The sequence below is a fragment of the Miscanthus floridulus genome, chromosome 8 (assembly GCF_019320115.1).
Source record: "Miscanthus floridulus cultivar M001 chromosome 8, ASM1932011v1, whole genome shotgun sequence".
In the NCBI taxonomy this organism is placed as follows: domain Eukaryota; kingdom Viridiplantae; phylum Streptophyta; class Magnoliopsida; order Poales; family Poaceae; genus Miscanthus; species Miscanthus floridulus.
Window position 1 is genome coordinate 133,350,843 of NC_089587.1, and position 288,358 is coordinate 133,639,200.

The window sequence follows — 288,358 nt, forward strand, 5'->3', positions numbered from 1 at the left end:
TATTGTTTTTAGTAGTAATTATCTAGGTGTAGCATCCTACATGTGCAAGTATGAGTTCCCTTCTCATGCTCGACTTGTATCATTGCCCAAGCAACTACGCAATAAGCATTAAGCATTCTCATTCCCATTGTTTAGGTGAGAGGCTTCTAGCAGATTAAAGAGTAACTCTAAGTATAGTGTGGAGAGACCACTACTAAGTCTATATGTAGTGCATAACTCAGAATGCAACTCGATAAGTATCGAAAATAGGGTTCATAATAGTGGGGTGCCTACCTATTAATGCCACCGATCTTGATGACTCCAAGCTAGTGGTGGCGACTTGCACATGATCCTCATGATACGGGACAACCAAGCTTGAAAGGAGAGGATCCAATGATCGGAGACGATCGTGCAACAGATACGAAGGCTAGGGTTCCTAATTGGGACATGGGAAGGGACATCTAACTATGACCCTATTGTTGCTCCAATAGCTATGGGGTAAGAACTAATGGTGGTGACCTTTGGGTAAACTTGCAAACCAACCTAACACTCTCTGTGACTAACGGACACTCTATCCTACTAACGGACACTCTACTGTGCTGGGCGCTGAGATGGGTTGTCTCTAGTTTAGCTCTATACTGATTGGTGGACACTCTGTGGGGACCATGGAGACTCTAATAGGTCTAGGACTTAGTCATTTCTAGGTTTTACATCTAACATTGGATGGTTTGAATGCCTGACGGACGCTCCAATAGGAAATAATTGCTCTTGGGTTCTCTGGTTATGAACTTCTATAATTCAGCGGACACTCCGCTGAACTAATGGACACTTTGCTCTATCTCCCTAAAAGGTATTTAGGATGTTGGTGACTAAATCTCAGGTTTGATGGACACTCCGTCAATCGGGCGACAGAACCTATGCTCTTGGGTTCTTAGGTGAAAGCTTGGGGATTCATGCCTAGATCTTTAGTGATGGCTCTCATGCATGTGGAAGGCATCCCTAGTGTAACTTATTTGACTTGCTAGGCTTGGGATACTTACGGTTATGGCTTCGGTTAGCTAGCACAACTAAAGACTCACTAATCCAAGAGAAATCCTGATAATGAAGAGAGATTGAGCTGCAACATACTTGATTCTCATCCTTAAAGTGTCTCTTATCAAGCAATCCCCATGATCCATCCATGCAAGGGAAGAGACTTGGGTTAGGGTTGGGGGATTGATCTCAAGATGGTGAAAAGAGAGAGTTCTTGAGCTAACTATGGGATGAGAGATGGTTGAAGTCCATGATCTTGATCCATAGTTGCTCTTGCTATCCTTGATAAGTTGGATCCACCTTCTCTTCTTCATCCCCTCCACTTTCTCACTCTAGTTCTTGTTTCCTCCTTCTTGCCTTCCATTCTAGAGAGAGAGAGGAATGAGGGAAATGGGGAGAATGGGAGAATGAGTGGAGCTGAGGGTCAGTTGCTAAGATATGTTTCCACTTCATGCTGACATGCGGGCCATTGCATGCTAATGGATGATAGCTCATGAACCACTCCTTCTATAGTTTCTATATTCTTATCAGATGGTCCGGTAGTTGTGGCAAATTGTCCAGTAGGTTACTGCTCTGTTGATTCAAAGTTTGGAAACCTGATTCCCTCAATCTTAAGGCCATGTTGAGGTCTATGACTGCCTTAGTTATCCTTGATGATCACAGTGTCAGAAGTTAGGTTCCTCGAGTGACATTCTCTTTTGTTGGTCGTTTAGTTAGCTCTGGTTGACTAGTGGTCGACTTGATACATTACTGACTAGTTGATGATTGTGACGATACGTCCTTTCGGTTAGAGTTTTTAGGGATTGCTATGGGGCTCGATTGGTATTACTCGGATGCCCAAAAAGTGAGAGCCTATGATGTAGCGGAACTTGGGTCATTACACTATGCGTCCCAATACTCTCCGTCACATGACCACTTCTTCAAAAGCACGCCCACTATACGATCAAACCATGGCTCCTATTCATGCTACTCAATATTTCTCAAGATTGATCAACCATTTATGTTTCCAAAAAAATATTATGAAAATATATTATGTGATTGATTTAATGGTAACTACCTTGTACATTTATGTTTCTAAATAAATATATTATGAACATATATCATATGATTAAATTGATGGTAACTACCTTGTATCATAAATGTTAGTAACCTTTTGTGTATGTTTGCTCATAGTTCAAAGCATTTGACATTTTAATAAATTGAGAGTTGCATTGATTATGGTGCGGCGAGAGTTTTGTGTTTCGCGTGTTTGGTGACTAAACATTCATGGAAAAAGGTGTGTAGGTATTGGTTTTGGTCCTAATAGTACAAAGTAACAAGTTTAACCATGATCGATGAATAGTTGCCAAACTCATTATGCCCATGATAGGACGGTCCGGCCACCTTATAAATGGCAAGGCTGGACTATAGTAGTGTTGTCCGGCTAGCCCTATGTCTCACACATGAAATATCAAGAGCCAAGGGACACTCGTTGCCACTAGAGTGTACAATTTGTGTCTATAGATCTTATACAAATAGGAATACCACCCAAGGCACTACGGTGTGCCCCGCAGCCTTATCGAGTTTGTCGTTACTAGCACATGACTTCATGTTAGAGGCGAACATTCCATGCACGATATGTACAAGTACGTACATAGCTATGGCATTGTGGCTATAGACTTAGTCTTATGCGTCCATAGCATCATCCTACACCAACCATGAAATATCAAGAGACAAGGGACAGTCGCTACCACTAGATTAGACATAACTCTAAGATTACTCTAGGTACAAGGGCTAACATTGAGATTAGACTTAGTACAACTGCAAGCAAGTTTGTTTTGTTGGCTGCATCCAAATAGTTGTAGTTACCTCCTGCATGAAGTGGTAAGCATAGCACCACTGAGTGTAGTATGAGGAGTTGTACTTACAAGCAATGCTAATAACTAACATTACATTAACTTCCAAATTATCCAAACTAAAAAAGAAATGACTAAAGCTTGAGCTAAGATAATGACATGCAGGACATTAAATGCACTTTGCCTCATCTTCTTATCAGGTGCTGCAGGCTCAAGTGGTGGTGGTCTAAGAACATCCTAACGACCATAGAAGGCTGCATAAGCTTCTTGTTTCGTTTGGTATTTTTTGTGGCAAGCTCCCTTGAACTTATCCACTTCAGCATGTGCATCATGCCAGTTGGGGTAGACACCAGGGGTCCAACCATGATGCATAACATACCACGTTATAGCTTGCTAAGCTATCAAATATATTAGATTAGATTAGAAAGAAAAAAATCAAAGTTATTTGTTAGCTGCATATAACAACACATCACTAGCAAAGAGACATATATGTGCTCACTTCATTCGTTAATTAATGAACTAGTTTGCAGCAATAAATTCACCTATTTAATTATGAAAAATGATTTAAACTAACACATATTGTTACTCCAAATTCACCCATTTAAAATAATTTAAAGAACATATCTATACAATTATGCAAAGTAATTAAAAGAAAACTCCTAAAATTTGGTTTAATTACCGGACTCCATTATTACTTAAATAATCTCTAAATTTGCATCTATATATGTTATTATACAAGAAATATTATTGTATGAGATAATTAATAAACTAGTTTATATCAAGGAAACTATATCCATTAGTTAAATGCAAGAAGTTAATATTAATGAGAGAAACAAATACGTACCAGATCTGGCTTACTAGGGCATGGAGGAGGCTTGGAGAAGCATGTGGGGGAGGCTTGTTGGTGTGCCGAGGAGATGAGGGGGAGCATGGCAGGGTAGGACGTGGGTTGGGGGTGGAGGAACGGTGGGGGCAGGGGATGGGGTGGGGGAGAGGAATGATGGGGGCAGGCCTAGGGGCTGGCTAGGGAGATTTGGAGCACCGAGCGGCGACAATGGTGACTAACGACGAGCTTGAAGGCCAACAGGGACGACATGTCCTTATCCACTAACGAATAGGGGCAAATTTGTCCAAAGGGTGCTAAAGTTTTCGAAATGGATCGTAGGACTGTCCGACCGAGCATAACGTCAACAGGACAGACAAGGAGAGCAGCATTATTTCTTAGTGTGACTTGGTAGGACGGTCCGGTAGTCCAAAGTTTGAACGCGATGAACAACATTCCTCGACCTCCCTGGGTATGTATTTTTAGGGGCGCTTGCTAACATCAGTTGCTTTTGTTAACCACCTCCGAAGATCATCTTCAGCGGTGGCTGACTTAAGAAAACCGCCACTAAAGATGCTTGCCCTATATATGTGCGCTTGGGTGAAAATTTTCTATGTCCCTAGCGCGCTTGTTCGAAATTATAGCAAAGCGCTGACAAATTTTTCCTTAGCGCCTGTTCATATTCCTCGGTGGTCTGCCTCCACCTCCCATGCCTCCTCGTTGCCTCATGGACGATGAAGACCCGCCGTCGGTGCTCTTTGGTGGTTTGCCTCCTCCTCCCAAACCACCTTGCTAGCCTCCAGCCACCAAACCACCTTGCTGGCCTCTGCCTCTTGAACCACCTCATCGCCCACCCCTTGCCCGGCGCTCCCCCATGTCCTTCTGTGTGGCCAGCGCTCCCTCGCCTCCTTCCATGTGGCTAGCACTCCTACATCCTCTCCCCTATTGTTGGTGCTCCACCGCTGTGTGGGAGCTTGCTCGGTGTCGTCTTGCCCAGTGCTCTCCCATGTGGGAGCTTGCTCGATGAAGTGTGCCCACTTAGTCCCCGAGCCTGACAGTAGGTGATGTAGTCACATGGTGCCAGGGTCTAGAAAGTAGAAGAAAGGCAAAAGACGAGCTAAGCAGGCAACCAGTCCATGAGCGAAGCCCTGAAATGAAAAGCACATAGTCACCGCAAGGTGAAGTTTGCCCACTTAGTCCCTGAGCCTGATAGTAGGTGATGTTGTCATGTGGTGCCAGGGTCAGAAACAACAGTAACCAAAAGAAGTCCCCAGTATGGTGAGAAACTAAGTCATAATGATGACGTAGTCCCCGAGCCACAAGTGGAAATTTTGGTTGAATCAAATTGTGGAGAAAAAGCTAGAGTAATGGCTGTACAGTAGAAATTACTGAGCCTTGATGACATTATGGAGAAGTCGGCGAATATTTAGTGTGCAGTTCCAAGTTGTGTCAAAGAATAGGCGATATGGGCTGCAGTTGTGTGGAAGCCCAGATAACGGCCCAACACGCTGCTTCTTGGAATTTGGAAGGGTGCAAATCATGGTGCGGTTTCCCAAAAACCCTTGAATGCAAAAAGTGGAGAGGGTGTCTTTATAACTGCACTGCTGCAATCCACGCTCCCACCTTTGCCACTTTGCCACTTTATCTTCCTCCTCAGCCCTTGGGCTTCCCGATTCACACTCACACATGCTCTGCCACTAGGGCTAGAAAGCTTGTGCAAAGGAAACAGTTCTGATCTAGATCTGAGGGATGGCACCAAAGAGGGGATGTGGTAACCCAAAGAAGGTGGCCGTCGGAGCAAGCCATGACAAGGAATGGGTGCCGTCACTCATGGGGGAGATGGAGCTCAATGAGATGGTGGAGGCGGGCGTTCTTCCTGACCGAGTCACTGTCGGATGGCGTCCAACCGATGGTGAGCCCTATCCGATGCCACACACCGATGAAGTTGTAGTATTTGAACATTATTTCTAGGGTAGATTAGGACTTTTGGTGCATCCTTTCTTGTGGGATCAGTTGGAGTTCTAGGGAGTGAGCTTGTGCAATCTGCATCCAAACTCCATTTTGCACATTGCTGTTTTTATCCATTTCTACGAGGTGTATCTTGGCATTCTTCCCCACTTCAATCTTTTCCAACACCTATTCTCGCTGAAGAAGAAGGGCAGGGTGGCTCCAAGGTGGTTGGTGATGTGTATCTCCAGCACCATGATAGGATGGTGAGCGAGTACATTACTATGCCACTAAATACCTCACTGATGGGGTGGAACACTAGGTGGTTCTACATGAAGCAGAGTCATCCTGCCATCCAGTGCGACATCGACCAAATTTCGGAGAACCAGAGGAGCTAGTCAGAGAAGCTGACCAGTGCCAAAATGGAGCAAGTCAAGGAGCTCCTTGCGCTAATAAAGGGCATGAAGATGAATGGAGTGGCTATGGCAGTGAGCTTCATAGTGCGCCACATCCAGCCCTGTAAGGAGAGGGCCCATCCGAGCTTTTGACTTCAAGGGAGACATGGATGGCACTAGGGAGAGGTCATAGGGACTGATGAAGGAGGCTGCGCTACATCAGGCCATGGAGCTATTCCCTCCAAATGTGCCATTTAGCATGCCAGGGCAGCCAAGAGCCTTCAACTACATGAACGCACCTCCTCAGGAAAAAATGTCGACTATTGGTCCAAGTGATTTTTTCTCGTGCCGGTGCCGAGCAGTGAACTGATTTGCTTGTGGAAAGATCCATTTGTTGGAACAGGCAGCGTACTTCTCGGGCATGCTAAGGAGCAATTGGCCGAAGGTAGTAGATGCTAGGCCAACCACTCAGCCAGAGCAAGGTGCCATCAGCACCTCATCCGAATCTAGAGGCACAGGTGCTGGTAGGATGGAGAGTCCCCCCCTGGTGTCAGAGAAGGTCTAGGGGAAAAGGGCGGCGTAAGATAAGCTAGCCCAGAAGAAGAGGAGAATAGTGGATGTAGCTCCCCATAGGCTAGGCGTCATCTCACTTGGTGGCGATTGGACTGCTCGGATGCAAAGTGTGTCGATATCTGAGTGGTCGGACGACAATGACACTACTGTAGCTCTCCATCTGAGCACCAAGGTGCCATCACACAACACGTGCATGTAGGTGTAATCAAAGGGAGGGGAAGGAGTCCCTGAGCATCAGACAGAAGAGACACCAATGGTGGGGGCCGTAGGACCTCTAGCCTAGGCCATGTGGGTTGACCCTAGGGCAGTGCCTAGGTGCTCAAGGAGGCAGTGCTGGTTTAGAACCTTCTACCGAGAAGCTGATGTGTAACTATCTTTGCCTTGGGATCAGTAGCTTTCCGATTTTCATAGTTGTGGTGACCGATGAGCTGATCTGATGTAGAATAGGACGCGCAAAGGACCTAAATCCTTTAGGCCAGACTAGCGAGTAGCTGGGGTTTGTTCCTGGCATAGAGACATTGCGGACAGACTCCATCATGGAGTCCCTAGGTGCTTGTCAGTCTATGGAGGAGTCAACCACCGCTGTGGATGGAGGTGGCGGTGGAGAGTGGTTGATGATGACGGCAGTCGATGCGATGAAGATGCTAGGAGCGACAGCAAGAGCTGTTGAGTCTTCAAAGGTGGAGACAAGAGCTATTGACATCATGCTGGAGTCTAGGGAATAGAGGTCGGTAGCATTGGTGGAGCAAGCGGCACGCTTAGAGATGCCATGAGGCATGGTCGGTTGCTTCGTGCAGCTGCCAAGCCCCCAGGCAGTGCCACCGAGCCCCAGGGAGCGCCACTAGCTGTGGCAGAAGAGGATGAGGCCGAGGAGATTGAACGTGAAGAATCATGACCTTAGGCCATCCACATCCTCCGCAAGTGGGGGGATGAAGTTGTGGTCATGGAGGAGGAGGACACCTCCAGGGAGGTGAAGATGCTACGGTCCACCCTTTCCATAGCCATGAAGCAAATCGAGGTTAGTATTGCATCGGCGATGTCCGTCTTTGGCGTTGGAGAATAAGGTCATTTAATATATTGGTGCTTTGTAGGGCATAGTGCAAACTACGGTACACCAGTAGCAGTAGATCAAGAGGATGGAGCCCCTCGCCAAGGAGAACGCAAAGCTGAAAAAGGCGATGAAACTGATGGAGAAAAATGTCTAGAGGGCCCAGCATGATAGAGATCTTGCTGAATCAAACACGAGGGACCTAGAGTACTAAAAGGGCGCCTTATCCGAGCAGCTGAAGATCATCTTCGAGTAGTTGGAGCGCACCTTTGAGCAGCTGAGAAGCACCTTTGAGTAGCTAGGGTGCACCTCTGAGCAGCTAAAGAGCATCTCTGACCAGAAGAAAGGTATTCTAGGTCGGTGAGTTTATTCTACATTCCCGAATAGTCTTGATGTTGCTAACGATCATTATGTTTGTAGAGCAAGATGCAGAGCTCGGCTAGTTGCACCAAGTCACCGGTCAACTCCAAGAGGAGAAGGAGAAGGCATCTGGGCAAGCGGAGAAACTGGCTGAGGATCTAGAAGGTGAGTAGTTCATGGTCAGAGTTGTTGCTGTTATGATTGCTTCATTTGATGAATCCCTTTGGTGTCTATATAATATCATCGAAGGACTAGGGCATAGTTCAACATGCAAGAGCTAGAGGTGCAAACCTAGAGGGGAAAACTTGATACCGTGGTGGCTAGAGTCAAGCCAGTGCTCGACTATATCGACATGGAGGTAGCTCCTCATCCTGATGATAGGCCACCACGTCCAGACACCATCGTCAATAGGTGCAAAGCAGCATGGGAGAACTTCAAGAGCTTCAACCATGATGCCACTGTCTCTACCATGACGCATGCCCTAGCGGTGGTCCGGTCTCACTACCCTACCATCAATCTTTGAGTGATAGGGGCTAGATTTGCTAGAAGGATGGGTGTGATGAAGCGAGAGCAGCTAAAGGATGAGGTGGAGGACATGGCAAAGAGTCTGGCCAGTGTTGTCGACCTATTCGGCGAGGTAGATGGTGAGGGCCAAACTTGAGTGGAGAGGAACCTGTATGGGACATCTAGAGAGGAGAGTTAGATGCGTGAGGTCATAAGCAAACATTTATGTATATGTATAAATGTTGTATGTAGATGACATGTGCATGTTTATGCAGCTTGCTAGCACTTTCGGTGAAAAAGAAACTTGTTGTTAACCCTAATGCGTTTATACGTGGTATAAGTAGCATCCGAGCAGTGAGTTCTTTACTGGGCTCTTGGACTTGGCTAGCCCGTATTCCATAACATCGAGCGCTGGAGCCCATGCATGTGTTGGAGGAATAGATGTGATTGAGGAACCACAGCCGACCACCCATAACATAGAGCACAGAGCCCGTAGCACATGTAGGGAGAGATCAGAGACTAGGTTTTCTCCAAAGAACAAAAGTAGAACGTGTGCTGCTTGATTGTTGGTGAAATATCTTAGAGATATTTTAGTTTGGAGAAATAGGGTGGAGCATTTATGGAGATCATGTATAACTGTTGGTGTTTGTTAAGGAGTAGCTTAGAGCTGGCGACTGCAAATGGAGATTAAACCGAAGTGGAGAAATAGTGGAGACAAATTATGGTGACAAAAACTTTATTCATCATGGAGTAGAGAGTACATATCTAGAGCGTTTCTCGGATAGAAACATATAAGGTGCTCGATCTGCCATGGATTGGGGATATCGGTTCCATCCATGTCACTTAGCCAGTAAGACCCTGGTCGGGTAACCTCTTTGACCAAGTAAGGCCCTTTTAGGGGGAGGAGAGCTTGTGCATCCCTTCAGTTTTCTGCTTTCTGCGGAGAATGAGGTCGCCGACCACAAATGAACGACCTTTGATATTGTGATTGTAGTATCTTCATAGGCCTTCTAGGTATTTGGCCATGCAGATGCAAGTGAGCAAGCATTCTTCTTTAGCCCTATCGACGTCCTCTATCCGAACAGCTGTGGCCTGCTCTTCATTATAATGCTCTACTCTACGAGCTCGGAAGGCAATGTCTGCGGGAAGTACGGTCTCTGATCCATAGACCAAAAAATATGGAGACACATTGGTGTTGCGACTAGCTTGAGTGCGTAGTCCCCAGACCACAACTGGGAGCTATTTGAGCCATCTGCCTAGATGCTTTTCCTCTTTCTAGTATAGTCTCTTTTTGAGGGCATCGAGGATCATGCCATTCGCCTGTTTGACCTGGCCATTGACTCTAGGATGGGCAATAGAGACATATTTGACAAAGATGCATCGGTCTTTGCACAAGTCCCAAAAATGGTGGCCAGTGAATGTAGCTCTAAGGTCGGTGATAATGCTATTTAGGAGACTAAATCTGTGGATGATATCTTCAAAGAGCTCAACTACTTTCTTTGCAGTAGCCGAGACAAGCGGCTTGTACTCGATCCACTTGGAGAACTTGTTGATGGTGACATACAAGTACTGAAAGCCACCTGGTGTGGGCTTGAAAGGCCCAATCATGTCGAGTCCCCAGCATGCAAAGGGCTAGGAAGCTGGGATGGTCTATAATTCCTACACCGGCACGTGTATTTGTTTGGCAAAAAATTGACATCCTTCACAACATCGGATGAGGTCTTCTACGTCAGTGATGGCCATGGGCCAGTAAAAACCAGCTCAAAAAGCTTTGTCAACCAGGTTTCTCGAGGCCACATGATTGCCATAGGAGCCAGAGTGAATTTCAAGAAGTAGTTTCACTCCCTCTTCTTAGGTGATGCATTTCTGTAGTATCCCTTCCTTGGCACTTTTCCTCGTCAAGTTCCCGTCTACCAGCACGTAATGCTTGCTGCGATGGATGAGGCATTCAATTTCGATCTTGTTAGTGGGTACGTCGACGCTGGTGAGGTATTTGATGAACTGTTCCCTCCAATCTACAGCCGACAAAGGTACTGCAAGTACTAGCTGCTCGGCAGGGGAAATTTCTTGAACTTCCTTCTCTTCCTTAATAGATGGCGTAAAGAGGTCTTGAATCACAGCACGTGAAGAGCTTATCTTAGATAGGTGGTCGATGAGCTGATTTTGATCTTGTACCACATGGTGGTACTCGATATCATAGAACTTCCCTTCGAGTTTCCTGATCTCGGTGTAGTGCACGTCCATCTTCTCACTGGAGTAGGACCAATGTTTATTTATCTGGTTGATGACTAGCACGGAGTCTTCATACACCATGAGGCATTTGATGCTAAGCTCGATGGCTATATGGAGTCCATGGAGACATGCTTCATATTCCACGGTATTGTTGGAGGCTGGAAAATGAATTTGGAGGACATATCAGAGCTTGTCCTTGGTCAAAATGATGAACAAAATGCCGGCACCCGCACAATTGATGTTGAGGGTGCCATCGAAATACATTATCCAATGCTCACGACAAGTAGTAGGGATGGGCTCTTGGCTCTCTATCCATTCAGCAACTTAATGGTAGGCCTACTTCTAAATTTGATGGAGTAAGTGCTGAGCTCAACTACCCACTTGATGATGCGGCCATTGGCCTCTTTGTCATGGAGAATGTCCCCTAGATTGAACTTGGTGACCACAACGATCTTATAGCACTCAAAGTAATGGCGGAGGTTGCACGATGTGACCAAGATGGCGTATAACAGCTTTTGGACCTGAGGGTAATGAGTTTTGGACTCATTAAGAACCTCACTGATGAAGTAGACCAGATGTTGCACCTTATAGTCGTGCCTGGCTTCCTCACGCTCAATGGCGTTAGCTGTGCTAACGATGTAAGAGTTAGAGGCGATGTAGATCAATAGGGTTTCATCTGGTCGAGATGCCATCATGATAGGAGTCTTTGTTAGAAACAACTTGAGCTACTCGAAGGCCGTATCGGCCTCCTCTGACCCAGAGAAATGCTCGGAGACCTTGAGTAGTTTGAAGAATGATAGTCCCTTTTTGCTGAGCCGTGATATTAAGCGGCTGAGAGCAGCCATGCACCCTATGAGCTTCTACATATCTTTTATGTAGGTTGGTCATTTCATATTGGTAATGGTGGAGACCTTGTTAGGATTGGGTTCGATACGCGGGCACTGATGATGTAGCCTAGGAGTATGTCAGATGGAACTCCAAAAATGCACTTTGAAAGGTTCAACTTCCATTTGTAACTTTTTAGGATGGCAAATGTTTCTTCGAGGTCAGCAATGAGATTGTCGGTGGTTTTGGACTTGACAACCACATCATCGATGTAAGCTTCGATGTTGCGGCCTATCTGTTGGTCATGGCACATCTAGATGGCCCCGGCATTTTTGAGTCCGAAGGACATGGTGGTGTAGCAGTACACACCAAAAGGCATGATGAACGATGTTTTGATCTAGTCATCCTCTTTGAGAGATATCTGGTGATAGCCGAAGTAACAGTCAAGGAAGGAGAGGAGTTCATAGCCAGGGGTGGAGTCTACAACCTCATCTATCCGAGGAAGACCAAAGGGGTCTTTAGGGCAGTGTTTGTTGAGATCAGTGTAATCAATGCACAGTCTCCATTCTTTATTCTTTTTTAAACAAGAATTGGATTTGCTAACCACTCAGGATGATACACTTCTTTAATAAATTCGGTAGTTAGGAGCCATTTTATTTCTACCCTAATAGCCTCCTTCTTGTTTGCCATGAATCATCAGAGTTTCTGCTTGATCTGTTTGGTTGTTGGTGAGACATTCAAGGAGTGCTCAATCTTCTCCCATGGTACCCTGGCATGTCTGCAGGTTTCCAAGCAAACATGTCGGCGTTGGCACGTAGGAAGGAGATGAGTGCACTTTCCTATTTGGGGTCAAGATGAACCACAATCTTGACGGTCTTGGTGGGGTCGTCGAGGCTGAGGCTGGCCTCCTTCATTTCCTTGGACTTGGCGGAGGCACGTGGAGGCTCTAGCACTGGGATCTCCAGGTCATCAGCGGGCACCATCTTGGCATCGGTGACCATGCTAGCCATCTAGATAGAGAGGTTGATGGCTTCGACAAGGGCGAGACTCTCTATTTCACAAGCATAGGTGATGGAGAGGTTGGCCCATAGAGCTAGAACTCCAGCAGGCAAAGGCATCTTCATTACCAGATAGGCATAGTGTAGTATGGCCATGAACTTGGCCAGAGCTGGCCGATCAAGTATGGCATGGTAGGCGGTGTTGAAGTCAGCGATGTAGAAGTTGATGTGCTTGACGCGGAAGCTGCTAGCCGTGCTGAACTATACTAGGAGGGTGATCTATCCCAACAGTTTGGATGCCCTGCCGAGTACCACTCCCCAGAAGGAGGAGTCAGAGGGAGTGAGGTCTTCTATTCTAAGGCCCAGCTCCTTCAGGGCTCTAGAGAAGATGAGGTTCAGAGCACTTCCGCCGATGATGAGTACTTTCCTGAAGAGTACTTTCTTGATAGTGGCATCGAGGACGAGGGGGGAAACACCCTATGTAAGGGATGTCCCCCCTACTAGTTGGCCCTACTGAAGGTGATGGGGACCTTAGACCAGGGGCGATAGTAGGGGTTTGCGATGGTATCTTTTGTGTTGATGGCAAGCACCCGACGGGTGGTGAGCTTTCAATCTCTTCTGCTCTTAGCGGTGCCGAGGCCCCCAAAGATAGTGGCGACCACCTTGTCATGATCTTGGAAGGCGTTGTTGTTGTTGTCCCTAGGTGGTCGGTGACCTCTGGCTTCATCGTCTTTGTCGTCGTCCTTCTTTTTGGCCTAGAACTCCTTAGCTAAGCCAAGGTAGTCCTTCATCTTGTGCTTGCTGTTCTTGTGGAAGGGGCACGAGCCTTCGAGGATCTTCTTGTACTGCTTGTCATAGTTGCGCTTGGCACGAGGTTCATCAATGGCAGCAATGATGTGGACTGGTCGGTGGCGGCAATATTAACCAGCTTTGGACCCTTCTGGCCGATCATGGCTGCTATCCTGATGATGGTCATGGTCATCGTAGCGGTGATCATTGTGGCTTCATTCGTCGGGGCATTTGTCATTATGGCGAGCTAGGCGGAGAGTGCCCACATCCTTGTTGAAGTGAACTTTGGCTTCTTCAGCATCGGCGGTCATGATCATCTCGCTAATCCCCTTTGGGGCTTGCGATTGAATTTGGAGCGAAGGTCACGGTGATGGAGTCCTCGGATGAAGGCGGTGATGACTTCTAGTTCTATGATGTTGGGAATAGAATTCCTCATATCAGAAAATCACCTAATGTAGCTACGGAGGAGCTTGGATGGTTTTTGGTAGATGCAATTCTGATCATGCTTGGTGCCTGACTGAGCACACGTAGCCATGTAGTTGTTGGTGAAGACTTTCTTCAATTATTCCCAAGATCTGATAGAATCTGGGGCGAGGTTCGTGAGCTAGTTCATCGTAGTTGGTGTGAGCATGATGGGAAGATAGTTTGCTATGACACTGGTATCTCCCATGACGGCGCGCACAACAGTGGCATAACCTTGAAGCCACTGTGTGGGGTTCATCCATCCTTCGTAAGGCTCGACCCCAGTGATTTTGAAACCATGGGGCCACTAGAGTGTTCAGAGTGCTCTTGTGAATGCTCGAGGCCCTTCGGGATCATTGCATGCATGGTTTTTGAGTTATAGATTTTCCTTTTATCATTGATTGATACTTATGTGAATTTTTGTAAATTATCTAGGAATTTTATGGCCATAAAATTTTGTGGGGAGTATCCTAGTACCTTAAGGATGCTAGGAAAAATATGAAATCTGTTGCTTGACACTTTTCACTAAGGTTTCCTAATTATGTCATTTTAAGCCATTATGCCTTATCATTTTTGTGTAGGCTGTTATACTTGCTCAAATGGTGTGAAATTTTTATAGTGGTCTACACAGACCATGTAGTACCTACTGTAATTTTTGTAGATTTAATGTTGTAGTTTTCATATATGTTTACCATTTCCCCTAACTAATTAAATAAATTAAGAAAAGGTATTAAAAGAAATGATTTGGCGATGAACACCTTACTTTCTAGTGTTCTTGTGATATTTGTATTGAGTGAGCAAAGTTAGTTTTGTCCAATTATGTGTTTACATCATAAGTTAATAATTATTTTGTTTGCATTATGTCCTTCTGGATAGTTCTGGGGACTTTATAAAGTTCCCCATGATAATTTGGTTTTCTGTCAATGTGGTGAATACAAAAGTTGTAGATAATTTATGTATCTAGCTCCTGTCAAAATTTGATGACATTTGGCCCAGTAGTTTAGGAGCTACAGCTGTTCAAAGTTAGGTTCCAGTTTTGACTACTCTCTGTCTTGTGAAGACAGATTTCTGTTGATTAAAGAATTTGACCTGGTAAAGGTTAGAATCATGCCTTGGGGTCTGAAAATGAATTGTAGACAATTTCATAAGCTTTCCAGATTGTCTTGTTTCATGTCATTTGGAATTGTAGATCTTTAGTTATGGTCAATTTACCGTACCGCTATATAGTCTCTATTTTGCTGAAATACAAATACTTGTGTGTATGCTTTGTTGCCATGTTCTCGTTGATTGTTTAGGGGCTAGCCTAACTTGGGAACATGCTTAGGTGCAGGTGCTAGGTCCTTAACTGAAGATGAGCAATTAATATTAGGTTTTATAAACTTGGTAAGTTAAAGTGATTGGAATAGAGCTTATGTTGGAATATACGGACTGCAGTGAGCATGTGCATTCCCCGAGCATCCCTAACTTCGTTCATGTGCATCCATGATATTTATCGTGCGCATACATGCAATAGTTGTGCCGGAGGGAGTGACGCTACTAGAATTTGAGGGAGCCAACCAGGAGGAGGAGCCCGAGGTGCAGGAAGCCGACAAAGCAGCTACCGAGGAGGAATTGCCCGAGTGCCCTGACCACCAACCGTCCTCTTTCCTGAAAGGCAAGCCCCAGAGCATATTAAGCCTCCCATGTTTTTACAAATACATTGAGTATCTTTTATTCGTTGATGATGCACTAAATATAGGTATTGGTTGGAACCAATTGTTGCATTATATATCCCTCCTTGTCTAGATATCGTACTGGAATCCTATTTAAGTTCAGGAACAGGTTAAATGCTTAGCTATGCTTAGTGCGGTAGAAGTCAGGTGATTTCCTGTCACCTGTGAGCTTTAGGATGAGGTGGATTGTGGTTGGCTATATTTGCTATCGTGGAAAAGAACCATGTTAATAATGAATTAAGACCGGGCGGAGTCTTGTGTAGGTTTGGACATAGTGACTCCGTCTGAGTCGTTTAAGGACCGATATGCTGTACGTCCTTATGTCATGTTGAACGCTGCCTAACACTTAGCTGGCCAGATAAGTCGTTCTGACCGCAAAGCGTAGTAGCTCGATTCAGGTCGGGGACGCGAGCAGGAGTCCGCAATCTAGATGGAAGTAAGGATGTGCAGGGAGCCATTGGCGTAAGCCCAAGGGTGGGTTAAGTCATCGAGCACTCATGGCAGAGTGGTTCTCTGATTTTGCGGCACTGTTTAGACTCACAACTTCTGAATTGTACCAACGGTGACTTGTTTGCGACCCTGATGGGGGAAGCAAAGTTTGTGTTAGGAATACCCCTCTAGCTGGATAGGAATCGATTAGAATTGCCGTCTCTCCCGGATAGTGAGAACTTGACTGAGCAGCGGCAACGTGGATTCAATTAAATTAAGGGTATGGTTCAATGGATGATGACGATAATGTTGCCACGATTTATACCTGATATGGTTATTAATGTTTGCATCTTAATCAAATGATTACTTAGTACAGGTGCTAATATAGATGATAGGCTAATGGCTAAAAGTCATTGCTAGTTCAGGTTAAGAGTTGATCATTATTACTTATGCTTTTCCACAAAAACAAAGTGTCAGCCAGATCCACTAAATTAAGCTATGCTTGATCCTTGGTGTCATTTGTTTTGGTTTTCGATGGGTAAGTCTAGCTGAGTACATTATCGTACTTAGGGTTTATTCGATCTTGTTGCAGATGACCTTCTATATCAAGGGTTCTGTAAGTATTGTCTCCACCCAGCGGGTGATGAAGACTAGATCATGGGCATGATCTCTGGTTCTCTTATCTGAATGCTTTTGCGGGTTGTGATCAGCAAACCAGTATTTGTATTTGAACTCGGGTGTGTAAGTTAAACTATTTACTTCCGCATGTTTTACAAGACCTGTTTTGTAATAACGATGACTCTGAGGTGTTGTAACCTATTTGCAAACCGTCTGTGAAATGTTGTAACATACGATATGTTATGTTGAGTTACTATGATCTTGGTTGTATGCAAGTTGGTTTGAAATCCTTTGAGGTTTCAGTTGACTACCGGGTGTATATGGGCTCAAGTGCGAGAATTTGATCATTTCGGCGATTGTTTTTGTACTTGTGCTCTTATAAATTGGTCGGTTCTGTGACAGCTGGTATCAAAGCTAGATTCAACACTAAACATGTCATACGGGTATTTAAAACAAAAGCTTTTGTTATGAAAACGGTTTTCCATCTTATAGTTATATATAAGTGTTCAAAAATCAAAATTTTACGGTGTACTGGTGATCACATCCCTTGTAGCCCACTTAAGGACTTCTAGGTGGCTTATATATATAATTACTAACTTGGGGGAAATTGATTGTTTCTATTTCGTCGTCCATGCGGCATGATATTGCATGTGTGCCATTCGCTTGAATGGTAATGTATGGATCAGTTGCCTCTACGCTAAGGTAAGTGTGAGTTGTGAGAGCATGACCGTCCAACCATCGGTCTAGGGGAGAGTTAGTTGTGGTTACTAGAGTATTTACATGTTGCATACATGTATATATGAAGGTACTTAATTGCGGGTACAGCTGTCGGGTAGTTTGGATACCAAAGTATATATAACTGGGATGTATATATGGAGAGTATCTTAGTTACTACTTTTGTTATTAGCATTATATCTTATTGGGTTGGGCTGCAATGAAGTTTTCTGCAGGTACGCTAACAATGCACCGTGTAGATCGACTAGTTACCGCTAATTGAGAGAACATATGTATGCCACCGTATATTCTGCTAAAACTTTAATTTTCTTAGGTTTGTGAGGACGTACGGAATGAGGATGCATCATATTCACTCATGTCATTCCTATTGCATTACTCCCTCCCTTATAATTACTTGTCCCAAGTATTAAGTACAATCTCTCAGCAAAATAATCCTCTCACATGAGTTGCATCCCTTTTTGATATAGATGGCCGCACCTATGTTTCCTACTGGTAGCAGCACCTTTCTGGACTAGTTCGGTACTCCCACCTTGCTCTAGAGAGTTCTCAGTTCAGTTGGGTACCCGGAGGCACCCCGCTACATGTGGAGGCAGGCAGTACCATTAGGAGATGTACCATGGTACGTCATGACCTTTATAGTGCCGCAAAACCCCACAAGACCGTTGTGGCATGGGTGGAGCATTGAGACTGATGGGCAAAGCCCATGGGAAGCCGCTCAAGTTGCTGCCCTTGATGTGCTGATGGATATAGCACAGAGCTTCGAGGATGAGCTAGTGGGTGGACCAGCTTCATCCATTCCTCGAGTGGCTCCTACTGAGGTTGAGTGGACTCAGGATGTTGGCTAGGCCTTAGTTCGAGGCCGTGGCGAACGTGTGTAGAGCAACAATGCTGGAATGAGTGCGATGATGGCAGTCTTGAAGCTTTGTCGAGTTAGGCAAGACACCCTTTCTAGTGTGCTAGATGAAGCTGGCAAGGCAATGGCAGCCCAACACAAGTTCAGGTTACATGCCCGCAAGTATCACCGTAGGGCGGATGCATGTGGGAGAGCTCAGCAAGAAGTAGATGAGATTCGCGGTATTGCAAATTATCGCCTACAACAATGGGGTCAAACAGCATGCGAGAGAGATGAGCTTCATAACCAGTTGATGAACCTCACTATAGAGAGAGATGAGGCCGCACAAGAGTTGGATCATGTGACTCATCACAGAGATGCAGCTTTAGAGTTAGCAAAAGAAAGACGTCAGGGTTGGATTATGGCTAACCAAAATGCTTTCCATAGGGAGCAAGAACTCCAAGAACGGCTTGAAGAGCTTCAGGTTGAACACCATCAACTGAACAACCGTCTATTTCCTATTCCTCACCCCATACCAAGGTATCCTAATGTGGGTGGACCTCAAGTGATTGAGGCCGATGATGAAGAAGAGGATGTGCAGATGGATGACAATGCAGCTGAGCCTGTAGATGAAGAAGAAGAGGAAGATCCAAAAGAAGTCCAAGGTGTCTCCGATGTGGACAGCGATCACTTCGATGAGTAGTTAGTTAGCAAGTCTCGCTAGTTTAAGCTTTTGTAGTCATTGATGTAATGGACTTAAGTACGATGACTGATGTTGGATGTACCTTTTTAATTCAAACTTGGCATGTAATGTACTTTAATTCGCTCCCTTCAGGATGCGTACCTTGATGGTTAAGTTTAAAACTTGTCATGTCAGAATGCACTGCGTATGGCGCTAGTAAGCTGATTGATGATGTGGCGATTGGAGAATGAATTATTGCCTCTGTTTATTGTATGAAGTTTTCATTCTCTCTAGTAAATTTAGTTTGGCGTAATTACATTGTTCCTCTCCGATGTGCTAACATCATCAATAATTACTGGTTGCGCATGGTTGCAGATGCCTCGTACTCATTCCACTGGTGTGGCTGGTGATGATGATGACCTTCCACCACCACCACCACCCACACCAATGGAATTGATGGCAATTCTTGTGGAAGGACAGCGCACTATGGCTGAGGCTCTCCGTACAATTGTGAATTGTGATGGTCGTGGTGCACGCCAAGGACCAGAACCAAATCAATACAGTGACTTCAAAGATTTCCTTGACATGAAACCCCCGATCTTCAAGGAAATGGGAGGAGATAAGTATGGATTTTATAGTTGGACTCCCTACTACTAAGAGGAATTTTAACTCCATTTGGGTGATTGTAAACCGTCTGACCAAGTCTGCACACTTCATTCCTGTATGCATAGATTTCTGCCCAACTGACTATGTGGAGTTGTACTTTAATCAGATAGCCCGACTTCATGGGATACCTCGTACAATTGTCTTAGATAGAGGACCATAGTTCACTACTCGCTTTTGGGAGCATTTACATGGATTATTAGGAACTAAGTTAGTAAGAAGTTCTACCTATCATCCGCAAACCAATGGACAAACTAAATGAGTGAATCAAATCTTAGAAGATATATTGAGAGCATGTGTCATCTCGGCTAAGGGTTCATGGGAAAAGTGGGTTACCCCTTATTGCATTCTCGTACAATAATAGTTATCAGGAGAGTATCAAGATGGCACCATTTGAAGCTTTGTATGGTCGGAAGTGTAGAACCCCGTTGAATTGGGTAGAAGCCAGTGAAAGGAGATATTATGGAATTGATTTTGTTCAAGAAGCCAAAGAACAAGTCTGTACTATCCAAACCCATATGGCCGTGGCTCAAGCTAGGTAGAAAAGTTATGCTGATCGACGTAGAAAACCTATTGAGTTCAAAGCTAGAGACTTCGTTTATCTAAAAGTCTCACCTATGAAGAGTGTCCAACGCTTTGCTATGAAGCGAAAGCTTGCGCCAAGATATGTTGGTCCATTTGAAATCATTGGACAAAGTGGTAAGGTAGCATACAAGATCCGATTACCTCCTGAGATGAGTGCTATCTTCATTGTCTTTCATGTATCCCAATTGAAGAAATGTCTTCGTTCCCTGAAGAGAGAGTTCCACTGGGGGATATCGAGTTAAAATCAGATTTGACCTTTGAAGAAAAGCCAGTCCGAGTGATTGACACTCATGAGCGAGAGACTCAGAGTCGGGTGGTCAAGTTTTACAAAGTCATGTGGAGTAATCAGGGTAGTGAATGCGATGCAACATGGGAAAGAGAAGATTATTTGAGGGACAGTTATAAGGAATTCTATCAACAATGGTACGCTTGTCAAATCTCAGGATGAGATTTTTAATGGGGGGAGGGATGTAACACCCTAGGTGTTTGGCTTCCACATTTGCACTTGTATTTCATGAACATGAGCATCATTCATCCATTCATGAGCTTATATTGCATGAAACATGTTTTCAAAATATTGCAACATATTGTTATATTTCATGTGTGTTGTTTTTATGAAATGAATAGTGTGCAACATGTGCAACTCACTTTAGTGAAACATGGTTAGTTAGTACTATGCAACAAAATCATGAAACATGTGAAACATCACTATGAAATAAAGGTAACATTTCATTGGTTTTTCCTTATTTCAGTACTTGCAATGCTTGATTTTTGTGTGACCAATGTGTGGTGTGGCTAATAATCCTCTTAAGTAACTTAGTTATACTTAGAATGTCATTTGGAACATTGTTCATGTTGACCATGTTGTCTAATTATGAATTTAAATAGTGGTTTGACTTGTTTTGACCCCTAAACTCTTTTGTTTGACTGTTTAAAAAGTACAACTTAGAGTGTCTGCATGTCTAAGCAACCTAAAGCAAAGTTGTAGCAAATTTTATAAGGAACAAACTTTGTTTAGAAGCCAAGTCATGAAAATGTGCACAACATGCTCAAAAAGGGCCCACAAGTCAGTGTTGAGGGCTGATTCAACACTTAGAAAAGTTTCTAAGTCTTAGTTGCAATTTCAGTTTGATTGAGCCAACTTTGGCTTGATGTAACTCCTGATTCTTGGTGAATTAGACTATGATCCTTTAATAGAAGTTGAAGATGAAAGGTAGGGCAACAACTTTCATGTACATGGTTTTCGCTAATGATCAACGGCTCAGTCGTTTCAACACGATGAAGATACACTATCAGGCTTGGATTGCAACTCTGAATCGGAGCTACAGTAACTGACCGGTTTTAGAAAACAAACGCCGCATGGAGGCCACCCGTTGCTGGCCGCCTGACTGCGTAGGCCACGCACTGTGGCCATCCTAGCACTGCTGGCCACTGCTTGAACCCGCACCCGTCTGCTCGACCTACTCGCCATTCCATTTCTCATTTTCCTTTGCCTTCCCCGCTCACAGCAGTAGCGCACCACCGCTCCACCATTGCCGAGCGAGCTCCGCCATCGCCTAGCTCACTCACCGCCGCAAAAACATGATCTCCAGCTAGCCCACAGCTCCACCGTGTCCTCCTCTACCTCGTCGCCCTTCTAGCCGAGCCAGCCGAACTATAGGTGAGGGCCATTGGCCGTTTTTCTGACGCTGTCTCCATGGCCGTACCTTGCCGGAGCGGAGCTCACCGTAGCCAACCACCACCGGGACCCTCTCGTCCTCCTTTCTCTGCTTGGTTAGCTCCGTGGTGACCTCGTGAAGCTCGTACCGAGCTTAGATGAGGCATTGGGGGCTTGCCATCGTCTGTACCTCGCACTGGAGCTCTGCCGTGCCACCTTCACCGGCGACAAGCTACCTCCGGTTAGCTTTAGGTCTTGCCAGTAGCATCATCTGACGCGGCTTGTCACATAGATCATGTAGGTGCCCTCGGTGTCGCCAGAATCCTCACCTTCGACGAGCTAGGCCATTGCCGCACCGTCGCAAGCCGCCTCCCCTGTTCTGGTGTCGATGACAAGTGGGGTCAGCTGACACGCCGGTCCCACGCGTCAGTGACCGTTTAGCTGTAGGATAGTTCAAATTTGCAGATTTGAATACTGTTTTGTGAATTTTGTATCTCATAATTGGTAGATCCAAATGGAGTGATTCTAATTTTGGTAGAATCACAGTGAAGTTTAGTATTTAGGAAAAATATGACATGAACACTTGAAGTGGAAATTTTGGATGAATTAAATAGGAATTTGAAATGTGTTTTTAAATACATGCAAACTTGTTTAAATTATATCTTGAGTTTATATGCTCCAAAAATTATGAAATTTCATGGGTAAACTCTTCTTGCTTAGTAGAAGCTCTGGTAAAAATTTGAGAGTCATTACATGCATGGCTTTTGAGTTATAGATTTTCCTTTTATCATTGATTGATACTTGTGTGAATTTTTGTAAATTATCTAGGAATCCTATGACCATGAAATTTTGTGGGGAGTATACTAGTACATCAAGGATGCTAGGAAAAATATGAAATCTATTGCTTGACACTTTTCACTAAGGTTTCCTAATTATGTCATTTTAAGCCATTCTGCCTTATCATTTTTGTGTAGGCTGTTATACTTGCTCAAATGGTGTGAAATTTTTATAGTTATCTACTTAGAGCATGTAGTACCTACTGTAATGTTTATAGATTTAATGGTGTAGTTTTCATATATGTTTACCATTTCCCCTAATTAATTAAATAAATTAAGAAAGGTATTAAAAGAAATGATTTGGTGATGAACACCTTACTTTCCGATATGTTAGTGAGAACTTGACTGAGCAGCGGCAACGTAGATTCAATTAATTTAACGGTATGGTTAAATGGATGATGATGATAATGTTGCCATGATTTATACATGATATGGTTAATAATGTTTGCATCTTAATCAAATGATTGCTTAGTATAGGTGCTAATATAGATGAAAGGTAATGGCTAAAAGTCACTGCTAGTTCAGGTTAAGAGTTGATCATTATTACTTATGCTTTTCCACAAAAAGAAAGTGTCAGCCAGATCCACTAAATTAAGCTTTGCATGATCCTTGGTGTCATTTGTTTTGGTTTTCGATGGGTAAGTATAGCTGAGTACATTCTCGTACTTAGGGTTTATTCACTCTTGTTGCAGATGACCTTCTATATCAAGGGTTCTGTAAGTATTGTCTCCACCCGGTGGGTGATGAAGACTAGATCATGGGCATGATCTCTGGTTCTCTTATCTGAATGCTTTTACGGGTTGTGATCAGCAAACTAGTATTTGTATTTGAACTCGGGTGTGTAAGTTAAACTATTTGCTTGTGCATGTTTAACAAAACCTATTTTGTAATAACAATGACTCTGAGGTGTTGTAACCTATTTGCAAACCGTCTGCGAAATGTTGTAATGTACAATATGTTATGTTGAATTACTATGATCTTGGTTGTATGCAAGTTGGTTTGAAATCCTTGGAGGTTTCAATTGACTACCGGGTTTATATGGGCTCAAGTGCGAGAATTTGATCATTTTGGTGATTGTTTTTGTACTTGTGCTCTTATAAATTGGTCGGTTCTGTGACACTGCCTCCCCAAAAGGGTGGGAAAAGAGGTTGGACGACGGTGGTTTCAGCGATAGTTTCTATAGAGCCCTAGGACTTGGAGTCTGGGTTTTCCTCTAGGATGGTTTGGAGGGATGCTTCTAGACACTGGCTGATTTGCAACATGTTGACGATTAGCGAGAGCTGGTCAGCGATCTGATCAAAGAGAGGATAGATGTCTCCCACCTGGTCGGTGAATTTGCCCCTTAGGGCGTCTTCGTAGGAGGTGGTGATGCTAGTGAACCTAAAGGGTAGGGCCGTAACCCATGGAGTTTCTTGATCAGCCTTCGATAGATCAAGATTAGAGGGTGGTCGACACTAAACAATTATGGTCAGAGCTGATTCCATGATGGAGAGGCAGTTGGCGAGCTTCTAGCCAACCTGATCGATGGATGTGATCAGATCGTCGTTGTTGACCTGCTTCCTCAGGTAGCGGGGGAGCAGGTAGTGAGTTGCTGGTGAAGATGACCTTAGAGGTGGTTTCGAGATTGGATCTGCTATTGTTGGTGCGGGTGTGGTCAGCGCAGAATCGATCTGCACTGGATCAATGATCTCTCCGTCTTCGTTAGCATTGATGACCTAGGAGATCGATCCGATCATAAATATCTAGCTAGGCTTTGGGGAGGACAAAGAGCCTGCAAAATGTACCATCTTGTTCATCATGGAAACGGCACGCACACCCCTACCTAGCAAGCCAACTGTCAACAAAAGATGCTCGGCAGTCCACCGAGGGGTATCCCATGATAGTAGATTTGTCATAGAGATGCGCGTAATCAAGAACAAGAAGGCAACAGAGACACAAGAGTTAGATTGGTTCGGGCCATCAGCACAACGTAATACCCTACTCCTATGGTCTGTTGGATTGTATTGGTGATCGTATGATATTGCATGTGTTTTGAGGGGATCCCTGCCGACCTTATATAGTCTAGGGGTAGGGTTACAAGTCGGTTAGATCTAGAAGATAACCGGAAAGTAATAATAGATTACATGAATCATGGATCGAACGTATCCTAACAAATATCGTAGTATCTTTAGGATATCTTCCCGATGTCTTGCGGGGGGCGTCGAGCAGCGCCGTGCTCTGCAAGGCTTCGTCTTGTGGGCTGGACCACCCCTAGGGGCACAGCACATGTAGTCTACCATGGGTATCCGGGGTCATACCCCCCACACAACCTGGCTGTGTGCTGGGCGTTTCCTCCAAGGTGAGACTTAAGCATGGTTTTCCATAGGAGGCGAGTAGCTATGGAACAAGGCAACGCTACAAGGATGACCTTTTTGACACCCTTTGCAAGAAGGCCGACGCATATATTGATGAAAATATTAATCAGTTGAAAGCTTCACAAGGTTTGTCTACTATGGAGCTAACATCATCTGTAGTGCCAATGCCAAGTAGTGTTGCATCAATCACGCTTGAGACTTTTCTTGTGGACACCATTGATAGGCCTACACCATGTGCTATGCACATACCTTACAATAGGAAGGGGAAGATGGTAAAGGTTGCCAGCGAAACTGCTTAACCAGGACACACTATGCACAACAATGTCATTCCAGATGATTATGCCAGGGTTGATGTGCTCTCGATTTCTATGAATCATGTCGATTATGAAGTTGAGATCCCTACTCCTGATGGTGAGATAGTCTTGGGCAACCTTGTTGGCTTTTTCATTGCTTGGCAACGACGAGACATTATGCTATAAACCACCCCGTCGGGTGCACCTTCTGCTTCGCATCAACTACAATTGCCTCTGGTAGAGGAACAAGCAGAAATAGGCCTCACGGTGAAGCATGTGCGTAGTTGTCACTGACATATGAGTAGCAGATGAGGGATTCATTCATGGATATTTCAGTAGTCTAGGAAAACCCCAATCTTAGCTTCTCTTATGAAGAATTCATGGAAGATATCATCGCAGGAAGGAGAGTACCTAAGTTTGAGGAAGCATGTAATGAATAGGCACATCAGGACTAGACTTAGCAAGGAACACAAGTGTTAGGGGGCAGTGCTCCACCATCTCTACCAATGCCACCCCCACCCCCATCGGAATCGCTTCTATAGGGAGGAACTGCTATGCCAACATCGCTACCACCACCACCACCACCATTGCTATGACACCCCAGTGTTAAGCTTTGCATTTGGCACTTGCATTTCATGAGCACAAGCATCACCCAAGCATTCATGAACTCATATGAAATTTCATCCCATTCTTATACATTGTCACATGAAATGCTAATTTATATATATATATGCTTATGCTTGCAATCATGTATGACCAATGTATGAGATGGTTGTGAGGTCATGAAAATACCTTAGATAGATATAGGATGGTAAATGGAACAATGTTTGTATTCATGGCATGGGCCAATTTTGCTTGTAAGTGTTGGTTTCATTTGACATGCCATTTTCATGATACTAGTTTGACCAAAGTCAAACAATAGCTTAGATTATTTGCATGGCTGTGTGACCTAAATAAAAGTTATAGTACTTAACTAGGGTAACAACTTTTATTTTTGGGTCAAGGTCTAATTCAGTGCATAGAATGCTCAAAAATAGCTCACAAGTAGCAAGAAAATGTTGTTTTACACTTGGTGAAAATTTTCTAAGTGTTGGGCTAACTTTAGATTGCAAGTAACTAACTTTGGGATGATTTAACTCATAAACCATGGCAAATTAAGGAATACTCCCTAAAGGAAAGTTGTAGATGGCATGTAGCTCTACAACTTTCCTTAATGGAGTTTTTGCAATGGACGAATGAATTAGGAGATATATGGGGTTGAAAGTGCGCTGTCAAACAGATTCAGAGGCACCTGAATCGGCACTGCGCGCGCACATCGTGGCCGACTGGCCACAGGGCATGGCCACCACATGGCGGCCATACGCCGGCATTGACCTAGCCGATCAGGCTAGAGTGGGCACATAAGCGCCACTCACTTGGTGCTCTCTCTACCCACTCGCTCTCGCCTGCTCCCACTCGCTCTGCCTCGCCAAAGCGTGGCGCCGAGCTCGCCGTGCGTTGCCGTAGCTCTGCCATAGCCGCTCGCCACCGATGTAGCCTCACCAACTGATTCATCTCGGGCATAGCTACTCTACCATCACCTCCACCTCCTTGAACCACTAGCATCACCTATCAACCCTAGGTATAGCGGCATTTAGACTCGTCATAGTCGCTGTCGTCACCGGAGCGCTGCCACGCTCATGACTCACCGTGGCCCAGCCGTTCCACCGCACCGCATGCCTCCATCTTATCTGGTCTAGCACCATGCTAGAACCTAGATGCTTAGGCCAGATCTAGGAATGACAAGACCGCTTGACTATGCCAGAACAAGTCACCGCTCCGCGCGCAACCGCCATGGCCGTCGTGGCACTCGAGCTTGCCGCTGTCGAGTTGGTTCACCGTCTCCCTCCTTTCTCTCACGTCTTAGCTTGAGTAACCCTATACCTAGCTAGTGCCATGATAGAGACCCACCTTTCACTACCATCTAGCTAAAACAGTGAGAGCACCACTATGCTCCGTGCATCGCTGCATGGCCATGCACGCTGCCAAGCTCACCGACACCACCTCGAGCCCTCACCTGCAATGTGTAGCTTTGCTAGGTCACTAGGATGGAGTAGCCATCCTCTCCTAAGCATGCCATAGCCAGAGATGACTGGCATATCGCCACCCAACCTCCACCATCCGCATTGGCCACCATCAAGCTTGCTCCGGTGAGCCACCGATCCAACTAAGCCTACTAGTTGATGCGCTGGGTGAGAAGAGTGCAACGGTGAAGACGCTACCGTGAGAGACCTCGCCGTCGGTGAGTTCTCGCCAGACAATGCCGTCCCCTGTCTTGGTCTCACTGACGGGTGGGTCCCATTGACCACGGGCCCCAGCTGTCAGTCGGATTTTGAATTTGATTTTCTAGATTTATTTCACAGATTTGATTACAAACTTCAAAAATTCATATCTAGAGCTAGGAGTGTCCAAATGGGGTGAACCAAATTTTGTTGTTTTCATCTTGAAGTTTACTATTTGTTAAAAATATGAAATATACTATTTAGAGTATTTTTCTAGGAGAATTAAATTGAGCAAAATAAGTGCTTTTAAAGTAGTTTATATCTTATAAATTGCATAACTTGAGCTAGGAAGATGATAAAATTGTGATTCTAATTTTGCTGGTCTTGTGTTGACATTATCTAGCTAGGAAAAATATTAAACCTATAGTAAGCATATTAAAATATGGTCTTCTTATTTAATCTAAATTAATTGCTATTTTCTAGTAAAATTTGTTGGGGTAAAAATACATAAGATATGGTCAAGCAAATTTTTACACAATATTTTTATGCTTGGAGGAATGTAAGGAAAATATTAAATCTGTTGTTTGGCACTTTTCACTATGCCAAACTATTTTTCCTAAAATAAGCCTATGTAACTTGTCATTTTTGTAGAGGTAATTATACTTACCCAAATGGCATGAAATTTATGAGTAGACTATTAAGGTCATTTGTAGGCTACTGTAATTTTCTTAGAATTTATTAAGTACTAGAATTATTTAAATCACCTTATTATCTAAGGAAAATAATAAATGGATATAAATAAATCAGTTATGTTTAACCATGATGTTTTCTATGGTTCTTGTGATGCATATGATCTGTTAATGTGATTAGTTAGGCTTAGAAGTAATTGGCTATATGAAACTAGTTAATTATTGCTTTACAATTCAACTGGATGGCTGCATGTATAGTTTTGGTGGTGATGATAATTTAGTGATGATAATAGTCTTTTCTATAAAACTTGTTAATACCAAAGTTGTAGATAACTTACTTATCTACCTTTTATTAAATTTTCATAGTCATCGGCCTTATGGGTTAAGAATTATGGCTGTTAGAAGTCTGCTATTAGAAATGCTTGCTCTCTGGATAGATCTAAAGGATTGATTTGTTTTACCTAGAGAATTTCTGAATCACATTAAGATGATTAAAATAAAGTTGTAGGAAATTTCATTAGCTTTCTAGAATGTCCACAATCATTTTATTTTGATGTGTATAACTACCGTTATGGTCAAAACATGTGGCTACTATCTTGTAGTCCAGAAAATGATTTACATAAGTGTTTGCTTAAGTTACTAGAGAAGAGATATACACCTACTCAGTAAAATAAGATGCAACTTGTTATCACTTTAATGCAATGCTGTTGAAAACACTTATGAGGATGCATTCATCACATCATATCATATTATACATGACATCATATATGCCTTTGTGATATCTTATGTCATGCTCATGCATATAGGATCGTCCAAAGAGATAACTCTTTTGGAATTCAACGAGGAAGAGGAGGAGGATCCGTAGGAGATGCCTCAGGCCATAGCTCTAGGAGAAGAGGAGCAAACTCTCAAGGACCTCCCTAAGTGCCTGGATCACCAGCCAACCTCTTTCCTCAAAGGCAAGACCCAGAGCATTCTAAGTCTCGTATGTTTTACAAAATATTAATTGAGTCTTTTATGGTTGATGCATTAGGTTATAAGAGTTGATTCAAAACACTTGATGCATTGAACTACCTTATCCAGTTACATATACCTTTAACCCTATGTAGGTCTAGGATCAAATATATGCTTAGCCATGCTTAGACTGGTAGAAGTAAGGTGATTTCCTATCACCTATGAGATATAGGTGGATACCGAAGCACGGTTGGCTATATTTGTTATCGTGGAAAAGAACCATGGGGAAATAGAAATGGAGGCCAGGCAGAGTCTATGTGTAGGTTGACTCATGTGATTCCATCTATGCAAGTTAAGGACCATACCGTTGTTGGCGCTTCTACCAAGATTGAACGCATGCCTCTCACTTAGCTAGCCGGATAACTCATTCTGACCATGAAGCTGGGTAGCACAACTCAGGCTAGGCCCCATTCTGTAAAAGTGCGCACTATAGATGGTAGTAAGGATGTGTGGGGAGCTAGATGTGAGCCTAAGGGTAGGGTAGTCCAGATCGTCCTAGCGGCTGGTTGTCCCTGATTGTGCGGCGCTAGGCAAACCCGCGAAATGTGGACCTGAGTTATACCAAAGGTGACTATTGATCTGGTTTGCCTAGGTTTGTGTTAGGAATAAATTCCCAGCTAGTTGAAATCGATTCGAATCATCATCTCTCTTGGACAGCAAGAAACTTGGCTAGTGCCAATATTGTAGTAGCTATGTTATGAAATGATGGTTATGATGAACATGTAATTACTACATAGGCTATTGTGGGGGTATGACCCTAGGTACCCATGGCAGACTACATGGGCTACACCCTCAGGGGTGGCCCAGCCCATAAGACGAAGCCTTGCGAGGCACGACTCTAGTTGGTGCCTTCCGCAAGACATATGGAAGATATCCTGAAGATTCTATGAGATATGTTAGGATATGTATGTTCCAAAGATTCCTGCAATCAGTTATTACTTTCTAGTTATCTCTCAGATCTAACCGACTTATAACCCTGCTCCTTGGACTATATAAGATGGGTAGGGACCCCCTCCAAACTTATGCAATATCATACGATAGCTAATATAAACCAACAGACCACAAGAGTAAGGTATTACATCATACTGACGGCCTAAACCTATCTAACTCGTGTGTCTCTGTTGCCTTCTTGTTCTTGATCTCACACTCCTCTATCGATCAATCTACCTTCGTGGGATACCCCTCAGAGGACTATCGACGATATTTTGTTAACAGTTGGCGCACCAGGTAGGGGTTTGCGTGTTGTTTCCTTGTCGAACAAGTTGGCTTTTTCCACAGGCTCTTCATTCCTCCTGCAGCCTGGCTAGATCTTCATGGTCGGATCGATCTCCTAGATCATCAGTGCTAACAGAGTTAGAGAGCTCCTCGAGCCAGCATAGGTCAATTCTGTGCTGATCATTCCTGCACCTATGTGGGGGTATTAACCCCTATACCCTTATGGCTAGGCTTGGGCCGACCTGGACTAGGGCGTCTGGCCCACTAGAAGACAACAGGCGGCCCGGCCAATCTGCTCCGAGTCCCGCGCAAGGAATCAAGGCAGACTTGGAGATCAAGCAAGATCCTGGTCGGTTAGAATAGGAATCCTTATCTGGCCACCTATGGCAATTGTAACTGGTTAGGATTAGTTTCCAGATCTGTAACCCTGCCCCCCCAGATTATATAAGGCGGGCAGGGGACCCCTCTCAAAAACATCTCTCACGGACATACAACAATACAATCAGATGTAGGACATAGGTATTATGCCTTCATGGTGGCCGAACCTAGATAAAACCTCATGTCTGTCTTGCGTCACCATCTTGTTTGTAGCTTGCGCATCTGTCTGCTGATAATCTACTACCTTGGGCATAACCCTAGGTAGACTACCGACCATATTTTGTTAATAGTGGCATGCCAGGTAGGGGGTGTGCGTACTGCTCCCTAGAAGAACAAGATGGTCATCATCCCCGGATCCATGGCTACGTCGAACGGCTTCACGTTCACCATCGGCTAGATCACCTAGACCACTGGCTCCGACAACTTCATCGCCATGACCACGAAGGAGGCGCTGATCCAGTCTGCATTGACCACTGCTTCACCAGCATTGGCTACGGCTCTGACCATGTTGGATCTAGCTCCAGCTACACCAACATCATCTTCGGCCATGCCGACAACCCGTCGTCCGCTTCCTCGCTACAAAGGGAGGTAGATCGACAACACCGACCTACTTGACTCCATCGATCGGGTTAGCACCAAGCTTGCTAAAACCCTAGCTCTGGTAGATTTGATTCAAAATCAACCGAATGAGTAGGTAACCACTTCCCACAATAGATCTACCCGACCAGCTTAGGCCAGTCATCCTACACGACTTGGTATGGATCTCGTGGTCATGTCTACTCCTAAAGGGCGTTCCGTTCGTCGCCGATCAGCCCCCGCAATGGGTCTCCGGCTCTCTGAGTGTGAAGCCTTGATGGAGAATTACTAGGCTTAGCCCTATGGCCTACGCAACTTCATCAACATGGTTTGGATCGAGGAATATCAAGAAGGGTCGGTCCACACAGTTTAAGAGGGTGGTTCAAGCTCCCCGTCTAGCATCGTATCTATTGGCTCTATCCACACTAGGCTCTAGCGTCATGACAATGAAGAAGTTGAGTACGATCTGGATATCTTAGACCACTCCCCGGGTTTCCCATGATTCCCATATTTCCCACCAAGGCAAGGAGACTTGATCAATGTCGTCAGTAATGATGAGCTACCGGTAGTTGGTGAAACAAAACAAGAAAGGCTAGCACACGAAGCACACAATATTGACCAATTTAATCGTGACAAGTCGAAGCCGAGGCAGAAGAGGAGGCACGACTCATAAGGGTCCAGCCACGCGATCTTAATAATGCCTTTGATAGGGTAGGGGACAAGCATGTCTTCAGGACTCCAAGCGCCAACATAGCTATTGCTATGGCGATAATGCAATGACTACCCAATACCCTGGAAATCTAGGCAGTTCGTGATGATATACAAGCTTAGCTGACGGCTACTTTGGCCTAGACCACAGAGATTGCAAACCAAGCCCGGGCTCCATCTGTCTTAGTCAAATCAAGCCGCAGCCACCAGTACTCAAGTCGCTCACAGCCACCCAACCAACATGGCTCGTGCAACAACGACCCATCAGACAACCATCAAGGCGGAAATGGTGGTCATGATGGTGGTCGGGACGACAACCGCCACAACTATCGAGAAGACAACCGCCACGACTACCAGGACAACAACCACCAAGATAACCGCGATAATCGCCGTGATAACTGTGGTCACAGAGTCAACCAGGGGGGCAATCGAGATTGCTATGATGGCAATAACGATCTCCGCCATTACCTCAGAGAACGCGATCTGCGTGATCGCATTAACCAAAGAGCCAACGATCGTGCATCCCACAAAAGCTATCACCGTATGGAATATGATACCACCCATGGCCCTCTGGGTTTGAAGCAGTTTACCCCTCACCTTCACCAAGTCATATGGCCCAAGAACTTCAAGCTCGAAAAACTCTAGAAGTATGACGACAAGGAGAACCCTGAGTTATGAGTCATGCTCTATGAAACTGCGTGTAGATCAGCCATGGCTAAGCATGTCATGTCTAATTACTTCCTAGTCGCCATCAGCCATGCATGCCACCAATGGCTGGTTAGCTTGCTAGCGAACTACTTTGATTCTTGTCAAGAGCTCAAGCAAGCATTCATCGACAACTTCATTGCTACTTGCGAACAACATGGCAACAAATATGATTTGCAGCGGATTCGAGATCGCAAAGATGAGCCACTGCGTGAGTATGTCCGATGCTTCTTGGAGATGTGCATCAAAGTCCCATCAATCTCCAACAACGAGGTAATCAAAGCTTTCATCACTAGTCTCCACTTCCACAATGCCCTAAGGGACAAGCTCCTCCGCAAAAGACCTAAATCAGTCATAGCGCTCCTAGCCATTGCTAAAAAATATGCGGATGCCAATGATGCTAAAAAGATAATCATTAAAGAAGCAGCAAGGGTTCCACGCTCCGACCACCCCCACACCGTGATGACTACCACGACAACCATGGTCAGAACGACAATTTTGATTGCCGCAACCAGCGCAACGATTCCCGCAACAACCGTGACCAGCGAAATCAGTGGTGTAATCGTCATGACGATTACAGGGGCAAGCGTGCTCGGGAAGATGACAGCGAAGTCAACACCATTAAAAAAGGTGGCGGGCGTCACAACTACAAAGAAGACTACGCCAAAGCATTGAAAGGACCCTGCCAGCTCCATCCCAAGTCAAACCATACCATGGAGAATTGTCGTGTTCTCAAATCTATCTACACGCGCCAACAGGCTCCGGATACATCCGACAAGCCTAACAACACAGGGGAGCAGCGTAACGAGGACAACGATGATGAAGATGCAGATCCTCGTCGCAACTACATCAAGCCAACCGACCACGTCCACACCATCATTGGGGGTAGAGTGTCCATCAAGACCAAATGAGAATGCAAGCTGCTCGCCCGCGCTTGCTTAAACGTGGCCAATGCTGACAACCTCATCGCCAATCCACACCTCCCTCCTTAGTCCCACCATGAGATCTCCTTTAGCAGAAAGGACCAATGGGCCACCATACCTGAGCCAGGACATTTTCCTCTAGTCCCCGATCCTTGTATCAACAAGGTTCAGTTCGATAGAGTGCTGATTGATGACGGCAGTTCCATTGATATACTGTTCAAGAACAGTTTGCTAGCCCTGAAGATAACCTAGGCTAATCTCAAGCCATATGAGGCATAGTTCTGGGGTGTTCTCCCCAAACAGAGCTCTACACCTCTTGAGCAGATCACGCTACCCGTGCAATTTGGTACCCCAAACCACTTCTGCACCGACTACGTCAACTTCGTGGTCGCCGACTTCAAAGGCACCTACCATGCTATCCTTGGTCGACCAGCACTCACCAAGTTGATGGCCATACCTCACTATAGGTATTTGGTGCTCAAGATGCCTGCTGAGAAGGGGGTTCTAACTCTTAGGGGCAACATATACGCAGCTTACACCTGTGAGGATGACAGCTTCAAAATAGTAGAGGCTCACGACCTCTCTATTCGTATGGCCGAGACCACACTCGACGCCAAGAAGACCCCAGCCGATCACCTGGAGATCCTAGAGCTCGAGGCTCCTCGCAAGAACATCAAGTCCAAAGAGCACAAAGAGATCCAGCTGGTCGATGGTGATCCTAGCAAAATGGCCCTTATCGGGGCCAACCTAGATCCTAAATAGGAAGACGCGCTCGTCAGGTTCTTGAGAAGCAACGTGAGTGTGTTCGCATGGAAACAAGCTATCATGCTTGGTGCACCTCGGAACTTGATTGAGCACTCCTTAAATGTCGATGGCAAGGCCAAACCCATCAAGCAGAAGCTATGATGGTTTGCTCGCGACAAAAAAGAGGCTATTAGGGTAGAAGTTACATGGCTTCTTGTAGCCAGATTTATCAAAGAAGTGTATCATCCAAAGTGGTTAGCCAACCTGGTTCTTGTACGCAAAAAGAATAAGGAATGGAGAATGTGCGCTAATTACACTGATCTCAACAAACACTGCCCTAAAGACCCCTTCGGCTTACCTCGCATAGACGAGGTCGTAGATTCAACTGCCAGTTGCGAGCTGCTTTCCTTTCTCGATTGCTACTCTGGTTATCACCAGATCGCTCTCAAAAAGGACAACTAGATCAAGACATCCTTCATCATGCCTTTTGGCACCTACTGCTACACGACCATGTCATTTGGGCTTAAGAACACCGGGGCTACCTACCAACATGCCATATAGGTCTGCCTCAAAGACGAAATAAAAGACGACCTCATCGAGGCTTATGTTGATGATGTCATCGTTAAAACCAAGGAAGCGTCCACCCTTGTTGACAACCTAGAGCGTACCTTTGTAGCCCTTCACACATTCTAGTGGAAATTAAACCCAAAGAAGTGCATCATTGGTGTTCCATCTGGTATACTGCTCGGCAACGTCATTAGTAATGATGGCATATGCCCTAACCCAGAGAAAGTAAAAGCTGTCTTGGACATGAAGCCACCCAAAAAGGTGAAGGATGTTCAGAAGCTTATCGGATGCATGGCTGCCCTTAGTCGCTTCATATCAAAATTAGGTGAAAAAGGATTACCATTTTTTCAACTACTCAAAGCATTCAAGAAGTTTGAGTGGTCGGAGGAAGCAGACACTGCCTTTACATAGCTAAAACAATTCCTTACATCACCTCCGGTCCTCACTGCTCCTAGGGAAGACAAAACCCTCCTACTTTACATTGTGGCAACTAATCTAGTGGTCTCCACTGCTATGGTGGTCGAGCGCGACAAGCCCGGCCACGTCTACAAGGTACAACGACCAATTTATTTCATCAGTGAGGTGCTCAATGAATCCAAGACCAGGCACCCACAGATTCAAAAACTAATCTACGCCATACTAATTACATCCCAAAAGTTGAAACACTACTTCGACGGATATCATGTGGTGGTCATGACTGAGTACCCTCTGGGAGACATCATTCGCAACAAGGATGTGAACGGGTGCATCGTCAAATGGGCAATGGAGCTATGCCCTTTCTCCTTGGAATTTGCAAGCCATACTACAATCAAGTCTCAGGCACTTGTCGATTTCATTATCAAGTGGACAGACTTAAGCACACCTACCTCTCAGGGGCCCGCTAAGTATTGGAAGATGTACTTCAATGGCTCTCTCAACATCGACGGCATAGGGGTAGGAGTCCTTTTCGTATCACCATCCAAGGAGTAGCTCTGATATGTCCTCAGGATTCATTTCCCGGCATCTAATAACGCCACCGAGTATCAAGCATCGCGGTCGAACTCGGTGTCAAGCATCTCTATGTCTACGGAGACTCGGCTCTGGTCATCAACCAACTCAACAAGGACTGGGATATGACTAGCAAAAAGATGGATGCATACTGCAAATCGATCAGAAAGCTGGAAGGCAAGTTCTATGGCATCGAGTACACACATGTGGTCCAGGACAAAAATCAAGCAGCAGATGCGCTTTTAAAGTTAGGATCATCCCAAGCCAAAGTCCCACATGGCGTATTTGTTCAAGACCTGCTCATGCCCTCCATCAATGAAGAAGATCCCACGGTCGACAAGCCTCCAGACCAGCTATTGGTGGCTACGGTTCCGGCGTCAAACACCACCGAACCACCAGCGACCACTAAGGAACCTGACTGGAGAGTACCTTTCATCAAGTACCTAACAGATGGTAGCGGTTACACCGATCAGACAGAAAATGAACGCCTGATGCGTCGCAGTAAGCAGTATCTGCTCGTCGATGGCAAATTGTGGCGTAAGAACGCGAAGGAGGAAATCTTGATGAAGTGTATAACCCAGGAGGATGGTGAACATCTCCTGGACAAAATCCACTATGGCTCCTATGGCAACCACACGGCCTCGAGAACGCAGGTTGGCAAGGCTTTCCGAGCAGGGTTCTATTGGCCGTCAGCCGTAGCCGATGTAGAGAAGCTAGTCCGCCATTGTGAAGGTTGTCAGTTCTTCGCCAAGAGAATCCACGTACCAGCACATGAGATTTAGACTATACTAGCCTCTTAGCCCTTTGCATGTTGGGGACTGGATATGATCGAGCCTTTCAAACCGGCCCCTAGGAAATTTACATACGTCTTTGTGCTGATCGACAAATTCTCCAAGTGGATAGAGTACATGCCCCTGGTCAAGGCATCTTTAGAAAAGGCTGTCATGTTCATCGACCAGGTCATCCACCACTTCGGCATACCCAACAGCATCATTACTAATCTGGGTACTTAGTTCACCGGGAACGCTTTTTGGGACTTCTGCGATGAAAGGAGCATAGTAGTAAAATACGTCTTGGTGGCGCACCCTAGAGCTAATGGACAGGTCGAGCAGGCAAATAGTATGATCCTAGATGCACTCAAGAAGAGGATGTACAGAGAGAATGACAAAGCTCCTAGAAGATGGCTCAAAGAGTTACTAGCCATGGTCTGGGGTCTCAGAACCCAACCTAGTCGCAATACCGGCGTATCACCATACTTTATGGTTTATGGTGCTGAGGCAGTGCTCCCAGCAGATATAGCCTTCAGATCAGCATGGGTAGAGAACTTTGACGAAGACAAGGCCAATGAAGTACGGGAGCTAGAAGTGAATAATGCAGAAGAGAAGCAGCTCGATTCTTGCATACATACAGCCAAATACCTTGCTGTTTGTGCACGTACTACAACAAGAACGTCAAGGAGCGGTTCTTTATGGTCGGGGATCTGGTCCTAAAGTGGAAGATGAATCAGGCCGGTGTCCACAAACTCACAACCCCATGGGAAGGACCCTTCATGATCAAGGAGGTTACACGCCCTACATCTTATAGGTTAGCTCACCTAGACAGTATAGACGTACCCAATGCCTGGCACATCGACAAGCTTAGGCATTTCTATGCTTAGCTACTAAGATATGTACCCCTCTTGTACTATTGATTTATTTCAATAAAGCTATTATGATTTCTTCGACCACTCTAATGTGTCATTTCGAAGTCTATTGTTATTCTAACTCTACCAGTTAAAACTGACCACCATTCCTTCTCGGGTTTTCGAAGCAGGCCCTGTCTCCGATTCCTCCCAACATATGCATGGGATCCGCTCTCTACGCTACGGGTGATCGGCAGGTGCTCTCTAGTTTGACTTGTGTGTTTCTACGTGTGCACCTCACACTCCGACCGCAAGACAAACTAGGGACATACAAACCTTTTAGGATGACGTGTCAACTAAACTGGTACAACTAAACAGAATGCCAACACGTTCTAACTTAGTTACATCAACACGATATCCGAGCTTAAACATGTTTTCTACAAAACAAACAAGCTTATGTTGATATACAGTTATGTTATTACAAGCTTGCCTGAAAAGGTCCAAGTTTACAATAACACAACTACATCTTCTTCTATAGCTATAGACTATACTAATGGCTGGTCGGGGCACACAGCACCTGCTACTCGCTGGGCCTAACATTGTGCAAGGGTCTCAGGGACTTTGGCACTGATCGAGCTGAAGAAGATGGCCCCGCCGATGCCTGGCTGGTCAAGACCGTAGGCTTCGCCGGTTGGCTTGAAAATGACGGCGGGTCCCAGCTAACTTGTTGGTGGCGTTCACTGTACGGGTGGTGTTGCACCTCCACATAGGTTAATATCGCCAATTATTTTTGCCGACAAGTCCAGCTGGGTCATCCATAGCTCCTCAGCCTTGTCTAGATCTACCTCCTTCGGGTATCTAGCCTCCAGGCGCTTGGGATCGATCAAAGGGTAGTGAGCACATACCATGCTTAGCACATGTGCGCCTGTGTACTCTCTCGCCTCCTTCACAAACTCCTGGAACCATCCCCATGCCCTTTGGCATCTCTCGATCAATCCTAGCTGCGGCGTCCTTGGCACGTCTTCTGCTAACGCTGGATCGATGAGGTTAAGGACAGGCAAAATGCCCTTTGCCACCTCCTGGCACTGGCTTCTCCAGGTGTCATGGTCCTTGGTGATCTCTTGGCATTGTGCCTTGCAGCCATCACAGTCTTTCATCACAGCCTCCAGATGCTTCTTCGCATTGATTTTTATAATTGCAAACTGCACATGCTGTTAAGATGCTATACTATGCCAAACTATGGTAGGCAACAAAATGAGCAAAGGTGGTTGGACAACTTGCCTTTCAGCTCCTCTGTCATCTTGGTCATGTGGTCCCGATGCTATGACTGGTCTTGCGCCAGTTTTCTGTTGTCCTCATTTAGGCGATCACACTCCTCGACCACACAACTGTTCTCCTCTCGGAGACGGATCACTTCAGCTTCTAAACCTACACTACAGCTGTTACTACCAACAACGTAACAACACTTATCAGTAGTCGGTATGATAAAATGGCTACTTACTTTTTTTCCTGCTCTTTATTACTGAGCTGCATGACTAGGTTCTAGTTCTAGGATTCTTGCATTGTCTTTTCATGATAGGTGGCTTCAAGTCACTAGCGCAAGCGTTCCACCTCCGCCGTCAGCTCCTTGTTGTTTGTAGCAATCCCCTTGATCTGGTCGAAGCATCTCTTGCGGTACCTTGCGGTCTTCATTAAGTCCTAAGTGCAGATAGCTAAGTAAGACAACTATGACTAAACCGCAAGACCAATGGGTGAAGCAAAGCTTACCTGCACTTCCGTAACAAGCTGCTTCACCGCTCGTTCAACTTTGTTGGTTTCTTCGACCCCTGGGATTTCCTCATGGACAACCCATTGGTTGTTTCACCAACGCGACACATAAACATGTTGTCGCTTGTCTTGCGGATGGCCTAGGACCTCCTCCACCTTGTCCTCTTTGGGCCCTTCTTCGGGTCCTGGTGCTGGTCCGGGGTCAGCAGCATTATGATCACCACAACCTTCCCATGGGCTGTAGCATCGATAAACGTGGTTTGTGCTCTCACCTCCGGCCGCTGCTCCTCAGTTTGCTCTATTACCCTCGATGCTGAGGTGTTGCCCTCAGTAGGTTTAGCGCTCGGAGCACTCATGCCTGGCTCAGATGTTCCCCAGACCACCTACTCAAGGACTGTTGTCTGACTATTTGCTTGCTGAGGCCCCGACGATCTTCTATTATGGGTTCCTCGATGGTCGGCTACTGGATAGTCTGCTCCGCACTTATTAGTGACGCCACGCCACTATGGCTAGCTGGTCTGGACTTTTGGTGGATGCTGAGCTAGTACATCCGAGATAAGTTTAGAAAGCAATCATATTAAATGCAAATTGCTAACTTATAACAAGGTTACAAATACTTACATGTTGGAAGCGTGGAATGATGTGGAGAAGGCACGTCTCTTCAGCCATACTTGCTCCATGTGCTGTGTGGGTGACTCCTGGTCTCCCCTCTACATCCAGCACTATCGCTGGGCCTTGGTGCTTGACCCCTCCACTGCTTGTCCTTCACACTGCAGTGTCATTGGTGTGCTCGGTCAAGTTGTCGCTCCCGTCGCCAGTCGCGTTCCTTGCCCAAGTACTCCCGAGGTCGACCAGTTGCATCCTTCACCGCCGTCGGCGATGTGGGTCCCATAGGCGCGGAGGAGGCACCTTGCGACATCAACTCTAGTTGTTTCCTCCTTTTTCGAGGGGACAAGTCAAAAGGTTGTCTGCATCCTCTCCCTCCTCTACGTCATCATCCGACCAAGCAAAAATCGCCCTACCGACGCTTGCTGGCCGGGTTCTCCTCTGGGCCCCCTTGGGCTCATTGATATTTAGCGCACCCTCGGTGAGCAGGGTGGTTACTGATCTCTTCTTCGACTATTTGGGGGCAGTCGGCTGCTTACCAATGGCTTTGGCCGCTGCCTCCTCTCTAGCTCCGAGCACCGCCCAGTCAACGTCCTCGTCCTCGATCGCGACACTTGTCTGGGTGGTGGGATTAGGTCCTTGTGGCCACTCTACTCCAGGGGGTGGTGACACAAACACTATCGCTCTATCCGACCATTAACCTGGGTAACAAAAGGGAATGAACATAGTAAGTTTTCCACTTATCCTACCACAATATAAGACTACGGGTACAAGGCAAGATGAGTTTACCTTTGGGGGAGGTCAGGCAAGCTTGAAAGCATGCTCGATTGTCGCTCAATCTGGCATAATTTGGATCGGCTAAGTTAAAATAGCTCGCCCATTCTAGCTTTGACTTCGATTTTGTCAAGTGCTTCCTGCCTTGTCTTTGTAGCCAGGATGTACCCTCCTCTGGCAGGGGCTGGAATCCATCAGCTAATGAAGCTCCCGACCATGCTCGGACCATCTAGTTTTTTCCACGGGATCATTCCAAATATTTCTAGGATTTTGTCCAAGATGCTTGGGCTTCTTTGACTAGCATGTCTTCTTCTCTGGAATGTAGCCTGTGTCGCACAGTGTGATTGTGTTTGGCTCTTTGTGATGTAGAACCATTTCTTTGTACCAGTCTTTGAGTGACGTGTTCTATGGGCACTGCAGGGTACTAGGCTTTCATGCCATCATGGGAGGTTGAGGTACACACCTCCGGCTATCTTCGAACCACCACTTCCTTTCTTCTGCATGGGCCAGAAACGATGGTGGAAAAAATCAAAATGGGGCTGGAAGCCGCCTATATGCTTGTAGCGATGTATAAAAGTGGTGACAAGGAGGATCAAGTTGGGATGAAGATTGCAAATCCCAATCTCATAGTAAATACAGAGCCCTAGAAATGGATGTACCAGAACCGCAAATCCCCATTTAAAGAAATCCTCGAACACCACCATCTCACCTGGTTGTGGATCGGGGTACCCCTCGCCCTTCAGCGCACGCCATCCTACGAGCTCCTTGTTGTGGAGTACCCCCATGGTGATGAGGTCTTCAATGGTCTGCTCATTGCTTTTCGATTTCCACCATTCCTTTGCCATGACCCCTGCTTTCTTCTGCGCATCACTTTTTGCCATGACTCTGGCCTTGCTGGTGAAGGGGAAATGGCGGTGGATTTATTGGTGTAGTGAGAACTTGACTGAGCAGCGGCAACGTAGATTCAATTAATTTAACGGTATGGTGAAATGGATGATGATGATAATGTTGCCATGATTTATACATGATATGGTTAATAATGTTTGCATCTTAATCAAATGATTGCTTAGTATAGGTGCTAATATAGATGAAAGGTAATGGCTAAAAGTCACTGCTAGTTTAGGTTAAGAGTTGATCATTATTACTTATGCTTTTCCGCAAAAAGAAAGTGTCAGCCAGATCCACTAAATTAAGCTTTGCATGATCCTTGGTGTCATTTGTTTTGGTTTTCGATGGGTAAGTCTAGCTGAGTACATTCTCATACTCAGGGTTTATTCACTCTTGTTGCAGATGACCTTCTATATCAAGGGTTCTGTAAGTATTGTCTCCACCTGGCGGGTGATGAAGACTAGATCATGGGCATGATCCCTGGTTCTCTTATCTGAATGCTTTTACGGGTTGTGATCAGCAAACCAGTATTTGTATTTGAACTCGGGTGTGTAAGTTAAACTATTTGCTTCTGCATGTTTTACAAGACCTGTTTTGTAATAACAATGACTCTGAGGTGTTGTAACCTATTTGCAAACCATCTGCGAAATGTTGTAACGTACGATATGTTATGTTGAATTACTATGATCTTGATTGTATGCAAGTTGGTTTGAAATCCTTCGAGGTTTCAATTGACTACCGGGTTTATATGGGCTCAAGTGCGAGAATTTGATCATTTCGGCGATTGTTTTTGTACTTGTGCTCTTATAAATTGGTCGGTTCTGTGACACTGCCTCCCCAAAAGGGTGGGAAAAGAGGTTGGACGACGGCGGTTTCAGCGATAGTTTCTATAGAGCCCTAGGACTTGGAGTCTGGGTTTTCCTCTAGGATGGTTTGGAGGGATGCTTCTGGACACTGGCTGATTTGCAACATGTTGACGATTGGCGAGAGCTGGTCGGTGATCTGATCGAAGAGAGGATAGATGTCTCCCACTTGGTCGGTGAATTTGCCCCTTAGGGCTTCTTCGTAGGAGGTGGTGATGCTGGTGAACCTAAAGGGTAGGGCCGTAACCCATGGAGTTTCCTGATCAGCCTTCGATAGATCAAGATCAGAGGGTGGTCGGTACTAAACCATTATGGTCAGAGCTGATTCCATGATGGAGAGGCAGTTGGCGAGCTTCTAGCCAACCTGATCGATGGATGTGATCAGATCATCGTTGTTGACCTGCTTCCTCGGGTAGCAGGGGAGCAGGCAGTGAGTTGCTGGTGAAGATGACCTCAGAGGTGGTTTCGAGATTGGATCTACTATTGTTGGTGCGGGTGTGGTCAGCGCAGAATCGATCTGCACCGGATCAATGATCTCTCCGTCTTCGTCAGCATTGATGACCTAGGAGATCGACCCGATCATAAATATCTAGCTAGGCTTTGGGGAGGACAAAGAGCCTGCAAAATGTACCATCTTGTTCATCATGGAAATAGCACGCACACCCCTACCTGGCACGCCAACTGTCCACAAAAGATGCTCGGTAGTCCACCGAGGGGTATCCCATGATAGTAGATTTGTCATAGAGGTGCGCGTAATCAAGAACAAGAAGGCAACAGAGACACAAGAGTTAGATTGGTTCGGGCCATCAGCACAACGTAATACCCTACTCCTATGGTCTGTTGGATTGTATTGGTGATCGTATGATATTGCATGTGTTTTGAGGGGATCCCTGCCGACCTTATATAGTCTAGGGGAAGGGTTACAAGTCGGTTAGATCTAGAAGATAACCAGAAAGTAATAATAGATTACATGAATCATGGATCGAACGTATCCTAACAAATATCGTAGTATCTTTAGGATATCTTCCCGATGTCTTAGGGGGGCGCCGAGCAGCGCCGTGCTCCGCAAGGCTTCGTCTTGTGGGCTAGACCACCCCTAGGGGCGCAGCACATGTAGTCTACCATGGGTATCCGGGGTCATACCCCCCACACAACCTGGCTGTGTGCTAGGCGTTTCCTCCAAGGTGAGACTTAAGCATGGTTTTCCATAGGAGGCGAGTAGCTATGGAACAAGGCAACGCTACAAGGATGACCTTTTTGACACCCTTTGCAAGAAGGCCGACGCATATATTGATGAAAATATTAATCAGTTGAAAGCTTCACAAGGTTTGTCTACCGTGGAGCTAACATCATCTATAGTGCCAATGCCAAGTAGTGTTGCATCAATCACGCTTGAGACTTTTCCTGTGGACACCATTGATAGGCCTACATCATGTGCTATGCACATACCTTACAATAGGAAGGGGAAGATGGTAAAGGTTGCCAGCGAAACTGCTTAACCAGGACACACTATGCACAACAATGTCATTCCAGATGATTATGCTAGGGTTGATGTGCTCTCGATTTCTATGAATCATGTCGATTATGAAGTTGAGATCCCTACTCCTGATGGTTAGATAGTCTTGGGCAACCTTGTTGGCTTTTTCATTGCTTGGCAACAACGAGACATTATGCTGTAAACCACCCCGTCGGGTGCACCTTCTGCTTCGCATCAACTACAATTGCCTCTGGTAGAGGAACAAGCAGAAATAGGCCTCACGGTGAAGCATGTGCGTAGTTGTCACCAACATATGAGTAGCAGATGAGGGATTCATTCATGGATATTTCAGTAGTCTAGGAAAACCCCAATCTCAGCTTCTCCTATGAAGAATTCATGGAAGATATCATCACAGGAAGGAGAGTACCTAAGTTTGAGGAAGCATGCAATGAATAGGCACATCAGGACTAGACTTAGCAAGGAACACAAGTGTTAGGGGGCAGCGCTCCACCATCTCTACCAATGCCACCCCACCCCCATTGGAATCTCTTCCGTAGGGAGGAACTGCTATGCCAACATCGCTACCACCAACACCACCACCATTGCTATGACACCCCAGTATTAAGCTTTGCATTTGGCACTTGCATTTCATGAGCACAAGCATCACCCAAGCATTCATGAACACGAGCATATGAAATTTCATCCCATTCTTATACATTGTCACATGAAATGCTAATTTATATATATATGCTTATGCTTGCAATCATGTATGACCAATGTATGAGATGGTTGTGAGGTCATGAAAATACCTTAGACACATATAGGATGGTAAATGGAACAATGTTTGTATTCATGGCATGGGCCAATTTTGCTTGTAAGTGTTGGTTTCATTTGACATGCCATTTTCATGATACTAGTTTGACCAAAGTCGAACAATAGCTTAGATTATTTGCATGGCTGTGTGACCTAAATAAAAGTTATAGTACTTAACTAGGGTAACAACTTTTATTTTTGGGTCAAGGTCTAATTCAGTGCATAGAATGCTCAAAATAGCTCACAAGTAGCAAGAAAATGTTGTTTTACACTTGGTGAAAATTTTCTAAGTGTTGGGCTGACTTTAGATTGCAAGTAACTAACTTTGGGATGATTTAACTCATAAACCATGGCAAATTAAGGAATACTCCCTAAAGGAAAGTTGTAGATGGCATGTAGCTCTACAACTTTCCTTAATGGAGTTTTTGCAATGGACGAATGAATTAGGAGATATATGGGGTTGAAAATGCGCTGTCAAACGGATTCAGAGGCACCTGAATCGGCACTGCGCGCGCACATCGTGGCCGATCGGCCACAGGGCATGGCCACCGCATGGCGGCCATACGCCGGCATTGACCTAGCCGATCAGGCTAGAGTGGGCACATAAGCGCCACTCACTTGGCGCTCTCTCTACCCACTCGCTCTCGCCTACTCCCACTCGCTCTGCCTAGCCAAAGCGTGGCGCCGAGCTCGCCGTGCGTCGCCGTAGCTCTGCCGTAGCCGCTCGCCACCGATGTAGCCTCACCAACCGATTCGTCTCGGGCATAGCTACTCTACCATCACCTCCACCTCCTCGAGCCACTAGCATCACCTATCAACCCTGGGTATAGTGGCATTTAGACTCGTCATAGCTGCTGTCGTCACCGGAGCGCCGCCACGCTCATGACTCACCGTGGCCCAGCCGTTCCACCGCACCGCATGCCTCCATCTTCTCTGGTCTAGCACCATGCTAGAACCTAGATGCTTAGGCCAGATCTAGGAATGACAAGACCGCTTGACTATGCCAAAACAAGTCACCGCTCCGCGCGCAACCACCATGGCCGTCGTGGCACTCGAGCTCGCCGCTGTCGAGTTGGTTCACCGTCTCCCTCCTTTCTCTCACGTCTTAGCTTAAGTAACCCTATACCTAGCTAGTGCCATGACAGAGACCCACCTTTTGCTACCGTCTAGCTAAAACAGTGAGAGCACCACTATGCTCCGTGCATCGCTGCATGGTCATGCACGCTGCCAAGCTCACCGACACCACCTCGAGCCCTCACCTGCAATGTGTAGCTTTGCTAGGTCACTAGGATGGAGTAGCCGTCCTCTCCTGAGCATGCCATAGCCAGAGATGACTGGCATATCGCCACCTGACCTCCACCATCCGCATTGCCCACCATCAAGCTTGCTCCGGTGAGCCACCGATCCAACTAAGCCTACTAGTCGATGCGCTGGGTGAGAAGAGTGCAACGGTGAAGACGCTACTGCCAGAGACCTCGCCGTCGGCGAGTTCTCGCCAGACAACGCCATCCCCTATCTTGGTCTCACTAACGGGTGGGTCCCGTTGACCACGGGCCCCAGCTGTCAGTCGGATTTTGAATTTGATTTTCTGGATTTATTTCACAGATTTGATTACAAACTTCAAAAATTCATATCTAGAGCTAGGAGTGTCCAAATGGGGTGAACCAAATTTTGTTGGTTTCATCTTGAAGTTTACTATTTGTTAAAAATATGAAATATACTATTTAGAGTATTTTTCTAGGAGAATTAAATTGAGCAAAATAAGTGCTTTTAAAGTAGTTTATATCTTATAAATTGCATAACTTGAGCTAGGAAGATGATAAAATTGTGATTCTAATTTTGCTGGTCTTGTGTTGACATTATCTAGCTAGGAAAAGTATTAAACCTATAGTAAGCATATTAAAATATGGTCTTCTTATTTAATCCAAATTAATTGCTATTTTCTAGTAAAATTTGTTGGGGTAAAAATACATAAGATATGGTCAAGCAAATTTTTACACAATATTTTTATGCTTGGAGGAATGTAAGGAAAATATTAAATCTATTGTTTGGCACTTTTCACTATGCCAAACTATTTTTCCTAAAATAAGCCTATGTAACTTGTCATTTTTGTAGAGGTAATTATACTTACCCAAATGGCATGAAATTTATAAGTAGACTATTAAGGTCATTTGTAGGCTACTGTAATTTTCTTAGAATTTATTAAGTACTAGAATTATTTAAATCACCTTATTATCTAAGGAAAATAATAAATGGATATAAATAAATCAGTTATGTTTAACCATGATGTTTTCTATGGTTCTTGTGATGCATATGATCTGTTAATGTGATTAGTTAGGCTTAGAAGTAATTGGCTGTATGAAACTAGTTAATTATTGCTTTACAATTCAACTGGATGGCTGCATGTATAGTTTCGGTGGTGATGATAATTTAGTGATGATAATGGTCTTTTCTATAAAACTTGTTAATAACAAAGTTGTAGATAACTTACTTATCTACCTTTTATTAAATTTTCATAGTCATCGGCCTTATGGGTTAAGAATTATGGCTGTTAGAAGTCTGCTGTTAGAAATGCTTGCTCTCTAGATAGATCTAAAGGATTGATTTGTTTGACCTAGAGAACTGCTGAATCACATTAAGATGATTAAAATAAAGTTGTAGGAAATTTCATTAGCTTTCTAGAATGTCCACAATCATATTATTTTGATGTGTATAACTACAGTTATGGTCAAAACATGTGGCTACTATCTTGTAGTCCAGAAAATGATTTACATAAGTGTTTGCTTAAGTTACTAGAGAAGAGATATGCACCTACTCAGTAAAATAAGATGCAACTTGTTATCACTTTAATCCAATGCTGTTGAAAACACTTATGAGGATGCATTCATCACATCATATCATATTATACATGACATCATATATGCCTTTGTGATATCTTATGTCATGCTCATGCATATAGGATCGTCCAAAGAGATAACTCTTTTGGAATTCAACGAGGAAGAGGAGGAGGATCCGTAGGAGACGCCTCAGGCCATAGCTCCAAGAGAAGAGGAGCAAACTCTCAAGGACCTCCCTAAGTGCCTGGATCACCAGCCAACCTCTTTCCTCAAAGGCAAGACCCGGAGCATTCTAAGTCTCGTATGTTTTACAAAATATTAATTGAGTCTTTTATGGTTGATGCATTAGGTTATAAGAGTTAATTCGAAACACTTGATGCATTGAACTACCTTATCCAGTTACATATACCTTTAACCCTATGTAGGTCTAGGATCAAATATATGCTTAGCCATGCTTAGACCGGTAGAAGTAAGGTGATTTCCTATCACCTATGAGATATAGGTGGATACCGAAGCACGGTTGGCTATATTTGTTATCGTGGAAAAGAACCATGGGGAAATAGAAATGGAGGCCAGGCAGAGTCTATGTGTAGGTTGACTCATGTGATTCCATCTGTGCAAGTTAAGGACCATACCGTTGTTGGCGCTTCTATGAAGATTGAACGCATGCCTCTCACTTAGCTGGCCGGATAACTCATTCCAACCATGAAGCCGGGTAGCACAACTCAGGCCAGGCCCCATTCTATAAAAGTGCGCACTATAGATGGTAGTAAGGATGTGTGGGGAGCTAGATGTGAGCCCAAGGGTAGGGTAGTCCAGATCGTCCTAGCGGCTGGTTGTCCTTGATTGTGCGGCGCTGGGCGAACCCGCGAAATGTGGACCTGAGTTATACCAAAGGTGACTATTGATCTGGTTTGCCTAGGTTTGTGTTAGGAATAAATTCCCAACTAGTTGAAATTGATTCGAATCATCATCTCTCTTGGACAGCAAGAAACTTGGCTAGTGCCAATATTGTAGTAGCTATGTTATGAAATGATGGTTATGATGAACATGTAATTACTACATAGGATATTGTGGGGGTATGACCCCAGGTACCCATGGCAGACCACATGGGCTACACCCTCAGGGGCGGCTCAGCCCATAAGACAAAGCCTTGCGGGGCATGACTCTAGTCGGTGCCTTCCGCAAGACATCTGGAAGATATCCTGAAGATACTATGAGATATGTTAGGATATGTATGTTCCAAAGATTCCTGCAATTAGTTATTACTTTTTGGTTATCTCTTAGATCTAACCGACTTGTAACCCTGCTCCCTGGACTATATAAGATGGGTAGGGACCCCCTCTAAACTTATGTAATATCATACGATAGCTAATATAAACCAACAGACCACAGGAGTAAGGTATTACATCATACTGACGGCCTAAACCTATCTAACTCGTGTGTCTCTGTTGCCTTCTTGTTCTTGATCTCACACTCCTCTGCCGATCAATCTACCTTTGTGGGATACCCCTTGAAGGACTATCGACGATATTTTGTTAACAGTTGGCGCACTAGGTAGGGGTTTGCGTGTTGTTTCCTTGTCGAACAAGTTGGCTTTTTCCACAGGCTCTTCGTTCCTCCTGTAGCCTGGCTAGATCTTCATGGTCGAATCGATCTCCTAGATCATCAGTGCTAACAGAGTCAGAGAGCTCCTCGAGCCGGCGTAGGTCAATTCTATGCCGATCATCCCTGCACCTATGTGGGGGTATTAACCCCTATACCCTTACGGCTAGGCTTGGGCCGACCCGGACCAGGGCGTCTGGCCCACTAGAAGACGACGGGCGGCCCGGAAAATCTGCTCGGAGTCCCACGTAAGGAATCAAGGCAGACTTGGAGATCAAGCAAGATCCTGGTCGGTTAGAATAGGAATCCTTATCTGGCCACCTATGGCAATTGTAACTGGTTAGGATTAGTTTCCAAATTTGTAACCCTACCCCCAGATTATATAAGGTGGGCAGGGGACCCCTCTCAAAAACATCTCTCATGGACATACAACAATACAATCAGACGTAGGACATAGGTATTATGCCTTCATGGCAGCCGAACCTGGATAAAACCTCATGTCTGTCTTGCGTCACCATCTTGTTTGTAGCTTGCGCATCTGTCTGCCGATAATCTACTACCTTGGGCATAACCCTAGGTAGACTGCCAACCATATTTTGTTAATAGTGGCATGCTAGGTAGGGGGTGTGCGTACTGCTCCCTAGAAGAACAAGATGGTCATCATCCCCGGATCCATGGCTACGCCGAACGGCTTCACGTTCACCATCGGCCAGATCACCTGGACCACTAGCTCTGACAACTTCATCGCCATGACCACGAAGGAGGCGCGGATCCGGTCTGCATTAACCACTGCTTCACCAGCATCGGCTACGGCTCCAACCATGTTGGATCTAGCTCTAGCTACACCAACATCATCTTCGGCCATGCCGACAACCCGTCATCCGCTTCCTCACTACAAAGGGAGGCAGATCGACAACATCGACCTACTTGACTCCATCGATCGGGTCAGCACCAAGCTTGCTAAAACCCTAGCTCTGGTAGATTCAATTCAAAATCAACCGAATGAGTAGGTAACCACTACCCACAACAGATCTACCCGACCAGCTCAAGCCAGTCATCCTACACGACTTGGTATGGATCTCGTGGTCATGTCTACTCCTAAAGGGCGTTCCGTTCATCACCGATCAGCCCCCGCACTGGGTCTCTAGCTCTCCGAGTGCGAAGCCTTGATGGAGAATTACCAGGCTCAGCCCTATGGCCTACGCAACTTCGTCAACATGGTTTGGATCGAGGAATATCAAGAAGGGTCAGTCCACACAGTTCAAGAGGGCGGTTCAAGCTCCCCGTCTAGCATCGTATCTATTGGCTCTATCCACACTGGGCTCTAGTGTCATGACAATGAAGAAGTTGAGTACGATCTGGATATCTTAGACCACTCCCCGGGTTTCCCATGATTCCCATATTTCCCACCAAGGTGAGGAGACTTGATCAATGTCATCAGTAATGATGAGCCACCGGCAGTTGGTGAAACAGAACAAGAAAGGCTAGCACACGAAGCACACAATATTGACCAATTTAATTGTGACAAGTCGAAGCCAAGGCAGAAGAGGAGGCACGACTCATAAGGGTGCAGCCACGTGATCTTAACAATGCCTTTGATAGGGTAGGGGACAAGCATGTCTTCAAGACTCCAAGCGCCAACGTAGCTATTGCTATGGCGACAATGCAATGACTACCCAATACCCTGGAAATCCAGGCAGTTCGTGATGATATACAAGCTTACCTGATGGCTACTTTGGCCTAGACCACAGAGATTGCAAACCAAGCCCGGGCTCCATCTGTCTTAGTCAAATCAAGCCACAGCCACTAGTACTCAAGTCGCTCACAGCCACCCAACCAACATGGCTCGTGCAACAACGACCCATCAGACAACCATCAAGGCGGAAACGGTGGTCATGATGGTGGTCGGGACGACAACCGCCACGACTATCGGGACGACAACCGCCGCGACTACTAGGACAACAACCGCCAAGACAACCGCGACAATCGGCGTGATAACTGTGGTCGCAGGGTCAACCAGGGGGGCAATCGAGATCGTCGTGATGGCAATAACGATCTCCGCCATTACCTCAGAGAACGCGATCTGCGTGATCGCATTAACCAAAGAGCCAACGATCGTGCATCCCACGAAAGCTATCGTCATATGGAATATGATACCACCCACGGCCCTCCAGGTTTGAAGCAGTTTACCCCTCACCTTCACCAAGTCATATGGCCTAAGAACTTTAAGCTCGAAAAAATCCAGAAGTACGACGACAAGGAGAAACCCGAGTTATGGGTCATGCTCTACGAAACTGCGTGCAGATCAGCCATGGCTGAGCACGTCATGTCTAATTACTTCCCAGTCGCCGTCAGCCATGCATGCCACCAATGGCTGGTTAGCTTGCTGGCGAACTACTTTGATTCTTGTCAAGAGCTCAAGCAAGCATTCATCGACAACTTCATTGCTACTTGCGAACAACATGGCAACAAATATGATTTGCAGCGGATTCGAGATCGCAAAGATGAGCCACTGCGTGAGTATGTCCGACGCTTCTCGGAGATGCGCATCAAAGTCCCATCAATCTCCGACAACGAGGCAATCAAAGCTTTCATCACTAGTCTCCACTTCCATAATGCCCTAAGGGACAAGCTCCTCCGCAAAAGACCTAAATCGGTCATAGCGCTCCTAGCCACTGCTAAAAAATATGCGGATGCCAATGATGCTAAAAAGATAATCATTGAAGAAGCAGCAAGGGTTCCACGCTTCGACCACCCCCACACCGTGATGACTACCACGACAACCATGGTCAGAACGACAATTTTGATCGCCACAACCAGCGCAACGATTCCCGCAACCACCGTGACCAGCGTAATCAGTGGTGTAATCGTCGTGACGATTACAGGGGCAAGCGTGCTCGGGAAGATGACGGCGAAGTCAACACCGTTAAAAAAGGTGGCGGGCGTCACAACTACGAAGAAGACTACGCCAAAGCATTGAAAGGACCCTGCCAGCTCCATCCCAAGTCAAACCATACCATGGAGAATTGCCATGTTCTCAAATCTATCTACACATGCCAATAGGCTCTGGATACATCCGACAAGCCTAACAACACAGGGGAGCAGCGTAACAAGGACAACGATGATGAAGATGCAAATCCCCGTTGCAGCTACATCAAGCCAACCGACCACGTCCACACCATCATTGGGGGCAGAGTGTCCATCAAGACCAAACAAGAATGCAAGCTGCTCGCCCGCGCTTGCTTAAACGTGGCCAATGCCGACAACCTCATCGCCAATCCACGCCTCCCTCCTTAGTCCCACCGTGAGATCTCCTTCAGCAGAAAGGACCAATGGGCCACCATACCTGAGCTAGGGCATTTTCCTCTAGTCCCCGATCCTTGTATCAACAAGGTTCAGTTCGATAGAGTGCTGATTGACGGCGGCAGTTCTATTGATATACTGTTCAAGAATAGTTTGCTAGCCCTGAAGATAACCTAGGCTAATCTCAAGCCATATGAGGCATAGTTCTGGGGTGTTCTCCCCAGACAGAGCTCTACACCTCTCGGGTAGATCACACTACCCGTGCAATTTGGTACCCCAAACCACTTTCGCACCGACTACGTCAACTTCGTGGTCACCGACTTCGAAGGCACCTACCATGCTATCCTTGGTCGACCAGCACTCACCAAGTTGATGGCCATACCTCACTACAGGTATTTGGTGCTCAAGATGCCTACTGAGAAGGGGGTTCTAACTCTCAGGGGCAACATATACGTAGCTTACACCTGCGAGGATGACAGCTTCAAAATAGTAGAGGCTCACGACCTCTCTATTCGTATGGCCGAGACCACACTCGATGCCAAGAAGACCCCAGCCGATCACCTGGAGATCCTAGAGCTCGAGGCTCCTCGCAAGAACATCAAGTCCAAAGAGCACAAAGAGATCCAGCTGGTCGACGGTGATCCTAGCAAAATGGCCCTTATCGGGGCCAATCGAGATCCTAAATAGGAAGACGTGCTCGTCAGGTTCTTGAGAAGCAACGTGAGTGTGTTCGCATGGAAACAAGCTGTCATGCCCGATGTACCTTGGAACTTGATTGAGCACTCCTTAAATGTCGATGGCAAGGACAAACCCATCAAGCAGAAGCTATGATGGTTTGCTCGCGACAAAAAGGAGGCTATTAGGGTAGAAGTTACATGGCTTCTTGCAGCCAGATTTATCAAAGAAGTGTATCATCCAGAGTGGTTAGCCAACCCGGTTCTTGTACGCAAAAAGAATAAGGAATGGAGAATGTGCGCTAATTACACTGATCTCAACAAACACTGCCCTAAAGACCCCTTTGGCTTACCTCGCATAGACAAGGTCGTAGATTCAATTGCCAGTTGCGAGCTGCTTTCCTTTCTCGATTGCTACTCTGGTTATCACCAGATCGCTCTCAAAAAGGACGACCAGATCAAGACATCCTTCATCATGCCTTTCGGTGCCTACTGCTACATGACCATGTCATTCGGGCTCAAGAACACCGGGGCTACCTACCAACGTGCCATATAGGTCTGCCTCAAAGACGAAATAAAAGACAACCTCATCGAGGCTTATGTTGATGATGTCGTCGTTAAAACCAAGGAAGCGTCCACCCTTGTTGACAACCTAGAGCGTACCTTTGTAGCCCTTAACACATTCCAGTGGAAATTAAACCCAAAGAAGTGCATCATTGGTGTTCCATCTGGTATACTGCTCGGCAATGTCATTAGTCACAATGGCATATGCCCTAACCTAGAGAAAGTAAAAGCTGTCTTGGACATGAAGCCGCCCAAAAAGGTGAAGGATGTTCAGAAGCTTACCGGATGCATGGCTGCCCTCAGTCCCTTCATATCAAAATTAGGCGAAAAAGGATTACCATTTTTTCAACTACTCAAAGCATTCGAGAAGTTTGAGTGGTCGGAGGAAGCAGATGCTGCCTTTACACAGCTGAAACAATTCCTTACATCACCTCTGGTCCTCACTGCTCCTAGGGAAGACGAAACCCTCCTACTTTACATTGCGGCAACTAATCTAGTGGTCTCCACTGCTATGGTGGTCGAGCGCGACGAGCCCAGCCACGTCTACAAGGTACAGCGACCAATTTATTTCATCAATGAGGTGCTCAATGAATCCAAGACCAGGTACCCACAGATTCAAAAACTGATCTACGCCATACTAATTACATCCCAAAAGTTGAAACACTACTTTGATGGATATCGTGTGGTGGTCATGACCGAGTACCCTCTGGGAGACATCATTCGCAACAAGGATGCGAACGGGTGCATCGTCAAATGGGCAATGGAGCTATGCCCTTTCTCCTTGGAATTTGCAAGCCATACTACAATCAAGTCTCAGGCACTTGTCGATTTCATTATCGAGTGGATAGACTTAAGCACACCTACCTCTCAGGGGCCCGCTAAGTATTGGAAGATGTACTTCAATGGCTCTCTCAACATCAACGGCACAGGGGCAGGAGTCCTTTTCGTATCACCATCCAAGGAGCAGCTTCGATATGTCCTCAGGATTCATTTCCCAGCATCTAATAACGCCACCGAGTATCAAGCACCGCGGTCGAACTCGGTGTCAAGCATCTCTATGTCTATGGAGACTCGGCTCTAGTCATCAACCAACTCAACAAGGACTGGGATATGACTAGCAAAAAGATGGACGCATACTGCAAATCGATTAGAAAGCTGGAAGGCAAGTTCTATGGCATCGAGTACACACATGTGGTCCAGGACAAAAATCAAGCAGCAGATGCACTTTTAAAGTTAGGATCATCCTGAGCCAAAGTCCCACATGGCATATTTGTTCAAGACCTACTCATGCCCTCCATCAATGAAGAAGATCCCGCGGTCGACAAGCCTCTAGACCAGCTATTGGTGGCTACGGTTCCGGCGTCAAACACCACCGAACCACCAGCGACCACTAAGGAACCTGACTGGAGAGTACCTTTCATCAAGTACCTGACAGATGGTAGCGGTTACACCGATCAGACAGAAAATGAACGCCTGATGCGTCGCAGTAAGCAGTATCTGCTCGTCGATGGCAAATTGTGGCGTAAGAACGTGAAGGAGGAAATCTTGATGAAGTGTATAACCCAGGAGGATGGTGAACATCTCTTGGACAAAATCCACTATGGCTCATGTGGCAACCACGCGGCCTCGAGAACACAGGTTGGCAAGGCTTTCCGAGCAGGGTTCTATTGGCCGTCAGCCATAGCCAATGTAGAGAAGCTAGTCCACCATTGCGAAGGTTGTCAGTTCTTCGCCAAGAGAATCCACGTACCAGCACATGAGATTTAGACTATACCAGCCTCTTAACCCTTTGCATGTTGGGGACTGGATATGATCGAGCCTTTCAAACTGGCCCCTAGGAAATTTACATGCGTCTTTGTGCTGATCGACAAATTCTCCAAGTGGATAGTGTACATGCCCCTGGTCAAGGCATCTTCAGAAAAGGCTATCGTGTTCATCGACCAGGTCATCCACCGCTTCGGCATACCCAACAGCATCATTACTAATCTAGGTACTTAGTTCACCGGAAATGCTTTTTGGGACTTCTGCGATGAAAGGAGCATAGTAGTAAAATACGTCTCAGTGGCGCACCCTAGAGCTAATGGACAGGTCGAGCGAGCAAATAGTATGATCCTAGATGCACTCAAGAAGAGGATGTACAGAGAGAATGACAAAGCTCCTAGAAGATGGCTCAAAGAGTTACTAGCCATGGTCTGGGGTCTCAGAACCCAGCCCAGTCGCAATACCGGCGTATCACCATACTTTATGGTTTATGGTGCTGAGGCAGTGCTCCCAGCAGATATAGCCTTCAGATCAGCATGGGTAGAGAACTTTGACGAAGACAAGGCCAATGAAGTACGGGAGCTAGAAGTGAATAATGTAGAAGAGAAGCAGCTCGATTCTTGCGTACGTACAGCTAAATACCTTGCTGTTTTGTGCAGGTACTACAACAAGAACGTCAAGGAGCGGTTCTTTGTGGTCGGGGACATGGTCCTAAAGTGGAAGATGAATCAGGCCGGTGTCCACAAACTCGCAACCTCATGGGAAGGACCCTTCATGATCAAGGAGGTTACACGCCCTACATCTTATAGGTTAGCTCGCCTAGACGATACAGACGTACCCAATTTCTAGCACATCGACAAGCTTAGGCATTTCTATGCTTAGCTACTAAGATATGTACCCCTCTTGTACTATTGATTTATTTTAATAAAGCTATTATGATTTCTTCGACCACTCTAATGTGTCATTTCGAAGTCTATTGTTATTCTAACTCTACCAGTTAAAACCGACCACCATTCCTTCTCGGGTTTTCGAAGCAGGCCCTGTCTCCGATTCCTCCCAACATGTGCATGGGATCCGCTCTCTACGCTATGGGTGATCGGCAGGTGCTCTCTAGTTTGACTTGTGTGTTTCTACGTGTGCACCTCACACTCCGACCGCAAGACAAACCAGGGCCATACAAACCTTTTAGGATGACGTGTCGACTAAACTGGTACAACTAAACAGAACGCCAACACATTCTAACTTAGTTACATCAACACGATATCCGAGCTTAAACATGTTTTCTACAAAACAAACAAGCTTATGTTGATATACAGTTATGTTATTACAAGCTTGCCTGAAAAGGTCCAAGTTTACAATAACACAACTACATCTTCTTCTACAGCTATAGACTATACTAATGGCTGGTCGGGGCACATAGCACCTGCTGCTCGCTGGGCCTAACATCATGCAAGGGTCTCAGGGACTTTGGCACTGATCGAGCTGAAGAAGATGGCCTCGCCGATGCCTGGCTGGTCAAGACCACAGGCTTCGCCGGTTGGCTTGAAAATGACGGCGCTCCCAGCTGACTTGTTGGTGGCGTTCACTGTATGGGTGGTGTTGCACCTCCACATAGGTTAATATCGCCAATTATTTTCGCCGACAAGTCCAGCTGGGTCATCCATAGCTCCTCAGCCTTGTCTGGATCTACCTCCTTCGGGTATCTAGCCTCCAGGCGCTTGAGATCGATCAAGGGGTTGTGAGCACGTACCATGCTTAGCACATGTGTGCCTGTGTACTCTCCCGCCTCCTTCACAAACTCCTAGAACCATCCCCATGCCCTTTGGCATCTCTTGATCAATCCCAGTTGTGGTGTCCTTGGCACGTCTTCTGCTAACGCCGGATCGATGAGGTTAAGGACAGGCAAAATGCCCTTTGCCACCTCCTGGCACTGGCTTCTCCAGGTGTCATGGTCCTTGGTGATCTCTTGGCATTGCGCCTTCCAGTCGTCACGGTCTTTCATCATGGCCTCTAGATGCTTCTTCGCATTGATTTTTATAACTACAAACCGCACATGCTGTTAAGACGCTATACTATGCCAAACTACGGTAGGCAACAAAACGAGCAAAGGTGGTTGGACAACTTGCCTTTCAGCTCCTCTGTCATCTTGGTCGTGTGGTCCCGAAGCTACGACTGGTCTTGCGCCAGTTTTCTGTTGTCCTCATTTAGGCGATCACACTCCTTGACCACACAACTGTTCTCCTCTCGGAGACGGATCACTTCAGCTTCTAAACCTACACTACAGCTGTTACTACCAACAACGCAACAACACTTGTGAGTAGTCAGTATGATAAAATGGCTACTTACTTGTTTTTCCCTGCTCTTTATTACTGAGCTGCATGACTAGGTTCTAGTTCTGGGATTCTTGCATCGTCTTTTCATGATAGGTGGCTTCAAGTCGCTGGCGCAAGCGTTCCACCTTCGCCGTCAGCTCCTTGTTGTTTGTAGCAATCCCCTCGATCTGGTCGAAGCATCTCTTGCGGTACCTTGCGGTCTTCATTAAGTCCTGAGTGCAGATAGCTAAGTAAGACAACTACGACTAAACCACAAGACCAATGGGTGAAGCGAAGCTTACCTGCACTTCCGTAACAAGCCGCTTCGCCGCCCGTTCAACTTTGTTGGTTTCTTTGACCCCTGGGATTTCCTCATGGATAACCCATTGGTTGTTTCACCAACGTGACACATAAACATGTTGTCGCTTGTCTTGCGGATGGCCTAGGACCTCCTCCACCTCGTCCTCTTCGGGCCCTTCTTCGGGTCCTGGTGCTGGTCCGGTGTCAGCAGCATCTGTGATCACCACAACCTTCCCACGGGCTGTAGCATCGATAAACGTGGTTTGTGCTCTCACCTCCGACCGCTGCTCCTCAGTTTGCTCTATTACCCTCGATGCTGAGGTGTTGCCCTCAGCAGGTTTAGCGCTCGGAGCACTCATGCCTGGCTCAGATGTTCCCCAGACCACCTACTCAAGGACTGTTGTCTGACTGTTTGCTTGCTGAGGCCCCGATGATCTTCTACTATGGGTTCCTTGGTGGTCGGCTGCTGGACAGTCTGCTCCGCACTTATTAGCGGCGCCACGCCACTATTGGCTAGCTGGTCTGGACTTTTGGTGGATGCTGAGCTAGTACATCCGAGATAAGTTTAGAAAGCAATCATATTAAATGCAAATTGCTAACTTATAACAAGGTTACAAATACTTACATGTTGGAAGCGTGGAATGATGTGGAGAAGGCACATCTCTTTGGCCATACTTGCTCCATGTGCTGTGTGGGTGACTCCTGGTCTCCCTCTACATCCAGCACTGTCACTAGGCCTTGGTGCTTGACCCCTCCACCGCTTGTCCTTCGCACTGCAGTGTCGTTGGTGTGCTCGGTCAAGTTGTCGCCGGTCGCGTTCCTTGCCTAGGTACTCCCGAGGTCGACCCGGCTGCATCCTTCACCGCCGTCGGCGATGTGGGTCCCATAGGCGCGGAGGAGGCACCTTGCGACATCAACTCCAGTTGTTTCCTCCTTTTTCAAGGGACAAGTCAAAAGGTGTCTGCATCCTCTCCCTCCTCTGCGTCATCATCCGACCAAGCAAAAATCGCCTACCGACGCTTGCTGGCCGGGTTCTCCTCTGGGCGCCCTTGGGCTCATTGATATTTAGCGCACCCCCGGTGAGCAGGGTGGTTACTGATCTCTTCTTCGACTATTTGGGGGCAGTCGGCTGCTTACCAGCGGCTTTGGCTGCTGCCTCCTCTCTAGCTCCGAGCACTGCCCAGTCAACGTCCTCGTCCTCGATCGCGACACTGGTCTGGGTGGTGGGATTAGCTCCTTGTGGCCACTCTACTCCAGGGGGTGGTGACACAAACACTATCGCTCTATCCTGACCATTAACCTGGGTAACAAAAGGGAATGAACACAGTAAGTTTCCACTTATCCTACCACAATATAAGACTATGGGTACAAGGCAAGACGAGTTACCTTTGGGGGAGGTCGGGCAAGCTTGAAAGCATGCTCGATGTCGCTCAATCTGGCATAATTTGGATCGGCTAAGTTAAATAGCTCGCCCATTCTGGCTTTGACTTTGATTTTGTCAAGCGCTTCCTGCCTTGTCTTTGTAGCTAGGATGTACCCTCCTCTGGCAGGGCTGGATCCGTCGGCTGATGAAGCTCCCGACCATGCTCGGACCATCTAGTTTTTTCCACGGGATCATTCCAAATATTTCTAGGATTTGTCCAAGATGCTCGGGCTTCTTTGACTAGCTTGTCTTCTTCTCTGGAATGTAGCCTGTGTCGCACAGTGTGATTGTGTTTGGCTCTTCACGGATGTAGAACCATTTCTTGTACCAGTCTTTGAGTGACGTGTTCTATGGGCAGTGCAGGTACTAGGCTTTCATGCCGTCATGGAGGTTGAGGTACACACCTCTGGCTATCTTCAAACCACCGCTTCCTTTCTTCTGCAGGCAGAAAAGATGGCGGAAAAAATCAAAATGGGGCTGGAAGCTGCCATATGCTTCGTAGAGATGTATAAAAGTGGTCACAAGGAGGATCAAGTTGGGATGCAGATTGCAAATCCCAATCTCGTAGTAAATCCAGAGCCCTTGAAGAAATGGATGTACTGGAACCTCAAATCCCCATTTAAAGAAATCCTCGAACACCACCATCTCACCTGGTTATGGATCGGGGTACCCCTCGCCCTCCGGCGCATGCCATCCTACGAGCTCCTTGTTGTGGAGTACCCCCATGGTGATGAGGTCTTCAATGGTCTGCTCATTGCTTTTCGATTTCCACCATTCCTTTGCCATGACCCCTGCTTTCTTCTACGCATCACTTTTCGCCATGACTCTGGCCTTGCTGGTGAACGGGGAAATGGCGGTGGATTGATTGGTGGTGATTTCGGATGTATTAGGGTTGGCGAGAGGAAGAAGAAAGCTGCGGTTGCGAATGGCAATGCGGTTTAGTAAATAGTAACTTATGTATCCTATACTGTATTTAACCCAAGAGTTATGCCATTTTGTCTGCCCGAGATTCCTGGGAGACGTGCGCACACACCGCAGACGGTTGTTTTCACAGCCTCGAGATCTACGCCAATATATGCGACTCTTCATTGCCATTGTGGGAGGGCCCACGCTGACGCACCTACTGACAGGTGCCACGCAACTGTTTGCTTGACAAGACAAAAAGGCAGTATGACGTGCTATACCCGTCTACTTCTTTGACCAGACGTGTCAGACCGGACTTGTCAGAGAAAATAAATAAATAAATACATGAAATAATAGTACAAGTGGCATATGGTTTTTTGTCACACTTTTTGTGCTTGGGGATTATCCCAATCACCATCGTGCTCGGGGACTGTCCAGACCACCATTGTGCTCGGGGACTGTCTAGACCACCATTGAGCTCGGGGACTGTCCAGACCACCATCGTGCTCGGGGACTGTTCCGACCACTCTCATGCTCGGGACTATCTCGATCGCCCTCATGCACGGGGACTAAACTGACTATGGTTATTCTTGGGGATTTGTCGTTTACCCATGCTTTGCTCGGGGACTGCACCGACCATTCTCCGACCATTGCTCGGAGATCGCTCTACTCGGCTACATGTGATTAGTACTCGCTTACAGTTGAGAGGCATTTATTTTTTCTAACTTAGACCTTGCTACAAGGCTGATACCTCACCTTCCAGCAAGCTCGGGGACTACATCGGTACGATGCACCTGCCGGTGCATCTCGTATCGCTTGTACGACGATTGGATTCTCAACTTAATTGGGAATTCTTTTTAGACCCTGGCACCACGTGCCTGCATCACCTACTACCAGGCTCGGGGACTGTTAACACTAGATTTTGGTCAATTCTGGAAGATGACAGGTAGGCCCACATGCGGGAAGAAGGGTGTTCGGCAAACAACGCAAGCGGTCGGCTAAATGCTTGTGCGGTCGGTTATTCTGGAAGGCGGTAACTCTATTCGGGAAAACAGAAGATGGCAGGCAAGACCGATCGGAAACATGAGAGTTGTATTAATAAAGGAATCTATAAGTTTAGGGTAAGGAATCGTAAGTTTCCAAGTTTGTTTAGAAGTTCCTTTGTAAATCGTAGTCCTCTGGGACTCACATTTTGTCTAGGGTATAAATATTGACCCTCGACCATTGTAATAAGGGTTCACAACCAAATCAATACAACCGGCCCCGTGCCAACTTTCGAGTCCTTTTGTCGTGTCGTCGAGTTCTTCGAGAGGAGTCATCGATCCGTCGACCTCCGTAAGTTCCGACAACCTTGTTATCATGTTTAGTATCATGCGGTGGATTTAGACGTGATGCAAGTAGTCTTGTTTGTTTTCAATGGTCGTGCGGCGGATCTTTGTTTGACAATCAAGAAGTCTTTGCTTATGCTTTGTTTATGAGTAGATACCGTGCGGCAGGCGTTTGCTCAATATGCTTAGTGAAAGCAAGATAGTTATCGGCTCTTTTAGATATGGCAAATCTAAATAGATTCATTAAGTTATCTAGTGTTGCATGTTACGGAATTTTATATATATATTTGTAGCACACTTTTGCCCAATCTAGATTGATATTGTTCGGCCTTCTATCTCTTGTGGTTTCATTCATGCTTCAACGATCATGGTTTCCCATAATACCTTTGCAACTAGGTAGCGTGCATACAATGGCTGAATTATTTTAATCTAGATTGTCACGTGTCGCGGGTTCATGCATGTTAATCACGTTTAAGCTTTAACAAAACCAGGTGTCGTGCGGCAGACACAGGTTTTAGATTAGTTTAATCATTCTTTATTTGCACGTTCCTTCTTCATGGACCCCAATTCGGCTGAACTGCTGAGCTTGGTTATGCATTAACTCATAATTATTTTCACTTGTTCAAACGTGTCTTCCCATGCACGTGTATTCGGCAATCAGGTCTCCACGTGTATTCATCTTACTATTAGCTGAATGGTTTATGAACTCATTGGCAGACAGTTCTCTATAGCTGTATGTCGTCGTAAGTGGCTTCTGGGCCGTACATGTGGAACTGTCTGGTATTACCCGACATGTTCCGGTTTGACATTTAATTATTTTATCCCTTGTTAGTTTTCAGGTCAAACTGACTGGCACGCTTCCGGATAACGAAGCACCCGGGAACCCGATTGAAGCTACGCTTTTCGGCTTGCTGTGTGTGAGGCACAGTGCGTCACATTTTGTGTCAACACACTTTTTGGCATGCCCGGTGGGACAATCTGCTAGTTCAAGATGGCATCTGAGATCAACAATGATCATGTTCTGGATGTAAGCATGGCAGAATTGCCAGATAATTACAAGGAGTTAGTGCTACAAGCATGTGAGCAATACCAACGGAAGTGCTTGATGTCTTTTTCCAAAAACAAGAGCAATAAAGTATTTCAAAAGCAGTCAATGCCAAGAGTTCTTCTTCCGCATCAAACTGATTACACTAAAGAAGAGGATGCTCAGAAGATGGCAGCCCTGGTTTATAAAGCTATGGGAGAAACCATGACAAACCATCACACAGCTTTTCTGAATACCTTTCGGGCAATCATGATCAGTACTTTTGGCCCAATGGTTGATAAATACTTCGAGGAAAATGTTGGACCACTCAGTGGGCCGACGCTTTTCAATGTTCCAAAGCATCAAGAAAAGCCTGTTGGAAAAGAAGTAGCGTCGCCTTCAAATATAGGTGGATTGACTCACACTGAAAAACAATCACATCCCACCTATGGCCAGGTGACATTTGGTACTACAGGAGAAGTGCCACTTTCAGCTTATAGAGTTTCTCCAGCATCAAACAGATTGCAGAAGAATATGTATGGAGATGGATATCAAGAATTTACTGATTACAGTGCTATCAATGCTGTGCCAAATCCAGGGTATAGAAGTGTTTCAGGATTGCCTTCTGGAGTGCAAGTACAAGGAAATCAGGATCCAGGCATTGATGTTTTGATGCACAGGATGGCTGATATGATGCAAAATCAGTTCGGCTTGAAGCCAAAGAATCAATCCTATTCATACAAATCTCCTTATCCAGAATGGTACAACAGAGTGGCATTGCCTCCAAGGGTGAAGCCTCCAACAGATTTGACCAAGTTTTCTGGTCAAGACGATACTAGTACCATAGAGCACGTCAGTCGGTACTTAATGCAGCTTGGAGAAGCTGCTTCAGATGAAGCATGGAGGATTCGATATTTTCCTTTATCTCTTACAGGACCGGCTTTCACATGGTTCACGTCTCTACCAGCTCATTCCATTGGTACGTGGGCAGAACTAGAGCAGAAGTTTCATTCATATTTCTATACGGGTACTAATGAGAAGAAATTGGTTGATCTAATGAGTCTGAGGATGAGAACAAATGAAACACCATTGGAGTATCTTCGCAGATTTAGAGAGACCAAGAATATGTGTTATTCTCTAAATTTACCAGATGATCAACTACCTGGAATTGCTATAGCAGGAATGTTGCCGAATATCAGAGAGAAGTTGTTCGGTTTGGAGTTTGATGATCTCGGTCAACTTGCACAGCGTTTAGCAGCTATGAGTAATCAAGCCCAAGGGTTCAGGAGAGATAATCGCTTTCAGAAGAACAATGCCACTAATGAGGTGTATCAAGGCTTTCTGGATGAAGCGACTGAGTATGTTGATGAAGATGAGATAGCTGCAGCTGAGTTAAATTGGGCAAAGGAACCCACTCAAGTTAGTCAACGCTGGTTGAAACAACAAAAGGGAACCTATGATTTTGATGTTACTAAGGCAGATAGACTTTTTGCATTGTTGATAAAGGAAGGACGCATCAAGCTACCAGAAGGACATCCTATGTTACGTCCTGAAGGAGTGAAGGACAAAAAATATTGTGGCTTTCATAACACTAATTCTCATTCTATCAATGATTGCCGAGTGTTCAGAATGCGAATCCAGAAAGCTATCCAAGAGGGACATTTGAGGTTTGATGGCAAGATGAAAATTGATGATCAGCCTTTTCCACAGAATATGATTTCTTTCTCTATGAATATGGTATCTGTCAATGATCTCAAAGGTAAAGGCAAGGTGAAAGTGTTGACTTCCGATAGAGCAAAGGAAAGTGGTGCTGTTGACCCGGATCGGCAAATCACCAGTAGAGAGCTGCAGCATCGAGTTCGGTTTCAGAATAGCCGAACCGAGAAAGGTCAAACTTCCAAACCTAGAGTCACATCACGTATCTTGCTAAACAAGTGGCAGAGGGAACAAGAGAAGGAATACTGTAAGAAGCAATGGTTTATGGAAGAATGCCGAAGGTATGAAGAAGAAGTATACCGAAGGGAACAAGAAGAATACATGACAGAACAGGAACAGTCTCATTGGGGTTGTTCGTTCTTTAGACATTGTTGGAATGAAGGTTTGAGGTTGCCTGCAAGAAATAATTGTCCGGAGTGTAGTGCTCAGTACTCCGAGTATAGGCAATCTCGAGTCAACCGCCGTACCGTCTATGAAAGACTTGGAACGAAGGTTCCTGAAGATGATCGGCGCTTAAAAATAGGTGGCTTTGAGAATCAGCAAAGGAAAAGAGTTGCAGGTTCAGGTTAGATGCATGATAGAGTGCATGATGAAGAAGCTGAGTTCTATAAATACGTATGGCAAAAAGGACAGTGGTGTCCTCCAGGCTTGAGGAAAAGTCAGAAAAGAAGAGTGCAACGGTTGAGGAATAGGGAGTTGGAACTGGAAGTTACCGAAACAAAGCAGATATGGCGTCCTAAAAAGAAGCCTGATGGATGTGGTCCTTCGGCTAATACTTGCATGGCTTTCTTCCTCCCATCAGAGTTTATAGCTCCCGAAAGCCAAGATGTCCAAGAGGAGGTGTACTCCGATTTTGATGAAAGTGAATGTCAGGATTTGATGGCTCAGCTTGTATTAACACAGCAGGCTGTTTTTGATAAACCAATCAAGAATCGTCACTTGAGGCCACTCTATTTAAAGGGATATGTCGACGGCAAGCCTTTAACTAAGATGTTTGTCGATGGAGGGGCTGCTATCAATATCATGCCTTATACTACCTTCAGGAAACTTGGGATGACTAATGAAGAATTATTGAAAACTGACATGGTGCTTAGGGACTTTGCTGGCAATCCTTCCGATACCCGAGGTGCTATCCATGTCGAGCTGACTATTGGGTCAAAAACTCTGATTACTACCTTTTTTGTCATTGATGGCAAGGGGGCATATAGTCTACTCTTGGGCAGAGATTGGATCCATGCTAATTGTTGCATTCCTTCAACTATGCATCAAATTCTCATTCAATGGATTGGAGATGATGTTGAAGTTGTACATGCTGATAATTCGGTAAGTGTTGCTGCCACAGAATCTACCTATTGGGAATATGAGGGCGTCGATTGTTTCTCTGGAAAAGTGTGGAAGGAAGGTCCTGTAAATGTTTTCAGCGAAGGCCAACAGCCGATCCAAGCAGTCGGCTCTCATAGCAATTTTTAATGGGAAATCCCGTCGATGGCAACAAAGGAAAGTTGGGGCGTGGTTTTATGTCGGCTGATAAGTTAGAAGAAATCAATGTTGGTGATGGTTCTAAGCCAAGGCCGATGTATATTAGTGCAAAGTTAGACCTAGAATATAAGTCAAAGTTGATAGATTTGTTGAAAGAGTTTAAAGACTGTTTTGCTTGGGATTACACGGAAATGCCTGGATTGGATCGTTCCATTGTTGAGCATCGATTACCCATTAAATCTGGGTTTCGTCCTTATAAACAACCTCCAAGGAAGATATACAAAGAGGAGGTATTGGCCGATGTGAAGAAGGAGATTGAAAGGTTAATAGAAGCAAACTTCATTCGGCCATGCAAGTATGCAGAATGGATTTCAAATATAGTACCGGTATACAAGAAAAATGGAAAAATGAGAGTTTGTATAGATTTCAGAAATCTTAATAAGGCAACTCCCATGGATGGTTACCCAATGCCAGTTGCCGATTTACTAGTAGATGCATCGGCAGGATATGAAGTCATTAGTTTTATGGATGGTAATGCTGGCTATAATCAAATTTTTATGGCAATAGAGGATATTTCTAAAACAGCTTTCAGATGTCCTGGTCATATTGGTTTGTTTGAATGGATAGTCATGACGTTTGGATTAAAGAATGCCGGTGCAACTTATCAAAGAGCTATGAATTATATTTTTCATGAGCTGATCGGCAAGATTGTAGAAATATACATCGATGATGTAGTAATCAAATCTAGAGATCATGAAAGACATTTAGCCGATTTAAGAAAAACTCTGGAGTGCACAAGAAAGCATGGTTTGAAGATGAATCCAAACAAATGTGCCTTTGGAGTTTCGGCTGGTGAGTTTTTGGGATTTTTAGTTCATAAAGGGGGAATTGAAGTTGGAAAAAAGAGCATGGACGCAATAGACAAAGTTGTGCCGCCAACGAATCTCACAGAATTACAATCATTGTTAGGCAAAATCAACTTTGTAAGAAGATTCATATCCAATTTATCAGAAAGAGTTTTACCCTTTTCCCCTTTATTGAAGCTCAAGAAAGATCAAAAATTTGTATGGGGTGACATACAACAAAAGGCTTTTGATGAGATCAAACAATATATGAAAGCACCACCTGTGCTGGTACCTCCACAACTTAACAAGCCTTTTAAGTTGTATGTGGCGGCCGACAGTCTAACAATAGGATCGGCCCTTATGCAAGAGTTTGAAGGAAAAGAAAGAGTCATAGCTTATTTTAGCCGAAAGTTGTTAGACCCGGAAACAAGGTATTCGGCTACAGAGAAACTTTGCTTGTGTGTGTATTACTCATGTACCAAATCACAGCACTATTTGTTGAATTCCGAATGCATGGTGGTTTCTAGTTTTGATGTAATCAAACATATGTTATCAATGCCGATTTTGAATGGAAGAATTGGCAAATGGATTTTAGCATTGTCAGAATTTAATTTAAGGTATGAATCGGCAAAGGCGGTAAAGGGTCAAATTATTGCTGATTTTATTACCCAACATCGGGATCTTTCTGTTGAGGCGATAAGCATTGTGCCTTGGGCCTTGTTCTTCGATGGATCATCTTGCAACAAAGGTGGTGGTGCTGGTATTCTTTTGATTTCCCCACAAGGAAAAGCTTTTGAGTATGCAGTCCCTATTGAATTTTATGTTACTAACAATCAAGCAGAGTATGAAGCATTGCTTAGAGGGCTTCAGCTTCTTATAGAAGTAAAGGCCGTTGCTGTTGAAATCTTTGGGGATTCTGAGTTGGTGATTAATCAACTGAATGGTCAGTATGAATGCAAGAATAATGTGTTAAGAGAATATTATGAGGAGTGTAGGGAACTTTTGAAGAATTTTCTGATAGTAACCTTGCATCATATCCCTAGAGAGTACAATGAAGAAGCAAATAAGTTAGCTCAAGCTGCTTCTGGATATCGAGAGAATCGGGAAGTTTTTGCTATAGAGGAAGATGTTTTAAATACTGATCCAGTAGATGGTGATTGGAGATACGAAGTTACCAATTATCTGAAAAATCCATCTCAAAGGGTTTCCCGAAAACTCAGGTACAAAGCTCTCAAATTTGTGTTTCTTGATGATCAGTTATATTACAAGTCCATCGATGGAGTATTGCTCAAATGCTTGAGTCAGGAAGAGGCCAAGAAAGTGATGTATGAGGTTCACGAAGGATTGTGTGGTGCACATCAGTCAGCTTATCGGATGAAGTGGATAATTAGGAGAACTGGTTATTTTTGGCCAACTATGTTGGAAGATTGTTTTGAATATTACAAAGGGTGTCACAATTGTCAGAAATTCGGCAATATTCAAAAAGTTCCAGCGTCTGCTATGAATCCTATAATCAAGCCTTGGCCGTTCAGAGGATGGGGTATAGATTTAATTGGTCAGATCAATCCTCCTTCTAGTAAGGGACATAAATTTGTACTCTTAGCCACGGATTATTTCACCAAGTGGGTTGAGGCTATCCCTTTGAAGAAAGTAACGTCAGAGAATATGATCAGTTTTGTTAAGGAACATATAGTTCACAGATTTGGGATTCCTCAGACTATAACAACTGATCAAGGAACTCAATTTACTTCTTCAGAATTTTGTGACTTTGCCAAAAGTATGGGGATTAAGTTATATAATTCTTCTCCTTATTATGCACAAGCTAATGGTCAGGCAGAAGCATCAAATAAGATTATGATTAAAATTATTCAGAAGAAGATTGATGAAAAACTAAGGAAATGGCACTTGATTCTTAATGAAGCACTGTGGGCTTACCGAATGGCTTGTCATGGATCCACTCAAACGTCTCCCTATGAACTGGTTTATGGGCATCATGCTGTACTACCATGGGAGTTACGGTTAGATTCAAGACGAATTGTGTTACAGAAAGAATTGGCAAAAGAAGATTATAAGAATCTGATGATGGATGAATTGGAAGATTTACATTTGATTCGTCTCAAGGCATTGGAAAATATTGAGAAAAATAAAATACGCGTTGCCAGGTATTATAACAAAAGGGTTAGGCTGAAACAATTCGCAGAAGGAGATTTGGTTTGGAAAACTATATTGCCAGTTGGGACAAAGGATAGAACGTTCGGCAAATGGTCTCCAAATTGGGAAGGTCCTTTCCGAATTGTAGAATGTGTGCCTGGCAATGCATACATATTAAAGACTTTGTTCGGAGAAGAGTTTACCAGAGCTATTAATGGAAGATTTCTTAAGAAATACTACCCCAGTGTTGAGGTTGGTTCGTGAATGTAGATCAGAAAAACCGACAGAGAGAAAATCGCCTTTGGCCTAAAAGATCGGATACAAGACTGAAAAATAGCCGATATTGTTCATATCGCCTTTAGCCTAAAAAATCAGATACGAGATTGGAAATAGCCGATATCGTTTATATCGCCTTTAGCACAAAATAGCCGATGCAGTTTGCATCGCCTCTAGCACAACAATGTTTATCTGAAACTGGGTTGTTTTCAGCATTTTTTCTGACAGTTGCAAGTGGAATTTTACCGAAAAGAATCAAAGAAGTAAATATTATTCCAAAAGACGAGATTATTTATAAAAGTTCATCCTAATACAAACTACTCCTCAAACAACTTGTTGAGGACGGATTGGGGGTTTGTGATTTCGGCAAGGGCAGCAGCATGATCGTCGTAGGCCTCCAGACGCTCATCGATGTCGTCGACTTCGTCCGGGTGTCCTCCAACGAAGCCAACTGGCTGGGAGGAGTAGTCCTCGTTGGTTTGGGAGGTCATTGCCGCCAGCCTGAGAGAAGCGCCGAGGTGCACACCTTGGATGACGGCCTGATCAATGCGGCCGTCCACAGCATCAAGGCGTGCCTCGGATGTCTCCCCCTGAGCATTCACCTTGTCGGCAATCTTGTTCGCCGCCATCTTTAAGCGGTCATTCTCCGCGGAGAGAGCTGAGTAGAAAAGAAGAAATGGGTCGGCAAGCAAAGGAAGTCAGGATGACAAAACTAAATGAAGATATCAAACCGGTGATGGCGTCGCAGAATTGTTTCCGCTGGTCCTCCCATTCGGCTTGATCAATGCCGAACTTCTTGGAGACGTCGCCTAGCTCCTCCCGGGCTTCGTCCCTCTCCTGGCGAAACTTAAGCGCCTCCTCGTGGGAGTATGGATGGTGTGCATCTGCTGGCTCTGCCGAACCCCAAGGGTTGGAATGGTAAGAGCTTGAGGAGCTGGAAGACCCGGAGGAGCCGGATGATGGAGTTCCCGGTTGAGCTGCCGACACCGGAGGGAGGAGATGGTATTGGCTGGAGCTGATGACTCTTATCCTGATGAATGGGGAAGGAGAAATCGGAATTAAGAGATGAACGAGGAAATTACAAAGGGGGCAAAGAACCGAATCATACCCACGACGCCGGCAGCGCAATGCTCTGCTTCCTTCAGCCTCTCCGTCGGCAGGGCGCTTGCCACGGTTGCCGCTGTTCGTCATTTGCTTTGACGGAGGTTAGGGTTTCTTTCTAGAATGAATCAAACGAAGGAAGTGGAAGAGACGGATGTGAGAACGCTGAGGCAAAGATAGTGATGAAGGCCAATGGAAGGGGCTATTTATAAGCCGAAGTGAAAGATCGTGGCGAATTCCACGGGGTTGTGGGACGAGAATCCCGAACGGCGGAGTAGGTTTGTTCCCTTTCGGCTGGACCGTTACTGGGCTGGGCCAGGCCTGAGTTAAGTCGAACGTCGCTTGAATATCTCCGTGATTTATTGGAGCCAACATTGTTCGGCTATACCCTCACAGTATTTGGATTGGATTCGTTCGGCTATCGGAAGAATGGAGACAATCGGCTACATTCTAATCGAGTAATTTAAGGAAAAATGGCCGATTGCTTTTTTCCGAACGAATGAAAATAAGTGAACATAAAGTTGTTTAATCAAGGAAAAAAGGGTATCACACTTAAAGTTTATTACAAGCCTAATGTCTACTGGTTCAGAAGATGATTGATTGCTTCTATGGCCTCAGCCCTGATTCGGCTAACATTATCCAGTACTTTTTGATCTTCATCTTCAGAACTCTGGATGCTGGACAACTTATTTTTGATCTGCTGGTCTTCTTTGATGGTCGAAGTTATCTTTAGTGAAGTTGCTTCTATGTTCTTCGGCAGATTGGCTATATGGGCCCTGTGAGACTGAATTTTGGTATTCAGTTCGGCTAGTTGAGCTTCTAGTCTGATTTTTTCATCCTCCATGGATCTCAGTTCAGGCTCCAAGGTTGCCAAAGAATTTCTCGTAGTCTGGATATGAGAGTGAAGATCCTTAATCTCCAGTTTTTTCAAAGATCTGTCCTTCTGCAGAGCGGCCCTCGAAGATATGTTCTTGGTTGCCCTTCTCACCATAGCAAAGTGATCATCAAGATGGGCTGCAGATTCTAGGGGAGCCTTGAGAGCAGAAGGGATATCTTGATCAATGAGTTCAAGGAGGTCTTTTATCTGGTCTGCATCCTGAACCAGACTAATGGTATCCTTATTCAGCAGAATAATCACTTCTTTTAGCCGAGCCTTGATTCTCCAGTGACAAAGTTTGATGAGAAGTGATCTCTTCACCTTTCTCAGTAATGTAGTCCTCAATAGAGAAGGAGTAACTGGTGGTCGGTTTAGTGATGTTCTTCTAGACAAAGAGGAAGAAAGAAGGTGTTAGCCGATTGGGTAATTTTGCTGAAATATAGTGTGAGACAAGGCATTACCTGTTGGGCTGGTTGGTCATCAGGATGGGTTATACCCTGGCTTGCTGGAGGACTTGATTGAAGGTTCAGAGGAGACGGATCTGGAGATTGATCAGGAGAAGTTTCCCTTGCCAGTTCATCTAAGATCTCATCTATTTTCAGTAAAGTAAATGATAATGTGCATAAGGGATAGATGCTGTTAAAAAGAAAGGAAAAGAGAATTGGTTGAACAATGTTACCTATAGTCTCATCAGGTTTATGAGCCTTTAAATCTTTAGCCTCATGAGTCTCTGAAATTTCTCTATCATGAATTTCTTCATCTTCAGTAGAGACTTCAGGGGTTGGTTCTGCAGGTGCTGAGGTATTGCCCAGTGTGGGAATTTCAACTTGTGGCTGCAATGGAAGTAATGGATATAAAGGTAGTCAGGCTTACTGCTAAGTGAAATTGTTGACCTGATAAGAAAAATAAAAGATTCATACCTTAGGGGGTAATCTGGCTTTCTTGGTCCTTGGTTTCTTGGGTAAGGGGAAACTTTCAGGTGTTTTCCTTTTGCTTTTTCCTCTTGAAGATGCAGCAGCCGAAGTAGTAGGAGTTTTCATGAATGCCTTTAAAGGTGCTGAATCCAAAGTTACAGGAGTTTTCATGAATTCCTTTAAGTCTGGAGCATCAAACCCCAGAGCAGGTTTGGGACCAGCCGGATAGTACTGAATTGCTTTGGCAGGGGGAATAAACTTGAGATCCTGTGCATGACCAGATGTTAAAATAAGAAATGGATTCAAGAGCAAGAAATGATGAGCATAATAAAATTACCTCACTGTCAGAGGCAAAATCAGGTTGCAAGTTTTTGCATAAAGAATGAACTGATATATTGAAGATATGAGCATGCCATTCTTGCCACCAAGAGACAAAGAAGGGATGAGCAGCATCTATTAGCCCAAATGGAGATGGTTCATATATTGGTAATTCCCATCCTAATTCAAAGACCTTCTTGGCTTCCATTCCTTCTGTTATTACTTCCCTTGATTTTATGATTGTTGAGAAGAGGAATTTTGGAGGCAGTTGGCCGCATCCTAATTGTCTGGCCACCATGTTTGGATAATAGAATTCATAGGTGGACTGTACTAATCTCCCATGATGAAATTCGGCTGGCAAAGTGCAAGGTTTGATAAAAGAGTTGAAAATCTCTGTGGATTCTTGGCCTGAGCAACCAATTTCATAGCTGAACTTGCAGGGTAGAGTCAGGTCTTCATTTTCTCTGTAAGGAAACCAGAGCACATTGCCTGAATCCTTTGAAAAATAGCTTGAAGAGATGACCAATGTCTATATCAATGCTTATAGATGTTGCTGCTTCCCCATAAGTCTGGCAAGCCTTAACCTTTGCTGTGCTGCCTTCAGCATAGTTAACTGAGGGGAAACTCAGGTTGAGGAGGCTCACAGGGGTTATCTGATGCATATATAGTTGGAGCCACATTTGAATTAGCCACCAGGGACCATTCACACAAGAAATTTCTCCACTTTGGCGCATCTGAAGGGTGATCTGATGCATCATATGATAAGCCGACCCTAAAAGATATTTGCCTAATGGGATCTGGGTGCCTGCAGCTAAGTCTTCAGCCATTACCATGTGATTCAGGGTTGGTTCATTGGATTTTCCACAGAAGATGAATCTGCATAACCACATATTCATGAAAGCTTTCAACTCTTTGTCAGAAACAGTGCCGGAGGCATTCATATAGTTCTGGATATGTTTGACCCATCCACATCCAGAACTGACGGCTCTTTGATTACTCTTGCTCTTGTACTTATGAGGATATACTGGCAATGACACATTCAAACCAGTCATCATGAATACGTCGGCTAGAGTGATGGTCATAATACCATGACCAAAGATAAAGGCATTGGTAGCGTCAGACCAAAAATGAGAAGCTGCTATCAGAAGGGAATCATTCCTGGGTGTCTCAGCTAAAGATAACTCCAGACAATGACTGATGTCCTGACTTTTCCCAGTGGCTGCTGCTCTTCTCCAACATTCTCCTGTACCAGTTGCGCCATCCGGTAATTGGGGGAAATGGCCAATTCTTGAATGTGTTTGGCCATCGGTTTGGTGAAGTAATCCCAGACTTGAAAAGAATTCTTTGGGTTTCCTTCTCAATGATTTCAGAAGGGTCAGGATTTCCCATTGGGCTGAGGAAATAGGAATCGGGGTTGGCAGCATGAGGGATCAAAATCTGGCTCTTGTACTCCTTTAGAAGATGATTGAAATCAGAGGGGAGTAAATCAAGAGAGAAGCGGAAGAATGAAATGAAAGTTGCCGAATATAAATAAAGTTTACCTCTGGGATTTCATCCTGGGTCGCCATTGAAGATTTGAAGGAGGTCCAAGGTTGCGCTAAAAGCTTTTCTTGGGCAGCGGCTGCGGTTTTGAACGATGATGACCTAGGAGGATGAAAGAGCTTGTGGTCAATTTCAGAATAAAACAACTTTTATCCCGAAATTGAGGGGGCATGTGTTAACACTGGATTTTGGTCAATTCTGGAAGATGACAGGTAGGCCCACATGCGGGAAGAAGGGTGTTCGGCAAACAACGCAAGCGGTCGGCTAAATGCTTGTGCGGTCGGTTATTCTGGAAGGCGGTAACTCTATTCGGGAAAACAGAAGATGGCAGGCAAGACCGATCGGAAAGATGAGAGTTGTATTAATAAAGGAATCTATAAGTTTAGGGTAAGGAATCGTAAGTTTCCAAGTTTGTTTAGAAGTTCCTTTGTAAATCGTAGTCCTCTGGGACTCACATTTTGTCTAGGGTATAAATATTGACCCTCGACCATTGTAATAAGGGTTCACAACCAAATCAATACAACCGGCCCCGTGCCAACTTTCGAGTCCTTTTGTCGTGTCGTCGAGTTCTTCGAGAGGAGTCATCGATCCGTCGACCTCCGTAAGTTCCGACAACCTTGTTATCATGTTTAGTATCATGCAGTGGATTTAGACGTGATGCAAGTAGTCTTGTTTGTTTTCAATGGTCGTGCGGCGGATCTTTGTTTGACAATCAAGAAGTCTTTGCTTATGCTTTGTTTATGAGTAGATACCGTGCGGCAGGCGTTTGCTCAATATGCTTAGTGAAAGCAAGATAGTTATCGGCTCTTTTAGATATGGCAAATCTAAATAGATTCATTAAGTTATCTAGTGTTGCATGTTACGGAATTTTATATATATATTTGTAGCACACTTTTGCCCAATCTAGATTGATATTGTTCGGCCTTCTATCTCTTGTGGTTTCATTCATGCTTCAACGATCATGGTTTCCCATAATACCTTTGCAACTAGGTAGCGTGCATACAATGGCTGAATTATTTTAATCTAGATTGTCACGTGTCGCGGGTTCATGCATGTTAATCACGTTTAAGCTTTAACAAAACCAGGTGTCGTGCGGCAGACACAGGTTTTAGATTAGTTTAATCGTTCTTTATTTGCACGTTCCTTCTTCATGGACCCCAATTCGGCTGAACTGCTGAGCTTGGTTATGCATTAACTCATAATTATTTTCACTTGTTCAAACGTGTCTTCCCATGCACGTGTATTCGGCAATCAGGTCTCCACGTGTATTCATCTTACTATTAGCTGAATGGTTTATGAACTCATTGGCAGACAGTTCTCTATAGCTGTATGTCGTCGTAAGTGGCTTCTGGGCCGTACATGTGGAACTGTCTGGTATTACCCGACATGTTCCGGTTTGACATTTAATTATTTTATCCCTTGTTAGTTTTCAGGTCAAACTGACTGGCACGCTTCCGGATAACGAAGCACCCGGGAACCCGATTGAAGCTACGCTTTTCGGCTTGCTGTGTGTGAGGCACAGTGCGTCACATTTTGTGTCAACAGGGACTAAGTGGGCACACTTCACCTTGCGGTGAATGTGCTTATTTTATCGACCCCTACGCTCTGACTGTTGGCCATAACTACTACTGTACAAGGGTTACTTACATTTCTTTTCAGAAATACAAGTGGGCACACTTGGTCAGGAAAGAAATCTTTTTCTTTTTTTCTTTAGAGCACCATGCATTCTTCGGACAACCAGAATCTTCGGCTATAATCGTGGTCTACTGCTCTCTGTTCTGACTAGAATACTGGCACATTCGCTTGGTCAATGTTTCAACCAGTTGGAGATGACATGAAGACGGATTGCATTAGAAGAAGAAGATCAAACGGCGTGTCATAGCATAATACATGGTGCTCGGGGACTAGCTGTGGGGGTATTAACCCCTATACCCTTACGGCTAGGATTGGGCCGGCCCAGACCAGGGCGTTTGGCCCACTAGAAGATGATGCGCAGCCCGACCAATCTGCTCGGAGTCCCACGCAAGGAATCAAGGCAGACATGGAGATCAAGCAAGATCTTAGTCGGTTAGAATAGGAATCCTTATCCGGCCACCTATGGCAATTGTAACTGGTTAGGATTAGTTTCCAGATCTGTAACTCTGCCCCCCAGATTATATAAGGTGGGCCGGGGACCCCTCTCAAAAACATCTCTCATGGACATACAACAATACAATCAAATGCAGGACGTAGGTATTATGCCTTCACGGTGGCCGAACCTAGATAAAACCTCGTGTCTGTCTTGCGTCACCATCTTGTTTGTAGCTTGCACATCTGTCTGCTGATAATCTACTACCTTGGGCATACCCCTAGGTAGACTGCCGACTATATTTCATCAACAACCTGTGATTGCAGATCCGATCTTGGAAGCACCCCTGAGGTCACCTTCATCAGCAACTCACCGCTCGCTTCCTCGCTACCAGAGGAGGTGGATCAACAACGATGATCTAATCGAGTCCATCAGTCGGGTCATTCTGAAGCTCGCTGATTGCCTCTCCATCGCTGAGTCGGCTCTGGACACTTTGGTTCAGCGCCGACCACCCTCCGATCCAAATGTATTAGAACCTGCTTAGAGAACTCCAGGAGTTGTGGCTCTACCCTTTGGGCTCACCAACATCACCGCCACCTACCAAGATGCCCTAGGGGCAAATTCACCGATTAGGTGGGAGACATCTTTCCTCTTGCCTACTAGCCTCCGATGGCCATCAACATGCTCCACGTCAGCCGACACTCTAGAGCATCCCTCTAGACCATCCTGGAGGACAATCCAGACTCCGAGTCCCATGGCTCTATGGAGACCCTCACCAAAACCTTCACCGAGCAACTTCCTCTCCCTCCTTTCTGAGGTGGTGCGACCTTCAACGTCAGCGTCGATTGCCCCCTCGGAATGGCGAGACCGAAGAGGAACACATCACTCGTGAGAACCAAAACATCAATCATGCACAACGCCTAGCAAACAAGAATGCCCTCACAATGGCCGAGTAGTAGCTCGACTTGCAAGGAAGGCCACTCTAGCGCAACCTTGAAGAAGAGTTTCTCCGCATTGACAGCCATGACGTCTTCAAGACTCCAAGCGCCAATCTGGCAGTGGCCACCAACGATCTCGCCCGCCTCCCATAGATGCCCGAGCTCACCAAGGTTGTTGCCATGCTTAAAGTGGCGCACTGCCAGGTCAATGAGATTCGATAGGATCAGAGACCTTCATACTCCACTACTTCGATTCACCGATCAGTCACCACAAGAACTAATCGCCACCAAAGTTGCTTCACCGACCAGCACCGTGACGATAGGCAACCCCTCTAGGGCGGAGCTAGGGGCAACCATGCTGAACATCACCGCCAACATGACCAGGAGGTCGACCAGGATGTCTAGGTGCCCCTCAACAATATCCGAGATGCACGACGATGTATCGACAAACGCTGTTTCGGTCACCATGAGGATGAAGTACGCCACCGCCAGGAGTATGAGCAAGAGTATGGCAACCTACACTTAGCCCTCGAACCAATCATTGGCAGCAACGCTGTAGATGACAGCACCGATAACCCCAAGGGCCCCCGGCATTCACAAGGGCCCTCTGAACACTTTAGTGGCCCTGTGGTTTCAAAATCACTAGGGTCGAGCCCTACGAGGGGAGGATGAATCCAACATAGTGGTTGTAGGCTTACGCCACTATTGTTCGCACCATCGGGGAAGACACCAGTGTCATGGCGAACTATCTTCCCATCATGCTCACGCCAACCGTCATTAACTGGTTTACTAGCCTTGCCCTAGAATCCATTGGATCTTGGGATGAGCTAAAGAAAGTCTTCACCGACAACTATATGGCTATGTGTACATGACCGGGAACCAAGCATGATCTCAACCGCATCAACCAGAAGCCATCTGAGCTCCTCCACAGCTACATCCAATGTTTTTCTGAGATGAGGAATTCTATTCCAAACATCACAGAAGCTGAGGTCATCACCGCCTTCATCCGAGGACTCCATCACCGTGAGCTTTGCTCTAAGTTCAACCATAAGCCACCCACGGGGATCGATGAGATGATCACAACTGCCAACCAGTACATTGATGCTGAGGAAGCCAAGGTATGCTTCAATGAGGATGCAGGCACTCATCGCCCAACACGCTGCTATGACGACCACTCCAATGACCGCCGACATAATGACTGCCACCACGATGACCATAGTTATCATCATGATAGTGGCCATGATTGGCCAGAAGGACCCAAGACTGGTCAGAATCATCGCCGCCGGCCAGACCACATCGTTGCTGTAGTCAATGAACCTTGTGCCAAGTGCAACTATGACAAATAGTAGAAGAAGATCCTCGATGGCCTGTGCCCACTCCATAAGAATGCCAAGCACAAGATGAAGAACTGCCTTAGTTTGGCTAAGGAGTTCTAGGACAAAAAGCTAGACGACGATGCCAACGACGGAGCCAGAGGTCACCGACCACCTGGGGGCAATGACAATGCTTTCTAGGACCACCGAGAGCAGAAGAGAGCGGAAGCTCGCCGCACGGCGGGTGCTCAATGTCACCACGGAGGACGTTGTCGCCAACCCCAGCTATCGCCCATGGTCCGAAGTCCCCATCACCTTCAGCAGGGCCGACCAGTGGGTGGACATTCCCTACATAGGGCATTTCCCCCTCATCCTCGACACAACCATCCAGAAGGTGCTCTTTAGAAAAGTGCTCATCGACGGTGGGAGCGCTCTGAGTCTCCTCTTTGCCGGAGTCCTAAAGGAGCTAGGCCTTAGAGTAGCGGATCTCACACCCTCTGACTCCTCCTTTTGGGGTGTGGTACCTAGCAGGGCCTCTAAACCGCTTGGAGAGACCACCTTACCAGTATAGTTCGGCATGACAAGCAACTACTGCGTCGAGCACATCAACTTCTACGTCACCGATTTCAACACCGCCTACCACGCCATACTTGGTCAGCCAGCTCTAGCCAAGTTCATGGCTGTACCGCACTACACATATCTGGTGTTGAAGATGCCTTCGCATGCAGGAGTTCTAGCCCTACGGGCCAACCTTTCCATCACCTATGCCTGTGAGATAGAGAGTCTCCCCCTCACCAAAGCCATCGACCTCTCCATCTAGATGGCCAGCGTGGTCACCGAAGCCAAGACATTGTCCATCGATGACATGGAGATCCTAGAGCTAGAGCCTCCCCGTGCCTCCGCCAAGTCCAAGGAAATACAGGAGGTCGGCCTCGGCCTCAACGACCCCTCCAAGACCGTGAAGATTGGGGCTCACCTTGACCCCAAATAGGAAAGCGTGCTCGTCTCCTTCCTATGTGCCAATGCCGATGTGTTTGCTTAGAAACCTATAGACATGCAGGGGGTACCACGGGAGAAGATCGAGCACTCCTTGAATGTCTCACCGATCGCTAAACCAATCAAGCAGAAACTCCACCAATTCACGCTAGACAAGAAGGAGGCTATTAGGGTAGAAATAAAATGACTCTTAGCTGCTGGATTTATAAAAGAGTGTATCCTCCTGAGTGGTTAGCAAACCCTATTCTCGTTCGAAAAAAGAATAAAGAATGGAGAATGTGCATTGATTACACTAATCTTAACAAACACTACCCTAAGGACCCCTTCGGTTTGCCTTGGATAGAAAAGGTTGTAGACTCCACCGCCGGCTATGAACTGCTCTCCTTCCTTGATTATTACTCCAACTATCACCAGATCTCTCTTAAGGAAGAAGACCAGATCAAGACGTCGTTCATCACGCCCTTCGGTGCATACTACTACACCACCATGTCCTTTGGACTCAAGAATGTTGGGGTGACCTATCAAAGGGCCATCTAGATGTGCCTCGATCAATAGATCAGCCACAATGTCGAAACTTACATCGATGATGTGGTCGTCAAGTCTAGGACCGCCGACAATCTCATTGCCGACCTCAAAGAAACATTCGCCAACCTAAAAAAGTACCGATGGAAGTTGAACCCTTCAAAGTGCATCTTTGGAGTTCCATTCGGTATACTGCTGGGCTACATCATCAGTGCTCGTGGCATCGAACCCAATCCTGACAAGGTCTCTGCCATCACCAACATAAAACGGCCAACATGCGTCAAGGATATATAGAAGCTCATAGGCTACATGGCTGCCTTAAGCCGCTTCATATCGTGCCTCAGCGAAAAAGGGCTACCTTTCTTCAAACTCCTCAAGGCCTTCGAGCGCTTTTCCTAGTTGGAAGAGGCAGACACAACTTTCGAGTAGCTTAAGTTGTTCCTAACAATGCCTCTAACCATGACGGCGCCACGGCCAGACAAAACTCTCCTATCTATATCGCGCTACTTCTCGCGTCGTTAGCATAGCAATTGTGGTCGAACGTGAGGAAGCTAGGCACGCCTATAAGGTGCAATGTCTAATATATTTCATTAGTGAGGTTCTTAACAAGCCCAAGACTCGTTATCCTCATGTCTAGAAGTTGTTGTACGTCGTCCTAATCATGTCACATAAGCTCCGCCACTACTTTGAGTATTACAAGATCGCCGTGGTCATCGAGTTCCCTCTGGGGGACATCCTCCGCAACAAAGAGGCCAACAGTCATATCATCAAGTGGGTAGTCGAGCTTAGCACTTACTCCATTGAATTTAGAAGCAGGCCTACAATCAAGTCTCAAACACTTGCTGATTTCGTCGCTGAGTGGACCGAGATCCAAGAGCCCATCACCGTCACCTGCCCCGAGCACTGGGTGATGTACTTCGACGGTGCCCTTAAAATCAACAGTGCTGGTGCAGGCATTCTATTCATTACGTCAACTAAGGATAAGCTCTAATACGTTCTTTGGATACACTTTCTAGCCTCCAACAACGCAGCCGAATATGAAGCATGTCTTCATGGACTCCATATAGCCATGGAGCTCGGCGTCAAACACCTCATGGTATACGGGGACTTCGCACTAGTCATCAACCATCTTAACAAAGACTGGTCTTGCTCCAGCGAGAAGATGGATGCATATTGCACTAAAATCTAGAAGCTTGAAGGGAAGTTCTACGGTATCGAGTACCACCACGTGGTACGCGATCGAAATTAGCTCGCTGACCATTTATCCATGTTGGGCTCTTCTCACGCCACAACTCCATCGGGGGTCTTCGTTCAAGATTCCTAGCGCCATCCATTAAAGAAGATAAGGAACTTCAGGAAGTTCCCCCCGATGAGCAGCTGGTACTAGCGGTACCTTCGCCGACCGCCGATTGGAGGGAACAATTCATCAAGTACCTTACCAGCGCTGAAGTACCCGCCGATAAGACTGAAACCGAACACCTAATCCATCGAAGCAAACATTACATGCTGGTGGATGGCAACTTGATGAGGAAAAGTGCCAAGGAAGGGATTCTACAGAAATGCATCATCCAAGAAGACGAAGTGAAGTTACTTCTCGAAATTCACTCTGGTTCCTGCGGCAACCATGCGGCTTCGAGAACACTGGTCGGCAAAGCTTTTTGAGCTGGTTTTTACTGGCCCACAGCCATCTCTAATGCAGAAGACCTCATCCGATGTTGTGAAGGATGCCAATTTTTCACCAAGCAAATACACATGCCAGCACAAGAACTGCAAACCATTCCAGCTTCCTGGCCCTTTGCATGCTGGGGACTGGACATGATTGCCCCTTTTAAGCCAGCGCCAGGTGGCTTCTAGTACGTATACGTCGCCATTGATAAGTTCTCCAAGTGGATTGAGTATAAACCGCTCATCTCAGCTACTGCAAAGAAAGCAGTCGAGCTCTTCGAAGACATCATCCATAGATTTGGTCTCCCGAATAGCATCATCACTGACCTCGGAACTACATTTACTAGCCATCACTTTTGGGACTTCTACGAAGACCATTGCATCTCCATCAAATATGTCTCCATTGCTCATCCTAGAGACAACGACCAGGTCGAACGGGCGAATGGCATGATCCTTGATGCCCTCAAAAAGAGACTATATCAGAAAGAAGAAAAGCACCTAGGCAGATGGCTCAAGGAGTTACTAGCTATAGTTTGGGGACTGCATACTCAAGCTAATCGCAGCACCGGTGTCTCTCCATACTTCTTGGTCTACGGCTCAGAAGCCATACTACCAACGGATATTGCCTTCCGAGCACCTAGGGTGGAAAATTATGATGAAGAGCAGGCCACAGCTGTTCGAACAGAGGACATCGATAGGGCCATGGAAGAACACCTTATCACCTGCGTTCGCACAGCCCAATATCTAGAAGGCTTACGGAGGTACTACAACCGCAACGTTAAAGGTTGTTCATTTGCTGTCGACGACCTCGTTCTCCGTAGAAAACAAAAAACTGAAGGGATGCACAAGCTCTCCTCCCCTTAGGAAGGGCCTTACATCGTCAAAGAGGTCACCCGACCAGGGTCTTATCGATTATGTGACTTAGACGGAATCGATGTTCCCAACTCATGGCACATCGAGCACCTTATACGTTTCTATCCTTGAAACGCTCTAGACATGTACTCTCCACTTTATATTGAATAAAGCCTAGGTCTCCATAACTTGTCTGCACTTTTTCTCCATTGTGGTTTAACCCCCACTTACGGTGGTCGAGCTCTATGCTACTCCATAGCGAACTCCAATTCAAAATTGCCATAACCACACCGACCACGTTTCTCCAAATCTCCAACGTTATCGCCGAACACGTTTTCGCCAAAATCGCCGAACGATTTCTCCAAATCGCCGAGCACGTCTTCTCCCAAAATCACTGAATAAGTTTTCTCCAAATCGCCGAACACTTTATTCCAAATCTCCAAGATATTTCACCGATCAACGAGCAGCATACTTTCTTTTTTGTTCTCTTCGGAGAAGACCCAGTCCCCAATCTCTCCCTACACATGCCACGGGCTTCGCGCTCTGTGTTATGGGTAGTCGGCTGTGGTTCCTTGGTCACGCCTATTCCTCCTACATGTCCACTGGCTCTGTGCTCGATGTTATGGACTATGGGCTAGCCAAGACCGAGAGCTCAGCACAGAACTAATTGCTCGGACGCCGCTTATACTACCAATATCTCCAAGTTATTTCGATAACCGCCGAGCAACACACGTTCTACTCTTTTCTCTATGGAGAAGACCCGGTCTCTGAACTCTCCCTACACATGCCACGGGCTCTACACTTTGCATTGTGGATGGTCGGCTATGGTTCCTTGGTCACGCCTATTATGTCGTAGAACCGACCAATTTATAAGAGCACAAGTACAATGGCAGCCCACAAGTAGTCACACTGTCATACTTGAGCCCATATAAACCCGGTAGTCTGTCGAGTACCACGATGGGTCTCGATAAACGATCCACAAACAACCAAGATCGTACATGATTCAACATACATGTCACATATTACCTAACGTTTGCAGATACATTTCCATCATCAGAGTATGAAACAAAGTTATTACAAACCAAGTTTGATAGATAATAGCAAAAGCAGTTTAAGTTGAAAGTAGTGTTTCCAACATAGTTTAATACAGTGCCAACATATGATCACAGTCCACAAAAGCATGTAGAGGGATTAATAAAGATGTCTGCCCAAGGCTTACTCCTCATCCATAGCGGGATAGAAGCAACTCATGCAATACCCATGATAAACTATGCCATCTGCAACAATAGGAAATAAAACCCTAAGTACGAGAAGGTACTCAGCTAGAGTTACCCGTCATAAACTAGAAATAAATTGACTCCAAGGATTATGCAAGGCTGTAAAAGTGGAGGTAGCTTGACAACATTTTGCATAAAAAGCGATTAACTCAGTTATACCATTATAATTCCGTTATCAAGTTAATTATGACTATCTATCTTTAAATTAGCAACTATCCTATGCCAAACATGTGGTATATCATTTTAAGAGCATACAATAGTAACCATAGCAGGTATAGTAATTCCATGTTTATCCGAACCATCATGTTCTATAATACAATTACTACGAGGTTGGAGCTAGCCAAGTTTCTCACTATCCAGGAGAGACAGCGATTCGAATCAATTTCAACCAGCTGGGAATTCATTCCTAACACAAACCTAGGTCTACCAGCCACAGTAGCCTTAGATCACCTTTGGTACAACTCAAGTACACATTTGTGGGTTCGCCTAGCGCCACACAATCAGGGATAATGAAATGCCAGGAAGTTTAGGCCCAGCCTGCCCTTGGGCTCAGTCTGGCTTACCCGCACATCCTTACCACCATCTAGAGTGTGCACTCTTACAGAGCAGGGCCCGGCCTGAGTTGAGCTACTCGGTTTTGTGGTCGGAAAGAGTTATCCGGCTAGCTAAGTGATAGGCATGCGTTCAATCTTGTCAAAAGGTCCAACAATGGTACGGTCCTTAATTTGCATAGACGGAATCACATGAGTCAACCTACCATAGACTCCGCTCGGCCTCGATTTACATTACCCCACGGTTCTTTTCCATGATAGCAAATATAGCCAACCGTGCTTCGGTATCCACCTATATCTTGCAGGTGACAGAAAATCACCCGACTTCTACTGGTCTAAGCATGTCTAAGCATATATTTGATCCTAGACCTACATAGGGTTAAAGGTATATATTTCTGGACAAGGAAATTATATGCATCGAGTGGTTCCAATCAATTCTTATAACCTAATGCATCAATCATAAGGACTCGAGTAATATTTTGTAAAATACTGGGAGACTTAGAATGCTCCGAGGCTTGCCTTTCAGAAAGGAAGTGGGGAGGTGGTCAGGGCACTCCGGAAGCTCTTCTAGGGTCTGCTCCTCTTCTTCAAGAGCTATGGCTTGAGGAATCTCCTGCTGGTCCCTTACCTCTCCTTTGTTGAATTCTAGCAACGTTATCTCCTCTATCGATCCTATATGCATGGATATGGCATAAGATATTGCGAATGCATACATGCTGATAGGTATAGTATGATGATAAATGATAAATGCATTCATGTAAGTATTCTTAATAGCATGGTGTTAAAGTAATAACAAGTGCATCACATTTTACTGAGTAAGTGTATATCTCTTCTTGATTACTTAATCAAACAATTCGACAATTCCTTTACTATACCACAAAACAATAGCTACTTGTTTTACTCATAACTGAAGTTCTACTTATCCAAATGGACTTTATGGAAAGCTTATAAAATTGTCTACAACTTTCTTTTAATACTCTTACTGTGATTCAAGAGTTATATTGGGCAAACAAATCGTTCAATAAAATCTGTCCAGAAAGCAAACATTTCGGATAGCAAACTTGTAATAGCTAGAACTCAAAAACCCTAAGCCCTAAGACTGTGAAAATTTAACACAAGGTAGATTAGTAAGTTATCGAAAACTTTGTTGTTAACAAGTTTCACAGCAAAGACCATTATCCATATGAAATCATTAACACAATCAAAACTATACATGCGGTCTCGTATTAGAATTATAAAGTGATAATTAGTTATTGGCATACAATCAATGGCTTCTAAGCCTTACCATTGACATCAACAGTCACTATGCATCACAAGAACCATAGAAAACATCATGCTTAATCACAATCTAATTATTTAAATGCCTTTATTAAATTAATTAAATAATTAGGGTAAATAATGAACATACACCAAATGTGCACAATAAATTCTCAGAAAATTACATTAGACTCCTAATGGTCACAATATGAGACTATGAAAATTTCATACCATTTGCACATGTATAACATCCTATGCAAAAATAACAAGCTAGCAAGGGTTATTTTAGTGAAAATGGAAAATCCTATAGAAAAGTGTCAAGCAACAGGTTATATATTTTTCCTAGCTAGAGCATGTCAATACAAAACCCACAAAATTGAAATCACATTTTTATCATTTTTCTAGCTCAAGATATCTAATTTACAAAATCATAAACATACAAAAGCACTCATTTAACTATATTTAAATCACTATGAAAGATACCAGAAAATGCACATTTCATATTTTTACAATAAACTACACTTCCCAAGGAATACAACAAAATTTGGTTCACCAGATTTGGATCTCTACAACTCCACTTATTATTTTTTAAAGTTTGCATCAAAACTGAAAACAAATGAACTAGCTTTCTCTATCGAGTCACTAACAGCTGAGGCCCTCGGTTCAGTCGACCCCGCATGTCAGCTACGGCAATACAGAGCGCGGTGCGAGACAACCGAAGTTCGCCGACGGTGACCCTCTCTGGCGACGGCACCGACCCAACAGTGATCCCCATGACCTCCCGCACCTATTGAGCTGACAAGCTAGACCTATTGCTGGAGCTAAGCATGGCGGCGGCATCAATGGCAGCACGGCAGAGCAGGACGACGGTGCTACACTAGCGGTGACCGTGACGACTCGATCTAATGAGCCTATGAGCTGCTACACACGATGGCGGTTCTAGAGTACCAACCACTACGACGAAGGGCGGTCGGAGGTGGTGCGGCCACGATTTCTTACCGGGCGCGGTTAGTAAGCAAATGTGGGCGCGGTGAGACTCTAGGATGACGGTGGAGTGGCTACGATGCTTGGCGGAGGTGGCACGGTGCTCGGCAGAGGTGGCGCGGTGCTCGGCAGAGGTGGCATGTTGCTCGGTGGAGGTGGCGTGGTGCTCGGCAAAGGTGGCATGGTGCTTCGGTGGAGTTGCAACGGCACTACTGTGGTGGCGGAGAAGCAATGTGACACGGCACAAGATGAGCGGGGTTGCCGACAATGGTGATGGCGGCGCTGTCCGCTGTTGCGGCGGCTGCGGGTGGGCGAAGGAAGAGGCAGAGAGCGGAATGAGAGCGTGAGGATGGAGCGGGCGAGTGCTGGGGATGATAAAGGCGTGTTGTGGCTCAATGTGGCCTGGTTGCTCAAACTGGTGGTGACACATGGCTTTGCTTCCTACACGCGGTGGCCATGCTCTGTTGCTGGTCGGCCACTGAAGACCAAACGAGTTGGCCATCAGAGCCCCGAACTGATCCTAACGACGCGATATGAAGCAATTAAATCTCTTAATCCATAGCTTGTTAGTGCAAACAACCTAAACAGAACTCGTAGCCCTAAGTACCAGCTACAAAACTCCTTTAGAAATCAAGGTCTAATTTGCAATGGATAGAGAGTAAAATCAAGTCAAAGTAGTGACCGTCAAACTACAAGCACGCAAGACTTAGCAAAATTTTCCTAAGTGCTGAAATCAATGAAATGCTGATTCTTGTGAGCAATTTTTAAGCATGTTAGGAGCTAAACTAGTCTATGACCCAAACATAAAAATCGTTCCTCTTATCAAATACTACAACTTTGCTTTAGTGCACACGTCCATGCAAAGTTTCCATCATATAGTTCAAACTTGGTCAAACTTATTACTTTCAAATGATGACTTATACTTGAACTATGACTTAGTGACCAAATTAGCCCTAGCCATGAATACCAAAGTTGCTCATAATGACACTCTAAACATGTTCAAGCTGTTTATAAGGTCACACAATCATTTCATACATTGGTTACACATAAAGCTTTCCAGGTCAACATACATAGCATCACTTAAGTACTTGAGCATGCAAAGTGATCTTCATGAACCATGTTCCATTAGTCATTCTAATTATAGCTATGATGTTTTAGTGACTCACATCAACCATCTACATGTATTTGCTCATGATCATATGCATATATATAAGGAAACATAAAATAACAAGCATGTTTCATATGTTTCAATCACATGTTTCAAATGTAAAAGCTTAAATATGAATGCTTGATGCTCATGCTCATGCAATGCAAGTCAAATTATGCAAGCTCAACACCTAGGGTGTTACAGCCCCTCCCCCTAATAAAAATCTTGTCCTGAGATTTGGAAGACCTACCATTCTTGGAAAAAAGGCGGGATAAACCTCACGTAAGTAATCCTCTCTTTCCCACGTAGCATCTTGTTCACTATGATTATTCTATACCACCTTATAAAACTTAATGATCTTACTCCGTGTTACTCTTCCCATCTCTTCTAACACTCGGATTGGCTTTTCTTCATAGGTCAAATCAGATTGAAGCTTTATGTTGGTGGGTGTAATAGCTTCCTTAGGTACACAAAGTCATTTCTTCAACTGAGAAACATGGAAGACATCGAATATTGCACTCATCTCTGGTGGAAGTTGTAACTTATAAGCGACATTCCCTTTCCATTCCATAATCTTGTATGGCCCTACATATCTAGGCGCAAGCTTCCTTTTTACTCCAAATCTCTTCACCCCTTTCATGGGTGATACTTTCAAGTATACATAGTCTCCCACTTCAAACGTCAGTGGTCTTCTTCTTTTATCAGCATAACTCTTTTGTCTCGACTGAGCGACTTTCATATGCTGTTAAATAATACGCACTTGCTCTTTAGCTTTAGTTACAAAGTCAGTACCAAAGTATCTTCTTTCACCGGGCTCAATCCAATTCAACGGAGTTCTACATTTTCTACCGTACAAGGCTTCAAACGGAGCCATCTTGATGCTTGCTTGATAACTATTGTTGTAGGAGAACTCAGCTAAAGGTAACCATTTCTCCCATAAACCTTTGGAAGATATAACACAAGCTCTTAGCAAATCTTCTAGGATTTGGTTCACTCGCTCTGTTTGTCCTAAAGTTCATGGATGGTATGCCGAACTTCTGATCAATTTAGTTCCCAAAGCCTGGTGCAAATGTTCCCAGAAATGGGCTTTAAACTATGGTCCTTGATCTGAGATTATGGTTCTGGGTATTCCATGTAATCTCACAATCTGAGAAACATATAGTTTGGCGTATTTCACTATGCGATCCGTTGTGTTCACCGGTATAAAATATGCTGACTTGGTGAGGCGATCTACAATGACCCATATAGAATCATGACCTCGCTGTTGTAACACCCTAGGTGTTTGGCTTCCACATAATTACATTTCATTTCATAAACATATGCATCATCTATGTCATCATGCCATTGTCACTGAAACATACATATGCAACATTCGCAATTCTGTTTGTTTCATGCTTGATTTGCTTGTGAATGGTAGTAGTGAAACATGTGAATGCAACATGAGTTTCTCATACCTTGAAACATGGCAACATGGTAGTAATATGACAAGTAGAAAATAACAACAAAGTCATGAAACATGTGAAACATGGAATTGCAACAATTGAGTGAATTGCTTGTTTTGTTGCTTCATCACTTGTGATCATTTGAAATGGGTATAGCATTTGTGTAAAGTGGTTGATTATGGTCTAATACACCTTAACTACACTTAGGGTAATTGTTGGAACATTGTTCATGTGGATCAAAATGACAAAAATGCCCTCAAGTGGAGGTTTGACTTGAATTGACCCTTAGAGTGCCACTATTTGACTGATTCAAAAGACCAACTTAGAAACTTTGCATGGCTGTGCACTCTTTACCAAAGTTGTAGCTAATTTATCAAGGAACAAAAGTTGTTTTATGATCAACTCATGAAAATGTGTGGAACAGCCTCAAACATGGCCCACAAGTCATTATTGATGGTGGATTCAACATTGAAAAATATTTCTAAGTCCTAACTGTATTTTCTAGTTCGATTGAGCCACCTTTGGCTTGATACAACTCAGGATATAAGGTGAATTAGCTGTAGATTTCTAAAACAAAGTTGTAGCCCTACCATAGCTCTACAACTTTTGTATACATTACTTCCACTAACTCATCACGGTTTAAGAGATCCAACACTGTTAAGTTCGCCTGTCAGTCATCGTCATTGATCTCTGAATCAAAATTTCAGATAACGGACAGAGTTCACCATGGCTGACCGACGTAGGAGCTGCTCGCCGTGTGGCGCACATGCTCTGCCGAAGTCTCCATGTTGCGCGTCCGAGCTCCAGATGAAGGCCAATGTCTCGCCACTCGTACTCGCCATTTCACTCTGCCATCTTCTTCCTCCGCGAGAGCACGGCGACCGGGATGCCGTGGCAGCAACCGAGCCAAAAATCCACCTCAACCGAGCGCCTTGGTCCGATTCATCCAAGCCCCAGCCCCACCATGAGCTTCTTCACGTCTGCGACCCCACCGCCATTCCATTTTCGCCTTAGGTAGACCTCCCCGTGAGCGCGGCTCCACCGGGTCGCCATGACCACCGTCGGTCGAGCTTGCATGGGGTTGCGCCACTCGAGCCCCTTGCCGTCCCTTCTCTCCCTTGCGCTAGGTGCTGTGAACGCTACTGATGCTCGTAGGGTCACCCAATAGGGCCATGACGCAGTAGCCTCGCCGGAGCCAGCCAAGCCGTGGCCGTGCACCGCCATGGCCATCGCCTTTGCCAGTAGCCACAGCAATAGCTTCAATTGAGGGCACTGCTAGATGTGCACGGGCGAGGTGAACACCATAGTACCGCTGGACTCGCCGGAGAGGCCACCGGCGACGAGTTGCGCTGCCGTCTCTTCCTCCTCCCCTGCCTGTGTTAGTCACACGGGTCCCCTTTGTCAGTTGCTGCTGCAGAGGCAGGAGCCAGCCTGGGCTACGCCGAGTCTGGGCCGTGCCAACGCTTGCTTCGTGGGCCGCCGGGTCTGTTCAGGCCGGCCCAGCAGTAGAGTAGGGTTTCAAATTTGTTTTGGTTTTATTGTTTTCACAGATTTGTGTATATATTCAAAAATATGTACCGCCTAGTTGGTAGATTCAAATGATGTGGTTCCAATTTTGCTGAGTTCATGATAATGTCTAGTTTTTATTAAAAATATAATTTATGCTATGTTCTGTTATGAAAAATAGGAGTTGCTAATTATTTCTTTTAATCATGAAAGAAATAGGGGTAATTATATCTTTTTCTATGTAGCTCCAAATGGCATGAAATTTTTATGGTGTACTGCTCATATCATGAATAGCTTGTAGTTAAATTTTCATACATTTTGGACACTGTATGTAGGAGTTAGGAAATTCTCTTATTTGCATGGATGGATCTTGTGTGAAATTTCATAATTTTTCTATAGATCCAGTAAGGGTAAAATTTGGTGAGTGCTGTTCTTATGCTAGAATGATGCTAGGAAAAATGAGAAATCTGTTGCTTGACACTTTTCAATAGGGTTTCCTAATTATGCTAAAAATAGACTATGCCACCTGTTATTTTGGATACAGCAAGTTCTGCTTGCCCAATGGCTTTGAAATTTTTATGGTAGTCTATGTGAAGCATGAGATAGCTACTGTAATTTTTGTAGATTTTTCTGAACAGTTTTACTATATATTGCTTTAATCACCTAATTAACTAAATAAATTAGAAAAGGATATTAAATAATTTATTGAGAAGTTGGCACTATACTTTCTAATGTTCCTCTGGTATGCACAACAAGTTGGTAAACTTGGTTTGGTCCAATTATGCTTTTGCATCATCACTAAATATTTAATTTAGTAACCCTGTCATTTCTGGACAGATTCTAGGTTTACTGGAATTCGATTTGGTTAACGTAAGAATCATGCTTTGATGTTTACAAATGATTTGTAGAGAATTTCATAAGCTTTCCAGAATGTCCTCTTGCAAGTCATTTGAATTTAGAGAACTCTGGTTATGATTGAATTAAGGAACTACCCGTGTGCATATGAAACTTTAACTATTGTTTTAAGTATGCCTTTACTATTTCTAAGTTGTGGTAATGTTCCTAGGTGTTAGGCCTTTAACTGAAGATGAGCATCTTTATCTTAGGTTATGCAAGTTAGGTAAGTTGATCTTCGTTCTTCAAGTTAAGTTAGATACATGTTTTAAAGTGATTTGAATAGAGCTATTCTTAATCGGTAAACGAGTGTCCAGTGATGTTTTCGTTAAACACTTGCTGTGATTCATTCATCATGAGCATCATGTCATTCCTTATGCATCCATGATATTTATCTTGTGCATCGGCATGTAATAGGTGTATCCGGAAGGTGTGACACTGCTAGAATTCGAGGAACCAAGCGAGCAGCAGCAGCCAACACCGGAGATTCAGGAGGTGCAGCCTTCAGGAGAAGTGCCAGACGAGGTCACCGTTGAGTGCCCGGATCACCGTCCGTGCAACTTTGTGAAAGGCAAGCCCTGGAGCATATTAAGCCTCCTAATTTCTGAAATGCAATTAAAGTATTATTGTTACATATATATTGTTGCATTAAGTTTAGGTGTTGGATGCAAACACTTGCTGCATTGGTTATCCAATCCTTGTCCAGATATTGATACCCTGAATCCTATGTAGCTCAAGCTTCGTGTAGTGCTTAGCCCTGCTTAAACGCGGTAGAAGTCAGGTGATTTCCTGTCACCTATGAGCTATAGGAATATACATATGGCACGGTTGGCTATATTTGCTATCGTGGAAAAGAACCTGTCTTAATTTGAATTGAAGACCGGGCGGAGGCTTGCCGGTTTGCAGTGACTCCCGTCTATGTCGCTTAAGGACTGAATCTTGGAGCCTTTCCTGTTCATGTTGAACGCATGCCTCTCTCTTAGTTGGCTGGGTCTGGAGACCGACCACGAAGCCGAGTAGCTCACCTCAGGCCGGGAGTCGATAAGTATAAAGTACGCCTCGGAAGGGAGCCATAGGCGTGAGTCCAAGGGCAGGTGATTTAAAAGTCCTGATCGTCCTGGCAGAAGGGTAATCCCTGAGAGTGCTGGCGCTGATCGAACCCGTGAATTTGGTTCCTGAGTTGTCCCAAAGGTGACCCACGGCTACCCTTGCAAAGTATGCCAGGGTGAGAGTTAGGAATACCCCCTCAGCTGAGTTGTAATTCGATTCGAGTCGCCGTCTCTCCCGGTTAGTGAGAACTTGATGGGCTTATCTCCAAAGTAGATACACTAAATAACCTAATGGTTCGGAAATGATGATATGATGATGACAGCCTCATTATACCTGCTATGGTTAATATTGTTTGCTCCTAATAAGTGAGTGCTCTAGTATAGGTGCTAATCTAGTGGACAGGTAAATGATGATAAACTTGATGCTAAGTTTAAATTGGTTACTATATTCATAAGCTCTTTTATGCAACTGTGTCCAGCTAGCCCACCTCATAAGCCTTGCATGACCCTTGGTGTCTTTTATTTCTGGTTTTGATGGGTAAGTCTAGCTGAGTACCTTCTCGTACTCAGGGTTTATCTCCCACCTATTGCAGATGACCAGTTCTACTTTGGTTGCTGCAAGTACTAGCCTTCTCTCAGCTGGGGATGAAGACTAGACCGTTGGGCATGGTCTCTACTAGTTCTCGTACCTGAATGATGCTTTTGTGGGACATGACTAAGATCTGGCAATGTATTTGAAACTATGAAGTTATGTACTAAACTATGTTGCTTCCGCACATTCGAACTTGGTTTGTAATATTTTATTTGAACTCTGATGGATGTAATCCGAATGCTACTTGTGAAATGTTGTAACGAATGATGTGTTGTGTTGAATCACTACTGATCTTGGTTTGTATGTCGAGAGTTGGTTGAAATCCTTCGTGATTTCCGGACTACCGAGATTATGGGAGCTTAAGTACAGGAATTTGATCGCTTCGGTGATTGTTTTTGTACTTACGTTCTTATGATTTGGTCGGTTCTGTTATAGCTGGCATCAGAGCAAGATTCGACACTAAACATGTCATTTGTGTATTTAAAACAAAAGTATTTGTGAAAATCCTAAATTAAATACTAAGTATTGCTAGTGGTCATATCCCTTATGCCCAAATAAGGACTCTTAGGTGGCTTATTAAAGTACTAACTTGGGGGTTCCTGCTTGTTTCTGTTTCGTTGTCCATATGGCGTGCTATTGTATGGATGCCATCCGCTTGGGTGGTAATGTATGGATCAAAATACCTCTACGCTCTGGTAAGTGGGAGTTGTGAGAGCATGACCGTCCAACCGTCGGTCTAGGGGAGAGTAGTTGTGGTTGGCTCGCATACTTACATGTTCGATCATGTATCTATGAGAGTACTTAAATGTTGGTATCTCTGACGGGTAGCTGTGATACTAGAGTATATGCATCTGGGGATGTATATATGAAAGTATTTAGTTTACTGCTTACTTTACATGCCTTTTTGGGAAATTATTGGGCTGAAATGAAATTTTCTACAGGTACACTAACAACGTATCGTTGTAGATCGACTAGCTATCGTATACGAGAGAACGTATGTATGCCACCGTATATTCTGCTAGCCTTTAAATTTTTCTAGGTTTGTGAGGACGTACGGATCGTGCATGCATCATGTTCAAGCATACATGGCATTTCTTGCATTACTCCCTCCTTTAAAATGATTGTCCCGACTAATTAAATTTCGTATCCCTTAAATGATTCTCCCCTTACGTTGCAACTTTTTGCTACAGATGGCGCGCACGAAACTCACTGCTCGCAAGTCCGCTGGAGGCAGGGCGCCTCGTCACCGGTTAGCTCCTCATGAGCCCCGTCCGGAGCCTACTAAGGCAGAAAGGCTGAGGGTAGAGCTGGCCCGGGTGACTACTGAGAGGAATGCGGCTTAGCACCGTTTGGAGCAAGTAACACAGGAACGGGATCAAGAGACCCTAGAGGTTCAGAGGTTGACAGTTGCTCACCGCAACTGTGAACGCATGTTGATTCATGTGCTGAACCAACGAAATGAAGCCTGGCACGAAGAGAATGTGTTGAGAGCGCAACAGGTGGAGCTAGAGCAGCAGTTGGCAGTTGCCGAAGAGTACAATGACCATCTCCATGAGGAGGTTCACCTGTTACACAATCAGCTTCACCCTCTCCTACCCCCTGATGTTGAGAATGACAATGAGGATGAGATGGGCTCTGGTGTCATCATGGCTGAAGGTGATGATGACATTGAGGTCAATGGACCTGAGGACGTCCCACCTGAAGAGGAGGAAGATGAGGAGTTAGAGCCTGCTAGTGATGAAGATGGAGGAGAGATCTTCGACACTGACTCCAAGGATGATGCGTAGTTTAGCTTACTACTTAGCTAATGCGCTAGAGCTAGTCTTTTGTTGATCCTCATGCATGAACTAGTAGCTTTGTAATAAGTTAATCAGTTGGGATGTAATATCGAACCCTATGTTATTTGGATGTAAGTTTGGAACCTCTATGGCTTGGATGTAACCTATCAAACATGTTATGCTCCACGTATGTGAGCCTTTGATTAATTCCGTCTTTGCGGTCTATAGATCTCATTGTTGGTTAAGTTCATCGCATTATGTGTCAATTGATGCGCTTGATGAGTTGTGTGATTGTGATGAATGATTGTGCCTCTGTTGATTAGTATAAATGCATTCTCTCCAATGGACTCAGTTTGGCATAATTATACAATTCATCTACAAAATTTCCACATCGTTAGTGCTCATTGGCTATACATTTTGCAGATGGCTTATAATCTTCGTCGCGGTCGTAGCCTTGGAGATGAGGAACAACCACCTCCTCCACCACCCACACTAGCTGAGCTAATGCAGACAGTCATCAAAAGTCAGCGCATGCTAGCTGAGGCTATGCGCCAACTAGCTAACCGTGATGACCGACATGTCCGCCAGGGACCCAAGCCAAACTAGTATAGCAGCTTTAAGGACTTCATGGACACAAAGCCTCCTATCTTTCGAGAGGTAGAAGAACCATTATAAGCTGATGAATGGTTGATCATGATAGAGCAAAGGTTTGGATTGCTCCGATTGACAGAAGGTACGAAGGCTTCATATGAAGGACACTAGCTCCAAGGCCCTATAGGCATCTGGTGGACCCATCACAGGACCACCTTCCCTGCAAACGTTGAGATAGTTTGGGACCAGTTCCAGGCAGCTTTCAGGGGACATTTTATCCCTCCTGGTCTCATGGCCATTAAGCATACCGAGTTTATGAAGCTAACCCAAGGCAACAAGAGTCTTAATGAATACCTCTAGGCATTCAACAACCTAGCAAGGTATGCTCCCGAGTTCATCGATACTGACGACAAAAGAATAGCTAGTTTCAAGAGGGGACTTTCCCCTAAACTGATGAAGTCTATGGGCAACTGCAAGTGTGTCACCTTCAATGAGTTTATCAGTGACACCCTGACTCAGGAGAATAATGATAAGATATATGCTACTTCCAAGACCCATAAAAGAAACTTTGAGGCAGGTGCTTCTCAGTCTAAAGCACCAGTGGTATCCAAAACCTAGTATCGTCCACCCAATGCTAATGTCCTGGTACCGCCCACCTCAGAAGAAGAATCAAGCTAAAACTAGGTTTCCACAAGGGGTACACAATTTCCTTGCCAAAGAATACCTCTGAGCAGGGTAGCTCCAATGTCCCACCAGCAAACAGGCCATGCTGGAACTATAACCAGCCTAGGTCACTAGGCTAATAAGTGTCCCTATCCTTCCAAGCAGAATGCTCAGGGAAACGTCCATCAGGGGCGTGTTCACTACACTACTGTGGAGGAAATTCCTGCTGGTGAAGTGGTCACCGCTGGTAAGTTCCTTGTTAATGATCACCCTACAGTTGTGCTCTTTGATTCGGGTGCTTCGCATTCCTTTGTGAGTTCTACTTTTGCATCTATGCATAAGATGAATGTGATTACAATTGTCAAGGGTGGTTATTGTATTAGTGCTGCTGGAAATAATATCATGACTAACCAAGTAGTTAAAGATGTAAAGATTGAGATTGGGGATCAAGAGTTCCTTACGGATCTTGTAGTTCTACCGGGGGTAGGAATCGATGTAATCCTAGGGATGAAGTGGATGAGAGGGAATGGAGTGTTGATCGATACATCAACCCGTGTGGTAATGTTGAGAGATCCTGTGGATAAGAAGGGTTTTCTAGTGCAGTTACCTCGTGATATCGCTATCCACAATACAGCCAATGCTACCCCTAGCCAAAGCCATTGAGGAGATATCGGTTGTCTGTGAGTTTCTAGATGTCTTCCCTGATGACTTGCCTAGATTGCCTCCGGACCGTGAAGTAGAATTCAAGATAGAACTCATTCCGGGTATGGCTCCTATTTTTCGAAGGCCCTATAGAATGCCTCCCAATGAGTTGGATGAGCTGAAGAGTCAGTTGAATGAGCTATTAAAGAAAGGTTTGATTTGGCCTAGTTCTTCTCCTTAGGGTTGTCCGGCTATATTTGTGAAGAAGAAGGACGAGTCTCTACGCATGTGCGTGGATTATCGGCCCCCTTAATGCTGTTACCATCAAGAACAAATACCCTCTTCCTCGCATCGATATTCTGTTTGATTAGCTCTCCAAAGCTAAGGTATTCTCCAAGATCGATTTGAGGTCTGGTTACCATCAGATCAAAATTCGTCCTGAAGATATACCTAAGACAGCTTTCTCTACTCGTTATGGCTTGTTCGAATACCTTGTCATGTCCTTTGGGTTGACAAATGCTCCGGCACACTTTATGTACCTGATGAATTTAGTATTCATGCCGGAACTGGACAAATTCATCGTCGTGTTCATTGATGATATCCTTGTATATTCTTAGAATGAAGAAGAGCATGCTGAACATCTGAGAATTGTTTTAACTCGGTTACGTGATAACCAGCTTTATGCTAAGTTCAGCAAGTGCGAATTCTGGTTGAACAAGATACCTTTTCTAGGTCATGTGTTATCTGGAGATGGAATTTTGGTTGACCCTACTAAGGTGCAAGAAGTCCTAGAGTGGAGGCACCTACTACGGTCACTAGAAGTCCAAAGTTTCCTGGGTTTGGCTGGCTACTATCGTCGCTTTATCCCGGATTTCTCAAAAATTGCCAAGCCCATGACTCGACTACTTCAAAAGGATGAGAAGTTTGTGTGGACTCCGAAGTGTGAAGAGGCTTTCCACACTTTGCGGACCTTACTAACCTCTGCTCCTATATTGGCACAACCTAACATCGAGAAGCCTTTTGATGTCTACTGTGATGCATGTGGCACCGGTTTGGGGTGTGTTCTTATGCAGGAGGGCCGAGTCATTGCCTTATGCTTCACGCCAGCTTCGAAAAGCATGAAATCAATTATCCTACCCATGACTTAGAGCTAGCCATGATTGTTCATGCCCTAAAGATTTGGAGACATTACTTGCTAGGTAATGTGTGCAACATCTATACGAACCATAAAAGTCTCAAGTACATCTTTACTCAACCCGAGTTGAACATGCGTCAATGATGATGGTTAGAATTAATCAAAGACTACAACCTTCAAGTGCACTACCATCCTGGTAAGGCAAATGTGGTGGCTGATGCCTTAAGCAGAAAGGCCCATTGCAATTCCTTAGTTAGTGAAGACTTTCATCTGGCACACCTCCTTCATCCGATAGTACTCCACAATATCACTGTGGATTGCTCCCTTAGAAGTCGAATTATCGAACTCCAGAAGACTGATGTGGGTGTGTTTCATATCAAGCGGAAGATGAAAGATCAGGAGACCAAGCACTTTAGGGTCGATGACAAAGGAATTCTCTGGTTTAATGATAGGCTTGTAGTACCCAAAGACAAAGAACTTAGAAATCAAATTATGGCTGAAGCCCATTCTTCTAGATTGTCCATCCATCCTGGTAGCAGTAAAATGTATCAAGATCTCAAGCTGTATTATTGGTGGACCAAGATGAAGAAAGAAATCATAGCCTACGTGGCAAGGTGCGATAACTGTTGTAGAGTCAAGGCTATTCACATGAGGCCCAGATTATTGCAGCCACTCTCTATTCCTGGCTGGAAGTGGGAAGAAATTGTTATGGATTTCATTGTTGGATTACACACTACCAAAAAGGGTTGTGATTCCATCTGGGTTATCGTAGATCGTCTAACTAAATCCGCTCACTTTATTCTGGTCAAGTCTACCTATCACCCGCACAATTATGCTGAGATTTACTTTCAACAAGTGGTACATCTCCATGGTGTACCCAAATCCATTGTTTCAGATAGAGGACCGCAATTCACGACTCGCTTTTGGGAGTGCTTACATCAGAACCTTGGCACTCATCTAATCCGTAGTTCTGCCTATCATCCGCAAACATCAGGACAGACTGAGCATGTTAATCAAATTCTTGAAGACATGCTTAGAGCTTGTCTTATCTCTTGCAAAGGCTCTTGGGAGGACTGGTTGCCTCTCGCTGAATTCTCTTATAACAACAGTTATCAAGAGAGTATCAAAATGGCTCCTTTTGAAGCTCTTTATGGCCGCAAGTGTAGAACTCCTTTGAACTAGGTGGAACCCAGAGAAAGAAGATTCTATGGTATTGATTTTGTAAAAGAAGCCGAAGAGCAAGTCCGAACTATACAGAAGAATATGACTGCCGCTCAGGCTAGACAAAAGAGCTATGCTGACAAGAGAAGAAAACCTATTGAGTTTGAAGTAGGTGACCATGTTTATCTGAAGGTATCCCCTATGAAAGGAGTAAAATGTTTTGGAATCAAAAGGAAGCTTGAGCCTCGATATGTTGGACCTTATCGCATTATCGAGAAAAGTGGAAGAGTAGCCTATAAACTCGATCTACCATGTGGGATGGGAGCTATATTCCCTGTATTCCATGTGTCCCAGCTGAAGAAGTGTCTCCGTATTCCCGAGGAAAGAATAGCAACAAGGAAAATCAACTTGAAATATAATCTTTCTTATGAGGAGAAGCCCGTGCAGGTTCTGGATACTCAAGAAAGAGTGACTCGTAGGTGAGTAGTTAAGTTATACAAGGTAGTTTGGAGTAATCATAGTGATCGGGATGCAACATGGGAGCGAGAAGATTATTTAAAGGAAAATCATCCAACTTTCTATACTAAATGGTACGCTTTCCAAATCTCGGGACAAGATTTTTCTAAGGGGGGAGGGCTGTAACACCCTAGGTGTTTGGCTTCCACATAATTGCATTTCATTTCATAAACATATGCATCATCTATGTCATCATGCCATTGTCACTGAAACATACATATGCAACATTTGCAATTCTGTTTGTTTCATGCTTGATTTGCTTGTGAATGGTAGTAGTGAAACATGTGAATGCAACATGAGTTTCTCATACCTTGAAACATGGCAACATGGTAGTAATATGACAAGTACAAAGTAACAACAAAGTCATGAAACATGTGAAACATGGAATTGCAACAATTGAGTGAATTGCTTGTTTTGTTGCTTCATCACATGTGATCATTTGAAATGGGTATAGCATTTGTGTAAAGTGGTTGATTATGGTCTAATACACCTTAACTACACTTAGGGTAATTGTTGGAACATTGTTCATGTGGATCAAAATGACAAAAATGCCCTCAAGTGGAGGTTTGACTTGAATTGACCCTTAGAGTGCCACTGTTTGACTGATTCAAAAGACCAACTTAGAAACTTTGCATGGCTATGCACTCTTTACCAAAGTTGTAGCTAATTTATCAAGGAACAAAAGTTGTTTTATGATTAACTCATGAAAATGTGTGGAACAGCCTCAAACATGGCCCACAAGTCATTATTGATGGTGGATTCAACACTGAAAAATATTTCTAAGTCCTAACTGTATTGTCTGTTTGATTGAGCCACCTTTGGCTTGATACAACTCAGGATACAGGGTGAATTAGCTGTAGATTTCTAAAACAAAGTTGTAGCCCTACCATAGCTCTACAACTTTTGTATACATTACTTCCACTAACTTGTCATGGTTTAAGAGATCCAACACCGTTAAGTTCGCCTGTCAGTCGTCGTCGTTGATCTCTGAATCAAAAATTTCAGATAACGGACAGAGTTTGCCGTGGCCAACCGGCGCAGGTGCTGCTCGCCGTGTGGCGCGCATGCTCTACCGAAGTCTCCATGTTGCGCGTCCGAGCTCCAGATGAAGGCCAACGTCTCGCCACTCGCTCGTTCACTCGCCATTTCGCTCTGCCATCTTCTTCCTCTGCGAGAGCACGGCGATCGGGACGCCGTGGCAGTCGCCGAGCCAAAAATCCACCTCAACCGAGCGCCTTGGTTTGATTCATCCAAGCCCCAGCCCCACCATGAGCTTCTTCATGTCTGCGACCCCACCGCCATTCCATTTTCGCCTTAGGTAGACCTCCCCGTGAGCGTGGCTCCACCGGGTCGCCATGACCACCGTCGGTTGAGCTTGCACAGGGCTGTGCCACTCGAGCCCCTTGCTGTCCCTTCTCTCCCTTGCGCTAGGTGCTGTGAACGCTACTGATGCTCGTAGGGTCACCCAATAGGGCCATGACGCAGTAGCCTCGCTGGAGCCGGCCAAGCCATGGCCGTGCGCCGCCATGGCTGTCGCCTTTGCCAGTAGCCGTAGCAATGGCTTCAATTGAGGGCACCGCTAGATGCGCATGGGCGAGGTGAACACCGTAGTACCGCTGGACTCGCCGGAGAGGCCACCGGTGACGAGTTGCGCCGCTGTCTCTTCCTCCTCCCCTGCCTGTGTCACTATCACGCGGGTCCCCTTTGTCAGTCGCTGCTACAGAGGCCAGAGCCAGCCTGGGCTGCGCTGAGTCTTGGCTGTGCCAGTGCTTGCTTCGTGGGCCGCCGGGTCTGTTCGGACCGGCCCAGCAGTAGAGTAGGGTTTCAAATTCATTTTGGTTTTATTCTTTTCACAGATTTGTGTATATATTCAAAAATATGTACCTCCTAGTTGGTAGATTCAAATGATGTTGTTCCAATTTTGCTGAGTTCATGATAATGTCTAGTTTTTATTAAAAATATAATTTATGCTATGTTCTGTTATGAAAAATGGAGTTGCTAATTATCTCTTTTAATCATGAAAGAAATAGGAGTAATTATATCTTTTTCTATGTAGCTCCAAATGGCATGAAATTTTTATGGTGTACTGCTCATATCATGAATAGCTTGTAGTTAAATTTTCATACATTTTGGACTCTGTATGTAGGAGTTAGGAAATTCTCTTATTTGCATGGATGGATCTTGTGTGAATTTTCATAATTTTTCTATAGATCCAGTAAGGGTAAAATTTGGTGAGTGCTGTTCTTATGCTAGAATGATGCTAGGGAAAATGAGAAATCTGTTGCTTGACACTTTTCAATAGGGTTTCCTAATTATGCTAAAAATAGACATGCCACCTGTTATTTTGGATACAGCAAGTTTTGCTTTGCCAATGGCTTTGAAATTTTTATTGTAGTCTATGTGAAGCATGAGATAGCTACTGTAATTTTTGTAGATTTTTCTGAATAGTTTTACTATATATTGCTTTAATCACCAAATTAACTAAATAAATTAGAAAAGGATATTAAATAATTTATTTAGAAGTTGGCACTATACTTTCTAATGTTCCTCTGGTATACACAACAAGTTGGTAAACTTGGTTTGGTCCAATTATGCTTTTGCATCATCACTAAATATTTAATTTAGTAACCCTGTCATTTCTGGATAGATTCTAGGTTTACTGGAATTCGATTTGGTTAACGTAAGAATCATGCTTTGATGTTTACAAATGATTTGTAGAGAATTTCATAAGCTTTCCAGAATGTCCTCTTGCAAGTCATTTGAATTTATAGAACTCTAGTTATGATTGAATTAAGGAACTACCCGTGTGCATATGAAACTTTAACTGTTGTTTTAAGTATGCCTTTACTATTTCTAACTTGTGGTAATGTTCCTAGGTGTTAGGCCTTTAACTAAAGATGAGCATCTTTATCTTAGGTTATGCAAGTTAGGTAAGTTGATCTCATTCTTCAAGTTAAGTTAGATACACGTTTTAAAGTGATTTGAATAAAGCTATTCTTAATCGGTAAACGAGTGTCCAGTGATGTTTTCGTTAAACACTTACTGTGATTCATTCATCATGAGCATCATGTCATTCCTTATGCATCCAAGATATTTATCTTGTGCATCGGCATGCAATAGGTGTACCGGAAGGTGTGACACTGCTAGAATTCGAGAACCAAGCGAGCAGCAGCAGCCAACACTGGAGATACAGGAGGTGTAGCCTTCAGGAGAAGTGCCAGACGAAGTCGCCGTTGAGTGCCCGAATCACCGTCCGTGCAACTTTGTGAAAGGCAAGCCCCGGAGCATATTAAGCCTCCTAATTTCTAAAATGCAATTAAAGTATTATTGTTACATATATATTGTTGCATTAAGTTTAGGTGTTGGATGCAAACACTTGCTGCATTGGTTATCTAATCCTTGTCCAGATATTGATACCCTAAATCCTATGTAGCTCAGGCTCGTGTAGTGCTTAGCCCTGCTTAAACACGGTAGAAGTCAGGTGATTTCCTATCACCTGTGAGCTATAGGGATATACATATGGCACGGTTGGCTATATTTGCTATCGTGGAAAAGAACCTGTCTTAATTTAAATTGAAGACCGGGCAGAGGCTTGCTGGTTTGCAGTGACTCCGTCTGTGTCGCTTAAGGACTGAATCTTGTAGCCTTTCCTATTCATGTTGAACGCATGCCTCTCTCTTAGTTGGATGGGTCTAGAGACCAACCACGAAGCTGAGTAGCTCACCTCAGGCTAGGAGTCGATAAGTATAAAGTACACCTCGGAAGGGAGCCATAGGCGTGAGTCCAAGGGCAGGTGATTTAAAAGTCCTGATCGTCCTGGCAGAAGGGTAATCCCTGAGAGTGCTGGCGCTGATCGAACCCATGAATTTGGTTCCTGAGTTGTCCCAAAGGTGACCCACGGCTACCCTTGCAAATTATGCTAGGGTGAGAGTTAGGAATACCCCCTCAGCTGAGTTGTAATTTGATTCGGGTCACCGTCTCTCCCGGTTAGTGAGAACTTGATGGGCTTATCTCCAAAGTAGATACACTAAATAACCTAATGGTTCGGAAATGATGATATGATGATGATAGCCTCATTATACCTGCTATGGTTAATATTGTTTGCTCCTAATAAGTGAGTGCTCTAGTATAGGTGCTAATCTAGTGGACAGGTAAAATGATGATAAACTTGATGCTAAGTTTAAATTGGTTACTATATTCATAACCTCTTTTATGCAACTATGTCCAACTAGCCCACCTCATAAGCCTTGCATGACCCTTAGTGTCTTTTATTTCTAGTTTTGACGGGTAAGTCTAGCTGAGTACCTTCTCGTACTCAGGGTTTATCTCCCACCTGTTGCGGATGACCAGTTCTACTTTGGTTGCTGCAAGTACTGCCTTCTCCTAGCTGGGGATGAAGACTAGACCGTTGGGCACGGTCTCTACTAGTTCTCATACCTGAAGATGCTTTTGTGGGGCATGACTAAGATCTAGCAATGTATTTGAAACTATGAAGTTATGTATTAAACTATGTTGCTTCCGCACATTCGAACTTGGTTTGTAATATTTTATTTGAACTCTGATGGATGTAATCCGAATGCTACTTGTGAAATGTTGTAACGAATGATGTGTTGTGTTGAATCACTACGATCTTGGTTTGTATGTCGAGAGTTGGTTGAAATACTTTGTGATTTCCGGACTATAGGGATTATGGGAGCTTAAGTATAGGAATTTGATCGCTTCAGTGAATGTTTTTGTACTTATGTTCTTATGGTTTGGTCGGTTCTATTATAGTTGTGTTACTAGAAGGCCTATGATAAAGTCCATACTGATTTCTTCCCATTTCCAACCTGGAATAGACAATGGTTGAAGTAATCCGGTAGATTTCATATGAACAGCTTTTACTCTACTGCAGTTATCACACCTAGCGACATAGGCTGCGATCTCCTTCTTCATCTTAGTCCACCAAAAATGGGTCTTCAAATCTTAATACATCTTACTACTGCCCAGATGGATAGACAATTTGGACAAATGAACTTCATCTAGAATTTGATTTCTAAGCTCACGGTTCTTTGGTACGACAAGTCGGTCTTCAAACCATAGCACACCCCTTTCATCCAATCTGAAATGCTTAGTTTCTTGCTCTTGCATCTTTCTCTTGATGTGAACTATGCCTACATCCATCTTCTATAGCTCTATGATTTTGCTCTCAAGTGAACAACTAATAGTGATATTGTGAAGTACAACAGGATATAACAAATTAAATCCATCTTCCAACAATGCTTCCATAGTGTTGCAATGAGCTTTCTGACTAAGTGCATCGGCTACAACATTGGCTTTCCCTGGATGGTAGTGCACTTCCAAATTGTAGTCCTTAATCAGCTCTAGCCATCTTCGCTATCTCATGTTCAGCTCTGGTTGGGTAAAGATATACTTGAGACTTTTGTGGTTAGTATATATATGACATACATTGCCCAACCAATAGTGTCTCCATATCTTTAATGCATGAACAACTGTTGCAAGTTCTAAATCATGGGTGGGGTAGTTGGCTTCATGTTTTATCAACTGCCGAGAAGCATATGCAATAACTCTTCCATCTTGCATGAGCACACACCCCAAACCTATACCTGATGCATCACAAAATACATCAAAAGATTTTTCAATGTCGGGTTGTGCTAAAATAGGAGCTATAGTTAACAGAGTCCTAAGGGTGTGAAATGCTGCTTCACATTCTAGTGTCCACTTGAACTTCGCATCTTTCTGAAGTAGCCTAGTCATGGGCTTAGCTATCTTGGAGAAATCTAGAATGAAATGACGATAGTAGCCTGCTAACCCTAGAAAACTCCAAACTTCATGAACCAAAGTCGGGGCCTTCCAATCCATGACCTCTTGTACTTTTGATGGGTCTATAGAGATTCCATCTCTCGATAAGATATGACATAAGAAAGGTACTTTACTCAACCAAAATTCACACTTGCTAAACTTTGCATATAGCTTATGCTCCCTCAATCTAGATAGAACAATCCTCAGATGCTCTACATGATCTGCCTCATTCTCCAAATAAATCAATATATCATCGATAAACATGACCACAAACTTGTCGAGCTCGGTCATGAATACCGAATTCATCAGGTACATGAAGTAGGCAGGAGCATTCGTTAGTCCAAAAGACATAACCAAATACTCATACAAGCCGTACCTAGTGGAGAAAGCAGTTTTAGGTATGTCCTCTAGCCTGATCTTTATCTAATGATAGCCTGATCTCAAGTCAATCTTGGAGAATACCTTTGCCTTCGCCAACTGATCGAACAAGATGTCAATGTGAGGCAACGGGTACTTGTTTTTAATGGTCACAGCATTGAGTGGTCTGTAATCCACACACATTCTCAAGGACTTGTCCTTCTTCACAAACAATGCTAGACATCCCCATGGAGATGAACTAGGTTGAATAAGACCTTTGTCCAACAGATCTTGTAGCTGAATTTTAAGTTCTGCTAACTCATTTGGTGGCATCCTATAAGGCCTTCTTGAGATAGGTGCCGTACCTGGCACTAACTCAATCTTAAATTCCACATCCCTATTAGATGGTAAACCTGGTAACTCATCTAGGAATACATTAGGAAACTCACAAACCACTAGGATATCACAAAGGGTAATGGTTTGGATAGCACAAGCCAAATGTTGAAGTTCAAAATTTCGAGAGAGTGGTACTAGAAAAGCATTTCTTCCCTTGGGTTCTCTCAACATAATAGTACAAGTGCTAGTGTCAATGTGAACACCTCGATCCTTCACCCAATTCATGCCTAAGATTACACTTATGGATAACCCGGGTAATACTATCAAAGCCGTTGTATACTCCCTCTCTAGTATAGAGATGAGCATGTTTCTGACTATCTTATTTGTAGAAATAGTAGCCCTAGCTGAACTTATATTATAGCCACCCTTGCTTACTTCAATTATTTTCTGATCATGTTTAGATGCAAATGCTTGACTCATAAATGAATGAGAAGCTCCTGAATCAAATAAAACAATAGCAGGATGCTTGTTGACAAGAAACATACTAGCCGTGACAACTTCCCCTCCGGGCACTTCCTCAACAGCGGTATAGTGCACGTATCCAGGATGTGCCCTTGAGTTTGCCTGCCTCTGATTGTTCTGATTCTGATTGCCATTCCTCTTAGGGTGGGGACATTCCTTGGCCTAATGACCCACATGATTGTAGTTGTAGCAAGGTTGATTGCTACCAGGTCCTGTGGAGCTTCCTTGATCGCCATTTCCTTTAGGTAAGGCAATAGTGAATGCCTTACGGAACATTTTCTGAGGCCTACTGTTTGGAGATTCTGGTGGTCGAGGCCTGAACTTAGGTGCAGGTGGGTGAAACTATAGCCTAGCTGTGATAGGAGCTCTAGACTATGAAGATCCGGAGGCACCTGCCTCAATTGCCCTCTTGCGGCCCTTAGCTGCTGCATGCATATTGTTATGGTTTTCCTGGGTCAAAGCATCACTAATAAACTCGTTGTAGGTGGTGCACTTGGAATTGGCCATGGTCTTCATCAGTTTTGTGCTCAGACCCCACTTGAAGCTCTCTATCTTCTTCTCTTCAGTATCAACAAAACCTGGGGCATACCTAGACAGGTTGTTGAAAGCATGCATGTATTCTGTAAGGGTCTTTGTCCCTTGTGTGAGCCTCATAAATTCAACCACCTTCCTAGCATTAGGCCTGGGGGAATGTGATGTCCCCAGAAGGCCAACTTGAATTGCTCCCATGTTACATGCGCATTAGTAGGTAGAGAGGACAAGAAATGTGTCCACCGAATCCCTACCGGTCCCTGCAGCTGATGGGACGCATACTCAGCCTTCTAATGCTCAGTGACTCTTAGTAGATGAAACTTCTATTCAATAGTATTGAGCCACTCATCCGCCTATAGCCATTCCTCTGCCACCTTGAAGATAGGAGGCTTTGTATCCATAAATTCCTTGAAGGTACTGCACTGGTTAGGCTCAGACCCTTGTTGTTGTGGTTGGGCATGAGCTGTGTTCTGCGCAATGAGGCGCAGAGCTTCCTCCATTGTCCTTTGGCTTCCCAAGAATTGGGAAAAGAACTCCTGAGCAGATGGCGGTGGCGGTGGCGGTAAGTCACCATCATTGCCATCCTGGCTACTGCTAGCTCCTGCACGGGTGCGAGTCATCTGCAATGTTGCAACAATAAGTGATTATTGGATGATGTCCGGAGATTGCAAATGAATTTTATAATCATGCCAAACTAAAGTTACTAGAGAGAATCTTAAATTCATACAATAAGAACAGAGGCATAATAATTCATTCTCGCAACATGACACCACCAACTTGATCACTTATCGGACTCATAGCATGTTAACATTCAAATCATAATCACCGATAAATGAACTGGAATTGCATTAGCGTTTAACCAAACATGAGATAACATGCAAATACCAATATTACATGATAGTCCAATAACCAACACCAAACTCAAACTACAGGTCCATTACATAACTAGCAATGATACATCAAGCATTTCTACTAAGTACTAAGCGATCTAATACTCATCATGATCACTATCGAGGTCAGAGATAGGATCATCTCCCTCCTCAGGCTCCACTTCTTCCTCGTCCTCATCGTCATCTTCTTCCATGTTGGGACCATCTTCTTCCCCATCAAGGATTAGGTTCAGCTGATTGTTCAAATAATGCACCTCATGCTGAAGGTCCATCACTCAAAGCTGAGCTTGTGCAAGTTGCTGACGTAAGCCCCTTTCAGCATGGTCCTACGTGTTACTTATGGCACGGTGCCTATCTTGTTCTATCCTTACTGTAGCGACATGGTTGTTTGCTGCATCTCGCTGGCGTATAGCTGTGGATGCCTCAACACGGGCAGCCTCTAGTTGCTCCCGTAGTCCTACAAGCAATGCTTGATCATCAGCTCTTGCTTCCTGGGTTGCTACTCTCTATTGATCCACTTGTTCCATTTGGGCATGGAGATTGCCCAAAGCTACATAGGCTTGGTTAGATTCCCATTGGGCTTCACTTGCTGCTTTCTTATGCTTGCGCACATGCTTCTTGAGCTAGCATTGTGTGGCTTCAGCTCTCATGAGCTTGTCCATGCAAGTGGTGTATGATTCCTGCCAGAAATCCCTGGTGTCCTAGCATGTACAGAACATCTTCATCACCGCAAACATGGCACTCATGGCGGGACTAGAGCTATTGGCCCGCTCATCCCGGTCTCGGATCAATGCATTGTGGTTGCGTTGTTCCCATATTGTTGTGGACGGATCCACCCGAGGAAACATACTAGCGGCACTACTAGTAAGTGCATCCCCATGCTGCTGATAGATCTGACTCAAAACCTCAAAGGCCACTACCTAGGCAGCCTCCCAAGGAGTTTTCCCCTCAGATTCCGCCTTCCATTCTTGCTAGAAAGGTGTTTGTGTGCGGGCTGGTATGGTTAGCCTTACTTCATACCATGGCTATCCCTGCAGGTACTCTTCATTCCAATGATAAAGGGGCGGTTCATGGTACCCCGCAAAGTTGAAAACTCTCCACAGCAGAGTAGGAGTTCCAAAAACCATCAGGAAATTCTCACATCCAACTAGTGCTGCCATCTGTACCATCAACATGTACAACTTTTGTGAGACTAGGCCTTAATGGATGAGAGTTACATAACCGAGTAAGAAATTTATAAGGGGAGGAACAATGCAAGTATTGATTAATTATTATCATGATGCATGCATGTTCCGTATGTCCTCACAAACTTAGGAAAAAATTATTTCTAACGACATATACGGTGGCATACATACGTTCTCTCATATATAGTGTAACTAGTCGAGCTACACGTTTCATTGTTAGTGTACCTGCATAAGAGTTTCATTTCAGCCCAATCCCATAATTAAATGTGCAGAATGTAAATCTAAACACTTCCATATATGTATACCCATACATATACTTCCGTATCAAAGCTACCCAATAAAAGTTTATACCCATAATTAAATACGCACCATATACACATGCAAGCATGCATACATAGCTGTACCAAAGCTAACTCTCCCCGACCGCACTCTCACATCTTGCGGTCATGCCACTCATCAACTTACCTTGGCATAGAGGCATTTGATCCATACATTACCATTCAAATGAATGGCATCCATACAATAGCACGCCGTATGGACGATGAAATTTAAAACCCTTAAGTTAGTACTTAAATAGCCACTTAATAGTCCTTAATTTGGGCATAAGGAAAGTGATCACTAGCACACTTTAGATTTCAAATACATATTTATATAGCTATTAGTTGCTAGATAAGGGTTTTGGAAAACAAAAACTTTTGTTTTAAATACACATGTGGCACTTAATGTTGAATTTTGCTTTGATGCCAGCTGTCGCAGAACTGACCAATTTATAAGAGCACAAGTACAATGGCAGCCCGCAAGTGGTCGCACTGTCATACTTGAGCCCATATAAACCCGGTAGTTTGTCGAGTACCACGATGGGTCTCGATAAATGATCCACAAACAACCAAGATCATACATGATTCAACATACATGTCACATATTACCTAAAGTTCATAGATACATTTCCATCATCAGAGTATGAAACAAAGTTATTACAAACCAAGTTTGATAGATAATAGCGGAAGCAGTTTAAGTTGAAAGTAGTGTTTCCAACATAGTTTAATATAGTGCCAACATACGATCACAGTCCACAAAAGCATGTAGAGGGATTAATAAAAAAAGCCTACCCAAGGCTTACTCCTCATCCACAGCAGGATAGAAGCAACTTTTGCAATACCCTTGATAAACTGTGCCATCTGCAACAATGGGAAATAAAACCCTGAGTACGAGAAGGTACTCAGCTAGACTTACCCATCATAAACCAGAAATAAATTGACTCCAAGGATTATGCATGGCTGTAAAAGTGGAGGTAGCTTGACAACATTTTGCATAAAAAGCGATTAACTCAGTTATACCATTATAATTCCGTTATCAAGTTAATTATGACTATCTATCTCTAAATTAGCAACTATCCTATGCCAAACATGTGGTATATCATTTTAAGAGCATACAATAGTAACCATAGTAGGTATAGTAATTCCATGTTTATCCAAAACATCATGTTCCATAATACAATTACTACAAGGTTGGAGCTAGCCAAGTTTCTCACTATCCAGGAGAGATGCCAATTCGAATCAATTTCAACCAGCTGGGAATTCATTCCTAACACAAACCTGGGTCTACCAGCCACGGTGGCCTTAGATCACCTTTGGTACAACTCTAGTACATATTTTGTGGGTTCGCCCAGCACCGCACAATCAGGGATAACCAAATGCCAGGACGTTCAGGCCAGCGTGCCCTTGGGCTCAGTCTAGCTTCCCCACACATCCTTACTACCATCCAGAGTGCGCACTCTTATAGAGTAGGGCCTGGCCTGAGTTGAGCTACATGGCTTCGCGGTCGGAATGAGTTATCCGGCCAGCTAAGTGATAGGCATGCGTTCAATCTTGTCAAAAGGTCCAACAATGGTACGATCCTTAATTGGCACAGACAGAATCACATGAGTCAACCTACCATAGACTCCGCCCGGCCTCGATTTACATTACCCCATGGTTCTTTTCCATGATAGCAAAAATAGCCAACCGTGCTTTGGTATCCACCTATATCTCGCTGGTGACAGGAAATCACCCGACTTCTACCGGTCTAAGCATGGCTAAGCTTATATTCGATCCTAGACCTACATAGGGTTAAAGGTATATATTTCTAGACAAGGACATTATATGCATCGAGTGGTTCCAATCAACTCTTATAACCTAATGCATCAATCATAAGGACTCGAGTAATACTTTGTAAAATACTAGGAGACTTAGAATGCTCCGGGGCTTGCCTTTCAGAAAGGAAGTGGGGCGGTGGTCAGGGCACTCCAGAAGCTCTTCTGGGGTCTGCTCCTCTTCTTCGGGAGCTGCGGCTTGAGGAATCTCCTGCTAGTCCCCTTTCTCTCCTTCGTTGAATTCCAGCAATGTTATCTCCTAATATGGCATAAGATATTGCGAATGCATACATGCTGACAGGTATAGTATGATGATAAATGATAAATGCATTCATGTAAGTATTCTTAATAGCATGGTGTTAAAGTAATAACAAGTGCATCGCATTTTACTGAGTGTGTGTATATCTCTTCTTGATTACTTAATCAAACACTTCAACAATTCCTTTACTATACCACAAAACAGTAGCTACTTGTTTTACTCATAACTGAAGTTCTGCTTATCCAAATGTTGTGATCTTGGACTTTATGGAAAGCTTATAAAATTCTCTACAACTTTATTTTAATACTCTTACTATGACTCAAGAGTTATATAGGGCAAACAAATCGTTCAATAAAATCTGTCCAGAAAGCAAACATTTCGGATAGCAAACTTGTAACAGCTAGAACTCAAAAACCCTAAGCCCTAAAACTATGAAAATTTAACACAAGGTAGATTAGTAAGTTATCGACAACTTTGTTATTAACAAGTTTTACAGCAAAGACCATTATCCATATGAAATCATTCACACAATCAAAACTATACACGCGGTCTCGTATTAGAATTATAAAGCGATAATTAGTTATTGGCATACAATCAATGGCTTCTAAGCCTTACCATTGACATCAACAGTCACTATGCATCACAAGAACCATAGAAAATATCATGCTTAATCACAATCTAATTATTCAAATGCCTTTATTAATTTAATTAAATAATTAGGGTAAATAATGAACATACACCAAATGTGCACAATAAATTCTCAGAAAATTACATTAGACTCCTAATGCTCACAATATCCTGCTATGAAAATTTCATACCATTTGCACATGTATAACATCCTATGCAAAAATGACAAGCTAGCTAGGGTTATTTTAGTGAAAATGGAAAATCCTATAGAAAAGTGTCAAGCAAAAGGTTATATATTTTTTCTAGCTAGAGCATGTCAATACAAAACCCACAAAATTGAAATCACATTTTTATCATTTTTCTAGATCAAGATATCTAATTTACACAATGGTAAACATACAAAAAGCACTCATTTAACTATATTTAAATCACTATGAAAGATACCAGAAAATGCGCATTTCATATTTTTATAACAAACTACACTTCCTAAGGAATACAACAAAATTTGGTTCACCAGATTTGGATCTCTACAACTCTACTTATCATTTTTTAAACTTTGTATCAAAACTGAAAACAAATGAACTAGCTTTCTCCATTGAGTCAATGACAGCTGAGGCCCTCAGTTCAGTCGACCCCGCACGTCAGCTACGACAATATAGAGCGCGGCGCAGGACAACCGAAGTTCGCCGATGGTGACCCTCTCCAGCGACGGCACCGACCCAACGGTGATCCCCATGACCTCCCACACCTATTGAGCTGACAAGCTGGACCTATTGCCAGAGCTAAGCACGACGGCGGCGTTAATGGTAGCACGGCAGAGCAGGACAACGGCACTACACCAGCAATGACCATGATGACTCGATCTAATGAGCCTATGAGCTGCTACACATGACGGTGGTTCTAGAGTACCAACCACTATGGCGAAGGGCGGTCGAAGGCGGTGCGGCCACGATGACTTATCGGGCGCGGTTAGTAAGCAAATGTGGGTGCGGTGAGACTCTGGGATGATGGTGGAGTGGCTGCGGTGCTCGGCGGAGGTGGCACGGTGCTCCGATGGAGTTGCAACGGCACTGCTACGGTGGTGGAGAAGCGACGTGACACGGCACAAGATGAGCAAACAACCTAAACAGAACTCATAGCCCTAAGTACTAGCTACAAATCTCCTTTAGAAATCAAGGTCTAATTTGCAATGGATAGAGAGTAAAATCAACTCAAAGTAGTGACCGTCAAACTGCAAGCACGCAAGACTTCACAAAATTTTCCTAAGTGCTAAAATCAATAAAATGCTGATTCTTGTGAGCAATTTTTAAGCATGTTAGGAGCTAAACTAGTCTATGACCCAAACATAAAATTTGTTCCTCTTATCAAATACTACAACTTTGCTTTAGTGCACACGTCCATGCAAAGTCTCCATCATATAGTTCAAACTTGGTCAAACTTATTACTTTCAAATGATGACTTATACTTGAACTATGACTTAGTGACCAAATTAGCCCTAGCCATGAATACCAAAGTTGCTCATAATGACACTCTAAACATGTTCAAGCTGTTTATAAGGTCACACAATCGTTTCATACATTGGTTACACATAAAGATTTCCAGGTCAACATACATAGCATCACTTAAGTACTCGATCATGCAAAGTGATCTTCATGAACCATGTTTGTCGCACCCAATTTTGCAAAGCAAAACCAAGTACTCATATATGTGCGCCCAGGATGTCCAAACACACACATATATCACAAATTGCAATAGTATCAAAGTAAAGTACTTATTACATCGCATATCTCATCATAAAGTTAATACAAAGTTTGCTCGAAGGCAATATTATTACAATCACAGCGGAATAACTAGCCCAACTGCCACAGGGACTCCAACTGGTGAACGTCTCCCTAGTAGTCCTGGACATCCTCTGGAAACTCTTCATATCCATTATCTGTTACCCATCCGGAATTTTCATTGGATGTAAAGCAAGTGTAAGCTCACCATGCTTAGCAAGTATATCAAAGGGGTCTATGAGGCTCAAATAGGCTTGACACTGTTTCACTGCGGTTTGCAATTTTAGTTGATCAATTTTTAGCATCCTGGGTTACTACTTTAATGAACAGTCCCAATTCCCCAAGTGGTATTAAAGTATCATCAAGTTTTATCTCATATCCCATCCATCCATCATCCACAGTAACCACTAATCTCAAAGGATCCAGACCGCTCGTATCCGTGAGCACGACTGTTATAACAGGTTAATTATTTCTACAAAAATTGTACATCTTTACCCACCGAGCCGTGATTCCCAATGCCGGGGTTCATGAGACCCACTACACCTCTTCCTAGGAAGTGTGGCTGAGTTTCACTATGAAACCCTTAGCTAGTTGCGCTAATAGGTCGTAGCTACAAAGGAATGGCACGTGTGGGCATCGCAGCACGGTGCACACCCTAACAGAAAAAGGAAAGATACCCTCTTACCCCTTACTGGAGCTACAGACGAGCTAGTACAATCTAGATAATAGATTAAAGTCAGAGCCATGTGACACTTAGGGTTGTACGGTCCCTCCTGGGTTGCTGCTTCAGGATTAAGTCCTTATGGAGAGGCACTAGAGTACTCAACCCCGTACTCCAGCCCCCTATCTGTTGCTAAAAAGTTCCATTTTTATCACATTGCATATAACCTTTAATTATGTTTAACAATTACTTCATGTTAAGCGCTACAGCATCTATCCAAAATGCCTACCCAATAAACCCAGGTATCAAGGATATGTGGTACAAGGAATCATCTAGGTAAACTCCTTAAAGGCAATTCAAATTAAACACGTGCATGAATGTAAGTGGTAGTAGTTCATAGGTAATAATGGGCCTTTGGTACACTTGCCTTCCTCAAAGTCGTCCTGGGAGTACTGCTAATCTTGCTAGGGGTCCTCAGTCACCTCAAATGGCTCACCCTCTCATCGTGATCCAATCATCAATCAAGCATCATTCCAATCATTACATGCATACAAGATAGACCTCCATTAGAACAGTACACCAAATAGTGAAAACATATGTTGAAAAGCTTACAGATCTATTCTACGCATTGCTACGAACACATGAGCGAAAGAATCACTCAAATCGGACTTAAAACGTGAAAGTTATTCATGAAATAAGATGTAATGACAATTCTATAAATAAACTAACCTATTTTCGAATTAAAACAATTAAAAATCTGAATTTAAATGAAATTTGGATTGGGCATACTATTTCTAGAAACTATAGGACTTGAACGAATAAAAACAGGACTAAAAAATAATTATTTTGAATTACACGGGACTACAGGTTGATTACTGGAAAAAACGGGGGCTTTTCTGCAAAACGTGCATGGTTGACTATTGGGTTGACTCGGCTGCTGACTGTGCATCACGCGGCACTACGTGAGTGGTGCGGTTCACCACATGGCTCAGTGGACCGGCTGACGCGGCCACGATGGACTGAGGTCTACGGGTCCATGGACCAGTCACTTAACGAAGAGGTAAGATCTAATCGTGGCCCTTCATTGTGAAACCGATGACGCAGGTGGCACTGGACGAACTCTGGCGGCTACAGGGCATCACCGGCGAGCCCTCCATGGCCGGCGGTGACTGTTCTTGCGGGTACGGCGTTCTAGGCCGCCATTTGAGGAACGGAGAGCACGGGGAGGCAGAGAAACTCACCGCGAGTCCGATGGTGGTGGTCATGGCGTCTGGAAGGGCTCCGAAGCGAGTCGTCGACGGCGGCCGTGAACTGGAGAGAGAGAGAGGGCGCGGTTGAGGTTGAATCCAAGGAAAATGAGGCCAAAATCACGAAGTGGAGGTACCTACGGCTTTAGTGGGTCGCGGTGGAACTCCTAGGCACGTCGGTGTCAAGTTACGCACTCGGGCGGAGGGATTAGCAGGGGATGTAGAAGGGCAGAGGGGGGGTCGGCCTTTATAGGCGGGCGGGCTGCAGCGTGAAAGGAAGGGGAGTGGGGTAGATTCGGCGCCTTCCATACCTGGGTGCCGATGGCCTTCCATACGGGCTGCGCCATCAACAGCGGCGAGAAAAGGAAAGAGTGGCGTCGGGGAAGAAAGGAAAGGAAGAGGACACGGCTGACGGGTGGGGCCAGGTCACAGCGGGAGAGCGGCGCGTGCGGGCGTAGGCCAAGTGGCTGTGTTGGTGGGCTGTCGCGCTGAGCGGGCCATAGCGAAGCAGCAGCTGGGCCGCCGAGTGAGTCGTGCGGAGCAAGCCAAGCGGGTGGGGAGCCAGCTGGGCCGCGGGGGAGGAAGGAGCGGGCCGACGGGGAGAAGCGCTAGACTGGGCTGCCAGCAGCGGGCTAACGCTGGGAAGGAGGCCGGGCTGGTTCGGTTGGGCTAAAAAAAAGAGAAGATGAATTCTTTTCAAATCCAATCTTTTTTCCATTTCCATTTTTAAGCCAAATTCAAATAAGTTTTGAATTCGATTTCAAATCTTCTAGCCCTACACTCAATCAAAAACCATATGATTCAGCATGAATGCAACAAACAAGTTTCTAAACTTATAGTTTATTTTATTTATACAATATTTATTATTTGTCCTAAGTTAGAAATACCTAGAAAATGTATTAAAAGGGCAAGAATTTAATTGCTAATTTGTAGTAGAATTTTGGGTATTACAATGTTCCATTAGTCATTCTAATTATAGCTATGATGTTTTAGTGACTCGCATCAACCATCTACATGTATTCGCTCATGATCATATGCATATATACAAGGAAACATAAAATAACAAGCATGTTTCATATGTTTCAATCACATGTTTCAAATGTAAAAGCTTAAATATGAATGCTTGATGCTCATGCTCATGCAGTGCAAGTCAAATTATGCAAGCTCAACACCTAGGGTGTTACATATTCCTCCTACACGTGCACAGGCTCCACGCTCGACGTTATGGACTATGGGCTAGCCGAGGCCATGGGGTTCAGTAGCAAACCAACTGCCTGGATGCTACTTGTACTACGTATAATTGCGTTATGGTTAAAACTGCGAAGATTTTTTCGCCGAACTACAAGCAAACTGCATACACATGCACCTTATAACATTTATCACATACATAAGTGTTTTTTGCACTATCGTGCATTCTAACTACATTGTCCAAAAATTACAGATGATAATCTCTAGGCATATCACCAAGCATATCACTGAGCTTTGCCATCGCCGCTCGTCTCACCAAATAGGTTGATGTCGCTAGCCAGCTTTCTCGTCGCATTCTCCACCTTATCCTCCAGCTGTTGGGTCTCTGCCTCGCTTAGCCCTTCAGCGAATCTGCCCCCTATTGCCTGAAGGTCAACGGATGGATAGTGGGACTGGACCACCGCAAGGGCATGAGTAATGTCGGTAACAACGGCGTCGCAATTGAAGTTCTTGAAGCTCTCCCACACCGTCTTGCACCTTTCGATGACGATGTCCGGGCGCGGCGGCCTGCCGTCGGTTTGAGGAGCCACCTCTACGTCGACGCAGTCGAGCACTGGTTTGACTCCGGCAACTACAGCGTCAAACTTGTGCCTCTATGTTCGGGCATCCTGCTCTAGCACATCGAATTGCGCTTTGACCCTCTAACGGTAGTCTGCAAGCATTAACTCGAACCAGGGAATACTTACCGTTCAACTCCTCGACCAGTTTATCTGCTCGCCCTATCACCTTCACCTTTTCCTCTTGAAGTTGTTCGAGGGCTTGGCGCAGCTAGCTGAGTTCCATGTTTTGCTCTACAAGCATAATAGTCATTGCCAAAAATATGGTTGTTCAGCAATACAAAGCACATTCGCCGATATACCATACCTGCTTTCTGCTCGGATACGCTTCTGAGCTGCTCGGAAATCTGTTCCAGTTGCATGGAGGTACTCACTAGCTCCTCAGACTTGCACCACAGTTGCTCGGACGTAGTTGCCAGCTGCTCGGCTAGGCCCCCCTTCTAGTGTTCTAGATCTCGCACGTTGGACTTAGCAAGGTCTCGCTCACGTAGGGCTCTCTGGATGTTTCTCTCCATCAGGTTCATCGCCTCTTTGAGTTTTTTGTTCTCTTCGGCGAGGGGTTCCATCCTCTTTATCAGCTGATGTCGCTGCTCGGCAGTTCAAGTTATCCCTTGCAAATACACAATTATAATGATGAACTTCGATCATCAACATCAAAGATGACCACTCCAGATGCAGTACTGACCTCGATTTGTTTCATCACTCCAGCGAGGGCGGTCTTCAATCTCCCCATCTCCCTAGTGGTATCTTCCTCCTCGATAACCACCACTTCGTCGCCGTGCTTACAGAGGATTCGAACAGCTTGGGGTTGAGGTTCAGCGCGCTCGATCTCCTCCACCTCGTCCTCTTCCACCATAGCTCGAGGCACCACCAGGGGGCTCCATGGCTAGATAGCGGCTCTGACCATGCCCTGCGATGCATCAGGAAGCGCTGTTTGTCCCTTGTGCACCACCGGCTTCATCGCCCCAGACTTCGACACATTGCCGGCAACTCTAGCCTCTTCTCTCGAAGACCCGGCGGTTCTCGCCGTTGCCTTGGGCACTACCATCGATCCATCTATCGCCAACACCACTTGTTCATCGTTGCCAAGATCGCTAGCACCAGTGGTTGACTCCTCCTCTGGCGGTCGAGCTCTCGGGGACTCTAGGACGGTAGCTGCCGGTGTTGCTTCCACTATGGGATCAGCCCTTGGTGGTTTGATAGTCTAGACTAGTGGGGTTAGACCCTCCACACATTTTGCTCTATATTAGATCAGTTTGTCAAGCACCAAAAAAGCTAAGAAATGACAACAAAGTAACTCCAAGGAAAGTATACTCATGGTTTGGTCTGCCGGAACAATTTCTTGAACCGGTGACGCCTACCCGAGCACCCAGGCGCGGCCATGAGGTCGACTCCTGTACCCTGGGCTAGTGGTCCGGTTTCCTCCATCATTGGCCTCTGTTCCGCAAGCCGCTCTGTGACTTCCTCCACCTACTGTGCAGGGACTCCCGTCGTCTACTGCTTGGGGACTCCCATCGCCTGCTACTCGGGAACTTCTTTGCCTCTCCTCACTTGTTCCTCTACGCAAGTGCTATGTGAAGGTGCTTCAGTGCTTGACAAAGGAGCCACCGAAGTTTCATCGTCGTCCGACCACTCGAGCACTGTAGCACCCGGTTTTAAAGACAAAACCAGATACACACTATATGTGAGCCAAGGAAGTCAAATCTCACATATAGCCAAAAATAAGGGTAATATCAAGAGACAATACTTATTACATAACATATTAGTAAAAGGAAAATAACCTCAGAGTAAAGACAGCGGAAAAGGCATCTCCGATCTTTTGGTGAAGACTCCAAATCCACAGGGACGACTGACTGGTTGACCACAAGCCTAACTCCACCAAACTAGCAATCTGGTACCCATCCAGGATTTTTATCCAATGTATAGAAAAGTAAAACAAGCGTAAGTACATGTCGTACTTAACAATTATATCATGGGGTTCATGAGGCTCAAAAGGCTGACACTGGTTTACTGCGATTAGCTTTAATAGATCATCTTTTTAAGCAATTGAGTGCCAAAGAATTTATCATTCCCATAAACACATGATCAGGTAAACATGAATAATGTATAGCATAAACAATTGATCATTAGTATAATTATCCATTTGTGATCATCTCTATTCCATAAGCGTCCAAGGCCGCTCATGACCGTGAGCATGGTTGTTATAATAGTTTTACACTCTGCAGAGGTTGTACACTTTCACTGTGAGTCGTGATTTACCCTTTTGCCTGAGGTAGCTAATCTCTTGACCCACTTCCAAGGAAGGTCGGCAGGGTTCATTATGAAGCCTTTCAAAGGTTCGTCTAACAAGTTAGGGCCGCTAGGCGTATGTGGCCCATCTCTAGGAGTGGCACGCGTGGGCATCGTAGCACGGTACACACAACCTAGCAGAAAAGGAAACATACCCTCGTGCGCCTTAAAGGTAACCACTAAGAAGCTAGAAAAGGTCCTCATACTGAGCTAAAGCCAGAGCCATATAGCCCTCATAGCTGTACTGTAAGTCTCGAATGATCGCTTACAGATAAGTCCTTAGGGAGAGGAATCTAGAGCATTTAGAGAGTAGCTAAACACTCTAGCCCCCTGTTTCCATGTTGCTAAAAAGTCATGTTTTAATGTTTATTGCATATATCATTAGTCAAGTTACAAGATCATGGTTTAGTTAAGCACTAGCAAAAACTACCCAATGCAATAACCCAAACATTTCAAGGTACAAGATATCAAATATCTAGAATATTCTTATTGGCATCAAGGTAGACACATGTAATATGAATTAAGTGATTAAATGTAAATAGGTAAGAAGGATAGTCCCATGCTATACTTGCTTTACACCCAAAGCAACTTGCTCAGAGAAGTTTCAATTTTATCTTCCATTCTGCAGCTTCGTGCAGTCAACTTCTGATCTGCACTGCTTACGTACGGTTCTCTTCTACTCGTGGCAAACACCAAGCACTAAGAAACATACAAGCAAGCAAGCAAAGTAAACTATGAACAATACACCAAACATAGCAAAAGCTTTAAAACAACGTACTAGGAGGGAGGGCTCGTTGCTATGGTTTAAAAAATGCAAGAAACGTCAAAAACGGAACAACGTATAAAAGAAACAACTATCGAATGGTCTAATTTGTACATAAAAGGAAACCTATAAGCTTTATTTATTTTAATTAGATAAAACCAGGTGAAGGTTATTAATTCAAGTTATATTTTGATTCAAAAGTGGGTTAAACTAGTCACATTTTATTCATAACTGTTGCCGTATAAATTAAGCTATTTAAACTTTAACTTTACAAAATAAAATGACATGCGAGAACACCTATTTTTGAGTTTAGTATATGCAACGTGGTTTAACTAATCAAGTTATAAATAAAGGAAATATATTCATGTAGCAATTCATCATATTTAACATTTATTTATATATCAAATATAGTAGTGTAACACCTATATTGCTTTTAGATTAGAAAACAAGTTGCATATAAGCATCAATAACAGTAATATTTTAAATTATAAAATTCAAAAATATTTGGCATGGCCGCTTCTAACATTTAAATTATGAGACTAACGCCACTAAATCAGAGCTAGGATATTGAAACTACAGAATTTTAAAGCTGTAGCTAATTATTTAAAGAGAAGACCATACGGTAGATAGAATGGATTATAAACAAAACGTGAAGGATAGATGTGCTGTACATTACGTGGAATCTCAGGTATGCATGGCGCTAGAGTTGGGAGCATGTAGGTGTGCTTGCATAACAACATGATGAGCAGCAGGGTATGTTCGATGAACAGTTTGACACTCGATCGAGCCAAGGCAAGATGAGACTTATGTCTTCGTTGAGATGGTAGATGTACGCCGGCAGGCTTGGCCATGGGAGTTCGGCTGCAGCGCGTGTGTTGTGTGAGCTACGGGGCAAAAAGAAGAAGGAAGGGAAGCGTCGATGGATTCATCACCTCGATTCGAACCTCGGCAGTGGTGCAGCGCTGGGCTGGGCAGCACGGCGGCGACGGCGACGGCGATGGCGACGGCGAGAGAAGGATGAGAAAAATATGATTTACTACACGAGGGATTTCCCAAACTAGGGGCTCCCCTTACGGTAGTTTTGGTGTGCTTTGCCCAAGGGGTTGGTTGATATATATAGGGAGAAAAACTCCCCACATCCACGTCAACTAGCGATATGGTACGAATTGACGTTGCACCATCAACCTGCACTAATGGGCCTAAATAAACATTAAAGCCCATTAATAAATAAATGCATGGGCCTTTATGATTTATTAAGATTATTGCACATGGGCTTTGAGCATTGGAAAAAATGAGAGATTTATTATTTTCGGAATTAATTAATTTCATGGATAAAATAATTCTAGAAAAGTCCAGAATTAATATTTAAGCCACGAAAAATATTCCGAAAGCTCTAAAAATTCGAGAAAAATTCTCAGAGACATTATGGAACATGAGGAGCCCAAATAAATATTTGGAGCCCATGAAAGGATATTTTGGATCATCTAAAAATTAGATTATGCTCACAGAAAAATAGGAAAAGGTTCTAGAAAAAGCCAGAAAAAAATTCCTAGAAAGATTTTAGAGATAGGCCGATGGATTATGAACTCAGAGAAGTGATTTGGAGCACAAGAAAAAGGAACAAATGAAAAGATTAAGATCAAGAGAGCAGGTATTTGATTAAAAAATAGAGACATGCCAGAGAAGGATAAACGACTTACTAAACGTGTTTTTAAAACATTTCTCACTCACCACACAAAATCATGCAACAAGAAAACATCACATCAAGCAAAACCCATCAAATTAATTTGGAAAAGATTGAAAGCTCACATTTTTCTATAACTAAATTTGCACCATCTTAAACTAATCTTGGAAAATTTTATATCAACACTGAAATCATTTATTTTATTTATTGTTTTCTAAGCACAACTCAAAATCAAAAATTTTGTGGTGTGACAAACTACCCCACTTAACAAGAATCTCATCCCGAGATTCGGGGAGACTAGGGAGAAAGATAAAGAAGATCTTCACGCCTCCACACTTCTTTGATTCTAGATTCATGAGATGAACTTGCATGATAAAGTAGATTTGGGAGTTACATAGGATAGCAAGGAAGATAAAGGTCAATGATGCTTTATAGAGGATGCTACCCCACTTAACAAAAGTTTTGCTAAACTCTGAATATTCCATATGAAGATCCTCATGTTGGTGTAGTCTTCAGGGCCTTCCTTTGGATCACAAAGATAGGGATGACAAACAAGCAACACGCCAACCAAGAGAAGCATGCATCACAACATCGAAACTACACATGCTTCTATAGCAATGGCGGGCATCCTAAGGACTGGATTACGATGAAAGGCCATCGCAAATTTGAATAAGGTGAGATCAGAAAACTTTAGTATACCCAAGAAATTAAAATCATGTAGATAAGAAGTAATAGCTCAAAGGAAGCTATCAAGGAGAGAAGAAAATAGGACAAGGATAAGAAATAATCAATTCAACTAGTCAAGGAGATGAAAAAATAGTTTTGTAGCAAATTCTAAACCTTAGAACAACCAGTCTCTACTAGGCTTGCGTCCTACAGTCAACATTGCTCTGATACCACTTTGTAGCACCCGGTTTTAAAGACAAAACCAGATACACACTATATGTGAGCCAGGAAGTCAAATCTCACACATAGCCACAAATAAGGGTAATATCAAGAGACAATACTTATTACATAACGTATTAGTAAAAGGAAAATAACCTCAGAGTAAAGATAGCGGAAAGGCAACTCTGATCTTCTGGTGAAGACTCCAAATCCACAGGGATGACTGACTGGTTGACCACAAGCCTAACTCCACCAAACCATCAATTTTGTACCCATCTAGGATTTTTATCCAATGTATAGAAAAGTAAAACAAGCGTAAGTACATGTCGTACTTAACAATTATATCATGGGGTTCATGAGGCTCAAAAGGCTGACACTGGTTTACTACGATTAGCTTTAATAGAGCATCTTTTTAAGCAATTGAGTGGCAAAGAATTTATCATTCCCATAAACACATGATCAGGTAAACTTGAATAATGTATAGCATAAACGATTGATCATTAGTACAATTATCCATTTGTGATCATCTCTATTCCATAAAGGTCCAAGGCCGCTCGTGACCGTGAGCATGGTTGTTATAATAGTTTTACACTCTGCAGAGGTTGTACACTTTCACTGTGAGTCGTGATTTACTCTTTTGCCCGAGGTAGCTAATCTCTTGACCCACTTCCAAAGAAGGTCGGCAGGGTTCACTATGAAGCCTTTCAAAGGTTCGTCTAACAAGTTAGGGCCGCTAGGCGTATGTGACCCATCTCTAGGAGTGGCACACGTGGGCATCGTAGCACGGTACACACAACCTAGCAGAAAATAAAACATACCCTCGTGCGCCTTAAAGGTAACCACTAAGAAGCTAGAAAAGGTCCTCATACTGAGCTAAAGCCAGAGCCATATAGCCCTCATAGCTATACTGTAAGTCTCGAATGATCGTTTACAGATAAGTCCTTAGGGAGAGGAATCTAGAGCATTTAGAGAGTAGCTAAACACTCTAGCCCCCTATTTCCATGTTGCTAAAAAGTCATGTTTTAATGTTTATTGCATATATCATTAGTCAAGTTACAAGATCATGGTTTAGTTAAGCACTAGCAAAAACTACCCAATGCAATAACCCAAAGGTTTCAAGGTACAAGATATCAAATATCTAGGATATTCTTATTGGCATCAAGGTAGACACATGCAATATGAATTAAGTGATTAAATGTGAATAGGTAACAAGGATAGTCCCATGCTATACTTGCTTTACACCCAAAGCAACTTGCTCAGAGAAGTTTCAATTTTATCTTTCATTCTGCAGCTTCGTGCACTCAACTTCTGATATGCACTGCTTACGTATGATTCTCTTCTACTCGTGGCAAACACCACGTACTAAGAAACATACAAGCAAGCAAGCAAAGTAAACTATGAACAATACACCAAACATAGCAAAAGCTTTAAAACAACGTACTAGGAGGGAGGGCTCGTTGCTATGGTTTAAAAAATGCAAGAAACGTCGAAAATGGAACAACGTATAAAAGAAACAACTATCGAATGGTCTAATTTGTACATAAAAGAAAACCTATAAGCTTTATTTATTTTAATTAGATAAAACCATGTGAAGGTTATTAATCCAAGTTATATTTTGATTCAAAAGTGGGTTAAACTAGTCACATTTTATTCATAACTGTTGTCGTATAAATTAAGCTATTTAAACTTTAACTTTACAAATAAAATGACATGCGAGAACACCTATTTTTGAGTTTAGTATATGCAACGTGGTTTAACTAATCAAGTTATAAATAAAGGAAATATATTCATGTAGCAATTCATCATATTTAACATTTATTTATATATCAAATATAGTAGTGTAACACCTATATTGCTTTTAGATTAGAAAACTAGTTGCACAGAAGAATCAATAACAGTAATATTTTAAATTATAAAATTCAAAATTTTTTGGCATGGTCACTTCTAACATTTAAATTATGAGACTAACGCCACTAAATCAGAGCTAGGATATTGAAACTACAAAATTTTAAAGCTGTAGCTAATTATTTAAAGAGAAGACCATACGACCATACGCTAGATAGAATGGATTATAAACAAAACGTGAAGGATAGATGTGTTGTACATTACGTGGAATCTCAGGTATGCATGGCGCTTGAGTTGGGAGCATGTAGTTGTGCTTGCATAGCAACGTGATGAGCAGCAGGGTATGTTCGATGAACAGTTTGACACTCGATCGAGCCAAGGCAAGATGAGACTTATGGCGCTGATTCTGTCTTCGTTGAGATGGTAGATGTACGCCAGCAGGCTTGGCCATGGGAGTTCGGCTGCAGCGCGTGTGTTGTCTGAGCTACGGGGCAAAAAGAAGAAGGAAGGGAAGTGTCGATGGATTCATCACGTCGATTCGAACCTCGGCAGTGGTGCAGCGCCGGGCTGGGTAGCACGGCGGCGATGGCGATGGCGATGGCGAGAGAAGGATGAGAAAAATATGATTTACTACACGAGGGATTTCCCAAACTAGGGGCTCCCCTTACGGTAGTTTTGGTGTGCTTTGCCCAAGGGGTTGGTTGATATATATAGGGAGAAAAACTCTCGACATCCACGTCAACTAGCGATATGGTACTAATTGACGTTGCACCATCAACCTGCACCAATGGGCCTAAATAAACATTAAAGCCCATTAGTAAATAAATGCATGGGCCTTTATGATTTATTAAGATTATTGCACATGGGCTTTGAGCATTGGAAAAAATGAGAGATTTATTATTTTCGGAATTAATTAATTTCATGGATAAAATAATTCTAGAAAAGTCCAGAATTGATATTTAAGCCACGAAAAATATTCCGAAAGCTCTAAAAATTCAGGGAAAATTCTCAGAGACATTATGGAACATGAGGAACCCAAATAAATATTTGGAGCCCATGAAAGGATATTTTGGAGCATCTAAAAATTAGATTATGCTCACAGAAAAATAGGAAAAGGTTCTAGAAAAAGCTAGAAAAAAATTCCTAGAAAGATTTTAGAGATAGGTCGATGGATTATGAACTCAAAGAAGTGATTTGGAGCACAAGAAAAAGGAACAAATGAAAAGATTAAGATCAAGAGAGCAGGTATTTGATTAAAAAATAGAGACATGCCAGAGAAGGATAAACGACTTACTAAACGTGTTTTTAAAACATTTCTCACTCACCACACAAAATCATGCAACAAGAAAACATCACATCAAGCAAAACCCATCAAATTAATTTGGAAAAGATTGAAAGCTCACATTTTACTATAACTAAATTTGCACTATCTTAAACTAATCTTGGAAAATTTTATATCAACACTGAAATCATTTATTTTATTTATTGTTTTCTAAGCACAACCCAAAATCAAAAATTTTGGGGTGTGACAAACTACCCCACTTAACAAGAATCTTGTCCCGAGATTCGGAGAGACTAGGGAGAAAGATAAAGAAGATCTTCACGCCTCCACACTTCTTTGATTCGAGATTCACGAGATGAACTTGCATGATAAAGTAGATTTGGGAGTTACACAGGATAGCATGGAAGAGAAAGGTCAATGATGCTTTATAGAGGATGCTACCCCACTTAACAAAAGTTTTGCTAAACTCTGAATATTCCATATGAAGATCCTCGTGTTGGTGTAGTCTTTAGGGCCTTCCTTTGGATCACAAAGATAGGGATGACAAATAAGCAACACACCAACCAAGAGAAGCATGCATCACAACATCGAAACTACACGTGCTTCTATAGCAATGGCGGGCATCCTAAGGAGTGGATTATGATGAAAGGCCATCACAAATTTGAATAAGGTGAGACCAGAAAACTTTAGTAAACCCAAGAAATTAAAATCATGTAGATAAGAAGCAATAGCTCAAAGGAAGCTATCAAGGAGAGAAGAAAATAGGACAAGGATAAGAAATAATCAATTCAACTAGTCAAGGAGATGAAAAAATAGTTTTGTAGCAAATTCTAGACCTTAGAACAATGAGTCTCTACTAGGCTTGCATCCTACAGTCAACATTGCTCTGATACCACTTTGTAGCACCCGGTTTTACAGACAAAACTAGATACACACTATATGTGAGCCCAGGAAGTCAAATCTCACACATAGCCACAAATAAGGGTAATATCAAGAGACAATACTTATTACATAATGTATTAGTAAAAGGAAAATAACCTTAGAGTAAAGACAGCGGAAAGGCAACTACGATCTTCTGGTGAAGACTCAAAATCCACAGGGATGACTGACTGGTTGACCACAAGCCTAACTCCACCAAACCAGCAATCTGGTACCCATCCGGGATTTTTATCCAATGTATAGAAAAGTAAAACAAGCATAAGTACATGTCATACTTAACAATTATATCATGGGGTTGATGAGGCTCAAAAGACTGACACTGGTTTACTACGATTAGCTTTAATAGATCATCTTTTAAAGCAATTGAGTGGCAAAGAATTTATCATTCCCATAAACACATGATCAGGTAAACATGAATAATGTATAGCATAAACAATTGATCATTAGTACAATTATCCATTTGTGATCATCTCTATTCCATAAGGGTCCAAGGCCGCTCGTGACCGTGAGCAAGGCTGTTATAACAGTTTTACACTCTGCAGAGGTTGTACACTTTCACTGTGAGTCATGATTTAACCTTTCACCCAAGGTAGCTAATCTCTTGACCCACTTCCAAGGAAGGTCGATAGGGTTCACTATGAAGCCTTTCAAAGGTTCATCTAACAAGTTAGGGCCGCTAGGCGTATGTGGCCCATCTCTAGGAGTGGCACGCGTGGGCATCACAGCACGGTACACACAACCTAGTAGAAAAGGAAACATACCCTCATGCGCCTTAAAGGTAACCACTAACAAGCTAGAAAAGGTCCTCATACTGAGCTAAAGCTAGAGCCATATAGCCCTCATAGCTGTACTCTAAGTCCCGGATGATCGCTTATAGATAAGTCCTTAGGGAGAGGAATCTAGAGCATTTAGAGAGTAGCTAAACACTCTAGCCCCCTGTTTCCATGTTGCTAAAAAGTGATGTTTTAATGTTTATTACATATATCATTAGTCAAGTTACAAGATCATGGTTTAGTTAAGCACTAGCAAAAACTACCCAATGCAATAACCCAAAGGTTTCAAGGTACAAGATATCAAATATCTAGGATATCCTTATTGGCATCAAGGTAGACACATGCAATATGAATTCAGTGATTAAATGTGAATAGGTAACAAGGATAGTCCCATGCTATACTTCCTTTACACCCAAAGCAACTTGCTCAGAGAAGTTTCAACTTTATCTTCCATTATGTAGCTTCATGCACTCAACTTCTAATCTGCACTGCTTATGTACGGTTCTCTTCTACTCGCGGTAAACACCAAGCACTAAGAAACATACAGGCAAGCAAGCAAAGTAAACTATGAACAATACACCAAACATAGGAAAAGCTTTAAAACAACATACTAGGAGGGAGGGCTCGTTGCTATGGTTTCAAAAATGCAAGAAACGTTGAAAACAGAGCAACGTATAAAAGAAACAACTATCGAATGGTCTAATTTGTACATAAAAGAAAACCTATAAGCTTCATTTATTTTAATTAGATAAAACCATGTGAAGGTTATTAATTCAAGTTATATTTTGATTCAAAAGTGGGTTAAACTAGTCACATTTTATTCATAAATGTTGCCGTATAAATTAAGGTATTTAAACTTTAACTTTACAAAAGAAAATGACATGCGAGAACACCTATTTTTGAGTTTAGTATATGCAACGTGGTTTGACTAATCAAGTTATAAATAAAGGAAATATATTCATGTAGCAATTAATCATATTTAACATTTATTTATATATCAAATATAGTAGTGTAACACCTATATTGCTTTTAGATTAGAAAACTAGTTGCACAATAGCATCAATAACAGTAATATTTTAAATTATAAAATTCAAAAATATTTGGCATGGTCGCTTCTAACATTTAAATTATGAGACTAACGCCACTAAATCATAGCTAGGATATTGAAACTACAGAATTTTAAAGTTGTAGCTAATTATTTAAAGAGAAGACCATACGGTAGATAGAATGGATTATAAACAAAACGTGAAGGATAGATGTGTTGTACATTACATGGAATCTCAGGTATGCACGGCGCTTGAGTTGGGAGCATGTAGGTGTGCTTGCATAGCAACGTGATGAGCAGCAGGGTATGTTCGATGAACAGTTTGACACTCGATCGAGCCAAGGCAAGATGAGACTTATGGCGCTGATTCTATCTTCGTTGAGATGGTAGATGTACGCCAGCAGGCTTGGCCATGGGAGTTCGGCTGTAGCGCATGTGTTGTGTGAGCTACGGGGCAAAAAAAAAGGAAGGGAAGCATCGACGGATTCATCACCTCGATTCGAACCTCGGCAGCGGTGCAGCGCCGGGTTGGGCAGCGCGGCGGCGACGGTGAGAGAAGGATGAGAAAAATATGATTTACTACACGAGGGATTTTCCAAACTAGGGGCTCCCCTTACGGTAGTTTTGGTGTGCTTTGCCCAAGGGGTTGGTTGATATATATAGGGAGAAAAACTCCCCACATCCACGTCAACGAGCGATATGGTACTAATTGACGTTTTACCATCAACCTGCACTAATGGGCCTAAATAAACATTACAGCCCATTTGTAAATAAATACATGGGCATTTATGATTTATTAAGATTATAGCACATGGGCTTTGAGAATTGGAAAAAATGAGAGATTTATTATTTTTGGAATTAATTAATTTCATGGATAAAATAATTCTAGAAAAGTCCAGAATTGATATTTAAGCCACGAAAAATATTCTGAAAGCTCTAAAAATTCGGGAAAATTTCTCAGAGATATTATGGAACATGAGGAACCCAATAAATATTTCGAGCCCATGAAAGGATATTTTCGAGCATCTAAAAATTAGATTATGCTCACAGAAAAATAGGAAAAGGTTCTAGAAAAAGCCAGAAAAAAATTCCTAGAAAGATTTTAGAGATAGGCCGATGGATTATGAACTCAAAGAAGTGATTTGGAGCACAAGAAAAAGGAACAAATGAAAAGATTAAGATCGAGAGAGTAGGTATTTGATTAAAAAAATAGAGACATGCTAGAGAAGGATAAACGACTTACTAAACGTGTTTTTAAAACATTTCTCACTCACCACACAAAATCATGCAACAAGAAAACATCACATCAAGCAAAACCCATCAAATTTATTTGGAAAAGATTGAAAGCTCACATTTTTCTATAACTAAATTTGCACTATCTTAAACTAATCTTGGAAAATTTTATATCAACACTGAAATCATTTATTTTATTTATTGTTTTCTAAGCACAACCCAAAATCAAAAATTTTGGGGTGTGACAAGCACCGCGGTCCTCCACTATCGAGTGGTCTGGTCGCCACCAAGCGAGATGCCACCCGATTTGATGGACCAGCGGCCACCATCTTCCTCTTCTTCCGGGCCAGCTCATCTACCGCTGCTCTTTTTCCCATACTTTCTCTAATACTGGGGGCAAATTTTCTATCTGACCATCCTAGGACTCTAACGAAGTGCTGGCCGCATCTTCCTCAGACCGAGCTAGTGGCCGGGCGTCTACACCCCTCGGCCAATCACCCTTCGGCATGCTAGAGAAGTACACCGCTCTTACCTATGAATGGATCTTTGCATAAGTGCATCAGTTCACTGCTCGACAATGCTTCAGGATTAAAAGTGTCGAAAAAACAATCGAGATGGTTACCTGAGGATGCAGATTTGTACAGTTGAAGGCCCTCATTTGCTTTGGCCAGTTGAACAAGGCGTTGGGAGCAAATAGCTCTACGGCCTGCTCTAGGACAATTTGTTTCTTCAGCCATTCCATCCTCTCCCGGGTCCTGTCGTCATCACCTCTGTAGTCAAAGCCCGGGTGGGCCCTCTCCTTGCAGGGCTGGATTCAGCACACTATGAAGCTCGTTGTCACTAGTTCACCGCTAATCTCTATGCCTTCAAGCAGGTCGAGGAGCTCCCTTACTTGTTCCATGTCATCACTGTTCAGTTTCTCTGACCAGCTTTTCTGGTTCTCCAGGATATGGGGGACGTCACAGCGGATTGCAGGGTGACTTTGTTTCATGTAGAACCACTTGGAGTTCCATCCTTTTAGAGAAGTGTTCAGTGGTACATTAATGTACTCATTGGCCATTCCATCCCAGAGTTGTAGATATACACCACCGACCACCTTGGATCCACCGCTACCCTTCTTCTTCAATAAGAACAGGTGTCTGAAGAGGTTGAAGTGTGGCACAACCCCTAGAAACGTCTCACAAAAATGGATAAAGATTGAGATGTGTAATATGGTGTTGGGGTGGAGATTGCATAGACTAATCACCTAGAACTCCAGCAGATCTCGCAAGAAAGGATGAACAGGGAACCCCACCCCACACCAGAAATAATCCTCGAAGACTACAGCTTCATCCGTGTTAGGCATTAGGAAGGGCTCACCATTGGCTGGCCGCCATCCGATGGTGACATGGTCAGGAAGCACGCTCACCTCCACCAATCTCTAGAGCTCCGCTTCCCCCATGTGTGATGGCACCCACTCTTCGTCGTGACTGGCTCCCACTCCTGCCTTCTTTGGGCTTGCCTTCTTCAGGTTCATAGCTCTCCTCTTTGGCGCCATCTCTTAGATCTGGATGGGGACTGGCGTTGGGAGCGTGCATGGATGCGAATCTAGAAATGTGAGGGCTGAGGATGAAGACAGAATGGCAAAGTGGCAAAGGTATAAACGAGGGATGCGGCGGCACAGTTATAAAGCACTTTCCCCACCCTTTCACATTGGAGGGTTTTTGGGAAACCATTCCCATGATTTGCGCTCCTCTGAATTTTCCGACGTGGCTTGTTGGGCCATAACATGGGCTTTCACGCAACCGCATCCCACATCGCTAATTTATCGCTACCGTTGGTTATCACTCGCCGAATAAATCGCCGACTTCTTCGCCATTTATTGAGGCTCGGTAATAGTTACTATACAGTCGTTACTCTAGTTTTTTCTCGATAGTTGGGTTTTTTAGATATCTCCATAAATAGCTTGGGGACTGGCTGCCTGCTTGGCTAGTCTTTTTATTATTTTTATATTTTTGACCCTGGCACCACATGACTATGTCACCTACTGTCAGGCTCGGGCACTAAGTGAGCACACTTCACCTTGTGGTGAATGTGCTCTCTCTCATTTAGAGCTTTGCTCGAGGACTAGCTGCCTACTTGGCTAGTCTTTTACTATTCTTCTACTTTGGACCCTGGCACCACATGACTATGTCATCTACTGTTAGGCTCAAGGACTAAGTGGGCATACTTCACCTCAGGGTGAATGTGCTTGCTTTATTCCTGAAGACTCCATGCCTCTTGAAGTTGAAGAAGACTATCTCCTTTTCTCATGGTTGGACTCTAAGTGGGCACACTGGTTCCACTATAAAGAAATTTTTAGTTTTGAACTTGAGCTCCTTACACCCTTATGGCAAGCCGTGCTTGGGTTATGCTGCTCAGCTATGGTTCAAGCTGCTCGGTGACAGTATACGCTACTCGGCAACTACTCACAACTGCTCGACAACTCATTATGCTGGTTGGACCATGAGTTTGACTGCTTGGCTTTGTTCACACCTGCCCGGACAAGCTCAAGACGGCGTTGCACTATGGGTACAAAGCGCTCGAGGACTAGCTATGGGGGTATGACCCTGGATACCCATGGTAGACCACATGGGCTGCGCCCTTAGGGGTGGCCCAGCCCACAAGATGAAGCCTTGCGGGGCACGACTCTGGTCGGTGCCTTTCGCAAGACATCTAGAAGATATCTTGAAGATACTACGAGATCTGTTAGGATATGTATGATCCCAAGATTCCTATAATCAGTTATTACTTTCTGGTTATCTCTCAGATCTAACTGACTTGTAACCCTGCTCTCTAGACTATATAAGGCGGACAGAGACCCCTCCAAACTTACACAATATCATACGATAGCTAATACAAACTAACAGATCATAGGAGTAGGGTATTATGTCATACTGACAGCCTAAACCTGTCTAACTTGTGTGTCTCTGTTGCCTTCTTGTTCTTGATTTCACGCTCCTCTACTGATCAATCTACCTTCGTGGGATACCCCTTAGAGGACTATCGACTATATTCTATCGATAGCTATGGTTACTATTATATGCTACTAAATGATATACCACATGTTTGGCATAGGTTAGTTGCTAATCTAGAGATGAATAGCTATAATTAACTTGATGACCGAATTATAATTGTACAACCGAATAGTCACTTTTTATGCAAAATGTTGTTAAGCTACCTCCACTTATAAAGCCTTGCATGATCCTTGGAGTCACCTTATTTTTGGTTTATGATGGGTAAGTGTAGCTAAGTACCTTCTCGTACTCAAGGTTTTATTCCCATTGTTGCAGATGGTATAGTTTATCATGGCTATTGCAAGAACTGCTTCTGTCCTATCGTGGACGAGGATTGAGCCCTTGGCAGGCATCTCTTATTAATACTTCTCATGTGCTTTTGTGGATGAGATCATGAGCTGGCACTGTATTTAAACTATGATGGTAGATGTTTATTTCAAACTTTAATTTGTTTCTGCTACTATTTTACTCGAACTTGGTTTGTAATAACCTTAATTCATACTCTGATGGATGAACTATTTTTGTGAACCTTATGTAACGTGTGACTTGTATGTTGAATCATGTACAATCTTGGTTGTATGTTAATGGTTAATCAAGACCCTTCGTGGTACTCGACAGACTATAGGGTTTATATGGGCTCAAGTATGATAGTGCGACTACTTGTGGGCTGCCATTGTACTTGTGCTCTTATAAATTGGTCGGTTCTGCTACAGCGCCACCCCAACTAGCACTACTTCTGTAGGTACAAACTGATGTGCCAGCACAGCCATCGCCCTCCCAATCGCCTTTGCAGCCACAAATGGTTGCCCCCACCTCCACCGTAGCCACAAATAGCGATGCCGCCACCTCCACCTCCATCGCAGCTACAAATGTTTCCTAAGATGGTGAGAGAATTTGATAAGGGTAGCAACCTACTAGATGCTGGCATATCTATGACATGGAGGTCTCTTGGCAAAAAGAAACCCTAGGACACTTCTGCAATCAAGGGCAAGGTGGTACCTTCATCAGCTCGAAATGCCAAGGCCAGCATGGCCAAGGAAGGATCTAGAACAATCTTTGGTGGCCAACACCGTTTGAGCAAAACCCTAGCGAGCGTTGAATTTGTTAAAGAGATGATGGAACAAGACAGTCCTGAGTGCCCCTATGAATACGTGCCTGGCAAGGAATTCCTACTTGATTTTGCCATAGTAGGCAACAAAAGATTATTACACATGAGTGTCTTTCAGATGTGGTATTTGGAAGCGGTAGAACTCGGCTTTGGGTCAGTGCCGGTGAAACTGACCATATCTTTTGAGAACATTCAATTTTTATACCGACAGAAGAGACTCGATGTATGTCAGATTACCCTGTGGTGCATGTAAGTAGTATTTTCTTAAACTCATCCTCAATTTTGGTTTATGTGCTTGTGTTATCCTTTTAACCACACATTTGCCTTACTTTCATGTTGGAAAGAGTGGATGCATTCAGCCAAGTTGAACTTGAGGAATGCATACCTTGACCCAAATCTCATTTGCAAGGCACGTCACGCTGGACCTCTATTGTGGTAAAATGATCATCCTGCATTTAAGGGTGCCAAGGGCAAGGCGAGAGAGGCAATTAGGAGGGCTTCATATAGGGAAGCAAGGAATAAAGTTGAATTATATATCGGGAAGGCGTTCCTAGCTCATTAGATGTTCCAATATATAGAAGCCCTGTACAATTTTGGGTAAGATCGACTACTATATTTTTCATGCTATTTGGTAGATGGTTTACATTGACCCTATTATCTTTTGTGTACTGATGTAGCGATCACTTCATCTTAGCAAGCATCAATTTGAGAGTTGGCTAGATTCTCATATGTGACTTATGAGAAAAGATAGAAAAACATACCAAAATTTCATCAACGTGTTACAAACGTAAGTAATTGTAGTTCATTACTTGTGACACTATTTTTCATCCGATTATCATTATAGTGAAAGTGATTATTTTGTTCCTTAAATAGGTCGTACAGATGGTACGTTAAAGAAGGTCGGGTGCATGACCCAGCAAAGAAGGAGAAGATGGATGTTTGTGTAAATCAATGGGTACGACCATTTTCTAACTCAAATAGTTTCTCATATTCCTTATATAGAACAATGTGTTTCACTGTATTAGTTTTTCATGTCACCGACCTGCAGTGCTCGTGGCAGCCTACCGGAAGCGTGTTTTGTGGATACTATGTATGTCAATGGATGAGGGCCAATGGAACTTACCACAATAACCCTAAAGACGTAAGCTGCTCTATCGAACAATATCATATGCATATGTTCATTAATATGAATCTAGCTAATTTGTTCCCTTTTTTGTGTAGCATCAAGTAACAAGCCAAATGAAGTAATTACCCAAAGCGATGTTCAATTTGTTCAAGAAGATTTCTACAAGTTCACGGTATGGGAGGTTCTTAATCCGATGGGCTTATTCTATGATCATGACTCGAAGTATGCAACACTTCCCAAGTATGAGTCCGTTCGCCTAAAATGCCTGTATCCCTTCTTTTCATTCTTTGGGCAGGAGCACAATTAATGTTGACTTATAATTTGTAATGTACAAATACTTTGTTGATCATGTGTATATAAGTAGTGCACTACTGTGTATTTATGAAGTTAATTTGAATCATTTGCAATCAGATATGAATTTTAGTGGCAAAATGTGATTTCAAATTTGGCGGGAAATTTCAAATTCAACAATTTGAAACTGATTTTTAGAGGCGGTTGACAACACCATCCCTGAAAATACATTTTCCGAGGCGGTTGCATTGCCACAACCGTTCTTGAAAAAACATTTTTAGGGACGGTTGCATTGCAGCAGCCACCCCTGGTAATGCATTTTTAGGGGCGGTTCACGTATTGGAACCACCCTTGAAAAAGCATTTTTAGAGGCGGTTTGCCTACTGCAACCGCCCCTAGAAATGCATTATCAGAGGTGGTTCTCCTAATGGAACCATCCCTGAAAATGGTATTTTCAGCGGCGCAGATCATAACATAACCACCCCTAGAAATGCATTTTTAGGGGCAATAAAAAGCCCATCGCTAGAGACGCCCCATCTTTACAATCGGTGGCATAGTTGCGGTTAGGCAAACCACCACTAAAAACCCAATTTAACCACCACTAAAGAAGTATTCTGTAGTAGTGCATGGCGCGATGTGTCAATGGAGTGCTAGTGAGAGGGAGAGAGGAGGGGAGGAGCATCTATGGGACCAAGAAGGTTCACGAGGAAGCCGTCGTTCTTATCCATTCGGTGAGGGGTGGAGCGGGGCACGACAACGACGGCATGGCTGAGGTGACCACCGCGATGCGGTATTTGCATCGATAGAGGGAGGTAGATGATGATGTTGACCTAGGGGTCCCGTTCGGCAGTGAGAGGGAGAGAGAGAAGGGTGTGGCGCGAGCTAGGCTGGGGCGCGAGCTGGGCCAAGGAGCGAGTTGGGCCAGCCCGTTGCAGGAGGAAAAGGGCTACTGCTGCATTGGGTCGAGGGAGAGATAGAGGGAGAGAAGGAGCCCAAGTGGCTATTTTCCATTTTCCAAATCCTTTTCTATTTCTTGGATTTTCTATGCATTTGTTTGAATGACTTTTGAATTCAAATTTGAATATGCAGGTATGCAAGGTGTACCACCATATGTTTAGCAAACAAGCAAACAATCATTCACACAATTCCACACATATGGTTTTATTTCTAAGTGGACCTATTTATGCTAAAATAATCCCTATGTCATATATATATATATTGGTTTCTATGTAGAGTTTCAAAAAGTTCAAATTTTTAGTGATTTTTAAAATAGGTCAAAATTCTAGGTGTTACAAACCTACCCCCTTAAAAAGAATCTTGTCCTCGAGATTTGAACTGATCCTCAAATAAGTAGGAAAATTCCTTCTTAAGATCGTCTTCTCTTTCCCATGTGGCCTTTGCCTAAGTATGATTGCTCCATTGTACTTAACAAAATGTCCCTGCTATCCTTCTTGTTTGTCGGGTGGCAATATCCAATATCTTGATCAGTCTCTGTAACACCCTAGGTGTTAAGCATGAATTTAACCTTGACATTGCATGAGCACAAGCATCATTGAGCATTCATGAGCATGAGCATCTCAAATATTATCTATATGTTGGCTTATATTGCATGTGTTGTCACTAAATTGTCTTACATATGTTAGAGTTTACTTGTAACCATTGTATGAAATGCTTGTGTGACCTTAGGAGTACCATATACATGTTTAGAATATCACATGGAACAACTTTGGTGTTTATGACTAAGGCTAGTTTGGTCTCCAAGTCATAGTTATAGTGTAAGTCATCATTTTCAAGTTGTATGTTTGACCTAGGTTGAACTATGTCATAGATTGTTTGCATAGCAATGCACCCTTAAGCAAAGTTGTAGTACTTGATTAGAGCAACAACTTTTATTTTTGGGTCATGAGCTAATTCAGTGCCTAGCTTGGTCATTTAGTGCTCACAAAAATTAGCAAAACACTATTTTTGGCACTTAGGAAATTTTCTAAGTCCTAACTGGTTTTTCAGTTCAATGTACCTGACTTGGTGATGTTGTAACTTGCTAACCGTTGTGAATTAGACCTAGGTCATTTAAGCAATGTTGGAGCTGGTATGTAGGTCTACAACTTTTGTTAAGAGAGTTTTCACTAATTAGCCATGGATTAGGAGCTTAAGCATCATCTTTTCGTGCTGTCAGTCGGCCCTATCGAACTCTGATGACTGTCGCTGCCGTGCCATGGGTGGCCGACCACGTTAGGCCACTAACACCGTGTGGCGGCCGTACAACACCGACGGCCTGGTCGGTCGAGCCACAATGGTCACAAGGGTGCCCCGTGCTCGCTCGTTCACGCCCACGCCCTCATTTGCTCTCTATGCCTCCCCCTTCGCTCGCTTTCACAACGCCCATAGCAGCGCCCTCGCTACCGATGCCATTGCCGACCGCTCATCACCTCACCACACTCGCACTACCCTCTCACCGCAGTCGTAGCTCCATCGTGTTCCCACCACCTCACCGAACCCCTCGTGTAGCTAGCAGAGCATGATAAGGCCCCCTGTGTAGCGTCACAGCCGTCGTCGTCGTTCTCGTAGCCGTGCCACGCCGCGTGTGGCCGGGCCGCCTCCGACCACCATTCACCATGCTTGTGTGTGCGCTAGGATCGCCGTAGGGTGTAGAAGCTTGGCCGAACCCTAATTTGTGCCATCTCGGCCAACTCCAGCGGCGCACCATTGACCCTCGTCCACCGTGCTGCCATTAGCGCCGCCGTCGCCCTTAGCTTCTGTAATTGGCCCAGCTTGCAACCCCAGTGCGCACAAAAGGTCATGGGGAACCTTGTGGTGCCGGTGCCGTCGTTGGAGAGCTCACCGTCGGCAAACTCCGGCCGGTCAGCGCTGGTGCTTTGTTTTGTGCCACTGACGCGCGGGCCCGGCTAACTCATGGGCCCCAGCTGTCAGTGGCTATTGATTTAAATTCTAATGCATTTATTTCTAAAATGTATGCAAAATTCAAAAAATCATAAGTTGAGCTGTAGAAGTCCAATTTTGGTGAACCAAATTTTGTTATAATTTTCATGAAGTGTAGTATATTATAAAAATATTAAATGTAAAGTTTCTAGTATTTTTATGGGTGAATAAAATATAGCTAGATAAGTGCTTTTTGAATGTTTCCTATATTGTAAAATGTATATCTCGAGCTCGAAAAGTGATAAAATTATGATTCCAATTTTTCTAGTCTTGTGATGACATGCTCTAGCTAGGAAAAATAATAAACTTGCTGTAAACTTGATTAAAGTATGGTCTTTCTATTTAACTATTAATAAATTGTATTTTCTAAGGAAATTTGTAGGGATAAAAATAAGTAACATGTGGCCATGCAAATTTTTGTACAGTAGTATGGCACTAGGATGAAGCTAAGAAAAATATATAATCTGTTGTTTGACACTTTTCTATAGGGTTAACTATTTTCACTAAAATAGGCCTTGCTAGCTTGTCATTTTTGTAGAGGATGTTATACAGGTTCAAATTGTATGAAATTTTGATAGTAGTCTATTGGGGGCACTTGGAAGCCACTGTAATTTTTTGAGAATTTATTGTGCACATTTGGTATATGTTTGTCATTCCACCTAATTATCTAATTAAATTAATAAAGGCATTTAAATAAATAGATTGGGCTTGACCATTATGTTTTCTTGGGTGTATTTGATATTCCTGAACTGTTGGTATATTTGGTGATGTCCAATTTTGAATGCTTACATGCAGTAAAAATATTACTGCTCTATAATTCAATCTAAAGTTGTTTTAGATTAAATTCTGTTATTGGATATGTTACGTAGTCATAATGATGTTTACTGTAAAAATGGTTAATAATAAAGTTGTATACAACTTCTTAATCTATCTTGTGTCAAAATTTCTAGCTAATAGGCCAAATGGTTTAGGAGTTATACCTGTTTAAAATTGATCTTCTAAAATACTTGTTCTTTGGAATTTCTAGACAGAACTAGAAAGATTGCCTGTTTTGGTTAGGATAAAGTTTGAATTAGCTATTGGTGATTTAAATAAGAGTTGTAGGTAATTTTATAATATTTCAATAGAGTCCAAGATCATGGCATTTGGATAAGTAGAACTACAGTTATGATGTAAACTATGAGCTGCTATGTGTAGCTCTGAAATTGTCTTGTGTAGAATATCAGAAATGAATAGAGAAGAGATATGCACCTACTCAGTAAACAAGGAGTTAGCATTGTTATCATTATGTAACTTAACATCATTATCGCAGAATGTACATTCCCTTATCACATCGTCCATGATCCTTCTTATGCATTCATGGGACTTACTTATGCATATGTATGCAATAGGTGCAACCGAGGAGATCACATTGGTGAAACTCGACGTCAATCCACAGGAGGAGAACCAAGAGGTGCAGCACCAGGAGGTTCCCAGAGAAGGAGAGCCTGAAGCTGATCATCTTCCCGAGTGCCCGGATCACCAGCCTACAACTTTCGTGAAAGGCAAGCCTCGAAGCATTATAAGTCTCCCTACTTTATTAATGTCACCTACAGTTATTTGTATTGTTGCATTATGTGATAGGAGTTGATTGGAAACACTTGCTGCATATTACCTTTCCTTGTCCAGAAATATCTGCCATGAATCCTATTTAAGTCCAGGAATGCTTATTATGCTTAGCCTTATGTTGTGGTAATCATATTGATTCTGTTTGTGTCATTTAAGGATAGGTCATTGGAGGTCATCTTGTCATGTTGAATGCATGCCTCTCACATAGTTGGCTAGATAAATCATTCCGAACACGAAGCCGAGTAGCTCAACTCAGGCTAGGGACACGAGTAGTTAAAGTGCGTACCCTAGAGGCAGTAAGGATGTGCAGAGAGCCAATGGCGTAAGCCCAAGGGCGGGTTAGAGTCCCGAGCCTCCTGGCAGATTGGTTGTATCTTTGAGGGTGCGGCACTGGTCTTACCTATGATTGTACTTGAGTTGTCCCAAAGGTGACCTGATGCGATCCCGACAGGGGAAGTATGGGTGTGTATTAGGAATAATTCCCTAGCTAGGTAGGAATCGATTCGAATCGCCGTCTCTCCCGGATATTGAGAACTTGACAGGAGTACGCTTCATCATAGTAATTGATGGAAGTGTTGGTTATGAGATTATGAAAGAACTCAACTAGATATGGTTATTATTTTGATGACTTAATGGTACCAACATGTTTGGCATAGGATAGTTGCTAATGTAGTGGTATCAGAGCAAGGTTCAACATTAAACTTGGTTTGTAATAACTATGTGAACTCCGATGTATGTGAGATATTTGTGAACTATGATGTAACATGTGACTAGTTGTGTTGAATCATGTATGATCTTGGCTTATATGTTGGTTGAATCGAGATCCTTCATGATACTCGATGGACTACCGGATTTATATGGGCTCAAGTGTGATGGTTTGATTGCCTTAGTGGTTGCTATTGTACTTGTGCTCTTATAAATTGGATGGTTCTATGACAGCCTCACTTGATATACTATAGATCTAGCTGCAAATTAATCCATGACTTCCATAGGTGCTTGCTCTTCTGGTACCCTCAAACATTTATTTACTTGTGACACATGAAACACATCATGGACATATGACATTTTAGGAGGTAATTCTAGGCGATAGGCTACAGCTCCAATCTTCTTAATGATTTGATATGGCCCAATGTATTGTGGTGCTAATTTTCATCTGACATGGAATCTTTGAGTGCCCCTGATAGGTGATACTTTTAAATAGGCAAAATCTCTGGGCTAGAATTCCAATGGCCTTCGTCGTGTATCTGCATAGCTCTTTTGTCTACTTTGTGTCGCTTTCAAGTTCTCTCAGACTTTGGCTACATGTTGTAGGAGAACTCTATGAATGATAAGCCCTTTTTCTAGTCTTTTCCATAGGTGAGTACACAGGCTCACAACATGTCTTCTAATATCTGATTTACTCATTCCGTCTATCCATCAGTTTGCGGATAATAGGCTGATCTATAATCTAGGTGTGTTCCTAATGCTTTATGCAGGCTCTTCTAGAAACATGCGGTGAACTGGGTTCCTCTGTTTGAAATAATTTAGCTTGGTACTCTATATAACCAAAGTATGTTATCAATGTATAGTTGTGCTAACTTGTTACCTTTGTAATCAGCCCTTACTGGAATAAAGTGTGCCACCTTTGTCAGTCGGTCTACTATAACCCATATTGAGTCATGTCCATTTTGTGTCTTGAGCTGCCCTACTATGAAATTCATGCTGATCTCATCCCATTTCCATACTGGAACATGCAGTGGTTGGAGTAGTCCTATTGGTCATTGATGCTCTGCTTTAACTCATTGGCATGTATCACATTGGGCGACATATTCTATGATATCTCCTTTCTTTCTAGTCCACCAATACTTTTGTTTGAGGTACATATACATCTTGGTTTATCCTGGGTGGATGGAGTATGCAGAATGGTGTGCTTCATCCAATATTAGTCTTCGGAGTGCCTCATCCTAGGGTACGCATATTTGATCTTCGTACCTTAACTTTCCTTGCCCATCAACCTTGAATCTTGGGAGTTCCTTTTTACCACTTAGCTCCTTGAGATGTTGTATTTCTCCATCCTTGTCATGGGCTTCTTTTATCCGATCTTCCAAAGTTGGTCATATATGTAGAACATTTAAGGTGCCCTATGGTATAGTTTGTAAATTCAGTTGGTGGACTTCTTGTGCTAACTATGGTCTTCGATTTAAAGTTGTCATGTAGTGGCAATAGTATTTCCTACTTAATGCGTCTGCAACTACGTTGTCTTTTCCCAAATGATATTGTAAGCTTAGGTTCTAGTCCTTAATTAGTTCCAACCATCTTCTCTATCATAGGTTCAAAACAGGTTGGGTGAAAATGTATTTCAAACTTTTGTGGTCCATGAATATTTCACATTTGTTTCCAATGAGGTAGTGTCTCCATATCTTCAGTGCGTGCACCATGGTTACTAGTTCAAGTCATGTGTTGGATAATTTTCTTCATGCTTCATTAGCTATCGGGAGGCATAGGAGACCACTTTATCATCTTGCATTAGACACATCCTAATCCTTGTCGGGGGGCATCACATTATATTATAAAGCTCTTCTTCATGTCTTGTAATGTGAGTAATGGGGCTGTAGTTAGTCTTGTCTTCAACTCTTGGAAGCTCTTCTCGCATGCATCTATCCACTTGAATTTCCTTCCTTTTTGTGCTAGGGCAGTCATGGGTCTTGCAATCTTCGAAAATCCTTCAATAAATCTCCTATAGTAGCCTGCTAGTCCGAGAAAACTATGAATTTCTTTCACATTCATTGGTTGCTTCCATTCTGATACGGCTTTAACTTTCTCTGGGTCTACTTTTACACCTTCGATGGTAATAATGTGTCCTAGAAAAGCAACCTCTTGTAGACAAAATTCACACTTGCTGAATTTAGCATATAGCTCATGCGGCCGTAACTTGTTCAATATTACTCTCAAATGTTGCTCATGTTCTTCAGTACTCCTTCAGTATATGAGGATATCGTCGTTGAATATGACAACAAATTTATCTAACTCCTCCATGAAAACCTTGTTCATCAAATTCATGAAGTATGCTGGTGCACTGGTCAGTCCAAATGACATCATGGTGAACTCATATTGCCCATAATGGGTTACAAAAGTAGTCTTTGGTATGTCGCTGAGCCAAATCTTTAGTTGATAGTAGCATGATCTCAAATCTATCTTGGAGAAGTATTTAGCACCTATTAGCTGATCAAATAGGTCATTAATCCTTGGTAGAGGGTACTTATTCTTAATGGTGACTTCATTTAGGGATCGATAACCAATACACATTCGGAGGCTGCCATCTTTCTTCTTCACAAACAGAACTGGTGATCCCTAGGGTGAAGAACTTGGTCTAATATATCCTTTATCTTATAACTCCCGTAGTTGCTTCTTTAGTTCTTCTAATTCATTGGCTTGCATTCAGTAGGGCCTCTTTGCTATTGGAGTAGTTCCGGGTATCAAGTCAATAATGAACTCCAAGTCTTTGTCTGGTGGCATTCCTGGTAGATCTTCAGGGAACACATCGGGGTACTCACATACGACTGGTACTTCTTCAATAGTTGTTGCTTATATGTTACAAACCATCGGTTCTGCTTTTGGGGCTTGAGGGTGACATTCTACCTTTATTCCATTGTGATTTATCAGGGTTACTACTCTATCGCTATAGGATATGTTGCCATGGTGTTTCTTCAACTAATCCACTCCTAATATTATATCCAGGCCTTTTGTCTTCAATACTACAAAATCTGCTTGAAATTCAACTCCATCTATCATTATCTTCACTTGAGGGCATTTTAGTGTGCATTTGAGGACAGCTCCAAGGGTACAAATGAAGAGAGGGTTGGGGAGTAACACTGTTCTTAAATTATTTTTAAGTAGAAACAAATGAATGCGAAGTGTCAGAATCAAACAACACAGTTATAGAAGTGGAGCTTACTAGAAACTCATCGTACATGACATCATGCGCTACCTATACTTCCTCTGTGTTCATGTGGTTCACATGACCTTGACAAAAATTTTGGGCACTCCTTCTTTGTGGTCTAGAATTATAAGGTGCTGTGCATCCGACTCCTGAGGCAGCTATCTTGTTGTTGGCTACAGACTGAGCAGGGGCAAAATTTATGGCTTTATATGGGCATTGGGCGACGTGGTGTCCTAGCTATCGGCATCCATAATAGGTCTCCATTGTTGTATTATTGTTATTCTTGGGCTGGTTGTTGTTGCTGTTATTGTTGTTGCTATTGTAGTTGGATGTGGTTTTTGAAGTGTTGGATCCGGATGACCTATACTGCATGGTTGGTTGATACCTTGTGGGCGCGGTGTTGTTTGTGTGGACTCATTGTGTCCTTTCTTGCTGGCAAGCATGTTGTATCAGGAACTTGCACTTCCTTTCTCCTTTGCTTCTGTTTTGTTCTTCTTCTAGCAGGATAGTACGATTCATCAGTGTGTTGAAGTCAGGATAGATGAGCGTAATTATTTGTTCTCTAAGAGCTGCATTAAGTCCTCTCCTAAAACATCTCTGCTTCTTTTTGTCAGTGTTAACTTCATTAGGTGCATAGCGTGCTAGCTTCATAAATTTCTAGATGTACTAATTCACTGTCATCGGACCTTGTCTCAGGGAGCGAAATTCTTTTGCTTTTATCTCCATGATTCTTTCAGGGATGTGATATTCATGAAATTCCTCCACAAATTCTTGCCATGTGATAGCATCTGGCTCGTTAACTACATCTTGATAGTTCTCCCAGCATTCACCAGCTGCTCCTACTAGTTGATGGGTGGTTAAGTTAACCTTTTCTTCATCAGTGGCTCGTACTACATTTAACTTCTTGGTGATGGTGCATAGCCAATCATCTACTGATAGGGGATCACCTTTAGCACTGTCGAACATTGGCAGATGAAGTCTCATAAATGCTGCCATTTTTCCTTGCCCATTTCCATTTTCCTATCTCCTCCAAAGGTTCTCCAACAATCGTGTTTGCCAATCCATTACTTTAGCTAATGTTGGCAGGGGGGGCGAGGGTTCTTCTCCTTGTACTAGATCATTTTCAACATTCTATTCAACCTCTTCTCTGCCTTCTTCATGTACTTCTTCTATAATTGGAATATTATTTTCCTATGGTTGTTCATGCCCATACCTTCGGTTATGATGCCCACGATTGCCTCTGTTTTGCCTTCCTCTTGGATGTGGTGCAACCTATTCCTCTTTTTCATGGACTTGTATTTCGGTGGCCCTTTTGTGGCTCTACTAAATCCTATCGGATCTCCTTTCCATCTGTTGCCGTCGAGAAGCAAGGATGAGAAGATATCCTATAGGTTTTATGTAAAAGGAAGGTAAAAATAACAAGCAAGCAAAAATGCATGCATAAACAAACACACAATATATTACATCACACGAACAGTTACACATATATGATACAATGGCGCATCATACAGATTAATTGCTAGGATGATTACTATGCGATGACCCATACACTAGGGACATCAAAGCGATACTAGGCGTACTACTACTACTCAGGGTACATTATTTTACAACAGGATACTTCGACTCAGACTTATTTTTCTACTTGAACTGCATCATGCAAAGGTCCCGGTGTGCAGCCTTGCCCTTCTCCTAGGCCAGCTGCTCGTCTCATAGTGTGTAAAGCCTCACATGCATATCCATCATCATCCTACCTAGAAATAACTCATGATGGCTTAGCCTTCTTGAAATTGTCTGCCATAGATTCCTTGGTCTCAATGGTCTCATGGTCAAAAAATAACTCCCTTGAAATGTATCCATTCAAATCATAGTGTGGGTGTTGTGGATCATAAGTTGGTACTCCACCTCTTGTGCCTGCTGGTATTGGATGCATGGTAATGGTCCTTCGTCCTTTCTTCATCCTTCTTGCATCCTTCTTGTTGTGGGAATGTTGTAGGGCCTCCTTTAACTCTTGGCGACAAGAGTCCAACTTGCGCTACTGAATTGCCTTCTCTTGATTTGCTAGGAATAACCCTAGGTTGGTATTGCGTAACTCATCTCCAATCTCCTTAGCCTTGGTAATCCATCCTAATAATTATTGCTACTGATCTTCATAGAGAGAGTCAAGTGCATGCAAATATTTGATAGTAGACACTGCCATATACTCTGGCGCTTGTGGGCTGATTTTCTCCAAAGCTCAAACCTTGTCACACCACGTGTGTCAGAGATATGGGCCAGGGGTACCCACACCACCTGTATATATGACCACCGCCAAGCTATCACCCAACAACTGTTAAGGAGGAGGCCCGCAAGGGCTTACGCGGTCGACCAACGTGGAGATCAAGGCAAACCAAGGCAGACGTATCTATATGATAGTTAGGATCAATCTGTTGTAACAAACTAGGAACACAATCCGTTAGCCCAATCGCCCTCTCTATAACCCTACCTCTCTTGCCTATGTAAAGGAGGGTAGGGACCCTAGGCTTAGGATCCAACTTTCACCATTCTAATCTACTAGTAGCTAGGAGCAACATCACCTGTAATTGAGCATACGAATACAAGAGCAGCCACACCACTAGAGTAGGGATTTGCGCGCACCATGCCCTAAACCAGTATAAATCTCTATGTCTCGTGTGCTACCATCTGATTCTGTCTACATGATAACGTTGCTAGATATTACTGAAACAAAACAATCTAATAGTTGGTGCGTCATGTAGGGGCCTTTCACGTTCAAACTAATCTTGTCTTTTAGATGGGAATCATCTTCAACATCGACGATGAACCGGAGTAGGAGCAGCCGAGCAAGGGGATTACCTTTGGCAAGCTCGACTTCATCCCCGACAAATTCAGGGACCTGTGCCTTCAGTAACCTGAGCTGACCGAGGAAGGAGAATAGTCCCTCCAGATCCGTGCTTTTGCTGCCGGGCTAGAGGAGGCTATGGACACTAGACTAGAAACCCTCATGGTATACCTGAAGCATTACGGTCATCTTTTTGTCGAAGATGGGCGAGAAGGTGAGATCAACCCCACTTTTCACATCAGCAAAACCATGGATCTCAACTCTATTTTAGATCTGATACCAATACCCCACCATCACGCCCCACAATCTTTGACAAGATCGAGGCGTACAATGATAACTCATGGCGAGATACTCTCATAGGCTACGGTGGAACCAACCGAACCTCCCATGGAGGAACACTAGCCGCACGAACCGATGAACCAAGACAACATCAATGACACCCTCGATCAACAAGATTGGTGGGACAACATCGACGAATCTGGACTCATTGACCTAGAGGCTTTCCACCATTTTCTCTATAGCTATGACCAACTACTTGAGAATTCAGACTCAGATGGCGACGATGATGAAGCCATCCCACGTGCGTCGGGCACCAACACCGAATCATCACCAGACGAGCAGCCGAAGCTCGGATAGTCCTCATTGATGAAAGGGTAAGACCTTTTTGTGGGGGTATTAACCCCTATACCCTTACGGCTAAGCTTGGGCTGGCCCGGATCGATGGGCTCAGTCCACCTGAAAGATGACGTGTGGCCCAGTTAACCTGATCGGAGTCCCGCACAAGGAATCAAGACAGATTTAGCGACCAAGCAGGATCCTGGTCGGTTAGAATAGGAATCCTTATCCGGCCACATATGGCAATTGTAACTGACTAGGATTAGTTTCCAGATCTGTAACCCTGCCCCCCGGACTATATAAGGCGGGCAGGGGACCCCTCTAAAAAATATCTCTCATTGACATACAGCAATACAAATCAGACGCAGGACGTAGGTATTACGCCTTCTTGGCGGCCGAACCTAGATAAAACCTCGTGTCTATCTTGCGTCACCGTCTTGTTTGGGGCTTGCGCATCTGTCTGCCGATAATCTACTACCTTGGGCATACCCCTAGGTAGACTGCCGACCATATTTCATCGACAGTGGCGCGCCAGGTAGGGGGTGTGCGTACTGCTCTCCAAGCAAACAGGATGGTCATCATCTCCGGCTCCATGGCTACGCCCAACGGCCTCACGTTCACCGTCGGCCAGATCACCTGGACCACCAGCTCCGACGACTCCATCGCCATGACCACGGAGGAGGCATGGATTCAGCCTGCACCGACGACTACTTCACCTGCATCGGCTACGGCTCCGACCACGGTGAACACGGCTCCGACCACGGTGAACACGGCTCCGACCACGGTGAACACGGCTCCAACCACGATGGACCTGGCTCCGACCACGGGACATCTGGCTCCGACCACGCCTACAGCCACGCCAACAACCCATCGTCCGCTTCCCCGCTACAGAGGGAAGCAGATCGACAACACCGACCTGCTCGACTCCGTTGATCAGGTCGGCATCCAACTCGCTGAAACCCTGGCTCTAGTAAGTACGATTCAAATCCAACCTAACGAGCAGGTAACAGCTCTCCACGACAGATCTATCTGACCAGCTCGGACCAGTCGTCCTGTGCGACTTGGAACAGATCTTGTGGTCGTTTCAACTCCTGAGGGGCGTTTCGCTCATCGCCGGCCAGACATCGCGACGGGTCTCCGACTCTGCGAGTACGAAGCCCCGACAGAGAACCACCAGGTCCAGCCCTACGGCCTGCAAAACACTGCCTCCAGCTACGCGTACAACCTACGACGCCACTCGGATCTGTGTCCTATACACCGATCTCGGCCGAAGCCATGCAACATCGTCAACATGGTCCGGATTGAAGATTATCAGGAAGGATCCGTCCACACAGTCCGAGAGGGTGACTCCAGCTCCTCATCCAGCATCGCGTCCAACGCATCTGTCCACACCGAGCTTCAGCGTCACGAAGATGAAGGCGTCAAATATGATCTGGATCTACTAGACCACGCCCTGGGTTTCCCCCAATTTCCATCTTTCCCGCCAAGATGAGGGGATTTGATCCATGTTGTCAGCAACGACGAGCCGCCAGCAGTTGGTGAAACAGAACAAGAAAAGACTGCACGCGAAGCACACAATATTGACCGGTTTAATCGCCGGCAAACCGAAGCTGAAGCAGACCAGGAGGCACGACACATAAGGGTCCAACCGCGTGACCTCAACAATGCTTTCGACAGGGTGGGGGATAAACAAGTCTTCAAGACCCCAAGCGCCAACGTAGCCGTCGCCATGGCGACAATGCAGCGGCTGCCTAACACTCCCAAGACTCAAGTAATCCGTGATGACATACAAGCTTATCTGACGGCTGCTATGGCTCAGACCGCAGAGATGAACCAAGCCCGGGCTCCATCCGTTTCTGTCGAATCAAGCCACAGCCGCCAATACTCAAGTCGCTCACAGCCACCCAACCAACGTGGCTCGCGCAATAACGACCCGTCAGACAACCGTCAAGGCGGAAACGGTGGTCATGATGGTGGTCGGGATGACAACCGCCGCCGGGAGGATAACCGCCACGACGTTCGAGGCGACAACCGCCGAGATAACCGCGACAATCGCCGTGATAACCACGGTCGCAGGGCTAATTCAAATGGCAATCGAGATTGCCGCGATGGCAATAACGATCTCCGCCATTACCTCGGTGGACGTGATCTGCGTGCTCGCATCAACCAGAGAGCCAACGATCGTGCATCCCATGAAAGCTATCGCCGTATGGAGTATGACACCGCCCACGGTCCGCCGGGTCTGAAGCAGTTCACTCCACACCTGCGCCAAGTCATATGGCCCAAGAATTTCAAGCTCGAGAAGCTTCAGAAGTACGACGGCAAGGAAAACCCCGAATTATGGGTCATGCTCTACGAAACCGCGTGCCGCTCAGCCATGGCTGATGAGCACGTCATGTCTAACTACTTCCCAGTCGCTGTTGGTCATGCAGGTCACCAATGGCTGGTTAGCTTGCCAGCGAACTATTTTGACTCTTGGCAGGAGCTCAGGCAGGCCTTCATCGACAACTTCATCGCTACTTGTGAACAACCCGGCAACAAGTACGATCTGCAGCGGATCCGAGATCGAAAGGATGAACCACTGCGCGAGTACGTTCGGCGTTTCTCGGAGATGCGCATCAAGGTCCCATCAATATCCGACAACGAAGCAATCGAGGCTTTCGTCACCGGCCTCCGCTTCCACGACGCCCTAAGAGACAAGCTCCTCCGGAAGAGACCCGAATCGGTCACAGCGCTTTTGGCCACCGCTAAGAAATATGCAGACACTGACGACGCTAAAAAGATAATCGTTGAAGAAGCAGCAAGGGTTCCACGCTCCGACCACCCCCCACACCGCGACGATTACCATGGCAATCGTGGTCGGAACGACAATTTTGACTACCGCAACCAGCGCAACGACTCCCGCGACCACCGTGATCAACGTAATCAGCGGCGCAACCGCCGCGATGATTACAGGAGCAAGCGCGCTCGGGAAGACGACGGCGAGGTCAATACTGTGAAAAAGGGCAGTGGACGTCGAAACTACGAGGACGACTACGCCAAAGCATTGAAGGGACCCTACCAGCTCCATCCTAAATCGAACCACACCATGGAGAATTGCCGCGTCCTCAAGACTATCTACACGCGTCAACAGGCTCCGGATACGTCCGACAAGCCTAACGATGTGGGGGAACAGCGCAACGAGGACAACGACGACGACAATGCAGATCCTCGTCATAAATACGTCAAGCCAACTGATCGCGTGCACACCATCATCGGCGGCAAGGTGTCCATTGAGACCAAACGAGAACGCAAGCTGCTCGCCCGCGCTTGCTTGAACATGGCAAACACCGACAACCTTCTCACCGATCCGCGACTTCCTTCGTGGTCTCACCGTGAAATCTACTTCAGCAGGAAGGACCAATGGGCCGCCATACCCGAGCCAGGGTGTTTTCCCCTAGTCCTCGATCCTTGTATCAACAAGGTTCAATTCGACAAGGTACTGATCGACGACGGCAGCTCCATTGATATATTGTTCAAGAACAGCCTGCCCGCTCTGAAAATAGCCCAGGCGGACCTGAAGCCGTACGAGGCACAGTTCTGGGGTGTTCTCCCCGGACAGAGCTCCACACCTCTCGGGCAGATCACACTACCTGTGCAGTTTGGGACTCCGGACCACTTCCGCACCGACTACATCAACTTTGTGGTCGCTGATTTCGACGGCACCTACCATGCTATTCTTGGTTGACCGTCGCTCACCAAGTTCATGGCCATACCTCATTACAGGTATCTGGTGCTCAAGATGCCTACTGAGAAAGGAGTTTTAACCCTCAGGGGCAACGTATACGCAGCTTATACCTGCGAGGACGACAGCTTCAAAATAGCAGAGGCCCACGACCTCTATATTCGTATGGCCGAGACCATGCTCGACGCTAAGAAGACCACGGCCGACCACTTGGAGATCCCAGAGCTCAAGGCTCCGCGCAAGAACATCAGATCCAAGGAGCACAAGACGATCCAGCTGGTCGAGGGCGATCCCAGCAAAACGGCCCTCATCGGGGCCGACCTGGATCCCAAATAGGAAGACGCGCTCGTTAGGTTCTTGAGGGGCAACGTGAATGTGTTTGCATGGAAACCTTCCGACATGCCCGGTGTACCTCGGGACTTGATTGAGCACTCCTTAAATGTCAACAGCAAAGCCAAACCAATCAAGCAGAAGCTACGACGGTTCGCTCGCAACAAAAAGGAGGCGATTAGGGTAGAAGTTACACGGCTTTTGGCAGCCGGATTTATCAAAGAAGTGTATCATCCGGAATGGTTAGCCAACCCGGTTCTTGTACGCAAAAAGAATAATGAATGGAGAATGTGCGTTGATTACACTGATCTCAACAAACACTGCCCTAAGGACCCCTTTGGCTTACCTCGCATAGACGAGGTCGTAGATTCAACCGCCGGTTGCGAGCTGCTTTCCTTTCTCGATTGCTACTCTGGTTATCACCAGATCGCTCTCAAAAAGGATGACTAGATCAAGACATCTTTCATCACGCCTTTTGGTGCCTACTGCTACACGACTATGTCGTTCGGGCTCAAAAACGCCGGTGCTACCTACCAACGCGCTATACAGGCCTGCCTCAACGACGAGATAAAAGACGGCCTCGTCGAGGCTTACGTCGACGATGTAGTTGTCAAAACCAAGGAAGCACATACCCTTGTTGACAATCTGGAACGCACCTTCACAGCCCTTAATACGTTCCAATGGAAATTAAACCCAAAGAAGTGCATCTTTGGTGTCCCTTCTGGCATATTGCTCGGCAACATCGTCAGTTACGACGGCATACGCCCTAACCCGGAGAAAGTCAAAGCTGTCTTAGACATGAAGCCCCCAAAAAAGGTGAAGGATGTCCAGAAGCTCACCGGCTGCATGGCTGCTCTAAGCCGTTTCATATCAAGATTAGGAGAAAAAGGACTACCGTTCTTCAAACTGCTCAAATCGTCCGAGAAGTTTGAGTGGTCGGAGGAAGCAGACGCTGCCTTCACGCAGCTGAAACAATACCTCACGTCACCTCCGGTACTTACTGCTCCCAGAGAAGACGAAACTCTCCTACTTTACATTGCGGCAACCGATCGGGTGGTTTCCACTACAATGGTGGTCGAGCGCGACGAGCCGGGCCACGCCTACAAGGTACAGCGGCCAATTTATTTCATTAGTGAGGTACTCAACGAATCCAAGACTAGGTATCCACAGATTTAGAAACTGCTCTACGCCATACTGATAACATCCCAAAAGTTGAGACATTACTTCGATGGATATCGTGTGGTGGTCATGACCGAGTATCCTTTGGGGGACATCATTTGCAATAAGGATGCGAATGGGCGCATCGTCAAATGGGCAATGGAGCTATGCCCCTTTTCCTTGGAATTTGCAAGCCGTACTACAATCAAGTCTCAGGCACTCGTCGATTTCATCGTCGAGTGGACAGACTTAAGCATGCCTGCCTCTCCGGGATCCGACGAATATTGGATGATGTACTTCGACGGTTCTCTCAACATTGATGGTGTGGGAGCAGGAGTTCTTTTCGTATCACCATCCAAGGAGCAGCTCCGGTACGTCCTCAGGATTTATTTCCCAGCATCTAATAATGCCGCCGAGTATGAAGCATGCCTGCATGGTCTACGCATTGCGGTTGAGCTTGGAGTTAAACGTCTCTATGTTTACGGAGATTCGGCTCTGGTCATCAACCAACTCAACAAGGACTGGGACACGACCAGTGAAAAGATGGACGCATATTGCAAATCGATAAGAAAGCTAGAAGGCAGGTTCTATGGCATCGAGTACATACACGTGGTTCGGGACAAGAACCAGGCAGCGGATGCGTTGTCAAAGTTAGGATCATCCCGAGCCAAAATCCCACATGGCGTATTCATCCAAGACCTGCTCACGCCTTCCATTGAAGACGAAGATTCAACGACCGACAAAGTTTCAGACCAGCAATTAGTGGCAACGGTTTCGGCGCCGAGCACAACCGAGCCGCTACCGACCACTCATGAGCCGGACTGGAGAACACCTTTCATCAAGTACTTAACAGACGGTAGCGGTTATATCGATCGAACAGAAAATGAACGCCTGATGCGTCGTAGTAAGCAGTATCTGCTCGTCGATGGCAAGTTATGGCGCAAAAACGCTAAGGAGGAAATCTTGATGAAGTGTATAACCCAGGAGGAAGGCAAGCATCTCCTAGACCAAATCCACTCTGGCTCCTGCAGCAACCACGCGGCCTCAAGAACACTGGTCGGTAAGGCTTTCCGAGCAGGGCTCTATTGGCCGTCAGCAGTGGCCGACGCAGAGAAGCTAGTCCACCGCTGTGAAGGTTGTCAGTTCTTCTCCAAGAGAATCCATGTACCAGCACATGAGATCCAGACGATTCCAGCCTCTTGGGCCTTCGCATGCTGGGGACTGGACATGATCGGGCCTTTCAAACCAGCTCCTAGGAAATTTACATGCGTCTTCGTGCTAATTGATAAGTTTTCTAAGTGGATAGAATATATGCCTCTGGTACAGGCATCCTCAGAGAAAGCTGTCACATTCCTTGACCAGGTCATCCACCGTTTCGGCGTGCCCAACAGCATCATTACTGATCTGGGTACTCAGTTCACCGGGAACGCTTTTTGGGACTTCTGCGATGAAAGGAGCATAGTTGTAAAATACGTCTTGGTGGCGCATCCTAGAGCTAATGGACAAGTCGAGCGGGCAAATGGCATGATCTTGGACACACTGAAGAAGAGGATGTACAGAGAAAACGATAAAGCTCCTGGAAGATGGCTCAAGGAGTTACCAGCCGTTGTCTGGGGCCTCCGAACTCAGCCCAGTCGTAACACCGGCGTCTCACCATACTTTATGGTTTACGGCGCTGAGGCAGTCCTCCCACCAGATATAGCTTTCAGATCAGCACGGGTAGAGAACTTCAACGAAGGCAAGGTCGACGAAGTACGGGAGCTAGAAGTCAACAGCGCAGAAGAGAAAAGGCTTGATTCTTGCGTACGCACGGCCAAATACCTTGCTGTTTTGCGCAGGTACTACAACAAGAACGTTAAAGAGCGTTTCTTCGTGGTCGGGGACTTAGTCCTGAAGTGGAAGACGAACCAGGCTGGTGTCCACAAACTCACAACCCCATGGGAGGGACCCTTCATGATCAAGGAAGTCACACGTCCAACGTCTTACAGGTTAGCTCATCTAGACGGCATGGACGTACCGAACTCATGGCACATCGACAAGCTTAGATGCTTCTATGCTTAAATACTGAGATATGTACTCTACTTGTATTTTCGATTTACTTTACTAAAGCAACTATGATTTCTCCGACCACTCTAATGTGTCACTCCGAATTTTATGGTTATTCTAACTAAAGCCAGTACAAGCCGACCACCACTCCTTCTATGGTTTTTGGAGCAGGCCCTGTCTCCGGTTCCTCCCAACACGTGCACGGGATCCGCTCTCTACATTGCGGGTGATCGGCAGGTCCCCCCTGGTTTGACTTGTCTGCGTCCACATGTGCACAAGTCATAGTACCTCATACTCCGACCACATGCCAGACTAGGGCCGCACAAACTTTTCAGGATGACGTGTCGAGCAAAATGGTACAACTAAACAGAATGTTAACACGTTCCCACTTAGTTACACCAACAAAAAATTTCAAGCTTAAAGTGCGTTTTGCATAAAACAAACAAGCTTATAATGATATACAGTTACGTTATTACAAGCTTGCCTGAAAAGGCTCAAGTTTACAATAACACAACTATGTCCTCCTTCTACAGCTTTAAGCCTATTACATTGGCTGGTCGGGGCGCATGGCATTTACTGCTCGCCGCCTCTGATACCCTACTCGAGTCTCCGGGACTCTAGAGCTAGTCAAGCTGAAGGGGATGGCCCCGCCGGTGCCTGGCTGGTCGAGACCGCAGGCTTCGTTGGTTGGCTTGTAGCTGACGGCATTTCCAGCTAGCTTGTCAATGGCATACCCTGCACAGGTGCTGTCCCACCTCCGCACAGGTTAATATCGCCAATTATCTTTGACGACAAGTCCAGCTGGGCCGTCCGAAGCTCTTCGGCCTTGTCTGGGTCTATCTCCTTCGGGTACCCAGCCTCCAAGCATTTGAGATCGATCAGGGGGTAGTGAGCACGCACCATGCTTAGCACATGGGCACCCGTGTACTCACCCGCCTCCTTCACGAAGTCTTGGAACCATCCCCATGCTTGCTTGCATCTCTCGACCAGTCCGAGCGGAGGCGTCCTTAGCTCTTCCTCTGTGAGCGCCGGGTCGATAAGGTCAAGGACGGGCACAATGCCAGTCGCCATTTCTTGGCACCGCTTGCTCCACGTGTCCCGCTCCTCGGTGGCCTTAAGGCATTGTGCTTTCCAGTCGTCATGCTCCTTGATCACGGCCTCAAGGTGCCTCTTGGCATTGACTTTCAAAACTAAAAACATTACAAGACATCAAACGTGATGACACGACAAGGCAATGTGGGCAATTGAATGAGAAAGGTGGTTTGGAGTGCTTACTTTTCAGGTCGTCCTTCATTCTGTTAGTGTGGTCTTGGAGTTCCGACTGGCGGTGTGCCAGTTTCTCGTTGTCCTCCTTCAGGCGACCACATTCTGCAAGCGCACGGCTGTTCTCCCCCTGGAGGCGGGTCACTTCAGCTTCTAAACCTGCATTACAGCTATTACTGTCAAGAACAAAATAACACAAGTCCCGCACTTGCTATGATACGGTGAACACTTACCTGTTTTCTCCTGCTCTTTGTTTTCGAGCTGGCCGACCAGGTTTTGGTTCTGTGCTTCTTGGTCTGTTCTCTCCTAGTCGGCGGCTTCAAGTTGGCGCCGTAGGCATTCCACTTCAGCCGTCAGCTCCTTATTGGTCATCATGATTCCTTCTATCTGGTCGAAGCACCTTTTTCAGTATTTTGCAGTTTTCATCAAGTCCTGCACACAGACAAGCTACGTCAGACAGTTCGACTACACAACAGGGTCAAGGACTAAAGCCAAATATACCTGGACTTCAGTCACCAGACGCTTGGCCGCCCGTTCGACTCTTAAGGTCTCTTTGACCTCTGGGATTTCCTCGTGCATGACCCATTCGTCGTTCCGATAGCGCGACACATATACATGTTGTCGCCTATCTTGGGGACGGCCCAGGATTTCTTCCACTTCATCCTCTTTAGCCTCCTATTCGGGAGGCGGCACTGGTCCGGAGTTCGCAGACTCCATGACCACCAGGGCTTTCCCACGAGCCGTCGCGTCGGCAACCATGTTTCGGGCAACTTCTGGCTGCTGCCCCTCGGCTAGATCCAGCTCCCTTGGCGCCGTGGTATCCGCCTCGTCAGGGTTCGTGCTTGGAGCACTTGTATTCTGCTCGGGGACTGGCGTCTGGTCGTCCGCCTGCTGAGGCCTAGGCGGAGTCCCTGCCATGGGCTCCTCCATGGCTGGTTGCTGAGCAGTTTGTCCCGCCGTTGTTGGTAAGGACGTTCCGCACCCAGCTAGCTGGTTGGGGCTTTCGGTGGACGCCGATCTAATACATTCAGAGACAAATTCAGAAGATAATGGCATCCAATGCAAAGTGCAAAGCTTACATCAAAAATATAGATACTTACAGTTTTGACTTGCGGAAGGATGTGGCGAAGGAACGTCTCCTCGACCGCCCCTGCTCCGCTTGCTCGGCAGTTTCCACCGGGACTTGTTCAACCTCCGGTACGGGCGTCGGAGTATGATGCGGCATGTTCTCTTCGTCTGTGCTCTGTGTTGCAGTGGTCGGTGCTGTGACCACTGCTGCCACAGAGGAGCCACCCTGCTCCGACGGTCCCACCTGCCTTCTCCTCTTTCGGGGGACAAGCCGGAAGATGTCCGCATCCTCTGCTTCATCGTCCGACGGGGGGAAGATGGCTTGACGTCGTTTGCTGGCAGCCGGACGCTTTCCAGCAGCTCTGGTCGAGGCGTCCTCTACGGTCTCGAGTACCGCCCAGTGAACATCGTCGGTCCTAGCGCTGGTCTGGGCGGCTGGCCCAGTAGCTTGCGGCCATTCTACACCGGGGGGAGGCGACACAAACACTCCTGCCCGGTCACGGCCATTACACTGAGACACAAAATGAAGGAAAAGACAGTTATTTTCTTGATGCAACATGACTCTATAGATAACAGGAGGCGTCATTTACCTTTGGGGGAGGGCGAGCCAGCTTGAAGGCGTGTTCGATGGCGTTCAACGCAACATAATTGGGATCGGCCAGGTTGAACAGCTCTCCAATCCTGGCCTTGATTTCCATCTTGTCGAGCGGCTCCTTCCTGGTCCTCGTCGGATCAGCGCCTCCTTGGTACTCGAAGCCGGGGTGAATCCTTTTCTGGCAGGGCTGAATTCTTCGGCTGATGAAGTTGCCGACAACGCTCGGGCCATCAAGCCTTCCCCACGGGATCATCCCGAGCAGTTCGGCGATCTGCTCCAAGTTCTCGGGCCTCTCCGACCAGCTGCTTTTCTTCTCTGGAATCAGTCCCACATCGCACAGAGTGATGGTGTTTGGCTCTTCACGGATGTAGAACCACTTCTTGTACCACTCGTCCAATGAGGTGTTCCAGGGGCAGTGCAGGTATTGAGCCTTCATGCCGTCACGCAGGTTCAGGTAAACGCCCCCCGCGATCTTCGAGCCACTGCTCCCGTTCTTCCGAAGACAGAATAGGTGGCGAAAGAGGTCGAAATGGGGCTGGAAGCCACCATAAGCCTCGCAGAGATGGATAAAGGTGGAGACAAGAAGAATCGAGTTGGGATGCAGATTGCAAATCCCAATCTCGTAGTACAAGCAGAGACCCTGAAGGAAAGGGTGCACTGGAATCCCAAAACCCCGTTTGAAGAAATCTTCAAAGACCACAATCTCACCTGGTTGTGGATTGGGGAAGCTTTCTCCTTCCGGTGCACGCCATCCCGCAAGTGCCTTGTTGTGGAGCACTCCCATGGCGACGAGGTCCTCGATGGTCTGCTCGTTGCTCCGTGACTTCCACCATTCCTTCGCCATGACCCCGCCTTTCTTCTGGGCGTCTCTCTTCACCATTAGTTCGTCCTTACTAAGTGGGTGGATGCGGGAGACCGAGGGGATTGGTGATGATTTTTGGGGGAATAGGGTTCGGCAGGAGGAAGAAGAAGGTTGCGGCGGCAGATGACAATGGGGAATGGTATGAGTAACTTACCAGATCTGCATTATATAAAACAAAGAGCACCGTCGTTTCATCCGCCTAAGAATATTGGGAGTCGTGCGCACGCGCCGCAGACGGTTGTTCACACAACCTCGAAATCTGCGCCAATAAACGCGCTCCTTCGTTAATAGTGTACGCGCCTCTTCGTTGATGGTGTAAGGGGGCCCACACTGACACACCTTAATACAGGTGTCAACCGACTGTTAGCAAAAAAAAAAAAAAAAAAAAAAAAGAAGACGGAATGACGTACTATACCTATTTACTTTTTTGACCAGACGTGTCAGACTGGCCTTGGTGGAGAATAGAGAAAAGTACACAAAATAATAGTACAAGCAGCGCAAGTGATAGTGGATTTGTCTTGACCACTACTGTGCTTGGATACTGCCCAGACCACTAATGTGCTCGGGGACTGCATAGACCACTACTGTGCTTGGATACTGCCCAGACCACTTTTGTGCTCGGGGATCGCTCCGACCACGGCCGTGCTCGGGGACTGCCCTGACCAATGCTTGCATAATGGTTCTCCTTGGCTACATGTGATCTGTACTCACATACAGTTAAGAGACTTTTCTTTAGACCTCGCTACAAGGCTCATACTTCGCCTTCCAGCAAGCTTGGGGACTACGTCGATACGATGCACCTGCCGGTGTATCTTGTTTTGCCTGTACGGCAATTGGATTCTTAACCTCAGCGGAATTTCGTTTTTAGACCCTGGCACCACGTGCCTGCGTCACCTACTACCAGGCTCGGGGACTAAGTGGGCACACTTCACCTTGCGGTGAATGTGTTTGTTTAAATCGACCCCTATGTTTTGAATGATTATGAGGATTATTAGTATGCTCGGGGACTGCCCCGACCACTGCTTGAATAATGGTTCTCCTTGGCTACATGTGATTTGTACTCACATACAGTTAAGAGACTTTTCTTTTAGACCTTGCTACAAGGCTCATACTTTGCCTTCCAGCAAGCTCGGGGACTAAGTGGGCACACTTCACCTTGCGGTGAATGTGTTTGTTTTTTGACCCCTACGCTTCTGATGTTTAAGGATGCTATACTTCAAGACCACTTACATTTCTTTTCAGAAATACAAGTGGGCACACTTCTCAGGACAGAAATCTTTTTCTTTTTTCGTAAGAGCACCATACATTCTTCGGACAACCTACTTCTCCGGTGATGACGGTGGTCGGAGGCGTCAAGAATTCAAGCCTCGCTTGTCGGAGAAGGTTAAAATGGCGTGTCGCAGCATAATACATGATGCTCGGGGACTAGCTGTGGGGGTATTAACCCCTATACCCTTACAGCTAAGCTTGGGCTGGCCCGGATCGATGGGCTCAGTCCACCTGAAAGATGACGTGCGGCCCAGTTAACCTGATCGGAGTCCCGCACAAGGAATCAAGATGGATTTAGCGACCAAGCAGGATCCTGGTTGGTTAGAATAGGAATCCTTATCCGGCCACATATGGCAATTGTAACTGACTAGGATTAGTTTCCAGATCTGTAACCCTGCCCTCCGGACTATATAAGGCGGGCAGGGGACCCCTCTAAAAAATATCTCTCATTGACATACAGCAATACAAATCAGACGCAGGACGTATCATTATAACGGCAGCAATCGTGGCATTATGAAGCATTGAGTGATGCTCGCTGCTGGACTATGCTAGGGTAGAGGAGGAATACGCCTAGGCGGCCACACTATTTAGCTCACGAGCAGCCTCCACTAACTGCCCAGCCAAACCCTCGCTAGCCCATTGCAACTCTGCCACCTCGGCTTGCATAGTAGCGAGTTTCTCCCTATCACCTAGGGAGAAAAAATTAAAAATTCAGAACCACCCCCATCTAGATCGGATAAAGCCTGAAGAATGCAGAATCCAACTTAACGACGAGCTCCACCCGGGCCGCCACCACGGTAGCCTTGGCCTCCCTGGCCTCCTCATTAATGGTGTCAACCACCATCCTCGCGACTGAGATATACTCTCTCAGTCGCCTCTCCTCCTGAGTGACATCGTGAAGGGCTTCAAGCGTCACGTCGGCCTCCTGCACCACAGCAAGAACGCCTCCCCTAGCACCACCTCGTCCTAACGGGACTCACGATTGATGACAGTCGCTAACACCTGTTTTGACCATCAACATTCCACCAAAAAGCATGGTAAAGTGAGAGAAATTGTCATCACATGTGAAGAATTATGTTTAAATTTCACCTAGTTCCACTTGTGCTTGTAGAATTATTTGTATGTAGGAAATATCACAAATTTTGGCCAAAAAGGTGACAAACATGGACCAAAGGAGCAAGTGGATGTGGTAGGACCGCTTAGGCCCACTAGCCAGCGCCGCTTGATGCCACATGGGTGTCGCCCGGCCCCACCAAATGCCACCTTGGCACTTGCCATGTCACCGATCCTTGGGAGCTACTCCAGAGCCAATGAGATGTGTTGATCTAAGTTAGTTTCAACCGATGGCCATGATGAAGAGGCCATGGGTCCATGGGCCCATTGTCATAGACTTGGAGCCTGACCAACTGACTTATCGGCCAAGTTTCACCATGTGCCGCCTTTACAACCACCATTGGGAGCCAACCATCGTCGTTGGATCGTAAGGTGGTGGAATGGAGGGCCGACTGGCGCACCCTAGCACTACCAGGTGCCCCCTACCTCCACCGACCTTGCCACTGCTTACAAGTAACCCCCATGCCTCTCTACACTATAAATAGAGGGTGTAGAGCTCGGTGGAGAAGTGCCCCATTCATTTCCAGGCTCTCCAAGCTTCTCTTAGCTTTCTAGCTTAGCATTAACTATAGAGTAGTAGTCTAGTAGTGGAGTAGAGCATGAGCAGGAGCTTCTCTCGGAGTCTAGAAGAGTCTTCTGGGTCTGGTATAGCTCCTTTGTAATTCTTTCATTTCAGCATTTACTTTATTTAGTATTTATTTTAGTACTTTATTTAGTATTATTGCTTTGCTTTAGTTTTAGTACTTAGTCATTAGTGTTCATCATTGTCATTAGTGTTCATCATTAGTGAGCTTAGGTGCTTGTTGTTTGGCATTAGTAGCATATGTTATCTTATTATTAGTAGTCTTTGCTTAGTACCAGTTCTACCATCTGGTTAGGGTGCTTTGATCTCATTTCATCAGAGCTCGGATCAAAGTAGTAAGCCTATAGATTAAGCATGGTGCTTAGGCTATAGATTACCTATGGATACGGCTAGGCCTCCAGATAGATTGTGGTAGGTGGTGAGTGGTGATAGCCTTGTCCATCCTCTGTATTCCACCACAATAGGTCTAGTTATTAAATCATAAGGCTCATGGCAGACCATGTCTATTTAACTCTCCTAGTTGGTAGGTAGGCTGTGCCCCAAAGTACTATCACATTTCTCCTAGTTATTTGTTTACCCTTAGTTACTAGAAAGATATATCGCTCGCTCTTCGACCTAGCTATCTTTGGTTAGCTTGTATTTAGTAGTTAGTTTAGGTAGTTCACACTCAACCCTTCACTATCGTTCACATACCTAGGATCAACTAAGACCTTCCTTTAGCAAATCATATGTGACATAACCGCCCAATTTATACAAGATCAAGTACGGCTGTCCCCGTTTAGCACATTGATGCACACATATTTTCACTTATATAAACCCGGTAGTCCGCCGAGTGTCACGAAGGACCTCGGTAAATCAACATCACAACCAAGACCATTTGATTAAGCAAATACACATCACATATGTAGAGTTGCAACAAAAATAATATTACAAATGGGTTCACAAATAATAGTACAAGTTTGGGTTTCAAAATCGATTAGTGAAAACAACATAGCTTTCAAATGATTACATTAATATAAGTTCCAAATACATTGCTAGCATAAGTGACATCCTCTGACAAAAGCATATAGATGAGAAACAAATATAGAGTCACCGAGCCCATCGGTGGTTAGCCACCAACTTCGGTGGGCCGAGAACTTCACCTGCAACAGGGTGGGATAAACCCTGTGTACTCGAATGTACTCAGCTAGACTTACCCATCATAAACCAGAAATAAAGTGACACCAAGGAGTATGCAAGGCTTTATAGGTGGAGCTGGTAGACATTATTTGCATAAAAAGCATTAGTTGTCTCATATCTGTTAAACTGTGAATCACTAGTTATTAATCCTATCTCATACTAGATTAGCAGCTATCCTATGTCAAACATGTTGGTACCCTTTAGTCATCACAATAATAATCATATCCAGTTGAGTTCTTTCATAATCTCATAACCAACATTTCCATCAATTACTATGATGAAATGAACTCAAGCCAAGTTCTCACTATCCGGGAGAGACGATGATTCGAATCGATTCCTTCCCAGCTAGAGAATTATTCCTAACACACACCCAGACATACCTGTGCCAATGTAGTCTTAGGTCACCTTTGGTACAACTCAAGTACAATCATGGGTAGGACCAGCGCTGCACATTCAAAGATACAACAAATCTGCCAAGGGAGCTCAAGACTCTAACCCACCCTTGGGCTTACGCCATTGGTTCACCGCACATCCTTACTGCCTTTAGGGTGCACACTTTAACTACTCGTGTCCCTGGCCTAAGTTGAGCTACTCAGCTTCACGATTGGAACAACTTATCTAACCAACTATGTGAGAGGCATGCGTTCAACATGATAAGATGACCTTCAGCGTTCAGTCCTTAAATGACACAGACAGAATCACTATGATATCACAACATAAGACTCCGCCCAGTCTCCATTTGTTCAACAGTACCAGGTTATGTTCCATGATAGCACAATATAGCCAACCATGAACAAGTTATCACCAATAGCTCGCAAGCGACAGGAAATCACCTGACTTCTACCGGTCTAAGCATAGCTAAGCATGATAAGCGTTCCTGAACTAAATTAGGATTCATGGTAGATATTTCTAGTCAAGGAAAGGTAATATGTAGCAAGTGTTTCCAAACAACTCCTATCACGTAATACATCAATACGAATAACTTAGGTGACATTAATAAAATAGGGAGACTTATAGTGCTCCAGGGCTTGCCTGAAATCCAACACTAGGTTAGTGTTTGTTAGACGACACTCGCTTGGCGATCATCTCCCATTCAAGCATGTACTCCAGGGGTCCTTCCATCTTTGGGATAGGTCCACCATACACCGTCTTTGGGTTTGGCTCCAACATCACATCCTTCACATGGTTCATCTAGCTTACCTAGATGAGATGCAAGTGCATGAATATGAAGAATGGTAATATGAGATGCATCACATAATAGCATTCAAGGCAAACATAAGATCATGCAAGGCATAGGCACCTAGAGTTATTTAACTAAACATCACACAACCTATTATAGAGGGATAGCAAGCTTATTAGGAATGGCACACAAGTGAACTTAAGTTCAGATATTGCACACATGCATCGATCAAGAATTAACGAACATGTTTAGCCAAAACAAGAGCAACTAAAGCAATCACCTAACACATGTATAGAAATCTGGACAGCAGCACAACAGTCACTTATTTAAGCATAACTTGAGATCCAAACATCCAAAGAAGGTGATCCTAGTCTTTCTGGAAAGCTAATGAAATTTCCTACTACATTGTTATTATCACTAAAAGCTTATTCTAAAGCTAACCAGGTCAAACATACCAATGTTTTAGATCTGCACAGAACTAGGACAGAAGAGTAGTAGTAGTTTCAAAATGGCATAACTGGAGTTACAGACATCAAACAAGCATGAACCTTAACTTTCTAGAAATATTATTAAATTATCTAAAATATGTTTATTATCATCACAAGGTGATTCCACCATTAACAAGGTCAATCAAGCACAATTGAGCACCTCTGTCCAGACTTGGACAGATTCTGCCATGCAACTTCACAAGCTTATAACTGGAGATTTAGACCACCAAAAGGTGTGGTCTTTAACAATTTGTAAAGATCATGAAAATCACTACACTTCTTATATTATCTCCAAGACATGATTCAAAGCTTAGCTAAGCCAAACAACACAATCATTCAGATCTATATACAGAGCATGCAAAACCTGACAATGAAATTGTAAAATCTATAGATCCTAAATTATCCGAGCTATAGTCATGAACATTTAACACAAGCGAGACTATGAAATTAGCTACAACTTTGGTATTCACTATAACCATAGAAAACATCATTTACCCCATGAAAATAATTGCTCAATAAAAACTGCACATGCAGCCCAAACAGCAGTGGTACAGAAAACCGATAGGAACTTCAGAGAAGCATAACTGGAGTTCTAGACCTCCAACAAACATGGATCATAACTTTTTCAAAATCTTATGAAGTTACCTACAACTTTCTTATTCTCATCTTAAGGTTATTCTACAGTTAACAAGGTCAATTAATCTAATAAATGTATCTCTGTCCAAAACATGGACAGAAACTGACATACCACTTTAAACAGCTATAACTAGAGTTCTACAAGTCCAATAAATGTGGTTCTAGACTTTTTAGAAATCTTAAAATTTTCTAAACAACTTTTTTATAAACACATAAAACTAATTCTACTATTAAAAAGGCCCCACAGTACCAACAAGGCAACCCTATCTGGGGTTGAGCAGAAACAACCACATAATTTTAAGAAACTATAACTAGAAATTTACTTAACCAAAAATTATGATCTTTAGCTTTCTAAAAAGATTAAGAAAAGTACTAAAACTCATATATGGTCCTAAATGCATGATTCATAACTTAACTGAGCCAATTAATTCAAACATGCAGGCCTATTCAGAATAGGAGCAAAGCAACATAGGGTATTTGTTATTTTTATAGCTCTTAAACTATCAAGCCTAAACTCCTGAAATTTTTACCAAACATCAACCACCACCTGTATAGCACCCCATAAAAAATTCACATTTATGTGAGCACAATAACTACAGTTATGAAAAAGACAAGACATAACTAGTATTAAAAACCTAACTGCATAAATTGATTTTTACACCAAAAACTTTAAACTAAATCATGCCATATTATAGATCTAATCCATAGATAATTTCACAAGGATTCCAAAAAGTCCTCATTTTCTATTTTTGATTTTTCTACAGTTGGCTACACATTTTCAAAGTTTCAGCCAAAATAAAAGCATAAAGGAAAATGACTTTGCATTGGAGACCCTTAACTTCTCACTAATACAAACTCCCACAAATGGGTCCTTCTTGGCACTATTCAATTGGGTCACGAGATTTGCAGTTGAGCCCTTCACTTTCGTCGAATTGTAGTGTGAGGTCCCTAACGTGGTTTTGGAGCAGGGGACGCGTGGGAGCTCGTCGGAGGAGGTGCGTCGGCCATGGTGGAGTGGCGGCGGAGCACCAAGGGGCCCGTGTGCTCCCGTTGGTAGCCATGGCTCGCACCGCAGTGGCCCGACGTAGCCTAGCCACGCGTGCCAGTGACGATGGCCAGTCGGGTGCCGGCGGCAGTAGCGCACGGTGGTGCAGGCAGCCAGGAAAGAGACGCAACGTGCATGGGGTGGCTCGAGGAACATGAAGGCGAGGCCAGTTGGGACTAAGGAGCATCGGAGGAACAGAACCACGTGGAGGCAGGGAGCTCAGCCGGCCCAGCCATGGTAGACGCGGCTGCGCCCCGCGCGCAAGCACCAGAGAGCAAGGGAGAAAATGAGCGAGCGAGAGGGAGGAGGGAGGGCGCTCGGCTGTCTAAGACGAGGAGAGTGAGGCGAGGTGGCGCTCATGTGACAAGCGAGGCCAGCCATGTGGCGCTCGATTCCTACACACAGTCCTCCTTGAAGGCCATGCAGCACAGTTCCAAATTTCTAATTCTACCTCAAACATGCGACTGAACATCAATATTTGTCCATTCGTATCTCCTAATCCATTTAGTTTTGACACAAGAGTTAGTAACAAATGTTGTACAACTATATGAGGACTACAACTTTTCTTAAAGGTTCTTGGTCTAACTTGGATTATATTGGAAGATAGAGAGCTACGAAGTAGGGCTCATGAAACTGAAAATTCAGTTTTCAGTTAACTCAGACTTAGTAAAATTTTGAGCTCCCAAAACAGCCATGGATTCCAACTTTAGGGCTCGGTTTGACTTGCTTACAAGCTGATCTAGCTCTTAGTCCAAAAACAAAGTTTGTTTTACTCCACTCAAGCTTCAACTTTTATTTAAGGTGCAACTCCATGCAAGCAATCTAAGGGATTGGTCAACACCGGTCAAAATAGCATCACAGTAAAACTTAAATTAGAGTTTTAGACCGATTGAGGCATTTTCTTGACTTCTGCTCAACACGAACCCTTCATAACTTTTGTTGTAGAGTTTAATTAGAGTCATTAGGGCAAGGTAGCAAGGTTTGGTTGATGACCTATAATTCCATTCACTTAATAAAGCAATCCAAGAAAGATTATAACTTATCATTTCATATGACTTCTTGATTCCAAACTTCATGAAACTTTTCCACTGGTCTAGATGGGTAAGTCGAGCTGAGTACCTTCTTGTACTTAGGGTTTTATTCCGATTGTTGTAGATGGCACAGTATATCATGGATATTGCAAGAGTTGCTTCTATCCCACTGGGGATGAGGAGTAAGCCTTGGGCAGGCTTCTTTACTAATCCCTCTATATGCTTTTGTGGACTATGATCGTATGTTGGCACTGTATTAAACTATGTTGGCAAAAGCTACTTTCGAACTTAATTTGCTTCCACTATTATCTATCAAACTTGGTTTGTAATAACTTTATTTCATACTCTAATGATGGAAATGTTTTTGTGAACTTTATGTAATATGTGACATGTATGTTGAATCATGTACGATCTTGGTTGTATGTGGATCGTTTATCAAGACCCATCGTGGTACTCGGCAGACTATCGGGTTTATATGGGCTCAAGTATGACAGTTCGACCGCTTGCGGGCTGCCATTGTACTTGTGCTCTTATAAATTGGTCGGTTCTATGACAGCTGATATCAGAGCAAGATTCAACATTAATTGCCACATGTGTATTTAAAACAAAGGTTTTTGTTTTCCAAAACCCTTTTCTAGCAACTAATAGCTATATAAATAGGTATTTGAAATCTAAAGTGTGCTAGTGATCACTTTCCTTATGCCCAAATTAAGGACTATTAGGTGGCTATTTAAGTACTAACTTGGGGGTTTTTATTTTCGTCGTCCATACAACATGCTATTGTATGTATGCCATTCACTTGAATGGTAATGTATGGATCAAATGCCTCTACGCCAAGGTAAGAAGGTAAGTTGATGAGTGGCATGACCGCAAGATGTGAGCATGCAGTCAAGGAGAGTGAGCTTTGGTACAACTATGTATGCATGCTTGCATGTCTATATGGTGCGTATTTAATTGTGGGTATAAACTGTCATCGGGTAGCTTTGATATGGAAGTATATGTATGGGTATACATATATGGAAGTATTTAGATTTACATTCTGCATATATAATTGTGGGGTTTGGGTTGAAATGAAATTCTTATGTAGGTACACTAACAACGAAATATGTAGCTTGACTAGTTACGCTATATATGAGAGAACGTATGTATGCCACCGTGTATGCCGTTAGAAATAAATTTTTCCTAAGTTTGTGAGGAAGTACGGAACGTGCATGCATCATGATAATAATTAATCAATACTTGCATTGTTCCTCCCCTTATAAATTTCTTACTCAATTATGTAACTCTTATCCATTATGGCCTTGTCTCACAAAAGTTGTACATGTTGATGGTATAGATGGCAGCACCAGTTGGATGTGAGAATTTCTTAATGGTGTTCAGAACTCCTGCTTTGCTTTGGAGAGTTTTGCACTTTGCGGGGTATCATGAGCCACCTCTCTATCATTGGAATGAAGAGTACCTAGAGGGATAGCCATGGTATGAGGTGTAGCTAACCATACCAACCCGCACACAACCACCTTTCTGGCAGGAGTGGAAGGCAGATTCCGAAGGAAAAACTCCTTTGGAGGCTGCCCAAGTAGTGGCCTTCGAGGTATTGAGTCGGATCTATCAGCAGCATGGAGATGCACTTACCGGCAGTGCCGCTGGTATGTTTCCTCGGGTGGATCCATCCACAGCAATATGGGAACAACGCAACCAAAATGCATTGATCCGAGATCAGGATGAGCGGGCCAATAGCTCTAGTTCCGCTATGAGTGCCATGTTTGCGGTGATGAAGATGTTTTGTACATGCTAGGACACTAGGAATTTCTGGCAGGAATCATACACCACTTGCATGGATAAGCTCATGAGAGCTAAAGCCGCCGAACGTAAGCTCAAGAAGCGTGTGCGCAGGCATAAGAAAGCAGTAAGTGAAGCCTGATGGGAATCTGACCAAGCCTATGCAGCTTTGGGCAACTCCATACCCAAATGGAGCAAGTGGATCAACAGAGAGCAGCAGCCCAAGAAGCAAGAGCTGATGATCAAGCATTGCTTGTAGGACTGCGGGAGCAGCTGGAGGCCGCCCATGCTGAGGTGTCCACAGCTACATGCTAGTGAGACGCAGCAAACAACTGTACCACTGTAGCAAGAATAGAACGAGATAGGCACCATGCCATAAGTACCGCATAGGACCATGCTAAAAGGGGCTTGCGTCAGCAACTTGCACAGGCTTAGCTTTGAGTGATGGACCTTTAGCATGAGGTGCACTATCTGAACAACCAGCTAAACCCAATCCTTGATGGGGAAGAAGATGGTCCAAATATGGAAGAAGATGAAGATGAGGACGAGGAAGAAGTGGAGCCAAAGGAAGGAGACGATCCTATCTCTCACCTCGACAGTGATCATAATGAGGATTAGATCGCTTAATGATTAGTGGAAATGCTTGATGTATCATCGCTATTTATGTAATGGACCTGTAGTTTGAGTTTGGTGTTGGTGATTGGACTATCCTATAATATTGGTATTTGCATGCTAGTTCATGTTTGGTTAAACACTAATACAATTCCAGTTCATTTATCAGTGATCATAATTTGAATGTTAACGCGCTATGAGTCCGATAAGTGATCAAGTTGGTGGTGTCATGTGGCGAGAATGAATTATTATGCCTCTATTTTTATTGTATGAATTTAAGATTCTCTCTAGTAAATTTAGTTTGGCATGACCATATAATTCATCTGCAATCTCTTGACATCAACTAGTAATCACTTATTATTGCAACATTGTAGATGACTCGCACCCGTGCTGGAGCTAGCAGCAGCCATGATGGAAATGACGGTGACTTACCACCACCGCCACCGCCATCTGCTCAGGAGTTCTTTGCCCAATTCTTAGGAAGCCAAAGAACTATGGAGGAAGCTCTACGCCTCATTGCATAGAACACAGCTCGTGCCCACCCACAGCAATAGGGGCCAGAGCCAAACCAGCACAATACCTTCAAGGAATTTCTAGATACCAAGCCTCCTATATTCAAAGTGGTAGAGGAACTGCTATAGGCGAACGAGTGGCTCAATACTATTGAGCAGAAGTTTCGTCTGCTAAGGGTCACCGAGCACCAGAAGGCTGAGTATGTGTCCCATCAGCTACAGGGACTGGCAAGGATTTGGTGGACACATTTCTTGTTCTCTCTACCTGCTAATGCACATGTAACATGGGAGCAGTTTAAGTTGGCCTTTTGGGGACATCACATTCCCCCAGGGCTGATGCATATGAAGGCGGCTGAATTTATGAGGCTCACACAAGGGACAAAGACCCTTACAGAATATATGCATGCTTTCAACAACCTATCTAGGTATGCTCTAGGTTTTGTCGATACCGAAGAGAAGATAGAGAGCTTCAAGCAGGGTCTTGGCACGAAACAGATGAAGACTATGGCCAATTCTAAGTGCACCACCTACAATGAGTTTATTAGTGATTCTTTGACCCAGGAAAACCATAACAATATGCATGCGGCAGCTAAGGGCTGCAAGAGGGCAATTGAGGTAGGTGCCTCCGGATCTTCACAGTCTAGAGCTCCTATAACAGCTAGGCCATAGTTTTGCCCACCTGCACCAGGCCTCCACCACCAAAAGCTTAGAACAACAGGCCTCAGAAGGTATTTCGTAAGGCGTTCACTATTTCCTTACCTAAAGGGAATGGCGGTCAAGGAAGCTCCACAGGACCTAGGAGCAATCAACCTTGCTACAACTGCAATCAAGTGGGTCATTGGGCCAAAGAATGCCCCCACCCTAAGAAGAATGGCAATCAGAATCAGAACAATCAGAGGCAAGCAAACTCGAGGGCATGTCCTAGATACATGCACTATACTGCTATTGAGGAAGTGCCCGCGAGAGAAGTTGTCATGGCTAGTATGTTTCTTGTCAACAAGCATCCTGCTATTGTTTTATTTGATTCAGGAGCTTCTCATTCATTTATGAGCCAAGCATTTGCATCTAGACATGATCAGAAAGTAATTGAAGTAAACAAGGGTGGTTATAATATAAGTTCAGCTGGGGCTACTATTTCTACAAATAAGATAGTCAGAAATGTGCTCATCTCTATACTAGAGAGGGAGTATACAACAGATTTGATAGTATTGCCTAGGTTATCCATAAGTGTAATCTTAGGCATGAATTGGATGAAAGATCATGGTGTTCTCATTGACACTAGCACTCGGACTATTATGTTGAGAGAACCAAAGCGATGTAATGCTTTCCTAGTACCACTTTCCCGAAATTTTGAACTCCAACACTTGGCTTGTGCCATCCAAACCACTACCCTTTGTGAAATCCTAGTGGTTTGTGAGTTTCCTAATGTATTCCAGAGGAGTTATTAGGTTTACCACCTGGTAGGGATGTGGAATTTAAGATTGAGTTAGTGCCAGGTATGGCACCTATCTCAAGAAGGCCTTATAGGATGCCATCAAATGAGTTAGCAGAACTTAAAATTCAGCTACAAGATCTATTGGACAAAGGTCTCATTCAACCTAGTTCATCTCCATGGGAATGTCCAGCATTGTTTGTGAAGAAGAAGGACAAGTCCTTGAGAATGTGTGTGGATTACAGGCCACTCAATGCTGTGACCATCAAGAACAAGTACCTGTTGCCTCGCATTGACATCTTGTTCGATTAGTTGGCAAAAGCAAAGGTATTCTCCAAGATTGACTTGAGATCAGGCTATCATTAGATAAAGATTAGGCCAGAGGATATACCTAAAACTGCTTTCTCCACTAGGTACAGCTTGTATGAGTATTTGGTTATGTCTTTCGGACTAACGAATGCTCCTGCCTACTTCATGTACCTAATGAATTCAGTATTCATGCTTGAGCTCGACAAGTTTGTGGTCATGTTTATCGATGATATACTGATTTATTCGGAGAACGAGGCCGATCATGAAGAGCATCTGAGGATTGTTCTATCTAGATTGAGGGAGAATAAGCTATATGCAAAGTTTAGCAAGTGTAAATTTTGGTTGAGTAAAGTACCTTTCTTAGGACATATCTTATCAAGAGATGGAATATCTGTAGATCCATCGAAAGTATAAGAGGTCATGGATTGGAAGGCCCTGACTTCAGTTCATGAAGTTTGGAGTTTTCTAGGGTTAGTAGGCTACTATCATTGTTTCATTCCAGATTTCTCCAAGATAGCTAAGCCCATGACTAGGCTACTTCAGAAAGATGAGAAGTTCAAGTGGACACCAAAATGTGAATGTGGTAGAACCTCCTAAATTATAGGACCCACATGCACTTGTCACTGTCCAACGACCTTTGACAACTATGCATATGTTCCTAGTAACTTAAGAAGTCTGTCGGGTGTCCTCAGGGAACCTCGAATCATCCACGATTTCTGAGAAGGATCACATTACAGAGTCATTGCAGTATTACAACATTTATTCAAATATATACATCAGAGTAAAATAGCGGAAGTCTTACGATAACATAGTTTACAAACTAGTTGTTTCAAATCTTACAAACTAAGTTCGATAATTATTACAAACCATAGTAGCAGTGGAGTAGCATAATTAACATAAACATAACACACAAAATAAGAATCCTACCCAAGGATCACACATTCATTTATCATCATCGACCTGAACAACAGTCATGCAGCAAGGTCCACAACAGACCTGCTCATGAGGCTCACCTACAACAAGGGTCAACGAACCCTGAGTACAAAAGTACTCAACAAAACTAAGAAGACTCAGGAATGCAGGCTCAGGGATTCAAGGTATGGCTTTAGCAATAATCAAAGTTCTTTTGCATAAAAGCTCTTTAACAAAATTCTTTATTTCAACATGTAAAACTTTATAAGTACCACATATGAATCTACCATGATCCATAATGAGATCATGAACTTCATATCAATCTCTTTCTCAAACCTTTCTCAAGTTCCAGTTACTAACTACGATGATGAATAGTGAGTTGAGTCTCCATAATCGAGGAGCAATGACGATTCGAACTGATTCAAACCCAGCTGGGGATTCTAGACCACACGACATATGCAGGTCCCTAACCTACATATACCAACCTATTCTCAGATCTTCTAAAACAAGAATGGGTCCGCGCCACCCGAGAATACAGTACTCCACCAATCCAGCCCATTGCCACGTGGGTACATGCTATTCCCGCCATCTCTCCACTCCTAGTGCGTGAGTAGCCATAATCGTAATAGAATAGCCGAGTTAAGGCTTACCGGAGTATGTGGTTAGTACTACAAAGTCTCATCTCATGCAATTCAACAACGGACGGACCTTAATCGACACAAGCGGGAAGACGCTGCTCACAAGACCTCCATGTCTTGTGGCTCTCACACACCGAGTCGGCCCGGTCTAGATTTATTACTTCCATGCTCATATCTCATGATAACATAAGTAACCAAAGATCCATTTAAAATTCTCAGGTGACAGGTAATCACCCAACTAAGCATGACTAAGCATATCTAGACATTTACGAATAAAATAGGTAATCAAGGTAGATATGGAAAAACAAGGTTGGTAATGCACCAATTAGGTTTCCATTTGACTCCTAATCACTTAATGCAGTATACAAAAGCAAAAGCGATAAAATTTGTAAAGCACAAGGTAGGGTTAAATGCATCCGGGGCTTGCCTTCGTTGATGGAAAAGTTAGGTTCCTACGACGTTCCACAATTATCCTATCCGACCTCAATAGACGGATTAACCTCCTCCGTAACTTGATTAACTACCACGTGTTCACCTTCGTTCACTACACATAGTAATAATGCTATGTTTAACATGATGCGGGATACAAAACATGATGCTCGATGATGGAAGCAAAAATTAACAACTCGAATACAACTTTCTTTCGTGGTACAGTTGCAAGTCAAATGAACTAGATCTTTTTCGTAACACATACATCAATTGCCAAGGATCATTATCAACTAATGATTCAAGGTCATCACTCAATACAAAATTTCAAACAAAACCTAAATTATTAAAGGTTACTATTTGCTTTTATGAATTAATTATTTAATTCAAATTATGAAATAAATCAACTTATTCCAATTGAGCTAGAAATTTTAGTAAAGATTCACCACATGATAAGTAAGTGGCAAAACAAATTTCATAATTTTTGCATAATTAATTCAGCCTAGAAAAATCATGGAAATCCATTTATTAATTAATTGAGCAATTTTCATCACATTCAAAAAGTACTAAAAATAACATTTCATATTTTTCCTAAATAGTATTCCTCACAGAGAGGTTACACAAAAATTTTCATAATTTTTGGAGCTCTAAATAAATCTACACAAAAATAACAAAAACAGATACTATTCATTCAATTCTAAAAAACAGAAAATTCATTTTGAACTACACAGTCGCTGACAATGGACCCCACATGTCATCCCTAACCTCCAGCTTTGACCATGATGGCGACAACGCTGACTGGCAAAAACTCGCCGACGGTGAGACCAACAGCGACGGCCAAAGTACCAAAACATTCACAAAGACTAGGCGCACCGATTTGTGGCACTACGAAGACTAATTACGACACGATACAAGGCTGACACTGGCCATGGTGGATCCAACAGCACAGCAGCACTACACCGGTGATAGGAGACCAGTAGAGTGTAAACCAAAGGCATGGGAAGGTTTAGCAACTCACCACGAACACGTTGGAGCAAGGAGCGAGACCGGAGAAGCAATGGCAACACGGGTCAACGTTCACGGTGATCATGGCGAAGCAAAGCTCGTCGGTGGCAGTGTTTCAACGACTACAGTGGGCAAAATGACCAAGCAACAAGGGATTAAGTACCACGGCATCGAGACAGAGCTGTAGGTACACAAAGCAAGGGCAATGGCTCACCGGAGGGCGCTGGCCGCGATGAAACGGAATCACTGGTGAGGTTGCCGGCTGCAAGGAAGAAGGGTTCGCACCGTGGGTTCCCAGCAAAATTAGATGACCCAAGCTGGCTAGATGGATGCGCAAGGAGTAGGCAAAACTATTGGGTGCTTTGCTGCGACGGCGGAGGCACTGGTTCGACGACGAGGGCTCACCGGAGATGAGCAAGGGCGACGGGAAAAACAGAGCAGCGTAGGGAAGGTCGACGACAGCATTTAAGCTTTATAGAACGGCCAAGAGAGCAAGGAGACGACACGTAGTGACCTTCACTGCGCCAGCGCGAAGCCAAGGGCGGCCACAGGCACGTCTGGAAGACCAGAGAAGGACGCCGGCGGTGGGGCGGTGGTCGTGACACTGTTCATCATATTTACAAAAATGCCATCTGTTTTAAAATCCAAATTACTCCTGAATTTGTATAACAACTCAAAAATCTCTAAAAATAAAAGTTGCTCAAAATCCAAAGTTCTACAACTTTGGTTTTATAACCACCCCCAAATTCAGCCTACATTTTGAAATGAATTTTTGAATTCAAATAGGGGACATTTAAGGAATTTCGCCTTTTCAAATTACTTCAAATTTTTCATAACAACTTTGAAAACTCCAAAAACAAACTTTGTATAACTTGCCAAGCTCTACACTTTTGCTTTTAGGCTCAACCCCAAAATGTGCTTAGATTTTGAAATGAGTTTTCAGGGTAGGATTTAAATACTGCAAATCAGGGTTTTCTTTAAAAATTCAAAATCCAAACAAACTTTGAACTAGAATCAAACAATACAATTCAACACATACCACATAAATGTAAACTTGTTTTAGTGAATGCATAACAAAATTTTCACTAAATGCCAAATGCTTTGCAATACATATGATGACATGTCCTGTTTTAGGTTTTAAAACACCAGGGGTGTTACAATCCTTCCCCCTAAAAGAAATCTCGCCCCGAGATTCAAAGCCATAGGGTAAGTAATGGAAAAGGAAATGTGTCGCGAGAACACATACAAAATATGTCCATAAAATGACTGAGGTCCCTTTACAAACACAACTTGCAATAATCGAGCTCAACTAACATTACTCTATATTGACGCAAGAAACTCTAGAAATTTTTCTAGTAAGTAATCTTCGGATTCCCAAGTAGCTTCTTCTTCGGAATGTTGATTCCATTGTATCTTGTAGAACTTGATTGTCCTTCTTCGAGTAATATGGTCTTTCTAATCCAGAACTCGGATAGGATATTCAGAATAGGTTAAATCAGGTTCAAGTTCCACTCCTTCAACCTCAACATTCTGCTCAAGCACTCGGAGACACTTCTTCAATTGAGAAACATGAAACACATCATGCACAGCTGAGAGATGTTCTGGTAATTCCAAGCGATAGGCCACTTTTCCATACCTCTCTAAAATTTGAAATGGTCCAATATATCGAGGTGCCAATTTGCCTTTAACACCAAAACGGGTAACTCCCTTCATTGGTGATACCTTTAGATATACAAAATCTCCCTTGTTAAACACCAATGGTCTACATCGTTTATCTGCGTAACTCTTTTGTCAGGACTGAGCTATCTTCAAATTACTTTGTATTTGCCTAACCTTGTCTTCTGTTTCTTTCACAAGGTCAACTCCAAAGAATCTTCTCTCTTCGGGCTTAGACCAACTCAGTGATGTTCTGCATCTACGACCATAGAGTGCTTCAAATGGAACCATTCTAGTGCTCTCCTGATAACTATTATTGTATGAGTACTCAGCCAAAGGTAGACATTCATCCCACTTCTTGGAATAATTAAGAACACCACATCTTAACATATCTTCAAGTACTTGATTGACTCTTTCAGTCTAGCCATCGGTTTGTGGATGATAAGCTGTACTATATAGGAGTTTGGTACCTAACGAAGTATGCAAGTGTTTCCAAAAGCTGGAGACAAACTGTGTACCCTGATCTAACACTATGGTCTTTGGTACTCCATGTAGACTCATGATTCTTGCTAGGTACATCTTGGCATACTGGATAGTAGGATATATACTCTTGACTGGAAGAAAATGTGCTGACTTAGTTAGTCGATCTACAATGACCCATATTGAGTCAAAACCTTTTGATGTCTTGGGTAGACCAACAATAAAGTCCATACTAATATCCTCCCACTTCCAAGCTGGAATAGGTAATGGCTGTAACTCTCCAGCAGACCTCAAATGTATAGCTTTCACCTTTTGACAGGTATCACACTTTGCTATATACCGGGTAATTTCTATCTTCATTTTGGTCCACCAAAACCTTTGTTTCAAATCATGGTACATCTTATTACTTCCCGGATGAATTGATAATCTAGTAGCATGTGCCTCTTCAAGAATTGACTGTCGCAACTCTGGAACCTTGGGTACCACTAAGCGATTCTTGAACCATAACACACCTTCATCATCTATGCTGAAGCATTCTGCCTTTCCATTCTTGATTCTTTCCTTGATATGGGCTATAACCTTGTTTTCTTTCTGAGCAACAATAATCTAGTCTCGAATAGTGGCTTCAACAGTTATATTGGTTAAACTTCCTTGTTGAATTACCTCTATACTCAACTTTTCCATCTCTTGGCATAAAGTCAAACCCATTGTTCTTAATGTTAGACAATTGCAATGGCTCTTTTGACTAAGGGTATCTGCAACTACATTTGCTTTGCTAGGATGGTAATGTACTTCCAAGTCATAATCCTTAATCAATTCTAACCATCTTCTTTATCGCATGTTCAAATCTGATTGAGTAAAGATATACTTTAAACTCTTGTGATCTGTGTAAATATGGCACGTATTACCAAGCAGATAATGCCGCCAAATCTTTAGAGCATGGACCATAGCTGCTAACTCCAGATCATGAATCGGATAGTGTTCTTCATGTTGCTTAAGTTGCCTGGATGCATAGGCAATGACTCGGCCTTCTTGCATCAACACACATCCAATACCAATACCTGAAGCATCACAATAAACATCAAACGACTTCTCGATATCAGGTTGGGCTAATATTGGTGTAGTGGTCAACAGTCTCTTCAAGGTCTGGAAAGCCTCTTCATAATCAGATGACCAGACAAACTTGACTTAGTTCTTCAACAATTTAGTTATGGACTTTGATACTTTAGAGAAATCTGGAATAAACCATCGGTAATACGCCGCCAATCCCAGAAAACTCTGAACTTGATGAACTGTGGTTGGTGGTTTCCAATCAAGCACATCCTTCACTTTGCTTGGATCAACAGCAACTCCTTCAGCTAATAAGACATGTCCAAGAAACAATACTTCCTTAAGCCAGAAGTCACACTTACTGAACTTGGCATATAGTTGATGTTCTCTTAAGCGGGTCAGGACAATTCTGAGATGTTCCGTGTGTTCCTTCTTGTTCTTGGAATAAACTAGGATATCATCAATAAACACCACCATAAACTTGTCTAGCTCAGGCATGAACACTGAATTCATCAGATACATGAAATGAGCTGGGGCATTTGTCAAACCAAAAGACATTACCAAGTATTCATATAATCCATATCTTGTGGTAAATGTCATTTTGGGAATATCTTCAGGCTTAATCTTGATTTGGTGATAGCCTGACCTTAAATCAATCTTGGAGAAAACTTTGGCTCCGGCCAGTTGATCAAAAAGCAAGTCTATCCGAGGTAAGGGATACTTATTCTTAATGGTCACTTCATTCAACGGACGATAGTCAACACATAACCTCAGGGTCTCATCTTTCTTCTTCACAAAAATTGCAGGGCATCCCCAAGGAGATGAACTAGGTTGAATAAACCCTTTCTCAATCAACCCTTGCAACTGAGTCTTCAACTCGGCTAATTCCTTAGGTGGCATCCTATAAGCTCTCCAAGAGATCGAAGCTATTTTAGGCTTTAACTCTATGTTAAACTGAACATCCCTATCTGGTGGTAGACCAGGTAAATCCTTAGGAAAAACATCAGGGAATTCACAAACTACCGGGATATCCCTAATCTCCTTGACAAAAGTTGCACAAACTCTACCCACTGATCTTCTTAAGGTAGGAAGTTGGGTAAGGAGCTGAGAATTACTATCAAGCAAACTCACCCTTAATGTCCTATTCAAAGCATCTATAATAGCCTTATGCTGATACATCCAATTCATTCCCAAGATCACATCTATATCTTGATCCTTAAGAATATTCATGGTAGTGGGAAAAAATATGCCCACCTAGTTTTATGGGTACCTAGTATACCATTTCCTTAGTACACAAACGTCCCTCGGGCGATTGTATAAAGAAATTTTCCTTTGTTTCCCCAATTAGAATTGCATGTTTTACGATAGGTTCTATTGATGAATGAATGAGATGCACCAGAATCAAAAAGCATAACAGAAGGGTGATCGGCGACAGGAAACATACCCATCATCACTAGCTCCCATTCCGGAATTTCTCTAGCTTGAATATAAAACACCTGTCCTGTCTTCCTCTCATCTTTGCCCTTCTAAGCATTCTGATTGTGGTTCTTGTTCTGTGCTTGACCCTGTTGTTGATTGGTAGGGGCCTTCTGATAATTTTGATTAGCCTACCTAGGATACGGACATTCCCTGGAGAAATGACTGGTCCTTCCACAATTGTAACATGGATAATTATATCCCTGGGACATTGGAGCATTGCCACCAGGAGCATTGGTCTGTTGTGAATTCAGGTAGGTTATAGCAGGACAGACATTTGATTGTTGCCTAGCTTCGAATTGCGGCGGACGATAAGGAGGACGATAATGGTTGACTAGATGATAGATTATCTTTTGCCTCTTTTGATTTCCACCAAAAGATCCAGACGGCACACTCTTCTTTTTCTTGATCTCCTTATGCTGTTGATACTTTTCCTCAGAAGCAATTGCAATATTCACTGCCTCATGATAAGTAACATTGGCACATGCAGTCATCATTGTCTGTAATTTGGTATTCAGTCCTCTCATGAACCATTTCTTTTTCTTGGCATCTGTATTGACATGTTCAGATGCATACTATGATAGATGATTGAATCTACCCACATATTGCATAACCATTTGATCCCCTTGCCTCAAAGCAAGGAACGCATCCAACTTCATGGCCATCACCCCTTCTAGAATAAAATGAGCTCTGAAGGCAGTACGGAACTCAGCCCAAGTTATTAGAATTCTAGCTGGCTACATAGTTACTAGATTTGCCCACTAGGCACCTGCTGCACCTAAGTTGCTGGGCAGCAAACATAGGTTTTTGCATCTCTGTGCATGGAATAAGATCAAATTTCTGCTCCATGGTCCTAAGCCTAATCATCAGCCTCTAGTGGTTCATCTGCCTTAGTGAACACTAGGGGTCTTGTATCTGTAAAATCAACATACGTAGCCTCCTGCCTGTTGTGATTGCGGACCACAGTTTCCTTGCACCATATTCTAATTATGCACCATATTCTGATTACTCTGAGCTATCTCTCGAAGCAATTGAGCATTTTCAATAGTCACATGGACCAGGGCTGCTATAGCATCAGCTAAAGTTGGTGGAACTTGTGGCGGCTCAGGAACACCACCCTCTTCATGCAAAGAGCCCTGGAATATCCAAAGCACAAGTACGAGGCATCTATTCATAACAAACCAAACTTTACTCACAAGCTTTTATTAAAAGATAAACGAGCGTACTACAACACATTACACTAATTTACTTATTTAAGTACAAGTCCACCTAAACAAGACTACTAAACTTAACCAGATCTCACTATTTACTATTCTACTCTTCTCCTCGACCATGTCAACCTTCGTGATCGGTATCCATGTCAGAAACATTTCCACCTTCCTCATCACTTTCATCAACCATCACTAGTTCTTCTGGAGCTCAAGTTCATCATCATCAGCAATGATGACACCAGGGTCCATTGCATCAGCTTAAGGTTCATGATTTGGATCCAAGAGGTTGCTCAGCCTATGGACTTCTTCATGCAAGGTAGTATTATGTTCTTCTAAATCTTCTACATAAAATTCTAGCTCATGTGTTCTAGCTCTAGCTACATCTTCCCTATGCCAAGCCTCATTTCTCCCCTCCACCATACAAACTAACATACGTTCGTAGTTCTTGTGAGTGGTGGTGCTACACTTCGATTGATCTTTTAGCTTGCCCACCCTGATGGCATCTAAGGCTCTATCCCTAGTAACCTGTGCTAACTCTATTGAAAGCCTTTGTATCTCTGCCTGAGAATCAGGCCTAGAGCTGCTACTGCTAGCACCGTCATTTCTAGGGGCAAGTTGGTGACGAGGAACTCCTTTAGGTCAAGCGTACTTATGGGGCGTTACCTTGGTGCGAGCCATACTATAGGAAGCAAGATTAATCCAATTAAGACAATCTGATCAAAATCTAAAGAGCAGCCAGGATGGATTACATAACTCAACCTAGACTCATGGTGAAGGAAGTAACAAGTGAATTAATCATGATGCATGAATTGTTCTTACGAACAAAAACATCAAAGCTTATAAGGTACATAACCACAGTTATTTTTATATAGGGCATAATAAGATTACTACTCCACCACACAAAGCCTTTTTAATCAATTAAGGAATGGTGAGAATGAAATAAGATAAGCCAGAAGCAATTTGGACCAAATTAACAAGTTATAGCTATTTGTCCCAAATCATTTTGAAGTTTTTGTAAAACAACACAACAAAGACTTTGTAATGATCACTCTGATACCATTCTAGTGGTAGAACCTCCTAAATTATAGGACCCACATGCACTTGTCACTGTCTAATGACCTTTGACAACTATGCATATGTTCCTGGTAACTTAAGAAGTCTGTCGGGTGTCCTCGGGGAACCCCGAATCATCCATGATTTCCAAGCAGGATCACATTACAGAGTCATTGCAGTATTACAACATTTATTCAAATATATACATCAGAGTAAAATAGCGGAAGTCTTATGATAACATAGTTTACAAACCAGTTGTTTCAAACCTTACAAACTAAGTTCGATAATTATTACAAACCATAGTAGTAGTGGAGTGGCATAATTAACATAAACATAACACACAAAATAAGCATCCTACCTAAGGATCACACATTCATTTATCGTCATCGACCAGAATAACAGTCATGCAGCAAGGTCCACAATAGACCTGCTCATGAGGCTCACCTGCAACAAGGGTCAATGAACCCTGAGTACAAAAGTACTCAACAAGACTTAACCGAAATAAAAACTGAGAAGACTCAGGAATGCAGGCTCAGGGATTCAAGGTATGGCTTTAGCAATAATCAAAGTTCTTTTGCGTAAAAGCTCTTTACCAAAATTCTTTATTTCAACATGTAAAACTTCATAAGTACCACATATGAATCTGCCATGATCCATAATGAGATCATGAACTTCATATCAATCTCTTTCTCAAACCTTTCTCAAGTTCTAGTTATTAACTATGATGATGAACAGTGAGTTGAGTCTCCATAACCAAGGAGCAACGACGATTCGAACCGATTCAAACCCAGCTGGGGATTCTAGACCACACGACATATGCAGGTCCCTAACCTACATATACCAACCTATTCTCAGATCTTCTAAAATAAGAATGGGTCCGCGCCACCCGAGAATACAGTACTCCACCAATCCGGCCCATTGCCACGTGGGTACATGCTATTCCCGCCATCTCTCCACTCCCAGTGCACGAGTAGCCATTCTCGTAATAGAATAGCCAAGTTAAGGCTTACTAGAGTATGTGGTTAGTACTACAAAGTCTCATCTCATGCAATTCAACAATGGACGGACCTTAATCGACATAGGTGGGAAGACGCCGCTCACAAGACCTCCATGTCTTGTGGCTCTCACACACCGAGTCCACCTGATCTAGATTTATTACTTCCATGCTCATATCTCATGATACCATAAGTAACCAAAGATCCATTTAAAATTCTCAGGTGATAGCTAATCACCCAACTAAGCATGACTAAGCATATCTAGACATTTACGAATAAAACAGGTAATCAAGGTAGATATGGAAAAACAAGGTTGGTAATGCACCAATTAGGTTTCCATTTGACTCCTAATCACTTAATGCAGTATACAAAGGCAAAAGCGATAAAATTTGTAAAGCACAAGGTAGGGTTAAATGCATCCTGGGGCTTGCCTTCATTGATGGAAAAGTTAGGTTCCTGCGATGTTCCACAATTATCCTATCCGACCTCAACAGACGGATTAACCTCCTCCGCAACTTGATTAACTAACACGTGTTCACCTTCAGTTCACTACACATAGTAACAATGCTATATTTAACATGATGCTGGGATACGAAACATGATGCTCGATGATGGATGCAAAAATTAACAACTCGAATATAACTTTTCTTCGCGGTACAGTTGCAAGTCAAACTGAACTAGATCTTTTTCGTAACACATACAGTCAATTGCCAAGGATCATTATCAACTAATGAATCAAGGTCATCACTCAATACAAAATTTCAAACAAAACCTAAATTATTAAAGGTTACTATTTGCTTTTATGAATTAATTATTTAATTCAAATTATGAAATAAATCAACTTATTCCAATTGAGCTAAAAATTTTAGTAAAGATTCATCACATGATAAGTAAGTGCGAAAACAAATTTCATAATTTTTGGATAATTAATTAAGCCTAGAAAAATCATGGAAGTCCATTTATTAATTAATTTAGCAATTTTCATCACATTCAAAAAGTACTGAAAAATAACATTTCATATTTTTCCTAAATAGTATTCATCACAGAAAGGTCACACAAAAAGTTTCATAATTTTTGGAGCTCTAAATAAATCTACACAAAAATAACAAAAATAGACACTATTCATTCAATTCTGAAAAATAGAAAATTCATTTTGAACTATATTGTCGCTGACAATGGACCCCACATGTCATCCCTAACCTCCAGCTTTGACCACGACGGTGACAACGCTGACCGGTGAAAACTCGCCGATGGTGAGACCAACAGCGACGGACCAAAGTACCAAAACGTTCATAAAGACTAGGCGCACCGATTTGTGGCACTACGAAGACTAATTACGACACGATACAAGGCTGACACCGACCATGGCGGATGCAATAGCATGGCAGCACTACGCCAGCGATAGGAAACTAGTAGAGTGTAAACCAAAGGCACAGGAAGGTTCCGCAGCTCACCACTGAACACGTTGGAGCAAGGAGCGAGACCAGAGAAGCAACTGACGTCATGGGTTGACGTTCACGGTGATCACGACGAAGCAAAGCTCATCGGTGGTGGTGTTCCGGCGACTGTAGTGGGCAAAATGACCATGCAATAAGGGATTAAGTACCACGGCATCGAGACAGAGCTGTAGGTACACAAAGCAAGGGCAATGGCTCACCGAAGGGCGCTGGCCGTGGTGAAACAGGAATCACCAGTGAGGTTGCCAGCCGCGAGGAAGAAGGGTTCGCACTACGGGTTCCCTAGTGAAATCAGATGACCCAAGCTGGCTGGATGGATGCGCAAGGAGTAGGTGAAACTATTGGGTGCTTTGCTGCGACAGCAGAGGCACTGGTTCGACGACGAGGGCTCGCCGGAGATGAGCAAGGGCGACGGGAAAAATAGAGCAGCGAAGGGAAGGTCGACGACGGCGTTTGAGCTTTATAGAACGGCCAAGAGAGTAAGGAGACGACACGCAGTGACCTTCACTGCACCAGCGCAAAGCCAAGGGTGGCCATAGGCGTGTCTAGAAGACCAGACAAGGACGCCGGCAGTGGGGCGGTGGTCGTGACACTGTTCACCATATTTATAGAAATGCCATCCGTTTTAAAATCCAAATTACTCCCAAATTTGTATAACAACTCAAAAATCTCCAAAAATAAAAGTTGCTCAAAATCCAAAGTTCTACAACTTTGCTTTTATAACCACCCCCAAATTCAGCCTACATTTTAAATGAATTTTTTAATTCAAATAGGGGACATTTAAGAAATTACGCCTTTTCAAATTACTTCAAATTTTTCATAACAACTTTGAAAACTCTAAAAACAAACTTTGTATAACTTGCCAAGCTCTACACTTTTGCTTTTAGGCTCAACCCCAAAATGTGCTTAGATTTTGAAATGAGTTTTCAGGGTAGGATTTAAATACTGCAAATCAGGGTTTTCTTTAAAAATTCAAAATCCAAACAAACTTTGAACTAGAATCAAACAATACAATTCAACACATACCACATAAATGTAAACTTGTTTTAGTGAATGCATAACAAAATTTTCACTAAATGCCAAATGCTTTAGGTGTTAAAACACTAGGGGTGTTACAGTGAAGCGGCATTTCACACCCTCAAGACTCTGTTAACTACAGCTCCTATTTTAGCACAACCCGACATTGAAAAGCCTTTTGATGTGTTTTGTGATGCATCAGGTATAGGATTGGGGTGTGTGCTCATGCAAGAAGGAAGAGTTATTGCATATGCTTCTCGGCAACTCAAAAAACATGAAGTCAACTACCCTACTCATGATTTAGAACTTGCAGCAGTTGTTCATGTATTAAAGATATGGAGACATTATTTGTTGGGCAATGTATGTCATATATATACTGATCACAAAAGTCTCAAGTATATCTTTACCCAACCTGAGCTGAACATGAGACAACGAAGATGGCTAGAGCTGATTAAGGACTACAATTTGGAAGTGCACTACCATCTAGGGAAAGCCTAATGTTGTAGCCGATGTACTTAGTCGGAAATCTCATTGCAACACTGTGGAAGCATTGTTCGAAGATGGATTTAATTTGTTACATCCTGTTGTACTGCACAATATCACTATTAGTTGTTCACTTGAGAGCATAATGATAGAACTATAGAAGACAAATGTAGGTATATTTCACATCAAGAGAAAGTTGCAAGAGCAAGAAACTAAGCATTTCAAATTAGATGAAAGGGGTGTGCTATGGTTTGAGGACCGACTTGTGGTATTGAAAGACCGTGAGCTTAGAAATCAAATTTTAGATGAAGCTCATTTGTCCAAATTGTCTATCCATCTGGGCAGTAGTAAGATGTATCAAGATTTGAAAACCTTTTTTTGGTGGACTAAGATGAAGAAGGAGATCGTAGCCTATGTCTCTAGGTGCGATAACTGCAGTAGAGTAAAAGCTGTTCATATGAAATATGCTGGATTACTTCAGCCTTTGCCTATTCCAGGTTGGAAATGAGAAGAAATTAGTATGGACTTTATCACAGGCCTTCCATTGGCACAGCAAGGTAATGATTCCATATGGGTCATTGTAGATCAGTCTCACCAAGTCAACACATTTTATACAGGTGAACACAAGGTATCTAGTTGGGAAATACACTGAGCTATATGTTTCTTAGATCGTGAGACTACATGGAGTACCCAGGACTATAATCTCATATCGAGGACCCTAGTTTATAGCTCGTTTCTAGGAACACTTGCACCAGGCTTTGGGAACTAAGCTAATTAGAAGTTTGGCATACCATCCACAAACTTCTAGATAGACTGAGCGAGTGAACCAGATCTTAGAAGATTTGCTGAGAGCTTGTGTTATATCTTCCAAGGGTTCATGGGAGAAATGGTTACCATTAGCTGAGTTTTCCTACAACAATAGTTATCAAGCAAGCATCAAGATGGCTCCTTTTGAAACCTTGTACAGCAGAAAATGTAGAACTCTGTTGAATTGGATTGAGCCCTAGTGAAAGAAGATACTTTGGTATCGACTTTGTTACTGAAGCTAAAGAGCAAGTGTGTATTATGCAACAACATATGAAAGCAGCTCAATCCAGACAAAAGAGTTATGCTGATAGAAGAAGAAGACCACTGACTTTTGAAGTGGGAAGACTATGTATACTTGAAAGTGTCACCCATGAAAGGAGTGTAGAGATTTGGAGTGAAAAGGAAGCTTGCGCCAAGATATGTAGGGCCTGTACAAGATTATTGAACGGAAAGGGAATGTCGCTTATAAGTTACAACTTCCACCAGAGATGAGCGCAATATTCGATGTCTTCCATGTTTCTTAGTTAAAGAGATGTCTTCGTGTACCTGAGGAAGCCATTGCACCCACCAGCATTGAGCTCCAATCGGATTTGACCTATGAAGAGAAGCCAATCCGAGTGTTAGAAGAGATGGAAAGAGTGACCCAGAGTAAGATCATTAAGTTCTATAAGGTGGTGTGGAACAATCATAGTGAACAAGATGCCACATGGGAATGAGAGTATTATTTACGAGAGGTTTATCCTGCCTTTTTCTAAGAATGGTAGGTCTTGCAAATCTCGGGATGATATTTTTATAAGGGGAGGGGCTGTCACACCCTAGGTGTTAGACTTGAATAATTTGACTTGCATTGCATGAGCATGAGCATCAAACATTCATATTTAAGCTTTTACATTTGAAACATGTGATTGAAATATATGAAACATGTTGGTTATTTTATGTTTCTTTGTATATATGCATATGATCATGAGTGAATACATGTAAATGGTTGATGTGAGTCACTAAAACATCTTAGCTACACTTAGGATGACTAATGGAACATTGTTCATGAAGATCACTTTGTCTAATCAAGTCCTTTAGTGATGCTATGTATGTTGACCTAGGACAGCTTTATGTGTAACCAATGTATGAAATGATTGTGTGACCATAGGAATAGCTTAAACATATCTAGAATGTCATTATGAACAACTTTGGTATTCATACCTAAGGCTAGTTTGGTCACTAAGGCATTGATATGGTGTATGCCATCATTTTTAAGTGCTATGTTTGACCTAGTTTTAACTATGTCACAGAGACTTTGCATGGATGTGTTCACTAAAGCAAAGTTGTAGTATTTGATGAGAGGAACAACTTTTATTTTTGGGTCATAGGCTAGTTCAGCTCCTAACATGCTTGAAATTAGCTCACAAGAATCAAGGTTTCACTATTTTTCAACACTTAGAATTTTGCTAAGTCATTTCGCGTTAACCATGTGATGAGCTCAACTTTGGGCTGATTTTACTCTCTATCCATTATGAATTTGGGGAAGTATCTTAAGCAACTTTGTAGCTAGTATATAGCTCTATGATTTCTATTTTGGCTATGTGCACGAATTCGCTACCGTTTAGGAGTTTGGAAGCTTTGAAATCACGCCCTGAAGAACGCCGCACCATGCCCGGACATGTCCGACCGACAGCAGAGCATGGCCGCCGCGTGGCAGCCATTGGCCGATGCCTGGCCCTCGACGCCGTGAGCTGGCGCCTATTATCTGCACCACCCCACGCCTCCTTTCCACTCACTCCTGCCCCCTCCTTCGCTCTTAGCTGCTCGCCTTTCCTCTCACCGTGGAAGAGCACAGCGTCGCCGAGCAGCGCACCACCTCCACCGTTGCCTCACGCGCGCTCCACCACACTACCACCACCTCCTTCTAACCCATAGCTGCGCCACATCCCCCTCCACCTCCTTGACGTAATTGCTGCATCAGAAGAGCTTCGGTGAGGGCGTATTCGCTGATTTCATCTCGCCGAAGATTTTGGCCGCCATGGCCGCCTCCATGGCGAGCTCACCGTCGCACTACTCGCATGTGCAATCTTCCTGATTCTTCACGTTAGGGCTTGGTTAGGATGTGTGTTAGATTGTGTCATGATGTTACCGTGACTCGTTGCTCCACCAGCGCGGAACACGGCGACCCACGCCGCCGCACTCACACCTCCATGCCACCATGCACGTGGGCGGAGCTCGTTGGACCACCTCGCGCCGCCTAGGTCACCTAGATAGATCTGTATGGTCACCGTTATGCTGGTGCGCTCCTTGCCTAGACTCACCGAGGCCGGAGATGGTGGCACACTGCAGAGTAGGACCGCCATGCCGCCATGGCCGATGACGAGCACGCCCCATCGTACCTGCGCTGCCACCACCTAGGTCACTAGATGCGGGTTGGTCTGTAGATCACATCGGTGCAGTTGTTTTGGCCGGAGACCTCGCCATCGGCGAGATACCACCAGGGAAACTGCCATGCCCTGCTTTTGGCTCGCTGACGGGTGGCCCCCGCCGCTGACCTGTGGGACCCCTCTGTCAGCGACTGTGTATTAGGGTTTTTGATATTTCTTTCATAGATTTAGATACAATCTTTGAATAATGATAAGTCGAGCTATAGAGATCCAAATCTCGTGAACCAAATTTTGTAGTGTTCCTTATGAAGTGTAGTATTTTATAAAAATATGATAGGTACAATTTCTGATGTTTTTATTAAGGATTAAAATGCATTTAGATAAATGCTTTTTGTATGTTTGCAATTTTGTAAATTAGATATCTTGAGCTAGAAAACTCCTAAAATTGTGATTCCAATTTTGTGGGTTTTGTATTGACATGCTCTAGCTAGGAAAAATAATAAGTTTGCTGTAAACTTGATTTAAAAATGGTCTTTCTATTTATTTATTGCTATGCAATTTTTTGTACAGTGGTATGGCACTAATATGAAGCTAGGAAAAATATATAATCTGTTGCTTGACACTTTTCTATAGGGTTTACTATTTTCACTAAATTAATCCCTTGCTAGCTTATCATTTTTGCATAGGAAGTTATACATGTGTAAATGGTATGAAATTTTCACAGTAGCCTATTGTGAGCATTAGGAGTCCACCGTAATTTTCTGAGAATTTATTATGCACATTGGGTATATGTTTATTATTTAACCTAATTATCTAGTTAAATTGATAAAGGCATTTAAATGAATAGTTTGGGAATGGACATTATGTTTTCTTGAGTTTATTTGTTGTCCTTGAACTGTTGGTATGCTTGGTGAGGTCAAATTTGGAATGTTTATATGCAGTAAAAATATCGTTGCTTTATAATTTGGGTGAGAAGGGTTTTCGGATAGATTCTGTGGTTTGGTAGGTTGCATGGTAAAAATGATGTTTGCTGTGAACATGGTTAATAACAAAGTTGTAGGTAACTTCTTCATATATCTTGTGTTAAAATTTCAGGACAATAGGCCAAAGGGTTTAGGAGTTATAGCTGTTTAAAGTTAGTATTCCGAAATGCTCGCTATCTGGAATTTCTGGACAGCACTGGATTGATTACCTGTTTTGGTTAGGATAGAATGTGAATTAGCTTTTGGTGATTAAATAAGAGATGTAGAAACTTTTACAAGCTTTCCACAAAGTCCAAGGTCATAGCATTTGGATAAGTAGAACTTCAGTTATGAGTAAAACAAGTAGCTGCTGTTTTATGGTGTAGTAAATGAATTGTTGAAGTGTTTGATTAAGTAATCAAGAAGAGATATGCACATACTCAGTAAAACATGATGCACTTGTTATTACTTTAACACCATGCGGGTAAGAATACTTACACGAATGCATTCATCAGGTGTCATCATACTATACTTGTCAGCATATATGCATTTGCAATATCTTATGCCATATTCATGCATCTAGGGTCGACAGAGGAGATAACTGTTCTGGAGTTCAACGAAGGAGAGGAAGGGGACCAGCAGGAGATTCCTCAAGCCGTAGCTCCCGAAGGCAAGGAGCAGACCCCAGAAGAGCTTCCGGAGTGCCCTGACCACCGTCCCACTTCCATTCTGAAAGGCAAGCCCCGGAGTATTCTAAGTCTCCCAGTGTTTTACAAAATATTACTCGAGTCCTTTATGATTGATGCATTAGGTTATAAGAGTTGATTGGAACCACTTGATGCATATAATTTCCTTGTCTAGAAATATCCCTTTAACCCTATGTAGGTCCAGGATCGAATATATGCTTAGCCCTGCTTAGACTAGTAGAAGTCGGGTGATTTCCTATTACCTACTGAGATATAGGTGGATACCAAAGCACGGTTGGCTATATTTGCTATCAGTGGAAAAGAACCATGGGGTAAAAGTAAATGGAGGCCTGGACTGGAGTTTATGGTAGATTGACTCATGTGATTCCATCTATGTCGATTAAGGACCATACCATTGTTGATGCTTCTGAACAAGATTGAACGCATGCCTATCACTTAGCTGGCCAGATAACTCATTCCGACCGCGAAGCCGAGTAGCTCAACTTAGGATGGTAGTAAGGATGTGCTGGGGAAGCTAGATGTGAGCCCAAGGGTAGGCTAGGCCTGAACGTCCTGGCAGTTGGTGGTCCCTAATTGTGCGGCGCTGGGCGAACCCGCGACATGTGTACTTGTGTTGTACCAAAGGTGATCTAAGGTGACCGTTGATCTGGTCCACCTGGGTTTGTGTTAGGAATAAATTCCCAGCTGGTTGAAATTGATTCAAATCGCCGTCTCTCCCGGATAGTGAGAAACTTGGCTAGTCCCAACATCATAGTAATTGTATTATGGAATATGATGGTTCGGGTAAACATGGAATTACTATACCTGCTATGGTTACTATTGTATTCTCTTAAAATGATATACCACAAGTTTGGCATAGGATAGTTGCTAATTTAGAGATGGATGGTTATAAATAACTTGATAACGGAATTATAATTGTATAACTAAGTTAATCGCTTTTTACGCAAATGTTGTCAAGCTACCTCCAATTATACAGCCTTGCATAATCCTTGGAGTTAATTTATTTCTGGTTCATGATGGGTAAGTCTAGCTGAGTACCTTCTCGTACTCAGGGTTTTATTCCCATTGTTGTAGATGGCACAGTATATCATGGATATTGCAAGAGTTGCTTCTATCCCGCTGGGGATGAGGAGTAAGCCTTAGGGCAGGCTTCTTTACTAATCCCTCTATATGCTTTTGTGGACTGTGATTGTATGTTGGCACTGTATTAAACTATGTTGGCAAAAGCTACTTTCGAACTTAATTTGCTTCCGCTATTATCTATCAAACTTGGTTTGTGATAACTTTATTTCATACTCTGATGATGGAAATGTATTTGTGAACTTTATGTAATGTGACATGTATGTTGAATCATGTACTGATCTTGGTTATATGTCGATCATTTATCGAGACCCATCGTGGTACTTGACAGACTACTAGGTTTATATGGGCTCAAGTATGACAATGTGACCGCTTGCGGGCTGCCATTGTACTTGTGTTCTTATAAATTGGTCGGTTCTACGACACTCATAACAGCATTACTGAACATACAACCCACAAGAATTTTCACGTGGTACAAATTTGGTTGCATAGGAGCAAGCACCATGCGAAGGAGGGGTAGCAGGCAAAGGTAGTCACAAGGTTAGGAGTCAACTAGTAGGTGATCCAAAGATCAAAACATAGCGCAAGAGAACATAGCTTAATTGCTGAGGGCAACTAAGAAGGTAACTCTTGCATAATTTCCATATACTGCCTTGTGTTCACCAAGGTGGTTACCAGGTAATGATTTACATGAGATTTGGTCTTGCCAAGCAGCAACAAGAGATCAAGACTGATAAATATCTAGAGACTAGAAAGGGTTGGATGTAAATAAATGAGATTCGAGGGACAGAGCCAATGCACTGACTAGGGATTTAGTTAATAAAACAACGACATGACCTACGAGGAAAAGGTTCTAAAGCCAGGGTAGATAGTGATTAGTGTTGCAACAGATCATCTATAGAAGAGGAGCAATGAAGTCTGACAAGGATTTTTGAGCAATGTCCTCCTGCACAAGAGCAGGACAACCACGACACATGCAAGCATTCAAGGGAACTAAGCTTGGGCCTAAGGTCAAGCAAAGGCATGGATAAAGGTCTTCGTAGCACAATGTTCAAGGGCTAGTAACCACGTGCTCAGGCTCAGGCCCTAAGAGAGAACTTAATTGGAGACGACAACCATGAGATTATCACAACTTGGACGCTATTCTAGGATAGCGCTCTTCAACACTCGTATGCTTACCGAGGACAAAAGGGGTGACCACTATGGCACTACCTAGATAACGAGCATCCACACCCACATTATGGTCTTAAGCGAGCATTTCAAAACACTCAATCTAATTAGCTTAAGCGACTCTTACTAAGCACAAAGCTCATACATAACAAGTAGTCACCTATAGCAACACCACTACACATATCATGCAAACATGGTGATAAGGTACTGTTATCTTTTACTTCCTTTTTACTGAGTTGGTGGATATCTCTACAAAACAAGTTTTGCTTACATTTAGCAATTTAGTTTTCAAAGGGGTAAAGTTTTTGCTAACTACGAACTTGTCATTTATTTCCTTTGGAAGCAACATACAAGGCAAAGCTAATCACACACTATCTTCAAGCATAGCTATTCAAGTGGCATGGAACAAGGAATTGTGTCTAGCTTCACACAGGGAAGATAGTAACCTCACATGGATCACAAGTTACTTAATATTAGAACAAAGTGAAGGAAGCATATTTATGCAAAAGCACAATCATGATGCATGACCAGTCCTATTCGGCCTCACAAAATTGCCAGCCTAAGGTGGCAATCATTTTCTATATTGGTGGCATAACACGCACTCTCTCGACATATAGCTAGTCATCAACTACATTCAATCTACGCATTCATGGTTAGCGTACCTATAGAAAGATTCATTTCAGCACAACCCCACAATTATATATGTAGAAATGAAAATCTGGGCTCTAGGTTGCAAGCTAAATACTTCCATATATATACCCATATATATATACTTCCATATCAAAGCTACCCAATCATTAAATTTACTACCCATAATTAAATACGCACCATACACACATGCAAGCATGCGTATATAGTCGTATCAAAGCTAGCTCTCCCCGACCGCACGCTCACACTTGCGGTTATGCCACTCATCAACTTATCTTCTTACCTAGGCAGTAGAGGTATAGTGATCCATACATTACCATTCAAGCGAACGGCATCCATACAATAGCACGTCGTATGGACAACTGAAATAGAAATTGCAATAAAGTACAACCCCATAGTTAGTACTTAGATAGCCACCTAATAGTCCTTAACTAGGCATAAAGGAGGATATCGCTAGCATAGCTTTGCAAATAAGTTTTGACAAATTTGCTTGTAGCTAAAGTTTTACCTAAAATAGGCTTTTTAAAACCAAAACTTTGTTTTAAAACTATGTACATGATAGTATTATGCTTAATCTTGCTCTGATACCAGCTACGACAGAACTACCCAATTTAAACAAGATCAAGTACGGCTGTCCTCGTTTAGCATATTGATGCACACATACTTTCACTTATATAAATCCGGTAGTCCGCCGAGTGTCACTGAAGGACCTCTGTAAATCAACATCACAACCAAGACCATACGATTAAGCAAATACACATCACATACAAAGAGTTGCAGTGGAAATAATATTACAAATGGGTTCACAAATAATAGTAAAAAGTTTGGGTTTCAAAACTGATTTGTGAAAACAACATAGCTTTCAAATGATTACATTAATACAAGTTCCAAATACATTGCCAGCATAAGTGACATCCTCTGACAAAAGCGTATAGATGACAAACAAATATAGAGTCACCGAGCCCACTGGCGGTTAGCCACCATCTTCGGTAGGCCAAGAACTTCACCTGCAATAGGGTGGGATAAACCTTTAGTACTCGAATGTACTCAACTAGACTTACCCATCATAAACCAGAAATAAAGTGACACCAAGGATTATGCAAGGCTTTATAGGTGGAGCTAGTAGACATTATTTGCATAAAAAGCATTAGTTGTCCCATATCTGTTAAACTGTGAATCACTAGTTATTAATCCTATCTCATACTAGATTTGCAACTATCCTATGCCAAACATGTTGGTACCCTTAAGTCATCACAATAATAACCATATCTAGTTGAGTTCTTTCATAATCTCATTGGCAACATTTCCATCAATTACTATGATGAAGTGAACTCAAGTCAAGTTCTCACTATCCGGGAGAGACGGTGATTCTAATCGATTCCTATCCTAGCTGGGGAATTATTCCTAATACACACCCAGACATACCTATGCCAAGGTAGTCTTAGGTCACCTTTGGTACAACTCAAGTACAATCATAGGTAGGACAAGCCCCTCACCCTCAAAGACACAACCAATCTGCCAAGGGGGCTCAGGACTCTAACCCGCCCTTGGGCTTACACCATTGGCTCTCTATACATCCTTACTACCTCCATGGTGTGCACTTTAACTACTCATGTCCCCACCCTAAGTTGAGCTACTCGGCTTCATGGTTGAAACAACTTATTCGGCCAACTATGTGAGAGGCATGCGTTCAACATGACAAGATGACCTCCAACATCTGATCCTTAAACGACACAAACGAAATCACTATGATACCACAACATAAGACTCCACCCGGTCCTCCATTTATTCAACAGTACCAGGTTATGTTCCACAATAGCACAATATAGCCAACCAGTGATCAAGTTATTACCTATAGCTCACAGGTGATAGGAAATCACCAGACTTCTTACCTGGTCTAAGCATAACTAAGCATGATAAGCGTTCTTGGGCTTAATTAGGATTCATGGTAGATATTTCTGGTCAAGGAAAGGTAATATGCAGTAAGTGTTTCCAAACAACTCCTATCACTGTAATGCATCAATACGAATAACTTAGGTGACATTAATAAAATAGGGAGACTTATAATGCGTCGAGGCTTGCCTAGAATCTAACACTAGGTTAGTGTTTGTTAGATGACACTCACTTGGCGATCATCTCCCATTCAAGCATGTACTCCTAGGGGTCCCTTCCATCTTTGAGATAGGTCCACCATACACCGTCTTCGGGTTCGGCTCCAACATCATGTCCTTCATGTGGTTCATCTAGAATACCTAGATGAGATGCAAGATGCAAGTACTTGAATATGAAGAATGGTAATATGAGATGCATCACATAATAGCATTCAAGGCGAACATAAGATCATGCAAGGCACTAGGCACCTAGAGTTATTTAACTAAACATTACACAACCTATTATAGAGGGATAGCAAGCATATTAGGCATGACACAAGTGAACTTAAGTTCAGATATTGCACACATGCATCGATCAAGAATTAACCAACATGTTTAGCCAAAACAAGAGCAACTAAAGCAATCACCTAACACATATATAGAAATCTGGACAGCAGCACAACTAGTCACTTATTTTAACCATAACTTGAGATCCAGACATCCAAAGAAGGTGATCCTAGACTTTCTAGAAATATAATAAAATTTCCTACAACATTGTTATTATCACCAAAAGCTTATTCTAAAGCTAACCAGGTCAAACATACCAATGTTTCAGATCTGCACAGAACTAGGACAGAAGAGTAGTAGTAGTTTCAAAAAGGCATAACTGGAGTTATAGACATCAAACAAGCATGAACCTTAACTTTATAGAAAGATTATTCAATTATCTAAAACATGTTTATTATCATCACAAGGTGATTCCACCATTAACAGGGTCAATCAAGCACAATTGAGCACCTCTATCCAGACTTAAACAGATTCTGCCATGCAACTTCACAAGCTTATAACTGGAGATTTAGACCACCAAAAGGTGTGATCATTAACAATTTGGAAAGCTCATGAAAATCACTACAGTTCTTATATTATCTCCAAGACATGATTCAATGCTTAGCTAAGTCAAACAACACAATCATTTAGATCTGTACAGAGAGCATGCAAAACCTGACAATGAACTTGTAAAATCTATATCTCATAAATTATCAGACCTATGGTCATGAAAATTTAACACAAGCGAGAATATGAAATTATCTACAACTTTGGTATTCACTACAACCATAGAAAACATCATTTACCCTATGAAAATAATTGCACAAGCAAAACTGCACATGCAGCCCAAACAGCAGTGGTACAGAAAACTGATAGGAACTTCAGAGAAGCATAACTAGAGTTATACACCTCTAACAAACATGAGTTGTACAGAAAAGCTTATAAAGTTACCTACAACTTTATTATTCTCATCATTAAGATGATTCTACAGTTAACAAGGTAAATTAATCCAATTAAATGTATCTCTGTCCAAAACATGGACAGAAACTGACATACCACTTTAAACAGCTACAACTAGAGTTCTACATGTCCAATAAATGTGGTTATAGACTTTTTAGAAAGCTTAGCAATTTCTAAACAACTTTGTTATAAACACACAAAGCTAATTCGACAACTAAAAAGGCTACACAGTACCAACAAGGCAACCCTGTCTGGGTTTGAGCAGAAACAGCCACAGAATTTTAAGCAACTATAACTAGAAATCTACTTAACCAAAAATTATGATCTTTAGATTTTTGAAAAGCTTAATAAAATTACTACAAATCATGTATGGTAATCAAGGCATGATTCATAACTTAACTGATCCCAATTAATTCAAACATGCTGGCCTATTTGCAATAGGAGCAAAGCAACACAAGGCATTTGTTATTTTTATAGCTATTAAACTATCAAGCCTAAACTCCTGAATTTTTTTGCCTAGACATCAACCATCACCTCAGTAGCACTCCATAAAAATTTCACATTTATTTGAGCATGATAACTACAGTTATGAAAAAGACAAGACATAACTAGTATTAAAACCTAACTGCATAAATTGATTTTTACAGCAAAAACTTTAAACTAAATCATACCATATTATAGATCTAATCCATATATAATTTCACAAGGATTCTAAAAAGTCCTCATTTTCTATTTATGGATTTTTCTATAGTTTGCTACGCATTTTCAAAATTTCAGCCAAAATAAAAGCATAAAGGAAAAATGACTTTGCATTGGAGACCCTGAACTTCTCAGTAATACAAACTACCGTGAATGGATCCTTCTCAGGCACTATTCAATTGAGTCATGAGATTTGCAGTCAAGCCCTTCACTTTTGTCGAATTGTCGTGCAAGATCCCTGATGTGGTTTTGGAGCAGGGGACATGCGGCAGCTCACCGGAGGAGGTGCTCAGCGATGGTGGAGTGGCGGCGGAGCACCAAGGGGCCCGTGTGCTCCCAGTGGGTAGCCGCGGCTCACACCGCAGTGGCCCTGACGTGGCCTAGCCATGTGTGCTAGGCGACAACGGCTGGGCGGGCATCAGTCGGCAGCAACGCACGGCTGGTGCAGGTAGCCGGGAAAGAGATGCGATGCGCATAGGGTGGCTCTAGGAACATGAAGGCGAGGCTGATTGGGACTAAGGAGCGTCGGAGGAGCGGAAACCATGTGGAGGCAGGGAGCTTAGCCGACCCGACCATGGTGGATGCGGCCACGCCTTGCGTGCAAGCACCAGAGAGTAAGGGAGAAAATGAGCGAGCAGGAGGGAGGAGGGAGGGCGCTCGGCTGTCCAAGATGAGGAAAGCAAGGTGCAAGGTGGATGCGGCCACGCGGTGCTCAGTTCCTACACATAGTCCGCCATGAAGGCCATGCAACACAGTTCAAAATTTCTAATTCTACACCAAACATGTGACTGAACATCAATTTTTGTCCCTTCATATCTCCTAATCTGTTTAGTTTTGACATAATAGGTAGTAACAAATGTTGTAGAGCTATATGAGGACTACAACTTTGCTTAAAGATCCTTGGCCTTAACTCGAATTATATTGGAAGATAGAGAGTTGCGAAGTAGGGCTCATGAAACTAAAAATTCAGTTTTCAGTTAACTCAGACTTAGCAAAATTTTGAGCTCCCAAAACAGCCATGGATTCCAACTTTAGGGCTTAGTTTGACTTGCTTACAAGCTGATCTAGCTCTTGGTCCAAAAACAATGTTTGTTTTACTCCACTCAAACTTCAGATTTTATTTAAGGTTCAACTCCATGAAAGCAATCTAAGGGATTGGTCAACAAAGGTCAAAATAGCATCACTGGTAAAACTTAAATTAGAGTTTTAGACTTGATTGAGGCATTTTCTTGACTTCTGCTCAACATGAACCCTTCGTGACTTTTATTGTAGAGTTCAATTAGAGTCATTAGGGCAAGGTAGCAAGATTTGGTTGACTGACCTATAATTCCATTCACTTAATAAAGCAATCCAAGAAAGATTATAACATATCATTTCATGTGACTTCTTGATTCCAAGCTTCATGAAACTTTTTCACTAGTCTAGATGGATGCATGGTGATGTAATGTACATGGAATGAGCATGTTTAACCTTACTCCTACATAATCTTAAGAAGGGTACACATGTAAGTAAAGGTGTGTTGTCCGAGTTTAAGTTGGAGCTCACTCTTGTAGATTTGATCTTGACAATTTCATCACCACTTAACATGTCATGTTTGGGCTCAAACCCATTGCTTAACTGGTGACAAACACCTGGAGTGTTACAACCTTGTCCGATATAAATTCTATCCTTCCACTTTTCTATGGGATAAATTATAAATACGACACTCGATACTCACTGAGTGAAGTGCTACGCGATAGGTCTGTGTGCTTTCAAAATCCTCCAATAGTCGTTAAGAAACATCAACAGCGATGACGACGGAGCACCCCCATCAGTGAGGGGTCTTAGAGCATGATGCGCCATCAAGACCGCCCTATAATAGATGACTCTCTCAGATCCCTCTTCCTGCCAACAAAGAACAAAGAGGCCGATCCATACTAACCCAAGTCACACCAACACCTCATGGGGAAGAACGAGACCCTGGGACACGTGCTTCCTAGCGGTCTCCTCCTCCTCTGTCTCCACCCTCACACGTTTGTCATCGGCCATGGGCAACGAGCAAAGGATCGAGGAAAACCATGGCAAACAATGGAAGCAAAGAATACAAAAGCTACAACATAGGCTTACTAACCCTCCTCTACTTGCTCTATTTTTATAGACAGGGGACGCACACGACCGATGAAATTCCAATAACCTCTCCAAGCAGTGGTGCCATTGAGGCCGTGCCATGTCCCCATGATTTCTGGTGGATGCCTCCTGAGAGACATATGTGGGGAAACAGACCATCAAAACCAACACTTCAGCTTCACTGAGAAGGAACCCATCTCCGTAACTATGGAAACCATGGGGCCTCATGGCCTGAAACCCAATGAACCATCATCCGAGCTGGTGCAAGCGAGTGATCTGACACTTAGATAGGGTACTTGGCCCGGCTCACCCTCGTAGCAGGTGTAAGCAGTAGTGACTCATTCACTATCGACCCTATCCCTTCTAAGAGTTAGGGTGGTATCTAGAAAGGTTGCTAGTATGATCCTAAAACCTCTAGGACTCGGTGTCACGTAAATCCCTCAATACCTGGATGAACTCAAAGTACCTTATTTTAGTGGATGTGTGCCCCTTTGTGGGAAACCAGAAAATTGGTTGGCCCATGGCTGTAACTAAAATACAAGCTCCTAGGAATCTAGAAAAAGAGTTTTATGACATGCCCTCGCTGGTCAGGCTTTGTCCTGCCTGCTTCCTTTCAGTGATAGCAGACGTTCACCCATTCTACCCGTTACCAGCTCAAAGAGTAATATGCGCAACTGCCCACAGCTAGCTCACGTGTTCATTACTTGCCCAAAGTGGTGCCCGACCTGGGACACTATTATATTGTCCTTAGGGCTCCTGAGACAATCTCCTCGCTCTTCCATTAATTAGGCTCACAAAAATTCAAATCATGTTACTTAATGGGTCCCAAAGAAAAATGTGATGCCCTTAGTGCTTGTTAACAAACTGACCTTGCATCAGGTCACCCTAAAAATCAACTGGCTTAGTGATGCGCAATGGAGGTGTACCTACCCCATCCTCATTATTGTTTTATGACTAGGGCTTAATGATGCGCAACCACTATTTACATGCCAGAATACGTCGGGAACTAACTTTTCAAGATAATAGTATTTTCACCCTAACCCGACATCTACGATGTCCTAGAGGCTACGCTTTTGGTTATCGGGTACACCACATGAATGCGACGTTAACAACGTCTCGAGGGCTAAGCCTAGGAAACTATGTTTCCTAATATAGGGTGTACCACCCGAGCTAGGCACTTACAGCTACTAGGGGATAGCGTTCCTTGATGTATGGTGTACCACCACTGTGCCTGATATTGGAAGAAGATTGTCGCTACCCAAGAAATACTCTTGGTACTCGAATGGCAACATACTGGCTCCCTAATACTTGGGAATATTTAGTTGCACTACTTGGAACTTTGGCACCCAAAGATGCTCACTATGTACTTATAGTACGCATAATTTATAGGGGAGACTACAATGTCCTAAGGGCTTGAAGCTACATGCTATCTTATCATTAAGTTCTATAGGGGCTATTGTTAGAGATATGGGCCAGGGGTACCCACACCACCCATATATATGACCAGTGCCAAGCTATCGGCCTAGTAGCCATCATGGAGGAGGCCCACATGGGCTGACGCGGTCGACCAATGTGTTGATCAAAGCAAACTAAGGCAGGCGTATCTAGACGATAGCTAGGATCAATCTGTTGTAATAAACTAGGAACACAATCTATTATCCCAATCACCCTCTCTATAACCCTACCTCTCCTACCTATATAAAGGAGGGTACAGACCCTAGGCTTGGGATCCAACTTTCATCCATTCCAATCTACTCATAGCTATGAGGAATAGGCCCTATAATTGAGCATATGAATACAAGAGCAGTCTCACCACTAGAGTAGGGATTAGCACGCACCATGCCCTGAACTAGTATAAATGTTTGTGTTTCATGTGCTACCATCTGATTCCGTCTGCACGAGCACATTGCTAGATATTGCCAGAGCAAAACAATCTAACAATGTTGGAGTGGTCGGATTTGGCACAGGGAAGAATCTGGCAGGGGTGTGCTCAATGTCTTCCTAAAACATCTGACAATACTCTACAAGAACTTGTCAGTGCTGCTTTTCTAGGCATGTGTCATATAACTCTCTTCCAAACACTGTTATGTATCGAGTTAGGAATGTTGGGCATGATGGATGTTCTAGAATACGCAGGTGGATCTCACATTTGGGTGCACCATCCTCAATGTACTCATGTCCATAGTACATCAGAGGCTCAGTATAGCCAAGTCACTGGAGCGTCTCCCAAAGGAGCGGTGGGAATCCTTCGACAGTCATGTCATCCGAACGAACCCAATCATTGTCCATTTGCTGCAAAAATTTCACAACATGGGTTAGAAATATTTTTGTAATACAAATGAGAAGCAACAATATGAAAAGTTCATTCATTACATTATTATTAGGTTTAGTGTTTTTATTACTACTATAATTATCATTATTATACATGTTCCAATCCTAGGGCTTCATCCTATAGTCAAGCTCGGCTCTGATACCACTCTATCGGCCCCTCATTTTGAGAGTCCTAGGTTCATCTGTACTTGTGCCCGGATCATGCACAAGTACGCACAAAATAACAGAAATAGTACATAGATATTTAATAAAAGGTTTCGAGCATTATTGATATCTCAAATAGGGTCTTACAACAGTGGCCCAAAGGGCATAGTTGTTGACGGTTGTTGATGTCAATCATAAACCATCAACATATCCTACATATATACTTAATTCTATCACCAAACATAGGTATAGGGGTTTAAACTAATAAATTCCATGAGTTTTGGTGAATATGTGAATGCAGGAGGATTTATCCAGAAAACAGACCCTTGGGACCACCGTCATACACTCCAAATAATCAAACCAACATCAACAAGTGAATCAACTCGTGAAACCTATGGAAAACAACTCAAGACGAAGTCCAGAAGCTTCCACCGAAGGGGCCCACCTATCATAGAGATAGGCCAGCCTATGGGTCCCACCAGTTAGCATCCCCTTTCTACATCGGTTCCCCATCGCCTTTGAGAGTCCATCTCCGCTGTTGCTCAAGGTCGGTTCGTATCGAAGCTCTAGAATTGATGTTGCCATGGATTCATGGGCCCATAGTACCCCTAGTGCCCCCTATATAAGGCCCCCATACCCCCCTCCTGAGGCATCTCTCCAATATCCAATCCCAAGAAAATTCCATCCGAGATCAATATCAAGACACACCAGGAGGATTAGGTCTAGAGCTCTCCAATGTAGTAGATTAGTAGCTTAGTAGTGAGGGTCGAGTTGGGCTCATGCTTAGGTTCCAGATCAAGTCTTGAAGGCTCGGTAAAGCCATTGTATCTTCACTTATTTATCTTATGAGACTTTATTATCATTATATCATTCTTATCTACGTGGCTATACTAACTTTGAATATTCAACTTGCTTAGTTAAGGTTATCTTTACTTTTATGTGCGGGTTCATAGAGCGCTTAGCCTACTAGTTTACCAGTTGGGCTAAGTAGCCGAGCCTCATGTAAGCATGGTGCTTATATGATGCTTTGCATGTGAGTGCACCCTATTTCCTAGGCCGTGTGGTAGTAACAGGAGGTGACAGCCTCGTCTATCCTCTATAGTCCACCCCATGTTGAGTAGGTTCTTAAATTGTAGAACCATAGTCACGTCAATAGAGTTATCTTTGGTGGTGCTCTACCATCTAGCGGCATCTTGAAGTGCACAAGAGTAGAGTGAGTCTTAAGTATAGTCGAGTATATATATATACTTTGACCTTTTAATTAGAATATCCTAGGAATCTACCTCACCCGTTGTTCTCCTGAGTTAACTAGTTTATATTATCTTATAGATCTATCCCCTATGTGTCATTTTACATAAATCCTATCATTACCCCTTGCTCTATCTATGCTAGTATGTTGACTGATAGATATTCCTTTATTTCAATAAATATTTACTCCATTGTTTCCATGTGGTAAAATATAAATAACAATACCAGGAATACTGCAGGTGAAGTGTTACAATGGTATTATGTGTGCTTGCAGAAATCTTATATTTTAGTTTGCACTCATAAATACCAACAAGCATTTTTGGCGCCATTGCCGAGGTAACAATTGGCGTAAAGATTTAAATCATTAACATACCACTAGCTTTAGTAGGATTACCCCTACTCTATTATATTGTGAAATAGATAGGACAATAGATGTCACTTCAACCTTCCGGCAAGCTTCCACAAGAAAAGAATAAAGACGTTGAAGAACCCAGGGTGCTTAAACATTCAAGATCCTTCGACACTGGAACCCAACCCTACCATCTCACAGGTTTGTATAGACATATATATTCTCTAACCATGTGTAGATTGGAGAAAAAGGTCAATGTCATAAGAATTCAAATCACATCTCAAGTGACGAACACAGACGCTACATTACTCACAAATTCCATCTTCTTAGACATGGCAAGTATGATCAAGAAAGGTGAGATAGTCATGCTCATGGACTTTAAACTTGATGAGTAGTTATCTTTTAATTTTTTACATTCCACTACATGTTTACTTTGAATAATCCACACATCCACCCCGTTTAGTTTGGATTTTCAAATCCATAGCATATTTAGTTCCATGCATATATTCATCCCACTTGCATCTTTATTGAACAAAGAAAAAAAATATGAGCACATGAAGGCTCATGCTTAGTAAAAAACACATTTAGTTCATACATCTTTTAAATTAAGCATCTCTCACCATGATCATGCTGTTTCATCTCTATTTGAATAAATATCTATAATGCTTTTATGCTACCTTTGTTTGCTATAGTATGCTTAAGGTTTGGAGTATGTTCATACATCAAATTAAGCATGGTGCTTAGTTTAGAAGTGCTGACCTTACTTCCAAAGGATTTTTAAATTAAGTGTGGTGCTTAGGTTAAAATGCTTTCCAAGATTAAATTAGACATGATGTCTTGTTTGATTTTTGAACCAAGAATATGCTGTAGTAGATACTGGTTATTTTGTTAAACTAACCCCAGCAGAAAACTCTAAAATTCAATCTAGGTATGTCAAAGAGATGAATTCACATCAAAGATGAATCAAGGCATTTGATGAACTCCAATAACATTGCACAAAGAAGACATAGCTCATTCTTCATGGAAGGAAGAACTATGAGTATCAAGGTTTATTCACTTATCTTTTGTTGCAAGTTATCTTTACCTTGAACCATGCTAGAATGCAGCAAACACATAAAATTTGCTATAAGAACATGATGAACAAAATCTATGCTAAGATAATTCTAAAAATCATCCTTCCATTAGCATAGAGGAAAATCACAAAAATTATGGACAACAACCTATGTTTCAAATTTGTTATATTCTCTCAGGTATGTGTCTATTAACATTTTGCAGGAAAGAATAAATATAAGCTATGCCTATTCAAGGTTTGGTACAAACCTGCAAATCCAGAAATCACCACTACAGCTATGGAAGTGGACAAAAAATCGAGAGGCTATGAGCAACATCAAAGACATCATAGCATTGAGCCTTCCCATGACTCAAGCTAGAATGCTGATGAGAAGCAGGATGCAACCCACCTTGTATTAGCCAATATGCCTACTTTCATCATCTTCAAAAAGACAAGCTTGCACATCAATAGTAAGGACTAGGATGACAAATGCCACTACATCATCGTGTGCATCCTCGTACCAATAGACATTAGTAATCAAGAGAGGTCTGTCGATGGTGTCTCATAAGGCCACAACCATGATCATGAGACAACATCCTCTAGTCATTGAAGATGAAGCCTCCATGCGAGTACCATTGAGGTTCCTTCTTTGATCATCAAGATGGCTGCTGTATCACTAACAAACAAAGAAGAACAACTCTCCGCCATGCCGTTAGAGGACAAAGACAATCAAGGAGGAACTTGAGTTCGCAGCCCCAAAGAATACCAACTCGTCAACCAAGAATCAACAAAAATCAAGAAGGGTTGATGGGAGAAGAATAAGCAATTGTCCGAATGGTACAAAGAAAAGAAAAGATCCTATTCAATGGACTACAAGCCCTCACTGATAGGTAAATCAGACAAGCCTCCTTCAGGTATGTTTGTCACTAATCATTTCAAAAAAAGAAGGAAAACATAAGGTTTATCTAACCAAGCATTATGCAACATAGAATCACATTCACAGGAGAATTCTATCATCCAAACTTGATTCTGCATTCTGCAAAATTCAAGTGTGGGGGATAGAGTTCTCTAAAACATATCATGCCATGTTGATAATTTGTCTTGGTCATCCTACCTTTATTATTTGCTCAACTTACTAAATCTTTAACAAATAAAAATTTGAATAATCATGCTCCTTTGGTTCACCATACACATTCTTGTTTATACTCGAATGAATCTCTTGAGTCTTTCAAGCTTCCTTGTTATGTTATAAGTATGCTTTGGAATACTATTCGAACATAATTATTGAATCAAAACATACTTGTATAGAATTCGGTTGTATATATGGACTAACCCTTGCATGAAAATATTCAAATTTTGTTGGGAATGTTGGGAGATCATTTGTAGAAACAAATCAAGGTTGAGGTATTCTTCAAAACAATTTTACATATCTTTGCCTTAACCTGGCTAAAAATTGAAGTGGCGGTGAACAATGAAGGCACATTATTTAAAACATGGGATAAAGATTCTATGCTAACTAAAATGTTAAACCCAACTCTGTTATAGCATAGAGGATGACCTTTAGCTCTACAATAACACTATATTTGCTTTGAATTATTTGTATATTCCTTCGGGTATGTGTTATCCACTAATCTTTTGCTGGAATGGGAGGAGCAGAAGGTCCAAACAAAGTGCCAAGATCCACAAAAGAAAAGACAAAAGGATGGCATAAAAAAGAGAGACAATGAGAAAGGAGTATGACACAAGAGACAAGATGCTCATGAATAGCTCAAGCAAAGAAAGCTTCAAGCTAGAAGAAAAGACCACCACAAGTCATCTACCCTTCGTCACTTGGTGTCATCAGACTCCAATGATGAAGGTAACAACTTAAGGTAAGTGGTCATTATTTAAAAAGCTTTCCTTTGATCTTGGTATGCACATAAATAAAGAAATAAACATGTTTGAGTTACAACTTTGCTTGATCCAACCTTATTAACTCAACATGTCTTGTTCCTTAAGTTTGTTCATAGCACCACTTTCTTGATCTCATAGTCATAACCAAATGAGCTAAAATGTTGCACATCTTATCTTTGGAAGATGATAGTCATAATCATGTAAAGTTTGATACATTATGAAAAAATGGACAATCTTTCCATAGGTTAAGCAACTCCACTCTTTTTGACAAATGTATTCAAATGCCACAATCATCATTATCTTATCACCCATGTTGTAAGAATAAACAATGCACATAACATCAACCTTATCATGTTCAATGTGCCTAAGGTTAGAGAGGAATAAATAAAGTTTTGGTTCTGTTGGTGTTTTCCCACCAACAGAGCCCATGCACTTGATCTCTACCTTGTCTTCATGAGTAGAACACACTTCGAGTGAAGTGTGGGGGAGTCGATTCCCTAATCTCTACAAGTGGAAGTTCTGAACCTACAATAATGATGCACACAAGATGTCGCCAGCTTCTACTATTGATGCTTGATTTTGAAATGCAAAACAAGGAGGAAGAACAAGTCAAGAAGGATGAACCTGTCAAACCAAAATCAAATTCAAAACCAAGATGGGTTTGGCAGAAGAAGGTGTCACCACCATTGGTAGCAGCACTACTGGAGGTGCCACCATAAGAATCCTCAGCTTCAAGAGCAAACTAGAGTACTCGATCAATGAACTTCGCAAGGAGGAGTCCCGTTTAAGGACTCAAAACACTGAACAATCACTAGAAGGTAACTCAATAGTTATCCATGTTTATTTATTGCATTTTCATTCATTTCTTGCATCTAAAAAATGATAAAAATAGTAATTGCATAATCATATAAATTGGATACATAACTTTTAAACTTTAGCATTTTTATTTCTGTGTTGCATTTAAAAAACTTGTATGCATGGCATATATAAAAAGAAAATAAAAGTTATAACTCTACATAATAGAATTAGTTTAGTTTTATCGGTGTTTTGTAAACCAGACTAGTAAACTTATATGAATGTTGCGCTGCTCAAGGAAGACGATGGTAGCATCCAAACGACACAAGGATGAATATTGGTTTAGGCCGGAGCCCTATGTCTAGTCTTAGAGATGATCGAGTGCATGTTCCTCGCTTGAATGCTCCAAAGTTCTTACAATGGCGGTGCAAGAATGGTAGAAGAGGTAGGAGAGCTAGAACTAGGAGATGGACTGCCCGAAGGGAAGCTTTAGGAGCCCTAATACGATGAGAATGAGTTGATGATCAAGATGCTAGATGCCCTGGCTGCCCTTATATAGAGTTTAGGGCTAGGGCACGTACAAAGAAGTGGTTCTCCCAACCGAAGGGTCATGAGCCTAAGGGAGGGACCTAGCTAACTTGGCTTGCAAGCTATGCCATCTTGCTATGCATGTCTAGGCATGAATGTCACCATGGTCTTGTGGCCACATCACGATATGGTGTGGCGTGGTGCTACTGTGCCGGTCGTGGTGGCACTATAGGCACGGTCATGGTTCGCTAGCCATCCTACATGATGTGGTTTATACCATGGCCTTAGTCATCATCTCCTGATCTCCCGAGGACATCGTACAAGAGTTGGTAGCCTCCCCTAGATCATTGGCTGTTGCATTGGCTTGTGGAGCTGGCGGCCAAGACTTCAAGCCATGGGGTCATAGCCCCTGTTGTCATGGCTAGCCTCTAAGTCAAGGCCATCATTGTGGATCTCATCCCATGGTGGGTGGAATCATATGTTTGTCTCATTGGCCCATATTTGGATAGTGGGTCACCATACCGGCCATCACCGTTGGGCAGTGTTGTCTTCTCTTGTGCTACGTGGCGCAGGGATGGCATCTGACCGGACCAAGGTGACTGCTCCTTAGGAGGTTAGTTTGGCATGCTCATTCTTGTTAAAGCAGGCATGCCTGGCCAGACTCGGCCTCTCCTCATTCCTTCTAGGGTCAGGACGATGAGAGGTCATGGATTCTTGTTGCGTGTGTGGCTAAGTCTGGCAAAGGGGTCAGGGCTGGCCTTGGCCTTAGTGTTTGGCCTGGTCTGCTTAGCTTAGCTAGGCCTCGATTATTTGAGCCTTCTCTAGCAGGCATATCATGGGCCACTTGGCCAGCTAACTAGTCGATGCCTTGAGATACCGGGGGATTAATACCCTGACAGTAGCCCCCGAGCATTTTTGCGATCGCGAAGTGATCACGAAAGCTCTTGCGTGCGTGTCCAGTGTGTGTTCATAGTTGTGGCCTATCCAAGCTTCGTCACTCGACCCCTTGTGGGCTAGTGTGTTCAATGCGGTAGGTGACTATTCCATTCCACCGTGTTAGGATGTCGTGATGACATGGTACACGACTGTTGAGCGCTGCCATGTCAGTGTGCTACTATCGACGAAATATGTCCAACAGTCTCCTAAGGGGTATACCCATGGTAGTAGATGAATCGGTGGAGGTGTGTGTGAGGGAACCAGATGGTGACACAGAACGCAAGAGACAACGATTAGGCAGGTCCAGGCTGTTAGCTTGACATAATATACTATGTCCTATGTCTTTGGTGGATTGTATTATGAGATATGAGATGCCTTAGGCTAAGCCTAGGATCCATATGGAATGTTGACTAGGGGACCCCTGCCCCTCCTTATATTCTCTGGAGGGGTAGGGTTACAAGGAAAGTATCCTATTTGGTATTATATAATATCTAATAAACAACATCTTCTTGTAGTCTTACGGTGCATGCCGATCAGTGTCGTGTGTCGTACGCCTTGATTTTATGGGCTGGGCAACCTCTAATGGTGCGGCCCATGTCTTGTCCTGTGAGTACCAGGGGGCATACCCGCATAGTTAGTCCCTGAGCGCCTTGTATCCACTAAGCAACACCGTCTTGAGCTTGTCCAAGCTGTCCAACTTGTTGCTGATCATCAGGAATAGGTGTTCGGCTAGTTTAACTAGGAGCCAAGCTGTTGGAGCGAGTATCCGAGCAGTTGATCAGGCATCTGAGCAGTTGAACTATCATCCGAGCTATTATCCGAGCAGTGGGAATGGCATCCGAGCAGTTCAACTATGAGCAAGCCTAGACTTACTCAAAGCTAGGGTTTGCTAGAAGGATGTAAGGGGCTCATGATAAAAATTTTTGAAGTCTCCATCTTGGATGAAGTGTGCCCTCTTAGGTTCCAGGCATCAAAGTTAGATGCTTAGCATCCTTGACTTAGTTAGCGTGGAGGAACTTAGTCACTTTGTAGAAGATTAAGTCAAAAATAAGCACATTCACCATGAGGTGAAGGTTGCCCACTTAGTCCTGAGCCTAGCAGTTGGTGAAGTAGTCATGTGGTGCCAGGGTCTAAAGTGATAGTCTTTAGGTGCTGGCCCAGTCCCCAATGTTGCTGGAAACTAGTGTAGAAATAAATACAGTCATCGCTAGATGACGTGTACACCCATAGTCCCCAAGCCTGCTAGAAGATTGCGAAGATATCTTGTAGCAGGGTCAGAGGAAATAAGTCCAAAAGCTTGCCAAGAGCGGAGAGATGTGCTTAGCACTGGATTGTTGTGATAGATGTACTTATCAAGGCCCCTAATGTGCCGCCTAGGATTAGCACCCTGATCCGAATAGCTTGGAACACCTTGATAGCACACATAACATGTAGCGTCGGCAAAGCGTAGTAAGATAGCAGGCGAATCGATAGACGAGACATAGCAAAATCCAACCACCAAGGGAGTCCCAAGCTTAGCTGGTGACTCTTGCATGAAGAATCCAAATGCCAAGGAGTCCCTAGCCTTGCTGGCGATGCTTGCACGAAGAATCTGAGCACCGAGGAGTCCCCAGCGTAGCTAACAATGAAGCCCATGCGATGAGTAGTCCAACCAACTGGTCGGTGGCGAAGTGAATGACGAGCAGGAGTGAGTGCTGAGTAGTTTGACCAATTGGTTGGCGGTAAAGTCCGTCCGATAGGTGGTCCGACCACCCGGACGATGATCATCTTGTCCAGTCCCTGAGCGTAAGCTCATTGACCGAGCCATGCCCCTGCAAACACAAATGTGTAGAATGGGTAGTATATGATGTAAAAATAAAATATATGAACTTCAGAGAAGAATCAACAATGGTGCTGAAATAGCGTATGCAACTCGACAATCAGTTGGTGTGAACACTTAGTGTTATTCTAAAGAAGTGCTTATATTTAATATAATTGTTTGTGTTTCAAACCATCGGCTAGTAAATTTGTATATGCGCATCTAGCCTGGATGGTGTGCTCGAAGGACATAAGGATTTATACTTGTTCAGGCGGAATGTCCCTACGTCGAGTCTGCTACTGCTCATGTTACCAGCACTAGTTTGTAGTAGGGGTTACAAATGGGAGAGAGAGGGAGACGGTGCCAAGTCTTGTTGAGCTCATTCAACTGTGTGCTCGTGCCCCTCCCCTTCTTGGGGCGTCCTGCTTCCCCTTTTATAGGTGAAGGGGAAGGCATAGGTTATAGAGAGAGAAAGAGAAAAGGAGAAAAGTGACAGATAAGAAGGCCTCCAAGGTCGAGGCGTCCTTAATCTCCTTTATGTCAGTCTCGCCGGTCCTATAGATGATGATGGGGATGGCTCCACGTCATCGTCAGCTGGTCGCGTCACTCCACCCCATTCTGATGGGTGGTGTGGTCAATAGGTACTCCTATCAAAAGCTGTACGTGGATTAGACAGCATAGCGCTAGCACGCCCAACACTATTATTGACGTGAGCCCCCAAGTATGGCCTGTCGTGGCCACCAGTCACATCAAGGCGTGCCCGCTTCCCTCTAGGTGTCAGAAGTTTGACCCTAGGGTCATACTCTTAGACCTATAGTGGTTGAAGGTGGTATAGATCCCTGTAGAGCAAGACGGAACTCATGCCCAAGTGGTCTAGCGAGACAGAGCTTGCGCCCTTAGGGTCGGGCCAGACAGAGCCTATGCCCAAGGGGTCTGGTGAGATGGGGCCCGTGCCCTCAGGGTCAGGTGAGATGGAGCCCGTGCCTAAGGGGTCTAGTTAGATGGAGTCCATGCCCTCTAGGTCAGGCAAGACAGAGCCTATGATCGAGTGCTCTAGCGAGATGGGGCCCATGCCCTTAGGGTCGGGCGAGATGGAGCCCGCATCTAAGGGTTCTAGCAAGATAGGGCCCATGCCCTCAGGGTTGAGTGAGATGGAGCCCATGCCCTCAAGGTTGGGTGAGACCTTAAATATGTCTTGGACCATCTGATCTTATTAACGTTCATGGCCGTTAACTTCCTTCCTCTAGGTATCCCTAATATCGATACCCGAAATAGCCCATGAGCCTACAGAGGAGTAGAATACTCGTTTGGAGGCTTTTTCTGGTGGGATGACTATAAGGGCCTCGGTCTCCCTTTATAGCCCGCAGGGTGTCTTGGTAGGGTTGTGATTTCCTTCTATCATGATCAGACTCCTGGGGAACATGTAGCTGATGGATTTGGGGGGCCAAAAAAGATTTCTCTTGAATCTGATCCCTCCCTAGGATCCGATCGATCCACCATCATCATGCGACCACATATTCAGTCTCCTTATGAGTCCAACTTCCCTTAAGCCCCTATAGATAGCAGGGATCCGGTCAAGGGGTCAGCTCATCTTGTGATCATCCTCCCTCAAGTGTATTTTCGATAAAACAGAGGGGCTGAGCCATGCCATGTTTTCCTCGATGGACGAATCATGGTGCTCAATGAGCTATTAACAGGCTAGTCCGAGTGGGGCCCTAGCTTCTCGTTCAATGGGGCCTAGCATGGGTCAGCTAGTGACCGACTCCAGATTCTTAGCAGCCAATCCAAATAGTTCTTGGGTCTGTTCGACTAGTCCCAAGGGCTCACTGCCTTTCTTCGAGGAAAGCCATAGACTGTGAACCAACCAAGACTCAAACATGGGCCAAGATGCCTACAGCACTCATGCACCCAGGTATAGGCCGCTAGCAGGCCCATCCCTTTCCACCACTCACTCTAATGGCGCCTCGGAGCGGTTGTGAACCCATCGGTGGGCCAACCTTCAAACTCCTAGGCCTCAATGGGCTATGGGAGCATTTTTAGCTCCATATCCCTCCTTACCTGTGGTGGTTCTTGGCACATCGAATGGGGCAAATCGTCATCCAACGTGTCCTTCAAGGGAGCGGCCAGAGGTGGTGTGCGCACATTTCTCAGAGAGGAGATGTGGCGAGGCATGGCGGTCACATAGATCTAGGTAGATAGTTCACCTCCCGTTCCACCTTCCCTTATAAATAGCAGCCTTTCCCTTCATCTTTTGATATGCCTAACCGTAGCCTTGCCTTCTCTGCTTCTCTACTGCCAGCGTTCAGACCTATTGCCTTTGCTCTTCCTCCACTAGCGTAGCTCTTGTTCTTCTGCCCTTACCTCCCATGGAGTCCTAGTTTTGCTCTAACATCACCCATGCATGCATAGAGGGCTTTGTCAAGCATGGTCTTCTCTATGGGAGGATCGACAAGGTAGAGTGGCTCATGCCTAGTCGAGAGGAGGCGCCGACGTCGCCTGATGGCTACATCGTGTCCTTCACACCCTTCCACGAGCGTAGACTCGTGATTCCTCCCCATCTGTTCTTCTGGGGACTGATGCACCACTACTAGATTGAGTTGTAGCATCTGAACCCCAATGGGATCTACCACATTACAGCCTTCATCGTGCTATGTGAGGGGTACCTAGGGATCGATCCCCACTTCAAACTATGGAGGTACTTCTTCTTCATTTCCCTACTTAAGAAGAGGGATAGAGCTAGGGACCTATCGGTGCTAATGGGATGCGTGGGCATCCACCTCCGGGGGCAGTGGTGCACCGAGTACATGCCCTACCAGCTATCGAAGTCCAACAAGGGGTGGCATGCATAGTGGTTCTACATGAAGAACGATGCCACCGCCCCCTTGCCGGACTTCACCGGATGCCTCATCAAAGAGGCACCACAGGTGTGGTAGTGGGGACCTCCTGAGAAGGTAAAGAAGAGGATGCGTGATATTCTTGACGCCATCATGTTCTTGAAGAGCCATGTCCTTCATGGGGCCAGTGTCATCAGGGCATATCACATGAGGAGGGTGGCGCCACTAATGACACATGCCCTCCCGTTGTACGGGATGATGCCCGGCATGTAGCTCAATGGGACGGTGCTCGCCTAGGGGCCACTCCATGATAGCGAGGTCACACAATGCATCAAGGAGACAGTGGAGGAGTCCAACATAGTGTTCTCGATCCTAGGACATCCCACGATGTGGCCAGACATGGGCTTCATCGAGCTGCCAGCGGGGTTGGCCTTTTGGGCCTCCATCGCATCGCTACCAGAGCATGTGGTTGTGAGGGCAGCGAACCACACCGCAGATGAGAAGAGGAAGAAGGAGAAGGATGATAAGAAGGCAAGGTGGCAGGCGAAGCAGTGGGCGAGGCTGAATCGAGGAAAGTGGCGGTAGGGTTCAGAGGAGGAAGAGGAAGAGGAAGAAGATGAAGAAGAAGAAGAAGAAGAAGAAGGCGACGGTTCTGGATCATTCGTCTAATGGGATGAGCTAGGCGGTAGGGATGAGGATCTATCTTTATCGCAGGCAGGGCCTTTCCTACGGCATGCCCTAGGGCAGGAGGAGGAGGACGTGCCCTCAAAGCCAGTAGAATCAAACCACCCCACTCCGTCCGAGCCTTCCATGGTGCCCCTAGGGTTGGCAGGAACCAGCCGCTCCACTTCATCTAGGCCTTCCGCGGTGCCCCCGGAGACGGTAGGAACTGGCCGCTCCTCCTCTCCATCTAGACCCTCCGAGCAGAGGGAGCTGAGGTCGGGCGGGCTAGCCCCAAAACATCATCGACCGGTGGCGTTGAGGTGAGTTAAGAGTTTTTTCATGCTTTTCCTCTAATGAATTTTTGTCGTTAACTAACCATCATGTCCTTTGCTGCATCGGAGGACGCGAGACTCTCCTGAGGCTTGTGCCGAAGAAGAGCCTCGCCCTCTAGCAGACGTGCTAGGAGCCGGCTGGCGCCGTGCTTGAGATGAGCTGCAGTGGTGCTAGGGCAGCCACAATGTCAAATGGGGAGGCGCAGCCAATGGCTGTGTCCATGGTAGAGCAGATGGAGGAGGGCACGTGCAGGGTGCCCATGGTGGTCATTGTATGGCCGGGTATGGCCACGACATCATAGGTGAAGCAGTGCAGTCAGAACAATCATCTGCATGAGTGGCTGCCTCCCTTATGGGATGGAGGAGGATGCACGCGAGGCATCTGTGGTGGACTTGGCATAGTCGGGTGCAGCTACGACATCACAGGCGGAGACAGCACAACCGAAGTCATCGTCTATGTAGGTAGCCACATCTAAGGTGGCACAGACAAAAGAGGGCGCACTCGGGGCATCCTTAGCGGATGTGGCGATAGGGCAGGACTCCGCATCCACATCACCCACCCCCTCTATCGCTAGAGGGGCCACTCAGGAGGAGTTGCTACTACAAGAGGGGTTGGCTTTGCTTGGGATCGGTGTGGACCCATCCGAGTCTCTGGTCCGAGTGGACGGTGACCCACATGCATGGGGAGGATCCTAGATCCGGTGGGCAAGCCGGTGGGACCTAGGGGTGACGCTTTTTGCCCTCGACGATGCCATGGAGGAGAGGGAATGGGGGAGCGTACACATGGAGGTTGGGACCACGGTTCGCGCCCTAACCACTACGCTAGCTCGTTGTGCAACATCATCGCCCCGGTTGGCCAGGTATGATATGACCGTGTTTCCAATCCTCATTTTTCATTTTCGTGCCTCTAAGTCTTGTCCTCTCCGTAGTCCCTTACGGTCCGTAGCCAGGAGAAGTCCTAACTCCTTTGTCACGAGAAGGACGTTTGGGACAGCCTCACCAAAGAGATACGACAAAGTGAGGGGCTGGCCGAACAGCATGCTACCGCCCATCAGGAGGTGGCTAAGATTGCCCCTGTCGCCTGGGAGCTGACCGACCTTTGAGTCAAGGAGAAGGATGCTTGTGATGATGCCCGCGAGGCCAGGGAGAAGCTGATGGCCCTGATAAAGAGGGCATGCACAGATGCCATGGAGGCTGAGCAGCTACGGAAGGAGTGGGATGATTTTCTCTAGGACATAGAGGGGCTCTACACAAAGTGTGACTTGGCTTGCCATGTGCGTGCCGACATAGAGTAGTGGATCGACCTCCTCGAGGATGAGCTTGAGGGGGAGAGGGACCTAAAGGTTGCGGCCGAGGGTGTGTCCACCAGGCTTGCCATGGAGGTCCGTCAGTGCCAGGAAGATGTTCGGTGCCTAGAGGCCGAGGTGACCCAACAGCGCGATGAGGTGCGTAGGCTTCAGGATGACGTGGATGGTAAGCCTCTGGTTTCCCTAGTTGTCTTTCTCCCTAGAATCCATGGTAGACCTTTTGACATGGTTGATATGTGACTTGGACAGGTCTCGACAACAAGCTTGGGGTGGAGGTGATGAAGAGCCACGGCCTAGAGATGGAGCTTAGTGAGGTGAAGGCCTCCCACCTAAAGGAGAGCGACGAGCATGATACCATATGCATTGTCGTCCAACTAGTCTGCGATGACCTCGAACTAGCCCTAGAACAGGGGACGAGCCCACTCGCAGTTCACGCCGTCTGAATTACGGATTGAGCATATGAGATCGCAAGGGACACGCTTTGCTTTGGCATTCACCAATCGTTTGCGATCGCCCGTTCCCATTATGAGAACATCGATCTGGCGATGATGAGCTAGGGCTTTGTGCCTGGTTACTCCAAGGCCGAGCTAGAGGATATTGAGGAGACGGTGGCCCCCCTAGCGTAGGACCTATCTATCAAGATCAAGGGTGAGGTCATCCCCTCGAGGGGTTAGTTAGTTAGATAGGCCAGGCGATAAACTTGTAATAAGTGGATAAGTTCTTAACTTTTTTTATAGCCAAATAGACTTTTGGCTCTTCTCCATTTTTATGTATAAAAAGGTTAATGCATTTCGCCCCTTTCTGTTGTTATGGCTATAAAGCTTAAGGTGTGGGAAAAAAACTCTGATCACGCTGGTGAGCAAAAATGCTATTGCCACTGGGGCATAGGTTTCTTGCAGCATGACCAGTTTTACTCAGCATTTGTTTCTAGAACCCTTGCTTCTAGATCTTAATGTAAGAGAGGGTCGAGCATAGAGAATGTTTTTAGGTAGATATACTCTTATCAGCCCCCGAGTGAGGCCCAACCCCTTGCCATTGCTGGGGTCAGGTGTCACTAAAGATAGAGGAGACGATAGTGAAATTGATAAGAGGAAATGTTTTTCATTTCAGAAATGTCATTCTTAATTTTCATAAGTACACGCATAGATTAAGGGTAAAAGCGATGTAGCTACTCGATGTTCCATGCACTGACGAAGACCTTGCCATCGATGGTCTTGATCTTGTAGGTGCCAGGTCAGAGCACTTCTACAACAATGTATGGTCCCTCCCACGGAGGAGAGAGCTTGTGATGGTTTTTGTTGCTCTAGACAGGGTGGAGTACCAAGTCCCCGATGTTGATGGCCAAACCCCATAGCCAATGCCTACTGGTACTTAGCCGAGTGGAGGAGGGCAACATCATGTGGCTCGTTGAGTTGGTCCATGGCATCCTTGAGGGATGCCTTGGCTCCCTGCTCATTGTACACCCTGACCCTCGATGCTCCATAGTCGAGGTCGGTTGGGAGGATAGCCTTGGAACCATAGACTTTGAAGAAGGGTGTGTAGCCGGTGGCCCAGCTAGGGGTCATCCTCAAGCTCTAGAGCACCGTGGGGAGCTCTACGACCCATCGTCTGCCAAACTTGTTCAACCAGTTGAAGATCCTAGGCTTGAAGCCTTGTAGGACCATGTCGTTCACACGCTCGACCTACCTGTTCATGTGGGGGTGCGTTGCGGTGGCCCAATCGATGCGGATGTTGTTTTCATTGCAAAATCTAAGGAACTTTTCCTAGTGAACTTTGTGTCGTTGTCTGTGATAATGGAGTTTAGGACTCCAAAGCAATGGACGATGTCAAGGAAGAACAACACGGCTTGCTCGAACATGATCATGGAGATTGGCCAAGCCTCTATCCACTTTGTAAACTTGTCTATGGCAACAAGCAAGTGCGTATAGACCCCGAGCACTCTCCTAAGAGGTTCGACCATATTGAGGCCCTAGACTATGAATCACCATGTGATGGGGATGGTTTAGAGTGCATGGGCTAGCAGGTGGGTCTACCAAGCATAGTATTGACACCCTTCATAGGTGCGCACAATCTGTTTAGTGTCGGCTACTATGGTCGGCTAGTAGAAGCCCTATCAGAACACATTTTTGACTAGGGTCCTAGGTACGGCATGGTGCTCATAGACCCCACTGTGGATATCTCTCAACAACTGCTTCCCTTGTTCGATGGGGATGCAGCGCTGTAGGATCCTGGTGTGGCTTCGATTGTAGAGCTCTACCTCAATAAGACAAAGGACTTGGCACGACGCGTGAGCCATTGAGCCTCGGTTTTGTCTATTGGTAGCACCTCATGGAGGAGGTAATCGAGGTAAGGTGTCCTTTAGTCAGCAAGAGGGTTGGGCTCTACCACTGGGTCTGCGTCAATCTCCATGACCTCAAGGTTAGGGGGAGCAAGGGTTAGTCAGCCCCCAAGCCTAGGGTTGGCGTCCTATCACTAGTTTGTTCTAGCTCCTCATAGCACACTGAGGGCTTGTACTGGTCGATGGCAAAAAAGCCCATCGGCACCGGTTATCGGTCGGACGCCATCTTTGCCAGCACATCGGCTTCTTCATTGAGCCACCTCGGGATGTGATTGAGCTCAAGACCATCGAACTTGTCCTCTAGCTGGCAGACCTCTCAGCAATACATAGCCATCTTGGCATTGTGGTAGCTTGACTCCTTCATCACATGGTCGATGACCAGCTGGGAGTCACCTTAGACGTCAATCCATTGGATGCCTAGCACAACAGCGATGCATAGGCCATTAATGAGTGCCTCATATTTGGCTAGATTGTTGGAGGTAGGGAAGTGGAAGCAGACCATGTACTTCATGCGCACTCCAAGGGGTGAAACAAAGACCTACCCCATGTCGGCCCCCTTCTTCATCAGCAACCCATCGAAGTACATCGTCCAGTACTCCTGATCGATGGTCACTGGCGGCATTTGGATCTTGGTCCATTCTGCCATGAAGTCGACTAGGAATTGGTACTTGATGGCTATCTGAGGGGCGTACGAAATACCCTAACCCATCAACTCGAGTGCCCACTTCATAAACCTTCCTATGGCGTCCTGGTTTTGGACAACCTTGCCAAGGGAGAAGGACATCACGACTATCATCGGATGTGACTCGAAGTAATGACGCAACTTCCTCTTGGCGATAAGGACAGCGTATAGGAGTATTTGGATTTGGGGTACCGAGTCTTGGAATTTGATAAGACCTTACTAATGAAGTACATGGGACGCTGTACTTTGAGGGCGTGTCCACTTGTGTGGTGGCCGCAATGTAGAGTAGGAGTAGTTTCACGCCGGTTGGGGGGACTAGGATAGGGGCCTTCATCAGGAGCTGCTTGACCTTGTCAAGTGCCTCCTAGGCCTCTGGCGTCCATTCGAAACAGTTGGCTTTCTTCAAAAGCTGATAGAGGGGGAGACCTCGTTTGTCAAGGCATGAGATAAAATGGCTGAATGCGGCGAGGCACCATCTAACTTGCTGTATCCCCTTTATGTTCTGAATCAGTCCCATCGTTGTGATGGCCGAGATCTTCTCTGAGTTGGTTTTGATGCTGCCCTCAAAGACGATAAAAACCTAGCAGCATACCCCTCAGGACCCCAAAAATGTATTTCTTGGGGTTGAGTTTGATGTCGTTTGCTTAGAGTTTTCATGAAGGTCTGCTCTAGGTCAGCTATGAGCTGGTCGGCCCATTTAGACTTGACCACGATGTCATCTATGTAGGCCTCAATGGTTCGCCCAATGAGATCCCTGAAACACTTGAGCATACAAAGCTGATACATAGCCCCCGCATTTTTTAGACCGAATGACATTGTGACATAGCAGAATGATCCGAATGGGGTGATGAAAGACGTCATAAGCTGGTTGGACTCTTTCATCATGATTTGATGGTATCTGGAGTACGCATCAAGGAAGCAAAGGGTTTTGCACCCTGAGGTTGAGTCGACTACTTGATCTATGCATGGCAAAGGAAATGGATCCTTTGGACACGCTTTGTTGAGACCCATGTAATCAACACATAGTCTCCATTTCCCACACTTTTTTCTTACAAGAACGGGATTGGCTAACCACTCAAGGTGATACACTTCCTTGATGAATCTGGCCACCAAAAGCTTCGTAATCTCCTCGTCGATGGCCCCATGCTTCTCCTCGTCGAAGTGACGTAGGCACTACTCCACTGGCTTGGAGCCTGGCCTGATCTTTAAGGCATGCTCAGTGACCTCTCTCGGAATGCCTAGCATGTCCAAGGGTCTCCATGTAAAGATGTCCCTATTGGCACGGAGGAAGTCAATGAGCGTGCTTTCCTATTTAGAGGAAAGTGTGGTGCCGATGCGCACCACTTTGCCCTTAGAGCTGCTGGGGTCTATGAGAACCTCCTTGGCGCCCTCCATAGGCTCAAAAGACCTAGCCGACCACTTGGGGTTGGGTGCTTCTTCTATGAACTCCTCCCTAATGGATGCAAGCTCTTTAGAGGTGACAATCACCATGGCATATTCGTAGCACTCGACCTCGCACTTATAGGCACACTGGAAGGAGGTGTCGACGGTGATGACCTTGTGTGGACCCGTCATCTTCAACTTTAGATAGGTGTAGTTGGGGACAACCATGAACTTCGCATAGCATGGATGTCCCAGGATGATGTGGAAGGTCCTGTGGAACCCGACCACCTCGAAAGTAAGGGTCTCCATCCTATAATTGGTCAGATTCCCAAAGGTGATGGGCATATCAATATGCCCGAGTGGCACAGCCTACTTTCCAAGCACGATGCCATGGAAAGGTGCCCTGGTTGGCTAGATGCACGATCGGTCGATGCCCATGGCATCGAGCGTCTCAGCATACATGATGTTGAGGCCACTGCCTCCATCCATCAGTACCTTGGTGAGCCGCTTCGTGCCGATGATTGGGTCGACCATGAGCGGGTATCTTCCCGGCTATAGGATGCTTTCTAAGTGGTTGGTCTGATCAAAGGTGTTGGTGGACTCTGACCATTGGAGGAACAAAGGCATGGTCAGCTCGCCACATAGACCTCATGGCGTGCAAGCTTCTAGCGGTGCTTGGAGTCGTAGGCTGCTGACCCCTCAAAGATCATGAGGCAGCCATCTAGCATTGGAAAGCTATCGCCCTTCCCCTTAGCGTTGCCTGCCGCTGGCTTGGGCTCCTTCCTTTGCTCCCCCCTATTGGAGCCACAGGACAAGAACTGCTTCATGAGGGCACAACCTTTGTATAGGTGCTTGATGAGGAAGGCATAGTTCAGGCATGGCCCTTCGAGCAACTTCTCAAAGTGGTCTGAGGTACCCTCGGTGGGCTTCCACTCCCCATTACGGTCGACAGCGGCCATGAGAGAGCCCTCGCACCGCTGCTTGTTCTTCTTCTTGTTGGGGCAGTTGGAGGCACCTTCGCCTACGTCCTCGTCCCTCTTTGCCTTGCCCTTGGGATGGTAGAAAATTGCTCCAACCACCTCCTTTCCTGAGGCATGGCTGGCGACGATGATGATAAACTCCTTGGTGGTTTGTGGCCCTTGTGTCCCAGCTTGTGAAGCAAGGACTCATAGGTGGTCCTGGACAGGAAGTCTCATATAACGTCATCGTCAGCGATGTCGGATAGCTCGTTGTTGTAACACCTCTGGTGTTTTGACCTAATACTAAAATTTGACATGTCATCATGTGCATTGCAAAGCATTCATATAGTATAAAGTTTTGAATGCATTCACTAAATAAGGTTTATTTTATAATGTTGTTATTTCATGTGATGTGTTTCAAAAACCCTAAATACAGATCATGACCACAAGGGTTAAATTTCATGTGATCATGTGAGGTCATATGTCCTTTGACTCAAATAATCCTAATGGGCCATGTTACTGGTCAAAAATCAAAATCTAAGTAAAAGGAAGACAAATCAAATTTGAATTCACATTCAAATTATAAAAGTCCTTTTTGCCCCTTTTAACTAATTCAAAATCCATGAGGAATTTGGGGTTGAGGCAAAAAGCAAAGTTGGAGATTATTTTATAAAGATCAACTTTGGTATTCAAAGTTTTTCAAGTTTACATACAAAATTTGGAGTAATTTTGAAATGATTCAAATGCTCAAATGCACCCCAAATTCAAATTTCAAAATGGAGGCAGAATTTGAAAATGTTCCTAGAAGCAAAGTTGTAGAGTTTGAAAAATTGAACAACTTTCATTTTTGGAGATTTTCAGCTTCTTTAGAAAATTTGGGAGTAATTTGAAAAATGGAAGCAGTGGCAGTTCTATAATTATTTCAAAAAAATCAACTCCACCTCACTGCTTGCCGTCGGCGCCACGCGGAGGTCACCGCCGATCGGGTTTCACCGCTTTCACGCGCAGTGACACGCCCAAACCTCTGTGGCGAGTTCACCTGTGTGCTGTCATCACCGTACGCCCTCCATCTTGCTATAAATAGGAGTACGTCGTCGTCAATCGGAGTTTTCTGTCGACTGTTCGCCGCCGGTGACATTGCCGTGATCGTCCAATTCATCCTCGTCGGACCACCTCAGGCCAATTGCGTTGGCCAGCAGCTCCGCCTCACCTTGCCGCTCATTCCCGACCTGCTCGCCTTGCTTCTAGCCGATCAGCAACACCACGCGACGTCGTCGTCTTCGGAGCCGGCCGAAGCTCCGCCGCGACCCACCTCACCGTGGCCAGGGCGATTCAGTACGTCTCCGCCTGCACCAAGTACATCATCGTGATCATGATGAGCTCCTGAGCATGATGCTCACTCTTCTTTTGACTCTACTGCACCGTAGCCCTAGCTACATCGACCGCCGTCGGGTCCGAGCCGCCATGGCCGGAGTAGAGTTCCATCCGGTGTGCCCTTTGCTGTTTAGAGGATTGGGATAGATTCGCGACATGGTGTAGATCATGTAGGTGCTGTCCGTCTCACCGGAGAGTCACCACCGGCGCGTTTTGCTGGCCGGAGCTGGCCGCGCCGCCGTGTCTTGTTCCCTGTCGCTGACGCGTGGGGTTAGTCTGTCAGTGAGAAGGGAGAAGAAGAATAGTGAAAATTGTTATTTTCTGATTTTGAATAGTGCAGCAATTTTGCAATTTTGTAGGAATTTATTTACACATCCAAAAATTCTAAAAATTTGTGGGTAGCTTCTGTACATGTTCTAGTATGATTTAAAAATTTGAAACTTGGAATTTGAATAAATTTTTAATGTTCAAATATTCAGTCCATTAATTAAAAAAATGCAATTTCCATGATTTTTATAGGTCACTGTATAATTCCAAAAATCATGAAATTTATTTTGGTGCACTAATTTGTCATGAGGAATCTTACATAAAATTTTTAGGCCATTTGGAACAAGTTCATTTTTGGGCTTAATTCCAAATTAATTCAAAAATAAATAAAGACAAACCCTAAGTGTTTGATTAGTGTTGGATCTTGTTTTGGTCATGTTTTGTGACTAGTAGGGTTCCAAGATCCATTAGGTCAAGTCACATGTGTGGTTCTTAATGATAGGGTTACAGGTTGGTTTTGTTGGCTTGCAACTGTACCGCGAAATAAAATCGTTTGCGGGTGTTTTTACATTTCATGTGCCGTGAAAGCATCATGTTTACATTATCATCATGTTAAAGCATATGTTATCATTTTGTGTAGAACCCGAGAACGAAACGATTCTAGTTGAGCAAGTTCTGGAAGAATCCCCGGTTGTCACGGGATTCGATAATTGTGGTACTGATTCGGAACCAGAGATCGTCAACGAAGGCAAGCCCCGGTTTATGCATTAAACCATTACCTTGTTTACTTTGAAAAGTTTATCACCTATGTTACTTACTGCATTAAGTTGATTACTTCAAATGTTACCTACTTGATGCATTACCTACCTTGTTACTTGTTTACCATCCTTGAAGATGTTTTCATTTACAAAGGCGTAGATTGCTTAGTATGCTTTATGGTAGGCTTTCAAAGTAAAAGTTTCAATACAATCAAAGATGGCATACTGGCCAAAGAAAGAAAGAAGGTTGAATGAACTAGAGACTAGTCGGGTGACTTATCTTGAATTTTGGGTAATGTTGCCGACTATGTCGCTTAAAGGCCACTCGTTGTGAATCTTCGGAACGAGACACTTTGTAGTACTAGTCACATACTACGGTAAGCCTACTTCGGCTAATCCGATACTAAGACGAATGCCCGCGCACTGGGAGTGGAGAGATGGCGGGAGTAGTGTGTACCCTCGTGGCTGGAATGTGGCTGGATTTGAGGTGTGCTGTGCTCTCGGGTGGCGTGGAGACAGCTTAGTATAGGAAGATCCGATAGCGAGGTTGATATATGCAAGATTAAGTTCTACATATGTCGTGTGATAAGGAATCCCCAGCTGGGACTTGAATCAATTCGAATTGCCGGTGCTCCACGGATATGGAGACTCGATTCATTACAGAAGCAATGTAGTACTGGTGAATTACTAAAATATGAGAAAAGAATGGAATGAGAAGGAATGGAATACGAGAAATGTACATTTAGTTTGAGATAATGAACAAAAGGTACTTAGTGGTAAAACTTGAAAATAGAATGAAGAATAGTAAGCTTTTGGCAAAGAACTTTTGAATCTTGCTACATCCTTACCTTGCCCCAAACCCCTACATCTCCAAAGTCTTTAACCCCGTTACGTCGGGTTAGTCTTGTTGAGTACTTTTATACTCAGGGTTTGTTAACCCTTGTTGCAGGTGAGTCGCATGCGCAGGCCTGTTTTGGTCCCTGCTGCATGTCTGTGTTTGAAGTCAATGACGATGAGGAGTGATGAATGGCCTTTGGACAAGGCACTAGTTTGTATGATAAATAAAGTTAATGTAATATTATCCCGCTACTATGGTTGTATAACACTTATGGTATTGTAAGTTTGAAAACAACTGGTTTGTAATAATACTATCTTAAGACTTTCGCTATCTTATACTCTGGTATATATTTGAATAAACTATTGTAATCTGCAATGACTGTGATTGGGATCCTGTTTGAAAAGAGAATCGTGGATGATTCGGGTTTCCTGAGGACACCCGACAGACCTGTTGAGTTGTTGGGAACTCATGTACGCTATCCGAGGTCTGTTAAGACAACGATAGGTACATGTGGGCCCGATTCCTTAGGAGGTTCTGCCACAGCTGGTATCAGGGCGGTTCCCATCTAAGATCATTGTAGGTTACTTTTGAAAACCTTCAAAATGATTTGGATCAAAGAAAGTAAACTTGATATTTTAAAAGTTTAAATTTCTTTCTTCTTACCTTTGATATAGACTCAATCCTGACTTATTTGAAAAGTTTGTGGCGGATAATATGATTAGGTTTGTCCTATATATTAAAAATCTAGTACTTATGATTATATTAATCTTTTGTACTTAGATTCATAAGATCGATTCATGCATCATGCTTGAGCACCTTGCATTATAATTCCCCTTAATAGTGGTTGGGTAAGTAATGTCAATCCCATTCTTGCTAACCTCCATTATCCTCAAGCTATTCTTATAGTCCTACTCTAGATTCTACAGGCTATGGCAAAGACCAAGAAAACCGCATGCAAGTCCACCGGACCTCATGGAGTCCCGCGTCACCAGTTGGCACCAAGAAATCACGAGCTTGGTGAAGAAAGTTCCAAGAACCTAGGAAAGGAAGGATCTTCAAGTAACCCTGCCAACGTTGAGAACCTTAACAAGGAGCTCAACACTCTTCGTCGAGCTCATGCCAAAGATCAAGAGGAGTTGGCGGAAATGTAAAGAGGTATCACCATGACCATGGAGCTACGGAATGAAGCCTGGACACAAGAAGATGCGGCCAATGAATGCGTCAATGAGTTGGAGTTCTACGTAGAAGACCTAGAGATGGACAATGCCATTCTTCATGAGAATGTCCATATGCTGTATGCTCAACTTCATCCTCCTCATGGGGATGGTGAAGTTACCGATGAAGAAATGATTGTAGCTCCAGGAGAAGTCGAGAATGAAGAAGAGGAGGAGGACCCTGAGGAGTTAGTGTACTTCTCAGATGAAGATGAGGTTTCGTCCGATACAGGCACGGATGCCGAAGACTAAAAGCTTGGAGTAGTAGTAGTTCCTTTACTGCTTTCCTAGAAAACTAGGGTTGTCTTGTGGGATACAAGACATGTAATATAAATAAGAACCCTTTGTAGTATGCAACCTTTTAAAAGCTTTCAATAAAGAATAATGTAAGTAAATGTGTTTCTCTAACAGATGCCTCGTCCTATCACCCGAACTGGTGCTAGTGGCTCGCACGACGATGATGAGTGCCCAAATCCTCCACCAATGCCCTCGACTATGGCAGATGCCATAGCCGCACTCATCAACGCAACGGCAGAGAATGCCAGGCTGTTAAGGGAGTTGGCGCAGAACTAGCAGGCACCATACCCTAATCGTGGCCGTCGTAATAATGGAAACGACGAGTCAACCTATGTGGATTTTACTGACACACGTCCGACTATGTTCTCAAAGGCAGACGAACCTTTAGAAGCTGATGATTGGCTTAGGACAATAGAGCAAAAGTTCGAGCTGATCCACTGTACTGAGGTTCAAAAACCAAGGTTTGTGGCACAGCAACTCTGAGGAGCTGCTGGTGCCTGGTGGGCAAATTTGGTAGCAGTACAGCCCGCTGGTCACCAAATCAACTGGAGGGAGTTCAAGGATGCCTTCAGGGCACACTATATTCCAAACGGTGTAATGACCATGAAGCTAGAAGAGTTCTTAGCTCTTAAGCAAGGGGAGCACCCAGTGATGCATTATGTTGGGCGTTTCAACCACCTGTCGCAGTATGCTATTGAGTATGTGAATACTGACAGGAAGAAAAAGAATCATTTTCTTAGTGGCTTGAACACTAAACTTCAGGCAATGATGGCAGCCTGTGGTAATGCAACTTACCATGAGACAATCAACATTGCTATCGCTTCGGAAGAGAATTACCGCCGACACAAAGAGGCGAAGAAGAAGAAAATATTTGCTTCCGGATCATCAAGTGGCAAGCGTTAGAAGATAGTATACCATCCTCAGAATCATGGCCGTACGCCATTCCACCCACAACAAGGCCAAAGCAGGCAGCAAATCTTCATTCGCCCTGCAACTAATACACCTTATACTCATCAAGCACCACAGCAGCAGAATAATGCCAATAATGCAAACCGCAATGCTACTCCCCAGAATCACAATTTTCCATGCTATAATTGTGGTAAACCCGGGCATTTTTCCCGAGAATGTCCGTATCCTAGGAAGAACAATCCTGATGCAACCAAAGCCCCTGTTAATCAAGCTCAAAATCAGTACAAGGGCAATGCTTAGAACCATCAAAAGGGTCCGGCTGAGAAGAAAACTGGAAGGGTATTCTATACGCAAGTGGAATCTATTCCAGAAGGAGAACCAGTTATGATGGGTATGTTTCCCATTGCTAAGCATCCTGCAATTACCTTATTTGATTCTGGTGCATCCCATACATTCATCAATCGTACATTTGTTGTGAAGCATGGGATAGCTATTGGGGAAACAAAAGAACCCTATCATATACAGTCGCCTGGGGGACGAATCTGTACAAGGGAGGTAGTTGAGCATGTACCTATTGATTTGGGAGGTTATGAGTTCCCTACCAATATGCTGATATTAAAGGATCAAGATATAGATGTGATCCTTGGTATGAACTGGTTAACTCAACACGGGGCTATCATTGATGTCCTACATAGAACCATAAGGGTAAATGCACCTGACAGCAAAACCCAACTTCTCATCCAACTTCCTTTTCCTAAGAGTACAGTGGAAACAGTCTGTGCAACTGTTGTTGAAGGAGCCGAGGAAATTTCAGTGGTATGTGAGTTTACGGATGTCTTTCCCGATGACCTGCCTGGTCTGCCACCAGACCGAGACGTAGAGTTTAGAATTGACCTAAAACCAGGGACAGCACCAGTGTCCAGAAGAGCATATAGGATGCCACCGAAAGAATTAGCAGAATTAAAAATGCAACTACAAGAGTTGTTAGACAAGGGTTTCATTCAACCCAGTTCATCACCTTGGGGATGTCCTGCCATTTTCGTGAAAAAGAAGGACCAAACCTTAAGGTTATGTGTTGACTATAGGCCATTAAATGAAGTCACCATCAAGAACAAATACCCCTTACCCCGAATTGATTTACTTTTTGATCAACTTGCGGGAGCTAAGGTATTCTCAAAGATAGACTTAAGATCAGGCTACCACCAGATTAAGATCAGACGTGAAGATGTGCCAAAGACAGCGTTTACTACCCGATATGGACTATATGAGTATCTAGTCATGTCTTTTGGGCTGACCAATGCCCCGGCTCATTTCATGTACCTGATGAACTCAGTTTTCATGCCTGAGTTGGATAAGTTTGTCGTGGTGTTTATTGATGACATTCTTGTCTACTCTAAGAGCAAAGAGGAACATGCGGAACATCTCCGTATTGTTCTACAAAGATTAAGAGATCACCAACTATATGCCAAATTCAGCAAATGTGCATTTTGGTTAGAGAAAGTACAATTTTGGGTCATGTGCTATCTGCTGAAGGTATAGCTATTGATCCGAGCAAGGTAGAAGAAGTCCTTAATTGGAAAGCACCTACAACTGTTCATCAAGTTCGTAGCTTCCTGGGGTTGGCAGGGTATTACCATCGGTTTATCCTTGACTTCTCCAGAATGGCGAAGCCAATTACTGGATTGCTGAAAAATCAAACTAAGTTTGTATGGTCAATAGAATGTGAAGAGGCCTTTCAGACATTGAAGAAGTTGTTGACAACTGCACCAGTATTAGCACAACCTGATATCGAGAGGCCATTTGATATCTATTGTGATGCATCTGGAATTGGTATTGGCTGTGTTCTTATGCAAGAAGGCAGAGTCATAGCATATGCTTCCAGACAACTCAAGAAGCACGAAGAACATTATCCCACTCATGATCTTGAATTAGCTGCTATTGTCCATTCACTCAAGATTTGGCGACATTATTTATTGGGCAATATATGTCATATCTATACGGACCACAAGAGTCTGAAATACATCTTCACTCAGTCAGAGCTGAATATGAGGCAAAGGAGATGGTTAGAACTTATCAAAGATTATGACTTAGAAGTGCATTATCATCCGGGAAAGGCTAATGTGGTTGCCGATGCCCTGAGTCGCAAGAGTCATTGTCATTGCCTAATTGTAGAACCTATGCAGCGAACATTGTGTCAAGAGATGGAGCATCTGGATTTACAAATCATAGAACAAGGTTCCCTGTCCAATATTGTAGTTGAGTCCACTATCAAAGATCAGATCATTGTTGCTCAACAGAAAAGTAAGGGCATAGCCCATATTAAGGATAAAGTCAAATCTGGAAAACCAACATGTTTCAAGATTGATGAATTAGATGTCGTATGGTTCAAGGATAGGTTGGTAGTACCCAAAAATCCAGAGCTGCGAAAGCAGATTCTTGATGAAGCTCATTCTACAAGATACTCCATTCATCCAGGGTAGCAACAAAATGTATCATGATCTGAGAAAGAGATATTGGTGGACTAAAATGAAAATAGAAATAGCTCAATATGTGGCCAAGTGTGATATTTGTCAGAGAGTCAAAGCGGTTCATATGAAGACTGCAGGTCCATTACATTCGTTGCTAGTTCCATCTTGGAAGTGGGAAGATATTTGTATGGACTTCATAGTAGGGTTGCCTAGGACATCTGCAGGCTACAATTCAATATGGGTTATTGTTGATCATCTAACCAAAATAGCTCATTTCTTACCAGTCAGAGATAAATATCGAGCGGAGCAGTATGCAAAGCTTTATCTTGATAGAATCTTCAGTCTGCATGGGGCACCCAAGACCATTGTCTCTGACAGAGGATCATTGTTCATATCCAAGTTTTGGAAAAGTCTACATGAGTCTTTAGGAACTAAACTTATCCGTAGTTCTGCTTATCATCCGCAAACAGACGGACAGACTGAAAGGGTAAATCAAATTCTTGAAGATATGTTAAGAGCATGTGTTCTTTCCTTTGGTGTTAAATGGGATGAATGCCTTCCCTTAGCTGAATTCTCATATAACAACAGTCATCAAGAGAGCATTAAAATGGCACCGTTCGAAGCACTGTATGGCCGTAGGTGCCAAACACCTTTAAATTGGTCAGAAGCTGGAGAACGTTGGTTCTTTGGGCCGGATGTGGTCAAGGAAGCTGAAGAGAAAGTTAAACTCATACAAGCCAATATGAAGGTAGCTCAATCCCGACAGAAAAGCTATGCTGATAAGAGGAGACGACCGCTAGAATTCAAAGTGGGAGATTTTGTCTACCTCAAGGTATCACCGATGAAAGGAGTTCATCGTTTTGGGATTTAGGGAAAGTTGGCACCCCATTATGTAGGTCCTTTTCAGATCCAACAACGATGTGGACCAGTCGCCTATCACGTCAAGCTACCAGATCACATGTCAGCGGTACATGATATCTTTCATGTGTCTCAGTTAAAGAAGTGTCTTCAAGTACCTGACCAAGAAATCGACTTTGGTGATGTAGAACTAAAACCTAATTTGACTTATGCCGAGTACCCCATTAGAGTCTTAGATCAGAAAGATCGAGTCACTCGGAGACGTACGATCAAGTTCTACAAAGTACAATGGAATCAACACACTGAAGATGAAGCTACTTGGGAGTCCGAGGATTACTTAGAAGAGAATTTTCCTTACTTCTTCGCTGCTATCTAGTTGCAATACCTTGTCTATATTGTAACTGGTCTCGTTTGTCAACAGAATGGAAAACCCCCTCACTAGCCTTTTGAATAAAGTTGTGATGTGTTAGCTTGACACATTTCCTTTTCCATTACTTAACCTTAAGTTTTAAATCTCGAGATGAGATTTCTTTAAGGGGGAAGGGTTGTAACACCTCTAGTGTTTTGACCTAATACTAAAATTTGACATGTCATCATGTGCATTGCAAAGCATTCATATAGTATAAAGTTTTGAATGCATTCACTAAATAAGGTTTATTTTATAATGTTGTTATTTCATGTGATGTGTTTCAAAAACCCTAAATACAGATCATGACCACAAGGGTTAAATTTCATGTGATCATGTGAGGTCATATGTCCTTTGACTCAAATAATCCTAATGGGCCATGTTACTGGTCAAAAATCAAAATCTAAGTAAAAGGAAGACAAATCAAATTTGAATTCACATTCAAATTATAAAAGTCCTTTTTGCCCCTTTTAACTAATTCAAAATCCATGAGGAATTTGGGGTTGAGGCAAAAAGCAAAGTTGGAGATTATTTTATAAAGATCAACTTTGGTATTCAAAGTTTTTCAAGTTTACATACAAAATTTGGAGTAATTTTGAAATGATTCAAATGCTCAAATGCACCCCAAATTCAAATTTCAAAATGGAGGCAGAATTTGAAAATGTTCCTAGAAGCAAAGTTGTAGAGTTTGAAAAATTGAACAACTTTCATTTTTGGAGATTTTCAGCTTCTTTAGAAAATTTGGGAGTAATTTGAAAAATGGAAGCAGTGGCAGTTCTATAATTATTTCAAAAAAATCAACTCCACCTCACTGCTTGCCGCCGGCGCCACGCGGAGGTCACCGCCGATCGGGTTTCACCGCTTTCACGCGCAGTGACACGCCCAAACCTCTGTGGCGAGTTCGCCTGTGTGCTGTCATCACCGTACGCCCTCCATCTTGCTATAAATAGGAGTACGTCGTCGTCAATCGGAGTTTTCTGTCGACTGTTCGCCGCCGGTGACATTGCCGTGATCGTCCAATTCATCCTCGTCGGACCACCTTAGGCCAATTGCGTTGGCCAGCAGCTCCGCCTCACCTTGCCGCTCATTCCCGACCTGCTCGCCTTGCTTCTAGCCGATCAGCAACACCACGCGACGTCGTCGTCTTCAGAGCCGGCCGAAGCTCCGCCGCGACCCACCTCACCGTGGCCAGGGCGATTCAGTACGTCTCCACCTGCACCAAGTACATCATCGTGATCACGATGAGCTCCTGAGCATGATGCTCACTCTTCTTTTGACTCTACTGCACCGTAGCCCTAGCTACATCGACCGCCGTCGGGTCCGAGCCGCCATGGCCGGAGTAGAGTTCCATCCGGTGTGCCCTTTGCTGTTCAGAGGATTGGGATAGATTCGCGACATGGTGTAGATCATGTAGGTGCAGTCCGTCTCACCGAAGAGTCACCACCGGCGCGTTTTGCTGGCCGGAGCTGGCCGCGCCGCCGTGTCTTGTTCCCTGTCACTGACACGTGGGGTCAGTCTGTCAGTGAGAAGGGAGAAGAAGAACAGTGAAAATTGTTATTTTCTGATTTTGAATAGTGCAGCAATTTTGCAATTTTGTAGGAATTTATTTACACATCCAAAAATTCTAAAAATTTGTGGGTAGCTTCTGTACATGTTCTAGTATGATTTAAAAATTTGAAACTTGGAATTTGAATAAATTTTTAATGTTCAAATATTCAGTCCATTAATTAAAAAAATGCAATTTCCATGATTTTTATAGGTCACTGTATAATTCCAAAAATCATGAAATTTATTTTGGTGCACTAATTTGTCATGAGGAATCTTACATAAAATTTTTAGGCCATTTGGAACAAGTTCATTTTTGGGCTTAATTCCAAATTAATTCAAAAATAAATAAAGACAAACCCTAAGTGTTTGATTAGTGTTGGATCTTGTTTTGGTCATGTTTTGTGACTAGTAGGGTTCCAAGATCCATTAGGTCAAGTCACATGTGTGGTTCTTAATGATAGGGTTACAGGTTGGTTTTGTTGGCTTGCAACTGTACCGCGAAATAAAATCGTTTGCGGGTGTTTTTACATTTCATGTGCCGTGAAAGCATCATGTTTACATTATCATCATGTTAAAGCATATGTTATCATTTTGTGTAGAACCCGAGAACGAAACGATTCTAGTTGAGCAAGTTCTGGAAGAATCCCCGGTTGTCACGGGATTCGATAATTGTGGTACTGATTCGGAACCGGAGATCGTCAACGAAGGCAAGCCCCGGTTTATGCATTAAACCATTACCTTGTTTACTTTGAAAAGTTTATCACCTATGTTACTTACTGCATTAAGTTGATTACTTCAAATGTTACCTACTTGATGCATTACCTACCTTGTTACTTGTTTACCATCCTTGAAGATGTTTTCATTTACAAAGGCGTAGATTGCTTAGTATGCTTTATGGTAGGCTTTCAAAGTAAAAGTTTCAATACAATCAAAGATGGCATACTGGCCAAAGAAAGAAAGAAGGTTGAATGAACTAGAGACTAGTCGGGTGACTTATCTTGAATTTTGGGTAATGTTGCCGACTATGTCGCTTAAAGGCCACTCGTTGTGAATCTTCGGAACGAGACACTTTGTAGTACTGGTCACATACTACGGTAAGCCTACTTCGGCTAATCCGATACTAAGACGAATGCCCGCGCACTGGGAGTGGAGAGATGGCGGGAGTAGTGTGTACCCTCGTGGCTGGAATGTGGCTGGATTTGAGGTGTGCTGTGCTCTCGGGTGGCGTGGAGACAGCTTAGTATAGGAAGATCCGATAGCGAGGTTGATATATGCAAGATTAAGTTCTACATATGTCGTGTGATAAGGAATCCCCAGCTGGGACTTGAATCAATTCGAATTGCCGGTGCTCCACGGATATGGAGACTCGATTCATTACAGAAGCAATGTAGTACTGGTGAATTACTAAAATATGAGAAAAGAATGGAATGAGAAGGAATGGAATACGAGAAATGTACATTTAGTTTGAGATAATGAACAAAAGGTACTTAGTGGTAAAACTTGAAAATAGAATGAAGAATAGTAAGCTTTTGGCAAAGAACTTTTGAATCTTGCTACATCCTTACCTTGCCCCAAACCCCTACATCTCCAAAGTCTTTAACCCCGTTACATCGGGTTAGTCTTGTTGAGTACTTTTATACTCAGGGTTTGTTAACCCTTGTTGCAGGTGAGTCGCATGCGCAGGCCTGTTTTGGTCCCTGCTGCATGTCTGTGTTTGAAGTCAATGACGATGAGGAGTGATGAATGGCCTTTGGACAAGGCACTAGTTTGTATGATAAATAAAGTTAATGTAATATTATCCCGCTACTATGGTTGTATAACACTTATGGTATTGTAAGTTTGAAAACAACTGGTTTGTAATAATACTATCTTAAGACTTTCGCTATCTTTTACTCTGGTATATATTTGAATAAACTGTTGTAATCTGCAATGACTGTGATTGGGATCCTGTTTGAAAAGGGAATCGTGGATGATTCGGGTTTCCTGAGGACACCCGACAGACCTGTTGAGTTGTTGGGAACTCATGTACGCTATCCGAGGTCTGTTAAGACAACGATAGGTACATGTGGGTCCGATTCCTTAGGAGGTTCTGCCACAGCTGGTATCAGGGCGGTTCCCATCTAAGATCATTGTAGGTTACTTTTGAAAACCTTCAAAATGATTTGGATCAAAGAAAGTAAACTTGATATTTTAAAAGTTTAAATTTCTTTCTTCTTACCTTTGATATAGACTCAATCCTGACTTATTTGAAAAGTTTGTGGCGGATAATATGATTAGGTTTGTCCTATGTATTAAAAATCTAGTACTTATGATTATATTAATCTTTTGTACTTAGATTCATAAGATCGATTCATGCATCATGCTTGAGCACCTTGCATTATAATTCCCCTTAATAGTGGTTGGGTAAGTAATGTCAATCCCATTCTTGCTAACCTCCATTATCCTCAAGCTATTCTTATAGTCCTACTCTAGATTCTACAGGCTATGGCAAAGACCAAGAAAACCGCACGCAAGTCCATCGGACCTCATGGAGTCCCGCGTCACCAGTTGGCACCAAGAAATCACGAGCTTGGTGAAGGAAGTTCCAAGAACCTAGGAGAGGAAGGATCTTCAAGTAACCCTGCCAACGTTGAGAACCTTAACAAGGAGCTCAACACTCTTCGTTGAGCTCATGCCAAAGATCAAGAGCAGTTGGCGGAAATGTAAAGAGGTATCACCATGACCATGGAGCTACGGAATGAAGCCTGGACACAAGAAGATGCGGCCAATGAATGCGTCAATGAGTTGGAGTTCTACGTAGAAGACCTAGAGATGGACAATGCCATTCTTCATGAGAATGTCCATATGCTGTATGCTCAACTTCATCCTCCTCATGGGGATGGTGAAGTTACCGATGAAGAAATGATTGTAGCTCCAGGAGAAGTCGAGAATGAAGAAGAGGAGGAGGACCCTGAGGAGTTAGTGTACTTCTCAGATGAAGATGAGGTTTCGTCCGATACAGGCACGGATGCCGAAGACTAAAAGCTTGGAGTAGTAGTAGTTCCTTTACTGCTTTCCTAGAAAACCAGGGTTGTCTTGTGGGATACAAGACATGTAATATAAATAAGAACCCTTTGTAGTATGCAACCTTTTAAAAGCTTTCAATAAAGAATAATGTAAGTAAATGTGTTTCTCTAACAGATGCCTCGTCCTATCACCCGAACTGGTGCTAGTGGCTCGCACGACGATGATAATGAACAAAAGGTACTTAGTGGTAAAACTTGAAAATAGAATGAAGAATAGTAAGCTTTTGGCAAAGAACTTTTGAATCTTGCTACATCCTTACCTTGCCCCAAACCCCTACATCTCCAAAGTCTTTAACCCCATTACGTCGGGTTAGTCTTGTTGATTACTTTTGTACTCAGGGTTTGTTAACCCTTGTTGCAGGTGAGTCGCATGCGCAGGCCTGTTTTGGTCCCTGCTGCATGTCTGTGTTTGAAGTCAATGACGATGAGGAGTGATGAATGGCCTTTGGACAAGGCATTAGTTTGTATGATAAATAAAGTTAATGTAATATTATCCCGCTACTATGGTTGTATAACACTTATGGTATTATAAGTTTGAAAACAACTGGTTTGTAATAATACTATCTTAAGACTTCTGCTATCTTTTACTCTGGTATATATTTGAATAAACTATTATAATCTGCAATGACTGTGATTGGGATCCTGTTTGAAAAGAGAATCGTGGATGATTCGGGTTTCCCGAGGACACCCGACAGACCTGTTGAGTTGTTGGGAACTCGTGTACGCTATCCGAGGTCTATTAAGACAATGATAGGTACATGTGGGCCCGATTCCTTAGGAGGTTCTGCACAGTTGCACTGCCAGGAGAAGCACCAGATGTACTCACGAAGAGTTTCCTCGGACTTCTATCGACAGTTTTTGAGATCCCACGGGTTCGTAGAACGTGTGTAGGCACCCTAGAAGTTTACCATGAAAATCTCCTTGAGGTCTACCTAACTTTGAATCCGGTTGGGCGGAAGGTGCTCCAACCATGCTCATGCAAAATCAGCCAGGAACAATGGGAGGTTGTGGATAATGAAACTGTCACTATCTGCTCCACCGGCTTGGCAAGCAAGCCGATAATCCTCGAGCCATAGTTCGGGGTTTGTTTCCCTAGAGTATTTTAGGATGTTGGTCGGTGGTCAGTACTGCTATGGGAAGGCAATGTTGAGTATGTGTTGACCAAAGGCCTAGGATCTCGACAGGTCGGGGCTCGGTCTACAGTCCTCGTCGCTATCATAGCATATGCCATGATGAGGGTGATACCACGGCCGGCTTTCTCTCTCTCATCACTTTGTCCATGCCTACGGGCATCTAGGGTGTTACATTCATGATGGTAGAGGCCGAGACGCTCATGCATAGGGGCCGCGGTGCGCCCTTCGCCGCCGCACGGTGCCTAGTGGATAAACACATCCCTGACATGTCATCCCAAGGGTGGGCGCTGATTGGCATCGAGCTCGCATCACCGAGACAGTGAGGTCTCTAGCAGCGTGCGAAGCTCGTGATGGGAACGACGATCCTCAGGTGTCATGGGCTCTAGGAGACCTCAGAGCAAGGCCACCATGGCAGTGATGTTCTGACTTGCCTAGGCAAAGTGTGGGAGGGTTCCATCATCTTTGATGATCCTCTAGTTCACGTCATGGGCCATGGCATGCGCACGCCCAACATTTCTGTGGTGCTTGATCTCTCGCTTGAGCTCTATGCTCCTGCTCTAGTTGGAGTGGTGCATCCTCGAGCTCCTGGTGCTACACCCTTAGCTGTTCCACCCACATGCGAGGAAGGGCCCCTACATCTCCCTTGACCTCATTGTCAAGGTTGTTTGGTGTGATAGCCCCTCCCCCATGGATGCCTTTGATGCGTCCCTCGAGGGTACCTTCCATAAAACATTCTCGTGAGTGGTGATGGCTCCCCTGCTAGAGTCAGAGTCGGAGAGCGACTCTGAATCTTCCATGAGAAGGTCGTGGAATGATTCCACGACATAGTCCATCATACCCATGAATTCATCATCCGTGGGGGACAGGCATGCATGTTGTACCGCGAGGTGACCAATGGTCCTTATGATGTTGCACAGACCAAATGGGAATGCTATCGTGGTGCAGACCAAGCTATGTTATGACGTTGGTGAACGAGAAGGTGAGGTAGCACAGGTCCTCATGGGGTGGTTAGGGTCCCAAGAAGGCATCAAGCTAGTGCTCTAGCATCCCATAATCAAAGTTGAGGAGCCGGTCGCTCCCGGGGACATGGACCTTCGGTGCGTGCAGCTATAGATCCTCAAGCGCCTCGACAATCATGTCGACGCCGGTGGAGTGGAGAGGCTAGACGATGGTGGGAGCCTGCACCAACTCTCTCTCTCCTTTGCAACTACAAAGTCTAGGCTCATGAAGCGGACATGCACGCCCGGGACCTAGCTGACACAGTGACTCCCCATCCGAGGCCTGATGTGGACGTCCAGATGCGCAAAAAGCCCATAACTGGTGCACCAACTGTCAGTATTTTGAACCACTAGGTCGTAAATTTGATCTGCGCATCTAGCCCAGATGGTGTGCTCGGAAGACACAAGGATTTATACTGGTTTGGGTGGAATGTCCCTACGTCTAGTCTGCTACTGCTCATGTTACATGCACTAGTTTGTAGTAGGGGTTACAAACAGGCGAGAGAGGGAGAAGGTCCCAAGTGTCTGGTGAAAAGATAAAAAAGAGTGGAGTCTTGTAGAGCTCGTTCAGCCGTGTGCTCATGCCCCTCCCCTTCATGGGGCATCCTGCTTCCTCTTTTATAGGTGAAGGGGAAGGCGTAGGTTATAGAGAGAGAAAGATTGAGAAAAAGAGAAAAGCGAGGGAGAAGAAGGCCTCCAGGGTTGCAGCGTCCTTCATCTCCTTCATGCGGTCCTATCGGTCCTATAAATGATGATAGGGACAGCTCCATGTCATGGCCCTATTCATCACTGGCGCCATACGCAGGCATTTTCATCCGGTCGTGGCGCTCCACTCCATTCTGGCAGGCGGTGTGGTCAACAAGTACTCCTATCAGAAGTCGTACGAGGATTAGGCAGCACAACGCTGGCACGCCCAACACTGTTGGCGACGTGAGCCCTAGGTATGGTCTCGCATGGCCATGGGTCATGTCGAGACGTGCCCACTTCCCTCCTGGTGTCAGAAGTTTGACCCTTGGGTCGTACTCTTAGACCCGTAGTGGTTGGAGGCGGTATGGATCCCCGTCGGCTGAGACGGAACCCACGCCTGAGGGGTCTGGCGAGATGAAGCCCACGCCCTCGGGATCAGGCAAGACGAAGCCTGCGCCCGTGGGGTCTAGCGAGATGGAGCCCGCACCCTTGGGGTCAGACGAGACGGAGCCCACGCCCAAGGGGTCTAACGAGACAGGACCCACGCCCTCGAGGTCGTTTGAGATGAAGCCCTCACCCGAGGGGCCCGAGGGGTCTGGCAATACGGAGCCTACGCCCTTAGGGTTGGGCGAGACAGTGCCTATGCCCTGGGTGTCAGGCGAGACATAGCCTGCGCCCGAGGGGTCTGGCGAGATAGGGCCCGCACCCTTGGGGTCGGGCGAGACGAAGCCCGTACCCTAGGGGTTTGGTGAAACGGGGCCCACACCCTCCGAGTCAGGCGAGACGGAGCTTGAGCCCTCGGGGTTGGGTGAGACCTTAAATACGTCTTGGACCATCCGGGCGAATTAATGTTCATGACCGTTAATTGCCTTCCTCAAGATATCCCTAATATCGATATCCAACATAAACCGTACGACCAGTTAGTGTGTAGCTGAGTCTCTAGCCCTAGCTAGCCTGTTAACCATAACGCAGAGCACGGAGCCTGTGTGCGTGTAGGAAGAGAGTAGGGCGTCGCTAAGGTGGCGCTGCCGACCACCCCTAAGGCAGAGGGTAGGTGCTCGTGCATGTGTAGGAAGAAACCAAAGATAGGGCCATCTCTAAGAACATCCGAGCATCAACATGATTGTTCGGGGATTTGCCTTAGGCTTAGCTATATGTCATATTTAAGATGGTATACATGAAAGAAAATCGTTTGGAGAGCAAACATGGAGAAAACAGCTCGGAGAAACTTCATGGAGATATATGAAAGTTGGGGAATATTTAGAAAAATGTTAAAGCATGACTTAGTTTTAGACAGAATGTCTGGTCGGTGGCATATGGCGTTATCTGGTCGACGTTGACGAAATTGTCTAGCCCTCGAGCTTTCTGAACTGTCGTCATGGCGACAGTCGCGGTTGTCACAGTGCCGTTCTCCACGGCGATCATCATTGTGACGCGGCAGGTGGTTGGAGCGAGTAGTCAAGAAGACATCGTCCTTATTTTACTTATCGGCCTTAGGCAGATCAGATTTGGGGAGATCTCTGACGTAGCCATATTTGATCTGATCGGAGATGGCCAAGCGGAGCAGTTGTCATGTATGATGTGTGAGTAGATGGATGCGGTGCGAATGGCTCGATTATGACTCGGGCAGCTCGCTTGGTGGCTCGCTTATGGGTAAATGGAGTCGGACAGCTTGATGTAGTCAGATGGGCACGCAGCAGCTACACGTACGATCTGGCGCATATGCATATGACAATAGCTTTGATTGTTGGCTTTGTGTAGTACTCCCTGTGTCCCTTTATTTGTGTCATTGTAGCTTCTGGGTGGGTTCATCAAAGATTCTCTAAATGTAGGCAGAGGAGGAGTCCAGATGCATGGCAAACGAAGGGAATCTAGACATTCAAATGCTACTCCCCCACAACAGTCTATGTGGGACGGAGGGAGTAGGTAAGTGCCGACGCCGTAGCCTGAAAACCCGGAAACTCCTACGTGTCACCAGTAGGTACGTGATCTCGAGGGTGATGAGGATCATCACGGCTGCCATTGACAATAGCAAAGTAAAGACAAATAAGTCTGCATACGTACAAAAATATTGAATTGCAGATTAAGGAATCGAGTTAGCTGTTTCTATTGCTAAATCTGGATGTACTCACGTGCATGTGCCAATGCAAACTAAAGTATGATTATTCTAATCAGTATGGACATGCAGATCACATGTTTGTCCACTTGTCTTGTATATCGCACGCCTTCCTTATTTGCTTGTTGATGATTGGAGAAAACATCACGCGACGATAGGACGCCTCCCAGTGTAGCATGCCTCGTGGAGATACATGCGCACATGCAAACTTGGTGTAGTTGACGTGAGGCTGCATTGCCCTGTAGATCGATCGTGTGTTGCAGTTGGCTTCTTGGGAGATGCATCCGGATCTTCAACCGATGGGCTTGTCAGCTCATGTTGACACGCGTGCGGTGGCCGGCGACAGCCGTTGCATCCGGACATGGATTGCAGCAAGCGGGCAACCAGATGGATTCGGCGAGTGGTGGCCACGTGTCGCTAGTTGCCACGAAGAAAATAGGGACTGCATGTAGCGTGCGGCGCAGCCGCCGTACGTGTGGCCCATAGACCACTATCTTGATCCGAACGGCGCCAAGGGAGCAGATCGGCATAGGGAACCCACTGGAGCACACATCTGGATCCATGATGAAGTCATTGGCGCCGCACGATGCCACCAAACCTGATCTACCAGATCTTCCTTGATGTAGAACCACGTTGCCGTACGTTGGAAGTATTACAGCAAAACGGGACGTCGAATCGCCATGGTTGTTGTTGGTCTTAAGATCAAATCTTATTCGCCGTGAAATCAGCACATACACTCCTTACCTAGCGCGTCACTGTCGACAAACTACGTCCGGCAGTCTATCAAGGGGTATACCCATGATAAAAGATAAATCGGTGGAGGTACGCGTGAGGGAACCAGACGGTGACACAGAAAACAACGATTTGGTAGGTTCTGACCGTCAGCTTGACGTAATACCCTACGTCACGTGTCTTTGGTGGATTGTATTATGAGATATGAGGTACCCTATTCTAAGCCTAGGATCCGTATGGGGATATCGACTAGAGGACCCCTGCCCCTCCTTATATGCTCTGGAGGGGTAGGGTTACAAAGAAATTATCCTATTTGGTATTATACAAAATCTAATAAATAACATCTTCTTGTAGACTTGCGGTGCACGCCGACCAGTGTCATGCACCGCACGTCTTGATTTTGTGGGCTGGTCCACCTTTGATGGTGCGGCCAATGTCTTGTCTTGTGGGTATCGACGATCATACCCCCACAGCTATGTATCGGGGTTCGTGACCCAAGCGAGGCCGAGTGGTCTCGTCGATGCTGTACTGGCTCTACCTTCGAGAGGGCCTTGATTTCCCTGACCTCATGCGGGCATCTGAAATGGTTATGACCTCCCGTGGCTCGCCACGCGGTGTGGGGATCTCAGGCTGCTCGGTCTGCCCTTGGGCCTACAAATAGAGGCCTACCTTCCATTTGGACTACTTGTAACCACGTCTATGAGTTTCTTTTAGGCTTTTGGGAGGCTGAGTTTAAAAAGATTAAGGAGAGAGGTTTGGAGACAACCGTGTGGTTATAAGCATATGACCTGCTAGGGTAGCATGCGGCGACCGGGTGCCATCATCACCCATTCCAACAACTAGTGCTAGAAGGGACCTTGTGAGCAGGGGAAGATCGAGGCGGTGCTCGGGTTAACCACCGGTCCTTGTGTTTTTAGCACTTACCCGAACCCGTAGGTTTTGGGTTGCTGAAACACAAGCTCTGAGGGCTACAATTAGCTTCTCTTGGAAACCATAGGCAGCCGAGCCACGGGTCGTAGTCCTCTGCGAGTTCTGCTTCCTCCTTCCACGAAACTCCCTGAGTTTTGGGAGACGCATTGCAGTGGCTTGGTGACCCTATCATGCTTTTCGCGGCATGATGGTGGTGACTTGTGACCCAGGTCCAGTCCCGTTCTCTTCTTCCCTGTGTGCTTGTGCCCTAGAGTCTGCGTTGCTACGAGAAAGCACGGGGGGCGATGTTATCGCCTCATTCTCGCACTTGTAGCAGGTGCCTCTGGTTGTCCCGACGACTCCACCCAAGTGATGGCGTCGTGGTTTAGTACGTTGTCAAGCAGCTTGACCACTCCTGCACTTGTGGACAGTTGTTTTGGAAAAAGGTTTTTCCTTTTTGGGCGTTTTCAGCGGCCCTTGTGATGAGCCCTCAAGTCGTGGGCTCGGGGCTATACCCTCGGTCCAAGATTGCTAGAAGGGTTGCTATCTCGCTCAAGTGTTATGGGGGGTTGTTTCCTTGACCTCTTTTTGCACGGTCACGAAGTTTTTTGCAGCCGCGCGCGGCTCGTTGGTCATGGACCTTTTTGTTTTTCCATGTGACCGAGCCATGACCATGCTTTGGACTTTGCATCACTTGTCAAGGAAGACATTACTGCGCCACCCTGGCCACCTGCTTCATCGATCTCTCCTAGAGAGGTCGTGGACCTCTGATAGTTTGTAATTCATTGGAGCTGACACTACTAGGAATATCCACTTCTATGACGAATAGCTTTCGTCACTAAAGGAGCCAAATTCACCATAATTTCAATTCTATGACAAAAAATGGTTCGTCATAGAAGTTGTGTCACACTTGAAATTCTATGACGGTTTCATGAAATCATCAAAGAAGTGGCTTGATCTGTGATGAAAAACAGAACATCATAGAATTATTTTGGCATACATGGCAGGGGGGCTACCACGCTGGTGGGTGCTTCTATGGGAGATGCTTTCCACATGTACATGCTATAGCTAGTTGCATTGAAGATGGTTCGGGTACATGTCACCTTCTTATTGCACAACGTGGCCATCTCTGGTTCTTGCATGTTTTAGGTTCTTACTGGACCACGTGTTGGGTTCCTGTTGTTCCACATGTTAGTTTTCTATGGGCACACGTGTCGTGTTGCGATTGGATCATGTGTCACTTCTTTATTGGACCATGTGGCTTATTTTTATTGGTCCACGTGGCCGTTTCTTATTCGACCACGCGTCACAGCTCTATCCATCCACGTTTCGCATTTTTATTCAGCCACATGGCTTGATGACATCCTTCCATGTTTTAGATTTTTAATAGCTCACGTGCCATGCCCTAGCTATTTCACATGCCATGCACTAGTTCCTCCATGTGTTGCATTTTTATTTGATCACATGGCCTATTCTGGTTCTACCACGCGGAGTACAATCAATTCATCATAGAAGTAATTCGAGATCGTCACTACTGCATAGATTGACTACATAACAATTTAGCCTAGCTATCAAATAACAGCAATTAATATTTCACACGTCAGCAGCAAACCACTGACAAAGTATCACAACATCAAACCATCACATGCGTCCACACAACACACCACAAATGTTCAACGCATCAAGCCACAGGAGTTGAAGATTGAGAGTCAAATACCCAGAGAGCTTAAGGGCATGACTAGCGCATAGAGCCTATTGTACTTCTCCTGTTGCTATTGCTTGAATTCCCAAACTCCCTTTCAGCCTTTTTCTATCCTCACCTTCAGTTCTTCCACTAGTTCGACAAGCTCAAATGTACTTTCCTATTCACCAGCAAGCTGCTCCCAAAGTGTCATATCTACCGATGTCTCTACTCTAGTGGAGCATCTCAGGATTCTAGCATTCTTCAAAAAAAGGTTTTTCCTACTTGCCTGGGAGGGGGGCTTGCCTTAGTAGAGGTAGAGGACCTTGGAAACAACATCAGCACTAGTCATTGGTTGCTGCCCATCAGCAACAGGTTCTGCTTGCATAGCTTCCTGCAAAATTCAATCAGTAAAACATAAAACTACAGATAGTGGAAGAGGACTTCAACTGAAAATCCAAGAGATTAATTCATAACAAGTAATGCATAGGACTTCCTCAGCCTACTACTGATAGAGATTACATAAGCACAATGCATAGGTCGTTTGCAGCCTACTATCAATAGAGATTACATAAGCACAATGTACAGGTACCCTATTGATTGGTGTAAAATTGCAACTACAAAATTAAATAATGTTGCCACATTAGGCTCTTGCTGCGTTTCCTACTTTTATGGCAGTGGGTTCATTAGATTTCAAGGAAAGCAAATCAAGGTACTTACAACTGCTACTCTTGTAGCATCGCTCAGGCCCTTTTTCATACTGGTATGGAATTCCTTGAAGACTTCCATAGCATTACACATCTTCATGAGGCCAACCATGTTGTTTAAGTCCTAGATCATCATGTTGTTCATCAAGTCCTTGATCGTGTTCTGTGGCCTTCCTCTTGTTCTCCTTCTGTTCACATTGCAAATGAGTTTGTGTTTATATTAATACAAAGGCAAGAGTAACAATAAAACACAACCATCACTTATAAATGTTTGCAGCTGAACAACATAGGAGCGAGATCCTATAGACTGGTGGTACTTCACTTTTGCACGGTTTTGCTTGTTCGTCTTAGATGTTTCCTATAGCTTCATTTGTGTTAGACTACAGCATGGGTAGACCATAGCAAGACTAGACAGGAAATTGATTGGTTCCACACATCTTGTTCTTAGCACTAGCCCAAGTCTCAACAAGTTCACACCACTATGCATTGGTCATGCATGGGTTAGGAGAGGTCATACGGATCTGATTAGTAGGGATGCCATTGAAGTAGGTTTGCTTCAACCTATTGCGTGCCTGCTGTACCCTAGACTGCAATACATTCCAGCAAGCTTCTTGTGTTGGTGGGTGAGCCTTCTTAATGTCTAGCCTTGACTGCACGTAGTAGTTTGAATGAAAAGTAAATCCATTAAAGTTTCTCAAAGCAGAGTTGAATGTCAAGAGAGGATACCCATACATACAGTTAGTGTCTCCACAAAATTCCTATAATGGATGACACTAGAGGGTTTTTTGTAATGTTTTTGATGCGTCAAAATTGGCATTTGATGCCTGACTACTACACCTACCTCTGAGGCAAACTTGGTAGCTTGCACAGGATCATGTGGCCTTCTGTTCCCCTCGGCAATAGAGATGGGCATCCTCAATCCTACCATTGATTTGCTCATTTTGTCAAGCAAAATTCCACGAGTTTGAGGCCTTGGCTTCCTCACACTTCTCGCCAATGGTACTACAAAGTTTTCATATATTCAGATTGTTAGAATAGTAACATGGATATCAAATAGCTAGTGCGAATTGATTGATAGACATCCGTAAGGTAACACCAACCTAGGCAACTTTCATTGTTCTACAAGTGGGTGGAGATGGGAGTTTGCTCAAAGGGCTCCTCTTTGGCATGTCTATCATCATTAGGCCATGGGCAGTCGCTCATAGGGCTCCTCTTTGGCATGGCTATCATCATCTGGCCATGGGCAGTCTCTAACAGGGCTAGGTAGCTCAGAGGGCTCCTCTTCGGCATGGCTATCATCATGTAACCATGGGCAGTCTCTCATAGGGCTAGGTAGGGTGCCATCCCGACAAATGTCTCCAACCAATTCATGAAGTTTGAATTGATCCCTAGGTACAGATGTCCATGGTGATGGAGAATTATGTTCACCTACTGCTGATACCTCCACCCTTTTGCCAGCGGTAGCCCTCTGAGTACGAACTCCAAGAGCAAACACTCCTGGTCATGTTGAACTCAACTGCTTGGAGTGCCTTCGCCCAGGACTCATGGTAGCGCTACCTTTTGTCCTACTGGCAGAGCCTCCTCTATGGCTTCTTTGATCCGGGCAAAAGAGAGATATCTAATTTTCGGTGTGTGTTGGCGGGACTGCTCGGCGCGGTGCAAAATCAATTTTTAGGGCGTGTTGGTAGGACTACTCGGCGTAGGGCTCAGTAGAGACCGAATTTATTCCATGTTTTAATAGGAGATGATTATGACAAAATTTTACTTACCTAATATATGTCTTTCCATTTTTTCTCCTATGCACATGTTTATATATCCGGTCAGTTAGTTGTTGCCTTTTTGGTTTTTTCATAATAATATAAATAAACATAAAACTAAAAGAGGATGATAATATATAAATAAAAGATGCATGAATTTGACAACTAAAATTACCAAAAAAAATAAACCTACTTGCTGTAGCTTGTTGGGTTGCATCTGTCGATTATTTTTTTTATTTGTGTGACTGCATCTGTGGCTGTTTGAACTAAGGCCCATAATTTGAAAGCAAGGGGAAGGCAGGCCCATGGATGAAAAACCCTCCATTAATAACTAAATGGGTTATTGATATCCCCATGGATTTTCCAACCTAGAAAAAATCATGGATTCTAAAGGGATTTGAGTTTCCAGAGAAAGAGAAAAAACATCCTCCTCCTCGCTAGTGCTCTGGTGATTCGCTGACTTGCCAGACTCATCGCTGGATGAGTCATAGTACTCCAGATTGTCCTCCTCCTCACTAGAGTCATAGTCGGTGCTGTACATGCCATCACTCGAGTACGTTCCCATTGCTCGTCGTTGTTACTACTCGAATCGCTAGTGAAGTAGTCGAGGGGTTGACACGTTTCCTGCTCTGATAATGAGAAAGTCCATAGCTCTATGTATTTAACGCGCTAGACTCTCTCATAATCAGAGTAGGAAAACACACCAACCCCTCAAGTACTACTCTGACTACTCATTTTCTGAATCTATTTTATCAGTAATTAGTAACGCTATGGGGACTCACGTCTTCTGATGTTTGTTAGTGTCTGTGTCGAGTATAAATATCCTTCCTAGTCTATTTTACTTTTCACTTGCAAGTTGCTAGCCAAGGAAAGGAGGTAGTGTTACAACTTTGTTAGCAGTTGTTTCCCATAGAACAACAGTGATCATCCTTGTTGAGGTGAGTTTTAGTTTCTTTGTCATTTTATTCTAGTCAGGATCTCAATCGAGGCTAAGATATGGCCTAGGCCATATTCTGTTGCTTTGTGCTAGTTCTTGCTTGTTCAAGGTGTAGTGTTTCATATGTGGTTTTTTTCTAATGATTTTTCCTTGTGTTTTTTGTTTTGTATGTATACAGAGAGATGTCGTCATACCACGACACCCATGTTTACTCCATCGGCAAGCTTGAGCGTTGGCGGCTAGGAGTGTCCCTAGGTATCGTACAAGGGGTGCTTGTTGCTTAGGGACATCATGTTCATCAATAGCCCCGACAGATCGTTGTTGAAGTTGTAGTTCGTTATATGCTTGGTAAAGATTGCTTTGTTGCAATTGTCGAAGACTATCATAGTGGTGAGATTTTTGTCCGTGTTAGGAATTTTGAGAAAATGAAAAGACTTGGTAGTGTTACTGTGTTTGTGGGAGGAGACTGTCATCTTCACTCATGTTAATCGACTGAATGTAATTTGTCAACCGTCTAACATGAGTCCCCTTGGTAAGATGAGTTATTTTAGACATTAGAGATTAGAGAAATACTACGTAATGTACTTTTGTATATAATTGAATGAAGTTTTTATCTTCGTCCAACTATATTTACCTTCCTTTATTTCTTTCATGCTTCATATACTTCGGTTGATTCTTCATTATGACAGAGAGATATATCAAATGCAGCTTTATTTACTGTTCTGCTAATGAATCCAAGAATAAGGGAACATATGGAAGATAGTATGGGCTGCAGATGAACTCTTTTTTAATGGTACATCTACCATACCAAAAGATACGGACAAGAATGACATGAACTTTTTTGTGGTCCATGTTATATGCGATGATTGTTCCATCCTCCATAGCAAAGAAAATACAATTCCATTCTGGTTGAACTGTGATCACTATATCCTCATCAACAAAATCTAGCCAACCAAATCTAATATTAATACTTCCAAACAGGATCTGCGTGGTGATCGTATGCTTCAATGTCCAATTATTAGAACCATAGTCTTCAAGGATCCAGATTGAAAGCTTGGAATCATTGGGACCATCAACATACATACACATAAGTGACCCTGAGCTTGATGCATGGAGTGGTGAAGACCATCTGGCCTATCAATTTTCCTCCATGTGTTTCCCTCCATATCCATAGCAAGTATCATAGAGTACTCCCCAAAGTGCCCCGTAATGTGCAGACAATCGTTAAAAAACACACTTGGTTGTCTGTAAAATGTCACATCAGTATGCTCGCCCCATTTAGACTCCTTATAGATCCATGCTTCAGTTTGAGATGAGTAGATCTCTACACCTACACACACAGCGTTGACATCCACATATTCAATCACATGGAAGTGCGAGGAGGCTGTCAGATCGAGCGCCAAGCGAGCCTCACCAACAGCATGGCCAACATCATGGGTGCTAGGTGGCAGAATTTTAAACTTATGGGTCATTGGATTGCAGACAACATAGCAGTATCCATCAGCCCCATGGCACCAGCATAGGATGAGGTTGTTGCAGCAATCTTAGAGAACTACATTGTCAATGTTGAAGGGCAAAGAATTCCAAATAGTGGGGGCATACACCACAGACGATGGTGGTGAAGTTTCGATTGTAGTTCTCACTATCGTAGAGGAAGTCAACCACAGTCTAGGGCAGCCTCCTATGGTTGCTGGGGTCCAAGATGAGGTTTTTCTAGGAGCAACAGACGCATTTGTAGCAGAACAAGGATTGGGCGGGGAGGCGACAGAGGATCTCAAAAATGACATCCTCCGTGAGGCTTGCCAGTGCGTTCCTCTTGTTGGGGGCCTCCTCCATTTCATCAGTGTGCAGCATGATGAGAGCTTCCTCAGTAATGAGATCACTGAGGAGGAAAATAATCCAACAAAGATCCATTAGTGAAGTCCACAACTCATACTAAAGTGCAACTTTAACAAACATTAACAATTTTTATGGTACGACCTCATGTAAATTTAGAGTAGCACCACATAGATATATATAACTCAAACTAGAGTAGTATTTAATGGAGTTGTAACCATTACAATTTCAGCGGTTAATTGAGCTTCCTCAGTTTTCACAAGTAGAATGTCAGTGAACAAGTGGTAGTGATCATCATTGGCATCAGTAGCAACATGTGCAGCTTAAACATTATTGACCTCAATGATGTGAATGATGGACACAAAGCATTGATTTGCTTTTGATGCCTTCCTCTTGTTTGGAACCAAATGGATAACTTGGTTGTCAACAAGGAGAAGACACAAAAAATGAACATATGAGTTGCATCCTACTACATCCAACAACCATGCAGACATCATTGGCATAGAAATATGGTCTTAGATATGTTACAAGTTCAAAATACCATAAGGACTCACTGGTGGCACTGGAGCATACAAAACAGAAATGTAGAATCAAGCAAGTTCTAGACAGAAAAAATGGTTTAAGGCCAAAGCGAAGGGCCTATATGTTTGCCTAGACAGATAGGTATAATTAAGCAAGCATTTGACAATTAACAGGCCCAGTTGCACACAAGCATTTACAATAAGAACACTAAACATATGCAGAAAACCAAGACACCAATAGAAACCAACCAGTGCCATCTCCTAGTTCTTTTCATCAGCATTGGCCTAACCAGATCTACAACACTACAATGTTTCTTGTATACCTCATGTTCAAGCAAGGACCAAAATAGTGAAGCAAATAGGAAAAGGTGAGAAATGAGACCTGTGGATCGGATCTGTCACCTCTACCACAGCACACAACAGACACGAACACCAATGTCACCATGCTCCACTAGGAAGACCCATGGCCTAGCCTCCAAAAGGATGCCTGAGCCACCACAACACACTAGGGATCCTCCGCTGCCACCGTCACTCCAACAGGCATAGATTTATTTCCACTTGCAGGGGATACATCCAATATATAAGTCAACATGTCCACACAGAGAACATATACTATTATTAGGACTCCAAACACATGTCAACACAACCAGGCATCTAGTGCAATGGTTAAGATGGTCTATTCCTTGATCTGGGTCCTAGGTTCAACTCCTAGAGTCCAAGGTCTCATGGTTTTTCTGAGTTTGAATTTATTAAACCCCAGCGGCATCAAGTGACATGCAAGCCATTAGGTCCCATAGGTCATATGGAGATGGAGAAAGGTCCCACAGGTACACATGACACGTAAGCTGTTGGGTCCCAAAGGTCAGATGGTCCCATAGGTACACGTGACATGTAAGCAGTCAGGTCCCACAGGTCAGATGGAGATGAAGAATAGTTCCACAAGTACACATGACACGTAAGCTATCGAGTCCCACTAGTTGGATGGAGAAGGGTCCCGCAGGTACACATCATAAGCCATTGGGTCCCACTGGTCGGATGGAGAAGGGTCCTGTAGGTACATGTTGGATGGAGAAAGGACCTTACAGAGACTTTTATGATGAATTGCATCACGGATGAGTAACTATAGGTCCCATAGGTACACGTCGGATGGAGAAGCGTCCCATAGGTATAGAAAAGGATCGAGTGGAGACTTTTTATGAAGAATTGCAAGCACCATGGATGAGTAACTATAGGTCCCATAGGTACACATAGGATGGAGAAGGTACCATGTGGAGATCTATGATGAAGCCGTTTGTTGTAGATCAAATATTGTTCATCATGGATGTGTAATTAGTTCAATGACGAAGCCCTGTTGGTCATAGTTTTAAAGGTGATTATCATAGATGAGTTGTGCGAGTGATCTATGACAAAACCCTATGCTCTTATATGATGTTTTTTGTGATGATGCCTAATTTCATCATAGAAAGGGAGGGTTGCAGGATCGTCACCAATGATCTATGATGAAATAGAAATATTCATGATAAAAAGCAATCTTCTATGATGGTTTTGGATCCATCATTAAGATTTTTGTCATAGAAGTGGATATTTCTAGTAGTGTGACTAGGGATGCTTGGAGGAGCTGGTCGAGACTTGGCCTCAACTTTTTTAACAGGATCATGGGGACCTAGCTCCATTCCTCCTAGTGCCCTTGCCGACCTTGGGAGGTCACGTTGCCCTATTATGGGCAAGTTTGGTTTCACCCCATGTAGGGAGAAGCATGTCCACCATAACCACGTGGTCGGAGCGGTGCACCTCATTAGGGTCAATGGGTAATTTGAGTGGGACTTGATATCCTCCCCAATCGACATGGAGTTTGGCTGTGCCTCATCGAGAGACATCCCATAAATCATCGGCCATCAAGTCCGTCGGTCCCCTACCGCCTCTGCGGCGGTCAGAGGGCAAGATGCTTCCCCCTAGAGGGGGTCAACCTAGGTGACTTCGAAGTGGATGACTCGAGCACAAGGAAAGGTGGTCGTGTGTCTCTACACCACCAATTAGAGCCACGGGGGCCCATCTATTCGTGCCCTATCCCTTTGTGGCCTCAAGCAATTCAAAGGGCCAGCCTGAATGAGTTTTTGCTAAGCACGACATGGGGTCATGGTCATAGTGAGCTGTTCTGCACACGAATTCGGGGGTGGTTGGCCTCTCCTATCATGTCATGGCATAATGGTGCCAACTAATAAGTAGTTGTGTGTCACAAAAAATGGGCGTGTAAATCAAAATGATATGGAGAATGGGGAGGTGTCAAGCTTACTGGGTTTCTACCACCGCGCGAGCCTCTCTTGCTTCACGTTCCTTCCCATCGCTTCACCTGCTCTATGGGATTTCCCAAGCGTTAGTAATATGAGTGCGCGTGCGACTTAAGTGTCCATGGTGGCTACAAGTATGCTAGAGTGGTGAGGTAGGGGAGGCATTCGCTTCAGATCACCTGTCTGCTACTTTCTTGTCCTCGCTCTCGCGCGCTTGTGGTTTCGGCCCTAGAGTTCATCGAGATGGATCGCGGCAAGTGTCCGTGGGAGGTGTTGCCAAAGGCCAACAAGTCAACACCATGTCTCTGAGCCTTTCTGCATGAGTAGGGGTAAGTTTTTAATCACTGCTTTGAGCTTCATTATTGTACCTAGGTTGACTATGGTGCTTCTAGGGTCATATCTTGTGCCGCGTCGAGAGGGCCCATCGGCACCGCCCATGCTGTGACCTCACTGGCGGCGGGGTTGAGCTCGTCGTCCTTGTCATCATGTTCTTTGGATGATCGGCATGAGTTTTGCAAGCTCATCCAAGCTGCAGATGAGGCCCACCAATGCTACTCTAACTCCACCCATGAGGTAGGCCGGTTGGAGCGCTGCCTTGAAGCCATCAGGGTGGCCCTTGAGGCCTTAGAAAGGGAGATCATTGCCATGCAAGCAGCAGCCACCGATGTCCTGGCCCCTATCATGGGTAAGGATCATCTCCGCTATGTCGTTTCTATTGGTGCCCACAGCTTGTGACCTTTTCATCGCCTTCCTATCAGCATTGCAGGGGCAGCTGGTGGCCTCCCGCCAAGAGACAGAGGAAGCCCACCTCCGGGAGGTTCTTTTGATGGAGGACCCCGAGCAAGCCATGGTAGCAGGGATCCAACAAGGGGTCAGCATCACCATCGCTGCCCTACAGCTATGCACTGGCTAGGACTGTCACCAGGTGGAGCCCGGGTTCCCAGATCATGTCGGGCAGGCGAAGCGGGCGGAGCTATTTGGTGACTTCACCGCCGTCGTCGCCGTGGTGGCCACCATGAACATGGAGGGCATCCTACATGGTGTTGGCCAAGGGCCTTAGGTTATACCTAAGGCTTTTTCAATAAAGGGACCTTCCTTCATGTTTCTTGATTTTTTCTCTTTTGCACGCCTCTATCTTGCCATGCTTGCCGATGATCCGATCATTCAAATGTCATAGTTGTGCAACCTCACCTGGGATCGACCCATGAGTTTTTTATGGTACAGCACTAGTTTCATGACCAACATATTGTAGGATAGATCCGGTAGCATTGCGCCCTTCTTCAATCTCTTCTCTTTGGGTCACGAGGGGATTTTGTTCCCCTTCCTTTTGCACTGGCATCTGGCCTTGCTCAGAGCTAGCTTTGAGGGTTCAACTTTGTGTGGCCCTTTGGTGCATGTAAGTATGTGATGGATTGTAGGGTAGTTTCCATGAGTAAACTACACTAGCCAGCTTGAATCAATCAACGTCTGTTGTTCTGAAATGGGTACGCTAGTAGAGTGTCAGTTTCTGCATGCTTACTTGGAATCATCGTGACCTTCGTCAGTTGATTCTATGCATTCGTTTGCCATTTGGCTGCCTTTTATTTCCTTCCCTTCATTTGAATTGGAATGTATTCTACTTCCTTGGCCTTATGTATGGGAGTGCATTTTAGCCTGGGGATCGGCCCGCAAGGCTTAGAAACTCATGATCTGATGTGTGAGAGATCAAGGGCAGGCAGTAGATCTAGTACGATGCAAAGAGGAAGGAATAAGTAGGTGGCAGAGGTTCTACTCCCATTTGCTTCCTTTTCTTTGGGTGAGATAGCGGCCTACTCTTCTCAAAACTTGCACGTGGGCGTTCGACTTGGTCCTAGAGCCAGTCCACAAGACTTGGCCGGAGTGACTTAGTGCGAATGAGTGGTTGAGGAGTGGGTTGTCGACTTGTCATGGAGCAGGGAGTGATCATAATAGGACCAAAATTGGTCGCTTAGACGATGACAAATAGTGTTGTGTCTTGACAACAGCACAAATATGCCTATATGTGCAGCCACTACGAGTGATCATGTCCGGCTACTTGGCGTGAGTCAAATTGGGTCACCCAGGAGTTAAGTGTTGTTGGGATGAAGCCTATTGGTGTCACTTTCTTTGGTGTATACCCTAGGTTGGCTCTAGGTTTCTCGGAGCTATAGGTGAGCATACACATGTATGTGAACATGCATGGGTAGAGGGGTTAAGGTCAAAGTTGACATAACTGACCAATGTACCAAAAGCTATCATTGCTCAAAGCACGGTGAGCCCCCGAGCGCATGCTCATGGTGGGTTGTAGCAGTCCTTGGGCCATGAGCTAGTGGAGACGCTTCCTTATCACTTGGAGCAGTCGTACCCAGTGCAGGTTGACCTCTCGGGCGTCCTTGGGTCAATCCTTGCTAGCTCCTTGTCCTTAGCGGGCTCACGAGCCCTCGAGGATCATGTTTGGCTTGTCGCAGTCGTCGCGTCTTTGCTTTAGGTTGTGGTTGCCACCCTCGATCAAGAGCTAGCATGACCTGTTGCTATAGAAGCGGGTTATGAGGGCAACGTGGTTTGGTCCGCTCAGCATGGTGCATGGTGCACTAATGAGCACATCCCTATAGGTGCTCCTACTCTAATTTAGGTGACAGCGCTGCCGCTTCCATCGCCAGCCCTGCTCCACCACAGCCTAGTCAAGATGGAGGAGGCCACCAACAAGAGGAATAAAGTAGACATCCTCATAGATGATGTCTTGGTCCTTATCCTCCATTGCCTCACTGCTCGCACCTTGTGCAGCTGCAAGTGTGTGTGTCGCTCCTAGTACCGCCTCATCTCTGAATCTAAGCACCATAAAGAGCTACCCTAGTTTGTCGTCGGATTCATATATGTCAACTAGAAAGGCAAATGCTGATTCGACAGCTTCACCGGTGAATACCCCTCCTTTTCTTTCTTGCCCTTCCCCATTTAGGATTTAGTCATCTCAGATTGCTACAAAATCCACTTCATCTACGGTGCATTGGGCTTCGCTATGTTGTCTACAATCCGATGACTAGCAAATCAGTGGTACTGCCACATAGCCACCTCAGTTATGGTTTAGCTCGCTTGGGGTTCGATCTCACAATCTCTTTGCACTTCCAGGTGGTAGAACAGTGGGTAAGGTCACCTGGGGTGTTACTTGTCAGCATCTACTCATCCAAAACTGGAGCATGGATGTATAAAGAATCTAAATGGGGAGAGGATATTCTAGTATGCAAATTTTTAGGAACTGTGTTTCTTAATTGTTTTATGCACATGCTGGATGTGTCCCACATAGTTGCTATTGATATGGAGGGAAAGACATGGAGGAAAATTCTTAGGCCACTAGGTCCTACAATGTCCATCCATGGAGATCAGGGTCAGTTGTGTCTATATATTGCTAATATTTTCAATATGTCTGACCTTTTAATCTGGATCCTTGAAGACTATGGTACTAGTAAATGGACATTGAAGCATATGGTGAACATGGTACAACTATTTGGACTTAACAATATTGCACTCGGTTCTGAGGTTGCCAATGCAGACTATAGAGTGATTGCAGTTCACCTAGAATGGAATTTGATTTTCCTTATTGGGGAGGACAGAACACTGATGGCATATGACATGAGCCGTAGAAAAGTTCATGTCCTCCCTGCTTGGGTCGTCCGCTATCCTAAAAGTATGTGGAGTGTTTATTTGAACAAACCTCACTATCTGCCTTAGGTTCTCTTGTTCATGGAGTCATTAGCAGATCAGTAATGGTACATATGTTGTATTTTGTTGTTAGGACATCTTTGTTTAGGTAGGGAGTAGTTTTGAGTCTATATATAGTCCAATTTTGGCTTGGTAACTAAACCAATGGTATGTTGAATATTATTGACTATGTTGCTTTGCATTGTGCAGGTTTTGGAGTCTTAGTGCTTTTGAAATATTTTCCTGCAATGGCTATGGGAGGAAGAAGAGGGGTTCCATCCTACATTGGCTGCTAAGTTGATCAAGGAGTGCCAATCTAAAGGAGCGGAGCACATCTACCTTGTTTTAGTTACGTAAGTCTATAGGGAGCAGAACCTTTATTATGCTATCTATGTACCACTTGTGTTAACTCATCAATTGACATAGTTGTTATGTTAGTGTTGAGCATTGTTATTATAACAAGTACTCTTTGTTGTGGACATGATGAATGATGTGTAATGATTATATCTGTATGGTGTGTGTTCAGTAAGTTATTAAGGCCTAGCTGAATTAGTAAATACATTGTAAAAACTGGATGCAATTCTATCATCGTCGGATGTAAGGGCCATTGGTTGTTTTGTCATCACCGCCGTACCACTCGCCTTTGGTGAAGCAGACGGTCATCACCACCACTGTTCGTCTAATGCTATAGGGGTCAATAGTGCATCACCGCTGAATTGTTTAATAATCAACACCGACAAAAGGATCATCATGGGTGGATCATACTGCAATGCGATGGTGATCATGCGCTATGACCAAACGGTTCATACGCTGAAGCGGTGGTGATGTTCACCTTGACATAGGTGGGTCATGCTCCAATGCAACGGAATAAGGATCTGATCACGGACAGATAATAAGCCATGCGGTGGTGTCAGTGCATACCCACACACGTGAGTCGGGCTCTAATGTGATGGAAGTAACGACCTTATCACGGATGGATGATAAATAATGCGGTGGTGTTGTGTACTTCCCAGTCGGTCTGAGATAGCGGTGGTGATGGCTATGAGTATCACTGCCGACAGCTTACTACCGATGCCAAAATTGGACTGCGATGTGGGTTATGATGCGGCTATGAAGGGTGCAAGTGTAGTAGTGGTTAGCCCTAAGAGTGGTAAGCTTAGAACAAAATTTGTTGAGAATGAAATCATAAGCTTTGTTCCTATCCCTATGATTGAAAATAATGGGGTGACCGAGGTGCATGGTATTAGGAAGATCAGGGATAGGAAAGATAGCTTTAATTTGGGTTTTGGTGGCACTATCAACATTCTTACTGAAAAAGAATGGAAGATTTCTAGAAATTCAGATATTGACCCGAGAGCTGGGAGAAGTGGTGCAAGATGGAATTGATGGTCATGCCCTCAGCCATAGAGGCCTGACCATAGAGGATCAAATCATCTGCAAAAAGGAGGGAGTGAATGGGTGGACAGCTAGGCCCCAAACTAACGCTGGAAAGGTTCCTGTTCTCCAACTCAGATTGGAACTAGATGGACAATTCATTTATAGCGATAACAAAAAGGTACGGCAACAGAGGGCAGCCCTGCCGAATTCCTCGTTTGGAACAAAAATTGGTAGAGGGCTCGCTGTTTACCAAAACAAAAAAGGTAGGAGAGGAGATGCATGCATGGATGAGGTTAATAAAATGAGCATGAGATCGTTAATGTCGGAGGGTGGACTCAACAAAACCCCCATTCTAGTCTATCAAAAGCTTTAGCTAAGTCTAATTTAAGAAGGAAAGCCTTTTGGTTCTAGGTTTTAAGGTTGAAGGAGTGAATAATTTCCTGAGTAATGATTATATTAGAAGAAATATGTCTGTTAGTAATAAAAGTAGCTTGAGCATGATTAATGAAATTCGGAAGGTGAGGCTTAGTCCTATTAGCAATAGACTTGGCTATAATTTTGTGAATAAAATTGCAAAGACTGATAGGCCTAAAGTCCTGAGGAATTAGGGGCTGATCTTTTTAAGGTATTAGAGCTATGATGGTTTTGTTAATGTCATCACAGAAATGAGCAGAGAAGTAAAATTTTGTTACTAGTTTGCTGACATCTTGTTTGATCCATGGCCACACCGATTTATAGAAGGCAGCGTTGAGGCCATCAGGTCCTAGGCTAGCGTTGTTCCTCATCTGCTTGATAATACCATACAGTTCCTGCATGTCTAGAATGGAGTTAGTGTAAGTGTCATTTGCAAGAGTATCTATAACACCCTAGGTGTTACGCTTGCACTTTTTCACTGCATTGCATGAGCATAAGCATCATTCATTCATATATGAGCATTAACATATGAAACATACAAGAGAAACATATGAAACATTCATATGAAACATATGAAACATACCTTTGTTATTCTATGTTGCAACATGTGTGTGCTTTACGGTCATGCTGGTTAATGCAAGTGGTTGATATTTATCACTAAAACACCTTATACACACTTCGGATGCAAGGTGGAACAATGTTCTTGTTGATGACTTAGCTCAATTATGCTTCTAGGTATTAGTTTGACTAGAAACCCCTCCAGAGTGCTTTTGTTTGACCTAACATGAATAGTAGCATAGATTGTTTGCTTGTTGGTGCACCCAAAATAAAAGTTGTAGTAAATTTTATAAGGAGAAAACTTTGTTTAATGACCTTGAGCTAGATCAGTGCCTAACCTAGTCAAAAAGTGCTCACAAGGTGAAATTGAGGGCTGTTTTGGGACTTCGAAATTTTCTAAGTCCTGGAATGACTTTTAGTTTCATCCTACTCCTCTTTGATGCATTGTAGTTTGAAAACCATGGCGATCTAGACCAAACCCATAGAACCAAATTTGGATTTTACATGTAGCTCTACAACTTTTGTTAATGAAGTTTTTGCAAAGGATGAACAAATTAGGAGATAGAGGTGGAGGAAGTCACGTTGTCAGTTGAGTCATCAGAGCCTAATGGCCATTTTCAAACCGGCCGAGTGGCCGACCAGCAGTAGGCCAGGCGTTGGCCCCACCATTCTGACCGAGAGGGGCTGCAAGCCACCACATTTGTAACACCTCGGTGTTAAGCATGCATTACCATTTCATCCCATGAGCATAAGCATCATCACCTCATGCATAAGCATCACTCATGCATTTCATTTCGAAAGAAATGAAGTATCATTTCATGTGGTGCTTAAATTGATTGAAATTCATTTATGTTTCAAACAATGTGAAATGCCATGCTCATGATGGATGCCATGATTTCTTGTTTTGATCACTAAGATAGCCTATAAATATTTAGGATACAATTTGGAGCAAAGTTTATATTTAAAATTTTGCCAAATTTTGCTTTTAAAAATAATTCTTCAAAATTAGGGTTTTGAATTAATATTGATTTTTATTTTGTAATTCAAAATCTATTTGGAATTTGACTTTGGTCATAAAAGCAAAGTTGTAGATCTTGAAAAATAGAACAACTTTCATTTTTACACCAACTTTTGAAACTACTTTGAAATTGCTTAAAATTTACATTTATTGAAATAGGAATAGAAAATAATTTGAAAAAAGATCATTTCAACTTGGTGGGCCTCGCGCCCCGCTTCCCGGCCCAGTCCGCAAGCCGGCCCGGCCTGCCCCGCGCCTCGCTCGGTTGCCAGCGCACCGTGCCCGACCGGCATCAGGCCATAGCCACCGCGTGGCCGCTGAACGCCGGCGACGGCGTACGGGTGGCACCCCGGTGGGCCCCGCCACTCCACGCGCTTGCCTTCACCTGCCCGACCGCGCCGCGCTCCTCCCCACTCCGCCACTTCGCTCTCTCATCCGCCAGCACAAGCAGTAGCCGCAGCACTCGCCTCTGCCACCGCCCGCACCAGTAGCTCGCCGGAGTTGGCCGTTCCGGCTGCTCTAGTTCGCCAGGTCTAGCTCTGTCTCGCCCTGAGCACCGCCTCCACCTCGTGCACCATGTGCTCGCCTCGATAAGCCTTGGAAAGCTCCCCGTATTCGAGAATCTCTCACCAAAGTCGTGGCCGAGCTCGCTGGAGTAGCCGCTCTATGGACCTCGCCCCTCCGTCCTCCTTCTCGCTCTCCCTTCATGCGCACGAGCACCGCCCGAGCTCGGTGAAGCTCCCACGCCACTTCTCGCGCCACCTCTCTACCGGAGATGGTCGGCCGACGGTGAGCCACACCACTGCACCTCCATGGCCGCCGGCCAGCTCGCTCTCAAGCTCCACCAGCCCTGCCGCTTGCACTACCGTGTCCGCCTTGGCAAGGTGGTCACGTTGGTGGTGACCTCGTCGCCGGCCACCTCGCCGATGGCGAGCTCACGCTGGTCAGCGTAGCCTCCTTTGCCTCAGGGGCTAGCAGGTGGGGCCGGCTGACCCACAGGGGCCACTGTTAGTCGTAGGGGTGCACGCCTGGGTGAAAATCCGGGTAGATTTAGCAGTTTTGAACATGGATTTTCAGAAAGAATTTAAGAAATGATTTTCAGATTTCTATTTAAATGCTTTGGGAATTTATAATTTGCTCAAAATGGCTCCAAATTTGTTGAAACAATTTTTTTCTAAGTTTCTTGTGACTAGATCTATCTGTTAAAAATATTGCATGTCAAATTTGTGATACTTTTCTGTGTAGCTTTATTTAAATTGAATAAATGCTGATTTCTTGGAAAATGTATAGTAAATAGAATATAGGTCAGAAAAATATGGTGCTAATTTTGTTGATCTATTTAGGTGATGTACTTTCTGTGAAAAATATATGTCATGCAGGTTATGTGGAAAAATATGGCTAGGTAGGTTATGTGTATTAATTGCTGATTTCTTGTAAAATTGCTAGGGCTAAAAATATGAATAATACATGTAGGTGAAACTTTTTGTACAGTAATTGTATGCTCTGTAGATCATGGGAAAAATACCAGATCTGTTGTTTGACACTTTTCGTAGTACAAAGTATTTTCATGCTCAATTATCCACCATAGCTTGTCATTTTTGTGTAGGCTGTTATACTTATCTAAATGCAATGAAAATTTTATGGTAGTCTACTTAGAGTAGTACTATGCTACTGTAATTTTCTTAGATTTTTATGAGCACCAGAAATATATGTTGTTGTTGTAGCCCTAGTTTAACATGAAATAAACAAATCTTCTTTAACGCATGATTAGTTAATAATGTTTGCTTTGGTGTATCTTTGAAGCATCTTAGATTGCTATGGTGACTTGGCATGTCAGTACCATGGTTGTAGTAGTAATATAGTAGTACATGTTCTTGGATGATGTTGGCTACCTTGTAGAAGTGCTTTACTTCTACTATGCCCAATACAGTTGAACATATTCATCTACATTTCATGTATCATGATCATTACATGTCATCTCTTCGATGCACCTATGCATTAGCACTCATACATCTGCATCATACAGGATCACAGGAGGAGTTGCTAGCAGTAGTTCAGGAAGAGCAGACCGGGACAGATCCACAAGAAGTCCAGGCATAGGAGGTGCTAGAGGAAGAGGAGTCAGGAGAGGACTTGCCTGAGTGCGTGGATCATCAACCTAGTTCATTCGAACGAGGCAAGCCCCAGAGCATTCTAAGTCTCCTACTTTATAAAAGCAATTCTTTCTATATATATGAGTTTATATATTGTTGCATTAAGTGGTAGGAGTTGATTGAAACCGTTGATGCATTTATTACTATCCTTGCCTACCTTACTACCTTGTTACCCTATTAGGTCAGGATCGAATAACTGCTTAGCCTTGCTTAGACCGGTAGCGATCGATGATAATCCGATCACCTACATTATAGGTGGTTACTGGAAGAATTTAGCTATGGAAAGAATGATATCCTGGAATTAACCATGTGTGATGGATAATTGGAGACCGGACGGAAAAAGTTGGAGGCAACCAAACAGGGTTCTGGGGTGCTGTTAGTTTCCATCTGTGTCGATTAAGGACCGATCGTTGCTCGTCCCTCTTGTCATGTTTAACGCATGCCTCACATTTAGCTGGCCGAATAAAGTACCTTTCGACCGCGAAGCTAGTGACACTATTTAAGCCGGGATAAACCTAGATTGGCAGACTGGTGCTGAAGGGGGTATGACGGGGACACGAAGAGTGAGCCCAAGGTGCATCCTGGCAGTCGAGCGATCCCTAGGTAGTGCGGTCCTGGCAGCTATCCCGCGGCTACTAGGAAAGTGTCATTGGTGATCTAAGTGACCCTGACAGGGGAAGCATGGTTTGTGTGAGGAATAAATCACCAGCTGGTTAGGAATCGATTCGAATCACCATCGCTCCTAGATAGTGAGCACTTGACTCGAGCTACGGCATCGTAGTAATTATTATTGAACAATGATGGTTATTTGGATGCTATGGGATATGCTAAATCTAAATTGGTAATTGGATGTTATTGGTTAATCAAGTGCTCGCTATAGTACAGGTGCTTACCTAGATGGATAGGTTATAATAAAGATGATGCAAAGTACTTACAATGGTTTCTTCATGATAGCTTAAGCTTTTTGCAAACCAGTCAGCTAGCCCACTAAAGAAAGCTTTGCATAATCCTTGGTGTTGTTTTATTTTGGTTTAAGACGGGTAAGTCTAGCTGAGTACCTTCTAGTACTCAGGGCGTTGTTCCCATTGTTGTTGCAGATGGTCAAATGTACTATGGCTATTGCATTAACTGCTTGTACCCAGCGATGGGTGACAACTAGGACCAAGGGCAATGGTCACTCCGTATCTCTCATCTGATGCTTTTGTTGGAGATGACTACCTACTGGCACTGTATTGGAACTAAAAGTGTGTGTGTGTGACTTGAAAACTATTTGCTTCCGCTATTTCAGATTGAACCTGGTTTGTAATAACTTTATATCCTAAACTCTGATGTATCCTACTGTCATTGCGAACTTTATGTAACATGTGATGGTACTTGCTAAACTTGTACAATCTTGGTTTGTATGTCGTTTGTTTTGAAATCCTTCGTGGTTTCATGGACTACGGGGTTATACGGGCTTAAGTTTGATAAATTATTTGCTTTGGCGGAAGATTTCCTTACTTAATCTCGTATAATTGGTTGGTTCTGTTACAGCTGGCATGAGAGCAAGGTTTAGCAGGTTACTGTTCATGCATGTATTTCAAACAAAAGGGTTTTGTGTTACAAAACTAATTGCAAACTATAGTATATAGGTGTTTCAACCTCTAATTAAAAACTTAAGAGTGTGCTAGTGGTCATATCGTTTATGCCCAGTTAAGGACTCTAGGTGGCTTATTTAAGTACTGACTTGGGGGTCTTTGCATCATATTTCTATTTCGTCGCTCATACGACATGCTATTGTATGAGTGCCATTCACTTGAGTGGTAATGTATGGATCCATTGCCTCTACGCCTTAGTAAGTGAGAGTTGTGAGAGTATGATCGGATACACTGCCGATCTAGGGAAGTGCTTATATGATGCCGGATTATTTACATGCCATACGTGTGTTTGTATTAAGGTATCCAATGTGTGGGGAAATTCCATCCTATGGTGACGATGCCATCGATAGGACGATGGTTCGGGTAGTTGCTACCGTTGTACACGTATCTAGGGATGCGTGTAGAACAAGTAGATTACCTTACTGTTTTCATGCATATTTTTCATACTGTCAGGGTTTGGGCTGAAGTGGATCTTTTGCAGGTACATAACAACGCTATCGTATAGTACGTATTAGCTACGTTATCAGAGACCGTTGTATGCCACCGTCTTTGCTGCTAGCAATTGTTATTTTTTCCTAAGTTTGTGAGAACGTATGGAACGTGCATGCATCATGTTGTTACATATCATTCATGGCATTATTCCTCCCCTTATAAGTTGATTATCTCATTTTGATAAAAATGACAACTTAAACTTGTTCTCACACGAGTAATAAAACAAATTTGCTACAGATGGCACGCACAAAGCAGACCGCTCGCAAGTCCACCGGAGGCAGAGCTCCCCGCCATTAGCTTGCTCCACGTACCCGTCAGCGCCACATGTTTCTTGGAGAGTTTGGGATGCCTACACTCTTGTGGAGGGTGCTCAGCTATGTAGGCTATCCTGATGGAATGGAGCCCCGCTACTTCTGGACAAATGAGCAGTTGGGAGAAGGTCTCTTGGTTACTGTGGAGGCCATTGTTCGTCCTCGAGGTGACAGTTCTGAGTGGACTGGTTGGCATTATGAGTCAACTGGCAGGATAGCTGAAGAAGCAGCTGATAGGGCAGCCTTTGGGATACTGAGGGATATCATGGATCATTTTCCTCAGGAGTTGGCAGCCGCTCTAGTGGGAGTCTTTCCAAGGGGCAACCCCTCCACTGACTCATCGTAGCAAGCGAGAGGAAGATCTCTAGAGATTAGTGTAGCAGAAGGCTAGAACAGTGATAACCCTACCATGAGCGCCATGTTCGCAGTGATGAAGGCTTTCAATGGAGTAGAAGGTAGCCTGAGACGTGTGTCTAGTGCTCTTGGTCATGCCCGAGATTACCGACGTCAGCTTCAGAGGGATCATGACACCGAGATTGAGAGGCTTAGTGCAGAGATGGCCTAGTTGACTCGTCAGAGGGATCAGGCGACCTAGAGGACTAGAGCCTATGAGGGAGACGTGCATGCACTGAGAAAGTAGGTCGAGCGTCTGACCACCGCTAATAGGAATGCTGAGTGCATGTTGATCCATGTGCTCCACCAGAGGAATGAAGCCTGGTTCGCAGAAGATGTTCTGAGAGCTTGATAGGTTGAGCTAGAGCAGCAGCTGGCCAATGTAGAAGAGTACAACGACAACCTACATGAGGAGGTTCATCAGCTGAATAACCAGCTCCACCCTTATGTTCCGCCTGGAGCCGCAAAGATGGATCTCGATGAGGACGAGGATCTCGAAGAGCCTGAGGCACCAGCTGATGACGATGACAATGATGTAGATAGTGATGATGTCAACATCTCCGACCTAGACAGCGACCATGATGAGTAGGCTAGTAGTTGTTGTGCTAGCTACTAGGGTTTTGTTTGCGACGACCTTTTGCATGGTTGACATGTCTAGCATGTACTCATGAGTAGAAAGACTAAGACCTTGATGTAATGTTGGAAAACATGGATGTGTTTGTGGCAATATCTGAACGTCAAAAGTCCAGTGTATGTATGCTGGCAATTTGGTTGTATTGGACGCGATGTGTGCGTTTCAGTAATCTAATTAGTCATGTTGTGTTAATTGGAATGGCTTATTGTGCCCCTGTTTTATTGTATGCATTTATTCTCTCCAGTGAATTCAGTACGGCATAATTTTTCATTCACCTGCAATTTCTACAACATCGCCTAATAATTACTGTTGCTAAAATATGCAGATGCCGAACACTCATCGTACCATGTATGACGTGACTGAGGCAGGTGGCAGTGCCACCGGGAATGAGAACCGTGATCCACCACCACCGCCTCCTCCTCCATCGTACACCATGGAACAGTTCTTCACACAGTTCCTTTGAAGTCAGCGCAACATGGAGGGCATGCAGCAGAACATGGAAGCTGCATTGCACCATATTGCTGACAACACCCGCCATGGGTTAAACCCAGGTGGACATGAAGCAAATCAGCATAGCAGTTTCAAGGACTTTATGGACACCAGAGCACTAATTTTCAAGGAAGCGGCAGAGCCCTTGGATGCAGAAGAGTGGATAAACACCATGAAAGATAAGTTTCGTGTTCTAAGGATGACAGAAGTATTGAAGATGGAGTATGCAGCTCATCAGTTGTAAGGCCCTATAGGAATGTGGTGGAAGCACCACCGCAACACTTTTCCTCCCAATGCCCACATTTCTTGGAGGGAATTCACTAAGGCCTTTCATGGAGTTTACATTCCCCCTGGTTTGACCAAAATGAAGTTTGGAGAATTTCTAGCACTGAACCAAGGCACCAAGACTATGACCCAGTATCTACATGCATTCAATAATCTAAGTCGCTATGCCTCTGACATGGTGAATACCGATGCCAAAAAGATCGCTAGTTTCAAGAGAGGTCTGAATCCCAAGATGATGAAGCACGTGGGTACTAGCACAAGAACTGGTTTCAATGACTTTGTTAGTGACTACTTAAAGCAAGAAAAGAACAACAATGTTTATGCTACATCCAAGACTCGCAAGAGGGCTTTTGAGTCAGGTCCATCCCAGCCAAGGGCCCTGATGGCAAATCGTTCTGCGTATCATCCGCCTACCCTTGGTGCAAGGTTTATGCCACCCCAACGGAGAAATCAGAATGCCCAGCAACCTCCAAGAAACCAGAAGCCATTCAAGATGGCGGTGCCACAAGCCAAGACCAGACAAGGCAGTTCATCTGGAGCTGCTACTCAAGTAAGAGGACTGTGTTTCAACTACAATCAAACTGGGCACTTTGCGAAGTTTTGCCCATATCCCAAGAGGCAGCAGACTCAGTACCAAGCTTGTGTGCACCACACCACCATTGATGACATCCCAGAAGGAGAGCCCATGACAGCCGGTATGTTTTCTATCAACAATCATCCTGCAGTCATTTTGTTTGATTCTAGATCATCGCATTCATTCATAAGTCAAGCATTTGCAAGAAAGTATGAGCAAAAGATAGTTGAATTGGAATGTGCTTATCGGATTAGTTTAGCTGGGGCTGATCTATTAACTAATCAGATAATCCATGGGATAACCCTGTGTATAGCAGATAGGCAGTATATGCTTAACTTGATAGTTATGCCAGGACTAGTTTTGGATGTGATTATAGGAATGAACTGGATGACTAAGATGGGAGTAGTAATTGATGTGGGAGGAAGAAGCATTTCTCTCAAAGAACCTATTGGAGAAGGTACATTTCAAGTAACCTTACCTCGGAGAACAGATCTGACCAGTACAACTTGTGCAGTCCAAACTACTCTTCTAGCCAAGATTCCAGTAGTGTGCGAGTTTCCAGACGTGTTTCCAGATGAGTTACCCGGTCTTCCAATGGACAAAGATGTTGAGTTTGCCATTGAGTTAATCCCTAGAACACCACCGATCTCAAGAAGGCCTTATTGGATGCCTCCAAATGAATTAGCCGAGTTGAAGAAACAACTCCAAGATTTGTTGACTAAGGGTTTGATTCGCCCAAGTTCATCGGAATGGGGATGTCCTGCACTGTTCATGAAGAAGAAGAAGGATAACTCCTTACAGATGTGCGTGGACTATCGACCACTGAATGTGGTGACAATTAAAAACAAGTATCCTCTACCTCGGATTGATATCTTGTTTGATCAATTGTCCAAAGCCAAGGTGTTCTCCAAAATAGATTTGAGATCAGGGTACCATTAGATCAAGATTAGACCACAAGATATACCCAAAACCGCGTTCTCTACTAGATATGGTTTGTACGAGTATCTTGTCATGTCCTTTGGTTTGACAAATGCTCCTACATACTTTATGTATCTGATGAATTTGGTCTTTATGCCGGAGTTGGATAAGTTCATGATTGTATTCATTGATGACATTCTAGTGTACTCAGAGAACGAACAAGATCATGAAGAGCATCTAAGAATTGTCTTGACTAGACTCAGAGATCACCAGCTGTATGCTAAGTTTAGTAAATGCGAGTTCTGGCTAAAGACAATTCCTTTTCTTGGTCATGTGCTATCTGAGAATGGAATCTCAGTGGATCCTAGTAAAGTACAAGAGGTTCTAGACTAGAAGGCACCAAGCAAAGTTCATGAGGTTTGGAGTTTTCTTGGATTAGCCGGTTACTATCGTCGTTTTATACCGGACTTCTCAAAGATCGCCAAGCCAATGACAAGTTTGCTACAAAAGGATCATAAGTTCGTTTGGACAGAGGAGTGTGAGGCAGCTTTCTGCACCTTACGGAATTTGCTAACCACTGCTCCTATTCTGGCGCAACCGGATATAGAGAAGCCATTTGATGTGTTTTGCGATGCATCAAAGAATGGTTTAGGATGTGTTCTGATGCAAGATGGAAGGGTCATTGCTTATGCCTCACGTCAGTTGAGGAAGCATGAGGTTAACTATCCTACGCATGATTTAGAGCTTGCGGCTGTTGTGCATGCTCTAAAGATTTGGAGACACTACTTGCTTGGGAATGTGTGCAATATCTTTACAGATCATAAGAGTCTCAAGTACATATTTACTCAGTCTAAGTTGAATATGCAACAAAGAAGATGGTTAGAGCTAATAAAGGATTATAATATGAATGTGCACTATCATCTAGGAAAGGCAAATGTAGTGGCAGATGCCTTAAGTAGGAAGTCGCATTCTCTTGTTGTGCAACCATTATTTGAAGATGGGTTCAATTTGTTGCATCCTGCAGTGTTGCATAGTATCCAGGTTAGTTGTACCTTGGAAAGCAAGATCATTGAGGGTCAGAAAACAGATAAGGGAATATTCTATATCAAGGAGAAAATAAAGAAAGAACCGTCCAAGCACTTTGGAGTAGATGAACAAGGAGTGTTATGGTTTAAGGACCGTCTGGTTGTACCTAAAGATCGAGAGCTCAAGAACAAATTGATGGATGAAGCTCATCACTCTAAGCTGTCTATCCATCCTAGAAGTAACAAAATGTACCAAGAATTGAGACCTCGTTATTGGTGGACCAAGATGAAGAAGGAGATTGCAGCGTATGTTGCTCGTTGCGACATGTGTTGTAGAGTGAAAGCTCTTCACGTGAGACCTGTAGGAATGTTGCAACCTTTGTCAGTACCAGATTGGAAATGGGATGATATAAGTATGGATTTCATCACCGGTTTCCCCACCACCCCAAAGGGGAATGATTTGATTTGGGTAATTGTAGATTGCCTTACCAAATCAGCTCACTTTTTACCAGTCAAAACAACATTTTGACCACCTCAGTATGCTGAGAAGTACATTGTAGAGATTGTCTGATTACATGGTATACCAAAGACTATCATGTCTGACCGTGGGTCATAGTTTACCACTCATTTTTGGGAGCATTGTCATAAAGGTTTGGGTACTAGCTTGATTCAGAGTACAGCTTACCACCCACAAACAGATGGGTAGATAGAGCGAGTTAATGCTGTCCTAGAAGATATGCTTAGAGCCTATGTGTTATCATTTAAAGGTTCATGGGAATCATGGTTACCTTTGGCAGAGTTCGCTTACAACAACAGTTACCAAGAGAGTATCAAGATGGCTCCATTTGAAGCATTGTATGGCAGGAAATGTAGGACACCATTGAATTGGGTTGAGCCTAGAGAAAGAAGGTTTTACAGAATCGATTTTGTTGACGAGGCTGAGAAAAAGGTCTGTATTATCCAACAAAACATGAAAGCGGCACAGTCACGCCAAAAGAGTTATGCCGATAAGAGAAGGAGACCGCTTGAGTTTGAGGTAGGTGACTACGTTTATCTGAAGGTTACTCCAATGAAGAAAGTACAATGGTTTGGAGTTAAGAGAAAACTTGCTCCTAGATTTGTAGGACCGTACAAGATCATAGAGAAGAAGGGTCCCGTGGCATATAAGTTACAGTTACCAGAAGCGATGGGTTCGATCTTCCTAGTCTTCTATGTATCACAGTTGAAGAAGTGCTTGCGTGTTCTGGGAGAGAGAATAGAACCTCAGAGCATTCAGCTCAAATCAGACTTGGAATACCGTGAGCAACCAGTTCAAATTTTGGACACTAAGGACCGAGTCACTCGAAATAAAGTTGTAAGAACATATAAGATACAGTGGAGTCATCACGATGATGGTGATGCAACGTGGGAAACAGGAGAGTATCTTCAAAACGCTTATAAGGATTTTTATAACAAATGGTTCGTAACTCAAAATCTCAGGATGAGATTCTTATAAGTGGGGAGGGCTATAACACCTCGGTGTTAAGCATGCATTACCATTTCATCCCATGAGCATAAGCATCATCACCTCATGCATAAGCATCACTCATGCATTTCATTTCGAAAGAAATGAAGTATCATTTCATGTGGTGCTTAAATTGATTGAAATTCATTTATGTTTCAAACAATGTGAAATGCCATGCTCATGATGGATGCCATGATTTCTTGTTTTGATCACTAAGATAGCCTATAAATATTTAGGATACAATTTGGAGCAAAGTTTATATTTAAATTTTTGCCAAATTTGCTTTTAAAAATAATTCTTCAAAATTAGGGTTTTGAATTAATATTGATTTTTATTTTGTAATTGAAAATCTATTTGGAATTTGACTTTGGTCATAAAAGCAAAGTTGTAGATCTTGAAAAATGGAACAACTTTCATTTTTACACCAACTTTTGAAACTGCTTTGAAATTGCCCAAAATTTACATTTATTGAAATAGGAATAGAAAATAATTTGGAAAAAGATTATTTCAACTTGGCGGGCCTCGCGCCCCGCTTCCTGGCCTAGTCCGCAAGCCAGCCCGGCCTGCCTCGCGCCTCGCCCACTCGCCAGCGCGACGCGCCCGACCGGCGTCAGGCCACAGCCGCCGCGTGGCCGCCGAACGCCAGCGACGGCGTACGGGAGGCACCCCGGTGGGCCCCGCCACTCCACGCGCTCGCCTTCACCTGCCCGACCGTGCCGCGCTCCTCCCCACTCCGCCACTTTGCTCTCTCATCTACTAGCGCAAGTAGCAGCCGCAGCACTCGCCTCTGCCACCGCCCGCACCAGCAGCTCACCGGAGTTGGCCGTTCCGGCTGCTCCAGTTCGCCAGGTCTAGCTCCGTCTCGCCCTGAGCACCGCCTCCACCTCGCGCACCACGTGCTCGTCTCGGTAAGCCTTGGGAAGCTCCCCTTCCTTGGGAATCCTGCGTCGGAGTCGTGGCCAAGCTCGCCAGAGTACTCCGCTCTATGGACCTCGCCCCTCCGTCCTCCTTCTCGCTCTCCCTTCACACGCACGAGCACCGCCCGAGCTCGGTGAAGCTCCCACGCCACTTCTCGCGCCACCTCTCGGCCAGAGATGGCCGGCCGACGGTGAGCCGCACCACCGCACCGCCATGGCCGCCGGCCAGCTTGCTCTCGAGCTCCTTCGGCCCTACTGCTCGCACTACCGTGTCCGCCTTGGCAAGGTGGTCACGTTGGTGGTGACCTCATCACCGGCCACCTCGCCGACGATGAGCTCACGCTGGTCAGCGTAGCCTCCTCTGCCTTAGGGGCTGGCAGGTGGGGCCAGCTGACCCGCGGGGGCCACTGTCAGCCATAGGGGTGCACACTTGGGTGGAAATCCAGGTGGATTTAGTAGTTTTGAACATGGATTTTTAGAAAGAATTCAAGAAATGATTTTCAGATTTCTATTTAAATGCTTTGGGAATTTATAACTTGCTCAAAATGGCTCCAAATTTGTTGAAACAATTTTTTCTAAGTTTCTTGTGACTAGATCTATCTATTAAAAATATTGCATGTCAAATTTGTGATACTTTTCTGTGTAGCTTTATTTAAATTGAATAAATGCTGATTTCTTGGAAAATGTATAGTAAATAGAATATAGGTCAGAAAAATATGGCGCTAATTTTGTTGATCTATTTAGGTGATGTACTTTCTGTGAAAAATATATGTCATGCAGGTTATTTGGAAAAATATGGCTAGGTAGGTTATGTGTATTAATTGTTGATTTCTTGTAAAATTGCTAGGGCTAAAAATATGAATAATACATGTAGGTGAAACTTTTTGTACAGTAATTGTATGCTCTATAGATCATGGGAAAAATACCAAATCTATTGTTTGACACTTTTCGTAGTACAAAGTATTTTCATGCTCAATTATCCACCATAGCTTGTCATTTTTGTGTAGGCTGTCATACTTATCTAAATGCAATGAAAATTTTATGGTAGTCTACTTAGAGTAGTACTATACTACTGTAATTTTCTTAGATTTTTATGAGCACCAGAAATATATGTTGCTGTTGTAGCCCTAGTTTAACATGAAATAAACAAATATTCTTTAACGCAAGATTAGTTAATAATGTTTGCTTTGGTGTATTTTTGAAGCATCTTAGATTGCTGTGGTGACTTGGCATGTTAGTACCATGGTTGTAGTAGTAATATAGTAGTACATGTTCTTGGATGATGTTGGCTACCTTGTAGAAGTGCTGTACTTCTACTATGCCCAATACAGTTGAACATATTCATCTACATTTCATGTATCATGATCATTACATGTCATCTCTTCAATGCACCTATGCATTAGCACTCATACATCTGCATCATACAGGATCACAGGAGGAGTTGCTAGCAGTAGTTCCGGAAGAGTAGACCGGGATAGATCCACAAGAAGTCCAGGCATAGGAGGTGCTAGAGGAAGAGGAGTCGGGAGAGGACTTGCCCAAGTGCGTGGATCATCAACCTAGTTTTTCGAACGAGGCAAGCCCTAGAGCATTCTAAGTCTCCTACTTTATAAAAGCAATTCTTTCTATATATATGAGTTTATATATTGTTGCATTAAGTAGTAGGAGTTGATTGAAACTGTTGATGCATTTATTACTATCCTTGCCTACCTTACTACATTGTTACCCTATTAGGTCAGGATCGAATAACTGCTTAGCCTTGCTTAGACCTGTAGCGATCGATGATAATCCGATCACCTACATTATAGGTGGTTACTAGAAGAATTTAGCTATGGAAAGAATGATATCCTAGAATTAACCATGTGTGATGGATAATTGGAGACCGGATGGAAAAAGTTGGAGGCAACCAGATAGGGTTCTGGGGTGCTATTAGTTTCCGTCTGTGTCAATTAAGGACCGATCATTGCTCGTCCCTCTTGTCATGTTGAATGCATGCCTCACATTTAGCTGGCCGAATAAAGTACCTTTAGACCGCAAAGCTAGTGACACTATTCGAGCCGGGATAAACCTAGATTGGCAGATTGGTGCTGAAGGAGGTATGACGGGGATGCGAAGAGTGAGCCCAAGGTGTGTCCTGGTAGTAGAGCGGTCACTAGGTAGTGCAGTCCCGGTAGTTATCCTGTGGCTACTTGGAAAGTGTCATTGGTGATCTAAGCGACCCTAACGGGGGAAGCGTGGTTTGTGTGAGGAATAAATCACCAGCTAGTTAGAAATCGATTCGAATCGCCATCGCTCCTGGATAATGAGCACTTGACTCGAGCTATGGCATCATAGTAATTATTATGGAACAATGATGGTTATCTGGATGCTATGGGATATGCTAAATCTAAATTGGTAACTGGATGTTATTGGTTAATCAAGTGTTTGCTATAGTACAGGTGCTTACCTAGATGGATAGGTTATAATAAAATGATGCAAAGTACTTAAAATGGTTTCTTCATGATAGCTTAAGCTTTTCGCAAACTAGTCAGCTAGCCCACTAAAGAAAGCTTCGCATAATCCTTGGTGTCATTTTATTTTGGTTTAATACGGGTAAGTCTAGCTGAGTACCTTCTAGTACTCAGGGCGCTGTTCCCATTGTTGTTGCAGATGGTCAAATGTACTATGGCTATTGCATTAACTGCCTGTACCTAGCGATGGGTGACAACTAGGACCAAGGGCAATGGTCACTCCGTATCTCTCATCTGATGCTTTTGTTGGAGATGACTACCTACTAGCACTGTATTGGAACTAAAAGTGTGTGTGTGTGACTTGAAAACTATTTGCTTCCGCTATTTTAGATTGAACCTGGTTTGTAATAACTTTATATCCTAAACTCTGATGTATCCTACTGTCATTGCGAACTTTATGTAACATGTGACGGTACTTGCTAAACTTGTACGATCTTGGTTTGTATGTCGTTTGGTTTGAAATCCTTCGTGGTTTCATGGACTACCGGGTTATATGGGCTTAAGTTTGATAAATTATCTGCTTCGGCGGAAGATTTCCTTACTTAATCTCATATAATTAGTCAGTTCTGTTACACACATCATGCCTATGCTCTCTCTCTCGCTCACTTGCCTTGCTTTGCTCTCACTCCCTCTCATCGCGGTGAAGCCGAGCGCCATTGCCGCCATGAGCTTCGCTGAGCTCGCGCACAGCCCTCACTACTCCATTTCCATATCGCCCATGCCAATAGCTCCACCTTGCTCTAGTCTACCACCTTGAAATAGTAGAGCCTCCAATTGAGCCCAAGGTAAAGGCCTTCGGCCATTTTCGCCACCGCAACATAGTCGGAGCGCCGCCGAGCTCTAAGCTCGCCACGGCCAGCTCAGACCGAAGCACCTCTGCTCTATTTGTCTTGTGTCTCGTCTTCCCCTCTAATCCTAGAAGCTCACATCGGTGACTGTTTAACCTCTACCGTTGTGTGTACACCGAAATGCAACTATGCACCATTGTGCCATCGCTGCCGCTGAGACCTACACGCAGTCGGAGCTCACCGCCACCTCACCGGAATCCTAACCCACCCTAGATAGCTTTGGTAGCATCCCACGAAGCCGTAAAGAGCCTCGCCTGAAAACCCCATGGTCGAAGAACGCTAGCATACCACTGCGCTGCCTGCGCCATCTGCCATCGCCACCGGCGAGCCCTCTCCGGTGAACCCTAGGTTTTGTTTTCACCACCCATCGGCGCGGCTTGATGAGAGGAATACAACGGTGGTGACCCTACCGCCAAAAACCACAACGACGGTGAGCTATCACTGGTCAACTGTTGTCCCTTGCCTCTGTAGGACTGATGAGTGGGGCCCGTTGACCTCTGGGTCCCAACTATCAGTGACGGTTTGTTTAGGTTTTCTTTTATTCTTTTTGCAAAAATGTGTGCAAGTTATGGAAAATGATATCTTGAGCTAGGAGTATCCAATTTGGGTGAACCAAATTTTGTTATGTTCATATTATTATGTAGTTTTTAATAAAAATATGAAACTTGCCATGTTCCACAATAAAATAATTGTTTGATATTTATCTTGTTTATTCTATAATAAACTTAGGAAATGCATAACATGAGTTTGGTATGTGCAAAAATTATCATTCCAATTTTGTTGGTCTTGACTCGACATGTTGTAGCTAAGAAAAATATTGAACCTATAGTTAACATGCTTGGAATAGGACTTTGTTATTCATCCTAAATAAATGGTAGTATCTTGTTCAATTTTTCATGGTAACTATATGTAACCAATGGGCATGAAATTAATTGTAAAGTGTTCTTGTGTTATGGTGAAGCTAAGAAAAATATTAAATCTATTGTTTCACACTTTTCACTAGGTTAAACTATTTATGCTATTATAAGCCTTGCTAGTTTGTCATTTTTTAGAGGTTGTTCTACTTGTTCAGTTGGTGTGAAATTTATATAGTAGCCTATTGGGAGCATATATGAGCCGTTGTAATTTTCTTAGAATTTAATGTGCACTTTTGATATATGTTCCTTTTTTCACCTTAGTTTCCAAATAAATTAATAAAGGCATTTAAATAATTTATTTGGGCTTGACCATTATGTTTTCTAAAGTGTATATGATGTCTATGAACTGTTGGTACCATTGGTTGTGCCTAGATTTGATTACTTCTATGCAGTGAAATATTAATTGCTCTATAATTCAATTATAGTGATTGTTTTGGACAATTTCTGTTGTTATGTAAATTGCATGGGTAAAATGATGTTTACTGTGAATCTTGTTAATAACAAAGTTGTAGATAACTTACTTATCGTGCTTGTGTCAAATGTTCATGAAAATAGGATAAATGGTTTGAGAGTTATAGCTGTTGGAAGTTGGTCTCCAAAAATGCTTATTCTCGGGAATTTCTGAATAGATCTGGCAAATTGCTTTGTTTGACCTTGATTGCCATTGAATCAACTTGAGATGACTATAAGAAAGTTGTAGGAAGTTTTATAAGATTTTTAGAATGTCCAAGATCATAGTATTTGGTTGAGTAGAACTCTAGATATGGCCAAAATAAGTAGTTGTTGTTTACAGTCCAGAAAATGACTAAGTCAAATTGTAATTGTTTGTCTTATGTGATGCTTGTGTAGATGCTTAGACTAATTGAGATTAGTTGTTAGCTGTAGGTTCTAAGCCTCTTACTGATGATGAACAACTTTGCCTTAGGTTACTAGAACTTGGTGAGTGTATGTTTCTGGTACTATAGAAGAGATATGCACCTACTCAGTAAAGATCAACTAGAAGAAAGTTATACATCTACTTGGTCAACAAATGTTAAACTTATCATATATCTTGCAAATAACCATGCTCATGAGTATACACTTTATCATATTATCTCATCTCTTATGCATTCATGATACTCATTTGTGCATATGCATACAATAGGTTCCCCGGAAGGAGTGACGCTACTCGAGTTCGAACCCAAGCGTTAGGAGCAGCAGCAGGCAGCCCAGGAGCAGGAGGTTTAGGTGGAAGGAGGAGTCTACATGGAAGATCTTCATAAGTGTCCTAATCACGAACCTTCCTCATTTCTGAAAGGCAAGCCCCAGAGCATTCTAAGCCTCCTATGTTTTCTAAATATCAACTTGAGTCCTTTTATGTTGATGCATTAAATACTAGGGGTTGATTGGAACCACTTCTTGCATATACTTTTCTTGTCCAGACAAATATATCTTGAATCTTATGTAGTCTAGGATCGAATATATGCTTAGCCATGCTTAATCTGGTAGAAGTCAGGTGATTTACTATCACCTACAAGATATAGGTAGATATCTGGTCATGGTTGGCTATAATTGCTATCGTGGAAATAACCATGCGTTGATGAATAAAAGGAGACCGGGCGGGATTGTGATAGAGAAGCAACAAGGCATGGAGGTCTTGGTGCCTATTTATCCCCATCTATGTCGGTTAAGGATCGATTCGCTGTATGTCCTCATGTCATGTTGAACGCATGCCTAGCACTTAGTTGGCCAGATAAGCCATTCTGACCATGAAGCAGAGTAGCTCAACTCAGGCCACGACCCGATAAGTGAAAGTGTGCACACTAGAGGAAGTAAGTGTAACACCCCAGGTGTTTGTCACCAGTTAAGCAATGGGTTTAAACTCAACCATGGCATGTTAAGTGGTGATGGAGATGTTAGGTCAAACATATGAAAATGAGCCACCACTTAAACTTGGACCATGCACCATTGCTTCCATGCTGCCCTTTCTAAAAAGTATGCTTGAGTAATGTTGGATGTACTTGTTTCATGTGTCTTGCATCAATATCCATCTATATTGATCCATGGAAAAGTTTCATGAAGTTCAGAATTAAAAAGTCACATGAAATGATAAGTTGCATTCTTGCTTGAATTGCGCTATTCAGTGAATAGAATTATAGGTGATCAATCAAACCTTCCTACCTTGCCCAAATAACTCTAATTGAACTCTATAACAAAAGTCATGAAGGGTTCGTGTTGAGCAGAAGTCAAGAAATTGCCTCAAACGGTCAAAAACTCTAATTTAAGCTTTACCGTGATGCTACTTTGACCTGTGTTGACCAATCACTTACATTGCTTGCATGGAGTTGCACCTTAAATAAAAGTTGAAGTTTGAGTAGAGTAGAACAAACTTTGTTTTTGGACCAAGAGCCAGATCAACTTGGAACTAAGGCAAATTGAGGCTCAATCCATTGTCATCGCCATTGGCATTCCGCGTTCTCCAAATTTTATTATGCAACTCAATTTGGTCCAAAGATAAAAGTTGGAGTGTACAGGATGGAGAAGATCATGTAAAAGGATGGCACTCGTTTGACCTTGTTATGACCCTCAATTTTTGAGTTTGTTAATCGCCGTCTCTCTCGGATAGTGAGAACTTGATTGAGCAGCGGCAATGTAGATTCACTAAATTTAAAGATATGGTTAAATGACAATGATGATGATGATAATGATAATGAGCCACAAAATACCTAATATGGTTATTATTGTTTGTAACTTATTCAAGTGATTGATTTGTACAGGTGCTAATATAGATGGTAGGAAATGGCTAAAAGTCACTGCTAGTACAGGTTAATAATGCTAATGATTACTCAAGCTTTTATGCAAAGAGGTTGTCCAGCAAGGTCCACTAATAAAGCCTTGCATAATCCTTGGTGTCACTTTATTTTTGGTTTATGACGGATAAGTCTAGCTAAGTACATTCAAGTACTCAGGGTTTATCCCACCATGTTGCAGGTGAAGTTCTCAGCCTGTTGAAGATGGTGGCTAACCACCGGTGGGCTCGGTGATTCTATATTTACTTCTCATCTATATGCTTTTGTCTGAGGAGGTCACTTATGCTAGCAATGTATTTAGAACTTATATTAATGTAATCATTTGAAAATTATGTTGTTTTCAATAATCGGGTTTGAAACTCAAACTTGTACTATTATTTGTGAACCCATTTGTAATATTATTTTCACTACAACTCTACGTATGTGATGTGTATTTGCTTAATCACGCGATCTTGGTTGTGATGTTGATTTACCGAGGTCTTTCGGGACACTTGGCGGACTACCGGGTTTATATAAGTGAAAGTATACGCGTGTCAACGTGTTAGCGGGGACAGCTGTACTTGATCTTGTACAAATTGGGCGGTTCTATTATAGCTGACATCAGAGCAAGAATAAGCATAATACTGTCATGTACGTCATTTTAAAAACAAAGTTTTGGTTTTAAAAAGCCTATTTTAACTAAAACTTTATCTACAGACAAATTTGTTAAAAATTAATTTGCAAAACTATGCTAGCGACATCCTCCTTTATGCCCAGTTAAGGACTATTAGGTGGCTATCTAAGTACTAACATGGGGATTTTTACTTTCGTCGTCCATACGACGTGCTATTGTATGGATGCCATTCGCTTGGATGGTAATGTATGGATCAATTACCTCTACGCCCAGGTAAGTGTGAGTTGTGAGAGCATGACCGTCCAACTATCGGTCTAGGGGAGAGTTAGCTATGGTTACTAGAATATTTACATGTTACACACATGTATATATGAAGGTACATAATTGTGGGTATATCTGTTGGGTAGCTATGGATACCGAAGTATATATATCTGGGGATGTATATATGGAGAGTATCTTAGTTTACTGCTTTCATTGTGTGCTTATTTATCTCTTGTGGGGATGGGCTACAATGAATTTGCCTGCAGGTACGCTAACCATGAATGCGTAGATTGAATGTAGCTGACAACTAGCTATATATCGAGAGAGTACGTGTTATGCCACCGACATAGAATGTGATTGCCACCTTAGGTTGGCAATTTCGTGAGGACGAATAGGACGAGCATGCATCATGATTGTGCTTGTGCATAAATATGCTTCCCTCACTTTGTTCTAATATTAAGTAACTTGTGATCAATGTGATGTTACTATCTTCCCTGTGTGAAGCTAGACAAAATGCCTTGTCCCATGCTGCTTGAATAGCTATGCTTGAAGGTAGTGTGTGATTAGTTTTGTCTTGTATGTTTGCTTCCAAAGGAAATAGATGACAAGTTATTAATTAGCAAAAACTTCACCCCTTCAAAAACTAAATTGCTAAATGTAAGTAAAACTTGTTTTGTAGAGATATCCACCTACTCAGTAAAAAGGAAATAAAAAGATAACAACACCTTACTACCAAGTTTATGTGTAGTGGTGTTGCTGTAGGTGACTACTTGTTATGTGCGACCTTTATGCTTAGTAATAGTCGCTTAAGCTAATCAGATTGAGTATATTCAAAATGCTTGCTTAAGACCATGATGTATGTGTGGATGCTCGTTATCTAGGTAGTGCCGTAGTTGTCACCCCTTTTGCCCTTGGTAAGCATACGAGTGTTGAAGAGCGCTATCCTGGAATAATGTCCAAGTTTTGATGATGTCATGGTTGTCATCTCTAATTAAGTTCTCTTTTAGGAGCCTGATCATGTACACGAGGTTGCTAGCCCTTGAATGTTGCACTACGAAGACCTTTATCCATGCCTTTGCTTGACCTTAGGCCCAAGCTTAGTTTCCTTAATTGCTTGCATGTTCGTGGTTGTCCCGCTCCTGTGTGGGAGGACCCTGCTGCAAAAAAAATCCTTATTAGATCTCATTGCTCCTTCTCCTACAGATGATCTGGTACAACACTAATCACTATCTACCCTGGCTTTGGAACCTATTCCTCGTAGATCATGTCATTGCTTTATCAACTGAATCTCTAGTCAGTGCATTGGCTCTGTCCCTCGAATCTTGTTTGTTTTGTCTCTAACTCTTTCAAGTCTCCGGATGTTATCAGTCTGAATCTCATGTTGCTGCTCGGCAAGACCAAGTCTCATGTTAATCCTTATCTGGTAATTACCTTGGTGGACACAAGGCATATATGGAAGTTAAGAAAGAGTCCCCTGCTCAGTTATCTTTGGCAATTAGGCTATGTTCTCTTGCACTATGTTTCAATCTTCTGATCGCCTCCTTGTTGGCTCCTAACCTTGTGACTACCTTTGTTTGCTATCCTTCTTTTGTATAGTGCTTGCTCCTATGCAACCCAATTTGTGCCACGTGAGATTTTTTGTGGGTTGTATGTTCAGTAATGGTGCCACAATTAGCGATCTACGGTGCCATGATGAAACCGAGACCCTCCTGTGGGTGCACACACAAGGGTGTGCTGCTCGGCACGCGCTGGTATCGAGGTTCCTAGTCATGATCCATTGCCGAACTGCATTGATGTGTTATTTTCACATGAGCTCTTCCTTGGTTATCTCTCCTTATCATGTCAAAAGATTTGTACGTCGAACTAGATACCGTAGGACTTCCTTCTGGAGTCGTCCAAAGGATAACCTTTGAAAAATAGGTCACCGATATGAACTTAACAGACTACAAGAGATGGTAGACAAGTGACTCTACGTGACTATCCCTGTAATGACATCGGTCATCTAGGGAGCAACTTATGTCATCCCCGTGGATCAAAAATGCACACAACACTTAATGTTGGACAAGTTGTTAGTTGGTTAAGAATCGAATGTCACATTATGATTATGACCTGGCTATCCAAGTCTTGATCATTATGTGCATGCGGATCACACATTCGAGATCAACCATCTCTAGTGTGACCCCTTGCCTGCTGATTTTGATGGTGACCATCTGTTATGCGTCAATCACAACTATGTTGGCAAGAGTGAAGATTTAGAACTTTTAGTGTTGAGAGACAACTGATTAGTTACTAGTGGGAAGCTTAACCTCCGGCTAGGTGACAACTTTTTGCTAATTATGAAGGTTGTCTTGTAGAGCAATGTAAGCAACAAAACAACAAGCCATTTAGCAATGTAACTACTGCTTTGTTTTCCAAAACCTGTGCTATCAAGTCAATTCCATCTTGGACAATCACACAGATAGTACAAGACGTTGTATCGGCTATGTAGGAGCTAGCAAAAGCACGTCCCTAGTTTCAGTCAGCATCTTTGTGCCCCTAGGTGCCACTAACACATGTGTCCAAACTCTGTTGGATGAAGTGCCAAAGGATATATAGGAATGGTTCCTTATCTCTGTAGGACAGTCCCTCCGTGAAGAGTATGCTTTGTGTCCCGAAAACATAGCCACAAGTCCAATGCTTGTGCGTCGTCAAGTTGGTGTCTAAACGATTTAAGTTGTTTCCTGAGAACCACATATGGAAAACCTTAGTCTACATCCTCAGGGAAAAGAACTGCTGCTGCTGCTGCTATACAAAGAGATCGAGAGTATAGAACACACACCACAACATGTGAAGCAAAGAAAGAGAAGAATGAGAAATCTGTCCAGATGTTAGGGTACAAAACCGAATATCTTCAAGCCAACGATTAGTGACTCAAACATGGTTGGAATGGCCTCAAACTTTGGTGATCTCATTCCTCACTTAGTACACATCGATGCCTTAAGTTTGTTTGAGGATTGGTTGAGTGAAACATCGGATTTGAGAGATGTTTTGTCAATACGGTATGCTATAATTACTGAATAGAGCAGTTTTGGTAGCCGCATTGTTTGGATACTCAAACAATATCCGTTTGAGCTGAATTTTGGTGAGCAGTTAGGGGACTCATGGATCTATATTTCTACCAAAATTCATGCACAATGGAGCATTAGTTTGTGAAATATGAACAGAAAACCAAAGAGTACAGAATCTGTAATTTCTTTGTGACTGCGATCATCCTACACATTCGAAAGTTGTGTTTGCAATTGATGCCAAGGTATATAATGCGGTCAATAATTGTTGCTAGATAATCCTTTAGACGCCCTAAAGAAGACGCCTTGGACCCCCTTGTACCTTGTTCTTGGCCTCTTCTATCAACAATGTTCGAGCAATCGAGGTGTTCTACGAGTCAATTTGTACCCTTGCAAATCGGAAGCAATTTGAAAGGTGTCAAACAACAGATTTCAAATTGTGATTTGGAGATATTGACTGACATTAGAAATGAAGCCCCAATGTCAAAAGTAGTTCCACAAAGATAGTTTTGATATAGTGCAAGTCAACTCAACGTACTGAGCAACTGCACCATGAAGGAGAATCATACTCAAAATGCATGGTAGTGAACTAGTTCCCTAGTTTGAGGAAATACTTGCAACTTTTATTGTACTCTAGGCCTCGCTATCCATCATCCTTGGCAATGTTTTTCAATGTTGCCTTGTCCTTTGGTACCTTCCATGTGTTTTACCCAAGAGGTTGCCTCAGATACAATTCAGATAACTGTGGCCGCTTGGATACGAGGATTCCCTTAGCTAATGAGCATCAAAACTGCTGGGTAGACAAAGTCAGCTATCAGATTCATCTTCACTCAACAGACTCAGATAATACAATGTTGTTATCAGAGAAAGAGCACTGCACACATGGAACATTATGTAGCTTTCCATCAGTTGACATCTAAGTGATTGCACCGCTACAACCAGTTTGGATATTGGTTAACTAGCTTCTCATACCCTCAAAGGATGTTTACCCCATCTATGATCACATCCTTTGTGGAAAGTTGTGCTCAAGCCACTTTAGTAGAGAACTGCTTTTCAAACCTTGGGAACAAATATAGCACCATTGCAAGGAATATCCATCAACAGACTGTGGTCTAGTGCAAAGTCCATAGGTCTATGCTATATCCACTAGGGAAGTAAATGTTACAAGTATTTAGTCTACGCTTGAATCACTCTTCATGCATCAAGGACGAAGTACGCTGGACAGTGCTATCTTGGATTCCTCCCGATGTAACAATGCTTTATGGAAGCCAATGAACGAAATCCTTTTGACAAAAATTTACTACAAAGAACAAGTATAGAAAGTTATCTCAACCATTTTGGTCCCTTCGATGCTTGAATGCTATGTAGCCTAAAGCTATCGCTAGTATTGGAGACTGGTAACATGTCTCTCTTCCATAAAAGTCTTTCGTCCTGAATCTTGGGACACAATTCCTTTAAGGGGGGAGGGTTTGTAACACCCCAGGTGTTTATCACTAGTTAAGCAATGGGTTTAAACTCAACCATGGCATGTTAAGTGGTGATGGAGATGTTAGGTCAAACATATGAAAATGAGCCACCACTTAAACTTGGACCATGCACCATTGCTTCCATGCTGCCCTTTCTAAAAAGTATGCTTGAGTAATGTTGGATGTACTTGTTTCATGTGTCTCGCATCAATATCCATCTATATTGATCCATGGAAAAGTTTCGTGAAGTTCAGAATTAAAAAGTCACATGAAATGATAAGTTGCATTCTTGCTTGAATTGCACTATTAAGTGAATGGAATTATAGGTCATCAACCAAACCTTGCTACCTTTCCCAAATAACTCTAATTGAACTCTACAACAAAAGTCATGAAGGGTTCATGTTGAGCAGAAGTCAAGAAATTGCCTCAAACGGTCAAAAACTCTAATTTAAGCTTTACCGTGATGCTGCTTTGACCTATGTCGACCAATCACTTATAATGCTTGCATGGAGTTGCACCTTAAATAAAAGTTGAAGTTCGAGTAGAGTAGAACAAACTTTGTTTTTGGACCAAGAGCTAGATCAACTTGGAACTAAGGCGAATCGAGGCTCAAACGTTGAATCGGCAGCTGTTTTCAGTACTTAGAATTTTTCTTAAGTCTGGAATCCATTGTCATCGCCATTAGCATTCCACGTTCTCCAAATTTTGTTAAGCAACTAGATTTGGTCCAAAGATAAAAGTTGGAGTGTACAGGATGGAGAAGATCATGTAAAAGGATGGCACTCGTTTGACCTTGTTATGACCCTCAATTTTTGAGTTTTTTAATCGCCGTCTCTCCCGGATAGTGAGAACTTGACTAAGCAGCGGCAATGTAGATTCACTAAATTTAAAGATATGGTTGAATGATGATGATGATGATGATGATAATGATAATGAGCCATGAAATACCTGATATGGTTATTATTGTTTGCAACTTAATCAAGTGATTGATTAGTACAGGTGCTAATATAGATGGTAGGAAATGGCTAAAAGTCACTACTAGTACAGGTTAATAATGCTAATGATAACTCAAGCTTTTATGCAAAGAGGTTGTCCAGCAAGATCCACTGATAAAGCCTTGCATAATCCTTGGTGTCACTTTATTTCTGGTTTATGACAGATAAGTCTAGCTGAGTACATTCGAGTACTCAGGGTTTATCCCACCATGTTGCAGGTGAAGTTCTCAGCCTGTTGAAGATGGTGGCTAACCGTTGGTGGGCTCGGTGATTCTATATTTACTTCTCATCTATATGCTTTTGTCAGAGGAGGTCACTTATGCTAGCAATGTATTTGGAACTTATATTAATGTAATCATTTGAAAACTATGTTGTTTTCAATAATTGGTTTTGAAACCCAAACTTGTACTATTATTTGTGAACCCATTTGTAATATTATTTCTGCTACAACTCTGCGTATGTGATGTGTACTTGCTTAATCACGTGATCTTGGTTGTGATGTTGATTTACCGAGGTCTTTCAGGACACTCGGTGGACTATTGGGTTTATATAAGTGAAAGTATGCGCGTGTCAACGTGTTAGTGGGGACAGCCGTACTTGATCTTGTCTAAATTGGGCAGTTCTATTATAGTAAGGGTGTGTGGGGAGCCAATGGCGTGAGTCTAAGGGTAGGCTGGGCCTGAACTTCCTGGCAGACTGGTAGTATCCCTGAGGGTGCGTCACTGATCGGACCCGTGACTATACCTGAGTTGTACCAAAGGTGACCTGGTGCGACCTCGACGGGGGAAGTATGGGTTTGTGTTAGGAATAACTCCCTAGCTGGTTGGAATCGATTCTAGTCGCCGTCTCTTCTAAATAGTGAGAACTTGACTGAGCAGCGGCAACGTAGCATTAATTGATGGAACTTGAGGGTTATGATGATGCTCAAATTAATACACCAGATATGGTTGCTCTTGTATAGGTGGTAATCTAGAGATGCTTAATTGAATAGGTATTCAGTTTGATGCTAAAGATATTAAATCTCCAAGTTATGTTACTTAAGCTTTCATGCAAAATATTGTCAAGCTAACTCCACCGATAAAGCCTTGCATACTCCTTGGTGTCATATTATTTATGGTTTACAACGGGTAAGTCTAGCTAAGTAGATTCTCATACTTAGGTTTTATTCCCTCTTGTTTTGCAGATGATATGATGTATCATAGGTACTGTAAGAACTGCCTTCATCCTACCATGGATGAGGACTAAACCATGGAGCATGGTACTCCTAAGTTATCCTCTCTGTTATGCTTTTGCTAGAAATGACCGTGGTACTGGCATGTATTTGAACTAAGTGTGATGTTGATGTAAAACTACTTTGCTTCCTCTATTTGAACTTGGTTTGTAATAACTATGTGAACTCTGATGTGCGTGAGATACTTGTGAACCATTTGTGAACTATGACGTAACATATGACTTGTTGTGTTGAATCATATATGATCTTGGTTTGTATGTTGGTTGGTTTGAGATCCTTCATGATTTCATTGGACTACTGGGTTTATATGGACTCAAGTATGATAGTTTGATCGCTTTGGTGATTGCTATTGTACTTGTGCTCTTATAAATTGGACGGATCTATTATAGCTGGCATCGGAGCAAGGTTCAAAACTAAACTTGTCATATGGGTATTTAAAACAAAGGTTTTGTTTTATAAAAGCAGTTTGACAACTTATAGCTATATATATATAGGTGTGTTAAAATCTGAATTTTAAATTTAGAGTGTGCCAGTGGTCATATCCTTTATGCCCAGTTAAGGACTATTAGGTGGCTAAATAAGTACTAACATGGGGGTTTTTACTTTTGTCGTCCATACGCCATGCTATTGTATGGATGACATTCACTTGAGTGGTAATGTATGGATCAATTGCTCTACACCCAAGGTAAGAGTGGCAAGACCACAAGGGTGAGCGTGCGGTCTAAGGGGAGAGGTAGCTTTGGTACTATGATATATATATGTCCCATATATATATATACTAAGGTATTTAATTGTGGGTTAGCTTTGATATGGCTGTAGATGCATATTTATATGTATGAATGGCACATATTTACTTCTGGGTAGCTTTGATACAGAAGTATATGTATGGGTATATATATGGAAGTATTTAGTTGTAGCCTAGAGCCCAGATTTACATTTTGGCATATATAATTGTTGGGTTGAGCTGAAATGAAATTCTTGTGCAGGTACACTAATAGCAAAATGTGTAGCCTAATTAATTACGTATATTGAGAGAACCTATGTATGCCACCAAGTATGTCATTAGAATTTTAAAATTTTCCTAAGATTCGTGAGGACATATGGAACATGCATGCATCATGTTCACTCATGCATTTACATTTTTGCATTCCTCCCTCCCTTATAATTTCTTACCCCATTCATTAAATTTCTTCTCACATATGATATCCTCTCACAAGAGTTGCACACTTTGCTACAAATGATAGCACCAAGAGCCCTGCCTCATAGTGACATGTTCCTGGCTATGTTTAGCACTCCTACCTTGTTGTGGAGGGTGCTAAACTCAGTTGGGTACGCTAAGCCACCCTGCTACTTCTAGAGGGAAGTGGTAGCTGAGGGGCAGCCATGGTATGATGTGCGGGTGACCATTCTAGCCCGTGCAGACAATCCACAGTGGCAAGGTTAGAGTATTGAGTTAGATGGGTAGTCTCCTTGGGAAGATGCCTAAGTGGTAGCTTTGGAGGCACTGAGTGAGATCTATTAGGAGATTGGTGATGAGCTCATCAATGGTCCAGCCAGAACCTTTCCCTGGGTGGATCCGTCAGTGATCGCTTGGATGTAGTCAGGCGGTAATGCACTGGTGAGAGACCATGATGAGTGAGCAAAGAGCTCTAGTACTGCTATGAGTGCTATGTTCATCGTCCTGAAGATGTTCTACTCCCACCAAGACAACTATGTCAGCTGCACGCTAGAGCTCTAGCGAGCATAGGCCATGCAACACCAGCTATGAGGGCGTGTGTGTAGGCATCAAAGGGTAGCTAGAGAGGCTCAGTGGGAAACCAATAATGCTATTATAGCTTTGGAAGCTCATCGGGTTTAGTTGGTGAATGGTGTTGTAGAAAGAGATGTATCTAGGGTAGAGACATAGGATGTCCATGCTGAGAGGGACAAGGTCATTTGCCTTGCTGAGGCTAGGGAGGCAGCTATAATCTAGACTATGTTTTAGGCTGCTAGGTAGGCAATAAAGGTTGATCACAGAGAGCAGGAACTCATGCTAGATTGAGGAGCTTTAGTTGGATGTTCATCATCTCAACAACATGGTGAACCCAATTCTTCCTCCAGCTCAAGCGGTGGAAGAAGATCCCAATCTCTTGATTGCTGAGGATGATGGCATGGAGGTGGACGCTGAGGCTGAGCCTAAGGAGGAGGAGGTCGAGCCTTTTGAGGATGACCATGGTGATGATGTGTCTGACATTGATAGCGACCACTCTGAGGCGTAGCTTAGCTCTCTATCTTCGATCCTTTATGTAATGAACTCATAATTTAGGTTTTGATCTCATGATGTACTCCTTTGATGTAATCTCGGAACCTTGCATGTTTAATCCATGTCATTGTTGAACCTTAATAAATGTCCATTTTGTGTGCTGGCAAGTATTTGGCATGTACGGGAATGCATTGTGTGATCGCTAAGTAATATAATTGGTGATGTTGTGTTGTGGAAATGAATTATTATGCCTCTGTTTTATTGTATGAATGTAAATTCTCTCTAGTATATTCAGTTTGGCATAATTATAAAATTCCTCTATAATTTTTCTGACATCATCAATAATTACTTGTGGTTGCAATTCTGCAGATGATGCACACTCATAGGGGAGTTGGTGGACATGATGCGGGTGGTAGTGGTTCCCATGGCAATGAAACTAAGGACCTCCCACCACCACCGCATCCCATGCTAGCAAAGATGATGGCCCAGCTCATGGAAACCCAATGTTCCATGGGAGAAGTGTTGCGCGGTCTTGCGCAGAATGTCGGCCATAGACGGGGAAGGGACCAACGCCAAGGGCCTGAACCAAACCAGTTTAGTGATTTTAAGGACTTTCTTGACACCAAACCTCCTATCTTTAAAGAAGCAGAGGAGCCATTGTAGGCAGATGAATGGCTGAATACAATTTAATAGAAGTTCCATCTCTTAAGGGTCATAGGGCACATGAAGGCAGAGTACGCATCACACTAGCTACAGGGGCCTATAGGTATGTGGTGGAGTCATCATCGATCCACTTTGCCTGAGAATGCTCAAATTACCTAGAACTAGTTTAAGGCTACAATTAGGGGACATTATATTCCACCGAGTCTTATGAGCACGAAGTATACAGAATTAATGAAGCTAACACAGGGTACTAAGAGCCTAACTGAGTATCTGCATGCCTATAACAATCTATCAAGGTATGCCATAGAGTTTGTTGACACTGATGCAAAGAAGATTGCTAGTTTCAAGAGGGGGCTTAGTCCAAAGCTGATGAAGACTATAGCTAACAGCAAGTGTGCGCCTTTCAATGAGTTTGTTAGTGATGCTTTAACTCATGAGAATCAGAACAACATCTATTCAACATCTAAGAGTCGTAAGAGAGCTTACGAAGTAGGTGCATCTCAGTCAAAAGCTCCTATTGCTGCAAGACCTCAGTTCTGCCCACCTACTCCAAAGTATAGACCACCTCAAAAGAAGGTACAGACCAATCAGACCTAAAAAGTGTA

General features: G+C 43.9%; 1 protein-coding gene across 1 annotated transcript; it reads right to left on the reverse strand.

Moving 5' to 3' along the window:
- Positions 1-10,347: 10,347 nt before the first annotated feature.
- Positions 10,348-10,809, reverse strand: LOC136469903 (uncharacterized). Its single transcript, XM_066467924.1, has one exon. It carries the CDS (start codon positions 10,807-10,809, stop codon positions 10,348-10,350), a length of 462 nt encoding a protein of 153 aa, XP_066324021.1.
- Positions 10,810-288,358: the final 277,549 nt, after the last annotated feature.

Bases quoted from the DNA above. Each gene is read 5' to 3' on its own strand.
- LOC136469903 (XM_066467924.1), bottom strand. From the start codon at position 10,809: ATGGTGTATGAAGACTCCGTGCTAGTCATCAACCAGATAAATAAACAT.